Here is a 286109-nt window from a genome sequence, read left to right as displayed (position 1 = left end):
TATAGAGTTTATAAAATGAATATATTATGTTATTATACCGATTTAAAATTGTTTTCATTTGTATGCCTATATGTTTTAATTTTTCAAGACATGATGAAAATGTCATTAAACAAGTAAATTTCTATCCAATATATTTTTACTCGCATTGTGCGCTTCGACGACCCTGTTCGCAAGCAACACTCATACAAATTCGCTCTCGCACAAACAATTGTGCTGCGGCCGGCAGGTTGGCTGCTCTGCTTGCTGGCAAATGTTTGTCATAGCAGCGGCGCTTGCTGTGCTGCCTGGTTGCCTGTTAAATTGGCGGTTACACGCGCGCGTCAGGTACGCCAGCCGCCAGATTTTCATCGTCTCTATTGCTATGTTACTGTTGCCGCTACTGCTAGCGGTGGTTGCGCACTGTGGTGCTGAATGTTGTGGCTGCGTGGGTTCGGCCTCTGCCGTCGGTTGGTGGTTGGTTGGATTGTGTTTTTTTTCTTTGTCTCTAGTGCCGTTTTAAGTTGGCTTCTTGCTTATCAGCTGCAAGTTTATCGATTTTTACTCGCGCTCTCTTCGCTGTGAATCGTTGTCGTTGTCGTTGTCGGTCTGCTAGTTGCTGTGCGCCTGTTCTTTCCCTCGAATATCGAATCTCGATTTCGATGAGATTTTATTACTGCCGTTTTACTGACAGACAGCCATTTAAATATTTTTTTGCGGCTGAGTTTTGGTTTCGCTCCGTGTGTACATTTCAAATAATTTATTTATTTTATAGATTACGATTCTTGCTTTCTTTACACGCGCTGCCCGTCATGGTCTCTCGCCGGAGTATTAGCATTGTTGTAGTTGTATCGTTGTCGTCTCGTTGACTCGCTTTTTCACTTACCTTCACCATCAACAACTCACCACGGCAGCTATATATATGTATATACATACATACAGACATTAAGTAGGGGAGCGGAGATGGGTGTGTGGGGAGCGCCTGCTGTTCAGCTTGATTTCATCATTTACCATATTTAATTCCATTTAAATGAAAATGAACTGAAACCGATTACAATCGCCGACGTCGCCGCCCCAGACTCGGGCCAGACACACACCCAATCGGTGGAGTCCCGGAGCTGCGCGTGCAAGCGACAAGCCATGCAGCCAGTCAGCCAGCAACTGAAATGATAACACAACCAACGGCAACGAACCCCAACAGCAGTCAACAATATTCCAACAACAGCTCGCAGAGCAGGCAGCGGGCAGCAACAACAGCAACCGCCACTCAACAGTCAAGTGCTTTGCTTGCCCAGCTAAAGCAGCGTGTGAAATATTTCTTACACACACCAGCACACAAACTCACACATACACACACCAAGCAAAAAAAAAAAATACCGAAGCCCGAAGAAAAACAACGACAAGAGCGACCGACAAAATTGCAAAGCTCTCAAATCAGTGTCGGTGGCGGTGCCGTCGTCATCGGCGGTGCTGTCGTTGAATGAATGCGAATGCTCAAATAGCAACACCAACAACAACTCCCGTACACACACATACACACCGCACAACGGGAGACAGCACAAATCCGAAACCAGAACAGATGATTAGCCTAGTAAAACGAAACGAGCGACGACGCTGCAGCGCAATGTGGGAGCGCACTTTTGAGTCAGCGAGCAAAGCTTTTTAACGCTCTCACTTTAGTACGGGACAGTGGGACCAGGCTAAATAATATTTTGCTGAATTTCTTGAAATCAAATTTGTGTAAAACAGATTTATAATTGTTTAACATTATTGATTTGATTTAATATTGAATGCTCAAAAGAGAATATAATTGAATAGTAATGTTTATTATATATTGACTAATAGTCGGTTATCATAAAAATGCACATTCAGGGATTTTACAAATGATTAAGTGCGTTTCTATAAGATATGTAATTTTCTAGTACAAGGGAGTTTGAGTACAAATAAATTTGCTTATAATTATATTGTAAACAAAAAAAAAGTAGTGTATTCGATAATTAGTAGCTGTTTTTACCACTGTGCATGCCCCCCACTGCTATAAGTGCGTAATTGAAAACCGGTTGCACTGTTTACCGACATTTTCCGCTAAGTTGTGAGAGGCTGACAAAGAGAGAGAGAGAGAGAGAAAGAGCAAGTGACCGACCATAGGAAGGTCGCCGTCATCGCCGTTGAGCCGAACAAGTGTTCGTTGTTGCTCGGTACCTCGTATTTGCGACTCGTTGTCGTCGTCGTCAACCATAACCGGAAGGTCGCTTTTACCACAACATTTATTATGGAAAAATCGCGTAATCACTGTCGTATCACATTTTTTGCAGCCATCGTTGTCGTCGTCGTCGTAGCTCTCTGTCTGTGTAATTTTATGTATGTGTATTTTTATTATATATGTATGCATATATATATATATATATATATATATATATATATGCATATATATATATATATATACATATATATATATATATATATGTGTGCAAACGAGTGTGTTGGTTTTATTTTTAGCAGCAGACGCCGCTTGCCAACTTCAAACTTGTTGCAAGTCGTTGGGTTGCGTGTTTGACGTACGAAATTGAACTTTACTTTTATATTAAAGCTTTGTTCGATTTTTATGGTACATTTTGTTTCTCTTTTTTTTTTTGTTTTCATTTGTTGTGGACTTTGGGTGCGAGTGTGTCTTGCTGTGTGCGCTCGACGATTTTGTAGCTTTCGTAGCGAAAAGTGAACACACTTCCAGTCTAACATCCAGCAGCCCCGGCTGCCACGATTAGTCCACTCGCTACCCAGATATTCCAATGCATATTATTTGGTTGGGCCTTTATGGAGATGGTTGCGCTCGCTATCGCTGTCGCTGCCGTTGTCGCTGTCGCTGTTGCTGTTGCTGCTGCTGCTGCTGCTGCTGCGGCTCGTTTGGGGGTTGCTTCCCAGGGGTCCAACGCACACCCACACACAGACACACACACACTTGTGCATGGGCACATGTATGCGTTTGCACTTGCAGTTTTTTTCGTTATTTTTTTCTCTTTATTTTCTTCATTTTCGTTTTCGTTTTTTATTTTTTTTGCTTTCTGTTTTGGCAGCTGAACATGGAAACGGCACCTTGCACATCGGGGCTGTCCGTTTTCTTGCTGCATTTTGCACTGGAATGTGCGACACGGTACAGTGGAAGGCCAGTTGCATGTTGCACACTGCATACACATTTATGTGTATGTGTGTGTGTGTGTGTGTGTGTGTGCATATGTCTGTATGTATGTCTATAGAGGAACATGGCGTGGCACATGCAGCAGCGGCAGCCCAGAGAGACACAACTTGGGGCCTCTGTCAAAGGCCATGGACCAAATCCAGGGCCTGGTTCCTGTTTGTTGTCGTTGTTGCTGCTGTTGCTGTTGCTGTTGCTGTTGATTTGCAAAGTGGATTTTGTGTATTTGACGATTGTTCGACTTGCAGTTGATGCTGTTGCAGTTGCAGTTGCAGTATGTTGTTGCAAAACTGGTTACTGCAATACTTGCAGCTAACTTACATTATCTGCCCCTCTCTCTCTTGCTCTCTCTATATCTGTCTCTCTTCTCCCTCTCTCTGTCTCTGTCGTTCTCTTGCTCCCACTCTGTTTTTCTCTCCTGGGTAGGCGTACTATATGTGTATATATGTATGTATGTGTGTATGTATGTGTGTATGTATGTGTGTATGTATGTGTGTGTATGCATGCATGTTAGCGTGTTTGTATTAACCCTTTTGGCTACATATACACATAAACGGCCTGCCAACAGCACTCGCTCGCCCTTTACTTCCTTGTCGACCCACACTCCACCCCCCACCCTCACCCAAGATGCCATGCATTAACAAATATTATATAAACCCTGATATATACATATTAATATGTGTATCTGTATCTTTCCCAACTGGCAACATTTAGACCTAGTTTTTCCATGGAATTCAAAATCTAACACAATTCTTAATATATATATATTAATGAATTGACTGAGATCTGAGTGTAGCTGGCATAGAGTTTAGTCTTCCGCGGCTTCAGCAAGTCATTTATTAAAGAAAAGAGTTCAAATTGCAGTTATAAAGGCAACATAAGATAAATTAAAGACATGATAAACTTAAGATAAGTGTATAAATCTATATGACTGCGCTTTGAACTCTTGTCTTTACTTGCCTTTAGTTGAAATCTATATAATAATGAGAGTTCAAATCGCAGTCATATATATTTAAATTTTCTCCTTTAGTTTATCAAAAGCAACATCTTTAATATCTTCAGCATCTCCAACATCTTCAACATGATTATCATCATCATCATCATCATCATCATTGCCATCATCAATGATTTGTCGTCTTCATCTATTAGCCTAGCAATGCATTAGCTCCATGAACATATAAAGCCATGGAAAGCTTTGGTGCTTTTGTATGAATGTGTGTGCATACACACATACGTATGTGTGCCTGTGTGTGTGCGTGTTGAGTGCTGTACAGTTTTGGAGTCCATTTTGCTACACTTAGAGTGCGCGCTTGTTGCTGGCCAAAACAGCAGCAGCAGTCGCCGCAGCAGCAGCAGCAGCAGCAGCAACATCTTCGCCGTGAACATGATTTGTTGTTGCTGCTGCTGCTGCTGCTGCTGCTAGCTGCTGTATATGCGTGCGGCTATAATGCGCGGCGCACACGAGTCGACCGCGCAGTGCCGAACAACAACAGCGACGACGACGACGTCGACGGCAACAACATCAACGTCGGCGTCGACATCGACATCGACATCGACCACTTCATCATCATCGACAAGCAGCGGCAACGTTAGAGGCAGTTGGCTTAAAACAAAGCGCAGCCAACAGGCAGCAGCAATGGTTGCAACAACAATTAAGGATAACTTTTGTGCTTGCAACAGGAATGTGCTTCATAATGTTGTATATGCATTACTTTACAACTTAAAGCTAAACAAGACTTTGACAGCAGCAGGCACATAGAAGTTAGTAGTTAGTAAATAGCAGAAGCACAGTTATAACGCAGGCGGAAGAACAAGAAGGGAAAGCAAACTAAATTATCTTGTAATTCACAACGGGTTAAGGAGGCAAAAGGCCTAGCAACTAGCGCTGACAAGAACAAGATTTTAGTGGAAATATAATGTATATAGATATATATATTTAGCATATAGTTATAGCAAGTTAAAGGATTAAATATTTTATCCAACTTATTAGTTTAAATTAGCATATCATGTCTTTTGCTATACAATTTTGGGGCCACTCTAAACTTTTACAATTTTCCTTGACTTTCCAGATATTTGTATGTAGTTGGGTTTGTCTCTGAACATACTCTTATACAGCTTATGCTACTTATAGTTAAACTTCAACTTATACACTTTATGGCCTTTAAGTTTTTGGGTTAGCTAACAGTACTTCTTGGCCATTAATTTGGATAGTTGGCAAAGTGCATTTGGGGCTCGCATAGTTAGGTAAATGCCAAGAGGAGATGCGCCACGAAATTGGTGCTTCGAATAGTTTTGGTGCGCGTTTGTTGCTGGGACGTTGCAACGCAATTGTTGCCACCTTCCCCACCAAGGTGTGTGTGTGTATATATATATTAGGAGAGTAGTGTGTATAACGAGTGGTAGTTGGGGGCAAGGTGCGGTTCGGTACACGAGTTCTAACCACGATGACGCCGCGACGCGTTGTGCGATTGAGTTGCGACCTGCCTGCCTGGCTGCCTGACTGCCTGCAACATGCTATGGATGGATGGTGTATTGGTTGCTTGGATAGCGTATTGTATGTAGCAAGAGAGTGAGAGAGAGTGGGGGAGGGGCGAGCATGTGGGGCCAGGGTAGGCTGGCTTGTTCAGTTGTAGTTGTTGGCTGGCTGGCTGGCTGGCTTGGACCTACAACGTAAAATAAAAAATCTGCGCGTCGACGTCTACGCATTGGGAACTCTTAGCTATGTTGGCAAAAGCGCTGTCGACGCTGGCGTCGCTGCTGCTGCTGCTGCTGCGTGCACTCGTGTATGTGTGTGAAGGGTATGCGTGTGGTTCTCTGTGAGTGTGTGTGTGTGTGTGCACGCGTTTAAATTGAAAATGCGGCTAGGCGAGAGAGACGCCCTGCCTAACTCAACCTCCTTGCGCCTCAATGCCCGCTCATCTACGAGGTGCCACGCAGCCTGCTGTTTGTGTACCCTGCCCACGCCCAGTCCAGTTGCTGTTGGCGTTTGCCGTTTTCTTTGCTGCCCGCTGCGTTTGCTGACGTCGTCGTCGTCGTTGCTGAATGCAAAGCGACGTCAGGCAGCCGCAGCAGCAGCAGCCGCAGCAGCAGCAGCAGCAGGCAGCAGCAGCAGCAGCAGCAGCAGCAGCAGCAGCAGCTGAGCCAGAGGCAGCAACAGCATCATTCAGTTTCAGTCGCAATTCAAACGCCATCAAAATCAAAACGGTAACGAAAAAGCAATTTTTTCGTTGTTTTTAGTTTTGTTATCCGCGTTAATTCTGCTCACAAATTGATGTTGTTGTTGGGTGTTTGTGTTTTTTTTTTCTCCTTTAATATTTGTGTATTGTGCCGTTACAGAGAGCAAGCACAATAGAATCAATGCAGAGTGCGAGAGCAAAAAAAGGAGAGAGAGTGCAGTACTATGTGAGTGTGTGTGTGGGTACATACTCTTTCTCTGTGTATGTGTGTGTTTTTTTTTTGTGCAATACATTTTGTTTAAACTTTAAACAATTTCATATGATGATGCTTAAACGAGTCGATGTTAGTGCCAAAATGCAGAGAACGAGAAAGACACAGAGCAATGTGCGGCGAGAGCAAATGATGAGGTGCGGAAAGCACACACAATAAGCGCTCTGTCGAGAGGCAGCTCAAAGCGCGAGCGGGCGAAGTGAGAGCAAGAGCAAGAGCAAGAGCGAGAGCGAGAGCGAAAATTGAACTGAACAAAACAAAGCAAAAGGCAATGAGGAAAAAAAATATTGCCACACAGTGACGTTTGGCAAGGGATATAAGGTGTAGAATGATAGGGAGGGGTGTGTGCTGTGTGGTGTGTTTTTGTCTGTGTGGTGTATATGCACATACATACAAACATGTGTATGTATGTAAAAACCCACCAACTCTAACTGGAAAGAACATTTGTGCAGAACAACTGAGCAAAATGGATGCGCAAAAATGTGGGCCAAATTTTTGTTTGATGCTTTTGGATCCCAATTGCAAAAAAAAACTGAAATTTTGTTGTTGCTGTTTCAGTTTATTAAATGTGCGTGTTGATGTGTGTGTGTGTTAGTCCAAACTTGTGTACATATTTACTAACATACACACATAGACAAAATGTATTTTTCAGATACCTATTCACATACATACATACATACGTATATGTGTGTGTATGTATGTTTGTTTGTATTTGCGATTAAAGCAAACATTTTGGATTTTAATTAACAAGCACTAAAATGTTTTCACTGTAGATTCCAAAAGTCAATCGAAATGCAGGCAGTTGTTAATACAGGGTGTTTCGTGGAAATATACTCAACTTCTATTTTGTTTAGCTCTTTGCATTGCTGAACATGAAATTTTACTAGTTGATCATAATTGATTTTTTCTCTGTATTTCACTTAAATGTTTTGTTGTTTGCTGCAGTGTCGAATACCCTGTGGCGCATTGATAATCATTTTATGCAACAGGCAGCTGATAAAATAAGCTGCAGCCTTAAGAATGTAGTATATATGTAGATAATAATATAAGAAGTTAGGCTAATGTTACATAGTCTTTTTTTCGTCTGTTTTAGTAGCCACTATTATTTTCATGAATAATTATATTTTGTGTTAACTTTTTTTCCCTGCAGGCCTGCAGTGCACATGTTCCTAAGTTTGTAACTGAACAATATTTTAGTTTCAAAACATTGCGTTTATCACTAAATTTTGCTGTTCAACATTTTAGTGCTCAGTCGCAGAACTATTTTCATGAACACAGCTGTAAAACAATTTTCAGATTGCTTTGAAGTCATCAATATATGTACGTACATTTGTACATGTATATGTATATTTTATGTAATTACATATATATATTCATCTGCTTGCCAACTAAATTTTGTATTGATATTATTTTATTCTGCATTGATGATATAAATCGAATATACCCGTTAACATATTATCTAGAGTATTTATACAAAAAAATACTGTCATTATTTTTTTTGTCTTTTTTTACAAGCTTTGCTCTTTTGCGAACGCCTCTTTTGGACTCTGTTTTTTGTTGCCTTTTTTGTTCTTTTCTTTATTCTTTATGCTCCTATTTTGTTTTTTTTTTTATATATATACAAATATAGCATATACATATATACTAGATGCTCTTATATACTTAGCATTCGCAAACCCGAAAAGTAGCTGCAAAATGTGCTGCGTTAATGTGTGTGTGTTTGTTTGTATATGTGTATGTGTGTATGTGTGTACACCAACACATACATATGTGCATGTATTTAGGTATATCTGTTTCAGTGGCATATTGTCGTTGATGTACCACAAATCACGTATTTGTTTGCTTCTTGCATAAAACCGCAATCGAGATAACGGTTGTTACTGTTGTTGTTAGTGCCCGTTGAGAATTTGGTGATATCGTATCTGTTGTGTATCTGATGGATACATAGTACACGCACGCATACCTGGGCAATTGCTATTGTATATGGCCAAAAAAAAGCTGCCAAGCGGCCCCTGGCTAAATGAGATGAAACTTCTTGAAGCCACTAAGAAACTCAAGTGCACTTCAGCCAATATCCAATTGGAATACAAGTGGCACGCTGCAAAAAGCTTCACGGTACAGTACATTCTTATTGGATTCATTTCTCTTATATGAGAAATCGTGCAACGCTGTGCCCACTGTACCAACTTGTTACCTATGAAAGATGTCTGCAGCAGCATCAATGTTGATACTTTTCTTATTAGAATTAATACGAGATTTTACAGATACACACAAACATAGGTATATGGGTGGGCCGAGAAGTAAGGCTAGGGCAGGTGGCACTGGGCGGACAACAACTACAGTAACAAGAAACAGAAGAAAAAGAAGAAGCTGCTGCTGCTGCTGTTTTGCACTCACGACGAGTCAGAAAATGAGCGAGAAATTATCAAAGAGCCGTTTGTATGCGCGGGGATGGCACAAAGTGAATAGGGGCGGAGTGAGAAGTATGAGGTAACTGTTTGCCCCCACCTCCTGCGCCCTCTCATTCGTCCCTCTGCTTCCCTTGCACAAGTGGAGGCAGTTCAGGCTCTCGGTTTAATCGACCAGTCGTCCTACCCAATGTTTGTCGCTTTGCTTGGCCCCGTTGTTGCTTGCCTTCTGCCTGCTCGCCTTCTCCCTTCCCCCTTCGCCTTCGCATCACAGACACACACACATATACATATATACCTACATATTATCTCAGATATAAACCGATTGGCGTGTGTATACATAATTTTTTCGCTTTGTGCATTTGTGTGTGTTTTTTTCCGCTGCTTATTGAAGCTAGAATACACTGGCAAGTTGCAGAAAGAGAGAGAGAGAGAGAGAGGAAAGGAGTGAGAGAGAAGGGGGCTAGAGCTAGAGCTTGTAAGCTAAAGAGAGGGAGTAAGGTACAGACAAACATGGTCGACATTTAACATTCGATATATATATGTATATATATATATATATATATATATATATATATATATATATATATATATATATATATATAATGTCGATATCTAGATAACAAGCTGCAGCAGCAGACACGATAAATGTATCGTTTACGATTGCTATCGATATTGTTATTGACAGCTTATCGATCTTTTTATCGATTGTACGATTTTTTTTACAAGCAAAGCGCGAAATCTGGTGCTTATATACTATCGATATTATTTGATATTCATCGATATATAGCTGATAATGCCGCCTCTAACCACATAATACTTCAATATACAAACAATTTACATCAGAAAGTTTATTGAAACTTTCAAGCGCTCTTTGCTTCTTATAGTTGATATCTTAAGTTGGTTTAATGATTTGAAGTCTCGCTGCTTACGTTCACGGCGCAATCGACTATTGCTGTTTCTTCTTCTTCATATTCCTCTACTTCTTCTACTTCGTCGCTTACTACTTCTACTACTTCCACGGTGACTTCAACCGGTTCAAAAAAGAAAAAAAAGAAAAGAAAAGAAGCATTTACTTTGGCCTGGTCTGGTCTGCCTGCCTGCCCAGAGTGCTCGCTTGTTTAGATACAGATACATTATGTACGAAAGGCGAGCATGCCAAGTGCTCTTGTTGTTGTGGCAAAGCACAGACGACAAACACTGCACAAATATATACATATACATATACATGTATATATACAAATAATTTGTATTATATATAAAGCTATTGGGGTTCATCTGTCTAAAGTTTAGCTATTTGTTGTTGTTGCTGTGACTGTTGATGTTACTGTTCATGGCAACAGTTAAACAATTCATTATACATTATACTTACCCAAACACACATATATATACACACACACACGGACACATGTATATGCAATAATAGAATCAATAGAAGTTATGAATGTCGCAACTGAGATACGCCTTCAATAAGAGCAAGGTGTAGCTGAAAGCTCTATTGTGGCGTTATCTGAAAGAATAACCGTAAAAAATGTTATGATGCCCTATGATATTTGAGTTATCTTTGTCTAGATATAGACTATACAGAATATGATATATAAAGTATCATATATTATATATTAAAGAGATAATGTAGTAGTCTAATATGCAGACTATATAGTATAATATATGTTAGATCTATGTATATATCTAAAATAAAATCTATTTAAGATAACTACAGAATAAATTCTCCAAAATGTAGTTATTCAATGTCTGAGCTTTTGCCAATTTGTTGAAATTTCTTAGCGTAAAACTTAAAAGAATCACTTAAGAGTGAAAGCATTTTACGCAGTGTATCTTAATTGATGATTTTCTTTAGGCATTAGTTAATTGGAATATCTAATTATGAAAGCTTAACTTGAATAGATTAATCAGCATTATGACAATATCAGAGACTGGGAAATCTTACTGATATTTACTTATATTTTTTGACAGTGTCAACAGCTAGATTAAAAGAGTTTTATTAATTTCACTCAAGTGTCTATCGTATGCTATTATTATTGTGTCAGAAATTTTGTATATAACGCCCCACAGTGCGCTCGAATGCCTCGAGCTGGGGTATGGCTAGTTGCAATTTGCGCTTCGCTTATTTCCGCTTTCTCAACGACAATAAGAACAGTTAGACTATTTTTGTTATTGCGTTGTTAGTGTTGTACCTTAGCTCTCTCGTGTGCCTGTGTGTATGCGAGTGCATGCGTATGTGGATGTGTATGTGTATATGTATTTAAGTATTGCAAATACAGGGTCAAATCGAGACAATGACAATGCGATGTATAACAACCGCAAAATCAAAAACAAAAACAAAAACAAAATCAAAAGCAAAAGCAAATGTAAAGTCAATGGAAGAGGTTGAGGTAGAGGGAGAAGCAGAAACAAGCTGGCAGAATACAACATTAAACATACACCGGCAACAACAACACGGGCCCTATGTGCTCTCTTGCGCCGCTTCTCTCGCACTCTCTCGAAACTCCTGCACGCTGTGTGCATATGTATGTGGGCATGCATGCTTGCTGCCAGCTGCTGCTGCTGCTGCTGCTGCTATTGTCGACGTCGTCGTGGCGTCGTCATCGACATTTGTGAGGCGACACATTCGTCGTCGGCTGCTTGATTTCAGTCAAAATAACAAACACAATAACAACAACGCGCGATTTTTGTTTGCGGCAAATTAATTTATATATATGTGTATATATAAATATATATATACATATTTATATATCTGTATATGTACATGTATATATGTATGCATTCTTCTGTTTACTGTTTTTCTTTACTTTATTTTTCAATAACAATTTATTTTTGCAGTGTACCTAAGCAATGATTTTTGTCGTTTTTTTTCTGTGTGTGCGTGTCAAAAAAGTTGAATATCAAGAGTAATTTAAGGGCGCTACATAGCCCAATGGGACTTACTACCTTTGCATGCACAAAGATGTGTGTGCGTATGTGTGTGTGCGTCTGTGTGCGTGTCTGTATGAGTGCGAGAGATCAACAAATTATAATAGAGCCCATCAGCTGCAGCTGCTCAGCACCGCAGTCAACGTCGCAGTAGCCGCTGGCGTCGCCGTCGCCATCGCCATCGTCATCGCCGTTAACGTCGTTGTTGTCGCCGTCATCGTCGCGTTTCGGTCGTTGATACAACATTTTTACCTTGAGCTCATTTCAAGTCTAAACAAACCAAGCTTAAAAACATAAAATTCACTGCATAAAAAGAATAATAATAATAAAACAAAAGCAAATAAACAAAAGTGAGCTAAATACAAAAGCAATACTTGAAATTAATATAACAGAAAAGGCAACAGTAACAGAAACAACAACAACAACAAAAGTGCGTGCAAAACAAATATTGCGAAAAATTTTCAACCAGTCAGCGAATAAAAATAAAGAGAGCGAACGAGAAAGAGGAGAGCGAATGTGCGAGCGAGTGAGTGAGTGAGTAAGTGAGTGAGTGAGTGAGTGAGTGAGTGAGAACGTGTGTGTAATAAAACTAGAACAAAATCGAAAAAAAGTGTAGTTTATTTATTGTTTACCTTAATGAACGTGCGTGCGCTTGTGTGTGTTTCATAATATTCTAAGCGAAAGCGCTTACAAAATAAAAATAAAATTTAAAAGAAAAAATTAAATTGAAATTGCAATTGCAATTGAAATTGAAATTGAAATTAATAAAAACGACTTTTTTTTCTGTGCAGTGTTTCACTATAGTTGGCGAAAAGAAATTGTTCTTCACACATATTTATCTCCATATGTATATATATTTATATACATACAATCGCATACAAATATACATATATAGCGCGAACAAATACATACGCATGCACAAAGAAATACAGACGCCTATGTATGTATATATAATATACATGTGCAATGCAAAATTGGCAATTGCAAGCGCAAAGCTATCAACAACATTACCAGCATCAGCATCAGCATCAGCATCAGCAATCACTTCATCATCAGCAACCACAACATCATCACCAATTGCAACAGCAACAACAACAACAACAGCAGCAACAACAACCACCACAACAGCAAACATTTGCAACTGTCGCCCAGCAACAACAATTGCAACAACAGCAGCCACTGTTGCATCTGCAACAACAACAGCAACACTTAAGCAGCAACAGCAACAGTTGCAACAACTATAGCAACTATAGCAACAACAACAATTGCTACAGCTACAACAATAACAATAACAACAACAGCAGCAGCACGCATCAACATCTCCAACATAGCAGCACCAATAACAACAACAACACCAACAACAGCAGCAACAACAACAACAACAATCTTGATGATGACATTTATTATTTGTTTTACAAAGATTTTTATGTAAGTTGTTTTTTTGAATGTGCCACAAAATATACCAAAAAAAAAACCAACAACAACCAAGAAATATGCTAAATAATTAAAAAATGCATAATAAATTTAAAAATATAATAATTTATCGCTCCATAAGATTGCTCTGAAACCACTTCCTAATCACATTGGAACCACATTCTAATGCCATTTCTAATTACGTTTTGCAACACTGCAAACGGCACTGCAGCTCACCCTATAGTTCGAGCCTATATTAAGGTTCACCCTAAAATGCATTTCTAGTTCTGTTCGCTGCTCAAAGCTCTGCCTGTTGCTGAAACTAGAATTCCAGAACTTCATTTAACAGATTTAAGATTTTCAATGGGGTTTACGATAGGTCAATGTAATTGATATTGCATTCATAATTGAGAGAAGCTCAAGAACTTGAAGCAAATATCGAACTGAAGTTGCTTCAAGCTGCATCAAGTGCTTAGACTCGCTCTCCAGCTGCAGCTCATGCAGTGACTGTGGCAAGCGCAAGAGGTTCAACAACAACAACAACAACAACAACAACGAGAGTTGCTCGATACAACTAAAGCAGCTGCGACGCCATTCGAAGCAATTTTGTTGCTAAGGTAAAATTCCACAAACAGACAGAATGAGAGAGAGGGAGAGTGGGATGAAGAGAGGGATGAAGGGAGAGAGAAGGGAGAGCGAGAGAGCGAGGGACACTTAGCGGGGCATACAGTACATTCAGACTAATGAGAACAATGAACCCTAAAACTAGAAAAAAAGAAAAAATAACAAATATCAGGCCATGCATAGATATAGATTAAAGTTGTTTTCATTCTTAATCTATTTCAAAAGATATTTTTAGCATAATTTATTATGAAAAACAAAAAGAGGAAAAGCCGATTAGAATACTTCAGCTATAGGAATTATATATATAAATAAATACATATATATATAATATATATTTTATAATATATAATATATATATATATATATATATATATATATATATATATATATATATATATATTTATATTTATTTCAATTTAATTCAATTCATTCATTGGAGCCTGATTCTATTTTAGACGCCTTATCACAAATAGTTTCTTATCACTAATTGTTTATATATATATGTACTAAGCATTACACACAAAAAAAAATTTTTTAAATATATATATATATCTATATATATATATTATATATATATATATTTTTTTTTTATATATATTCTTTTATATATATATATAAATAATATACGAAGTTAGAAAGTTAGACTAACGTTAAAAGCTGTTTTCCTCTCCTTTTTAACAGTCCCTGTTTATATAGCAGCAAAGTCAAGTGCATAATATCAATAATTACACAGGACATCAAGATTTGATTGTCTTGAAACGTAAAGATCTAGAAATAACTTTTGAAAAATTTTTAAAAGAGTTTTGAAACAAATGTAGTGCAGTTTCAGCTAATTCTTACATGAGGTAAGACCATATAGTATATTATATGAGAGGCCTATTTTCTAGATTTGGCATTTTAAAGTCTTAAGTTTAGTCTGATTCTGAGAATTAAATTAAATTTTCAGCTATGTCAGTTCTCTCTATGAGAACACTAGGAACAGATGATCGAAAGCTTAAAGCTAAGTATGTAAGAGGCTCTGTATGCATATAGAATCTATATAATAATAACTAAAGTTGATGTTTCCTCTGATTTATGTCCAAATTAATATGTCTAAATATGTCAAGCGTCTAGATCCATTTCGAGCGGTATTCGCCATTCTCTGGGCTGCTAGTCATCGAGATATTTGCGAGCTGTGCGTCATAGCGAGGAGATACTTTAGATGTGTCAAACTTTTATTTAGCAACTTAATAAGCATTTGCTATAGATACACAATTGTCACGCTTTGTCTCAGTGTGTGTGTGTGTGTGTGTGAGCTGAGACAGCTCTTCGTGTGTGCGTCACCAGTTGGTTTCCTGTTCCACGCCCCTTTCGGCTCGCATTGCTGTGGCAATCGGTCGCAACGGAAGGACCAAACAAAACAGTCAAACAATACACAGCGCCGCGACCTGCTCTCAGGGCAACGAATCCACCTTTCGGTTAGTCACGCTTCCAAAACTCTCTCTCTGTATGTGTATGTGTGCAACTGCAACTGCAACTTCTATATATAAGTCTACATTATCTATATCTATCATACCTATATCTTAACCCAATCAAATGAAGAACTTTCGGACTTAACTTAGACTCCACTTTGGAAGACTTTCGTGATTTGAGATTTCATTCGGTTAAATGTGTATTTAATCTTGGTTGAAGTCGCAGCTCTTCGAGAAATTCTTTTAGACTTATATAAAAAATGGGAAATGTATCTCATTTTATATGTTTATATAGTTTTATATAGTCTTTGTCTCTATATACAACTACATCTATAACTTATCTGCATCTTTAGCTATGCCTTTATCTAGGTTTATCTATATATGCATCAATCAACTATATATACATGTCTCTAGATCTAGAACTTGTACTAGGCATATGGAATATCAAAATTAGAGGTCAATTTTGATGCGTAGATATACATATTTATCTACTTCTTTAGCTATATTTATATCTTTTTATATTTAAATGCATCTTGTATATATCATTTATATATGTTTTGTGTATCTACAAATATATATATATGTATATATATATATATATATATATATATATATATATAAACATATATATATATATATATATATATATATATATATAAATACATATATACATATATATGTATGTGTATGTGCCCATATCTTATTGTTGTATTGTTTTATTTATGACTAACTGAAAAATGTATTATTCGTATTTCAATGTCAATGTCAATAATAAATAATATGTGCATATGTGCTTATATATAGATCCATATACCTTTGCTATTTATGCGTCATTTTGCAAGCGACAGTCTATATATGCTTCTATTTACATGTATATGTATATATATATATGTATATTAATATTATATATGTGCTGCATTTGAGTGGTTGGGCACAACCACATACACCACCACCACCACCGCCACCGCCATCATCATTAGCACCTGCTGACCCGCTTGAGCGATTGAGTCAGCCGCCAGAAATTGCGACTATTGCACAATTTTTGGGGTGTTACCAAACCCTAAAGTAGTTAAGCTGAAGCCGTTCATAAGACAGTTTCGTTGAACTATTTATGCAATATATATATATTAATATATATATAAATATATAGATCTTATATTACTCCTTATATTATTTACTATTATATAAAAACATGATTAAAATAAGTTGTTTGAGCTTGAATCATATTTATAGACCTTTCATATATATATATTTATATAATATAATATAATAATATAATAATATAATAAAAAAGTTAGTTGCTTATTTTGTTAAATATTAAATATTTAAATTATTTTAAATTTGCTTTTTTTTAACTCCAAATCAAATAAAATAAAATTAAATCTATAAATATATTTGATTTGCATTCCAAAAAATAACTAATAATTTATAAAAAATAAATAAAAATAATCAATATTAATTTTGCAAATTTCTAGAAATGAAAAGTTTATTAATATTTAAAGTAAACGTAACACTCGGCCAAGAGCGCTCTATGATAGATTCAACCTGAGCATAATAGATCTAGCCAAGACTCAGATTACATACATAGATATATTATATGCATATATACTATGAGTTTCCCATATGTATTTGGTGCATGTGTGGAAAATGTTCATCTTGGAAAATTGAACATTTTGCCAAATTTCAACATTTTCATCGATCGATTTTTGTGTTTTTCCATTGCTGTGAATGTGTTTGGAAATTGTTCTTACTTATTTAACACCTACTAGATAATTGGGGTAAACAAATTGGTTAGCTTCATGTGTGGGGGAGTAGGGTGTGGGGGTGGGCGGGGCGGCACAGAAAAGTGTTTGGACGATTCGCTCGCTTGATTAGCTCAATGTCGTTTCAATCAATGAACGCGCTGCACACACACACACACAGACAGACATACACACACACACACACACACACACACACACACACAAACTGACACACACACACACACACACACACACAAATAGTAACCGAAATTAAAGCGAAATCTGCTCCCATTGATGGAAACTTCGAGTCGATCCATACCCTTAGCTCCTATCCCCGCTCCTGCCGCATGTCCTTACTTATTGATCTAGTCTAATGATTGGAGCTTGCGAGGGGGTTGGCCTGCAGCCCCGAAAAGTAACCCTTGTTGCCTGTTGCTCTTCAGATACTGCGTATCCCTTGACTTACAGCTGGAAGACATGCAGAACCCAGCGGAAATTCACATATTCAATGCGTAATTAACATGTCGTCACCAGCCCAGCCCAGCCCCGCCCACACGCACACGCACAACAACCTTCCCCCCCTTGACTCCAGTTGACCCTCAACCCTTGGCACATATTGCTTAACTCATTTGCCATGGCGTTTGGCAATCTAATTTCATTTATTTGCCCTCTTTTTTCGTTTTGTCTTGGAAAAGTATTTCAGTTTAATTGTTGTTGCTGTTGTTGTTGCTCTTACATTTTGGTTTTCGCTTGAGGGTTGATTATTGTTGTGTTTTAAGCTATCTTCATCTTCATTTCCATCTCCGCGCGCGTCTTTTGTCTGCAACCCCTCCAATTTGACGTTGCTATTTTGTGCAGTGTATTTAGAGAGAGTGAGTGAGTGAGAGACATAGGGAGAGGGAAGGAGTTTAGGAGGGTAGGAGGGAGAGTATACCTAAAAACCAGAAACAAAAACAGGAGTCTGACCCAGCTATATAGGCGGCGAGTCGAGTCGAGTCGAGTCCAGAGCCTTCCATCTGCATGGCTATATACAATTATCAACAATGCATGCTTATAAATATATATATATATATGTATGGCACAGGTAATACAACTATGGATAGACAACACATGGCACAACTCGTGTGTCTAGATACACATTTTCGTTGTGCCTCTGGTTCAATTTCCATTGCCAAATAATGAACGACAAAAAAAATGAACTTATCGATATCTATAGAGGTTGTATGTTGTAGAGGCCATATAGGTCACAATTATGAAGTTCATATTGCCGAGAAAGCTAAGAAAGTATTTTACTCTAGATAGAGATAGAGATAAAGATAGATATAGAGATAGAGATAGAGATAGAGATATATATAGAGATAGAGATAGAGATAGAGATAGAGATAGAGATAGAGATAGAGATAGAGATAGAGATAGAGATAGAGATAGAGATAGAGATAGAGATAGATAGAGATAGAGATAGAGATAGAGATAGAGATAGAGATAGAGATAGAGATAGAGATAGAGATAGAGATAGAGATAGAGATAGAGATAGAGATAGAGATAGAGATAGAGATAGAGATAGAGATAGAGATAGAGATAGAGATAGAGATAGAGATAGAGATAGAGATAGAGATAGAGATAGAGATAGAGATAGAGATAGAGATAGAGATAGAGATAGAGATAGAGATAGAGATAGAGATAGAGATAGAGATAGAGATAGAGATAGAGATAGAGATAGAGATAGAGATAGAGATAGAGATAGAGATAGAGATAGAGATAGAGATAGAGATAGAGATAGAGATAGAGATAGAGATAGAGATAGAGATAGAGATAGAGATAGATATAGAGATAGAGATAGAGATAGAGATAGAGATAGAGATAGAAATAAAGATACAGATACAGATACAGATACAGATACAGATACAGATACAGATACAGATACCTTGTCTACCCTTGCCCCACTCGCACCTAATTTCATATGAATTTGACCTCGTGCAAAGTGCTGAGATACTTACTTAGATGCATCTTATCTGGCTATGCCCGTGTCTATATGTGTTCGTATGCATATATATATATATATACGTATATATGTATCTATGTATACAGTATATATTAATGTATATATTATGTTGCTTTTCTTATGTTGTTCCTCATCAAAAGCGCTCTTTTGCATGCACCCGTTCAGCGCCTGTTGTTTGAAGTAACTAACCAAGAGTTATATATGCAGATAATATGTATGTGTAGCTACATATACAGACACAGATGCATGTACATAAAGGCATACATACGCAGTACAATGTAAAATACATAGCGGAACACATACACATGCACAGCGTAGCAACATTCTTTTTAATTTTTTTTCCGCTTTGCCGAATGCCTGTAGTAGCCCCTTGTTAAAATAAAAAAACACACACACACAAAGCATAAGGAGAAGAAGCAGCTTCAGCAATAACCCCTTTCACACACACAGACAGGGACACAATTTGCGCCGCATCTGTGGCAGCGCCTACGATAAAAAAAAAATAAATAAATAAAGCAAAAACAAAAAAAAATGAAAAAAAAAGAAATAGAATCTCTTGTACGTCATAGCCGCCGCCATTGCCGCCTCTGCACAGTGCGTCACACAGAGTACAGCAGCTAGTATAACAGTTTCCCCCTCTCTCTCATGCACACTTACACACTCACACACATACACTGTCACTCTCCTTATTCTCCTTACTTCATCATGTACGCAAATACCCCTACTCCGCTCGTCGCCCACGAGTGCTTGGTCTGCGTCAGTGACTCTCATTCGTACGTCCTTATATGCATGTATTGCGACTCTTGAATTGCGTATTAAAACGCAAAATAGATAAGCCCTATATGTAAATATATATGTACATCTATGTATGTATGTGCATAAGTAGATATAACTATAATACACATTAGTCATGCGCTGTTCTCTGCATCTGACAATTGCCTTTAAAAGCAATAACAAAGATTTACAAAAATCTAATTATAATATTTATATGTATGGCTGAATGCATATTTTGCATTACTTCAATTACATTAAATAAACACATTTAATATTGTAAACTTAGTTGACAATAATTTATGCAATACTTTTCGACATTACAGAAAAAGTTAATTTCAAAATAATAAAAAAATGATAATGAAATAAAATAAAATCATATCCAATGAGCATTCACTTGCCTTGATTTAAATTAGTTTTCATTTATATTAATGCAATTATTACAATGTTTTCTGTTTGAATTCTGCAAATGAATAAAAAAATATGTAAACTAATTTATTTTCATAATAGTAGTATATTTAATATATGTAATATATATTTCTATATTTTCAATTCATATTAAATTTGTATATTAAATCAACTCTTCTTTCTCTCAGTGCATATTCTTGTTAGACTGTAGTAAGTAATGCCACAGGTTAACCAATTTGATGTTAGGAGCAAATTTTATTTCACTTTACTTGAGCTTTTCTTCTCTTCTCTCCTCTTTCCCTTCAGTCAAAGTCTCTTGCTCGTTGCTAGTTACCATAGTTGCGTTGTCATCCTTTTTATGTGGCTTGTAAAAGACGTTCTGCTGCGTAGGAGTTGAAAGACTCGCCCACATTGTATTATATTTGTTTTTACATGTTTAATTTTAGCAAATTAACAAATTGCACTTCATTCCCATGCATGTGTATGTATTTATGCATAGAAATATATACACTCACACATACACGCACACACGCATTGGTATATACAGTTATGACAGCTTCGGCAATCGCTTCGACTTTCAGCTGCTGCAGCTTTAGCGTTTCGCATTGCGAGGCTTCGGTCTGCTGTGAGACGGGCGAAGCTTCGAGTGGTTTCCAAACCGACGCACATGCGTAAGCAGCGCAGTCGTTAGCTGCATTCGCAGCAGTCGCTGCCTCAGCTACCTTTCGCAGCAGCGCCACCATTGGCAGAGACTGCGGCTGCTGCAAGCCAACCAATACACACGCACACAGGCGCAAGTGCTCGCACTCACTTATACACACATGCACAGGCACTGGCAAAGGCACACCAATAAACAGCAGCTGCTGCTGCTGCTGCTGCTGCTGCTGCTATTCTTGTTGTTGCTGTCGCGGCCACGGCCGCGGTTGCTTTTGCTCAGTTGCTGTCTGGTCCCTGCAGCATACAAAAGCTTTTATGCTGTTGTTGGGGATGTCAAACCGAATCGATCCACCCCACAAGTTTGTCCTTTATGTTATGCGCTAAATCAAAGTAAACTGCAAACTAATGAGCTAATTAGTAATACTTATTTATATTATACTATATTTGATTTTAATACCCTATAATATATTATGTTATATAATATAATATATTATAAAATATTATAAATACATTTCAAGAGGTTGCATTAAATAAAAAAGCTGTTTAAAACTGCAAATAAAAACAAATTTAAAATTTGTCGGCTGGATGCGCACATTATAGTTCCTGTCGTTGTGTGTATGTGTGTATGTGCGCTTCGTTGTCTTTGTGTTGTCATCGTCTTTTTGAGATTTAACGGCTTACGCCTTGGTCTCGAATCTTGGGTCGCCTCATCTGGCTGTTGTTGTTCTTGCTGTTTCTGTTCCTGCTGGGGCGCTTTCCTTAAAAACTTTTTGTAGTTGGGCCTTGTACAGTTGAGTCCAGTCCGAGCATATTATGTATGTAAATAGGCATGCACATAGATTTATACATACATGCACAGTACAATAACAACAATAGTAATTCCTTTTGTTACATTTTGTTGTTGGCCATCAGCTTTTACGATAGCCTCTAGCCGCGAGGTATTATATATGCACACATATGGATATGTATATGTATATATATAAGTGTCCTTATGGCATAGTTGTATGCTTTAACTAAAGTTTATCTGAGAGTGGATTATTAAATCTCCAATTTTCATTGCTTTGTCGTTTCTTTTGAAAATTTTTGTGCTCAGCGAAAAGTTGCAATAGCAGCAGCAGCCTGAGGCGGCGTTCATGCAATCATATGCATGCAGACATACATATATGTATGTATATGTGTGTGTATGTATATATATGTATGTATGCTTGTTCATTTAGATTTTAGCATTGTTGCCATGCGGGCTGCTCTGCTCTCGTCTAACAGATACTGCTACTAAATATTATAAAAAAAATCAATAAATGCGCAACGTCTGAGCCAAAAAACCTTTTTTTTTCTCTTTGTATTTGAAATTTAAAAGGCGAGAGATGCATAAAGCAAAAACAAAACAAAAAATACAATGCTGTGGGGGTGGCAGCGGCGGCGGCGGCGGCTGCAGGAACTGGAATGAATTCTTTCAGTTGTTGCTGCTGCTGTAGCTGCTGTTGCTGTCGGCAGCATGCCTACACGAGCTCATTTTTTCCCTTGATTTTGGTGAGCTTTTTCTGTTGCTTTTTTGCCATTTGTTTCGTACTCCACTTTTATTTGTTGCTCTGCACTTTTGTATTTAATTTTTTTTTGCAGCTTCTTCTCTGTGCACGCTTTCGATTTTTTGTTGTTGCTGCGCCTGTTCGCGAATCTTTTTCGCTCAGAGACTGCCATAATTGCTCAAGTCTCGAAACCTTCTGGTGCGTATTGGCCCAGACGACCCCCACTCTATCCAGAATCTCCCCTTTGGCCACCAAATGGCTCTTGGCTCAGTTCTATAGCGCGCTCCCTCTCTCTCTCTCTGTCTTTCTCTCTTGCTTGCCTTGGCTCACTCACAACTCACTCGAATCTTATTCAATTGAGCCTGTTGTGCGTGCATTAGTATGTGTATGTCCATGTCTCTGTGTGTATTTGCAAGGTGTGACCAAAGCTGTCTGCAAGCTCAAAGTACTCACATATCACAAAGCTACATATGCTTATAAGCTTTGCATAACGATATCATTAGCTGAATCAAAGTCAGAGTCAGATTTGGAGCTAGAGTATTTTAATCTTCTTCCTTACTTGCATGCATCGCTCTGCAGTAATACGTGCTATCGATCTATCGATATTTTGACAAGCAATCGTTTATCGTGGATGTTATAACTCTAGAATGCAAAGTCTTATGCTATTGCTAACTTTCGTTGAGTGTTATGCTATAAGTTAAGTTTTATAGATGTTTTTTAATAACTTTCGATAATTTGATAGGTGAATGATTGGTTATCGGTTGCCCTTAGTCACTCATGGACTTATAAAACTGTCGAAAGATATATATTAAGTTTTTAATACGAACTTGTTGTATAACACTCTACGAAGCCACTGTCGATAACTCAAGATATTAAATTGAAAAGTAGATATCATTGTTTAGCAGAACGAAACATATTATTGATTATTGACTATGTGTGTTCATTTGATTCTATTTATAAAGAAGAAGACAACCTCACAGTTATTTCGCTTTGATTTCGTTCTGTTGACGTCATTAGGCAACAATAATGGAAATCTCCAATAACTAAACAGAGTAGGTTAAAAGCTAATGATTGTAAATATTTATATAAATACATATATAAATAAATAAATATGTACACATATATATATAATTCTTTGAACAGCTCATTTCATTGCAATAACATGTTACTTAATGCTTGCCGGGTATCTTTAAGTCGAGCAGAGTCTGCCTTGTTTGTGATTCAGAGTACAAAATTCAAAATACAGGGTATATAATAGTCGTTCCACACTCATAGCTTATAAGCTTTTGGTATAACACTTTTAGCTGGCTGGCACGTTCCGTTAGGCGGATGAACGCGAGCAACTAATCGACCTCAGAGCCCCGGTCCGCAAGTGCCAAGTGCCCCAGCTGCCTCCCTACATCCCTACCTCCCTCCTCACACACACACACACACACACACGCACATTATTATAGTTGTATGCATAAAGTAAATGTATTTATTTAGCGCTTATCAGTTTACTTAGTTCAATGTGTTCATAGCGGTTTCTATTTATAAGGCAGCAAACAACGATAGATACTCGTTTCAATATACAGACAAAGCACAGCATATACAGACAGACCGACAGACAGACACACACACACATATATATGCATATATGTATGCGTATATATAGCCATAAACAAATTTCAATTCTAATTGGTATTATGGCCGCAGCTATAGGCTGTAAGCTCTGGCTGTAGTTGTGTCTACTTTTTTGTCGTTTGGAATATTGTAAATTACTCATACGCCACGTTTTGCAATTGTGACCCAATTGAAAAACATTTGTTTGCATTTTGTTAATTATTGCATATGGAGTCAACAACAAATATGTCTCTATCTCTCTCTCTCTCTCTCTCTCTCTGTCTCTTAAAATTTTATCTGCTTTATGGCTTTGTCTCAATCTTTTGCATTCAAATGCGAATCAATAGCTTTAGCCTAAATAGCCCAATAGACTGCAGCAGGCAGCAGGCAGCAATTGACAGGTGCACAACAGGTTTTTATTGCTATTGTTAATAAAACAAATTTGCCTTTTCTTTGTCTTACAATCATTCAAATAAGTATGTCTGTCTGTACACCAAATTTGAATGCAATTTGCCATTGTTATGGACTTCGACTGTTCGACTTAGTCTCAATATTCAGCAAATATAATTTCAATCAATAGAGCTGGAGATAGAGATAGAGATAGAGATGGAGATAGAGATAGAGATAGAGATAGAGATAGAGATAGAGATAGAGATAGAGATAGGAGATATAGATAGAGATAGAGATAGAGAGCGATGAGATGAGATAGAGATAGAGATAGAGATAGAGATAGAGATAGAGATAGAGATAGAGATAGAGATAGAGATAGAGATAGAGATAGAGATAGAGGATAGAGATATCAGATAGAGATAGGATAGAGATAGAGATAGAGATAGAGAGAGATAGAGATAGAGATAGAGATAGAAGATAGAGATAGAGGATGAGATTCGAGATAGAGATAGAGCTGAGATAGAGATAGAGATAGAGATAGAGATAGAGATAGAGATAGAGGATAGAGATAGGATAGAGATAGAGATAGAGTTAGAGATAAGAGGATAGAGATAGAGATAGAGATAGAGATAAGATAGAGTAGAGATAGAGATAGAGATAGAGATAGAGATAGAGATAGAGATAGAGATAGAGATAAATTGTGCATTCAACTGGATTCCAATTGACTTTTCACTTAGCTTATTTGACGCTTGGTTAATAGTCAAATCAATTGAAACTCGTTTTTCAGCCAATTTAAGTATGTGTTAAGTGTGTTTGCACACACACAGACACACATTTGCTTGCAACTGTTATATTTTCTCCTTAAAATTTCCGCTTACAATTTATAGCCAAGATAAAATTTGATATCTAAATTCAAATATCAATTGTCTCAATTACATGTTTAATTAGTAAGTTAGTTAGTTAGACTTTCATTTGTTTTCTATGCTGTTGCCACAGCAACTGTTGTGTGCGTGTGTGTGCAACCACTTGTGTATCTAAATGCAATTGCATTGTGGCTATGAGTTGCTGCTGGCTGCTTACAGTTTTCTCATCTATGACATTTTTTTGCCTACAAATTTCAATTGCATGTCACACACAGTCACACATACGCACACACATACATATGCATGTGCATGTGCGCTATCTGTGTGTGTGTGTGTGTGTGTATATATCGATATGCTTAGGCCCACATTTCTATAGCCCACACACAGGCCGTCTCCCTCTCTCACTTTGCTCTCTTCCACGCTCTTCCCCTACTACTTACAGCTCCCTCTCCGCGCGCTCTCTCTCTTTCTTCGTTGCTCTCTTCTGTCTATCTGCTTGCTGCGCTTAATCCAACATTTACAATCACAGTCGAAGCTTTTTGATTTTAATTGTGTTTTTTTTTTCGCTCGTTTCTTTTAGTTGTTGCTTTTTTTTGTTTGTTTTTGTTGTCTTTCGCGCATTTTGCACTTGAACGACTTTCAATTGAATTTCGTATTTATATAATCCGAGGCGCGTACAGACACATATGCATGGCATAGTATATATATATATATAAATTAATATGTTGCTGGTCCAGCGATGAACTAGGCGTCGGTGGCAGGTCCAGCGTTGATCGGGTATTTATAGTCTTAATCAATAAGTTGCTGGTCCAGCGATGAGCTAGGCGTCGGTGGCAGGTCCAGCGTTGGTCGGGTAATTATAATCTTCTTATGATGATTATGTTGGAGGGTTTGACTTCACCCCCTTTTCTATTAACTGGCCTTGTGGCTCAGCAATGATCAGAAATATAACAATTTGATTACGGCGGTGTGCCGGAGTAGTGCGGGTTTATTCTTCAAACTTCAATGCAAAACTGATTTTTAGCTACATAGAATATTTCACTTAAGCTAAGCCAAAACTCGCATCACACCACAATGTCATGGTCGGCAAGCCGACTCAGCAATCTTAGGCAATAACGGAAACTCTTGCAGTAAACAAAAGTATCTGGTTACCGCCGCTGACCATTGCAGTTATAGCGCGCTGATACAAAGTATGCAGTGTCGCAATTGCGAGGGCTGTTTCTTAACTTACGAAACACGCGATAGCGAGGGTTGGTTATAAACTTATGAAATACCCTATATTAAATGTTATGTGTTAACTACTCCCCCTTCAAGTGTAAGGCCGCCCTCGGCCGACCCAATTCCGGCGACGACTTCTCGTAATTGCTTCGCAGACTTCCTTGCGTCGATGAACCGCCAAAGGGTGAGGCCAATGCAGATTAAAGCACAGCATATACCTCCAATGATGAATGCCACACGATAAGCTTGATCAGTTCCGGCGTCTTTCTTGAATTGCTGTATCTCCTCCAAATTACGTTCATTTAAACGATGAAGATAAGGGAGGCTGAGGACATCTTGGCTGGCAGTGATGTTCAGCAAGGGAGAGTTGGCAATGCCCGGGACTCTATTGCGTACGTTGTTGTGGTTGTAAAACAGAGTCCCGTTGATCGCGACTCGGTCCCCGAACGTAATGAGATGCGTGCCGTGTACTTGGATTTCAGTGCCGTTATCCACCTGGATCCTTGCGGACCCGTCGTTAAGAATGATGATTCCATCATCTACGTGGGTGATTATTTCCAGGTTGCTCGGCTGGATTTCACAGTGTGCCGTGCCACCTGCATGGAGCTCTTTGGCACATGAACTCTCTAATGCCAGACGACAAAAGGTGGCTCCAGGTGAAGCGGTGCAACTCTGCAGTGTGTGGGTTTTTCCATCGCATTCGGCTATGACGTTGTCAGGCAATCGCAATATGAAATTCTGATTTAAATTCCAAAAAAAAAATTTTTTTTTTTTTTTTTTTTTTTTTTTTTTTTTTTTTTTTTTTTTTTTTTTTTTACGTTGGGCGCCAATTAATATGTTGCTGGTCCAGCGATGAACTAGGCGTCGGTGGCAGGTCCAGCGTTGATCGGGTATTTATAGTCTTAATCAATAAGTTGCTGGTCCAGCGATGAGCTAGGCGTCGGTGGCAGGTCCAGCGTTGGTCGGGTAATTATAATCTTCTTATGATGATTATGTTGGAGGGTTTGACTTCACCCCCTTTTCTATTAACTGGCCTTGTGGCTCAGCAATGATCAGAAATATAACAATTTGATTACGGCGGTGTGCCGGAGTAGTGCGGGTTTATTCTTCAAACTTCAATGCAAAACTGATTTTTAGCTACATAGAATATTTCACTTAAGCTAAGCCAAAACTCGCATCACACCACAATGTCATGGTCGGCAAGCCGACTCAGCAATCTTAGGCAATAACGGAAACTCTTGCAGTAAACAAAAGTATCTGGTTACCGCCGCTGACCATTGCAGTTATAGCGCGCTGATACAAAGTATGCAGTGTCGCAATTGCGAGGGCTGTTTCTTAACTTACGAAACACGCGATAGCGAGGGTTGGTTATAAACTTATGAAATACCCTATATTAAATGTTATGTGTTAACTTATATATATATATATATATATATATATATATATATATATATATATATATATATATATATATACATTAGTATATGTATGCATATATATTTATTTATATGCATGCACTTTTATACTGTTGCCTGTTTAGCCACAAACAAAGCAATTCACATACAGGCACACACACACACATACACATACATATACACATACACGTAGACACTCGCATTGCAGTCTTTATTGAATTGTTGTTGTTGTCCCATTTATCATGCCATGCAATCATTGACCAACGCTAAAAATGCAGTGCGCAAACTTTTTATGCAAAAAAAAAATTATTTTTTAGATATATTTGTATATTTATGTTAAACATTTTATACTAATGTTAATTTTTTTTCCTTTTTTAGCAGCCACTACTAAATTTATGAACAACTAAATTTTGTTAAGTTTTCTTTCTTACGCCGTGTGACGTGTACATGTTCCCAAGTTTGTTTAAAAAAATCTAAATTAATTAAAATAGACATATGTTTATTCTAATAGTCGTTTCAAATTGTGTTCAAAATATTGTGTTTATCACTAAATTTGGTTGTCCAACATTTGCTGCTCTGTCGCACTACTATTTTTATGAACGGGCCTGTATGTATGTATGTATGTATGTATGTATGTACACATACACATATGTATGTGTGTATGTGTGCGTCAATAAAATTATACAGATATCTCGTGCTATATTTATTTTATAAGGAAATATTTGTAAAACATTTAGAATTTTTGAAATATTTCTCAAGTATTTAGAAATAAAATTTTTTAAATGTTTATAATAAAGAATTATAAATTAATCAATCGATAAATATATCAAAATTCAAAATAATAATGCTACGAATATTGAGAGAAATATATAAAAACTGAAATAATAATTTTAATATACATAAAAAGTTTTCTTGAACAGAAATTAAATTAATTGAATAAATAAATTTAAATGAAATACATAAAAGTCTATGCAATCAATATTCATATGTGAAACATTTTCTAATTAATATTTTATAAACAACAAATTCTAATTGTTTTTCCTGTTTCTTTTTCTATTTTCTAGGTAAGTTTCTTGATTCTGAACGAAAGCAAAAAATAAGAACCTAAAGCGAACGCAGTGAGTGCATCAATCTGAACAAAACATCCCATGGGAATCCAGTCTGATTCCCAACTATAACATAATAACTATCTATAGCTATATGACATCTAGCGAAGCCAATTCAAACGACTCTAAAATACGATTTTTAAACTTGTTTCATCTGTAGAAAATATTCAACTTTCCACGGTAGCTTCGGATTTAGTTCAGTAGTTTCTTTATTACTGAATCAATCCAAAAACCAGACATTGTAGGTATTTATATATATATCTATATATATAGCTAGATATCGATATAAATACTGAACAATAACTGCTCAGCCACACTTGCCCTGAAAACTTTTGGCTCAGCTCAAAGTTGAGCGTAAACTAAATCTGAATTATTTGACAAATTTAAGTTTTATACAAGGTGAATTTGTTGTTGTTGTTAGCGTTTAGCTTGCTTTAAACTACGAACTTTCAACTTGCTTGAACTTTGATTAAATATTGTAAAACTTTTAATGCCCACAAATAGGGCGGGGTCAATGCAACAAACAGCCGAGTCGAGCCAAGCTAAGCAAAGTAAATGGAAAATTTTAAGTGCAAATAAAGTTTGAATTTCGATGTCAATTAAGCAGCAGCGTCTGCTTGAGAGCCTTGAAATTGTGGATGTATATAATTATGAATAGATATAAATATATATATATATATATATATATATATATATATATATATGTATATTGCCAACAGATTTTGCCCGTTGACTTTGGCATATTTTGAGGTTGATGTTTCCTTGGCAAATATCCCAGTTGCAGCGCGTGATTGAATGGGATACAGGGTATCTGCTAGTCGAGCATACACTGCTTAAGCATACTCATTATATTCATGCCTCAGGTGATTTCTAAGGAATTGCGAGGCGCAAATTAACGAGAAACTGCGCAAGGTGACGAAAGGAACAGCGATTCGTGGGAAAATATTACGTATACGCAATGTGGGCCAACCATATTTTTTTGAATATTGAGAAAGAGAGTTGTAGAGAAATATATGTGGAGGAAGAGATAAAGAGAGAGAGAGAGAGGGAGACAGAGAAAGGGAAAGAGATATATATATAGAGAGAGAGAGAGAGAGTAAGAGAGAGACAGAGAAAAGGAAAGTGATAAAGAGAGAGAGAGGCGACGAAAGAGTTCAAAACAGAGATGAAAGCAAAGAGAACAAGAGAGAGAGAGAGAGAGAGAGAGAGATAGATAGAGAGAGAGAGAGAGAGAGAGAGAGAGAGAGAGAGAGAGAGAGAGAGAGAGAGAGAGAGAGAGAGAGAGAGAGAGAGAGAGAATGAGAGATAGAGAGAGATTGAAACAGAAGTAAATGAAAGGAGGAAGCTACAGAGAGAGAGAGAGAGAGAGTGATTTGAAGAGAGATCGGTGAAGAGGTAAACATAAATAAATAGAGAGAGAGTTATAGAAAGAGCCAGATAAAGAAAGAAAGATACAGAGAGAAAGATGAACAGAGAGACACAATGAGTGCGAGACAGAGAAACAATTAAACGATAGGCAAGAGAATACAAGAAATTACTCATACGCAATGTGCGCCAAACCTGCAAATACTTTGTGAAGTAGCTCACAGCCCAAATGTTGCTGTTGTTGCCATTGCTGTTATAATAATAGTATCTGTTGTTGTTGTTGTTGTTGTTGTTGTTGCTCACAGTCATGACAAGCGATTTGATCATCGCGAACATCATCATTGAGTCTGTCACATGCCTTCGCCTGCTTATGCTTATAAATATATATCGAACGATGAATTACGCGTTACGTCGACAGCTCCAAGATGATTTCCACTTGACCATCGTTGCCTGAGTCTGACCCATTTACCCCAGAGGCTTGACGCATTTCCTCCGTTGAGGTCTCTGTCTGGACAACAGCTTTTTCGACTATATATAGTATTATTATATCCTATGCATTATGCCCTCGAGACTGATTAGCTTATACCTTTCGGCTTTATGCTACGCTGCCATAAAAGTCAGAGAGATTTTTTTCTGGTTGCGTCTTGATTTCTTGGTATTTTATAACTGAGTCCTAAAAGGGAATTAAATTGTTTTCAGCATTTTTTTTAGTATTGTATACTTAGTACTAATTGGGAACTTATATAATCAGTATTTTCCTGGTATTTTTGTCTTAATGCCTGCCTGGCTGAAATGTATATATTTGCCAGTATTTTCCTGATATTTTATAGTTTACTTTTAACATGAGTTTATATTATTTTTAGTATTTTTTGTTTTATTTTATTATTATTATTTTTTGTTTTATTTTTTTGTTGTTGTTTTTTCTGATTCCTAATTGAGATTCATAGAATATGTAATATTTTATTGATATTTTTATCTGGTCCACGATCGGATTTTATAATTTGTTCAGTATTTTCTTGGTATTTTATATAATCTTTTTAATATTAAAATTAATTTAAATGTTTTTGATTATCAATTTTATTTTTATTTTTATTTTAAACATTTTTTAATAGTTCATAATAATTTTTTCTTATAATCAGCATTGTTTTTTAAGTAATTATTTAGTGTGTTTAATTCAATTTGCTAATAAGTAGGTCAAGGAGATTTTTTTTTGCTTAGACTAGTTGGTATTTTGTAGTATTTTTTTGTTTGTTTTCTGCTTCTTCTTTTTTGTGTTTGCCAAGTACACAAATCAATATGCCCTGTTGTTATTGGGTTATCCAACACTTCAGGGCAACAAGCAGAAGCAGTAGGAGAAGTAGGAGGCGGGGTCGTAGGAGCAGGAGGAGGGGAAGGCGGGGAGAACTGAGTAAATTTGCCTCATTTGCGAGTTGCGCTGGTGCCAAAAAGAACGACTTTATAAATATATATGCACTTATGTGTATACACATACATATATTTATATATATGTGTGTGTGTATATATAAATTATATGCCATATAAGCAGATATATATATCTATGTGTGGGCGAATGTGTAGGTGTGCGTGTGTGTCTCTCTGAGCAGTTCCTTTATAACCATGGCAAGAGCTGGCTGGCTGGCTAGCTGGTCGGGTGGTTGGGTGCTTGAGTGGGTGAAGCCGGGAATACGTTACCCACAGCACCAGGCAGAAGGTTTTAACAGTCGACCTACGTGTCATGCATAAAAGGCAAATCGTTTTGCTGTCTGCTTGCCCCATGTGTGTGGGTGTGTGTGGGTGGACTGATATACATGCTCATATATGTATGTACTTTCGCCATTTCTTTCATGGCCCCAACTGACATTTGTACTATTGGCATTTATGGCCCGCCCTAAAAGCCAGCCGCCCAACGCCCCAGCCACCCACACGCCTTGCCAAACTACTTAAATATTTAAGCATCCGTTTGCACACATATTGATGTTTGTGTGTGTGTGTCTATTAACATTATTGATTTACCATTTAGCATTCATAACTTGAACGTTGTTTGTAGACAACCAACAGCAGCAGCAGCAGCAACAGCAGCAACAGCAACAGCAGCAACAACATACCACATTCAATTTTCTCTCAAATTTTCATTTCTCTTCACACACCAAATTGTGCGCTGCGTATACGTAATGTATGTGTGCTATGTATATGTATGTATGTATGTACATATATATATATATATATATATTTATATATATATATATGAATCATATGTTACGCATACGCCGCGTTGTCCTTGACAAAAAACTAAATCAGCCAAGCCAAGCAAAATCAATAATAAATGATACCAAATATATATATATATATATTGGAACTGACACAAAAGAAAACAACAACAACAGCAGCAACAAAAGCTGCCAACGGGCATAAAGAAAACTGCAAAAAATGAAAATACAAAAAAAAATAAAAGGCAAACTAGCAAAGGAAAAGCAAAACTTAATATGTATAAGATATAAATATATATATATATATAAATATAAATATAAATATAAATATATAGACATATATATATATATATATATATATATATATATATATATATATATATATATATATATATATATATATATATATATATTTATTTATTTATTTATATACATATACGTATCATTAAAGTGCAGCGACTCGCAAGTAGCAAAGTCTTTGCTTAAACTTATTCAAATATATTTTATATAAACATATATTTTTTTGCATCTAAAGTTGGCTCAGTAAGAGCTGTGAAGCTGTGGCTCGAAGTCTGGGCGAGGTATGCGGCAAGTCGAGCACTCCCCTCACTGTGTGGGTGTCTATGTGTCAAATATAAACTATTATATAATTCGACCCTGGCAACACACGCACACACACACCACGCCAACAGGGAAATAATTAATGAGCTACACTGTATGTGTGTGTGTGTGTGTGTGTGTGTGCCGCCCATCGCTAAACGCCCACTGCAGCATCCCGGAGACGCGTGCGCCGGTGCTGCTTGCTGGCATTTGGATATTCACCTGGCGGACCCCAGCGCGCTGCCTCCGTCCGCCGCCCCGCGCAGGCTAGCAGCTACCCTGGGGAATGCAGTTGCTGCTCTCATTTGCTATCTCTCTCTCTCTCTCTCTCTGCCTCTCCCACTCTGTTACTCGATTCGTTATCTCTGTTCTTGCATGTGCTTTTTCCTCGACTCCACGCGACTCCACTCGACTCTCTTTCTAAGTCATTGTCGCCAGCTCTCGCGACCAACAAATGCAGCGACTGCCACAAAATTCACTTTGAACTCTCGCCTATCGACCCAAAAGTGTGCGGCATGCAGCACAGTGGCATGAACGCATAGCGTTGACGCTGCGAAGCTCGCAGCGCAACCAAAAGCATTTAAGCCAAAGCCTAAAGCGCTCATGGCCAATGCCCTTACTCAAGTGCCGCCATCTAGTCAAATCTGCGACGATATATTGCACAACGAACTATCGAATATCGTTATCGTTATCGATAATCGAACGAGCGACTTGCTTAGGGCATTTAACAGCAGTTCAATTGCTCGCATCAAAATCGTTTCGGGCAAATCATATTGTTGAGGCGAACATTTGCAAGTTATCGATAGATTAATAATGAGTTATCGATATTTATTTTATAATTTTTAATTAATAATATAATTATTATTTATTTTATAATTTTTAATTAATTATAATTTCAAAAAATTTAATTTAAAAAATTATAATTTTTAATAATTTTTATTTATATATTTTTTTTATTTATTTGTTAGCGTATTCAGCAGTCGACTTGCTGCGCTTCTATTTGCTTTGGCCATGTTATTCAGTTAAGCAGCAGCCGCAAACAAAATTTATGAATACTGCCAACAGAAGCTAATAAGGCGCGCACACACACGCATGTGTGTGTGTGTGTGTGTGTGTGTGTATGTATGTATAATATGGCCTAAAAGCCACCCGCAAAACTTTAGCCAGCCCACTTCACTGGCAATGGCCTAAACAAACTCAATCAGTTGTTTGCTTTATGACAGAGCTTTGGTAACGCGGCCATGTCCTTTTAGTCCTTGCCTAGTCAATAGCTGTATGTATATAGCATATATATATATATATATAAATGTGTGTGTGTGTGTGTGTGTATTGCTTTTTTTTATCAGCGCAGCTTGGAAATTGATGCTGTCGCTGTCGCTGTCGCTGCCGCTGCCGACGTCGCTTGTCTTTCATTATAGCTCTGTGTGTGTGTGTGTGTGTGTGTGTGTGTATTGGTATTGAGTATTTTGTGGCGCTGTTGCCAGTTGCCACTTGCCACTTGCCACTTTTTGGCTGGCTTGTTGTTGCTGCTGCCTGCTGTTGGCCAGGCCTCTGCGTGCGAAGGACATTTCAGTCTATTTGGAACTTTTGAGTTGGGGAGTTGAAAATCGCGCGTGCTTCGTGTTTGTTAACATTATCTCTCACTGTGTGTGTGTGTGTTTACATTTGGACAGCGTGTGTGTGTGTGTGTGTATGCGCGCGTGCTTGTGCATGGCAAACCAGAGCCAGAGCTCTAACCCCTCCAGTTAAAGTCTATTTTGTATGTTAAATGCACTTTGGCATTTTGTACTTAATTTTTGTGTTTCGCTGCTTTTGTTGCCTTAATTGGAAATACACACACATATTATATATATATATATATATATATTTATGCTGTTATTTAGTTTCGGTTGCGTGCGCCACGGCGTATGCTTAATGCGTTCACAAAAGGCAAACAACAACAAAAAGAAGCGAGCGCAAATGCTGCTCTTGTCTGCCCTGCTAGAGCTCAATCCCAGCCCCAGAACTCGCCAGCCCCCACAGTAGCCCCAACCCCCAACACATCCCAACTCTCTTACATGCTATAACGCGCGCGAGCACACACACACATACACACATTTATATATATATATATAACTTTTCTTTTTTTTGTTTGTTTGTTATGCTCTTGGTTGGGCGTGGCCAGGTCGGCAGGTCGCCAGCTCCTCGACGTTTATTTAATAATCAGCCACCATTTTTTTTTCAAGTGAAACTTAAACAAAGGCGCAAAACACAAAATTTGTGAATGCTTATGCAACAAGCCAAAGAAATACCAGAAAAATACTGCAAAATACTGTAATAACAATAACCCAAACGAGATGTAAACAAGAACTGACTTTCATTGCGGGTGTTTGTTTGAACATGTTTAGTAAAAAGTAAGTAAATTTTACTATTTGAAATACAGTTAAATAATTAGCAAAAAAATTTGAAGTAAATAAAAAGAATTCTCTTTAAAATAGTATCAAAAACTAATTGAAAACAAAATAAAAAATACTTTACATATATTAATATATATAAAAAATAAAAAAAAATACTTTACATATATTAATATATATAAAAAATAAAAATATATATATATATATATGCCAAGACATAAATAATTGCAAAATAAAATAAATTTTTAAAGCAAAAATTTAAAACAAAATCGAAATAAATACTAATGACAAAATGCAAAATACAATACTAAAATACCATTTAAAAATATAATAAAAAACTTAATTTAAAAAAAAAAAAACAAAAATAAAATATGCTATTTGATAATAAAAAAAAAAACAGAAAAAAATAAATAAAATATATGTCGAAATAAAAATAAAATTGAGAAAATAATAATAATAATAAAATTAAAGAAATTTTTAGCCAAAGATTAAAAACAAAATTTAAAAATGCTGCACAAGTATATAAATTTATATAAATTAAAGATATTTATTTATTATATTTAAAATAACTAAATTAAAAATATATATTATAAAATATATTTATTAATTTATTTATACATAAATATATATATACATATATATTTTTTTTATATTTATATATGAAAAGAGTATTCAGGCTCTGCTGCGGCTTCCTTGCACTTTGCAGCTGCTTAGAGACGGAGCCAAGAATTTAAAGTAGTTTTCGATTCTCGAATAACATTTCAACTATTTTAATTTCAAGAGTAATTTCACAATGAGAGAGGGAGGGTGGGTGGAAGAGAGAGCCTATTTCTATGGCTTTAAGTCACGTAGCTGAATGGGCGCAACAAGGACAGGGCAAGCAAGGGGCGGGGCGGGGCGTGCTAGAGCTGTGGGTCCTTGTAATGCACACGAAGTCTTTTGCTAGTCCCATAAATTAGCACTAAGCTGGTTTTTTTTTACGCTTTAAATACAACCACCCAGGCGAAGGCCTCGCCACAACACCAACCCCAGCTCGAGCCCCGGCTCCAATCCCAACCTGGTTCCACATTAAGCGCCTCTGCTGCTGCTGCTCATATTTCCAATGGCTCTGCTGCGGCTGCTGTTGTTGGTATCTGGGGCTGCTTTGGGGTTACGCCTCAAACTTCTTAAATCGCGTGACATGCTATGAAATAATTTCATAATTCCAGGCCGCACACACACAAATATATATATATATATATATATATGTGTGTGTGTGTGTGTATACACACATTTTTATAGATACACAGGCCAAATGGCGTTTTGGGCCAACTTCCAACGTCCGTCCAACCCCAGTTTTGCACTCGCTAACTCTTTCCTCACTTTTGCATTTTACATTTTTTTTCTTTTCAATTTTCTTGTTGCCTTTAAAATATTTGTTTGCTCACTTTTTGTATGGTGCGCATGGATGGGGGCGGGGCGCGTTAGGCTTTGAAATGCTTTGAGCCCAGTAACAACACCTAAAAGCACGGACGCAGCCCGCGAAACAACGGCCATGGCAGGGGCATCGAGGCAGAAGCAACAACACCCAAAGACGACCCAACGACCAACAGCCGACGACGAAAGCTACAACAACAACAACAACAGCAGCAGCAGCAGCATCGACGTCCTTCCGTTATGTCCATTCCGTCACTTACACATACATGCACACAACACACATACACACACATACACAACTTGCGCTGGCCTTCTGCAGTTCTATCGTGTTTCCGTCGGCGACGCCTGCGTGTGTATTATTCACCCTTCGTACTGCGTGCAGCATATCTTTTTTTCCTTTTCCTTCTTCTCCTTGTTGTTGTTTTTTTCTGCTGCTGCTACTGCTACTGCTGCTGCCTTCTCATTTTCTTTTGCTTGTTTGTTTTAGTTTGTTTTTTGGTTGTTTTCTTGCACCGTTACCTTTTAAGCACTTATTACATGCTTTGTTTTACTCTTGGTTGCGTTCGGCTTTTGCACAACTTTAAATAATTTAGCGACGCCCCGCTCTCTCCCTCTCTATCTCTCTGCATCGCTCGCTCGCTCACTCTTTGGTGTCCCGGACGACCAACAGCCTATTCACTCGCCCCTCTGGCTGGCACTTGTGGTGTGGTGAATATTAAATGCTCTTGGTTTGGCTCGCCCTCTGTATTTGTGTGTGTTGAAATCAGTAAGCGAACTAACCAAACCCCCCACTCCAAGCGCACCAGCACCAGCACCACCTGCCCCTCGACAGTACCAACTGTGTTGGATTTTATGGCTAAGCTCCCGAGTCATTCGCGCTGGGCAACAAATTTTCTGTAGCACTTTTTTCAGCGCCAGCTAAAATGTGTGTATGTGTGTGTATGTGTACGTCTGTTTCTTTAACTTTAAATGGAAATGTCTCAAAGCTCAATTCATAATTCTGACAAATGAGCGAAACTTTGTTTTTCCTTTTAATGAATAAATTTCATGCACAAATTCCTTTCAGCTTTCGCCTTAAAGTAGAAAATTGTCCTTTTTTTATTAATTTAAACTGAACGAAAAACAGGTGTTTCTAAATAAAATGTAATATAAATATTTACAATACAAAATAATTTGCATTTTACTTGTAATATTAAATTAAAATAAATTTAGCAAATTAAAAGTTTTTTTAATTTTGTGCGTTTCTTAAATATTTCTAAATTTAATTTTGTGTTGCGTACACTCAACGCTAGATGGCGCCTGCGTATCTGCCGCTGAATTCTAGCAGTTTTGTGATTTTAGCAGATTGGCAAGGGGCAGGTGGTAGATGATAGCTCAAACACACACACACGCGCACAATCTGCCCCTCACTCTCTTTCTCTGTCTCGCTTGCTCTCATACGTACCAACGACCTATTTACAAGCCCGCCATGACACTTGCATCCCATGGCTCAACTTTAATTACGAAAAGAAAAGAAAGAAAGAAAAGAAAAAAGAGACTAAATGAGCCAGTTGCAAATAAGAGATACCCTGCTTACGTCTAATACTTGCAAGATACGCTCAACTAGCATATACTCTATACACATATACGCAAGATATATCGACATATTTGATCGAAATTCGTTGATAAGCAATAAGACTACGTATAGTAGAAATGTTATGGTCACACTTTCAATACCTTATACTAAAATATAAAAATATTTTGTTTATAGAACTTTTTTAGCCACATATTGAATAGAAATAGTAATCGGAATAGATATACGATAATATGATAATAATTTTCATATAGACAGATCAATTTATGCACCAGCATGCCCCACTAGCTATGCAGATGTGTAAGTGTGTGTATGTTGGGTATATGGGCATTAAAAATACTTGCATAATAATTTTCACTTATGCTTTCTTGCCCATTCCCGTCATCATGTTGTCATCCTTCTCTCGCTCACTGTGTCTCCATCGCTCCATCTCTCCCTCTCGTTCTATCTCGCTGTCAGTGCAGGTATAGCCTGATGTTTGTTTTATGCTCGTGTATATAAAACTGTTTATTTTGTGCATATGTTTTACCGTGCGAAAGTCTGATGAATGTTTGCATGTTGCTCCAGCATACACTTGCTCCTCCTCCACCTGCTTCTTATCTCTCTCCTGCTCCCGCTCCTCCACCTGCTCCTGCCCTGCCATAGACCGTTTCTAACCAATATGCCAACTGCCTGCACTGAGGCGTTAGCAAATGCATAAAGAAAACTGAGTGCACAGTTTTTCCGCTTTTCCCTTGCTGAAAATCGATTATCTGGGACTGAGTGCTGGAGCTCCGATTGAAGGCTTTAGTTGGCGCTTTTGTTATTGTTGTTGCTTTTGGGCTTTGCATTTTCGGCAGCTCGCAAAGCTGTTACACCCACACACACACACACGCGTACTTGTGTATGTGTATGTGTATGTGTATGTAAAATGTCAAATTGTGTTTCCTTTTCTGTTTTTTGCTGCTGCCGCCGCCATTTTGTCTTCTGCTGTGGTCCGTTGTTCGCCAATAAGTTTACGACTGCCGCCAAATAGCGCGAGTTACGCACACACACATACACACTTATACACACACAAATACACACACACTTGTGCACACATCCATTCACTTTCCAGGCTGCTGAGTCGCCGCCATTTTGAAATTGATACAGAGCACTCGGGCATCGGTTGGCGTTTTTGCCAAGCTTTGCGCTATGTGGCAGGTGGTGCCTGCCGATGTTGCCCCCACCCTATGCATTTGCGATACTGCAATTGGGCTGCGGGTCACTCATACACACACACACACAGCCAACAGCCAACAGCCAACAGCCTGCTCTCAATGTTTGCCTAGGCTGCTGCTGCTACTGCTGCTGCTGCTGCTGCTATTCCGTCTATGTTCAACTAACCAAACACACACACACACACCCTCACGCACAGACGGCCTTTCCATATTTCCAGCTGAAATATTGTGCTGCCTTTGTAGTTGTTGTTGTTGTTTAGTTAGTTTTGCACTTGCAGTTGTTGTTAGTTGCCAGCTAAAATGCGCGTACGAGCGAGTGAGCCAACCATTTTGTGCCGAGCCTGAGACCCAGACGCCAGGGCACCCAAACCACAGTACCGCCCCCGCACACATACACACATATACGCACACACACTTACACAGAGGAGCAGCTGCCACAGCAGCCACAGCCGCAGCAGTGGCAGTGGCAGCACCAACAGGAGCCTCTTTATCAACCCCTACACTAATCTGCCAAGTGGCTGCGTTCTCCTCAACGCGTTGCCAACAGCAGCATCAAACACAATCATACGCATTCACACACACACACACCCACGCACACACCCACGCACACAACCACGCACACAACCACGCACATACAACACACACACATGCACACATCCAGGCTTCAATCAGCCGCAGTGACCAGCTGCAAGTTGCAAGAGGCGTTTACTAAAATTGTTGAAATGTGTGCGAAATTTTGATGCAAGCCAACCAACTAAAGGCGACCTGCAATCCACCTGAACAGCTTGATTTGTAGTTATACATACATGTACATATACAACAGTTATATATACATATCCTTTACAATACTCCCTAGAAAACCATTATGCTGAACAGCTCAAAACCCAGATTTGGGCATCAAATGAAGTTACAGCCTTGTTCATTAAAATAGTAGTGCCTGCTAATTAAGAAAAACAACTTCAACTTAATATATTTTATTCTACATATATTTGTTGATGTAGGACTTAGTGGTAAGTCCAATACTTTTTCTACGGTTTTGGCATGGAATCGATAAGATCCTGGCACCGCAAGCAGCGGCCACTCAGTTCCGCTTTGGTCGAAGGCTTTCCAGTTTTGTGCAGTGCAATACTACTATTTTTTTGAACACAACCATATGTATGTATATCATATACATATTTATAATATACATATATATGTATGTATGTGCATGCATATATTTCAATTTCTGATCATTTTATGTGTATCTTCCAACTATTCTTTTGCGATTGTTCTCTTGCGGGATAAAAATGTTTTTATTGATGATGACATTGATGATTACGTTGATCATGATGATGAGCAGTATGATGATGATATTGCTGGTGGTGTAAAATAAAACTGATGATTGTTGATTTTGAAAACGCCTAAAGTGTGCCCTTGTGCAGCAACAACAACAGCATGAAACAAAGGCACAAAGAAAAGCAAAGTAAAGCAAAGCAAAAGAAAAACAAGAAACAACAAAATAAGAGTGAAACAAAATCCAAGTGCGAAGCAGCAGAAGAAGCAAATGGAAAAACGCAAAACGAATCAAAACGTTGATGATTAACAAGAAGAAGAAGAAGAAGAAAAAGAAGAAGAAGAGCAAGCAGCAGCAGAGGACAAGCAGGCGCAGATGCGAGCAAAAACAAAAAACAAAAAAATTCCATTCAAATTACGTATGAGTGATTTTTTTTATTTAAGTGCGCATTGCTTTTGTTCTGCATGTGCGTTTCACTCTCGCCATCTCTCTCGCTCTCGCTATGTGTTAACATGTATGCTCATAGAGCAATCTGAATCGAGGGGCTGATAAATATTTACGATTTGGGCGACAATTTTCTTGTGCGCTTTTAGTCCAAATACTCATTACCGAAAGGTGAGGTATAGGCACATCATATTGTATATATACATATATGTATATATATGTTTGACTCAATTACAGGGTATTTAGCAAGCGCCAATTAAAAATTTTTCATTTTCAATTTCATTAAAATGTATCAAATTAATAATATTGTCTAATATACATACATAAATAAATTTTAAAAAATTAACTTTTGCTTTTTATATTTTTATTTGGTATCAAATCTTTACATACACACACACACGCATACAGCTGAAAGAACGCGCGTGGCGACTTTTTTGTTGTTTTGCCTTTGGTTTTTTGGTTTTCTTTTCGTGCAAAACTTGAAAATCCATTTTTTTTTAACAATTTATTAATTTATTGAGCATAAAAATGGTTTGTTAATTGCCTAAACAAATACAAAGCTATTTGTCTTTGTTTGTTTCTTTCTTCGTTTTTATATTTCATTTTTCTTCTTCTTCTGTTATTTTATTAATTGTTTTCTCTTTGCTTGGCGTTTCGTATTTCCGGCTGAGAGGCGTGAATAATGCGAATCAGTTAAAGTCACAAATCCACATATATAGAGAAATAATTGACAAAAAATAAAATTAAATATATATATATATATATATATATATATGTGTGTGTGTGTGTGTGCGGGCGTGTGTTGATATATGAATACTTTTGTAAATATAAAATTGAATACAAAATACAAACAAAAAGTCTTATGAGGGATATTTCTTATATTGAGTTAAGCCTGTAGCTCGTTTTAATACTCGTTCGATATGCAAAGCGAGTCTATTGGTTTTATGCAATATCACTCCAGAACATTAAATTTGTTATATATCTCCTTGCGTACCCTTGCCTTATAGAATAACGATTTTCCCGACAAAATTGTAATACACGAATACTTGTATAGATAACCCAAGCACAAGAATACAAGAAGTAGATATGTCAAATTTGACTTTCCCTTGAGACTTGCCAAATTGGATTCCAGTCCGTTTGGACCGTGAACGAGTATTATGCAGTCACTGACGTCCGTGAATGCAACATTCTTACTTGTTTTGTGCCAATTGAGTTTCATCTCGAAAGAGACGCTTAATTCTCTGAATTAGTTCTATTAAATAATTTATGCGAATAAATAATGTAGTTAAAACTATTGAAGATGTATGTGTTGATATAGATATAATATGCAAATATAGAGATGCACTACTATTTTTGTGAACACAACTCCATATAGTGTTGCGTTCATAATAATAGAAGTGTATACATATACTTATATAATATATATATATCTATATACTTATCTATATATATATATATATATATATATAAACAATTTGGGGAAGCTCTTCATAATATCAATGTATTTGTATACCCTGTAAAATTACTTCTGTAAATGTCGCTGACATATATACGTGAACGATTCGAGAACTAAAATTGAAAAGCAAAATCAATATTACAAATGGGTTTTACCCCAATGCGAGCTGAATGTAATGCTATATATCTATGTACTTACATGTATATATATATTGTCATAGAACTCTGAAATATGCACAAATTTGTATCTATGCATGTAAGTATGTATGTATATAGTACTATATGTATGTGGTTCCATTTCTACACGCCGTATTGTATAACTAATAGTAATTGAACGAGCGCTGAGTGTGGCGATATAATCTAAAGGTCGCACTCACTAGTCGAGAATTAACAGTGCTGATGAAATCATTCACAATAGCCTAAGTATTATCCAAAAATAAAATATTAAATGAAAGCAACGTTCCACTACGATGGAAATTTCTGAAAAGAAAGTCATTTTTGGAGGTTATGTTTAACAAACTGAAATGGAAAGCAAGAAGGAAGTTCCGTTAGTTCATTCGACTCACGATTTAAGAATAATCTGTCTCGAAATCTCAATAATGTGAAATCTCTGAATTGTGAAATTCCATTGATAAGGCAATGAGTCACAGCTCAAGTATTCCTAGCTAGCAAAATTAATAAAAACAAGATTTACATACATATGGATGTATGAATGTGTGTATGTGTGTATAGGTAAAAGCTTAGAAAGTATACTTAGATAATTGTGGAATCTAATAGAAGGTTTCATAGTATCACATAGAGAACAAAAGCAAGTACTTAAGCTCTGCTTTAGGTACGTACATATCGTTTACTTTGTTTATGTATCTGGCTCGATTGCTAACTATGTATGTGTGCACATGTCTGTATGTATCTGTAAATTCCTAAATAAAAAAATTAAAAAAAGAAACAAAGCCGCAAAAACTGAACTTTGAATGTATTTGGTTCTTATCGTCATATGCATGTACATATGTATATGTATGCAAGCGTGTATGTATTACATGCATGTACGCATGTAGGTATGTACATATTTTTCTACTTTATATATTATATACACATTTCATATCACTTTTCTGTTCTTTTATATAATTGTGCACAAACTCTCAATTGCTCTCACTCCGCTTCTTCTGCCCCTGCCTTTTCCCCACTCTTTCTCTCTCTCTCTGTCGCTCGGTTGCGCACCCGCGCGCGCTCTGCCCAAAACAGTTGTCTCTTTGCCTTTTGGGGTTTGTCTAGTCTCTAGTTCATTAACTCGACGGCGGCACAGTGATCCGTTACTTATTGTCTACCCCCTGCCCTCAGCCTCAACCTCGCCCCTTCCCACCACACTGCGCTAGTCAGACTTGCGTTAGTGCTTTCTCTTTCTAACTGCCTGTATGAGGCTATCCTTGTCTTGCAATCTATAAATAAAATGTTGGCTGCATTTTGCGCTGCTGTTTTTGTGACTGTTAATAAAAATTCCATTTGCTTTATACATCCGAAGGCAGAAATTCTCGAACAAAAACATACAAACATACACACATACATACGTACGCACGCACGCACACACGTACATTTGTGTATGTGTAGTATTGTTGGTATATTTGTATGTATCTATATATGTATATATGTATGTATGTATGCCAGATGCGGTAATGTTTACTGTTGTTGTTTCTGCTGCTGCTGCTGCTGTTGCTGTCTTTTGTTTCTGAGTTTTCTGTCTTTTGGCAATTTTTGATTTTCGCTGAAAATTATAAAAATATTTTTTCTTTTTTGTTATTGTTTTGATAAACAAACAGCGCAGCCCACGATTACCTCATATGTATATATTTATGTATATGTATATTATTGTTATTGTTTAGTTGTTGCTCTTCTTGCTTTATGCTTGAATTGTTGACAGCGCAATAACTAGAACAGCTAATGTAAATACATACATACATACATACATATTTGCATGTACATTAACATGCACCCATACACATGTTACCCATACCCTACAACCACCCACATTAGTTGCCACGCCCTACACACTTTGCACTTGGCGACGGCGGCGCCAACGTCGCGACATCGTCGCTGGCCACTCGCTAAGCTTTAGCTTTTTTTGCGTTACTTTTTCCTTTCTGCGCTTTTTTCATTTCCCACCATACTGAAGCACACGCACACATGCATATATATATATATATATATATATATATATATGTGTATGCATATACAAACATACACATATAACACGTACATATATATTTTTATACATACAGACATTTAATTTCATTCCCCTTGCGTTCTTTGGCTTTTACTTTTGTATATTTGTTTGCCTTTATTTTAAATGTGACTGAGGCGCTGACGTCGCTGCTGGCGTCAACGGCACAAACGCGACGCTTGCGCTTACTCACAATCAAATCTCACGCCGCATTTTTAGTCTCAATTTGTTTGTGCTTCAATAATAACTGAAACGTAAAACTCACGCGGCTAAAGCGACGAATCCGTCAACGTCAGTTTACTTTACCTTACTTTACTTTACACTTTTGATTTGCTATTTTTCACTCTGTTGTGTGTTTTGTTATTATTGCTTTTGCTTTGGCATGTTTGTGTGTTTTTGCCTGCTCAGTAGTAAACTGTTTTTAAACCCAGCAATTCGTCGCTGCCGCTGCCGCTGACGCTGCTGCAGCGACAGACGCTGCTACTAGCGCTGCCTCTGCTGCTGCTTCTGCTGCCTTTGCCATTGCAGTGGGCGAGAGCTTTCGAGAATAAGAGAGTGAGAGACGGCAGACCGGCAGGCAAGCATCGGCACTGCCGCCTCTACCGCCACCGCAACTCGTTCGTTTCCACTCGCTGCGCTTACATTTTGTGTTGTCGTGGGTCGCCGCCGTCGTCATCATCGACGTCGTCGCAGCGTTCGTCGCTCGGTCGCCTCGGTGAGTGGGTCGTGTGCTCTCGTCGCTGATTTTGTTTTTGTTGCAACAGCAGCATAATTAGACGTCGTCGACGGCATCGTCGTTATTCACCTCTCGCTGCTGCTATGGCTCCCAATCTGCGTATGCGTAACGCGGCGCATTGCAGTTGTTGTGTGGCCAATGCTCGTTTTGTTTTTTTTTTTACTTTATTTTATTTTTTTTTTTTGGCAATGTTTTTCTACGCGTGTATATACTCGTACATGTATGTATATGAATATATGCAAATATGTGTGTACATATGTAAATTTTATATTCTTTAAGCATTTTGTGGGCAGACAACGACAGTCACATATTTTTATATGCATTGTATACATCATTTTTCAATTTAATATGTTTGCTTAGGTTAAACAATTGTTTTTAAACAAAAGTCAGCTATATATAGGCATATGTCTGTATGTATGTATATTTCTGTACATATTTATGTATAAAAGTGTGTGTGTACGTGACTTGAATCAAATGCATGAAATTTATAATTTTGATAACATTTTTTCGACTGTTACAATTTGTTTATATAAGTCAAGTTATATACATATATATCACTTATATATATATGAGATTTTATATATATTTATATACATATATATATATATATATATAGATAAGCGTTTGTGCTTTTTGCTTCCCTCACTTATGAGGCACCTACGTAATGTCATACGATTAGCACCCAGAGGCTCAATACAAAACACAAATTCAATTGAATTTGCTATGCCGCAGTTGTTAGCGTTACAGACTGATGAGATTTTAAATGAATCTAAATGCCATACATATGTTTACATACATACAGACGTATCTAAGTATATATGAGCGTGCGATCACTTTATATATACTTTGTAAACATGTGAAAATGCATATATATATATATATGCACATGTATGCATGTACATAGGTAATTGCATTGTGAATCTTATCCAAGAATTCGTATGATTCATTGGGAATGAGATGAATACATATGTAATTTCTACTCTTCTATATGTATTTACCTACTTTGTATATAAGAATACCCTGTATGCATGTGCGTAAGGGGATATATTTGTCTTTCATTTATATAATTATAAGTGAATTAAAAAAAAAACAACAGACAATAGATAAATTTGTTGGATTAATCATTTTGACCAACATTTTTTTTATTTATATTTTTAACTATTCATTTTTGTAGGGTATCTTCTTCGATCTGCTAGAGTACATGCGTTGCAGTGCGGGAATGCACATTAAATATTTGTCGCCATCGACGAAATTATTTAATTTTGCTTTTATTTTTTAATTTATTTCCTTTGCACTTAAATATTTGTTGTTGATTTTTGTTTTATGCTGCGATTACGTCAGCTGACGCTCATTGGGACGAATGTCAATGCTAAGAAAAATATAAATAAATTAAGTTATATATGTATGTATGTCTGCATTCAAGCAAATATACAGACATACATGCATACACTGACATTCGTGTGTGTGTACATAATTTGCAGTTAAACATTTTGCAGCATTTTTTGCTGTAAATTTGTTTGGGTGAAAGTTGCTCAGTTTGAAATCAAATGAGGGGAAACAAATATAATGAAATGGAATACATATTAACATAGACACTTATGTACGCGTGTGTGTGTGCAACATACATACGAAGCAAATTGGCAAGAAGTGCAACACGAAATCAACTCATCCATAAAAAGCAGAAAGGAAAAAATACAAAAATAATGCACAAAACAAGCAATTAGAGCGGGCGGAGCAGAAAGAGAGAGAGCAAGCGGGTGTTGTCAGGAGAGGACGGGAGAGAGGCAGAGAGCGAAGTTCAAAACTTGAATGCTGCGCGTTGGTGGCGTTGCCAGACGAATGGAAATAATAACTAATTGCAATTTATTGCCCTATGCACCAGAAATATGAATCGCAATAGCTTAAACCTATACCGACGAGAGTCTTAAGAATGTTGAGCAAACTTTGATACAAATGTAAATATATATATTTAATACTATATTCCTGTCGAACAGTGAATCAAGTGAAAAACTAAAATATAATCGCAATTTTGTCGAGTAATCAAATGAAGTCAATAAACACTATAGTTAGCCAAGGATATATCATATAAGCAAACATACTTATTCACAAATGTGTATAAGTATAAACATATGTATGTATGAAACATACATATTTAATATTTGATCGTAATCGTAATTTAATTTTTACAAATTGATTTTCCTAATATGCATATGACAAGTCAGTATGTACGTTTGATTTGTTCATGTATGTGTACATGTACACATATGCATATATGTGTGTCTTTGTTTTTATGTCGTCAATTTGAAATGTTTATGCATACGCGCGTTCTATTAATCAATTTGACATAGGCATACAAACACATATTGTGCATATGCATGAGTGTGTGAGTGCGAATGTAGTTCTGAGTGTGTGTGCGTATGCTTGTGTGTTTTTGTAGTGTATTTAGAAGCACTAATCTAAAGAGAACAGCAACACAAATATAACGGGGAATTTATTACCCATTCCCTCTCCTTTGTCTTTGCTCTGTTTCTATAAACAAACATACATATATACATACACACAAACATAGATACACGCGTAGACACATACACAGATACACGCATACACACATACACACATACACACATACAATAGGCCAGGTGCGTCAACACACACAGACACAAACGCATCCTCGAACCATTATCGGATAATATTAATGCCCATTACGGGCACATATTGTTACTTACACACAAGCATGCACTTTAGTATCCATAGCTATGTATATACATACATCTGTCTGTATGTGTACACGATTAAACAGCACACAAAAATTGAATGCAAAGTCGCTGTGAGACCAAACCCAAACGTTTAATAGCACCATCGCTCTCTCAGCTACTGTTAACGGCAATATTCTATTAATATGCTTTCACCAACAACTTAACTATGTATGCACATTGTGGTGACTGCTATTAGTGCTGAGCGCCTGCTAACAGTGAAAATTAAAATCCACTTTGGTTCATGGTTGGGCTGCAGTTCACTGCTAACGGCAAATCTAAAAACTCGCCGCAACTATCAAATTTTGTTACTGCAGGCGAAGAGCTTTCTAATGCACACGCAACGTTAGTGGCCTTGCGATCACCCTATACAAGAACAAGCGAGAAATGCTAAGAAACTGCTACAGCGGTAGCGGCAGCGACAACGACAGCGTCAACAACAACAACAACAACAACAGCAACAGCAACAACAGCAGCATACGGAATGAACTGAACAATTTAAGTTCACTCGGTTAACAGACAGACATACAAATGTTCAGTCAGCGTCGCAGCCGCTGCTGCCAGCCAACCAGCCCGTTTTCATTTTTGTTGTAGACTTGCCAATTTTACCTTGCCGCTTCTCTCTAGCAAAACAGTGTCGAACTTAAAGAGCGAGTAACGTGACGTGTCGTTGTCGACGACGTGCGCGCTTGAATTTTTTTTATTTTTGCCAACTTCCTACTATATACAAACACAGCAGGCAAACCTAACAACAACGAAAATAAAACAGGCAAAAGGCAATCCAAACGATACGAATACCGAAGCAAAGCGTGTGTGTAACATAAATGCAAAACGTGCAAATCAAGCAAAGTGTGCAAAATAAGCAAGCCAAAAGAAAAAAAGAGAAGGCAAACATAAATACAAAACACAAAACAGTCGCATCGGAAAACAGAGAGAAAACACCAGAGAGTGCAAATAAATTGAGAGAACGCCGGTCGAGCTCTCACACATATACATTTGCACCCGCTGAGCGAGAGAGCGCGAGAGAGTTCTAGCAATAACGCTGTTCCTATGGCAGCTGATTTTTAAAATTTTGCCGGTAAGCGTGTCAGCTGTTTAACGACGGTGACGGCGACGTCGACGTCAGTAGCGACGCTTTCTCACTGTTACGTTGCCATGTTAGCCACGGCAGCAGCAACAACAGCCGCAGCAGCTTCTGCGAGCAACGCCGCACGCAAACGCAGCCGCAGCACGAGCAACAACAACGGCAGCAAGCGAAGCGCCGGCAGCGCCGCCGCTGGTCGCAAGTTAACCAAGAGCGTGAGTGTTGTTATTTTTTTCTTTTCGTTTTGTGTGTATTTCTCTTTGTTTACATTGGCGGCGCTTCGTGCACGTGCTGATGCTTTCTGCTGCTGCGGCGCTTTGCTGTGCGCCCAGTACACATTTTCTTAACAGGGGTCTGTTAAGCAATTGGGGACACAATTCATGTTAACCCATTGATTGAAATGTCTGGAAATTAACAGAAAATTTACATCTTTTAAAGAGAAATTAGCACACAAACAATTTTCTTTATTTTGCATTACACACTTACGCACATACATTGTTTGAAACTTAAATATATCTGTTCTAGCTAAAGTGTAATCATAAATAATGAAGTACAAATCATTCAATCTAATTGGGTTAATGACGCAAATTAGTAAATAAAAATGATAGAATGTTATATGTAGGTCTTCAACACTTTATTGCTGAAAAGGTTATAATGTTTTATCATACATTTTTCAATGCGCGTTGCTCTAATATTAAATCTACGACAATGACAACGACAAAAACAACGAAATAAAAATGCAAAATAAAAAATACATAAATTAATTATTCGAGTGGCTCTGCCTTGCGTGCTTTCAAACGTTCGTTGTCGCTTCCCATTCATTCGTCGCAACGGCTCGTGTCTGTTCGGCTCGTCGTCGTTCAAACACGACGTCGGACTCGCACGCTAAAAATAAACGGACATAGTTTTTTTTTTCTGTGTTGTGGGTAAGCAATGAAAACGAAAATTTGCGTGACGTCTCTCGACCTTGACTCATCGATGTGAACTGTTAAACTGCGGCTACGTCGGCGAGTGTTGTTGCCTGGTGTTGTGCGACGGCGTTGCCAGACAGCTGCGATTGTTTGGGTTGCTGTGTTGGATGGCAGCCCTAATGTCAACGTCTTACCGCGATGGCGACAACCAGTTTTTAAACACACACAAATACACAGATGTATATATATATGAATACATGTACTTTGTATTTGCAATGAAGCGTTATCACAACTCGTTGCCAAAAGCAAAAAAACTTGTTCGTTGCATGCGCTGCAGTGTCGTAAGTGTGAGTGAGGCGGACAAATAGAGCGAACGTTGAAAAAAAAGTTGCTACCCGAAAGCATTTGAAAAATCACCAAATATGCAACGGTTTTCAAGCTGCATTGGAATGCACTCGCAATCGTAATAGTACTCTCTCACTCTATCGCACAAACATACTTACGTACATCTGGTGCAGTCGCAGCCGCAGCCGCTGCAGCAGCAGCAGAAGCAGCAGTTGCTGTCCTCACACACACACAAGTACCCACATGCACAGATGGTGCCAATAAGAAGTGCATACATACGTTATGCTTGTCACTGCCACACCCTCGCACACTACCCCGCACCCACATATAAGCACACATACATACAACACAAGCATTCATATAGAGAGAGGGACGCTCACGCTCGAATTTGGTTTTGTCTCGATTCGTTCTCGGTTCGCTGTCTACGTCTGCGTCTCGCGGGCCTTTTCGCACGCTTTTGCTTTTGTAGCTCCTATCAACATCAACATCATCATAGATTTATCTCATTCGCGCGCACGTGAGTGGAGCAAGCCGAAAAATTAAGTCGTCGTTGCCCATTTCTTTTGCATTTTGGGCTCACTGCGGCTCACAAAGTTTGTTATCATTTGTTTTCTCCGTTGTTGGTGTTGCCAATTTGGCCCGTTACAACTTTCTTGAGTGTTCGTTGGGGTATGCGTTCACTCATTTTTTCTTACCCATGATTGACAACACTTTTTCCAGCGCGTTTTCATCTTCCGCTCTCACTCTCATCAATGCAGCAGGCAGTACCTTCGGCCAGTGCCCAGCTGTTGTCATGTTCAGCAAACCGCAAATAGCGATGCGACGCGTCGACACCGCAGATTTGCTTCCTTCCTTTTTAACACTATTTGGTGCTAAAAGTGACTGCGGCGCTTGCAGCACTACTGTTGGTAGCATGAATACAAGGATTACGTTGCCCCAGCCAAACGTTTACATTAAAATAAATTTTCTAAGCGAAATTGCGAGAGCTTCATATAATTATTGTTTACTAATTGTATATTTGTTGATTATTATTTATTCATATTTATGTATATCTAACTGGCTTTGGCACAAGTTATGTCGTTAAATTTTTATTTTTTAAATCATAATTTAAATTGCTCTTTTATTTAAAACAGTCATACACACATACACACACATATTCATAAATATATTATAAAAGTACATGCATATTATGTGTGTATAAATACAAACATAATTTGGGCAATGGCGTCGTCGTCAGCATCGCTGCCAGCGTCGACGTTGACGTCAACGCGCTCCACGCGAAATGACAAAGACGCCGGTTGGGTTGCTCTGCTGCTGCTGATTGCTGGGCAATGTTGGAAGTGTAGAAAGAAGAAGAATGCTCGCAGTCGCGCAGCGGCGTCGTCGCAGCAGCAGCACCAACTACAAATAGTTGTTGTAGTTTAGTTTCGGTGTTGTTTTTGGATGGGCGCGCGCGGAAGTCGCAGAAATTTATCAAAAGCAACCGAAACCCAACAGGCCAACGAAGGCCGAGCGAGAGAACGACAGACGACGACGACGAAGCGGTTGCTGCCTGTCAATCGGATTAATTTTTATTGTACATTTCTTTCCGTCGATTTGCAAATATTGTAGTGTTGTGTAGTGGTGCAGTTGTGTTGTTTTCTCCACTCCGGCTCGTTATACGCGCACTCTTTCTCACTCTCTCGCTCTCTTTTTTTTTGGTTTTGTGTTTCTCACCCTTGCTCTCGCGCTCGTGCTCTCTGCATAGCAAAATCGCCGAGTCTGAGACGTTCGTCGCTGTCGCTGTCGCTGCGCTGTCGTCGTTGTCGTTGTCTGTGTACGCGTTTTATTGCTCTTGTTCTTCTTTTTCACCTTTTTTCTTGCTTGTTACGGGCCGCGCGCACCATTACAAATACGCGTATAACAATTTGCTGCCTGCCCCGAAACTGAAAGAAAAATACAAAAACCAGCCATAAACTAAGTACGCGGCGTGCAAAATAGTCGATTATAATCGTAAAGCGTAATGTAAAATTCGTAAAAGTGCAGAAATAAACACAACAATGAATGTGATAAATTATAATAGAATGTGAAAATTCATCCACACACATACACGCACACACATACACGTCATACACACGCATACATACACACACAGAAGCAAAGCGTATGTGTGTGCAGAAAAATATGCGGCGCTTAAAAAAGGTGAACGGCATTTTGTCATAAATAAGACACACACACAAACACAAATACACTCTCATCCATAAAGCAAATGAAAAAAAAATATAATTAAATTGTGTTGTGTAGGGAAAGAAATAAAAAGTGTTGGCAAAAAGTAAATACATATGTAAATAATGAAAAAATTGTGTTGGGTAGACATATAATTTGTATTTCGATTTTCAACGCTGTTCTTATGTCGATTTTTTTTTTCATTGTCTTTGCTTTTTGATAAAATATTTCACACATGCAGAAGCGCACACACAACTACTCGAAGCACACAAATACACAAACACTTCTGCTGCTGCTGCATTGCGCTCACTCACACGCATGTCTTGCGGAGCGGCGCTCAGCAGAGTAGCACGCGCTCGCTATGACGTCTCACTCACTCACACACACACACATACTCGTACTCGTCATTTTGTTGCCATGTATTTTGCACGTTTCTCTTTCGCTCTTTTCGCTGTTCTGCCATTTTTTTTCTTATTTCAATTTGCGGCTCAACCTCACCGTTGCCACTTAGTTGAGAGGCATATGTCTGGCAGCGCTGTGCTGTCTCCAACGAACCAGCGAATCAAAACAAAAAGTGGTTCAGTGTTGCAAAAGGCACTGCCTTGCGTATCGATAAGAGAGGAATCGATCAATTGCTTTAGTTTATGCAAATGTGTTGTGTATAACAAATAAACTCAACTAATTAAGTTTTTTTTTTGTTATATTTTCTTTTTGTTTTGTAGATGTCCGCCGGCGCTCAATTGCAGATGGCCCCACAGACCACATCGACCCTAAGTCATCATCATCCAAGCAGCCAAGCAGCACAACAACAACAGCAGCAGCAACAGCAGCAGCCACAGCAGCCACATTTTGCAAATCATCACAGTACGCAGGCGCAACAGCAACAGCAATTGTTGCCACAGCAGCTTACGCAGCAGCAGCAGCAGCATTTGCAAACGCACACGTTGCATTTGCAGCAGTTAACCACACAGCAACAGCAGCAACAACAGCAAGCGGCGGCGGCGGCGGCGGCAGCAGCAGCGGCGGCATTAGCACAACAACAACAGCAGCAACAACAACAGCAGCAGCAACAGTCGCTGCATCACAGTGCACTGCCGCCACAGCATCAACAGCAGCTGCAACATTTGCACCAACAGCATCCACACGCAGCGCTGCATCAGCAGCAACAGCAGCCGCACGGCGCTGCTGGTGGACACAGCAGCAATCCGGACTCGAATATGAGCACTGGTTCCTCGCACAGCGAAAAGGATGTCAACGATATGCTAGGACTCGGCAGCCTACAGCAACAGCAGCTAAATCCAGGATTGCACTCGAACAACGGCGCCTCCATGCTTGACATGCTCAGTGTCCAACAACAGCAGCAGCAACAGCAGCAGCTCAATAGCACAGGCCCGGGCAGTGGACCCGGACCAGGACCAGGACCCGCCACTAATACCAGCGGGAAGCAGCCGCGCACGCCTGCGGAGCGCAAGCGAAAACGCAAAATGCCTAACAATGCGGATGAGACGGGCAACGGAGGCGGTGGAAGCAGCAGCGGGGTTGTTAGTGGCCTCAAGGTGGGCAAGTCGCTGGCATTTCGCGACACCTCCATGTCGAAGGCGGGCGGCAGCTTAGCGTTAAGTCTGGGCGCCGATCGCTGCCCCCTGCCAAGCGGTGGATCAGGCAGCGTCAGCGGCTCCGGGGCCGGCGCTGGTGGCAAAAGTGCGCGTCTACTGCTGACAGGTACCAATGACAAGAAGATTAACGATTACTTCAACAAGCAGCAGCAGTCGGGTGGCAACTCTAGCCTGCGGCAACATACGGGCAGCAAATCGCCATCATCAGCCACGCAGCAGCAGCAGCAACAACATCAGCAGCAGCAACAGCAGCAGCAGCAACAACAACAACAGCAACAACAACAACAACAGCAGCAGCAGCAACAACAACAACAACAGCAGCAGCAACAGCAACAGCAACAGCAGCAGCAGGTGAACAGCCAGGTGCAGACGACGAACGCGTACTCCATACACGGCTATCATTCAACTAGTCCACAGACGCAGTCGCCCAGCCAACAGCAGGTGCAGCAGGCAGGCGCCGACTTTCATTTCGTTAGCTCGGCGGCGGCGGCGGCGGCAGCGGCGGCCAAACAGCAGCAGCAGCGCCAGCAGCAGCAGCAGCAACAGACTTCCAATGCAATGGTTCCTCAGCAGACGCAAATGGGCGTGGCCATGTCACATGTGGGCGTGGCGCACGGTGTCCTAAATGCCGCCAGTCTGGGTCTGGGCGTGGTAGGGCCACAAGCGGCACAGCAGCAGGCGCAACAGCAGCAACAGTTGCCCGTTACAACATCGGCGGCCAGCGTGGCCGTTGTGCCCACGCATCAGCAACTAAGCACGCTGGGCGTCAATGTCGGAGTTGGCGTTGGCGTCAATGTGGGTGTGGGTGTTGGCGTGGGCGTGGTTGGTGGTCTGCCACCACCGCCGCCACCGTTGCCAATGCCAACGGCTATCATGACGTACACGAAGGGCACCCAAACGGAAGTATCGCAGATAGAGCTGCAGGAGCGGGAGGCGGAGCATGAGTCGGGTAAAGCGAAGCTGGACGAGATGACAAGACTGTCCGATGAGCAAAAGTGCCAGATAATGAACCACCAAAAGTCGATCGATCAGCACAAGTCGCACATTGCCAAGTGCATCGATGTGGTGAAGAAGTTGCTCAAGGAGAAGAGCAGCATCGAGAAGAAGGAGGCGCGGCAGAAGTGCATGCAGAATCGCCTCAGATTGGGCCAGTTTGTGACACAGCGCGTCGGCGCCACATTCCAGGAGAACTGGACGGACGGCTATGCGTTTCAGGAGCTCAGCCGACGCCAGGAGGAGATAACGGCTGAACGTGAAGAGATCGATCGCCAGAAGAAGCAGCTGATGAAGAAGCGTCCAGCCGAGTCCGGGCGCAAGCGCAACAATAACAGCAATCAGCAAAACAACCAACACCAGCAGCAGCAACAGCAACAGAATTCCAATTCCAATGACTCCTCCCAGCTGACCGATCGGCTTGGCGGCAATGCCGGCGCAGGCAGTCTGGACAGTGGCATCGCTGTCGGCAATGCCGCCGTCAACACATCTGGCGCTGGCGGCGTTGGCGCTGGCAGCGGCGCTGTTGTGGTCGTATCCTGCGGCCGTGGTCTCTCCCGCTCCAATTCAACACAGGCACAGCAAGCGCAGCTGCTCCACAATGGTGGCGGTGGCGCAGGTGGCGGCGTTGCAGGTGGCGGCGGCGGTGGATCGGGCGCCAATGTCGGCAACAGCGGAGGCGTCGGTGACAGGCTATCGGATCGCGGTGGCGGTGGCGGTGGTGCTGGCAGCGGACCTGGCGCTGGTGGTGGCGGCGGCATCGGTGGCAACGATAGCGGCAGCTGCTCCGATTCGGGCACATTTCTTAAGCCGGATCCGGTGTCTGGCGCGTATACGGCGCAGGAGTATTACGAATACGATGAGATACTCAAGCTGCGACAAAACGCACTCAAAAAGGAGGACGCCGATCTGCAGCTGGAGATGGAGAAGCTCGAGCGTGAACGTAATCTCCACATACGCGAGCTCAAGCGCATACTCAACGAAGATCAGGTAAGATCAGTTCGCTCTGGCGTCTGCAAAGGCATCCTTGTGTTAATCCTTTATCCGTCTTGCAGTCCCGCTTTAACAATCATCCTGTGCTGAATGATCGCTATCTGCTTTTGATGCTGCTGGGCAAGGGCGGCTTCTCCGAGGTGCACAAGGCATTCGACCTCAAGGAGCAACGCTATGTCGCATGTAAGGTGCACCAATTAAACAAGGATTGGAAGGAGGATAAGAAAGCTAATTATATCAAGTGAGTAGAGGCAGCAGCGAACAGATCAATTCGAACTTAGGACGTTAGGATCGGCAGTCTCTTCAATTTCATATCTACTCTAATCTATTCGTGTCTCGTCTGTCAATCAAGACCAATCTCAAGTTGAATGCAGACAGATAGGCTATAATTCTCTTTGCATTTTGTACATCTTAATCTGTGGGAGAGCTTGACCTGTTCAAGTGGGGCCAGTTGCATAAATAGTTGACACAGCCTAATCAATCTCTTCTAGTCAGATTATCACATTCAATTAGAGCGCTTTAAGTAGTAGAAGAGGGAAGTGGGCAAGTGAGATCGGGCGACATTTGCGAACAGATTGATCATGCTCTGACTATAATTGATATATTATCATTATCTAGACACGCATTGCGGGAGTACAACATACACAAGGCGCTGGATCATCCGCGCGTGGTGAAGCTCTATGATGTCTTTGAGATCGATGCGAACTCGTTTTGCACCGTGCTGGAGTATTGTGATGGACACGATCTCGACTTTTATCTGAAGCAGCATAAGACTATTCCCGAGCGTGAGGCGCGCTCGATAATAATGCAGGTGAGTGTGGCAAATCGTTTCAAATTCAAATTCAAATTCCAATTGTACGTTAGACGAGCACAATAACTGTTAATAATAATCCCAACTATGCATTCAGGTTGTATCTGCACTCAAGTATCTAAATGAGATTAAACCGCCTGTCATCCACTACGATCTGAAGCCGGGCAACATTCTGTTGACTGAGGGCAATGTCTGCGGCGAGATCAAAATAACCGATTTCGGTTTGTCCAAGGTGATGGACGATGAGAACTATAATCCAGATCATGGCATGGATCTGACATCGCAGGGCGCGGGCACCTATTGGTAAATACTAAAATTAACGATTGTAGATATTTTCCCATAGAACTAATACGAATCGTGTTTCACTACAGGTATCTGCCGCCGGAATGCTTTGTGGTTGGCAAGAATCCACCGAAAATCTCATCAAAAGTGGACGTTTGGAGCGTGGGCGTGATATTCTATCAATGTTTATATGGGAAGAAGCCGTTTGGCCATAATCAATCGCAGGCAACAATTCTCGAGGAGAATACCATACTGAAGGCCACCGAGGTGCAGTTCTCCAACAAACCAACTGTTTCCAACGAGGCAAAGGTTAGCACTAACTCCATCCAGCTATAAATTCATATACATTTGCTACTTTTTACGAGATTTCTAATCCTGATTTTATCGATTCGGTTCGTAGAGTTTCATACGTGGCTGTTTGGCCTATCGAAAGGAGGATCGCATGGATGTGTTTGCATTGGCACGACACGAGTATATACAGCCGCCCATACCGAAGCACGGTCGGGGCTCTCTGAATCAACAGCAGGCGCAACAGCAGCAGCAACAACAGCAGCAGCAACAGCAACAACAGTCGTCCACGTCGCAAGCGAATTCGGCGGGGCAAACCTCGTTCTCAGCCCACATGTTTGGCAATATGAATCAGTCCAGCTCGTCCTAGCTGCCAACTAAACGCAATTCCAATTCATAATTCGCCGCCGCAGCAGCAGCTGCTAGCCAACAGCAACGTATCAACAATAACTACAGCAACAATAGCAGCAGCAGCAATAACATCATACACAATAATTACTGTAATCGGCGGCTGCATAACAGCAGCAGCTATTATGCCACAACATTACTAGATGCGGCCGCCTATTGCTATGAGACTGTGATGGATGCCACACACTACAAGTTGCAATCAGTGGCAGTAGCAGCAGCCGCAGCATCATCGACAACAACAACAGCAACAACATTGCATTCACATCAACTGCAGCTGCCTGGACTGGCCATGCCCTCGTTAGCGACAGGCATCGGATCAGCAGGAGCAGTAGTAGCAGCAGCAGCAGCAGCAGGAGCATCAACAATCAGCAGCAACAGCACCACCAGCACCACAACAACAACAACACGCACCTATCTGGGCATGTATAAGCGCTGGCAGCAGCAGCAGCTGCAGCAACAGGCGCAACTGCAGCAGCAGCAACAACTGTTGCTGCTACAGCAGGAATTGCTGTAGATTGTGCGCCCATTGACGTTAAGCAACACTGCCAACAGTTAACGAATACACTTGCTGCTTCAGTTGCTGCAGTTGGATAGAGCAACAACAACAACTACAACAATCACAACAACAACAAAAACCAGCAAGAACAACCCGAAGAATTTCCACTGACGCCTCCCAAGCAAAGCGCGCCGCAAATGCATAAAAATAAAAACAATACTAAATTAAATACAACTATATATGCATATATAAATATATATATGTACATGCATACATATATGTGTATATATATATATGTATATAAATATAAATATATATATATTAAATGTGATAAACAAGCGTAAAGCAAAAAAAAAAACAAGAAGAAATCAGCAAAACATAAGAATAATGAAAGAAGGCAAAACAGCAAAGACAGCGAGAATTGGTTCGAAGCTAACGACGAACGCTGGATTGCTAAAGCTAAAGCTTGAGCAGAAGCAGAAGCAAAAGCAGAAGAACGAGAGAAGCATAGAAGAGATGTGGAGTGAAGATGTGGTCGAAAAGAGGAGAGATGAAGAGCTACATAGTTGTTTAAAAAGGCTGCTAAAAACGTGTATTTTTTTTTTTTTTGTTAACTATATTAAACACAACGTAAAGAAGCAGCAGAAAGTTAATAATAATAATAATTATAATATAATAATTTAAAGAGAAAAAAAAAGAAAAACAAAACAAAAGGTAAATGTAAATTAGCAACTAGTTAACCAGAAAATGCACGCCGACAACGGCGTCTGATTGATATCCATAGAAGAAAACCGTTTTCTTTGTATTACAAAACAAAATATGATAAAAACTAATACTTAATAGTAACAGGCGACAACAACAACAGCAACAAGCAAAACAACAAGAGCAAACAAATTATAGCAAAAATTAGCGTAGATTGAGGAAGGAAAATGCCAAAAAAAAAGAAAGGAAAAGAAAACGGCAATAGATACAGATAACAGCAAATAGCAGAGCAGTTGTTACATTAACAGCAGTAAGCGAACAGTAACATGTGACAGCAACAGTAACATGAACTTAAAACACACACACACACATACTGACACACAATGGGTTTTAGTTGTAATGTTGTTCACACACACACACATCAACACCATCTCACACATATGAGAAATACAATTACATTTATGCATACATAATTATATATACATTATATATAAATACATAACATTACCTACATACACACACATACATCTAACGATAATTATGCCAGTAATTTTTATACTCTGACTTGTCCAAACCAATTGTATTCCTCCACATCTGACGCACCTGACGCATATAACGCACTTTCAAAATTTCTACAAAGTTTTAAATGAAACTCGAACTCGAATTCGTGTTTCCATTTGAATTTTATATCATTTATTTTGTATCAAAATTCTGTTACATCCAATAGTGTATATTTCTTATCGTATTGGCACACCCACACACACACACACACGCTGAACAACAACAAGAAGAAGAAAACCCAAGCAAATGCAAAAACATTAGCAAAGTTATAAAACGGTTTATGCAGAGCAAGTGAGACAAGGAGTACACAAAATAAAAGAGAAATAGTTGAAATATTTATCAAAGATAAAGAAAATCATAAAAAACACATTTTTATATAATGCCACGCAAATGTAGCAACAACAACAAAAACGCTAAATTTTCAACAAGTTGTACCAACTCTTTAAAGTAAATATATAAATTATATATATGTATATGTATATGTATATGCATATGTATATGTATATGTATATATATATATATATATATATATATATATATATATATATATATATATATATATATATATATATATATATATATATATATGTAAGAAAACACATCTGAGAAAAAAAGAAAAAGAAAGAAAATTACTTCTTATTAAATATAATAAACTAATGTAATAGTTTTTATTAAATATATATATATATATATATATATATATATATATGTATATATATATATATATGTATATATATATATATATATATATATATATATATATATATATATATATATATATATTATATTATATATATGATATATATATAGTATATATATATATATATATATATATATATATATATATATATATATATATATATAAACATATATATTACATAAAATATTTTTTTTTTTTTTTTAATTTTAAAACATAATTGTAATGAACTACTGCGTAACAATGTATTAAATATTAATATCAAAAGCATATTAATAGAAATATATATATATATATAAAACAAAAAAAAAACAACAAAAAACAAACAAAAACCATTTAAAAATATGAGAGAAAAAAACAAAAAAAAACTACCACGCTAAATGTTTCAATAATATATAGAGATATATATGTATGTAAAGCCCATATATGAAAAACTAAAATATGAAAGAGAGAAGCAGAGAGAGAGGAGAGAGAGATGCCAGCTAAAGTTGATATATGTAGGTTCGGGGCGGGTTGGGGACTCTTCCTCAGGCACTTTCAAGGCACCCAAATTCCACAGCTTTTTCAAGCCGAAGTCAAAAAAAGAAAAATAAAAAACAAAAAACAAAAAAAAAATAATTTAACAAAATTAAGCAAAAATATTGAAGGGCTAAGAGCAGAAGCGCTAGCGTGTGTTAGAAAGAGACAGGGACAGAGACAGGCAGAGCTGTAAAGAGAACAGAGCAAGAGCGAACATAAAGAAACAAAGCAAAAACAAAAGTAAAACACATTTTTTTCTTTAGTCAATACAAATATAAAACGAAATGAAAATTAGGTTTTAGTGCGCTAACAAAGTAAATATGAAATATTGCAAAGCGAAACCGAATGGGCATGAGACAAGCATAGGGCAGACAGAGATAGAGACAGCCACACATGAAACAGGAAGCAGAAGCAGCAACAGTTGAGAGCGGAGAGAAGAGCAGAGAAATAGAGCAAAAGCAACGGTAACGGCAACAGCAACAGCACGAGTTGCAGCTGAAGAACAAGCAAAAATAAAAACAAAAACAAAAAATAAAATAAAGAGAAAAAAAAAACCAAGTAGCAAAGAAACTGTAAATATTAAATATACATATATAAATGTAATAATACAAATAATAATAATAATTAATTTATGCCTAATTACAATTTAATAAATTCGATGAAAGAGCCACAAAAAGCAAAGCAAAGCGAAGCAAAGCAAAAAATACAGCAAAAAGCGAAAAGCAAAAAGCAAAATCGAGAACCATTTCAAGAGATGCGTACTAATTATATAATTATATTATTATAGATATGTGCATGTATGTGCGTACTTTCCTTTAATTTTAGCCATCAGTCTTAAGTGTGAACTTTTTTTTCTTACACACACATACACACACACACACACACATACGTCTATGTGTATTTTTTTTAATTATTGTCACGTAAATAAATAATGTAATTTAAAGCTATGTTTAATACAACTATAATTATTACCATTAATTTTATTATTATTATAATTATAATTATAATTATTACGATTGCTTTTTTTTCTTTTTTTTTTTACTCTACAATTATCGATGGAGTGCGTGGGTGTTGATTGGATTTGACATAAGCAAACAGCGAGAGCGAATCTATTTGTAAAATGCACATTTTAAATTATATATATACACACACACACACACACACATACACATACATATATATATATATATATTTGAAAAAAGAAACAAAACTATTATTTTTATTATTATTTTTTTAAAAACAGTTTCGGTTCGCCACACAGCGAAAGCGAACTGAACAACAAAATAAACAAAAGCAAAATGTTTTGAAAAAAAGAAGCAAAAACGAGATTTTTATGATTTATTTTCCATTGATTTCGCTCAATTCGAAGAGAGAAGGAAACCCAAAACTTTGAGAAGGCATAAAATAAAGCATAATAACTATTAAGTGTTTAAATAGTACTAACTAAACTAAAACAGAAAGAAAACAGAAATCAAAATATACATACTTAGAGCCCAACAATAACATGGAATACAACAACAACAAACAAACAAACATACAAACAACAAGCTGGTGTCTCATTTGCAGCGGAAGTCGCAAGAAAAGCCCAAAAATTACATTATTTGTTGAGTATTTTATTAATTATAAAATTTCAATTGACAAGCGAGAAACAAAAACAAAAACTGATTATACATATATATATATATGCATATATATGTGTATATTTATATATATATAAATAATTATTTGATAGTTATGCTAAAAAATTATTTAAAAAAGTGGGAAAGGCGCACACGGCTTGCAAAAAGGGCTTAGACTGGGACCCAAAAGCCAATTAAAACCAACACAAGAGAAAACAAAAATAATAGAAATAAAATACTTCCCACTGGGTTCTAGGCCACGTTTCTACAGGCTAACAGCATCTATGATAAAACAGAAAACAAGAATTATATATATATAAATGGAAATTGCATGATGATGATGATGATGATGATGATGATGATGATGATGATGTGTGAAAAAGGTGTGAAGGGCCCGCAGCGCAGGCATAGGGCAGTAGACAGCAGGCAGAGGGCAGGGCAAGCGGTCGAGCAGATGCTGAGCAGACGATATGAAAGAAAACCCAGATACTAAATTAATAAGTAAAACAAAATGAAATTAATTAATAACAAATTTCAAAACAAAACAAAAACAAATGAAAAAACCAAAACCAACAAAACATTGAAAATAAAAAAAAAATACTAAAATGATTACAAAACAAAAAAAAAATTTACAAAAAAAATGCAGTGTTTCAATTGCATGGCTATTCCAACACACACACACATACACACATGCATGTATATATATTTATATATTTGCTTATTAACTATAAAAGATTGCTGGAAATCCGGGGGGCACATCGTCGCGGCCATGGATCAATCGTTCCACTGATTGGGCTGATGCCGCTTACTTGTCGCAGGACAGAAGCGCCGTCCGCACAGCCTCAGCCACGCAGGCATCCTCGGCGGCCATTCCTTAGTGGTGTGGGGGATAATCAATTTAAGTTTATTCAAATTCAATTTGACAGCTCAAGTCTATAGTCACCCATCGACTGGAATATGGTCAGTGCCTGCGCGTCCGGATAGTTAGCATTGAGTATAATGTCGCCCACCTCGCCGGCTATGGGCGCGGGCAGGCCGACCAGCTCGCTCCTGGCATTTGCCATGCAGTCCACATAGACCAGCGACTCCTTATAGATATCGGGGGCCACCTCGCCAAAGTGCACCTCGCCAGCGCCCACAGCTGAAAGCAAATCGACAGACGAGAGTTATGAGTGGTGTCTATACATAGGAAAAGCCATCAAGCTCTATGGATTCGCAGATCCCTCATATCACATAAGTTATTAAGGAATCATCATAGTAGATAAGCTGCCATGTCATGGAGTTCCAAGCGTACGTAGACTAGGCTAGGCAACAAGCCATACAGAGGACTTCCAGCTGGAACCAACAACCAGATGCTAAGGGACAAGTCCATTCATGGTTAGTCTATTTGTCCAAGACGTACCGTTGATGTGAACGGCGCGCTTGTCCTGCAGATCCTTGGCATAGATAATCGGCTCATGAGCGTAGGTGGCAATGCAGATGACATCCGCCTGTGCGACGGCTTCGCTTGCCAAGCTGCAGACCTTGATGTCGGGCAAGCCGGGCGCGTAGCAGCTGTCTCGGTCGTTGGTCATGCGCTGGCGCAACTCGTTGGCCAGCTGAACGGCCCGCGGTTCGGAGCGATTGTAGAGGCTTAGCTGTTTCACCCGGAAATTGGCGCACATGGCGGCGGCATGTAGTTGGCCCTGGACGCCGCAGCCAACGATGGCCACGTTGATGTCCTTCTGATGCTCGGCGCTCGGACCGAAGCGGCGGAAGTATAAGTATTTGGTGGCCACTAGGGAGGCGGACACGGTGCGCCATGTGGTGATATCCGTGCCGGCCATCAGAGCCTCAAGCTCGCCCGTCTTCACGTTGAAGAGCAAAATGTTGGCGTTGATGCTCGGCAGCGGCGGCTGCAGCTGCTGGTTAGACCGGAATGATGTGACCACCTTGCAGGCCAGCGTCGAGCGGCCAACGTTGGTGGCATCGCCGCCAGTGCCGCCCTCCGACAGGCGATAGTTGCCCACAAAGGCGGGCATGGTCAGTAGCAGCTTGCTCGGATCCTTGCTGCAAAGGGTGATGCTTCGCGTTGGCTGATTTACGTAGGACTTAATATGGTTGCTTATGGAATGTTGATCGTCACAGCGCGCATGAGCTGGGTCAGCCCGGGCATTGGCTGACGGCATGACGACCGCCGTGAGCGCCGCCTCGACAGCTTCGTTTACCATTGGCCAGTTGAGGACGCGACGCACGGACTCCGCGCTGTAGAACACAGGTACCAGATGGTTCATTTTCAAGCGAGTTACTATTTTTAGCTACTTGGGAAGCTTCGCTCCGGACGGATCTTGAAGATGCAATGACGACTAAGTTAACATGCAGAAAAAAGTTAAACGCTAATATGACATTAAACGCATAGCCTGCTAATACAACTAATGGAATATCAAATCAAATATGTAAATCCAAATATATTACGTTACGCATTTGCAACCTGCTCGTTATCAACTGCCTTTCATAACAGTGATCTCAGATCACTTTCAACTGTTTATGGCCGTTCAATACCAGATTTAACACATTTTATTTAGTATTTTTTGGGATATTGTATAAATATATCGATATCGCGGTCAGGTCTGCAAAGTGCATTATGAGAATTGCTCTACTATTGAGTTATTTCGCATATAAAAATATTATTAATATCTTATGTTTTTCAATTGTGAAATAAATTTTTTACATTTTTAAATATTTTCTTTACTTTAGTACTGTTAGTGTTATCTTTCAGTGTGGCTGTGTTGCAGTTTACATTCCCTACTATTTCTATGTTAACATTCAGAGAAAGCCATATTATTAACATACTTCAAATGTTATCTTACAGTGAATGTTGTGGTGCAATTTACATTCCTATTTTCAATGTTAACTAACAGAGACGTGTTTTTTAGTATTTTAAATATACATTCGATATGCGTCACAAGCTCACTGCTATGATTTAATATCGATACATAACAGCACTGCTGCCAGCTATCGCGGTTATTTCCGTTGGCCATTTAAACAAATCAAAATTGTACATGATATATAGAGTTAAAGAAAAATACATTAAGTCCCAAAATATCCATGTTGAAATAAAAAACTTCGTCTTCAAATAGGTCAACTATTTTAGCTAATTTGGAGCAAACTTTGTAATATCGTACGTTTCTACATATTGCGCTCGTCCAAATAGGTTGTTTTTCTAAGGGCTCCATGTGGATATCTTCGCTAATTATTGTTAGATTTCTTTTAATGCCAAATATCAAAAAAAGCAATTGGCCAAATGGATGAAAGAAGCTGCTAGCAGAATCCCCAAAGAGTCAAAATCAAAAAAACCTTTTTGATATTGTATTAAAGCAGAGGCTCATTAGAAGCTTTCAAACAGACGAAAACGTGTGACAAAACATTCCATTTCCATATTGATTCACCCTGTAAACCTAGCAGCCTCTACACAGATTTATTTGAAAGCTTCAACAATTGTTTCAGAGCTATAATTTTATGCAAAAACCCCACTGTGCTGCCCATGGGAGGAGCTGATGATCTGTCTGCTGGCGTCGGCTAGTGTCCTGCTTGTAAGCTGTCTCATCTCAGTCAAATGGACTGATAGAGGATCTATATCGTTGAGTCAAGCCGTAGCTAATTATCAAGAACTGGCCTTAGAGCGAGGCTAAAGTACTTTCATTTAAATGGCTCGCTTTTCATCTTAGCCCTTGCATTTTCCCAGCACGGCTGTGGGCGTGAAAGCATTTTCACTTGTGTGTTGGGAGTGCTCCGATCGCAAAAAGAGACGCAACACGAACCGCGAAAAGAAATAATACCACAAAAGGGAAAACATATGGCTGGGCGGGCTCTGTGCTGCGGTTGCTGCCGTAGCTGATTCTCGCTACTGCTGCTGCTGCTACAGCTTGGCGGCGAGTGACATGTTCATCTCGGCATCTTAATGTCGAAACTGAGTCAAGCCCCTGACATCGTCTGCCTCATTTGCGAAAGTGAAAAGCGTTTCCCGTCGCTGCAGCCACAGCAGCCACAGTGGCCGCAGCAGCTGATAGGAAAAATTCATTTTTGCTATTGCATTGTTTTGCCTGGCTGCGAATTGTTTCTCTTCAGCTACTAATTCAAATTTTGACATAATTTTTAACTTTCTCACTTTTGTCTTGGCGCCTATCAGTGCAATTTCTCTTGACTTGACCTTTTCGCGCAGCATCAGCGCCCGCGACCGCTCGCCCCGACCGCAGCTCCACCCTCAGCGGCAGTGGCTGTCGCCTTTGTGGCTGGCACGGCCTTGGGAATTGCATTTGCTGTTGATTTATTCGCACCACCATCAGCACCACAAATCAAAGTCAATTGCCGGCTGATGCTGACTCACCAGCCACCCCAGACTCCTGCCTGGAGTCGAACCTGTTGAGCCTGCACAGCGAAGCGAGCCCTCGCGCCTTGCCTCGCACTGGTTCTGAGTGGCTTGACCTTGGTTTGATCTGCGGTAAGTGGCCGGCCATAAGTTTTTGGCGTTGCCATTGCGCAAGCGTTGCGCCCCAAATCCGAAGCCAAATGCGAATTTGAATCCAAAATTGAATACGAAAAGTGAATTGTCGCCGACACTTTGAATAAATTGTTTGGCGATTTGGCAAGCGCCAAAAATTAAATGTAAACCAAACAGCGAGCAGCGAACACCGAACACCGAACATCGAACACAGGCACCAAACTCCGAACTCCAAACACCCAAATCATATGCGAACACGAGCCGAAACAAAAGCAAGAAAAAATTGAGAAAAATTAAGCGATCCAATCACTATTAAATGCATAAGCAACAACAACAACAACTAAAACAATAACAACAACAAATTATTATTAACAATTTGCGTCAAAACAAATGCAAATGTTTTGGGCTTTAGCACTTTGCCATTAGCTTTGTAACTGTAAAAGCTGAAAATAATGAATACAACTTCAATTATAACATTCATAAAATATTAATAAAATTTTAATTAATATTCATCAAATGTATTAAATACATTTTATTAAAACCCGAAAAAAGGATTTAATTAAATTAAATAATTATAAAATGGTAGTTTTTTATTTAATTAAATGTTATTGAAATAAAAATTAAATTTAATTAAATATTGGCAAAATATTAATTTAATTTTCTAAAATATAAATAAAATATTATTTATTAATTAATTAAATTATTAAATATTTATTTTATTGAATTTTATATGCATAAAATAATAATTAAATTCAATTAAATGTTCAATCGCGATCAGTCGTTCGACCTGTAAAGACGTGAATTCGAACAGCCTTCGCTTAAGCTCTACTGCTGCAGAGTTCTAAAAATAGAACTTTGCGGTGCATTCTTCAACGCAACAGCAACAAAAACCGCACACGCAGCGTTTTCTTATCGCTTGCTTCCGCGTAACTCAATTGCTTTAATTGCAATTTACGAAATTTCGTCGCTTGGCGCGAGTGCGCCTGCACTCAAAAGCACAATCCGCGATGACATCTAATGTCAATAACCTCGCTACAGCTGTAAAGGTAAATGCAGAAATGCAAGCCCAGCTTAACGTTGTGATGGCAAATAGGCAAGCCTCCATCATGCCAATAAACTCAAAAATAGATATCGCCTCCGTGCAAGGCATCACTAACAACAAAAACACGAAACGTAAACAGCCAAATTCACCAAAAACCATCAAGAAAAGGCTCATCTTCGACGAACCAAGCACCAGCAATGCAGCATTAATATCAGAAAATCGATTTTCACTGCTCGTAGAAGAAGATGAAGACTACAGCGAATCACCTGTAGCTCCAGAAGCCCCAGTATTGACCGACCAGCAAACTACACCGAAACCTCGTCCGCCCCCCATATGGTGTCCAAACATCAAGTCTGTGGCCCTACTTCAACAGATAATAGATAAAGTAATTGATGCTAAATCATACGTAATTAAGCCAAAGAAGAATAACATAGGTGTATTAACCCAATGCAGTGAGGACTATCGCAGAGTTATAGACCACTTTACTAAGCTGGAATTGGAGTTCCACTGCTACCAGCTTAAGGAGGACAAACCATATAGAGTCGTGTTCAAAGGGCTTCACTCCAGCACTGATACAACACTAATTAAAAAGGAATTGGAAACCAAAGGCCACACAATTACAAATGTGCACAACCCACTGAGCCGTATGGACAAAACACCGCTAAATATATTTTTTGTTGACGTGGCTCAGGCCCCCAACAACAAAGAAATTTTGGACATTCGAGTTGTCTGCAGGCAACGCTGCACAGTGGAACTGCCAAGAAGATACAACGACCTGACACAATGCCATCGCTGTCAAGAATTTGGACACACACAACGCTACTGCCACAAAGCTCCCAGATGTGTGCGTTGCGCCGGGAAACACGCATCCAAAGACTGCACCCGCGAAAAGGACCAGGCACCAACTTGTGTGCACTGTGAGTTACAGCACCCAGCCAACTATAAGGGCTGCCAAGTATACAAGCGGTTGCGCAAATTGCAATCCCCAGCACAAAAAAGGAGTCCCACACAAACACCGTCTACGGGTCCGAGTACTGCTTCCGAAATTACAAGGCCCCGGAGCATTACCCAAGCCACGAGCTTTGCAACGCCTATTAGTGGTGTTTCTTACGCACAGGCCGCTAGAGGTGGACCGTCAAATAAGAATACCACAAGTGACACTTTGTTCACTGAAATGCTTCAGCAACAACAACGTCAGTTTGACGCAATTAATGCCGAGCTCAAAGCGATGCGAGAAGTACAATCCCAACAAGCAACCATGCTAAACAGTTTAATGGCCATCATAACCAAGCTTGCCTACAAATAATGGCTTTACGTGTGGGTATCTGGAACGCCAATGGCCTGAGAAACAAGACTCAGGAACTGGCTGCGTTTCTCTCACAAGAAAACATAGATATAATGTTAATAACAGAAACTCATGAGTGCCCCACTACACAAATTTTCGGATACGAACACTATCAGGCTCATGGTGAAGGAGCAAACTGCTTTGGTGGATCCTCAATCCTCATACGAGCAACAATACCGCATACACCTTTACTGCCAATTTGCAACGCAACAATGCAGGTCTCAGCCATCACCCTGCCTACGTCTATTGGAGCGATCGAAGTTGCGTCAATTTATCTTCCGCCAAACACTGGTCTGTGTGATCATCACATGGAACAGGTTCTAGGCCAAAGGTTGAATAAGACCCTCATCGGCGGCGACTGGAATGGATGGCACCCATTTTGGGGAAGCAATAGTGCGAATCGTCGCGGAGAAGTCATATTTGAGGCGATTCAAAACTTACAATTCAGCATATTGGCGACTGGAGCCCCCACCCGTTACCCAATTAATGGACACAGGCCCTCGGCAATCGACTTCGCTGTCTACAAAGGCATCTGTGACCGGCAATTGACCATTGAAGAATCCTTGGACCTATCCTCTGACCACCTGCCACTAATAGTCACAATCCACGCGCAGCCACAGCCCTTGCCCATTAGGAAACAACTACTGCCAGCAGGATCAGATTTAGGAGTCTTTAGGCGCGAGCTCCATTACTCTTTGCACATAGAAATGGAACTTAACACTCCTGAAGACGTGGACTACGCAGCAAACAAACTGCAGGAAGAAATAGTCAAAGCTGCGCACCAAGCCGCCCCACCATCTTGCCAAACAAGACAACAGTCTCCGTACAACATCCCCCTCACCTTGGAGGCCCAACACCTACTAATACACAAAAGATGGGCCAGGAGACGCTGGTTAAGATTACGCACGCCTGATGCCAAATCCATGTACAACGAAGCCACGAGGCATCTTAAAGCTGCTCTCGCCCTGCTTCAAAAGAGGTGTATCAGCGATGCGCTGGTACGAGCTGAATCGCCCACTGACGCAGAGTTTCAATTATGGAAATTTACAAGAAAGCTCAAACGGCAGCCAATACGACGTCATCCCATTCGGAGCATTTCTGGTTCCTGGCACATTGGAGACGAAGCTCAAGCTGAGGCTTTTGCAAACCACCTTCAAGACCAATTCACGCCGGTGATTACCGCAGAGGCCTCAGAAATCGAAGCAACAGAAGACATCGTTCTCTCGCCCCTCCCAGCTGAAGACCAGATAACTGGATGTACAAAAGAAGAGGTTCTTGAACACATCAGAAGAGTGAAGGCAAAAAAATCCCCTGGATATGATCTAATAAACGGCAGAGTCCTTAGAGCACTGCCTGACTCCACCATAGACTACATAACTATGGTGTACAACGCCATGCTCCGCATCCGGCACTTTCCAGCCTGCTGGAAGCGCGCCGTGATTGTGATGATTCCTAAGCCTGGCAAACCCGTGGGAGAAATTGAGTCGTACAGACCAATTAGCCTGTTGCCAGTACTCTCCAAAATATTCGAAAGAATATTTCTGGAACGAGTACTGACACATCTGGGACGCCAGGAGGCCATTCCAAACCATCAGTTTGGCTTCAGGAGACAGCATGGAACACCGGAACAGGTTCACAGAGTTGTGCACCATATCCTTGGAGCCTTTGAAGAAAAGATGTACTGCTCTGCCGTCTTTTTAGACATCAAACAGGCGTTTGATCGAGTTTGGCACCTGGGACTGCTGCAGAAAGTGAGGACCACCCTTCCAGCCCCATTTTTCGCGTTGCTATCCTCATACCTTATTGGAAGAACCTTCCAAGTGTCAAGGGGGCAAACAGTATCCTTGACTAGACCAATTATGGCTGGAGTACCACAGGGTAGTGTTCTAGGCCCAACACTTTATACTTTATTCACAGGAGATATGCCAACTCCCGAGCCAAATATAGGAAGTACAGATGCAGTACTCATAGCGACCTATGCAGATGACACCGCCATCTTATCACGTCACGTATCTGCGCAAGAAGCTTCAGACTCACTACAAAAATATCTGGACTCTTTCGGACGCTGGGCAAAACGGTGGTGTATCACCATTAATGCACAAAAGTCTGTACATACTACCTTCGCCACTAGAAGAGGAGATTGCCCAAGCGTTGCATTGGGGCCCACTATTCCCAAAGCCTCAAAAGTAAAGTACCTTGGTATCACTCTTGACAGAAGGCTGACTTTTAAAGCGCACATAAGTCAAGTAACCTCAAAATGCAAAAGCAAGCTAAAAACCCTCGACTGGATGCTGAGAGCTTCAAGCAAGTTGTCTTACAGCAGCAAGGCCGCCATCTACAAGGCAATAGTTGTCCCAACCTTCGTATATGGTATCTCTCTATGGGGCTCCTCGGCGAAGACTACAAGGAACAAAATTCAGACCCTGCAGAATAAAGCACTACGCAGATGGACTGGAGCCAGCTGGTTTGTAAGAAACTCAGTCTTACATAGGGATTTAGCAATTCCCACAGTTGCTGAACTCATTGGGCGACACAGTTCAAGATACGCGGACAGACTTGCAGCGCATCCTAACCATCTCGCAAGCAACCTGGCTATAAACAACAATAGGCGAAGACTGAAGAGATTGCATCCTCTAGACAATATTAGAACTAATTAAGATAGTAGCTACAAGTGCAGAATAATTGGCATATCTGCCCTCCCATTAGTTAAGGTTTAGAGCTAAATGCGCTATAGAGTCTAAGACAATAAGCTGCAACAAAATAAAGAAATAAAAACGAAAAAAAAAAAAAAAAAAAAAATTAAATGTTATAAAAATATGAATTGAATTTAATTAAATTAAAACATTTATGTTTCTTACATATTTTTATTTTTTTTTAATATTTATTAATTTTATTTTTTATTTTTATTTGAATATTTGAAAAGATTTTACGTTTCATAAATTTTCTTGATAAATTACAAAATTAAAAAAAAGTTTTTGTTTTATGATATTTGAAGCGATTTTTTTGCAAATTTTCTAGATAAATAGGCTTCGTAGGTCCGTGGCATAGATCTTGCCTAGTTAAGTAATTGCTCAATACTTATTTACAAAAAAATATATTTATTTTTTAGCAAATCCATTAACAACAAAATCTTCTACTTTTTCTATAATCTGTCTCGTTATGCTAAGGTCTTAACTCTTCTGCTTCAAACTACCTTTACACAGAGAGCCATTTTCTGCTGAAGCAAACGACGATCAAAGAAACCAACAATTTTTTGTGAGCTGTGAGTCACATTTGCTGAAGTCGAATATGTAATCTGTAATCTGAAAAGTTCTATCACTTTCGCAAGAGTGAGTGAGAGAGAGGGAGAGGCAGGCAGAGCGGATGCTGCTTAATTTAGAGACTTGTTAAAAATTGTAAGAATATAAATTTGAAGAGAGGAAATACTACTTTAAGATGCCTTTACTCTCTTTTTAATGTATCTCGATGCTAATGCAATAAAATGCACTTTAAATTAGAGGATCTCGCTCAATTTCAAACAACAAACCTTAAGGAGATTCCGAAAAGTCACTTTTGATTACTAGTTACCAAATTAAACAGTTCAATAATAAAATTTTAAACGAATCAAATGCTGGAATATGAGATGAGATAAGTGCTGAGAAGCTAAAATGAAATTAGCTAAGAAATTTCCATTTCTTAGTTTTATTTATTTATTTATTTATTTTTTGGTTCCACTGAAAACATTTTTTAGATAACTAATTAGGAATATATATCTCTTTTATTATATTTGTATTTACTTATATTAATTTATAACATTTTTTATATGTATACATTTTTTATCATGTATAAATGACCTATTACATATTATTATTATCATTATTATTATTATTATTATTATTATTATTATTATTATTATTATTATTCTGTTATTGTTGCTATATATTTTTACTTAGTCTCTTTTTCTATAAATATATTTATGAAATATAACTCTTCTTCTTTTTCTTTCTGTTTTTGCTTTGTTTAGCACATCAAATTATATTTTTAGGCTAATATATGGCACAATACAGGTAGGTATATTATGGCGTAATATAGACAGCTATATTATTGCTTAATTAAAAAATCGGACTTCTGAATTTTGGAATCATTTTTGGAATTATTTGCCATTTGTCGAATGCAATTAAATACAAACAGGTGGGGCAAAACAGGTCTATTTACTATATATATTTATTTATATATATATATTAAAATTAGGTATTAAAATTAGAAATCCGATTATAATAAGCAAATTTAAAAGCCACAGAGATTAAAAAATATATATATTTGTGAAATAAAAACCAGAAATAAAAAATAAATAAATATTCGATAAATGAAAACCAAAAAGAAATATATAAAATTTAAGAATATTTAAAATTTATTTTTTCTATTCAAAATAAACGTATTTTTATATATGTAAAGAAAAGAAAAATACAAAATTTTGAAAATTCTTAAATTTGATATATAAATATATCTGTGTGTTCATTGTGTCAGTGAGTGAGTGTAGTAGTTTAGTTAGTTAGTAGTTTAGTCTCTGTTAGAGTATTTGTCACTTTGGTGCTTTGTTCTAGTTGTTGAATCTTGTGTGTGCTGTGTGTGTGAGTGTGTGTGCTGGTGTCGCTTCAAGTTTTGTTTCAAGCTGCTGAAAAGCCAACACAAATTTTTTATTTATGCCATTTTTGTTGGCCTGGCGCTGGAGGCTTTTGAATTTGTAACTGTAACTTTAACTTTAACTGCTATGTTGGCGTATGGTGCAGTTGTTGTTGCTGTTGGTGCTGCTGCACCAGAACGTAGCCAAGTTGCCACACCTTTTTAATGTGCTGCCCTCGTTGGCATTGCCTATGCTGAGGTTTTTTTTTCATTTCAGTTTTCTGCTTCAGTTTCAGTTGTTGTTGTTGGTTTGTTTGTTTGTGTTTTTGTTTTAATGTGCGCCCGCACACTTAGTGCCCACACACACACACATATATGTGTCTGTGTGTGTAGACAAAAAGGAAAGTTGGCAACGCGAATGCGAAAAACTCAACCAGACCCAGAGACCAGAGCTGAGCTTTGTAGATCAATCTTAGCTGCGGACTTGGACTACCTTTTGCCGTTAGCCAGCGGCGGCGGCAGCGGCGCTCACTAAAATGTTGTTTGTCCTTGGAGAATGTAGCGGAAAAAATAAAAAAAAAATTACAAACATATGTAGCAAAGCTTTATAATAAAATATAGACTCACACAGAGATGCATACACACGCACATATATTTATCTATATGGAGCTGAGTGTGGATCGTGGCGTTGCCGTTAGGTTTCACGTTGGCGCCGCACCCATGCCGGCCATGCCCCTCCCAGCCGACCCCCACCCCCTAGCCCCTTTTCATTCATGCCATTCCTTTGGCTATGCCAAACGTCAGATTTAGATCGGCTGGCAATCATTGCCGTCAATAGTCATCAACTTTATTATTGTTATGCTAGTTGTTGCTCTTGTTTTTGTTGCTGTTATTATTATTGCCATTATTGATACAGAGAGCGAGGTGTACGTATCTCTTACAGTTCGCCTTTGTTTAATTGTTTCGATTATGATTGTAGTTTTTTGTTTTATTGCCACGACTTCCGTCTGGGCACTCGATAGACAACTTATTTCACTCGAGTCGAGCCTCGTATTGGACTCGACATCTACCCGAGATAAGCAGTTAATCAGTTCATTAAAATCGAAAAGAATTTCCGTGAAGGAGTCGCTATATCTCTATTGACCTATCATATTGACTTCCTAACTACTTTCTTCCTATGACTCTAATACTTGTTCACGCAGTGGAGAAGGGTATATAGGTTTTGTGCACTGACCATCCATCCAGTGTCTGTCTGGGCTTGGCCATAGGCAGTGGACTGACTACTTACATATAAGTCTCTTTTAGGGACGTAGCGTTGGTGTACCTACACAAAACACTGTTGAGCCTTCTCTCATTTATAATTCCTTTGAGAAACATTGCTTAAACTCAAGTCAAATTTGGGTAAAGTTAACATGAGTCGGGAATGAACTGCTCCATACGATGAATATTTGAAATTTTATTTCCTTAATGGAATTATATATTTAATCTTTTTTTTAAGAATTGCATAAATTTAAATCATAATAAAACATTTAATAAAATGATAAGCCAAGTTCAACAAAAGGCAACTATGAGTTATTAATTGGGTTATTGAATACAGTAGTGCTGATAACTTCAAGCTGTAAGCCTCTAAAAAAAACACAATAAGTATCTATGTTTAATGATTTAAAAGAAAAGGAAATAAATTGACATTATTATCTCTCCTATAAACATTTAAAAAATTGTGGATACATGGACACATATATTTATTTATATATATATATATATATATATAGTTATATATATATAATAAATATATAAATATATATCATAAAACATAGATAGTTATTGTGAAATTATGTATTAAGTTTAATATTAGAATTTAATTTGTTAAATTACAAATAATAACCTGTATTTAAATCATGTATGTAAAATAGACATCTTCATATATATAGTTACATATGTTATAATATATAATAATTTCTTAAAGCAATCTCAATTTTGGTATTGAAATGCTCAAAAACTATATACAAATTAGAAATACCCTATTTGATACTGACGAACTAGAAGTGTATATTGGTTTTAGACATCTTCTTCTAGCTATCTGTCCGTCCGCGAAGATACCATAGAATATTTGAAGAAATTTCTCGATATATATGAACTGGAAGATTAACAAGAGTTCGCTCTCAACTAGTATGTTACATATTTTGCATTCTTATTTGCATACGGTCACACTTATCTGTCTTTGGCAATAACTAATGCAATAACTCTTTGTCCACCGACTTAGCCAAGTTTCATAATGAACAAAATTTGCATAAATTGTAATCGAGTTGGACAAGTTAACGTTCGTATCCTTGCGCCCACAATGACAGCGAAACATTTCGCTAAATGTTTTAATGTTGATTGTTTATCATTAGCATATTTACGATATGCAATCGCCTCCTGCTCCCTGCTCGCTGTTCTCCTGCTCTCTTTCCTCTTCTTGCATGTAACGTTTCACATCTCGTTTCGTTTCAGTGGCAACTTATTTCGTTTCCATTTGTTGCGAGACGTCAGACGCGCCGTTTAGCTGAACAGAACAGAAGTATTGAAATTCTATATAGTTAATCATGTGAAATTGCTTGATTAATGAAGGTTTTTCTTAAATATATATGTCTATAAAGTAGAGCACCAATAACTGTATTCTTTATAGAATATATTGGCGCTCTACTTTATGTAGATACTTTAAGTCTGTATTTGTTTGGCTGTCATTTCATTTAACTTTTCGGCACCGATGATAACTATCATCGGCTATCGTCATGTAGAGCAAATTGTGAAAATTACACAAATGATAAATGCTGACAGCTGTGGCCATTAGTTAATGCCGCGCATCATGTCATTTATATAACCGAGAAGTCGTAAGTTCTAAATTGTGGGTCAGCTCGTTTCCAGGAAAGAAAGTAGAGCCAAATTCGTTGATTGGTCAGACTAGATTCTAAATAAAATGTGTTGACAATGAACAGAAACTCTATATATAAATTGAAATATGATTAATTGAAATAATATAAAAATATGTCAAAATAAAAAAATGATGTATATAATATACACATACATATATATGTTTATATAACATATAATATTTTAGAGATTCATAACTTTTAGTTGGCAGATCATAATTATATTTAAACAATAGTGTCATACAATTTTCTATCAAATAAAGGTCGTTTCATTGATGGTAACAATGTATTTCTTTGTTTTATTATCACTCAAACATGTATAACTCTACAAAAACTTGATGCATAGAGAAGAACTCGATTATATACATATAAATTATAATTAATATATACAAATATATTTATTTATGCTCATACAAATTCAATATATAAATAATCATTGAAAATTGTATTTAATATATATTTATAAATATGTATTTAATGCATTTTTTATGCCAAGCTGAAAGTCTCGCCAAAGCTGGTGTGAACGCAGCTTAAGTCGCAATGCGCTTTGTTCCACTGACAAACGCTTCAGAGCTTTGCCTTTGTGTTTGCCTTCGTCTTCGTCTTCGTCGTCGTCTTCGTCTTCGGCTTCGGTTGCGGCTTCGGCTTCAACTTGGGCTTTATCACATGGGCAATGTGCGCTTTAGTCGGTGTTGTGCATTCGGCCAGAGCTGACGTGAACTCGGAACATAAAGAGAGGGAGAGAGAAATAAACAATATCGAAAGAGTTGAGCAACTAGCGAACTGACGACGGCTTTTTTTTATCAATTGCGAACTTTGAGTGTTTGGCGCGCCAAGTGGATTCGAATCGTCATTGACTGTTCGATTGGCGAAGGAGTGTCACAAGTGATTTCCAGGCAGAAGTGGACGTCGCTCTCCACATCCATTTCGCCGGTAGCCCAAACGAACGAGTGTCAATTTAATTCGCGACTGCCAATTAGCCAAGTCGGTTAATGGCCCTGTACCATCATTATTATAATAATAATTTTTGTTAACCGCAAACAACAGTTATTTATTTGATTAATCGTCGCATGTTAAATGTTGTTAATTTCAGCTTGATAACAACTTTTCCACATCGGTTTTCATTTCTTTTTTTTTTTATGGTTTTTTTTTGCGACTTTGATACACGACATGAATTACGATTTACAATTTGAATAATGCTAAACAAATATTTTCGATAATTCTGTGCGCACTTTTTGCTCTGCCACAACAAAGAATATTTGTGTGTGCGTGTGTGTGTGTCCGTGTGTGTAGTGTGATGTGCTATTGATTTTTTTACTTTTTGGCTCAACCTGTTTTAGATCTGGTATCCCGATCGGTGAGCCAAGCCGAATTCCAGCCACATATTGAGGTAAGCTGATTAATTCTTCTCTAATTATAGCCACAATTCGATAGCTTTATATGATATGTTATAAATGCGTCTTTAAACCTATATCAGACATAAATTCCAATCATATTCATCCAAGTAGACTGCCCGTCGCAGTCGCAATCGCAGCTATCGCAGATCTAATTTATGCCAGACTTGAGGCCAAAGTCTTGGACAAATGTGTCTCAGAGCTCCCAAGCGTCTAGTTTTCTGCAACGCTGCACACTCAGCTGCCCCCAGAGGAAGCTCCAAGCTGTGCGAACAAAGCGAACCACTTAGAACGCACAGCATTGCTAGTCGCATATCGAATACTCTTACAAACGTAATTCATTCACACTGTTCTGTCTGCTTATCTCTATTTATGTCTTGTCTACATCCTTGGTCTTTATCTAATGAAAACTTTTATTGACTCTCTATCTCCATATTGATTGCAGTCCATAACAATCATGTAGCTCAAACTCCAAAGCACCTGCTTTGGCAGGTGTTACATGCTTTGTGACTGCATCATTATACACTGGGGTAGGGCAGTTTAGCACGGAGAATCACTTCCGAGCCAGTTGCACTGAACCGCAACAATCAAGGCGATGCATGCGGCCATCGATGCTCACCGGTGGCCATTCGAGCTGTCAACTTTTCGTTGACCTTGCCCCACACACAAATGCGTGGCAGGTGGCATAAATATGTTGCCATGCCCTGACAGGAAGTGCATTAAAAGCGGAACATTTTTTAATTCTATTCTGAATCTAGATAAACCAGCATAAATCTGGCATTGAGCCAAAAGTTTTCCTGCTTGATCTGGAAATATATTTTTTCAGTACTAGAGCAGCTCAAGGATCTTTCTCTTATACCCTTCGCAGCCCACCTTTAGTTTGAATAATGTTTTAGCTAACAATCAGCAGTTGGCATGGTCGAGCCCAAGAAATATATATATTTTTGATCAGAGCTGAGTTTTTCTTTACCTTCTTAAGACGTGTGCCTACAAAAGCTGGTGTTATTAATACTTTTAGTGCAAATAACAAGTATCAGGTTTTTTATAAATAAGAATAGAGTTAGCCGACGATTTTTAATTGGAGAGCTACAAAATCATATCAACTTTATGTTAGGCTGCAAATTGTGTAAGACTGCTCAATAGATACTGCTCAAATAGAGCCTAACTCAGGGCGCTAAGACATCTCATCAGCCGTTGTCAAGCCGTGTTCCTTGTATGAGCTGCACAGCACTAGAAGCTTACCATATGCATTGTCATTGGCTTATCCCGTTGAAACCTTGGCTTAATGACATGTATGCTTATAGATTTATACACCTTCGTATAGAAAATAAATAAAAATCTTTATATATATAAAATTAAGTTTATTTAACATTTCTAGTGTTGTAGGAGTTTTGAACTTTGTTTTTCCCATTTAAGGGAGCTGCTCTGATTTCGTTATTTTTATAAACTCTTTTGTCTGATTGCATTTTGCATACATTTTTTTCGTACGCAACTGAATAGTTGCTTGGCCAAAAGCTATGTGCGCCACCACCCTTTGACCTGACCCAGTTCCATATGTCGCGTCAGCGCAGAACCATTTGGACTAGTTCCAGTTTCAGTTGCAGTTTCAGTTTGTTTTCCCCAATGGGCGACGCACCCTGCTTAACGCCCACTTTCATTTCGTTTCATTTCGTTTCGTTTTCCATGCAGTCACGTTTCGTTTCCATTTCGTTGCCGACGCAGCGCACTGTTCGCTGCTCGCAGTTCTCTGCTGGCAGTCCAGTAGCCACTGACAGTAGACAGTAGACAATAGACGGTAGCTGTAGCCATAGCTATAGCTGTTTGCCTCTATCGCGTTTGGCGGTTCTTTTGAAAACGGTGCGATCGATCGGAGCACCAAATAACGACTTTTTGGCACGCGCTGCCTTTCATTTTGGCTCTATTTATGTGTGCGCTCGATGCGTGTTTTTTATTGTAAACTTTAATTGATGTTTATTTATTTGTTTTTGTTTTGTGCATCAAGTGAAGTGAAATAGTTGGGGCAGCGCACGGCGACTGGAAAAAGGTATTTTGTCATATGCATATTAATAAAGTCGACCTCAAAAATTGGGCATTTGTATGTGCACTGCGCCCTCGAGTATGTGAAAGTACTCCAAACTTTTCATTTTGCGCAATTCAATTTATCAAATTGAATGCGAACATATATATCTTTATCTTGGGTTTTTTTAATGGATCTAGTGAAAATATATTAAATCTGTGAGCGTGATTGATAATTTGATCTTTCAGCTTGGTATTTAGATTTCGTTTCACACTCTTCTGAATGCTGCCTTTAGCGATTGTTTGAAATCGTAATTAAAAACTTTGCTTTACCGTTTAATTTCTTAAGTTTCGTCTACATTTTGATTGAGGAAAATTTGTAATTGGAATTTTCAAGATCGTCTGTCATCGATAAGTTATGAGCTCTTTTAATTGTATGCAAGTTTCGAGACTTTTTTGTATAATACTTTTCTTTTATACTTTAGTTGTTGTTGTTGTTGTTGTTGTTGTTGTTGTGGCCGTTGTCGCTGGCTTACTTTGGCAGCTTTCTTGCATAATAAACAAGATCAGCGCACAATGTGCAACATTAGGCCAATGTTGGTACGTGGACACTGGCACCGGGCATCGGGGACACGACAACGGGCGCTAAACTGCTAAGAAAACAGAAACCAAAAACCACAACAACAACAAATCGGTGACCGAAAGCCAAGACAATAACAACAACAACAACAACAACAACAACAACAACGACTGTGACTGCTTTTGCTCTCGTTTATAGTGCTCTGCTCTTAGCTGCGTGCGGCACATGGCCAATTCGGATATGGCGGCTCTATGTGGCATGTCACACAGTTGCCCAGTGCCCGTTGCCCGTTGCCAGTTGTCCAGGCTCACGTGCAGCGCATGCCGCATTCGTTGTGAACCTGCTGCCAAAATAAAAATAAGATAAACAAACAAAACAAAACAACAAAATCGCCATTCGCAGAGCTCAACGCTAAGCCGTTGCCATCGCGGCAACTGCAACTGCAACTGTAACTGTAACAGTAAATGTAACTGTAACTGTAACTGTGTCGCTCCAGCTTCAGCTCCCGCTCCAGCTCCAGCTCCAGCTTCACCTCTGCTGCTGCTGCTCCATTTTGGCAATCTCTTGGTCTTTGCCAAACAATTTGTGACTGTCCGTCTGCAGCGAAAAAACTACTTGCTACATACATGTGTGCATGTATCTGTGCATGTGTATATGTGCATGTATGTGTGAATGTGAATATACATAAGCACACATGCACATCTCTGCATACATAACACACATGTGTGCATGCATATAGGCATATGTATGCATGCGAGTGTATGTGTGTGTGTATATCAGTGTATACATACATATACACATACACTCACACACACAAATCTGTTGTGGAGTTATTGTCCATTGTGATACAGTTGGGCAACTGCTGCAAGAACCTTCGATAAGCTGGAAAAGCATTTGCTAATATATGAATTTCTAGCTTAAAACATTGATCAAGATACGTAATTTAAATATAATAAACAAAAATAAATATCTTAAAAACTTAATTTTAAAATTAATGAATCATTCATGATTTAAGAATCGTGAATAAATATAAAATATATATTTGATAGGGCAAAACAATTGTGAAAAAGAATTAAAATACTACAAAAAAATGTGAAGAGAGAAGGAATAGCAAGAGAGAGAGAGAGAGAGGGAGAGAGATTTTAAATGAAGACGAAAGCTTTTAGAATAAAAGAGAAAATGATATGGAAAAAAGTCAATAAAACATTACATCGATTAGGGACATACACAAAATGGGGAAAAAACGATGTAAAAAAGAGAGACACGGACAGAAGGAGAGGTAAAATGGGTGGGAGACAGAGAGAAGTTTAAAAAACTACCCATAAAAAGTATTAATGATGATATAAAGAGGTGAAAGACAAAGATGAAATGCATCGATTAAGGTCGAGATAAATGGAATGAGAGAGATAGAAATAAAGCTAAAAAAAATAAGGAGAAAGAGAGAGGGAGCTACTGTGTATAGGTATACGATATTCAAGTGAAGTGAGTGCACATTAAGGTGGTTCTACTGTACTCACAAAACCCATATTCGACCACATCAGAGTCAGAGTCCGGCAGCAGCAGCAGCCAGCAGCCAGTGCGGCAACAAGTTTCAGCTGCAAAGTGCAGAATTTGCTGGCATTGTAAACGCAAACGCGTGGCACGAGTCGAGACCCGTAATTGCCACATTGCGCAGAGCGCGGGAGAAAGAGAGGCAGCTTGAGATTTGAATGGGGATTGGGAATTTGGAATTGAGGCCTGGGGGTTGGGGGGCTGCATGCAGCCAGTGGCCGACAAAAGAAAAAGTTCCATCAATGCGACATTTGGCGACTTCGTGCCCTGCGATCTGCATTGTTTGGCAAATTTGTCGTTGTCAGTTGTTGCCTCTGCTGTCGGGTTGTCTGGCGTCCGCAGCGACGGCAGCTTCTTGTAATTATGTGAGTCTTAGCAATGGCCATGCAAAATGTTTATCTTTGTACTTGGCGTTCGCCTACAGCTACCAGCCAGCAGCTTGCAGTGTGAAAAATGGCAAATGACAAGCAGCAAACACTAGATACAGCACACAAGACACACATGATCATAAGACATGAGACATGCGAAGTGAAATGCATCGCTCTAGCCTGTCATTGACTTGGACTTGGACTCGCGCAGCTTGGACTGCCAGACGCCCACGTGTGTGCATGTGCTCAGCTGGAAGTGCTGCTGCCAGCCCGATGACAAAGTACCACACAGCAACGCCACAACAGCAACAGCTGCAACACAACGGCAACAGCGAGCACACTCTCGTTGATAGCTGATTAGGCAATGGCAACAATTGGGCGAAGATCGTGGATCTGAAGTTCGAAATCGAGAAGATCTTCAATGGCTTTATATTTCGAATTAAGGCCTAACTAGTAAGGGTGAAAAGAACTGTGTGTGTGAGAGAGAGAGAGAGATAAAGAATGTGTGAGAGACAAAGAGAGCGAGAGAGAGAGTGAGAGATATAAAGAGAAAAAAATATATATACAAAGGGAAAGAGGGAGAAAGAGAGCGAGAGAAAGAGAAATATGTAGAACAAGAAAGAGAGGTAAGCAGACAGAGAGGTAGAGGTAGATAGGCAGAGAAAGAGAGACCTTTTTACATGCCCATAGCTGTTAATTGTCTAAGAAAACAAAGTGTAGCGAAGCGTACCACTGGGCGTATGAGCAATGCGTCTGGGTAATGCAATATGTTTATGGCTGAATCAAACAGTTTGCGCAATGGCAGCAAATAAAATATTTTTGTTAGCTAATCGGCAATTACTTTCGTTTCGATTTGAATTGCTTCGAACTCGTTCGCGATTATTTTGATTTTGCTTTTACCTAAATTATAATCGCAGTTCGAATTAAGGCCTAAAACTTGTCGAGCTCCCATTAAATATACAAATTAATGAATGCAAATATCTAATTTGTAAGCATTTGTTCAGGTTAATGAATATTTTGTACACAAATCGAAAAAGAACAAACAAAACAATGCTCCCGTCGGCGATATTAAAACCAAGTCTAAATTAATCAATAAAAACACCGTACAATTCTTGGTACTTATCTTACAGCAAAAGTCAAAAGCTATAATTCATGCCAGATTCATGTGATTGAAATACTTGACCAAGATATAAGGACTATATTTAGGGTTAGGTAACATTTAGCTTATTATTAAGGGTTAGTTAATCAGCTTTGATGCTATTATCATCAAAGAGCAGCCCCGTACAATTGTGACTCATATATTCTGCTATGTTGGCTTGTGCAAACGAATACTTCTTTAGAATAGAGCATAGGGTATTTGAAGCCAATCGCTTCTTGGCATAAGCACACTTTTAGTGATTTGCAGGGTATATACCAGTCGAGCACCAAATATTAATGAAAATTATTAAGAAGTATCTGCTGTGATTGCTTGGCATATAATATAGGATAACTCATAGTCGATCACTATACAACTTTTTAGTGTTTTCTTCTATAATTTGCAGTGTTTGCCATAAATAGAGGGTATGTGCTAGTCGAACAGCAATTATCAACAAATATGCACTTTAAAATAACATACAGGGTAACTTGAAGTCGATTAGAACACAACTCTCTAATGTTTTATACTACAGGGTATATGATAATCGAGCAGCAATTATCGAAGCAAACAATTGTGAAATTTCTGCTGTTTAGTTTTTAAGAACGGAATTTAGGGTATCTCACAGTCGATCACTATACAGCATTTTAGTATTTTTAACTCTAGACTATATGACAGCAATGTTCAGCATATATAAGGAATAGATATAGGGTATTTTATAGTCGTTTATAATACAGATCTTTAATGTTTTTTAGCTACAGGGTATATGCTAACCGAGCAGCACTTATGTAGTTCTTAGTATTCGAATATAGGGTATCCCTTAGTTGTTCATTCCACAACTTAGCTAAGTTTTATTTTATTTATTGATGAGCTGCAATAAATGCAGGGTATATGCAAGTCGAGCAGAACTTATCCACGACAATAATTATGGAGTTTGCATTATGCACTTGTTATGAATAGAACATAGGGTATCTAGCAGTCGCTCCTTGCACAACTTACCTCAGTTTTCTCGACATATATTGAGTAGCTGCAGTAAGTGCTGGGTATGTGGCAGTCGAGCAGCACCTGTCGTTGGCAAATGGATTTTGACATATCGCGTTCATGCTTCGAATATTAATTGCACTTAAATTGAAATTTTGATGTTTGTTGTGTAATTATTTATTCGCAATTAAATTTCTATTTTGAATACAAAAGTTGCATGCGAAAATCATGAAATTTTCTTGACTTCATCTGGCCGAGGCTGTTAACACGTTACGTGCCAGCGTAATGCAATTGGGCATGCAAATCCTAGCTGTGAGCGAAGACCTCTATAAGGCAAGACCCTATATGGAGGCGACGTCTCGAACTGGCTCGGCTGCTGTGGGCGTTCGATCAAAGGGGCCGAATGCAGTGGATGAGCCAGAGACTAGTGCCAGATGAGGCTGGGTGCGGGCAGCATCTGGCTTCGGCTCATGAATGCGACTCGGCACAGATTCTTGAAAGTCAGCTGACCACGAATGAGCCACGATTGAGCCTTGTTAAGAATTTGAATGTGGCAACAGCCAGTGAAGCGCGTCACACGCGGTTTATCAATAGCTGCGCTTGTGCAATTGCCACTCGGATTCGAGTGCTAGTTGCACGTAGTTTCGTATTGCCAGTTGCCCCCAAAAAAGCAAAAACCTTCTCCCGGCCTCGATGAGTCAACAGTGCACGGCCGCCGTTGGCGAATGTGGAGCAGCGGCTGTGAGCAACGCCCACAGGGTGTGGACGCTGTCGTTGCAGCCATGCCTTGTCAGACATATAAACATATATATATATATATATATATATAAATAGATATATATATATGGACAATGGGGCAACAATTAGCTTTGATTTGCTGTGGCAGCTTTTCATTTACATTTGACGACGGCGATGACATGAGCAGCAGCAACGAGAGCAAAAAATCATGACACTGCTCAAGGTACAATGTCAAGACCTCGCGCCACATACGACTCGCAGTCGCAGTCGCGCCACAGGCGGCGGCCAGGAATGCGATGAGAGAATTCCCCATGTGAGAATTCTTGAAGAGCACGGCTCAAAAGCAAGCAATTGCAGCTGCCGCAATTCGGGGCATTGAATGTCGCATAAGACGCGATTCATTGTTTCATTGATTCGTTGATTCATTGATTCATTGGCGGCTTGCTTTCAAATTGCAGACACAGTTGGCCAAGTGTCTGGCCTGGACACGCTCTATTTGCTGGCGGTGCTTCTTGGACAAGCAACTTGACTGCCAGCTGCCAGCTGCCAGCTGCCACTTGCTGCTGCTGCTGGTTATTGACCAAGCAATGTAGCTGGCTCTGAGTGCGTGCGTGTTAAAGGCAAAAGCCTTCAGCAGCGGGCTCTTAGCTTAAGCCAACTGATTTTGATGGATGCTTAAGGAAATGTTATCAAGTGGAAACAGATTCACAAAACTTCAACTTTGATATTATTTGGGATCGGCTGAGTCTTGGGTGGATGAAAAAGCAGAGATATGTAGTGTGTATATATACATATATATATATATATATATATATATATATCATATGTAGCGGAATATCTGAGTTAGGCCCTGCTTGGTCAATGCTGCTCTCAGTTATGGGTTGGCTGAAAAACTTTCTGGAAAGTATAGACTGATTCTCAGTTACTAAAGCTTGTTTGCCTGTGCTGGCTCTGCTATTCCACAAGGTTTTTACAACGGCAGAAGAAGGCGTGGCACACCTCAAAAACTTATGTATATACCTTGAACAGGGCACCTTGCCTTGCTTGACTGTTTGAACCCACAGATCCATTTAAACTATAAAATGCAAAAATAAATAAAATTTATTTTGTTTTTTTTTTTTATCTTATTGCTATTAAATTTAATTTCTCATTCATTGTTTAAAATGTAAGTTTCATATTGATGATTAGAGCTTATTACTGGAGCCACATAGACAACATTTATTGCATAGTGCAATGAAACAAACTGTGGCAAAATGATAGTAAAATGTATTCGAGTAGATCGAGTTCAAGGGTCGCGATCCATGGGGCTGGCTTGAGCTAATCCTAGGCCCGATCTGAGAACTTAGCCATGCTTTCCCTTTCGAATGTTGTACGGCTTATCTGACAGTCGAATCTGCAATCGCTTTGTGAGTGGCCAGTTGACGCCTTTCGTGAACCCTCACCTGACCTCTTGTACCTGTTGCCCCTGCCCCACTGCCGCCGCTGGCTCGTGGCCTGCATTTTCATTCCAATTTGAGTGTTTGCAACGCTCTCGTTTATAGATGAATTGATGGGGCGTTTGATAAGATATTGTTTTCCCAAATTTGCTTTAGTTTTCGATTCGAGTTCGAATTCGAATTCGAATTCGAGTCCGAATCTGAACTAAATTGCGGGAAAGCAAATAAAATCGAAGTCCAAATCAAAATGGCGCAATGACATTTAAATTGGCTACGAATTTGCGGCCAGAAGCGAGCTATAGCAGCGGCCGCCCTACAAACTTGCCCCATTGTTGCCCGTTGCTTGTTTCTATTTGTTTATAACAACAACAGCAATACAAACAACAACTGGCTGCTAACAATAAAAAGCCAACGGGCCAAACAACTTGACAAAATGAAATGCGCTCAAATTAGTTTTTTTTATTTTTTATTTCGTTATTGCTTCAAATTTTAAGGCGGCTTTTTTGGTGTTTGCTGCTGCTGCTGCTGCTGCGGTTGTTGTTGCAGTTGCTATTGCTATTGTTAGTGGCGCCCTACTGTAACGAGGCAGCAACAATTACAACTATAAAAATTATGACTGTTGATCTAATTATGGCTTTGACTGTGTCTCGCGCCAACCTTGGCACCGATTTTCGTTTGAATTTCGGCTCTATTTTTCCTTTTCACATTTTTGGAGCAAAACTTTTGGTGGACAAACGAGCAGCGGAGCTTTCTCTGGGCCGCACATTCTAAGCCGCAAAGACACGCCTATCGCTCTGCTTGCGGCGCCTGTGGCATGTGGCAGGCCCTCAATTAACGTTAATCAACTGTTGCAACTGCAACAACACCCACTCGAATTAGCTGCGCCTCTGCACCTCTGCGCCTGCTGAACTTTATTTCCTAAGATGAAGAAACAAAAATTGTTGCAAACATAGCAAAATATTTGAGATGCCAAACAATTATCTCTGCAGGCCAAACGACTTATTCAGAAGCCTGTTGTTGGTTTTATTGTCCCGTTATATTTTTAGTTTTTGGTGGCATATAGTGTGTGTGCCTTGTGGCTGCTAAATATCGTAAAAAGTAAAAGTTTCTGTTTAGCGCAGTTTGTGCAATTTGACGCCGATAAAACGAAAGACTTAAGAAACGAACTTTAGCATTTTTGCGCACAGCCAAGACACATACACACACATATGCACACACATACACACACACTCACAAACACACATTGAGCTATTTGGAATTGGGGTGTGGCTGGGCGAGGGTTGCACATTGGTTATGGCCCGAAAGCTCTAAGCCCCAAAAATGACTCCATTAAGTCAGTTGCTGGATTTTGCTTTATGGCTGTATGCTAATTGCCCGCTGATGAATTACAGCATTGTGTGGCTAGGCGTTAGGGTAGCGACGGGTACATAAATTTAGCTATTCTAAAAGTTCACGCTATTTATAAAAGCTTAGAACGAATCTGTTAAAGTTCATTGATTATCTTAAAATATATTGACTTTTCGCATTAATTCCATAGACTCAGGCACAGATTGTGAGCTCATGCCAGTGGCTTCAGCTCTCTTTACAAGTCATATAATTCCCAACTGGTTGCAGCTTAGGAAGAGTAGTAATGCGATGATCAATTAGCGATCGATAGCGAAGGAAGTATAGAAAAAAAAAATATAGAAGATAGATGATAGAATGGATAGAATGGATAGAATGGATAGAATGGATAGATGAAAGATGGTGGATGGTAGATGGTAGATGGTAGATGGTAGATGGTAGATGGTAGATGGTAGATGGTAGATGGTAGATGGTAGATGGTAGATGGTAGATGGTAGATGGTAGATGGTAGATGGTAGATGGTAGATGGTAGATGGTAGATGGTAGATGGTAGCTGGTAGATGGTAGATGGTAGATGGTAGCTGGTAGATGGTAGATGGTAGCTGGTCGCTGGCTCTGCTAGGTCGCTGGTCGCCTGGTCCCTGGTCGCTGGTCGCTGGTCGCCTGTGTGACTGGTCGCTGGCGCCTGCTCGCTGGTCGCTGTTCGGGCTGCTAGCTGCTCGCCTGGTCGCTGGTCGCCTGGTCGCTGGTCTCTGTGTCGCCTGTTCGCTGGTCGCTGGTCGCTGGTCGCTGGTCGCCTGGTCGATGTTCGCTGGTCGCATGTCGCTGGTCGCTGGTCGCTGGTCCGCTGGTAGCTGGTCGCTGGTCGCCTGGTCCGTGGTCGCTTGTCGCTGGTCGCTGGTCGCTGGTCGCTGGTCCGCTTGGTCGCTGCTCGCTGGTCGCCTGGTCCCTGGTCGCTGGCCGCTCCCCGCCGCTGACCCGCTGCGGCTGCCGTCTGCCGGCCTGGCCGCTGGCCGCTTCCCCGCTGCCGGCTGCCGAGTATAAATCTGCTGAATAACCTTATTTTTCTCTCCCTGTCTCTCTCTCCCTATTCTCTACCTTTCTCTCTCAATGTTGCCCTGAGCATTGTAAGATATCTAAATATCATTCGGCTGTGATTGTTATAAACAATAAGAGTGTGCTTCTAGCGATGAAAAGCGTGTTGTTTTGATATCAATTTGAATATAGCTGCATCTATTATAAGTATATATGCATATATATAGTTATATCTATATGTGCATAAGTATAAGTGTGTGGATCATGAAAAAGCGTTGCTTGAATTGTTGTGCTATGCTCACATTTCGATATGTAAATTTCGTGGGCGCGACTTTGTGGATTGTTAGCCGCACAAAAGCGCAGATATAGCCATATATAGATGTGTATCAATTTGAATAGGTATGTGTATGCATATGTATATATGTATATATGGATGTGTTTATATAGTATTCATGAATGTTGGCAATGTCGTCTGGTGGCGCGACGGCCCTTTCACGCAGTCGAATTTGAATTGACAATCGCTTCGATTAGCTGCATTATGGACTGCCATGCTCCATATGTGTGTAGATATGCCCGATACGAAACATGAATACTCGGTCACATTTTTGCGGTTTGGCTGTCAAATTCGTTGCACTCATTAGGCCAATTCAATTGGTCGCTTGGCTCTAGGCGCTTGGCTCTTTGGCCGCCAGTCGAAACAAGTCATAATTGTGTTGTTAAGGCCGCTGCTGGTAATTCGATATGATATATATCGAGACACACACACACACACATATATATATATATATATATACATTGAAATGCCTCTCGAACCACAGCAGACACTCGAATCGCATGGAAATTAATCATTTCCCTTTGCTAGAATTTGCATGTTGGTTTTTCGGGTTTTCAGTTGAGTTTTTTGTTGTGTCGCTTTGTGTGTATCAATTAAAGCCCAATTATGTTCGTAGGCATGTCTTGGAAAATATGCATCGAGATAATGGCTATCCGGCCATAACGGGTTTCACACACACACGAACACACGTATCCAAGGTTGGCCGGACTCCGACTGCAGCTCCAACATCGACTCCGACTACTCCAATTCCAATTCCAATTCCAATTCCAACTCCGATTCCGACCGAGCGCTCGAGCAAGTGTCAGCGCACCCCGTTGTCAGCCAATCAGCATAACACTCAGCGGGCAGCCGTCGACAGCAGAAAATTATCGGAATTTATTTAGAGTCCATGAACACAGCGTATCGGAACCTTCGCAATGTGAACTGGCTACTGAGCCACTGCGAAGCTGTAAGTTATGAGGACTTTCTTAAACTTCTGGCCGATCCTGCTTAATTTGCAATCCAATTTTCAGTGCCCAACTGAGCTGCAGCTGCCTTTTGATCTTGGATCAGAATAAATGCAGTTGGCTTTCAGCTCAGAACCTACCTTAATTAATTAATGAAATATTCAGTAAAAAGTTCCAGTAAAAGAGAAAAAAAATCAAATTTATTTTCTCACAAATTGAAATTTTATTGATCTTGAGTTAGTTTAATTCACTTAGATTGTGTTCGACTCATCAGATAAATGCGTATACGCACTGTGTACTGTTAGCTTGACTGGATTTGTGCTGGCAAATTGCTTGCATTTTGCAATTGTTTATTTATTTTGATGCTCAAATTATGGAAACAATCAGCGCTCCAAATCATGCCACACAATTTTGTCAATGATGCAACATCACGTGTGTGTATGTGTCTCTCCCTCTCTCTCTCTCTCTCTTTTACATATATTCGCTTGAGGCTCGCTCACAACTTTGCTCATATTATTAGGAACTTATCGGCGCATTTGGATCACAGCTTGATGAGGGGCGTGGCACACATTTCGCTTTGGGTCAAACAATTTGAGATTACAATTATGTTAACATTATTTCATTTATTTTCGATCGCAGCAAATGAGGAAATTGTTTATTGAAATTGCAAAAACCCATGAACATTGCGAGTATCTGTGAAATGAATCTTTTAAAATTGCTAAGGCCCGAGCAGATGCCGAGAAACCCGATGGAAATATGTTGCGAGCGTGCCACTGGGGCTAAAATGGAAATATTAAGTACAAAAATAATCATATTTCATGGCAAAATAATAACATAATAAAAACCCCTTAAGAGACTCTCGACTATGCCTGATGTATATATTCAATGGACATATTAACCTTTTTATTCAATCTACCTCTGCGATGACAAGCAAAATTGAATGATAATTGAGCGATAGCTTAAACAGGTGAGAGGGCTCGATTAGTAACAGTAATGTGGATTAGATCGGCAGGTAAACTATGTGAGAGAAGGAGAAAAATAGGGAATGTGAGAGGTGGACAGATAGAGAGCGACGGAGAGAAAGAGAGTCAGACAGAAAGAAAGAGAGGGAAAGGGAATGAGAGTGCGAGAAGTAGCGAGAAATTAAGGATGAGTTAGAAAAAGATGGTGGGAAGAATGGAGAGACACACAAGCACATAGAGGGAATGACTAAGTCAATTTTGGAGCTAGAATCTTCAAGGTTCGCGCGAGTGGATCGCAGTTAACCCAATCTATAGACAGCCTTGATTAACCCATTGAAGCGTAGAAAATCTGAAAATATGGATTCTTGAATAAATTCAGCTGCTTTTGGACGGTTTACAAGCATTGTGAAGTCGAGTTTCGTTGAGTGCGACTTTCTTCCTAATTCTTCTGAATACTTTAAATGAAGAATTCGTTTTTTTATAGTTCTATCAAAAATTATAACACCGCTTGGCAGACTTGGTTTTTTCTGCCTTAAGCTAAGCCATTTCTAAAGTCCTCTATAGTTCAAGGTGACTTTTCCTGTAAATAAGAGTAAAGTCAAGCAATCTTTTGGCTATAAACTTTTAAGTATTTTATGTGAATTAAAGTGAACTAAGAAAAAGAAAAACTTTGGTAGGTTTTTTCCTGCTGGAGGTCAGCATTTTCCCTTCAATTCTAATTCAATTGCTGCCGTTATGAATGCGCCCAGGCAGTTGGCAGTTGGCAGTTGGCAATTGGCTTTTGGCTGTTGGCTGCTGGCAGCTGGCCAGGTCGCCCTGTCGTGTTCGCGTCAATCGCTTGTTGCCGCTGTGGCAGCCACACGCGGTGGCCCCATCGATCCGATCAATCGATCACATTGCCCATGTCACATATGTCAGCCGGATAAGATCAGCACAGATCAGCAACTGTCTGAGCTGCCACGGCGACTGTGTCGCCACTTGTATCTGTATCTGTATCTGTATCTGTTGTTGCAATAAACTTGTCATAAGCTCGAACAGCCTCTGATTGATGCCAAATGCAGGTCTCTCGCGTCACAAATAACAGTTTGTGCTCTCAATTGAAAAATTGCAAATTGCCATTGCATACATTTGTTCTCAGTTGCTGTTTCTGTATCTGTAGCTGCAGTCGCACTTCCATCTGTAGCTATATCTGTGGTTTTTTGACATAATTTATGCGCTTCCTGTTCAATTCATTGTGTTTCCAAGTATTTCGAACACTTTAGGCATTCTAACGAACCGTAAAGCGCAATTATAGCAGCCGCATCGCCTTGATTGCATCCTGTTGACCTCATCTGAATCTGTCGCCCTCTTCCTCCAAATCAATTTCCATTTCCATCTGCAGTCAATGCTGAACCATTGCACGTCTTGTGCTCGAGTCGTTTGTCACGCGTCTTGGCCAAATTGATCTGCGCAAATATGGATGGCTTAAGCATTCTTCGGCTCACCAACTAATCGCCTCCAGTTAAGGGGCGACAAACAGGCAGAGAGACAGACAGACAGAGAGACAAGCCAGCATCTATGTTCAGCTCTTTTATGGCACTCTAAAGTCTCTTATAGCGCAATTCGTGCTAATCAAGTTTGTGGCGACGCAGGTGGGGCATGCAGCATATGTTTTAATTGTGGCGCAGACAAATTACAATTTGAATTAAGCGTGTTAAGCGAACGCTTTGCACTCGAATTGGCAATGAAACTGATTCAGTCAAAGTTGAAAGTTGTGAAAATGTCTTGAAGTACGTCTCAGCCCATGAAACATGAGAAGGGATTTGTTGCATTAAAGTAAACGAAGTCAGTTGGGTAGAGACTCCCTGACTGCACAGCTAAACAGAGATGGACTCAGCCTCTTTACAGGATCTTGAATACTTGTTGTGCCGCAAGAGAAGGGAAGAGCCAACCCCTTTCGACCATTTGACAACTCACACGCACTTTGTTGGCCAACTCAGACGCACAGAGAGAGGCCCGCATAGACACGATCATTATGCAGATTTATGACTTCAACACTTGCAACTGATAGCGTCCGCCCACCTGCCCACCTGCCCACCTGCCCACCTGCCCCCTCTCCCATGCAGCTATTGCCGTCCCAGTCCCTGCCGACCTCCTGCTCGCGGGAGTCGCGTTAACAACGTTGTTTGTTTATGAGACGCTTGCATTGAATTATGGCAAGACATTAGCAACAATTTAGCAGGCAGACATGTCGCCAGCTTCAATAATCATTAACAACGACACTTGGACGCTGCCTGCTGGCGCGACACGGCCAGGCACATGTGCACACGTATGTGTTAACATATGCGTATCTGCATGTTGTTAGATATCTAGGCCTTTTGGCCGGCCAACTCGGCTGGCCCAAGTGGGCGTCTCAAATTGACTTAATTAATCATTTTGTCATAATAATCAACTTTAATTAAATTCAATTTCAAATCCTACAACTAACACAACACATTGATTGACTTCGACAGCGCCGAGTGCCCGTTCTATGCAGCTCAAAAATAAAAAAAAAATGGTTATTAAATTATTACGAAATGCTTTGCTATGCAGTGGCCGCCCCTCCTACGGTTCCTGCACCTGGCCAGGTGTTAAGTGTTCTAATTGGGGCTGCCCGCTGCCTTATAGCGTGCTGATAACTACCTGTGTGCATGCTCGATTATGATGTGGTCCTCGACTCCACTCGACTCGACTCATATAATTGCCAGCATTGTCGCCCGACTCAACAACGAGGAAACCAAAACCCAAACGCGACAAATAGAGCATGGGTATTTGCATGACATAAGCCCCGACGCCCCTAACACTCGATCGCCTAGAGCCGAGCTGTACGTATTGTACCTGGTCTGCAAAACGTTTGTTTAAACGTTCTTTAATCACCAGTTTCAAGCTGCGAGCTACTTGCATGCTGCTCGCACTGCACAGTGGTACAATGTCATTTGCTCAAAACGAAATTCGAATGAAATTCAAAGCTGATAGGTTAGAAACATTGTCGTGCTGCGATCTTTGATTGCTGTCAAAACTTAAGGGAGTTGCGGAGAGTAAATCATTCAAAATGCATTTTACCAAACTGAAAAACACTTTAAGAAACTAATATTCCTTGATTCCTTGTATATCAAAGGCATTTTCACTTTTGGACAGCTCAAGTCTATAGGGTATCTCGGGTGTCTAGGCAATGCTGTAAGCTCATGCTTCAAGTGTCCGAGAGAAACTTGAAATTTTGATGTATATTCCATGAGTAACCTCGTCCTATTAATTGTTAAGACTCTCCCGACACAACCACCAGGTGCCACATCTTCCAAAGTGTAAAGAATCTGTTAGCCAACGCAAAAAACAATGTTCTGCATCAGCATTCGATTGCGCGTCTCCACAATCCCCTTAGGCATCACAGCGATCCATACCACGACTGTCTTATAGAGTGAAAACTGCAGAGAAAGGAGCTTGATTCTATTTATAGAATTCCATTTAAGTGTATGTGTGTACATAGAGAAAGTGCCTTTGCTTGGCGCCATTCGTCACGTGGATTCCTTCAATAACTTCCGTGCTTAAGACATTTTAAATAGTGCAAGGAAGGAGACTTCCTATAAGTATTTAAGACTACAGATGATACTCCAAAGACTATATATACCTAGGCATCCATACATAGCTCTACATACAATGCAAGAAATTATTTATTAAGACATCAAATTGTAATCCAGTAATAAAATACAGATCTGCATTTTTACGATTCTATGCGTTCTCTTAGTACGGAGTAGTGCTCGGATCTGGAGGTCTGGCATCAGGGAGCGTGGGCTTCTTCGTGTTTCTTCTGCTGCGCCGAAATGTTGTCCTTGTGGGAGAGAATACTTTTCTCCACCTCGGTCGGATAGGCGTTATAGCGGTGATCGTATTTCCAGCTCTTGAGAGTATTCACGGCGTGGCTCGGCAAGTTTCCACAACCCATTGGCTGCTCCTCGCCAAGAATCCTGTCTATGTCCCTATCACAGTTTCGCATTTGTCCCATCGAGGTATCTGCCTCTGTGCCTTCGGCAGTGGGACGCTCAATTCTTTAGGCGACTCCTGCGCCGATTCGTTGCTAAGGATCTTATCAAAGCGATCACTACCTGCATTTTCGATGACAACTGGGTGTTATACTCCTTGCTGAGAACAGGACTTAACCGCATTGAATACTGAAGGCATCACTGTCGCACTCCGCTGCTCAACATCAGTTCGTTGGCCGCCATTGCAGCCAAAGCAAAGGACTCGACGGAACACTGAGAGTGAAATACGTTCGCTTATGGCACAAGCCTTCATTAGGAAGTGACTTGACGGCCCGATTTCAATTTCGAGTCCACAAACTCAAAGCCTACGCTGACACATGACATTCTGAGTCAAGCATCTGCTTTGAATTCGAATTCGAACTCGAATTCAAATTGAATTTCAAATGTGCTCAGTTCAAGCCTTGACTTGGCGCTGTCGAAAGTTTTACTAACCAAAGTAAATTTATATTAAGAAGTCATTTAAGGCGCCTCAGTTGAATATATTTGTGGAAAATTATGGAGTGAAAGGAGTATATTCGTTTGAGCAATGTTAGTGTTGATGTTCGACCTTGCTGTCCATGTGAAGAAAAGCAAGAGATTAGTCCCTGATGCGAATCAGGAATTACTTTTAAGAAACGTTATACAAGCTATCATAATTTTAGTAGTATTAGAGCTTTAAACTTGATCAATTTGTGGGGGCTTGATAAATTGGGCTCAACTAGAAAGGAACCGGAATCTTCACGGCTCAATCACTGGTTGCCTCCTTCACAGAGACAATATAAATAAATTTAATAAATTTGCTTCATAGTTTGACCAAGTCAAGTTAATATTTCGATAGATGCTAAGTGCAGTTGCACCACTGTGCACACTGGTGCGTAAGCTTCTTTGGCTTGAGAGTTGTTTGTGTGGCGGAGCCTCAATGCGAACCTCTAGCCACAATCGACTGCAATTAACTACCATGATATATGACCAATCCCATATGTGGCCGGAGACCGAGTCGAAGTTCGGCTGGGCCTGAGCCGCTTGTTACGGTTTGTGTTTTAGTTGGCTTTATTGCCGTTTTGCCGCTGCTTTATTGCACTTTTGGCAGCTAATATTTATTGGCCATAATTAACGGGTCTGGCCGTGTGGTTCTAACCAAACTGGCTGCCCGACAACGTTTTTTTGCCCCCCATTTGCCCAGCCCAACGAGCGCTTCGGAGATCGGAGATCAGAGAGCAACGGACATTTGGGCACGGCTTCCGGGCAGTTGAGTTTCTAGTAATTGCTCTCAACTAAATCGAAAGTGACATATACATATTTATAGATAAATATATATATATATGTTGCATGTATGGGTGAGTGCTCGCTTGCCACATATAAGGAGTTTTCTATTATGTCAGGAGCCCAGCTTCATAGCCATAGCCATGGCCATGGCTCGATAATTATATTGGTGATTGCATGTGCATAGCGATGCATAAAATGCAATCTCATCTTTCACCCGCTGCCATTCAAATCAAAGTCGAGTCGAAACTTGAAATTCAATGTGTTTCTTCTTCTACTTCGTCTTATTTTGGCGTTGTGAAAAGCAGCGCGGAAATTATGACGCGTTTTTCTTTGGCATTGAATGAGAAGGTAAAGTGAATGTCTGAAACTTATCAAAAGGCTAAATGCAACTGTTGTTATTGTTGTTGTTGTTATAACAGTAGCACGTTTGTGGCAGGTGGGCAGGCTGCTTGGCCAGCTCCATCTACAGCTTCAGCTTAAGTCTTGGCTCGGCTCTGTTGCCTGGCCGGAAGCGTTAACAAATTTGCGCAGAGATCGTTTTGGTTAGCCAAACGGCAAATGGCGCCTCGGCACGCGCATCATCATCATTCACATTGCCAACATTGAATCATTATCATCATCATCATCATCATCATCATCATCGGCATCAACATCATCAGCATCGTTAGCTGCAACAAATCCATTTTCATTTGTTGTTGCCGCTTTTCGCTGTTGCGGTTCGCGTTGCGGTTGTTCGCTTTTCAATTACAGCTGCCAAAATACACAGCGAAGGCCCCAAAAAAATATAAAATAAATAAATAAATAATACTCCAGTCCACACAAGCATTTGAGACTTCATTCGCGCTGTTCACTTGTTGTGATTAGATTCATTGTCTGCTTACCATAAACAATTTACACGAACTTGAACGGCATCTGGCATCTGGGATAACTACCGGACAGGGCTGGGCTAACCAATAGCAACTGCCATTGGGCGGTAAATGGATCTTGGATTGGAAGAGGCTCTGCTTAAGTTTGAATCCAGTTTTCCACTTCTCGTTCAATAACTTTTGCGTGCATTGTCCGCTTGGCATAAGCAGCTAAACGTGGGATAGCCTTCACATGTGTATTTACCACAAGCCAAGGCTTTTATATATATATATATATAGTATAAATATTTTTCCTACCTTAAGCAAAGCATAAGACCTGATGTGAAGGCAGTAGAAATAGTCAAAAAAAAATACAGAAATATATCACAGTTCATTAAAATATGAGCCCCAAAGAGGTGGCGGGATAACATAATTAATAATCATAATGAATAATACGAATCATGCATTATGCATTCAGAATAGTTCTGCATAAGCGATCATATGAAGTAAATGCTAATGAGTTAATCACTGAAGGCTTTGGCGGGGCTCTGGGCACGTTTCGAAGCGAGCAAATAAATGGCTTCAATTTGTCTGGCAGGTCTTTCAATGCTCGAATTCGAAACCAGATTGAAATTGAAATTGAGATTCGAGTTCGAATCGAATGCATAATGAGAGTCGACAAATTGCCGGCAATTTATTGTGCAATCGCCGCACTTCGCATTCCACATACCGAATTTCGAATTCCATATTCCGTATTCCATGTTCCAATTTCAATTTCAATTCCAATTCCAATTGTCGGCGGCCAACGATGGTTCTCACAATTGCGGCAATCGAGTGCAGTGGCTGTGCAATTAATGCGATTTAATTATAGTACTTCACCAAGGTGGGTCTCTGGGGCCCAGCTGCCATTTGGTCATTTTCCCATTTGGCCATTTGGCCATTTGCTCAATGGGCAATGCAATAAAATTGCATTCATATTACGACGAAATGCAAATGAAGAAGTCAACAAATTCCAAATACTATTTTTTGCCATGTAGTGAAAATTGCAAATCGCATTTGTTGCTGTTGCTGTCGATGTTGCTAATGTTGCTGCTGTTGCTGGTGTTGCTGGTGTTGCGCATGCGTGTGAGCGGACAATAACAACATTGCACTCACTCGCATAAATCGTTGACAAAGGCGTTCAACAACAGCGCGAACAACGAAATCAATTGAAAGCCAAAAGCAACAACAAAAATTCAATGAAAATAAAAATGTCGAAGTTTCAATACTCTTTACACATATAATAACTGTTATTTACATAAGGCCCTTACCAAGTTCAAGAATTTGATAATATTGTTGCGCAGGTTTTTCATATGCTAAATTCTAATCCGAGAATTGTCAAGTGACAAAAATGTGCGGAAAGAGAGGTATATGAGAGAGTATGAGGGATATATGAGACTGAAAGAGAGAGAGAGGAAGAAACAGATAGATAAACAGATAGATAGATAGAGAGAGAGAGAGAGAGAGAAAGAAGAAAGAGAGATTTCAGTTCTTAAAGGTATTCGAAAAAGTACTTCATTCGCCTTAAATGTCTTATTTAAAAAGCTACGATTATTCAGTTGTCAGATTTGGAATCAGCAAGTTAACTTATTAACTAAATTTCATCAAATACAGTAAGCTTTTGTAAATACTTTAATTGTCTCCCATAATACCTAAGCCTTCATGATTTCTAATTCGTAAATACAATAATATTTCGCTAAGTCTAACGTGCTGTGTTACATGAGTTGTGATAGTTGCAGTGTATATATTGGGAAAGGGTATATATCAAGTAGAGTAAAGCAACATGAAAATGCATGGAAATGAATGTGCAGCACGCGAAAAATGCATTATTTAATGCTGCGCTGCGAATACCAAGAAAATTGCAGAATTGGGCTGGAAGGAGAGTTGGGTAAGGCACAAGGAAAATCAATTTTAGTTTTGCTTTTGGCAACTCGAAACTGAAAACGCAAAAGCTTCTGATCTCTTGACAGAATCCAGTCTAATTTGACATATGTCACAAGGATTCGCCACACGCATCAAAAACAAGTGTAATTATAGTAATAATATTATATACATTTAATATTATCTAGTATACTAATACATACAGTGTGTACAGACTATGTGGACTAATCGATGGGTGCTATGTTACCCAGAGTGCGCAGATAGAGTTCGGCAGATCCGCGGATGCGCAGCTTGCGAGCACAGAGCTTTACCAGCCAGGGTAAGTTGAGGTAGTCGGCGCCCTTCATTATGGCCCGCACGGTGGCCAGCTTCTCGCGGAGGAACTCCTTGTCCCAGTCGTCGATGTGGCGTTCGATGTCGACGGGCTCCGTTTTATTTTGTACCCAGATGGGCTCCTCGTCGGCCATGTGGTACTCCATCCAGAGCAGAATTTTGAGCAGGACCTCGTGATCGATGCCGTGTAGCGGCAGTATCAGCTCCTGGTGTGTGCCATCGGCCGAGCTGTTCTGACACATATCCTGAACGACCTTCGAGCGACGCAGCACCTCGAAGTCGATGCGTATAAGGAAACCATCTCTAGTCTCTAATCGGACGTGGTTCATGGTGTAAAAGAGGGAATGAAACGCGTTTGCATTCAAGATTTTGACAAATTGGCTTCTACGCACAGAAAGTTTAATTGACTTCTCTCGATAGACTCGATAAAAATGTGACAGACGAATCTGTCATGGCCATACCTGCACTTGGAAGAGTATTGCAGTGTTGTTCAATTTACACTAAAATTGCTTTTAATTAAGTGTTTATGTTCTTTTTTCCGTATTCTACATTTATCGAAAGGCTGCCTAGTTGGCTCAGCAAACTCGCGAACTCGTCACAGCCAAAGGGCCAACTTCAATAGGCCAACTCGCAGACCACCCTCTAGACCGTACGTCATGCCTACTGAAGTTCCCAAATTGCACTGCTTTCATATTTACTAGCCAAAAGATGTAGCCAACCACATTTCCGTTTGACTCCTCTATGGCAGCTGGATAGTTAATTTGACATAGTTTCAATAATTTATTAATTGATAGAAATTAATTGTTACTTTGACAAAGGCAATGTCAATGGCATGTTCGAAGCACAGAAGCTATTAAGGAAAACATTTAATCATATTAAGAAACTTTGTCTTGACTCAAAATTGGGTCAACTGCTGCTTGGGTCAAGAGATGTGAAGGTGGCTCAATGCTTGTGGCGCTACTAACTCGAGTGCTGAGGTATGAAGTTGTGCTTACCTTTTATTTGATGTCATAAAGCGAGCGAGAGTTATACAACAATATAACAAATAACAAATTAAATAACATTTGGAACTTTGCCTAGGCTCAAAATTATTTATATAACGTTTCTTATACGCTTCTTCTGCTAATAATTTTTAAAATATATTGAATGTTATAGCAGCCAATTTTATTGAATTTTAAAAAGAATTTATGGCTGTTTAATGGATAAATATTGTAGAGCTGTCAATTGAATTTCTTAGATAATAGCTAAAAGAATAAAAAGTGGGCGCTAACCTGAGGACGGGCAGAGTTTAGAGAGTGAAATCCTTAAAGTTGCATCTTTTGCTTTTCGAATATAAATTGCTTGCATTCGTGTCTATAACAGGCCTTAGTATATATATAGTTCTTTATGTATACTTGCGCTTCCATTAATGCTTATGCAGATAAGCACTAGAATGCTTTAAGCAGCTGCGCCTTGGGGAACACTCGCGACACGAGCACTCGTGGTTAGAGACATCAAACTTACTTCGATAGCAGCATCCTCATAAGATTCGCCAGATGAAGCACATTCTAGAAGTTCCTTAGGCCCCTGCGGACAGGTCACATTTACCGGCTGCCTGCGAAGTTAGCGTCTTGCATTTCAGTGGAAGATCTCCGTCAAAGTGTGAATTTCGGTTCGGCTTAGTGTTGTTGGGCAACCCTGCTTAAGTGTTGTAAAATGTCGCGCATTTAACTACCGCAAGTCACAGCAAATTTTTGAGAGCTCTTTGACACTTGCCTTCACTTGGAGGGCCGTAAAACCAGCTGCAAACAGCAAACAGAAATTGAAAATAAAAACGAAAACGAAAACGAAAACTTTCTCGACATACTTCACAAACAATGGGCGTTTGTGGGCGTGGCCCGTTAACTTGTGTGCCACAGCAGCAAGTGCAAAAGTGCATGGGATTTAGCGAAAAGTCGCAGGTGAAAACCCATGAGAAACGCCGACTACACTTTGCTTAGCTCCGCTTGCCACAGCGCTCACCCACTGCTCGTGAGAACCTGGAGTGGAGCATGAATGGAAATATACTCCAGATCCTGATCTGGCCCATGCTGCTGCCACAGAAGTCTTACCTCTGAGCATTGCCAAGGTCTTTCAGTTTCGCAAACACTTTCATTCGTGCCGAGCTGCACTTGAACTAATGCCAGGTGTCGCTTCAGCCACTTTCAGGTGTCACAGGTCAACCAGACGTGAAAGCGTTTCACACTGAGAACTTTACGTCTTTACCGTTACACGCAAAACCGGACCACTGCCAATACTAAAACAATGTGAGCTATGGCAATACTTAGAGAAACAAACTTTGGGCTTACAGCTGACTATTAACCATTAAAAGCTGTGAAGAAATTGGCCAGAATCAGGAAAAGCTTTGCTGAAACCTGCCAACTGTCTGGAGTAGCAACTGAGTTTTAAGAGGAGAAAATGCGTTTCGCACGAGTTGAAGTCTTATGAAATCATAACGTTGCTGGTTCTGCTGCCACAAACCAAAAGCAGAGCATAAAATGAACTAATAAGACTCTATTTCTATACTAAGCACATAGGGTATATTGATGTATTATGTGGCAGACTCCATAAAGTATTTTATATTTTATTTCACAATACTAAAAAGTCTGCTCTAGCCACATTTGAATGTCACTATCACCGAGTTTGGCTGAGAAAGTGCATCTAGAAGCAAAGTTATTTAACAACTAATGACCCATGCTTAAGTTTATAAGGAGGCGCAGCCCAAGCGCTGCCTGTGTTGACTGCGCGGCAAGCAGAGCGCGTGGCAGAGAAGAGTATAATGATGGGAATATCAGCTGTACGCAGGCTTCTGCTTATCTTCCAGTCAGGCACTGCCGATTTGTTGTTCTTTACTCTGGATCTTTAAGTGAGCTCCGCTTCTAGGGTTATCCGTGGGAGATACAGTTTGCCCTATTCCTGCCACCTTTACCCTATCTTATATCAAATATTTGTATCGAATTGAAATGAAACTCTGTACTAAGCACACTTAAGCTAAAGTCTGTGTCCAACTTAAAGACAAAGTGCAACAATGTTGTGGAGTTTTAGCTTAACGCTCCGATAGACTGTGAGTAGTCACGCGCTCACTCCCTTAGTCATTCAGTCATTCATTAGAGAGCGATAATGCCTGAGCAGTTTGTATATCCGACTTGAGATATATCCATTCGATTCTTGGATCTGAAAGTTTTCCTTAAATACGGTTCGTACAGAGCGCTTGAGTTGCCATTTCCGTTGCATTTTAATTTACTCACTGCCCAAGTCAATAGTATTATTTGCTTATTTTTATGGGCTGCTTTTTTCCCCAATTTTGTTGAGAGGTTTCGTTTTTGGTTGCTTGTTGCAAGGCACGAAATATGCAGAAAAATGATTTAATAAGTTGTTCGACAACAATTCGAAGTCAACCGGATATCGGACTGTGCAGAGAGCTTGGCCGAATGGTGTTGCAATTTCCCTAAGTTGTTGTTGCTGTTGCTGCGGCAGTTGCATGTGGCAACAAATGCGTGTGGCACGATCGGACGAGCCGTTCGTCAATTAAACGTTAGTCGAATTTGCAGCTTGCGCCCAATTAATGCCCCCAGTGGCACGACAGACAGCGGCAGCTCCGCCAGCTCCACTCTCCACTCTCCAGTCTCCGCTTCACACTCTCCACTTGCAACTCGCAAGACGATTAATCAAAGAGTCAAGCGTTTTGACGCTTATCGAACGTTTTAACGCCTGATGATGATCGGTTAGTTAGGACTGAGCTGGCAGCGGCTGTGGCAGATGCTGACGACAATCGTCAGCAGCAACAACAACAGCAACAACAACATTGATTTACGAGTTCCGCTCGCACAATCTCACGCTTGGGGCTTGGACTCGTAGTGCAGCCAGCATCGATTCATTTGCTTTTCGGCTGCATTCGCTCATTCAATTTATTCAATTCATTCATTTGGCATCTCGCGTAAAACATTTGTCGACCTCACGTACCGATCGACAGCATGACGTCGGCTACCTGCTACCTGCTACCTGGCAACCCTCTTGCCACCTCTCAGCAATAATTGTTTTTTTTGTGTGTGTTGTCTTTTACGATCATTGTTTAATCACCGACAAACTTTTGGCTGCCTCTGCAATCATTTTGTTGATGTCTTTGGCGCTTTGATCGAGCCGGCGTTTCATGCATAATAGAGTTGTTGTTGCTGCGGCGAGTGATGTGTAGCACTTGGCCAACGGAAAGCATTCAAATTCCCATTTAGGCTTCGGTTAAACGTATCGACAACGAATCCATCGACTGCTCAGCTGCTCCACCTTTGGGCAAGCGCCAAGGCCGTCCGAGCATTTCAAGGGCAACAGCAGCTGCTTTTCCTCTAGTCGATCTCGCTTTATGTTGACACTTGCAGTTTGGGGCTTCATCGTGCGTCTGCTCAGGCAGTCGTGGCACGTCTCTGCCTCAAAGTCTCTCAGTGGCGTTGATAACTGAACTCTGCGATGCATGTTGCTGAAGTCACAGTCACTGCAGCCTGAAAGTCTCAGTCTAGATCGATCTTACTCCATTTCAAGGAATTATGTATTATCTTGTTTTGTGCAAGCTTTTCGAACAGCTAAGAGGTACATGTATTTCTGTTGAGTTGATTCGACTTAGACTTGGCTCGTCGAGCTAGATACTCAACTGTTAATCGATAAGCCTTTACATTCCGCTGAAACTAATTAAATCAAGTGATTGAGCATACGTCAAACTCTTCAACTCAGCAAAGCATGCAAGCAAAAGAAAGTAGAAGTGTATACAAGTACTTCAAGCCCTTCGCTCTCTTCATAATCTCCAAGGTATCTGCTAGTCGGGCACTTCATGCATTGCATACTCTTTCGCACTATTCATAATGGACAAGGTATATGCTAGTCAGACACTTCATACTTTGAATACTTCTGCACTCTCTAGTTAATTGGTAAAGAATCATCATCATCATGGATACTTCTTCCTGCTCTTCATAGTCGGCAAGGTAACTGCTAGTCAGGCACTCCTTACTGCTGTCATCTTTAAGAACTCATTCAATTTTCTCTTCTTTATATGCAAATCTAGTTAATCTAGTAATTTTTACTAATTGTTGTTGACTCATAAAAATATCTTTGTTTGGTTTCAGTTTTATAGCCAATAATTTTTTTTGTTTTTTCTTTGATTTACCTATTAATTCCCATAACAAGCTAAGAAGGTAATGCTAAAAGCTAGACAAACTATAAGCATAGATAGTATTTAATCTGCTGTGGGTAAGGTCGTGGTTGGGGAACCGCCGTGTGTAAGCATTCCCAAGCGCTGTGCTCGGGCTCCATTGCGATCATTAAGAGTGGAGAGTGCAGAGGGGAGAGGGGAGAGGGGAGAGGGGAGAGCTAAGTGTGAGGCAAGAAAACGTAAACTAATTAACACATCGACACCTAAAACCAATGCGTACAGACAGATAAATATGGGTCGGTTAAGTCGAGCTCTATATATACACCTATATATATATAATATATATATATATATATATATATATATATATATATATATATATATATATATATATATATATATATATCTAGAGTTGACTTAGCGCCTAACTAATGTAATTTTGATGTACTGAGCAAGCAGATTTGAGCAAACAGCTGGAAAAATGTGTGTGCCACTTGCGTGTGTCTCTCTCTCTCTCTCTGTATGTGTGTGTGTGTGTTGCAAGCAATTAACTGGGCGTCAAGTGTTGCCCAACTCGAGCTTCACTTGAATCGGGAAACTATCAAAGAGCCACATATCCAAATGCATTGTGACACACTCTCAGCTCGAGATGGCCAAGTGAAGTGTGAGTAGACCCTCCCCCTCCCCCCTCTGATTTGGCAACTTTTGGTCAATTCCTGAAGCGTGCGCTCATTGGATCGAACGATTTCCGCCTTTCGCCTGCAACTGCATGACGATGTCGCTGCGGATGTCGACGACACCGACGATTACAACGAGGTAGAACTGATTGCAATGCCAATGCCTAGACCTAGACCCGACCCGAATCAGCCTTGATAGATTTGTGGGCGCGGCGCCGCGCGGCCTGGGAGCAGTCTGTTACCGTTTATAAATCTCTTAATTAAGCACTCATTAAAATGCTAATTACGCATTTTAAGCAATTCCATTTCAACATTTTCAGCTAATATAATTGTTGGCTTTTTCTTCACGCGGCTTTGCGTTCCATTTCAATGGCATCGAGCTGGGGCCCGGACCCCGACCAGACCAGTAATTGGCCATAAAAACCTTGGCGCTGCTTCATTACGTTTCTCTGTTCTACTCGCTAATTGCACTTGCAGCTGTTCCGTCTACCCGATTTCTATATATTTACGCCTTCGAAACAAATTAAATATAAAACTATACCTATTTCTGCCTTTGCCATCCACCAAATGTGCAAAGTCGCTCAACTTCGCACCACTTTCAACACGTTTCCCACTGCTTAGCTCAACTCGTTCTAGTTATTTCGGGTGCTTTTTTTAGAGTAGGACAAGTTTGAGGTATAGTAAAACCAAGAAGTATATTTTTAGAATTAATGAAACGAGCTTAATTCGATATAAGTTTGTATGACATTAATGTTTAATAATGATTTCGGTTATGTGGTCACCATGGCTGAGCATATAAGGCGCACTCCAATTTTTCCAATCATTGCAATTATGACCATCGTCGTTTTGTGAAGACATTTTAACCAAATACTCCGCCAGTTTGCTCATAAACAGTAATTTCCTGTGGATGTAATTCTGTTTTGACTTCAACTTGTAGATCATCCTCATCCTCACTTCAAATACGACAAATCTGCCTTTTTATGTACCCATTCAACGTCTTCAAGTGGACGAAGTTTGACGAACATAACCTTTATTTTGACCAACATTTCAACAATTGGCAAGCGTTTTTCTATTATAAGTCTATAATAAAATGTCAAGCAAAACTTAATAGAAAGCAACTATCAGTTGCGAAATGCGTTTGCTAAATAAAACAGTGTTGCCAACCCAAGTTGAGAAACTCTAAAATAAAAATCCTTTACCATTCTGTTATTCGTATATAACATATATGTGAGAGGTTAACTTTCATCATTTCCTTCACATCACATATAATGAGATTCATATGCATTTTTCAATGTGAAAAGCTTAAATTTATGCTTGAGTTTTTCAAAATATCTGGGAGGATTGCAACTCGAAGGGAGTCGAATGCTCGAATGGCTCTATGGCCTCTGTGAATAGTCCTCAGGATGACAGCTTAAAGCATTTGCAATCTTAAAGTTGGAAGTCAACAGGAATTGCAGAAGCTTAATATAATCGGAATTTGTAAGAATTTGTTTGAGCAATTACAATATATGGGAATTAATGGAAACTTGTGTGGCGCTTGGGCCTTTCTTTGAAGCAACGCAAATGCAGCAAAGATTTGCCACCTTCTTTAAAGCTACGTGGGCATCTTTGCTAGGCATCTATGCTTCCGAGTAAGAATTCCAACGATTCCAACTGAATGTGGCGATTAAGGCGCACTATGTTTTACAGGTCTTTCAGATCCTTTTCGAACATAAAAATATATATAAAATTGAACAAATAAAATGCCTATAAAAAATATATAAAATATTTAAAATATTATTATATATAAAATATGTATAATATATAATAATATAATAAAATATTATTGTATTTTAAATAAATATTTTATATATATTTATATATTCTCATACCATAACCTTTTTCTTTGTCATTTTTGTTTGCAGTGCCCCAATTGACGCTGGGCTGCGTCATGTTGTTCTTGTCGCTGCCTATGCACTATGTAGAGCAACAGCAACAAGTGTTGGCCAAGAGTGACAGCTGCATTGAAAAGCGACTAAAAGGCTGCCAGAAATTCAACTAATTTACCTAAGGGAAACAACAACAACAAACGAAAAGTGCGCAAATTTATAGCCAGAAGCAATTAGAACGAACAAAGCACATTGAAGAGAAACTTGAGGACAGGTGTGAAAAGCAGTTAACAAATTGTTGCTGCTATTTACAACAACAAGCACAACAACAACGAGATCACAAACAAGTGTTGCCGTTCCAGCAAATGCAAAACAACCATTCTGTGATATCTTAAGATCCAAAGGTAAGCAAAAAGCCACAAGAGTCGAGCCCATTGAGAGCCAAGTGGAACGGAAATGCATTTGCCATAAGCCCAAGTCTTATGACGTTTTCAATTATCAGACAAAAATTAAGACTAAGACGAACATTTACAGATAGAAGGTGACAAATAGCTGAGTAAAAGTTGAGAGTTTTCAACTTTTCTATCTATATATGGATCATTAGCAGAGTTTGATAGACTTTGAAGTCTTCTTAGGAAATCCAGAGAGAGTTTTCTATGTGGATCGTTAGCAGAGTTTGATTGACTCTAAAGCCTCCTTCAGAGCTCCAGAGATATCTTTGGCTATTACTCAGTATCGACCTAAAACTAAAGAAACAGACACTTCATAGTATCACAACCAATATCAAAAACAGCTGACGAAGCAAATAGAATTAGTAAATTTAATATATATATATATTCCTAAAGCATATATGGGAATACCTAGAAAGCTGTACTTACTTTATTTACCGTCCTATAGCTTAAGATATCTCCTAGTCAAGCACTCCCGACTGGAGCATTACTTTTTATTAGTTTTGACTCTTGTAAGTCCTTAACTAAGACTGAACGACTTACATGAGGTATCAAAGTTAGAATTAGTCATCAATTTCCAGGTGTCTCTGATTTGATAACTGGATTTGATTGGATTCTTTAAGTTATCAATTGCTCGCTTTTTCGTTTCATTTAATAGTGTCTTAAAAACACAGCAGTTATAGGCACTTAATATATATTTTGAGATGCAACAGTTCATGTTTCACTCAGATGATTGAGATACAAAAGTTGATGCTTTATTTCAAAGGCATATTTAATAACTTAACATTTGGCAATTGTGCTTTCGTATGTTCCCATACTCGATCGTGTTGATGTTCAGATTAGAGGTGGAGAAATATCGATGTGGGCACCATCGATATTCAACGACTGTAACCATCGATGGTATAGCCCGACACATATAAGAAAATTGTGCTCTATTTTAACAAAAAGTTACGATTCAGAAACAAGAAAATGTTTAAATTTTCTTCTTTAAGTCGTGTCCGCCTAACCGAAATAATTTGGCCCGCCTTGCTGAATGCCCTTTCAGATTCTACGGACGTAGCGGGAAGGTGGGGGTACTTGCAGAATAGGCTTTTAATAGAGAAGCCCACTATCGAAAGTGTCTGCTACTATCGATTGTGGCTTGATAGAGCCCAAACATCGATAGTGCCATCGATTGCTCTCCACCTCTAGTTCAGATGGTCATAAGTTGCTCAATGTGACTGAGCGGCGAAAAGTCACTGCAGGACTCTCCCCCAGTTGAAAACAATTAATTCTTTAGCGATCTCTAGAGCTGTTAATATTGATGAATTTTAGTGTTCTTGATGTAGTATAATTTCATCAAGGTATCATTAAAAACCACTGTAATACAGATCTACGCCAGCCTAATTAAATTTCACACATTGCTCAAGATCAGGCAATGTGAGCTAAACAAAGGCAATAAAAGATCAACAGCAACTGAACGTTAGTGATGAAGAGAGTTTCTTATTTTAGTGCATGTTAAACACTTTCGATATCATTGTTAATTACATATATTGTAAAGAGGATGTATAGGAGTAGCGATGCTGTGCAGCGGGCGAATAATAAACTAACTAGTTGATAGTCGCTGGGCCAGTCGATGTTATGTTAAATTTGAAATGTTGGCTGAAACGCAACGCTGACATGATATATAGACTATAATGCATGGATAGATCGCGTTTAGCATGTGACAACAGGCGATATTCCAGCGCAACCGTCAATTAGTGACTGCAGATTGGCATTGCCGGGTTCGGCCGCTAGGCGGCGCCACTGAACGGTGGGTGTAATTGGAGCTGTTGCCCTGCTGCTGATTGGCTGCGACTTAGTTAGCTGCACTTATAAATAATATGCAATGTGCCAATCTAAAAATGAAGCAATAAAAAAAACAGTGTTGACAATGACGAACAACAACAACAACAACAACTGCAGCAGCAGCAGCAATTGCATCGAACCAGTCACATTCTTAAACTGTCAGTGAGAATTAGAGAGCAAATTATGCTAACTAAATATGCGACGTGCAAATATTTTTCAAGCGAACTGCTGCAATCGCCGCACAGCGGGACTCGGGCCACGCGAACTGCTGCTCTGGACTGGTTGCTGGCAACTGGTAACTGGGCGTGGCAGCTGCCAATCGAGCCATCGACATCGAGGGGGGAGGGGTCTTTTGTGTTATGTAAGCTCTGCAATTTGGCTGGGCAACCCTCCCCCCTCGCCTCTCTTCGCCCCTTTTATTATAATTATAGATGCGATCAGTGGACAAATTCAATTTCAACTATTTTACTCTAGGACATTGAAATTGAAATTGAAATCGAAACTGAAATGGAAATTGAAATCGAAATCGAAATCGGAATTGGGAATCCTGGAAACACAGCGGAATTAAGTCAGGCTAATGGAGTCGCTATTGCGAAAGATCTGCTTTGGTTTTATTCATTTTGTTTGGCTGCTAAATATGTCACGGGGCTTGGTTTGTTGTGTTTTGTGTTGTGTTTTGGCTTTGCCGCTGCCAAAGTGAATAACTTAACACAAGAGTCGCAAAAGTCGTCGGCTCCAATTGCGCCACGGTAGTTAAAAGGTGTCAATCAAGCTGCCTGACCAACATGCAACCCATTGGCCAGACCCAAAGCCACAGCCACAGCCACAGCTAGCCAGAGAAACCAGAGTAGCCAGAGCAGAGCGAGCATTCGAAGTGATCAGAGCCAGTGCTGCGCCACTTAGCCGAATAAAAGCTAGATTAGCTTCGATTTCAAGCATATATCTCTGAGTAACTGGCTAGGCCTGTAATAAGTTTTACTGTTATCCTTTAAATATATATATATATAAGGGTTATAAGGGCTTATAAGGGTTAAGTCAAGTCAACACTACAAATATATATATATATATATATATATATATATATATATGTATATATATATATAATATGAATATAATATTTATAGAGTGTTGACTTGACTTAACCCTTATAAGCTCTACTATTAGAAAGATAATGATAAAAGAGAGAGAGAAAAAGCTGGGCAAAAGTTTCTAGGTTTCTTTGCTTTTTCTTTTTATCAGAATTTAGAAGCCTTAAGAAAAATAAAGCTAACATTCTGATAAAATTTAGTTAACCGAAAATCAGACCGTTCTGAAGTGTTTTCATGTTCTAAAACTGAATTTTATTAGATATATACTAATATATATTATATCTATAAATTAATATATTATATTTATATCATGTCCAGTACTCTAGATATTCTAAGCCTGAAGTGAAAAAGTACGTCATTGGAAAGCATTTCAGATACAAAATCCAAAAGTATTTCTGCTCAAAAATCCATACGAAAACTTTTTAAAAATCTCTATGGTAATATGTTTTTTATATTATAATAATTCTTATATATATATATATATATTATATTATAAAAATTTGTAAAATATTTGTATTGAGCTATTAGCTTTTTTTAGCCTTTTTTAAGCATATTCAATACGAATACCAAAAAAGTTTTTGAACTGAATTAAAAATCCTATAAATATAAATATTTTAAATCACAATATTTTTTATATATTCAAATGTTTTTTGACCCAGGTACTTTATATTATTAATAATTTATGTAATAATAAATACCTTAAAACAAAATTTAATATTAAGTTTTACGATATTTACTAAGAAGTTCGAAGAGATAGAGACTTGCATCTCAGCTGCCGCTTGTTATATGGGTTCATTTAAAGCGATTAAAGCAACCAAATGTGGATTATGGTTCTAAAAAAAATAAATTTTTATATACATTAATCGACTTCTTCAGGGTATGTCCCAGTCGTGCACTCCCGACTGAGCCACTCTTACTGCTATTTCATAAAAATTCGCATCGTTTGCCAACGCGAGCTCCTCGTAGCATCTGTCTAGTTAGCTGCCAAGTCTTTTGGCCGCATGTCGTGTTAATTAAGCTCAACTGAAACAGAAATCGAAACAATTCTCTGCTCGCAGCCAAAGTGAACAATTCATGTTCCTAATCCATGTTCATTGGATATTTAGTTAGATATATTAAGGTGTGCTGGCAGCAGCAGCAGCAGCAGCTGTCGCCCTTTTGCTTAACTAGTTCAGCCCAGGCAGCTAAATACTTTGTCATTAAAGGCAAATCATGATGGAAGGCGAACGCCCCCGAACGGTCATCAAATCGCTTCACTTTGCATAATAAAGTTGTTGGCAGCGCGCCCTGCCCTGTGGTGCCCGGTGCCCAACTGCTTGGGCTCCATGCTCTGGATTCATGGCTGGGATCTGCATGTTCCCACGCCCAGTTTTTAGACCAGCTCAACAAACTTTGGCTCCGACAGCGGCTGTTGGCTATAAATGCAAATCAAGTGATTTTTTATTGCTCGCTTTATTGTTGTTGTTGTTGTTGTTGTTGCTGCTGTTGTGGGCAATCGATTTGAGCGTTTGGTTTGACTAGCGGAAATTGTTGGCTGCCCGCACCACCCTCCTCACGTCTGTTGTTTGACTGACACAGATTCGGCCCACATAATTGCTGGGCAGCAGCACGGCGCATACTGCGTATACGTAATTTTAAATAGCCAGCCAAATTACGCATACGACGCATGAACCCTCAGTCACAGCAATCGACGCAAGGGAAGACACGACACATGCTGTGGCACCTTCCAGAACTTCCGCCCGCATCAATTGGCGATCGCCACTCTCATTTGGCTCTTTGTTGCATTATGTAACGCCATTGATTAATCTATGCGGCTGCATTGCAACATGCCACAAAGAAATGATCTAAATCGAACAACCACAGCACAGCAAACAAACAGCAAACAACAGCTACGAGCTGTGAGCTACAAAAACACAAAGCACAAAGCACTAAGACCAGGCTTCAAATCAATGAATATTTTGTAAATATTTTGCTGTTGGCTGCGCTCTTCGTGTTTGCTGTAGCTGGCTAAAGTTATGCTTGGCGCGTAACTGGGACAACAGCAACAACAACAGCTACAACAACAACAACAACAGCAGCAATGGCCACACTCTCGCTTTCACGTCAGGCCAATCGAACACAGAATAAAAAATAAACAACAAATATTATATATACATATATATATTTATATAATATATGATTCGTGTGTGTGTGTGTGTGTGCAGTCAGCATATTTGGTATTCGTGAAACGGGTAAAAAGAAGTAAGAAATAGACGAAATATAATCCTAGCTAGATTATAATGAGCTGCTGAGTTTGATATACGGTCTCTCCAAGTCTCTGTCTATTCGTAGAACTAAAACTTATTAATTAAATTTAATATGACAAGTAAGAGTGAGACTAAGAGCCGCCCCGACTAGCAGATACCCTGAACCCTGCGAGGCGGTGATATTCCATTCATTGCAAGCAACACGGGCTCACACACACATGCGTGCCTGCATACGCAAGCGCTCTGCGTACTGCGCAGTTGACGCAGCGAATGTGCTAGGGCTGCGCTAGGGCTGTGTTTGAGCTGCGCTTGGGCTGCGCTTGAGCTGCGCTTGGGCTGCGCTTGGCTTTCTATGGGAACTTAATTATTAAATAACTTTTCTTCTAGTTAGACTTTCTTAATGAAATTTTCAAAGCATATTTATAGCTTCAAGATACTTGTATTTGTTTAAGCATAAATATCTATTATATGAAACAAGTTTTTGTAAATTCGAGGGGAAGGGGAGAGGTATCCAAAATCTTTGTAATCATTACTGGAAACTACACAGTAAATCTGAATTGATGGAGACTAAGAAAAATAAATGAGTTATCGAAAAATAAGATTATAGATACCGCTAAGAACCTTGTCCCTAAGAACTTGTTAGTTGAGGTCATCATAGATAAGAAATTGAATACTTTTATGAAGTTGCCATTTGCCTTTAGACACTGTCTTAATATTCTTATACATATATGAAGCTGATTGCTTTCTTAGCTGTTGCTGTGGCTGCTGCTCTATTTATTAAATTACTTGCCATAAATTTGAGGGGCATGTGGAGTTCGCGCAGCGAACAACCACCACCACCAGCAGCACCACCGTCGTCGCTAATGCTGCGTTGCTGTTGTTTGCGGGCATGAGGAGAAAAAGTAAAGTAAAAATGTTGCACAACTAAATCGCATTTATTTAAAATTCCAGACCATTGCGAGTTGCGGCTGGCAACAGCAGCAGCAGCAACAACAACAACCACAACAACAACAACAACAACAACAACGAGAGCTACAAATATTTAACAGAAAATTCGTTTTGGCTCTTTGGCGGCAAATATGCAAACCGAAGACCAACGAAACCTGCGCCGCGTGTCTCAGCCTCAGCAGTTGGACACTGGAGGTTGTGTGGGCGTTTTGAGGGCGAGAGCAGAGGGGGTTGGAGCCAGCGCTGGTAGGGGGTTGTCGCCCCCACAGCGACGCCTATTGGCGCAATGCTGCTGATGTTGGCATATCGATAGCCAAGTGACTTACTTTTTCTGTACACAAAATACCCTCACTAAGAGTCCTATAAAATTCTTGATAAGCTCGAAAGCTTTGCAGCTGTTGAAAGCATTAATTGAGCTACTGAAGTCATATATATACGTAGAGAAAGAGAGGCAGAGAGATAGAGAGAGACAGAGAGCGTATTCGCTCTGCGGCGTTGAAAGTTTTTTCAGTTTTCGTTGTTTTCTGCTTGCAACTTATGGGCCATAAATTACGCTCAGCTCGATCAAGTGTTGAGGTGAATGCTATCAAGTTGCAACGATGTAGCAATCGTGTTAAGAAGGCGAACAACTGAACTGAGTTTTATAATAGATACAACAGATTGTCGTCCAACTAACTGATAATGAAGACGAGCCTCAAAGCATATGCAACAGTCTAGATCGAAGGGTATATAGGGTATATGGGGTATATATTTGACATGCAACTTGGGTAATACAAATTAGCACCTATTTCAAATTGTATTTACATATTGCAACACAGTCGAATGTTGAAAACTTTGTTGACTCTGGATGTCGTACACTCGTTCACGTGCTGAAAAGAGTATATTGGCTTTCAAATTTTAACTACATATACGCTAGTCTCAGATCTTTAATGAAACTAAAGACTAACAAATATATATAGTTGCAATCAATGATGGGCGTGGCAAAAAGAGAGCTGCAACGCGCACAGCTGAGTGGTTTTTTTAGAGTTATACAAGTTTAAGTCATAACAAAGCCAAGACATATTTATCCAATATCAATTAAATAAGCTTTATTCGATGTGTATTTGCATGACATTAATATTTAAATAAATTAAAATAATTAATAAAATAAAATTAATATTTTAATATTACAATTATCACAACCATGACCATCGCCTTTTGTGAAGACATTTGAACCAATGACTCCGCCAGTTTGCCCATTAAGCCATTTCCTGTGGATGTAGTGCTGTTTTGGCCATAGTTTGTGGCTCATCCTCGCTACAATTCTGCCTTTTTACTTATCCATTCAACGCTATAAAATGGACAAAGTGCAAGATGCAAGAGGCAGAGCACCTTTATTTTAATTAACATTTCAGCAATTTGCAAGCGATATTATACTGTCGGTCTATCTATGATGAAATGTCAAAACAAATTCAAGAAAAAGCCAGTATTAGCCATTAAATGAGCTGTCAAATAAAGCAGCTTTAACGACTCAAAGTTGAGATGCCTTAAAAAATCACCTTTTACATATTTATGTTTAAGTTTTGCTGTTGACCTCGTTGATTGAGGTAATAGTAACAAATCAACTTGTTTTTAAGCTGTGAACGAGTATTGCGCAGTCAGTTGAGCCCGATGGCAAAGTTCTAGCAGGTTAAAGCTGTTCCCTGTGCTGCAAAGCTTAATTAATCTGAAAATGAGGCTAATTCGCATTTGTTTGTGCCGCTTTTGTTGGCTTAGATTGCTAACTGCATTGGCTCTTTGCCAATTATTTAGCAGTCGCTATCACGTCTGCCTATAGTCTGACCAAGCTTTCCATATTGGGCACGACGTCCGATATCTAAATGGGCTTTTGAATCGTGTTTTTCCCTCTGTTTCGGGCTGCTCCAGTTATGAAATACAATAAAATGCGTGAGTTTCGATTTAAATATCGTATTCATTATTTTAGCTGGGCTCAAAGGGCGGGGGCCAACTTCCTGCAAATAATGTGAAAAACAGCGAAATTTTGGATATCAATTGTTGTGCTAATGCGTTCGGCTTACATTAATTAGAGCAGAGCGTACATTGGCTTTCCCCCAAAAAATAAAAAATAATAATAATAATGTGAAAAGAGTTTTCTTCGCTCCGATTCGGAAAACGAAAAGCTTTGCGAGTGACCCAACAGGTGTCAGTGCCTCTCGGTGTTTCACTGCGCTCGAACGTGCCGCTACCAAAACTGTGAAAAAGTGTTGCAAAGTTGTGAAATGGTTCTAGGTGTTATCTGACAATCCTGTTTGGCTCAATAGATGTAAAGGGTATTTCCTTTTTCTGAACTTGAGTTTGGCATTTTTGAGCTATGATCGTTGCCTTCTCTGCTCCAGTGTTGTGAAACGTAAGCAACTTCTAGCAACGATTGCTGTCTCCCTTTCGCACTCACAGTCCCTCGCACATGCTCCATCAATCTCCTGGCTTGGCCTCCAACCGCCGCCCAAATCATTAACGAATTCGAAAATAAAAGCCAAACCCAAATCAAGGACAACAAATTGAAATCGAAAATCATAAATAACATTTTACTTTTGTTGTCAATTTGTTGTTGTTGCGGCTGATTGTTGACTCATACGCGCTGCGAACGTGTCTAATTGGCCAACTTCAAGCGACAGGTTGAAGTCTTGAAGTTTTGAAGTTGTTTTTGGGCTTTACTTTTCGATTTGGAGTGTTTCCAAGTGCAGGCGCCGACGCTGGCGTCGACGTCGCCATCGCACTGTGGGCGCAATAGCCGAGCCCAAATGCATAATAAAAACAACAACTACAAACATATTACAGCTAAGCGAACGATGCAAAGTGCAGCCAAACAGAAAAAGCAGCAACAATAAAAAAAATTATGCTATAAAAGCCAAAAAGGCAAAACCGAAAAACTGAAACAATCAAATGGAACGTGATTCGTAACTGGATTCGAGGCAGCGGAATGCGCCAGAGCCAGCGCCAGCGCCTGTGCCTGGGCCTATGCCTGTGGCTGCGCCAGCGCCTGTCCAGTGCTGTTTTTACGTAGAACCAACGACAACAACCAAATTGTTGTTTGGCAATCAAAAGTAAAACAAAAACCAAAAAAAATTATATAAATAGAAAAAAAGCTCAACTCGAAACAGTAATAAAATTGAAGGAAGCGCGACTAAGCGGTTTGCGAATACCCTGTTTTTAATTAAAAATTTTTATATGACCGTGTGAACCCAAATCTTGTTAATATCTTATTTATATTTTACATATATATATATATATATATATATATATATATATATATATATATATCAATATGCAGCATATCATACCCCACGATTGGCATTTAGTTGGCAAAGGGTATCGCTAGACATGAAAACAGTTCGCGTGCGCGCGCGCGCCGCTGCCTAACGGTGTTTGTAGTGGCTGCGCAGTCGCGTTCAGATTCGTCATAGAGCCGCACGTTCCACGTTTCACGTTCCATGTGTTCCACGTTCCAGGCCAAGCCTTGTGCTGGCCCGTTTGCATTTTGAATGAAAGGCAACGCCGACGCAGACGTAAACGTAGACGTTGACTGCGACCGCGACGCGTTGCCTATTGGCAATAAATAATTCTTTGCAGTCGCTTGTTTTTGCAGCCGCTGACTGCCTGCGCCTTATTTTTGCTGGTGCTGCCGATGTTGTTGTTGTTGTTGCTATTGCTGTTTTTTGTGTTATTTTGTTGCTTTACCTCAATTTAATTAGTTTATTTGAAAGCAGTTCGGGGCGATGGTGTCATAGATTAAATTGGACCCAATTCATTTTTAAACATTTTTTCACATTTTTTTCTTATTTTTGCAGTTGTTTATTTTTCGTCTTTTTTTGTAAGTCTTATAATTTGATTGTTCTGCTCATAAAGGCATTCGAAATGCTCGGAATTCGCATTGAATTGTTAGCCTGGCCAACAACTTGAAGCCAGTAAATCAACTTCAACTGCAATTGCAGTGAAATTGCTCGACATGTTATTTGGCAAGTGCTCAATGGACTGAGCTACTTTTAAGTGAGACGCATTCCACAGACCTTGCTATATATCTCCATTTATATACATATGTCTCTATGTGCATATATTAGAAAAGTTGAGTACTCTTAACGGACTTTGACTGCTCTATACAAGCATATTGCTTAGATCTAGCTTAAATTAGAGTTGATTCCCAATTAGTAATTATTTCTGACTGAAACTTAAACAGATCAGATTTGTAAGTACTTAACTCATGTTACAAATTTAAACATTTTCAGCCTAAAATTACTTAATCGCATCAATATTAAGTCAATGTAAACAAGCCGTTAGGCAGCGATGGTAAAGAGAGTGAAGTAAATACCAAAATGGGCCTTAAATCGAAGACCATATACAATTTCAAGCGCAATGGGTACTCACATAGCTAGGTGCTCTTTGAAGTTTCCGAGCTGTTTTAAGGCAAAGGGGCCCAGAGTCAGCTCAGTGCGCGCCCACAAATCATCGAAGACGACGACGAGGCGAGCCACAAAAGCCGCGCATTTGCCCATTTATCAATTGAGCGAAGCTAATTAACATGAACGAAGCAACGGCAACAGTAACGGCAACAAATAGCAATTGAAATTTGGCGCGTGCGCAAAGCTAACAACAACAACAGCAGTAACAGCAGCCGCAGCTGTAAAAACAACAATAACAATAAATAACCAAAAAAAAATAAATAAAACAAGATAGCAAATTCATTGCAAGATGCACTTGAGCGCATCGAAATCAAAGATGCATGGGTTGGCGGCAGGTTAAGCGGAATGAAACGAAATGGAATGGAATTGGAATGACATGAAAGGAAATGAAGTGAGCTGAACTGAAGCTGCGAGCACCATTGAGTGAGCGCGCATTGCAAACTCAACGAACCTGAACGTTGTTATACCCTACAATAAAGTAGGCACGTGATGGGCATGTTATAGAGAAAGCAATTTGATCTGTGAACAGATTAGCTGTTAGAACACTTAATGAAACCAGATTCAAAGCAAGCGAACGTTTCTCTGGAATTAGTGCTAGGAAGTTGTTAAGCTTCGATTAAAGATTACAATTCGCTTAGTATATAAGGCACTTAGATACATATGTGATGATCCTTGTATGACGTATTCAGAATTGAGATAATTTATTTTTATTAGACATACTTAAAAATTAAATTATGTTTATTCACATGAAAGACTGAAGCAGCATCTACGTTACATCATCATTACAAATATGACTAAGACTTTTAATTATTTTTTCATTTATCATTTAATGCCTCAAACGAATTTGTATGATTCCATAAATATCCTAGGGTATTTGCCTGCCGACTACCGCTGCATTGTCTTCACAACCGTTTATTGCATAATTGAAAACCGAAAACGTAACTCGAAAATATGATTGCGCCTGCGCAGCTGAGACTTACCGTTAGTTAGTCTGTCCAATATTCATGTATATTTTTTTGGTTTTCCTTCTCTCCACAGATGACATCTTTAACCTTGCACTTGATAGTGATAGCGCTGCTGGCGGCGACAGCGGCCGTGGCAGTGGAAGGTGAGGCGGCAACACGCACCGTTGTGCCACGCGGCAGAGGTGCGACCAGCTATGCGAGTGCCTCGTCGACAACCAGCACGCAGGCGCCAACGCTGCGAGCGCCTCGCCAGCGGCGTCCGCCCACAACGCTGCCCATCGACGATGGCAATGGGCGTCGCGGTGCCAGCAGCATCAGCACCACGCCTCTGCCGCCAGCAACGGTACGCCCACAACGACGTCGTGGCCTAACAACAGCAACAACCACAACGACGACGATGTCGCCAGCCGCCGCTGGCAGCAATGGACGTGGACGTGGCCGCAGCAGCTTCAGAGCCGCCCGCCAGCCACGTGACACGCCAACGCCAAGCGCATCGGATCCATTCAGCCCGGGTAGCGCCAGCAGCTGGCGTCAGTCTCAGCAAACGCTGTCATCGGTGTCCTCCAAGCCAGTCGCTGTCTCACGCAGCAGCTCCAATCCCAACAAAACGTGAGTTAGCTTCTGCTTAATCTTTTCTACTTTGCTGCAATATGCAGATGCGCTCGTGACACGAGGCAGGAATGACTATATAAATAAAAATATATGTATAGAGAGAGAGAGAAGAACATGAGCTATATTTTAAGCATTGATCCCAGAAACAAAATGAGACTGAGACTTACCGGGCATACTTTTAATATTCAATTTTCCTACTAGTCCAGCTACTCAAGCATTAGAAAAGGTTTTTTTGGCTTATAAGCAGAGAAGATCTATGCAGCCTTATTCTAGCCACTTTCCACGGTAGCAGCACATTGTCAACGTTAAAGCAGTCGAATCGATCTAGGCCCATCCATCCGTAAGTTTGTTCGTACCTTTAAAGCTAGAGACTTTTCACTTAGTTCCTCCTCCACGCTGAGCTGAGTTTGCTTCTAAATAAAAAACCCTTCGGTTTTCCCAAAGTGTGATGACCACATCTCCGCCGCATTAGATTCTCCTAAAGGACACATTAATGCAAAGCTTCATCAGGCTTAACTTATTTAGTTTTCAAGTCGAACATCCATTAAACTAGTTTGGTGCAGCAGCAGTCTCATGCCTGTCACGCGTTCATATCTAGCTTCAAGAGTGTCTGTCGCTGGTTTTAGGCGACTGCCCATTTCGGGCGCCGCCACTGATTAATGCATCAGGCGGCAGAGGCAAGATACTTCACTCCGATCGCCGCTCTTTCCATGCTGTGTCTAACTGCGTGTCTTATCTTCGTTCGCAGGCCGCGCATGATCCAGCGCTTGGTGGCTGGTCACATTCACAATGCGCAGGGCCATTCCACCTATGAGGTGTCTGCGGTGAGCTCTAACAGCAGCAGGAGCATTGCAATAGCAACTACGACGCCAACAACAACAACAACAACAACAACAACGACCACTACAACAACAACAACAAGTCCAGTCACGAGAAAATCAACAACAACAGCATCATCGAAACGCCGCAAGGCCAGCAGCACTTATCGTCTGGCCAAGCCGTCGCCATCGCCGGCGCCAGAGCGAGAGCAGGATGATGACGAGGCGCTGCTCAACGAGCCGGATGACTTTGATAACTGGGATAACGGCATACTGCGCTTGAGCGCCGGCTCGGGCAAGGAGGCGGAAACTGCCGGTGCCAAGAGTCAGGGCAAACAGAACAAGGAGGATGCAAAGAAGACGCTCGCGGATCAGGTGCGCGACGGCAAGTACGGCCTGATTGAGAAGGAGCTCTTTCGTCGCGTGCCCAAGCGCCCGGGTGTGTTGAGCTATGCCCGCAACTCGGAGGTGCCGCTGGACAACGAGCGCAACTTTGGCGGACTCAACGAGCAGGACATTTGGCTGGCCGAGGATCATTTGCTAGTGATCAAAGGTGGCGGCCTGAATGAAGCCGAGCTCAACGGCGGTGACAGTGAGCCGTGGCCAGCCATTGATGATTACGATGCGCCGCCGCGGCAAATAAAGCTCCCGGCGAATCCGGTGGTGCCGCCTCCATTTCCCGTGCAGCTCGAGCCGCATGGGCCCCTGCAGATTATCCGAGATAATCAAATCGAGAGCCTCCGTGCGACAGCTGGCAATGCAACGGTATCCACTGTGGGCCAGCACACGTCCTACGGCCAAGGCCATGGAGCTGTCCACGGCCAGGGGACGCATTCTGCTGCCCGGCCGGGAGCGTATGCGTCGTCTAAGACAGCTGACCCGGAGCCCAGCTACGTCTACCCGACGCCCTACGCGCCCTGGCTGCTCTATAACAACGAGACGTTGGCCCAGCAATCGCCGACCCATCCACATTCCAGTCCGACTCCCAACGCGGTGCTAAGGAGCCCGCTGCTCGGGCCCTGGCTAATCAATGGCCTGCACGCCAATGGCAGCGTCTCTGCTCCAGGCGCTCTGCACGCAAACATCAGCGACTTTGACGAGGACGATCCCTCGCTCTACTATCCGCCAGCTTACAGCTTTGTCTATCGAAGCAACTACTCGAATCCGGTGCCACCGGGGCCGTTGGTGCCAGGCATTGTGCTACCACCGCCGCCAGATCACTTTACCCTGTTGGAGGCGACGTCCACTTCGACAACAACGCGACGTCCTTATACTAGCACGACGAGCACTACGTCTAGCACCACCACCACCACCAGCAGCACCACCACCAGTACCACTACCACGCGAGCTCCGTCGCGTCTCTCGGTCAAGTACAATGCCATCGGATATCTGCCGCCCGCACCACGCCAGCAACATCATCAACAACAACAACAACAACAACAACAACAACAACCACAACAGCAGCAGCAGCAGCATCAATCCAAGTATGTGGAGCGCGTGCCGGTTCCTGTGGCGGTGCCCATACCCATTTACCCCATTAACTATCAGCCGACAACGCCACGCCCACAGCCTCCCGCACAGCTGGTGTTTGTGCCCAGCACAGAGCGTTCCAATGAAAGGGTGAAAGAAGAAAGGGCAAGGGAGAGAGATCGCGAGCGGGAGCGGGATCGCGAGCAGGCGCCGTTATCCAAGTCGAATCCCATATACTATGAGTACTTCGAGGCTAAGCGTCAGCCTTCGTCCCTCAAGTCGAATGTGATCAATGACTTCCTGGCCACCAAGCCTCCCAAGCGCCCGCACTACAAGTCGCCGCCGAGTCCCGTTAATGATGTAGCCGTAGTTAGCATTACGCCCAAGCCACGCGTCCAATTGCACTCGGAGTACGATGCGGCGCTGGGCCAGCTGCTCAGAAGCAATCTCATTGCCTCACCAGTGACGGCTCGCTTCCAGCCACCCGATTTCGACAGGCAGCCCTTCTTGCCCATGGTCAACTACAGCGCCGACGAGCAGGACCAAAACGCCTTCAAGGCAATTGTCTATCAGCCCCAACCGCAGCCGCAGCCGCAGCCGCAGCGCCAGCGTCAGTTGCGTGTGGGCAAGCACCAGCAGCTGCAGTTGCAGCTGGAGCCAACCATACAGCCGGCACAGGACCAGGACTCCTCCTATCTACCGGACTCGCTGCTGCTGCAGCGACAGCGACAACTGAGAGTCGGCAAGCAGCAGCTGCAACTGCAGCTGCAGTCACCATCGCCGTCGCCATCGCCCTTACCGTACGATGGCCAGCAGGGCGTATACAGCACGCCACTTCCGCCATCCTATTTGGACAATCAATTGCAGCCGCGTCCGGCCAAATACCAGCTGCGTCCGCCGTCGCCTGCCCCATTGCAGTTCTGGCAGCGACCAGCGCCTCCACCGCCACCGCCGCCGCCGCCACAGTTCAAGCGCTTGCGCCATGGCAGCGCGAAGCATCCTTATCCGCCCTACTTCGTGCCCAGCTACCCGAGCGGTCCCGGACCGGAGCCTCTGTACCGCTTGTTGCCCGTGCCGCAACACAAGCACTGGCGCCAGAGCAACAAACACCAACAGCAGCAGCAGCAGATTCAAGTTCAGCCACAACAACAACAACAGCAATACTATCCGGATCGTAACGTTAACATTGGCCATAGTTTGGCCAGTGACATTTTGGTCAACTACAACAGCAACAATCAGTTCAATCCGCAGGCGGAGCTGGTGCCCCAAGCGCAGCTGGGACCGCCTCCACTCTCCTACCAGGCGCAGAATGGGGGCCAGGCTTCCCTGTGGTCCGACAGACCCGTGCGACAGTCGCGTGCCCAAGTGCAGGAGCAGGCCTAAGCCCTGGAAAAGGATCAGGAGTTTGCTGTTCAAATGTGATGTAAAGTAAAAGCCGTCGGTGGAGCCAAGTTGAGCAAATTCACAGTCGAGAGAACCAGTAGATGAAATAGTCAATGATTCACACACAGTCGTACGGTACGTTTGAGTTGCTCCGATTCCGAATTTGGTTCCGATTCCCCAAAATTGCATTCAAATCAACAAGAATTCGACAACATACGTTACATGCCGCAGCCCTAGCAGCCAACAACAACTCAACTTGACTTTGAATATTTTGAATACAGCTGGTCACATCTGTTTTTTATTCAGCATCCCAGTAAGATATTCAAAACATTGTGTACTACGCAAGCTCAGCACGCAATCTAAGCTATACATACATATTAATATATATTATATATGATCACGACTATATACATTTATATGTATATATATGTTTGCGAATGCGAACGTATTCCATATCGCTATAAAAAACTTGTGTAAATATGTTAAGGATACGACTTGTACGATTTGTGTATGCCAAATAAACGAGAGAATCACGTTATTTGGGTGCTGCACAGAACTTAGTCTTAAACAACAGGAGCAACTGTCACAGAGAAAATAACCTTGATTTCTGTTTCTGTTTCTTACAACATAAGCTTACAACGTAAACTTAATTAACTCATTTTTTTTATTTATTTAAATAAGACGACCATTTTCGAATGTTTTTCCACTTCTAGAATGCAAAACTCCACACAAATTTGTATAAAAGCCATAATAATAAGTTCACTATAAATTAATTTAAAGCACATAAGCAAATAACAGAGCTTCAAATTATATAAATAAATACTATATATATATACAAACATATATATATTATAAATACTTTTTTTTTGGTTAACTATAACAAAATTATTTACATATAAGTGTAGCCGAAAATCGTATTCATTTAAATAAAGCAATTACAAATTTAAATTTGAACGATTTTCTTTTTGCGGAGTGTGACCAGCGCATTGCACTCAATTCTTATGCAGCCCTGGTGCGTGACAACAGCTGGCTGGGGCTGAGCAATAAGAACGGAGAGCGTGAACGTCACAAAGAGCGTACGAGAGCAAAAGAGAGCGCACTCGCATCATTGTGTGTGGGCGTGCTTATGTGGGTGTATGTGTCAGCGCTGCGAGTGTATGCGTGTGTGTGGGTGTCTGTGTGTATTTGTGAAGTAGGCGGTGGGAGGTTGGGCAAACAAAAATCGATTGCAACAGCAAATCGACTACAGGAAGCGCCTCATAATAAGGCACGAAGCCGCGACGAGAACGTGAACGACGCACACGAAATAAGCAGAGGCACTTGAATTGACTTTAGCCACTCCGCCCACCGTACGCCTTCTCTGTGCCTAGCAGCCGTAAAATGATTACAGGCTAACGCCAAAAAAAGAGGAAGCAGCTAAAGGCAAATCAGAAGAAGAAGAGCAGCAACAGCAGAGCCACTGGCCGCGGCAGTAGCAGCAAAAGCAAAAGCAAAAGCAAAAGTAACAGCAACAGCAGCAGCAGCAGCAGCAGCATTTGCAAGGGAGCCAAACGAAAAGGAACAAAATTGAATTTTATTACACATTGAGGCCTGTCTACCTGAAAATAACTAATTAAAAAAGCTATTGAAAGCGAAAATTGCGCACTTGCTGGGCCTAGGAGTGTTGGAAAAGCGTGTGTGTGTGTGTGTGTGCGTGCCTGTGTGGGAGCGTATACGTGTACGTGTGCCTGCCTGCCTGTCAGCGTGCGTGTGCGTCTACGTGTGTGTGTGTGTGTGTGGATGTATGTGCGAGTGCGTGCGAGTGTGTTGAGCTCTTCTGCTGCGCTTTTTTTATGCAAGCAAAAATTGTGATAGCGAGAAGCAGCGAAAAGCGCAAACGTTGCGAAAAGGCAAAAGTGGCGCCCACGCCAAAAGGCTGGAGACATGCAAAACTATGGAGCTGGATAAATGAAACAGAACGCAGTTGAAAACAAACACGAGTGGGAGCTGCAGCAGTCCGCCTGCCGCTGTCGGTATACAGTGTACGCACACATACCTACGAACACACCTACAAACACGCGCGCACACACACACATACACACACACCCATACCCATTCACTGAACGACTAACTCACACACACACAAGCACACACGCACGCACACGGATAGCTAGTCGATAACGCACGCCAAAGGATACATAACGGGACAGCGAGTCCAAAATAGCAGCAACTGAAGTCTGGCTGCCTGGCGGCCCGTTTATAAATAGCCTGCGGAGAGGAGGCACCAGCAGCACGCAGGTGTACAATGGTAACAATGAACTCGGAGGCAGACAAAACACAGAGCAGCACGCAAGCAACCAATGCGCTGGCCATGAGCAGCGCACCGAAGTCACCTGCACCAGCAACAGCAACAGTAGCAGCAGCAGCGGCACCAGCGGCCACACCTGTACCAGCAATAGCAGTTGAAGCCCCAGCAGCAACCGAAATAGCAAGCGAAGCAGCAGAAGCAGCAGAAATTGCAACAGCCACAGCAGCAGCAGCAGCAGCAGACACAACAGCAACAGTTAGCAGTTCAGTGTCAATGCCAGTGGCACCGCCAAATGGCAACAACAATGCTCCTGCAATGGCACCCGCGACTGCAACTGCAACTGCAACTGCAACTGCAACTGGAACAGCGGATGCAGCAGCAACAGCTGCATCTGCAGCCGCAACGGTTGCTGAGTCTGGGCAGCAGCTGGACAGTGCCAATGCGAACAGCAGCAGCAGCAGCAACAGCGAGGCGATCAGCACTGCCGTCACCAGCTGCAGCGCCAACGTCACCAACGCGGCTGCCGTTCCGGTCGTCAGCAGCAATAGCAGCAACAGCGCCAGCAGCAGCAGTGCCAGCAGCAACAGCAACAACTGCACGGCAACAGTTGCCGCCGCCACGCCGCCGCCGTCAAGCAAGACGGTGAGCATACGGGATGCAACGGCGCCGAGTGGCAGCGGCGCATCTGCCTCCAAGTCGAGTGGGCTGCTCAGCGTGGGCAGCAATCATCATCATCATCATCATCACTCCTCGCAGTCGCAGTCGCAGTCGCAGTCGCCGTCAGCACAGTCGCAGCCGCCGGCAGCGCCGTCCGTGCCGCAGCAGCCGCCGCATCATCAGCGCGGCAGCAAAAACGAAGATGCGCCCAACATACTCGTCTACAAAAAGGTGCGTAGCGAAACCAAATCAAAATCAAATCAAATTCAATACAAAAACAAAATCATCTAGACGAATATAGACAGACATACGTACACCTGTCTGGGATTATGGCAAGCTTTTCGCCCGATAGCTCAGATATCTGCTCGAAATAATGTAAATATTGCCCAAAATAGAAAACGATTTCTGGTGCTCTTGAAATTTCGTCTTACCCTTCCATGGGGTACTCGACTTTTCTCACGGCATTTTCACATTGCCAATTCTAGGGTGGATCTATGAGGGGTTTTTAGTATGTCTCCTCGAAAAAGAGTTCTCTAAAACGTTACTCTTTCAAATATACGAGAGCTATATGCATGATATATCGTTAACATAGGTAACAATATCTTAATGTGGGTTATTCTTTACTTTTCTTTCAAATGCACAAATATTCGACGTTTCGAAAATCTTGGGCTCTTGAATAGTGTCTGGAAACTGCTTGGGCTAAGGTTTTTAGGAGACATGCAGACATATATACCAAGATTTGTGACCTATAACTGAGGAAAGATGACAAGTTGCAAATCTTTATTGCCTAGTCTCACACATTAGATCCAAGAAACAGCTAAGCTATCAACGAGTAGCATCAATATGTTAACACTCTGTTATTTAACAGTGTGTTAACATAGGCTTAGCAGCATGTTGCAGACTAACAGAGTCTAGTTAACATCAGATGTGCCTCGATTGCTAAGTATTATTGAAACATTGCAGATGGAGGCGATCATTGAGAAGATGCAGGCGGAGTCTGGTGGCGTGGCGGTGCGCACGGTGAAGGCGTTCATGAGCAAGGTGCCATCGGTGTTTACAGGTGCCGACCTGGTCGCCTGGATACTGAAGAACTTTGACGTGGAGGATGTGACAGAGGCGCTGCACTTCGCCCACTTGCTCAGCTCGCACGGCTACATCTTCCCCATCGACGATCATGCGCTGACCGTGAAGAACGACGGCACCTTCTACAGGTGAGTTTGGCGCTGCATACTTTTAGACGCTGACCGAAAAGACTTGCAACTGCTGCTCTAGATTTCAGACGCCATACTTCTGGCCATCGAACTGCTGGGAGCCAGAGAACACGGACTATGCGGTGTATCTGTGCAAGCGCACGATGCAAAACAAGACGCGCTTGGAGCTGGCGGACTACGAGGCCGAGAACCTGGCCAAGCTGCAGAAGATGTTCTCGCGCAAATGGGAGTTCATATTCATGCAGGTGGGTCGACTATTGTGTGCTCATTGACCTTGGGCTCATTGCAATATCTGAATTGAATTCCATTGATCAACTGCCAGGCGGAGTCGCAGAGCAAAGTGGCCAAGAAGCGGGACAAGCTGGAGCGCAAGGTTCTCGATTCGCAGGAGCGAGCCTTTTGGGATGTGCACCGACCCATGCCTGGCTGTGTCAATACCACCGAGATAGACATTAAGAAGGCGTATCGACGCGGCGGCTCCAGCCACGGCACTGGCTCCGCTGGCGCCTCCGTAGCCAAGAATCCCGTCGAACAGCTGACCCGCATCATTGCGCTGCGCAAACAGAAGCTCGAGCGGCGCACAATCAAAGTGTCTAAAGCGGCCGAAGCGTGAGTAGCAATAGCCAATAGCCAATAGCTCTTCCCCATCTCATTCGACCCTCAACCCTTGGTACACACTGCAGCTTGGTCGCCTACTACGATCAGTACAATGAGTTCGATTACTTCTTAACCTCGCCGGAGCTGCCCAATCCATGGCAAACGGACAGCACTGAGATGTGGGATACCGAGAAAAATAGGTAAGTGGCTCTGGAAGCCTCTCTTCTTATCGCACCGAATTCACATTGAGCTCTGTCTCGCCGAGCAGCAAAGATGTTCCTGTGCGTCGGGTCAAGCGGTGGGCATTCAGCCTGCGGGAGCTGCTCAACGATGCCATTGGACGGGATCAGTTCACAAAGTTTTTGGAAAAGGAATACAGTGGCGAAAACCTCAAGTGAGTATCGCGCAGGCAGTGGAAAGACTTGTCCGAATACTTACGCTTATTCCTCTCCAGGTTCTGGGAGTCGGTGCAGGAGATGAAGGCGCTACCACAGTCCGAAATCAAGGAGGCCATACAAAAGATTTGGCAAGAGTTTCTCGCTCCCGATGCGCCATGCCCGGTCAACGTTGACTCCAAATCCGTGGAGCTGGCCCGCGAAGCGGTCAACTCGCCAAATGGCCCCAATCGCTGGTGCTTCGATGTGGCCGCCTCGCATGTGTACCACCTGATGAAGAGCGACTCGTATTCGCGCTATCTGCGCTCCGAAATGTACAAGGACTACGTCAACTGTTCCCGCAAGAAGGTCAAGTCAATACCCAATCTCTTTGGCGTGAAGCGTTGAGATACGCTCCGGGACTTGCCTGTCGCGGGATTTGGCTTTGGCTCGGGCTGAGTCTTTGTTTTTTGTGTGTGTGATCAATCGTAGGATGGCGGATGGCTGGATGGCTGGATGGCCATCAGTGTCAGGATCACATTGTGTGCTTGTTGTAATGTTCTGAACTGTATGTAGTGCTCATATACTCGGACGCATACTCGAATCAATGTATATTAGACGTTGTTACTTATTACATAATAACCTACCTATTACCACTAGGTCGCGTGTGTTCTTAACGTCTCGTTTTGTTAACCGATTGACGCGTTGCCCGTGCAAGCGGTGCGCAATCCTAATCAGCTCGGTCGACTCCCCTAGCCTCACCCCGCTTCCTCATTTCGGCCCAATTCGAAAGTCAACTCTTTAAGTCCTATCGAAAAAGAAAACTGCCAAGAGCTTCTCGAAACAGAGGAGCAGCAGATAAAGTTACGAGTAAAAAGCAATCGCCGCAAGGCGATGCATAGCCTGTTGCAGCCCAAATGCAACGGGACTATGCAATCGTCTAACTGTAACCGATAACACCAAACAAAAGAGAGCAAGCGTACGTGGGAATACACATACGTTTGAAGAGAAATAATCAGTAGCATGTAAACCAAAAACAATAAAACTAAAGCAAAAGCAAAAACGAAAACGAAAGCGAAAGCGAAAACAAAAAGAATACAAACTACCACTGAGAGCCGAGTACATTCGCGTACTTCAAGTTATACCTATACTTAAACTTATACTTATGCTTATACCAAAAATTATACTAATACTTATACTTACTTGCATTAGCATGTTATAAAGCTAACGCCGTTCAGCATGTTGAGAAATCAGTCTAGACGTACAAATTGAATCAAACAATTCAAATCATAGATGCAAACAGGCAATTCCTTCTTTTCTACTCTTTATTTACTACGTACTCTCTCTCTCTCTCTCGCTCTCTCTCATTCGATCTTTTATTATTAGTTAAGCTAACACACATACACAAAAACAGCTCCTCTCGCAGCGCGCTCCCATTTGTTCCTATGTTCCCATGTTGTTCTGTTCCTTCGTTTCCCTGTTCCACACACACTCTCATTCACATATCGCCAAACGCAACAACTAAAGTCGTAAAAAACTATTGTTATTTAAAACAAAAACAAAATGATATACATATACATATATATTTGAATATTTTTTTAATTTGCACGCCTCTGCGTATTATGTGTTGTGTGTCTTTTTGTGTAACTGTAAATGTATGTGGTAACTTAGCAGCAAACAATTATATATAACTTTGTGTATCCGTAAGTGTGTGTGTGTGTGTGTGCGTGCGTGCACGTGCGTGTGTGTATGTGTGTGTGTGTGTGTGTGTATGTGTGTATGTGTGTATGTGTGAGTGTGTCTACGAGGATCAGATTGCAGACGTAAAAGTTGTTACGCGAAAGACTTCATATAAATGAAGCTGAGAGAGCGGTCGAGAGAAAGGGAAAGAGAGACAAAGAAAGGGGATTAGCAATCATCAGAGTTAAACAGAGACGCACACAAATTCAGGCATATATGTATGTATGTGAATGACTCATAACGAGACTAAATGCTTCATGACAGGGCAATCAATCAACTCCATCGCTATCTTCCCACAAATCGATGCCCAGATACACACACATAGACATACATACATACATACATGCATATATGATGCGAACTTAGTATACATAAAAAATATATATGCATAGTGGCAAATCGAGCAAGTCGTATTAGCAATAAGATTTGAACGTACTTTCAAAGTGAAGCAAGTATACACTCAACCCACACACACACACACGCAAATTCATCTGTGAACACGCGGCATGAGCAGAAGCAAAAAAGTTGCCTGCTTTTAGGCGGCGGTTATTAATTGAAAACTGTAGAATGAACCCTGAAAATCTCTTTGTGTATGTAATTGTATTGTATTTATTGTATGTTTGTAAATGTAAAGCGGTGTCTAATTTAAACACATATACAAGCGCAGCAGCAGCAAGCCGAATAATTATTAATTATAATATATATATTGTATTCAAGTACAATCTCAATGTGCGTCTTCTGTGTGTCGGTAGTCAAATTTAAATCAATTTCAAGCAACTTATACTAAACTAAAGCTAAACTAAATACAGAATCATGAAATGAAGTCAAGTAAAAATGGATATAAATGTTTACAATTGCTGAATTGGCTTTTTACGAGTAATATACATATATATATATATATATATATGGATGGATATAAATGTTTGTTACTTAAGTTATTTCTTTTTTACGCTATAATTTGCGTTCTCGAGTGAAGGAAGAAAAAAAGCAAAAAAACCTAAAAAAAATGTTGGAAAACTGTTTAAGTACTTTGTTATTGTTTCCTCCATTGCCCACCGTTCTGTGAAAAAAACGTAATATAAACTATATAAGAGTATATAAACCAACCGAGAGAACCTTAAGCAAAAAAAAAAAACTGACAAAAGAAGAAAAACTTTAAACAAAATCTACTTAAGCAATTTGAGTCGAAGTGTTTTCGTTGTTGTTGTTTTTTGCATTACTTCGCTGTTAAGCGCATGATTTACATTTACTAGAACCTATGTTTACCCAATCCAGTCGAGATTGTCTCGGGTAATCGTAAATGCCAAAGCGAATACACAAAATAAACAAAGTAACTAACAGCAGCAACTAGCAAATAAATAAAGAAACAAGCAACCAAACAAATAAACAAATAAATAAAGAAATACATAAATAAAGAAACACATTTCTAATAAAATTAATAATAGCCCCCGAGTTAGGCACTCGAATCAGTCGTGTTGAGCATAGCTAAATGTATTGCACTTCTCTATGTATTTGAGCCGAAAGGATCACAGTATAATAGAGCTTCTTCTAGTCTCTAGAGTCTGCAGCCTCCGTATTGTATCTAGGCTAGCCGAGTAACTGGAAATGCAAGCGACCGCGTTTATTGTAAATTGTTGGACAAAACACTAAATAAAGCAAAGGCGCAATTTGAGTGAATTTAAATTGTGACCCCAATTACTAATACTCGTTGCCTTTCGGATGGGAATCGGCTAGAGCTGGGTCAGGCTGCTTGGGAAATTAGATCGCAACTTCAGCTGAATACGTTTTACTTACTATGTTTATATATTTTTAGTTCAAATTAGTGGCAAGCTGACTTGAAGCCATCAAGAAAGGCCAACTCATCATCTAGCCCCAACACAATTCCATGTTGACCCCTTCCTTGTGACATTAGAGAACCAGTCAGAGAGTGGAAAGTAGCCGACTAGGAGATACCTCTACCAAAACACATGCTCACACACACACACATACAGACATAAAAGCCAGCTTTTAGTTGAATCCAGGGAGCTATCCAAAACATTCAGACTAACTTTTGGTTTCTCTTATGCATAAAAAATCAAATCAAAATAGCAAAAAAATAATAATCTTGTGCAGTATTCAAGAATATATAGCTTTAGCTAGTTTTTGTGATTCATAATATCACAGCCGTCTACGAATGGACATAGATCAAGTTGAGTCTAGTCTGTTCTCGAGGGACTCAGGATATACAAGAGCTCGCCCACTACCTTCCTACCTCCCACACCCCCCACTCTCTCTCTCTCTCTCTCTCTCTCTAGCTCCTCAAAGATCTTATACTCAATATGATATGATTTAATCAATTTCATGAAAAAGGAAGACCTTATAGACGAGTTAAGACAAATTTAATCTGTGCTTACAGCAGGAAGATCCGATTGAAGGGAGAAACAATCTGCCAGTCTTATCGTATGCAGCTGCTGATGCTGATCATATGAATGAATATATATATATATATATGCCAGCTAAACAACCTGCTGCTAAAAACTATGAAGTACTTTCCATTATCATTTCATTTGAGTGAGGAAGGCACCATCGGCAGACTATGCTGAGGTCCTTTTATCGGACGCTCAAATTCTTTAAGTTGTATTTCGTGTGCTTGGAGCAACGTTGTTGTCTGGCTGCGTTGTTTACCTAGCGAATAGATAAGCCTAATGCCGATTGATAACAACGCGGCAGCAATGACTGCGCTGAAGCTGCTCTAAGCACTTCCCGTCACGGAGCTGCTCCCCATAAAGTTCAAATGGCTTATCAATGCCTCTGAATGCTGGCCAAGTTATCTGCACACGGCTCTAACTAAAAAGAGCTTATCTAATAGATGCAGGGCTCGTAAGCCAGCTAGCCAGTTAGCCAGCTACCCACTTAAACAGATAGACAAAATGCCACTGGGACCCAACTGCGGCGGCGTGCGATAAGGCGTCGAGACGTGACAGAAGCTGCGAACGGGCAGCGGCAGAGACTTGATCAGCATTTACGACTCTCGTTAATAATAGTTGTGATTTCTCTCGTTTTTAGTCAGCATTCATGTTGGCAATTATCGGCAAGTCAAGCTTGTTCGATCAGAACAACCCACTAGAGTTGTTCCGATCACGTTTTCGCTATAAACGTCGTTCAAACTCAATTTACATGCGGGTCCGACAAAGGGACAACGACTTTTTGTTGGGGGTGGTCGGGCGTGTGAAATTCCCTCGAAATCGCCGATCCACCGCGAGTCATTGCACTTGACTGTAGAAAGTAACGGCAAAATGACGCACACCTGAGATCTGAATACAAGAGCCAGCCAATGGATAAGTGTCTAGTCCCTTGTCGGCAACGCTCCTCAGTTCTTAGACAGAGCTCAAGCCACCCTGTTTAACGTTGACCCTTACCCCCACCTAAACTTAGCCATAATAATCCATATTCAGCTTTAGATTTACATCCTTTAATTCTTTGAGACTTGCTTTGCATTGAAGCGGAATCATTTTCAGTCTGTCTTAAATTTATTCGTTGAGGTTAATAACGGGAAAGGTAAGCTGTACGATCAATTCATAAATGATATAAGCAAATCGGGCAAGTCTTCTCTGAATGGAAGGGCACGACTATAAGATACCCTGCATCCAGTCTGAGCTGTTTTTTTAAATATTTATATGTAAGATGTGGATGTAGCTCCGAGATAATTTCTCGACTTAATCGCAGTAATAAATAATATAAATCTATATGAAGACAAATCATCGATGATTTCGGAGTGATTTTTAAATGGGTGGCGTAGTTCGGAGTAAGATCATTGTAGATATATCAATAACATTTTTCGGAGTCATAGTTGGAATAAAGTCCATGTGAATATCTTCACGGTTTTTGGCCCAATTACGACTCCGAACAATGTCTTCTTTTTCAAGGGATAATTAATACTCCGAATGACATTTGCTTAACTCTGTATATCTTATTCCGAACTACTTCATCTTTCTAAAGGTATAATTAACATTCCGATAAATGTCTTACATATATAGAAATGTGTCTAAGTCATTATTCGGTGTCATATAAATAGATCTTACTCCGAATTATGTAATGTATAAGGCATAATTCGGCTGAAAGTTACATAATTCGGAGTTCGGAAACCTGACTCAGAGTAAAATACGAGAACATTTATATTTAGTTCGATTATTTTACTCCGAAATGTTGTGTGCACATATAACAAATCTATGGGCATATAGAGTGTCAACGACATCAACCCACCCGCACTCTCATATTGCTATCGAGAAACAGAAATAATATAAATAAACAACATGAAACAATTGCATCGGCTCGTATCTGCCAACAGAAAGAATCGATTGCAAAACAAATTGGAAATGGCAATCACAGAATTTGAGTGGCCGATAACGGGTCGATAAGTGCACATAGCCAGATAAAAAAAATAAAATAAAATATATATATAAAGATATATATGTATAAGTTAGTGTATAGGGGGTGCGATACCCCGATGTCTGTGTATTCCAGATTTATTTTTTTTTTTCGCTTTTTGATGCTCTGCTCTCGCGTCACATGACTGAAAGTCGCATGACGCAATCGGAATGCTGATTAGGCTACATAGATGGCACATCTCTATAATGGAATATATAGTATCTGTGTACGTTTAGTTATAGTATTTTCATTGGGTTACGGATCTCTTCAAGTCGATTCGTCGACTCGTTGACACAGCGCATCAATAATTCCTATGAAAGTGCAGTTTTTCGGCCACAATCGTAATCGTTTAATGATATAGCTTGAAGAGGGAAACTTTACTATTTCGGTTTAACCTTAAACTTTTCCCACTTTTTATCGGTCCGGGGTTTTTTCTTAATAAGCACACAATTTGCATATGTGTAGATATTTATTTACATGGGACTTAGCACAGTTCGGCTGAACCATTAAAAAATGCTGTGGATGGAGCTTATTTATACGTCGCTAGAGTTCGCCTGGCACACGGCCTCTTTACAATCTGGCAATCGGTGTTATCTTGGCCAAAACAGGGATTAGCATCTGGCCACGCTTAGTGTTAGTTCGCAGCGATACACTGAGCGAAAAAAGGCCCAAGCAAGCGACTCTCATATAAATTGTTCATGTAAAGTCAGACTTCATCTGATTTACTATTCTATTAGATATATATAGATATATATATATATATATTTATATATATATATAATATGCAAATATATATGATCATGTTTACAGTCTACTTTTTTTGTTTTTGTCTTTTGCAGCAACAGACTTAAGAGTGCGCGGATCGTAAAGCAAATGCGTTCGCATATCATCATCCTTATCAGTATCATCACCTTATTGTGTCACTTGGCAATCAGATAAGGAACGCGCTTATCAGTGTCTCGGCGAGAAGAATGCACAAATACACACGCGCACACACATGCATGCGTACGTCGGTGTGTGTCTGTCCTGGGAGCAGAGGCGAAAAGAACGCACAGCGCCACAGACATTGGGACGCAAGCAATAAAAACAAGAGAGCGGGAGACAAAGAGTGAGCGAGTGTTCGTCAGCTGATTGCGAAGACGATGCACCGTGGGACGAATGCTCCAAACTAGCTGCAATAAATAAAGATACAAGTATGAATCTGAATATATTTTTGTTTTTAAATACTGCATTATGGAGATACGATTCAATTGGGAAAACTAGATAGATGACATTGATTACTCAAATATGCATCTATGTGACATGGGTATTGCCACATAATAATATGTCAGACATTTATAATACATTAAATTTACTATATATACCATGATACTATACTATATATATATTAGTATACTATAAAGGTATAAATATATACAGCAATTCATCAAGTAAGCCCACTGTGCAGCATTGGGGCGGCATCTTCGATGATCGGCTGCTGTCGACGTCGTTGTCGTGCTAGCGACGCCAACGTCGACAGCAGCTGCCGCTGCTGCTGTTGTTGCTACAGCCTCAGCCATAATGCTCGACTCGTCCGAACAGTTGCTGCTCAGCGCTGCTCGCCAACGGTTCAGTTCAGCAGATCTTTGAAAGCTGCCCGTCCAAACGAGATCTACAGAGTTCGTCTTCGTATCGGCATCGTTCTATTTGGCGCTTCCCAAAGACCGGTCCGTCACGTATACGTTGTGCCGTTGCCGTTGTCGCTGTCGTCGTCGTCGCCGTCGTGGTCGTTGTTGTTGTCATGGTCTAAAGTTCAAAGCCCACTCTAGATCCTTAACGCGCTAAGAACTGGTAAAAGTGGCTAGCGTTCAGCTTGAACTTGCCAGAGGCAATGGCAGCCTTGAAGGAAAGTTGCTGCGACCAACCACAACACGAATAACCAAATAAAGAAGACGAAGCTAAAGAATACGAATAACATCAGCATCGTCATCATCATCGTCAGCGTCATCATTATTGAGTTTAATTGCGGCCATAGCAAACAGTTGGAGGCAAAGTTGTAATGGTGCACAGGCGCGAGGCCTTCGAGAGCGGCTGCGAGGATCATAATCTCTGGCTCAGCCAGGAGCGATACGAGTACACGCAGAGCCAGCACCAGCGACAGCACCGATAGAATTTAACGGTGTAACGCCATCGCATTCGCAACCGAATTCGAACTCGTAAACGTATTCGCATCCGTTGGATTGCCAAAAAGTGCATTCAACCTGCCGCAAAGCGCATAGCAAGTGCCGCAAGCAGACGCTCTATACTTGTGTATGTGTGCATGAGTGCGTGTATGTGTATGTGTATGCCAGCAATCTCGATCTCAACTACAACCAACACACAGCAACAGCAACAATTCAAATAAAACCACAAAATAATCAAAACATTTCGCCAATACAGAAACAACAACAACAAACGCGTGTGCAATATTTTGCTTTGAAAAATTGTTCGTTTTTTTTTCATTTTGTTCATTGTTGCTATTAATTTTTTTGAGTGTTTTGTTGCTTTTATGGTGTTCTTTGAAATGTAAATGTGAAAACAAAAACGAAACGAAATTTCGCCAGTCGAAAAACCTCGAGAGCGACAAAGCAGGAACAAAAGGAAACAGAATTAAAGAAAACACACAGAGAGAGAGACAACGATAGAGGCACCACTACAATTTCAAGTGAGTAAAAGGAAGAAACAAAACAATTATAAAAAAGAAACGTTAGAAACTTTTTAGCAAACATAAACATTTGTTCAATCTGCGTTTTTCCGTTTGCCATTGTGTGTCTATGCGCTATAAATAAAGCTCCTCAGCTGTGCAGTGCCGCGCGGCTGGGTAAGGGTTCAGGGGTCGGCGGCAAAAGTAAGCAATTCGGCAGGCAATTGTGATGCTTGCGACTCAGCTGCGATACGTAGCAAGCGTAAATTGAACGGAACGAATGGAAACGAAACACACTCCTGTGCCGCTAGCTTACACAGCTGATCATTATCAGCTGTTCGATTTGCTTGAAACTAGCCAACGCTAATCGATTACATTTCTTATCGGCTTCGATCAATGTTGTACTAAAAGCACATTGAAATTATTAGTCCTTGAATTTTAGACCACATACGTACTTTTAACGATAAGAAATTCAATTAAACAAACTAATTTTGCAATACAATTCCGCGATAGCAGCAACACATAAGCCACAAAAACCGAAACCATTAAAAAAACACCAAAAACGAAAGCAAACAAAAATCGTCCGCAGCGACTTTAGCATTTTTAATTGTTTTTGGTTTTGTTTTTGTTTTTGATTTGCTTTTGCTTTTGCTTTTGCTTTTGCTTTCTATATATAGATTTTTTTATGCTTTCGTATATTCTTACGTCGTCCAGCTAAGCGACAACAAAATCAAGAAGAAAATAATAATAAAAGCAAAATGTTTTCATATCAGAACAAAAAGAAAAATAAACAAGAAAATGAAAATGAAAATGGAAATGGAACGAGTTCCAATTATCGTCAAATGACTACGTGATCAAAGCAGGAACCGTGAGTCCCCCTCCCCTGCCCCCTCTTATTTTGCCCCGCGCTGTCCTTGAAGCTATGCGTAATTTAGTCAATCAAATGCGACAACGCCAACAAATTTCATGTGCCACTCGGATTCCGAGACCCACAATTAAGCGGCGCTGCGATCAATTAATGCATTAATGCTGTTCCCAGCAGCCCGCTCCCCCACTGAAGTGGCTCCCTGGATGGCAATGGGTCAGATATGACACGCCACACACATGGTTTACAGTTACACCAACAAAGTGGGCCAATTTCGATTGGGTTGCTGTGGAGCGTTCGCTTCGAATAGCTCTGCTGCCTCGCAATTAGACGCAATTGTCTTCTGTCCTATAGATATGAGCAGCATTTGCTGTTTATCAGTTCGTAGACAATTCAGATCCAGAACACACAAGTTTCCAATAATGCAGATAGCACTTGGACTTGCACAGGCGAAATGTCAAAATTACACTAGTCAACAAAATGTGCAGAGAGTTGAGTAACCAGAAACTAGAGTAACTCAATCCGAGGGCTATTGATGTGCTTCATTCCAATCGGGAACTGGAAATGAAAGACTAAGGTAGTCTTAGAGGAACGCATAAATATTCACAGATAACATAATAGACTCTTTTGATATCACAGCATCAGAAACTCGTCTTCTTTTTGGCTAGAATAACTGGAAGTCTTGGGGGTATTCCAGGTTCAGATTTCCCGTTTACTAAATTCCACGTGTAGGCAGTACAAAAGGCCAGTTAGCATTAGTTATAAAGTGAGTTATATGAAACAAGTAAGAACACTTCTAACGGGAGTGCCGACTGTATCCAAATATTCATAAACTTTGCATCCATCTTGCATCTTTGTGTTCTCCAAATTACGCTAAAGGTACCAAATGAACTGATCGATTTTTATCGATAGTAAAGGAAATGAGAAAACGTGTTTAAGTTGTACTGCGTATGTTATACAGAAATATATGTCTATATAGACTTCAAGTCTCTAACATTTATACATTTCGAGATAGCGGATGAACGGACGGACGTGGTTAGATTGACTTAGCTCGTCGTGCTGATTGAGATATATAAATATATATATACTTTATATGTATATACTTTATGGGCTCTGCCTGTTACATACATTTGCTAAAAAAAAACAATATATATACAATATAATATATATATTACTATATTAAGCTTTCGTGAAGGCCAAAAAACTGTCTTGATCTTGGCATATGGAAAATTGATAAGGCTAGCAGCAATGAAGAGCTGTTTACTTTATATATTCCATTCGTATATTACTTGTTTTGGAACTGCTTAGCTTTTTTGGCAGAGACTTAGCATCCACATATATCATTTGAAGTCTTCTGCAACTGCAACTGCAACTGCGGCTGATAAGCTGCATATGTAAAGCCGCATCTGCCTGGCAACAGTTGATCGTTTGATATATCTGTCGTAGTGCCCATATTATATGTTATTTATTCTATATATATTTCGGATCTGCTTATCGCTGCCTTGATAGAAGGGAAGATTCTGGTCGCAGTTGCAGTTGTGGTGCCTGCGCACGTCACAGTTGCAAGATGACGCATCTGGCCATTTCCACTATCTGCTTATCAGTTCCAAAGCCATTTTTATGGGCCGCAAATGTAGCTGCTGCTGCTGTTGCTGTTGCTGTAGCTGCTGCTACTGCCTATAATTCTTCTTAATTTAGTTGACTCAAAGTCGACAGCAAAACACAAATGCGAAATGGAAGCGAAAAACTTTACAACTAAGTCAACTCAGGGACAGCAATTCAGTTTTATACCCTTTACTCGCGAATGTGTGCTAGGCGGGTATACGGAAGTCGCAACTGTGAAATCATAGAATTTATCAAGATTCAGTTTTGAATATCTAAAGCTAAATTGCTAGCAAACATTTTTTATTTTTAAAAAATATTGCATTTAGAATTAAAAATATATTTTTTTAAATAGATAACTTTATTAGTTTTTATTATATAAAAATATAATAAATATTTGTATAGTATAATTATTATAAAAAAAAATAAATTTAATAGTTTAACTCTGCTTGGAATTAAAAATATATATATTTTTTTTTTTTTTTGTTTAACAACTTTTGTTTTTAACAACTTTTTTAGTGTTTTATATATATATAAATAATACATTTTTACATTATATAATTTTATTTAAAAAAAAAAATAATTTTTATAGTTTAACTTGGCTCACTAAACTCGTTTTCTGTGAATTTTGTATTTAAGTAATTATTCCGCATACTTATGTATTTTTATAAAAATTCGCTGATAATGCAGCTTGGAAACCTTCGAGGCGAACCTCCAGTGAAATTGCAAGCCAGACAAGAAGTACGCACGATTGCATTGAATGTCATTTCCGAAAAAGCAACAACAACAACATCAACATGATGAAAGACTAGACACAACTAAAGGCTGATTTTTAGCACACACGCCACATGCCATATATAGAGGTCTGAGTACAGTTACTTGTAAGCCTTATCTAGTGCCAGGCCAAGAGTCTGACTCGCTTTCAGTTCAGTCCAAAATTGCGTTGAGCTTATGCTAAATATCATTGGAGAAGGTCAAGCGTGACTCAGTTGTTAACAATGTCCTGAGGCTATGTGATATAGGCCATATATGTGGGTGTGGTTTAGTGTGCGATGCTAGTTAGATATATGACTAGCTACTTTTATTATGGACAATTTGTTAAAGTTGTTTTTCCCCCAGGTGACATTTTGATGACTGCGCCTCGAGATAGGAAGTTATTCATGCGCCCTTGTTTTGCCGTTTCACTGTTTTACTTATTAAATACACAAACAATATATATAAATGTGCGTCGCAAGTAATTACATATATATATATATATATATATATATATCAGCATCAGTATTATTTTCACTGGTCAATGACTGCGCAGCGCAGCGATCGCTTCCCTTTGGCTTGACTGCAATTTATGAATGAATCTGCAGTGCAGGTGAGTGGAAGTAGGTGTCGAGGCACGTTTCCATCTCAAGTGATTTCTTTTGTTGTTCATGCTTCACACAGCGACGCTCATAAACGATATTAATAATAAGAATGGTGATGATGATGATGATGATAATGATAATCATGGGTATGATATAATAGAGTTTCTCATTAGTTTCAACAGGAAATGAAGTCGCTTTGAAAGCTTCAGTTTTTTTTTATTGTTTAATGATGATCGAAGTTCGGAATCCCATTTGAGAATAGTTATTATTTACATTTAGCTCAAGTACAATAGGAAATAGGAACAAATATGCAAATTTGCAGACTGAGAATTGCCTGTTTAAACTATATTTAATAATATACATAAATATTGGCCAGCACATAAATATATATTCCTCATTAACTGAGCCCTAAATAGCCATAAAGTTGACTCAGCCAACGGCTCGAATTACTCACTTGGAAACCAGAAATTCACGCTATTCTAGATTGTGCCTTACGACTTCATATGGAAATACAGAAAGAATTTCAGCTCAACTAAAAATAACTAAAAAACTAAAAACTAAAAAATGAAATAAATGTGAAACTTTGTAAACAAAACTTAAGATGGGAAATGAAGAGCGTATTAAATGCCTTTTCCTTCCTTTTGTTACGTAGATCCGTCTGTCCGTCCTTCTGAGAACCCAGAAAAACTCGATACTTCTCTAACACGCAGATCAAATTCATTTCAATTAAACCATATTGAGCTGTGAGCTACAAGCGGCGTATACTTAATAAAAAGAGAGAGGGAGAGGGAGAAATTGAGATATTGATATATTGAAATATTGAGACATTGAAACATTGAGATATTGAGATTTTGATATATTGAGATATTGAGGTATTGATATATTGAAATATTGAGATATTGATATATTGAAATATTAAGATATTGATATATTGAAATATTAAGATATTGATATATTGATATATTGATATATTGATATATTGATATATTGATATATTGATATATTGATATATTGATATATTGATATATTGATATATTGATATATTGATATATTGATATATTGATATATTGATATATTGATATATTTTCTTGCTCTCTTGCTCTCTTCGCTATGCTCTTGCTCTCATTGCTCTCTTGCTATCTGCCTCTTGCTCTCTTGCTATCTTGCTCTCTTCGCTTCTTGCTCTTTGCTCTCTTGAGCTATTGCGCTCTTAATCTATTGAATCTATTGATATATTGATATATTGATATATTGATATATTGATATATTGATATATTGATATATTGATATATTGATATTGATATATTGATATATGATATATTGATATATTGATATATTGATTATATTGATATATTGATATATTGATATATTGATATATTGATATATTGATATATTGATATATTGATATATGTATATATGATATATTGATTAATGATATATTGATATATTGATATATTGATATATTGATATATTGATATATTGATATATTGATATATGTATATTGATATATTGATATATATTGATCTATTGATATTTGATATATTGATATATGATATATTGATATATTGATATATTGATATATTGATATATTGATATATATATTGATATATTGATATATTGATATATTGATATATTGATATATTGATATATTGATATTTTGATATATTGATATATTGATATATTGAGAAATTGATATATTGATATATTGATATATTGAGATTTTGAGATGTTGAGATATTCAGATATTCAGATATTCAGATAATGTGATATTGATATATTGAGATATTGAGATATTAAAATATTGAAATATTGAGATATTGAGATATTGATATATTGAGATATTGATATATTGAGATATTGAGATATGGAGATATTGAAATATGGAGATATTGATATATTGAGATATTGAGATATTGAGATAGAGAAAGAGAAGACATTGAAATAGAGAGAGAAAGGAGAGGGAGAGAGTGTCAAAGAGGGGGGAGAGAGATCAAATGCTTATTGAAGAGCTCGCATATCAAGACATTTTGTTATTGTCCACAGTAAGAAATTGGATAATTTATATGGCATTATTATGTCTGAGTCGGAGTCGATGTTTACTCGAGTTGCAGTTGGATTTGTTAAGTTATACCCTGGCAGTCTAACCAACACACTCACACACACACAGTCCGGGTGTGTGTTTCGGTAAACACAGACGGAAGCGTCGAGGGATATCGCGACGCTTGCTTTGCATATTTGTGGCTCATTATTGTCATTAGAGTCTCGTTAACCAAATAAATAGCGTAAAGCCTTTTAGCTTTTTGGCTTTTAGCTGATGAATGGACTGCACTTTTATAGTGAGTCAGCGGCTACGCCTTGGCCTCTGCTCAAATGTCGCAGGCGAAGAGTTTTTATTGGACGTCGCCGAGCAGCAGAGTTTATTTTTGCGAACGCAATCACGTAATGCTTAAGTGCAAGCGAGCCCAAAAATGTGTTAAGTATACGTCAAGTGCAACGGGCGCTGCTCTGCCGCATTGGGTTCCCATAAACTAAGCGAAGCAATCACATAAATCAATAACTGAATCTGATCAGGTTGTTCTTGATGCTGTTGTTGTTGTTGTTGTTATTGTTGATGCGAGTCAATAATCTTCCCAGGGCAGAGCATTTACAGTTAACCAGCTCGTTTGGCCTGGGTGCAGTCGCCGTCGCCGTCGCCGTCGCAGTCCGTGGCACTGCCTTATCAGTCAACAGTGTTGGCCCCGCCATAATGAAACTGTTATTGACAGCGCATAAATATTTACGTTTGCCATCCGAGTAAGTCTGTATCTGCATCTGCATCTGCATCTGTATCTGTATCTTTTATATTGTATCTTTGTGTCGCTCGTATCTTGTGCGCCCACCTTTCGCAGCAAATATTAGCTTTGAACATTGCAATTATTGTAATTAATGAGATTGGCGCAGCTGCTGCCTCATCTGCAGCGGATTCTTGGCTCGCTTATCAACAAGCGCGGAGAAAAAACAAAGGCAAATAATAAAGAAAATAAACTGAAAAAATCACGCTCTCGCAGCTGAGACGTGGAATTTGTGGCTGCAGGTCGCTGCTCGATATTTCCACTCAATGCTCGGCAGCATCATCAGCAGCATCATTGCTATGATATTCAAAACTGTTTGGCTTCAGCTTTGACCCTCAGCTGCAAGAAATTGCGCTGACTGCGTCGCCGCGACGTCTGCCACTTTGTGGGAGCTCAAACCGGTAGCCCGTGCCGCCTATGGATCTGCCTCTGAGACAACTGACTGTGCGCCTGCTTTCGTTTCAAGTACTTTCCCTTTAAATCTGGATCTTTTTGCTTGCAAGTTCCACAGCCAATCAGAGCGATCAATTAAACATGAATACCAAACTAACCCAGGTCTGTCTCAATACTCATTTATTCGAATGGAAAACCTTACTCAATCGACGTTCGTTTGACTGACATACTGCAAAGAGAGCACAAATTCTAAGTCATGAAATGCTATTGATAATGATAATGGTCCTGTGTAATCGTCTCAGACTTGTAATCAGTCAGTTCATCACTCTGACTGCATTGGCTGCTTTCCGATTAGAAAATCTCTCCTCCTCTTTCGTGGACTGCCTCACAGCTTGACCTGCCAGGTGCAACCCTTCTATGTGCTCTATCTGTCTACAGAGATTTATATCTATATCTTTATCTATAAGTTTGCATGTCTAAAATGATCTTTATGCATAAAGGTAACACGATCGTTGGTTGAATATGAGCTTTGAGGTTTGGTAAGGGCTGCAGGAAGAGTGTGCTGTGGTCAGGAATGCTCGACAGCAAATTGCCCTGTAAGCAGAGTCCATCGTTTTTTGTCTATGAGAAGTGAAGTTGACTTAGAGATCTGATTGCTATGGAGCGATGCAAGCAGATCAGGTCTGTTGTTGGCGACTCGATCTGTGATTGCTTTTAAAGTTGATAGTCTGTATGTCATGCATGTACACTATAGGATAGGTATAGGGTATACCTATGAACGAGCAGCTAACAGACATCGCTTCGAATTTCTGCAAATTGAATTGTTTCTTTGTGACGCTGGTGGGCTGTGCGAACCGGTTGGCAGCCCGAGTGAGATCTTTGCATTAGAGACTTGCCAATTACAACAATTACAACAGTTACGACAATTACAACGATGACGGCACACGCAACAGCAACAGCAACAGCGAATATGAAGCTGCTGCTGTCTCATATTGCGCATACGCAGCGTTGCTGTACACCATTCGCTGCCCGCTGCCCGCTGCTCGCGATTGTCTTTGGCGTTGACAAATTCCTTCGCTTCTCTGTGCTGCAGTTTGCAGTTTACAATTTGACGTTCTTGCTGTTTTTTCACTTCACATTTTTCCGCTTTCCCATGCACTTTTCCAGTTATGCTTCAACATTTGCCCGGTTAGGTTCGCCTCGCATCGGTTTCAGCTCGCGATATTCGCTTCATTTTTTTTTCTGTTTTCAATTCGTCGCTTGTTGCTTATGTTGTTTTTGTTGTTTTTGTTGTTTTTGTTGTTGTTGTTGCTGTTGCCGCTGCCAACCCAGCGCTGGCCCTCAAAGTGTTAATTGGCAGGTGTTTGTCGAGCGGCCGCCTTGGTACTTGACAGCCGGCTGCTCGTCAGCCAATTGGTTTATAAGTGTATTTATATATATATATAGAAAGAAAAACAATAGAATTCATTGAAATAAACAAACAGAAATAAAATAAACACACAAAGCACGTGCCTTTGCCCCTTTGTTGGCTGCCAACAGGCGCCAATAGTCGCAGCGGCTTATCAGCTGCGGCTCAAGTGCATGCGAAAATCTCGTGATGCGCAAACGCCAACGCCCCACGCTCCACGCCCCACGCCTCAAGCCTCCACCGCCCGTTGATCAATGCATATTGATAAGCGACGAGCGTGCAGCTGTTCTGCTTTGTTATAGCAGCTGCAAATTAAGTATACGCCGCACTGGCCAGCCTCAAGTCGATGCGAACTGTCGGCCACAGCGAAGCGATTAGAAAACATGTATTTCGAAAAAATGTGCATAAATTCCAGACAGAAAAACTGCAAGAAAATCAATCAAACTCAACTCAGAGCCAGAGTCATTTAAGCTACTATTGAGATTTGTGAACTTCGATAAGTGCGAGCTCTAAGCAAGCTGCGATGACCACGTTTCAGATACCCTTGTTGCCCGCTTTCTATGCATTTTCACTACAATTGATTGCGGCCTTTCAATGAGTCGCTATTTCCAGCGAAGGTTGTTCGAGTTTTTCAGTTTTTACCCACTTAAAATGCGGGCTCAGGGTCACGGGGCGTGGCAGACGCCATGAAGTATCGAACCGAGTCGACGTAGCTCAGTCCATTCATATGACTTGAGCTCTTGCATGCATATTCCCACAGACAACACTTGATTCCGATAACTCAACTCATTTACGTGTTATCGATACTAATCGATCAGTTTCTTTTGTCAAGCAAAGCTTGCTGAACTTCAGGGTATATCCAAGTCGGACACTCTTACTTGCTTCCGCTCTGCATGAGGCACATGAGACAGTTTCCAACGCTTGCCACAGCTCAAGAGCTGTTTTATGCTGTCTGCTCGGAGAGCCTGGAACATAGTTGAAAGAAATAAAAAGTAAACAAATTAGACAATTGATTGCCGGCGCTGGCAAGTGCTCTTGGACAGTCAAATGAAACAATCATAAGACATTCAATTGATATCAATAAAGCGCGCACGTCACGCAGCCCAAACAAATCGAAATTCCTAATCGAATTTCCCATCAAAACTCATACGAAATGCGCGCCGTCTACGATCTGTTGCTGAGCAACGCCTTCGATCCCAGGTACGCATAACAGTTACACCTCACCAAGACCGTCCACTAGAGCTAATCGGCCAAACGATGCTCATAGACTCAATTATCATTTGAAGCCAAATGATTTTATGGCACACGACGCAGAAACAATTCGAAATTTGAAAGATAAAAAAGTTAAATCTATGCAACAATTTATTTATTCATGAATCAACTTAATTTAATAAAATAAAAATTAAAATTTAACAAATTTAGAAATTTGAGCTCGGGTTCAGAACAATATCTTCTAGCCACAAAGTTAAGGCTTTTTGCCTGAGCCATGATTTCTTAAGCTAATCTCAAAGCACAGTAAAGCAAACTAATCTCGGTACAGCTGCTTGCGTTTGGGAGCAGAGCTTCAAAGTTGTTCGCTTGATGTTCCCTTTCAAGATTTTTTGCTTTTCAAAGCTGATCTTTCTATAAGCTGCTGAGCTTAGGTGCAGGCGCTTTCTTCGTCCTATAGCCAGGGTACTTAGGATTAGGTCCTAGTCAGAGTCTAAATATCAGTGAAGTTATATTACAAATTATATCAATTCTGGCCAAGTTAGCCAGAGCGCTGAAATCTAAAATATATATTTAGTACAAGTTTAACAATATCTCATACTTATCAATAAATATTGATATTATGAGTTGAGCATGACGTGAAGACTTAGTCTTCGAAGAGTGCTGAAGACACGCATTTTGCTTAAATGATGCTTATTGCATCCATATTGAATAGAAAACTTATTCCATAAAGAACTAATATCAATTTGTTTGGGTATCTCCTAGTCGAGCATTGCCGATATTGAAAAGAAAACTTATTCCATAAAGCATTCATATCAATTTGTTTGGGTATCCCTAGTCGAGCATTGCCGACATTGAATAGAAAACTCCATAAATAACTATATCAATTTGTTTGGGTATCTCCTAGTCGAGCATTGCCGATATTGAAAAGAAAACTTATTCCATAAAGCATTCATATCAATTTGTTTGGGTATCTCCTAGTCGAGCATTGCCGATATTGAAAAGAAAACTTATTCCATAAAGAACTAATATCAATTTGTTTGGGTATCTCCTAGTCGAGCATTGCCGATATTGAAAAGAAAACTTATTCCATAAAGAACTAATATCAATTTGTTTGGGTATCTCCTAGTCGAGCATTGCCGATATTGAAAAGAAAACTTATTCCATAAAGCATTCATATCAATTTGTTTGGGTATCTCCTAGTCGAGCATTGCCGACATTGAAAAGAAAACTTATTCCATAAAGCATTCATATCAATTTGTTTGGGTATCTCCTAGTCGAGCATTGCCGATATTGAAAAGAAAACTTATTCCATAAAGAACTAATATCAATTTGTTTGGGTATCTCCTAGTCCAGCATTGCCGACATTGAAAAGAAAACCTATTTCATAAAGCATTCATATCAATTTGTTTGGGTATCCCTAGTCGAGCATTGCCGACCAGAGCACTCGCTCTCAGTTGCCTTTTGCTAGTGCCTACACTATTTCAGCATTGTGAAGCTCTAATCGAAAATGAAACTCATTCGTGTGGAACTCTTTTTGTCTCTTCTTACGACAGCATGGTGCTACAGAACCACAATACCGTGGTGGCTCGCTCCACTTTGACGCCGAACAGCAGCAGCCAGAACTTTGGCGCGCACTCGTCACATGGCGGACAGGCGACGGGCGGCAGCGGCGGACGCAGTCCTCTGAATGCTGGGCCAGGCAATCAGCGTCCCATTGTGGATCTGCTGGTGGCTATGGTGGCTGTGCCGGTGCTAATACTGTGCGCCCTGCAGCTGGAGAAGAATCTGCACGACATGCACAACAGCCCCGAGTCGCGGTGGCTGGTCTTTGCCCTTGGCATCGGGATGCTGGTCATCAGTGTGATCATCTGCGGCTATGTGACACATCGCATGGGCGTCTGCATTTGGGCCGGGCCCATCGACGAGGCGGGCAATCGTCCCGGCAACGGTGCACTGCATCACGTAAGTCATTCACTCAACCCACATGAGCTCTGTGATGTGCTTAACCGTGCCAATCCATTGCAGATCAACTCCCAGAATGATGTGCTACGCATTGTGGATTCGCTGCCGCCGAGCTATGAGAGCGTGGTGAAATGCGAGCTGCCGCCGCCCCCCTACGACTGCGTTGTGATCGACGTGGAGCAGCGCAAGGATATGCAGCCGCAGACATCCACCAAGGATGCGCGCGCCTCTCAGGCGGCCGGCTCCAATTCCAATTCCATTTCCGTACCCGTTTCCGTTGCCATGCCAGGCGCCACGCTGCACATCTGAATGGGATGGGAGCCGAGGGAGGAGAGAGAAACAAAGAGATTTTTCGCTTGTGGCATTGAATTGGACCAGCAATGGGACTTGTACTTCACCTACTGCATTGGCGCCATCTATCGGCGGCCTCTGGCTATTGGCTAATCATATGGCGTTGTATTTACTACAGTTTAAGATCTTAGAGTATTGTTATCTATATCGACCTATATCTGTGTATGTAACCATCTAGAGAAAGTTTTTTTTTTTTGTCTTTAATTTGTTTGGTCTGTGCAGCAGTGTAAATATTCCTAAACAGCATCTAGTCCAAAGTTGTACATAATATACAAAAGAAGAAGCAGCAATCGTATCAGCTAGTTCCATAGAGAAATGCGCAGAATACGTTTTGTATTTATTAGTTGTTTAAATGCCAAGATTGTAAAACGTAACCGAGTGGGGACTGGGACTGGCAGTGGGAGTGGGAGAGGGAGGGCTGCACTGGGCTGGCGAGTGCCACGTAACACAGCAGTTACCGCATAGTCTTTAGTCTATATTACACACACACACACACACACATATATATATATATATATATATATATACAGTTAAAGAATTTGTACGCATTACTTATCGAAAAGGTTTACTTTTTAGTTGCTTTTCACAATAAAGAATTCCTATTATATCTATCTATATCTATATGCCATCATATCAGCTCTTTCACTACTCAAATATATCAAATGCATTCATTAAAGTAATCCTTTTGTATCATTTATGCACCTGCGTGACAGCCACGACGCTGAGTGGCCAGGTGATAAGCTACAGCCAAATCTCAAACATTGCTTCCAGCACTTTTATATAGCTATAGACAGATGTACATCCAGAACTGAAATTGTGAGCGATATATTTCCACGCTGTGATCCGTTGAGGTTTTGGCCACGCCCACATCATGACATATTTCCAGTGTCCAGCTTTAAGATGATTCTTAGCTGTTCAGCAGATGGTAATGCCTTGGTAACTCCATTTACACTCTCTAGCTGCATGATTTTGGATTAGATGAACGACGATCCTGAGCCCCGCCATGAAGCCACTGTCAAGAGAACTAAGCTAAAACTGACTGATTTGAGCAACTTTTTAGGCATTTCTCAGTTGTTCTCGAGTATAAAGCAAAAAAATTTCAATATCACTAAAATTTTGCAAACTGCATTTATTTGTTGTTGGTTGTTGTTGTTGTTATTGTAGTTCTTTTTGTTTACTCACAATCGATTTTGAAATTTAGTTTTTGAGATTCAAATACAAGATGCCATGCATATTGTTATTGTTGTTGTTGTACAATACATAGAAGGAAACGTGTGTAGCTGTGTGGGTGTTAAAGGGCGCGCGCGTGTGCGTGTGTGTGTGTGTAGGCTTAACGTTGTTTGCGCATATAATCTATATAGATATAGATATAGATATATATATGTTGTGTTATATATATTCATACATATATATCTATATTTAAATTTATTAATACATATAGACATATATATATATGTATATACATAAATATATATATATATATTCATATATATAATAAACAATTTAACATGACCGTACTGTCTTCGTGTGCCTGCCGCTGCCGCCGCTGCTGCTGCAGTCGACACTGATGTTGTTTCCGTTATATTGCCGCCGCCGTAACTTGTGGCCAACGCCTGAGGCTGACTCAAAGGATTTCACTAATATACATTTATATACACACATACATAAATATATATAAAGTATGTCTATAGAAGCAACTATGTATATATATATATATTTATATATAAATATATGTGTGTGTGCATTTGTGTGTGTGTGTGTACAGAGTATATGTAAGGAAGGACAAGGCGTTAGGGGCTGGGTTTGAAGGGCAACCTGCAAATCGTGAGAACTAAGCGGACGCATATAATTTATATAAGATATATGTAATAGTTTTAATATATATATATATTTACATACACACGCGCACGCACACGCACACGCACAAACGCACGCACATACGCACATATTTAGATATCCAGCTGGAGCTAGCTGACGCTAGAGCAAACCATCCCACTAACTTAACCAATCCCCTCTCATGCAGCGCGAATAGAACGTTGATCGAAGTGACCTAAGCAGAGACTGTAGATTATATAGATTTTAGATTACAGTTTACATCTTTTTTTCTATAGATTACAAATGACAGGTTCTATATACAAGAATCAAGAATCAAGAATCAAGAATCAAGAATCCGTAGGCTCGGGAAGAGAAAGTGAACAACAAACGAACGCAATGAACAACGAGCGAACGAAGAAGCAACAACTTGCGTCTTTTTTTTTCGTTTCTTTCAGAAGCTGGTTTTAGTTAAATCGAATCTTTTTTCTTTTTTGGGGACGGTGGATCTGTTTTTTTTTTTTCATTTTTCTGTTTTCTTTTTGTTTTCTTTTTTAGATATAGCTGCTGCCTGTATGTATGCTGGCAGATTTATAACTATATAGTAATTAATATAATAATAACTAGGGGCAATCGCTAGGCCTGCTAATCAAATTATCAACAAGTTTTTCTATTACAAAAAAAAAAAATACAAAATATAATATATGCAGCCCGTATACATACATATATATACATATGTATGTTCTATATATCTATGTATATATATTTATATATACATACACGTATATGCATAAATATGTATAGACAAATATATATACACACATATATATACACACACACATGCATATATATGTTTACGGAAAAGAAAACAACAACCAAACACGCAACTTAATATTTGAGTGATTTCTGGGATGGATAGGGTGCTCGCTATAACGTGGTGTGTGGGTATTGGGGTAGTGTGTATGCAGGTAGGTGGATGGATGGGTGGGTGGGTTGGTGGGAGGTTGGTTTGGTGTGTTGTGGTTGTGGTTGTCTGTGTTGTTTTGGGTTATTTTGATTGCGGGTGAGGTGCACACAGGATAAGAAGTAGTAAAATGCTTAGACGTATAAATATGCTCTCCTAATTTTAGTATGTAATAATCACATTAACTGTCGCTGGCTTTGTCATCGTCGATATTGCTATCGCTGTCGCTAACGACAATGCTATCGTTAACGGTAAAGCAACTGCTACCGATATTTTTATAGATGTTTGCATTGTATTGAATTCGGGAGCATGCGGACTACATGTGATGCCACTGCGTTACGGCCACATTCGCATTCTCGTTGAGACGGGCGATCTCCTCGTGCAGGTTGTGCCCCAGCCACTGTAGAAATATGCGATCGTATGCTGCCTTGCATAGCCTGAGCGGGTTGCCGCGCCTCAGACCCTGATCCGTTTCGCCGTACTCGTCCAGATAGGGCGGCTGCACAAAGCAGCCCTTGCCCCGGCCCAGGTAAACCACCTGGCAGTCGCGAATGCGCAAAAAGATTCCCACCTCGGCGCCGCAGTCGTGGGCATGATGCGTACAAGCACCCACCTGCTTCTCGCCCAGCTCCGGCTGGCAGCAGAACGACTGTCCGCACAGTATGGTCCCGCATATTAAGCACATTGTCGGCGTCTTCATCTCCTCGCGCTCGTTGTTCGGACAATAGATATCCGAGACACTGTTGATAAGATCGCTGTAATCCTCGAAGAGCTTCACCAGCTGTGGCAATGGCCGCAGGCATGGCATTATCACCATCGGCTGTGAGTCCGCAACCGCATCCGAAGAGCCAAGCGCCGCCCGTTTGACGGCGTGACGTCTGTTGACCTCGCGCTTAATGTGCGGATGGGAAGCGAAGCTCTGCATTATGGTGGCGTACACCGACTCCATGTCAAAGTAGACGCCCAGATGAGCGTCCATTCCCAAGTACTGGCACATCAAGCCAAAGCGATCTGGCTGGTAAGTGGGGAAGGAGTCGGGATAGTCGACATCGGTGATGCAACGGTAAAAGAGGCAGGCGCAACGCAGGAACGAGCTCATCTGGAGCTTGACGTACGTCACCAGCCTGGCCAGATGATTAGCCGTGCAGTCCGGTGGCACGAATCCCTCGTCCGCTATGTCTAGTTCCATTTCTTCAAACTCCTCGTTTAGCTGCACGTTCCGCTCCAATTGACTGACGCGGTACGCCATGTTGTGCCTTAGATAGAAGATCGCCATGTTGTGCCTGATCTTGTGTGGCAGCTCCTGCACGTACTGCAACATCGCCGCCGTTTGCGTCTCCTCATCCTCTTTTGGAGGACGGGCCAGCTCGGCCTCGTAGTCAAAGCAAATGATCGCCTTTGTCAAATTGGCCAGGAAACACGTCTGCAGCAAGTAAAAGTCGATCATGCTTCCGCTTGGTAGCATCTTCTTGTCGGCTGAAAGTGGAAGGTGATTCCATAATACTCCACTACCATTTGCAAAAGAGACATTTTGTGCACTTACCATCTGTAGCAATCAGAAGATTCGGCATGGTAAATGTGAGCTGTACCAACATGCGGAAGCAGTCCCATTCCAGGACACTGGGTCCCTGCTGGTTGAATATGGTCTCGTACAGCTTGGCGGCCTGCTCGCTCTGGCTATTGATTTGTCCCTCATTCAATTTAGTGGAGTAGAGGGCGCATGCGCGCACCAAGTTACTGACGCAGCTCTGATGGCGCATGGGTAGTTCGGCGTTCAGGGGCTTCTTTGTCGTATACAGGTAGACCTCAAGGGCCTGCAGTGTATAGCAGCAGGTGTCCCAGAGCAGCGAAACGTTTTCCAAATCACTATCAGCCGCAACTGTCGTGTTCTTCGGCTGATTACCGTGCAGTTGGCTCTGCTTGGCGTTGCGCAGCGCCGTATGGAAGGAGCCCATCACCTCGGTGTATTCATTATCCAATTTGGGAGTTTTTATGATCTGTGCGCTGCGCTCGAATTGGGCCATGTTGCCGATAATGCTTTCATATTTCTTGACCACTCTCGGACTGTCTTTCAGTCGCAGCCTGCTTAGCATTCGCATCATTTCAACAAAGCTGTCCAGTGGCATGTAATTCTCTACAGCGTCGCTCATTGCTTGTGTCGCCGCCTGTGGTTGCGAGAACTTGGACAACGCTTCACTGACTGGCAGCACTGCGTTGCTTAGAGTGCGACAGTAGGGGCAATGGAACTCGACGTTCTGTGTCTGGCTCTGCGACGCCCGATTACGCTGCGGCCGACGCAGCTCCTTGGACTCTTCGCTGCTGTAGTACTCCTTCCAGCAATTGTAGTGCATAACATGACCGCAGCAGCTCACATGCAGCGCCGATTTTGGGCCCTCGGGCATAGGAGTTGTGTAAATGACGCGCGACGTCTGCACAAATGCAGAGCTGACCAACGGCTGGTCGTTGCAGCTGATGCTGCAGTTTTCAAAGCAAAGAATGCACTTGAAACTGTTATTGCCCGCCTCACAGATGCAGCGGCGCGGACCCAGGCAGGATATAACCTTGCTTGGATCTGGCATCAAAGCGGCAGCGCCTTCCTCCTCTAGCGGCTCTGGTATATCCTCCCAGTCCATCATAGAGCTGCCTTGCTTCTGAGCTGCACCTGCAGAGCCCTCTTCGCTGGTATTGGCAAACATTTCAGCATTTGACTTCATGAACGACTTTTGTGCGTTCTGCATCTGGGCCATTATCTTGGCACGATGCTCGGCGGCCAAGCGCGAACGTGCCTCCTTCTCTGGGCGAGCCTGCTGCTCGGAGGTGAGTTGCTGATCCTCGCCCTGCTGCGGCTGTTGTGTGCTGCTGCCTGCGCCAGCAGCCGCTGACGAGGAGCTCACATTTGGCGCTTGCTTTGCTTGCAGATCTTTGTATCGCTTAATGGTCCACAGTACAAAATCACGATGTGCTTCCAACTAAAAGTGAACGGTATTAAGCGCTGCACAGGGAAATATGGCTACGTTGAGCACTTACGCGTGGACATCGCGCCAACTTCTCCAGTTTTTCCAGTAGGTCATGTTTTTGCGATCGCTCATAGAAGCTGAGGAATGGGTAATACCCACTGATCTCCTCCTGTATGGCAAAGCCTATCAGATGCAGCACCTGAGCAGGGACAGAGAGAGAGAGAGAGAGAGAGAGAGAGGAGTAAATTGAGAAGGGTTTTCCCAGATTTGATTGCATTCGCAGCTCTTACCTTTTGCAAATGACTCTCGGTAAAGGAACGACTGCGCGGGTCCAATGCACGCACTATGACCACTGTGATGATGGCGAAGAATACGTTGCACTGTAGGATGTTGGCCATAGAGCTGCAGCAAGTTGAACGGATTAGAAATATTGAATTCGTTGTTCCGAATAGTCTGCACTTACATGAAGGCCATCGTTAGCTGTGGCAACATTGGCGGCGGACAGCAGACGAGCTGCTTCTTGAGCTTGCGACGCTCGCGCTGCAGCTCCTCGGCCCTCGACTTGTCTTCCTTGGTATAGTGGTAAAAGTAAACGTTGAATTCCTCGTAAAAGGGCTCCTTTAGCTCATAGACGCCCTTGCTGTCGGCACCGACGGGTTTCTTAAAGGATGCCACCGTATTGATCACATCCTCAATGATGCTGTCGTTGCTACCGCCGTTGCCGTCTGGCAGAGCGCGCGAGAGCTCCGAATGCGAGTAAGATTTGATACAGAGCAGTTGTATTATCTCCTTGCGCAAGCGATCCTCCTCTGAGACGAGCGATACACCCGGCATCCAACGCTCGCCAATGATAACAATCAGCAGTTCAAGAAACTCATCGGTCATGGACAACTGGCGCATGAACTCATCATCCATCGGCGCTTGCAGCAGGCCAGACTCGTAATTCTTTTGAGCCCATGCGACCATGTTGAATTTGTTTAGCAAATGAATAAGAAATTCGTTGCTCTCCATCAGCGAGGCGCCGATCTGCAGGCAAACGATATCCCTGTCCAACATCTCCACGCGGCAGCGCACATTCCTATAGAAGTAAAGCTGATGAAGCAGCGAATAGCCATTGCGTCGCCACATGCCCGCGGCCACCTGGGCAATCATCGCCTGTGTGCAAAGCACTGGCTCAATAATTTCACGAGGCGTCAGCTTAATGTTGAGCGCCTCGGCCTCGGCTAGCAAGATGTCATAGGTCATATCGTGCGCACCCAGATGCAGATAGATGCCAGCGTAGAAGCGAGACAGCGGCAAATGTATAGAAACCGGTCGCGAGGACACATCGTATATCAGACAATTGGCCACATGATCGGCAACGGTCTTTGGTTCCACCTTCTCGCTGCCCACAATGAAGCTGTTGTTAACCAGCGCACGCACCGTCATCTTGTACAGTTTGCGCAGCAGCTTCACATCGCTGGCCGCCCACTCGATCACCTGGGATATAGTCGAGGCCAGTTTAATGTGCAAATTGAAAGCGCACTCCCACTCCGGTTCGTAGTCCATATGCTGGCCCATTTGTCGTGTTATCGACTCCATGCCCTGCATCACATTTAATACGCGCATTAACGCCTTGCAACCTGAACAAATAATGAATTTCAATTAATTAACTTGGGAAATCGATCGATAATCAAGAAGCCTTAGCATTTGCTACCTATTTTTATCAAGGCATTTAAGTTGTTTTTTAAATTAACTAAAATAATTGCCTAGCTCATTCAAGCGCACAAATATGAGCGAGACAGCGTGTCAGCGTGAAAGAGAGGGGAGCAGACACGGACAGCGGAGAGTTGTGAAAGTAGATACTAACCCTCAAGGAAACCATTGCGCAATTCATTGCTAAGTACTTCTGGCTTAAGACTGAGCAGATAGCGCAAATCGTACAATATGTAGTTGGCACGCTTAAAGAACGTCATGCTCGCGATGTTCTTGCTAAAATGGAGCGTGCGATTGTGTATGAAGTTCTCAATGGCGACGTGATAGAACGTATGCAGCAGTTTGTCAAAGATGCCCTCGTGGGCGATCAAATGATGAGCAATGCTTGGCACTGTGAACAACTGTACGCTGAGCGATACAATCGAGAAAGAGTGATCGTGATCATCGCTTATGAAGTCCTCCACAATGGTCGCATAGCGTCGCGAGAACTCCTGTGCCAGCACCATTTTGTTCTCGTACTCCATGAGCATTCCGGAGATAAGAAGACGATGCCAGCATGTGCGAGCCGTCTTCCATAGCTTAACATCGTACTCAAGTATGTGGCGAATGCAGAACGATTCATTCTTTTGCTGCACCAGCGTGGCGAACGTCTTACGGAATAGATAATGACGCACAAGAAACTCCTGGAACCAGCTAAGCAACTGCAGCGCAAATTGCTGGCACGCCACCGAGCTTATATTAAGCACTGACGTGCGCAATGATTGGCTGTGACGGGCATTGGTCAGCAGTCCGCTGGGCGGTATATTTTGGTTCTCAATGGCCGTCTTAAGGTCGTTGCATTTCTTGAACGTATCACACTTGACAACGGCACGGCCCTCGCGATCGATTGCAGCCACGATCTCCATGGCATCCCTGTGACGGCACTTGGCTATCTTTGTCAGTGTGTTTATGACCTGGTCAAAAGTGTGCGACTCGTCGTTATATAGAACTGTACAGAAGTTGGTGCCATCCAGCTCGCCATCTAGGCACTGTAGACTGGCGTTCGGCTCAATCTCCAGATAATTCACACAGAAAGCCAAAATGGCGCTGAAGCAGATCTCGACACGCTCCAGCACGGCACTGGTTATGATTTTGCTCTCGAGTGGATTCTTGCGGTTCGCCTGCGAAAACAAGTTTTAGATATTAGATATTGGATGAGGCAAAGGGCTTTTCTGAATACTCACCAGATGCAGCTCACAATATTGATCACGCTTCCAGGCCTCATCGTCGCCGCAATCGCAACAGCCACCTCCGCCGGAACTGGACATTTTGTACCTGTGAAAGCGATGCGCCGATCGCTTAAAGCAGTTGACGCACAGCACGCAGGTCGGATCGACGCCACATTCGCGGCAGCTGTAGGTGGGCTCACCATTCTTGAAGACCTTGCCACAAACGGTGGCCGTGTTGCCCTCCAATCGCAGTTTTTCGAGCGCTGTCTTCGGATTGTCGCCCAACATGAACTCGACAAGCTTATTGATGATCTCCTCGTTGGCCAGCTCCTCCTTGAACATGCATTTCACTGTAATAAAGTGGGGCAGAGGCGGTAGAGTGTTAATTTGTAATTGATCACGGTCCAAGATAGTAGGAAACAGAGAAGCTACTACAACTACAGCGATCTCGGCTCAACTTTAAACTTGCAAGTGGCAACTGATGAAGCGGACCCAGTCTCAGTGGAGCTGTCAACTTACAGGACCCGCAAGTCACGGCGTGCTTTGACTCCTGCAAGCGCTTGATCTCTTGCAGGAGCTTGGTTGTCTTGGCGCTCAATTGAACTTGCTCTTCGAGAGGCATATAATCAGAATACATGGCGCTATCTTCATCCGACTCATACATTGTTTCGTCTGCTCTTAGCCAGAAAGTAAATAAGTTCATGGGTTGGGGAGAGGATATGCTGGTTGGTTAATTTAAGGATTCAAGATTTCAAGCAAGCGAATATGTTCTTGTTCAGACGGTTCGCTCGGGTCAAGCTAAACGGGTTTGGTAAGTGGTCTGTCTAACGCTAACCCTACATGTACATGTGTAAAGTGTCTATTTGATCTTTTTATATTTATTTAATTTTTTTAATTATTTTTTTTTTTTAATATTTTTTTAATATTTGTTTTTTTTATTTTTTCTTTATATTTTTTTTTTAATTTTTTTTTATTTTTTATTTTTATTTTAATATTTTTTTGTCTGGAGGACGCGAGGCAAGAAGTCCAAAGTACAAATACTCACAAGTTGCTGCATTTGCATCTATAAAAAGGGAAGAGAAGAAGAGAGAAAACACACAAAAATAATAGATACAGAAATAAAACAAAATCAAAGTCAAATTTATAGTAAAATTTTAAGCAAGCAATATATAATAAATCTAAAGAAATCCAAACATATCGATATTATGGAGGGCAATAAGTTCGCCTCTGAAATGTGTGTTGTTAGTTCGTCTGTTAAGCTGAAAGTCTTCATGTTACACATGGTATACCACAGAAGGATAGACCCCCAAGCGACATAGAAATGGGTACGGCAAAACATATGTTTAACCCATGCAACAGTCGACTAACAGGGGTTTTTTTATGCAAACAATTCTAGTGTCTAATGATATAATACTCAAGAACCCAGAGCCACTATAACTATAGTTTGCATCGATTATTTCAAAATCTTGAAACCGCAATAGAAGCGAATGTAATGGAAATTGCTTTGACTTGTGCATGTCGTTTGAGTTCAAATGCATTATGATTACATGTAAATAAATGCTCAGCCCGAAATAATTAAAAAACACATCATCGGCAAAAACAGAAACAGACGCAGAATCAGAAACTGAAGCTGAAGCATCAACATCTGCATCAACGGTGGCGTATGAGTAATGTTCTTGGTTGTTGCTTTTGCCTCAAGTTGATTCGAGTTCATACAAAAAAATATACAAACAATAAAAAAAAAAAAAACAAGTTAGTCAATGTGGCTAAGGCAATTAACAAAAAGGTGACATTTGTACAAGAGCCAAGCACAAAGGCAATGAAAATCAAAAGCCAAATACATAAATGATTCGCGAATTGAAAGATCTGCAAAACAGCGCACGAATAGTCCCTCCTCTCTGTCCCTCTCCCTCTCTCTACATTCCGGCATATGCAAGCGTAAACGCAACCGCAGCCAGAGTAATCCAAAACTTCGACCCAAAGCCAAGCTAGATATTATTGACATCATTCAAATAAGCAAGACACAGAAACCAAAAACAATAACAAAAACAAAAACAGAAGCAAAACGGTTATGAGATACAAAAATGAACCGAAAAAGTACATTAATTCGGCAAACCTTCGGCAAACGGGTTTTGAGGTAATCAGAAATGAAATCGAATCCAATTGAGTCGTATATGTACGTAGTTATCTTTACAATTCGATGCAGTTCAAGGTCGCCTCATTACGAAAAGTGCGAAAGAAAGTCGAAAAGAGGGTTGCCATAGACGTAGCTTTTAGTTTTCGTCTATGGCGTGATAAGAGCAACAGCAAAATTGAGCGAGTGAGAGACAGAGTGATGGAAGGGCGGGGAGCGAAGCAGCGTGGTTTCTCTACAATCGCATCTGACGTCGCCAGAGGCTATCAGCAGCTGTGTTTTCTACCTACAATGTCTGCATTACGTTCACATATTGTGTCTATATTGTCACGTCCAGTTACATACACATACACATACATATATATATATAGTGCTGTCAACGCCTATTGCGCTAGTGCCGCAAACAAATCCTTTTGCATTCCCCATACACTTTGGCCCACTTTTTTGGCCGTAACTATAAGTGCATATACTCAAATTTTTTGCTGCTGCTGCTGCGGCTGTTGTTCTTGTTGTTGTTCTTGTTGCTGCTGCTATTAAACGTGTTGTTGATGCTTATGGCGTTGCAGCCTTGGCAATTGTGCGGAACATCGAAACAAAAGAGTGTTCCAGACGTTCCTTTGTTCCAGTTGCGCCTCAGCTGTTTGCGCATGACACAGCCTCGAATATGCAGTATATGCAGACGTTCCATTAGTTCCTTTATTCCAGCTGGAAATGGAAAAAACTTTCTTGCGCCTTGGAACGCAGTGCATTTTTTTTTTTCATTTTTTTTTTTGCATATATAACGTCGCCAAGATAATAAAACCGAAATTATCAAAATCTATTTTTCGCTATCTGCATTTTCGCTGACTCATTTTCGATAGCCACCAGTGTATTGTAAACACAAACTGACTGTAGGTGGCGTCTTACTTTATTAATTGCATTTCTTGAACCCCTAACAAGCAAGAGGAAACTGTCGCAAATTATTAAGGCGCTCCCAAAAAGAAAGAAATATCTGCCTGATTTATGCACGCTCCGGTCGTGATCACCTAAATGTGTCAGCTGAATAAAGAAGCTTCCGAGAACGACGCCACTGGCCACGTCACCTCACATCGCAGCAATTCAACTCGGCGGCCCATGAAAACGATGACGATAAAAACAATATCGAAATTTAAATATACACAAATACCTATATATTGTTTATGCTTATATACGAAATTGTTAATACTGAATAGGACATTTGACTTTTAGCTAAATCGAGCTGTGCACCACCAAGGAAAGGCAGGAATTATCGTCACTTCAAAGTTTCGAAAAGTAATAATCGGTGTATATGCAAGATTACGTGTCCCAAGTACAGTTCACCATCATTCATTTATTATCATTTCATAATTCCCTACTATAACAGCCGCTGCGTATTTATATACTGATAACGCCGTCAAATTCGCAGGTCAAAAACCCGTTTGCCGCATACCAAATGCAAATCATGTTTAAGCAGATAGCAAATATCCTTATTTTGTATAAATAATATGATCTTAACTTGTTGCATCAGTTCTGTTGTGGCTATAAATAAATATATATATATATCATGTGAATTCGCTTGAGAAGTTATTCAAAGATTGTGTCATTTCGATGCATAAAATAGTTGAAATACGATTAAGACCCAAAGATGACAGATGAGATATGTGAGAGAGGAGTTCGTTGCCGTGGATGGGAGGTCTTAGCTATGTCCTAAAGAAAAACGATTAAACCCCATTTAAATTCCATTCCAAACTCATAGAATGTAAACATAAAGCTTAGTAGCATAGGTTCGTCTATATATGATATAGAAATCAGAACTTGATATTGAAATAGAAAGTTTCAGCGATCGTCACGCCACAAAAAGTTTGGTGCCACCATCCACAACAATCATCCATCCCATTGAGCGAAAGCGAATGAAAGAAATGACTCATAGCACAAAATTCGGGATATCAACAAGGGGTCACGTAATTAATCTAGTATTTAATTTCTGGTATTAACATAATACGATCATTATAAACATATTTGTTTATAATTTTTAGGCAGGAAATGGGCTTATGACTCAGTGTTAGAGTCTATTTCACTGGCTGATGACATATCGGCCGGAAACCAGATTCTGATGTGTTTATATATGCATATATAAGCTCCTACATAGATCAGGAATATCTAACTTCTTAGATGTATAAAAGTTGAGGACAGGAAATCGCTTTGTTGATCAGGCTAAACTGGTTAATGATGCACCTTTGGCGCATGAAATCAGCAGCAAAACAGTTGCATAAAAATCAAGCTATTAGATATATATATATATATATATATATATATAATAAATATAAATGAAATAAAACTATATGAATACTACATACATAGCTTCTAACGGAATGTGGCACAAAACTAGTTTTGTTATTGTTGCTAGGCTGAGCTGGCTGATTTTGTAATAAATAAATGTTGAGTGTGTTGCAGGCGGTGCATAGAAGGTGAGACAGGTAAGCTAGACTACTCAAAAATCGTGCAATCAACTCGAATGAAAGGAAAAGCGGCTAAGCGAAAATTTGCGGAAATCCAATAAACAGCATAGCAGCATAATAGAAAAATAATACGAAACAGATTTCTGTTTAAGAAACATAACAAAAGAGACGACAAAGTACGAGAGAGAGCGAGAACGAGAGAGAACAACAACGTGACATATTCAATGACGACAACAATGAATTCGAATTCAAGAGCACGACTTCAATACAAGTATATAAAGACAACACACACAAGCGCGCACACACACACGCGCACGCATACAAGCACACACGCGCGTACACATTTTATGTGGGTTAGAGCGACTCACCTGTTTCCATTTCATTATGAACTTCGAAAAATTTGGGCGCTAGCTTTTTAAAGTAGTCGATGAAATCGTTGCGTGTCAATGTTCCAGCCTGCAGCGCGAGGCGCCATTCTTTTATTGGGGAGCTGTGGTCATGTTCGGTCGGTGGCACAACAACAACATCTTCCATATCGTAAGGATCCATATTTGGTTTTTGTTGTTACTCGATTGTTTCGATTTAATTCGATTTTGTTTCTCCTCACTCTCACTCTCTCTCTCAGTCTCTCCTTTGCACGCTCTCGTTCTAATCTATATCTTTATATATGTGTATGTATATATTTCTAGTTTGGCTTGTCCTTGGTTCGATATAACAGTTATTTTTTTGTTGTTGTTGTAGTAGTTGTTGTTGCTGCTTTTGCTGTTGATATTGTTTGCTGTTGCCGTTGCTACTATTAGTGATGCTTGCATTCAGGTTGTCTTCAATTTAGCTACTAAACGAAAATAATTAACGCAATTTAATTGTTTGGTTTTACTTTGATTGTTTTGTCGTTTGATTTATGTACATCCAAAAACCGAGTGCGCGCACTGACTTATTAACATACATACAACTGATTTGAGATGAGCTTAGGTATGTATTTGTTGTCTATGTAAGGCAATAACTATTTTTGTTTGCTTTTTGCGGTTTTACTTTTTAATATTGTTCATTTGACAATTTATACAAATGCTGCTGCTGCTGTTGCCTTCCTTTTCTTGTCATTTACATGCATACATCACATACATTTATGTTTTTGCAACTGTTGCTTGGCTATTATGTCAAATAGAATTATTATTATATTTATAATTTTATTATTATTATTGTTATTGTTATTGCTGATTTTGTTATTGTGCATGTACCGCTGCTGCTCCTGGTACTGCTATTGCCGTTGCTGCTGCGGCTGTCAGTGGATAGTTTTGCCAGCAAAACAAAAACAAAACGCATTCACGATGACAGCAAAATGACAATAACGTGTAAGTGCGAACGAGAGCGCGCATGCCAACAACAGTAGCAACCCACAGAAACGGCAATCAAATTTTCGATTAACAGAACAGAAACAAAAAATAGAAATAAAAAAATTTAACTTTTAAACATTCAGCTTGAAACGCAATATATGTATATACATATCAGAATAAATTTACATAGACTTATACATATGTAAATACAAATAAAGATGTATGCATGTATATATTTATATATGTATATATGCATGTACTTGGCAGGCAACAACAACTGCAGCCAGCCTTATTCTGCATGTTTAAACACACTCATATGTGCACAGATGCATATATATATAAGTATATATATATATATATATATATATATATATATATATATATATATATATATATATATGCATGCACATACACGTTCACTTGGACATAGTAACACCCATTTACATTCTCACACATACAAATATAAATATATAATATATATATATATCTATACATTTGTACAGGCTGGTAACCAACTATTTTCCGCTCACTCAATGTAAATGTAAAAATTAATATTATTTTGAGCTAAACATTGTTTTCATTCGTTATGTTCTTCATACACATTTCTTTTCCTTTTCTTTATGCTTTTCACATGCGCATGCATACATTTATATATATATATATAAACATATATATATATATATATATACATATATATATATATATATGTATATATATGCATGTATGATATATATGCGTTTTTATATTTTCAACAAATGCTTTTTTCTTTTGCTTTTGCACTTCCTACGCGAAATAGACAATTGTCGACGCTGGAGGAACGCGGCAGGCAGCTGATGAATTATACAAGCAAGAAAGAAATAAAAACACTCAGCTGCACACTCGCTCACACATACACTCGCACCTATACACATACATACACTATTTCTATATATGCACATATGTGTACATATAGTCTTTTGCTTTGATTTAAATAATTTTTTTTTTTTTCTTAAATCGCAAGCAGGCAGACTGTTCAACTGGCTGCTGCAATTTCGTAATATGCAATGCACGTTTCAGCTTAGCTTTGCTTTGCTTATCCGCTTTCAATTATTCGCGTTAGCTTTTGCTCGCGTACTACGCACTACGATTACGAGACACATTGACAATTTTTATATCGATAGCAACAATAATATCGATATGAATTTGTCCACTTTAAAAAATCCTTTTTACCGTTCAATATTATATATATTTTATATATATATAGTTTATATTTTACTAAATTATATTTTCGATTACAGAGTCCGAAGTCACTATGTCATTAAACAAAAACTCATTTGAAGTAGTTAATAGTGCTCTGCTACACGATTATCGAAAGTTGGGCAGCACATATGCTATCGCATTCGCGATGAATTCGTGATAAAAATGGACTATTGGCAACGTCTTGAGATGACAAAATTAAAGAGTTGCCCACAATAGAGCTAATTTTTTTCATAAATATCGATTTGGCGCAAATTGTCTAGTATTTGATATATTTATATTTTATATAGTTATTATATGTCCACAAAAAAATACATATACTGAGCATTTGACATTTGTAAGGCGACTTTTTATTTTTAGTTAAACATTTGTACGTAATTTATATGATTAACATTAACATATAAGATACCCGTGTTTGCTTAAATATGTATAAATTTACACTTTGTCAATTGACGCGTGTAGCGCCGCCACGACGATTCGCACCGTTTCTCCTTGACCGCTTGCTGACTTCATCAGATGGCTAAATTCCCCGCCGCACTGGTTTGGGCGCAAAGAGTACCTTGGCGGGTTTACAGAGCTCCAGTTCGCTGCCAGGTCGTACAGCAAGGCACAGTTGTATTTCCACCAATGAGGCTTCCGTCCAGACACTGTGCGAGAGTAGGATCGTCGTGCGCAACCGCACATTCGTCTCGTGCTCGCCTTGCTCCGTCATGATGGGCTTGAAGTCTGTCATCTTAGGCACTACGGTGTGCATGTGCTGGTCCGGATACTTGATCTTGATGCGCATGTCCGCTTTCTGGGACTCCAACAGATTATCAATCTCGGCCACGAACGGCACGGCTGCAATCAAGCCGGCTGTCACCTTGATCACGTTGTCCTGCGACTGCACCGGACACGGTTCCAATATGTTAGCCATGCAACGTCGAATCTTCTCATTGGCCGGCGGCAGAGCTAATGGCGGCGCATGCTGCACCAGTGGCAATATCTCTCGGAACACGCGTCCCGGCTTTGGATCGGTAATCGCATCCAACTTGGACAGCAGCGATCGAGTAAAACTGTCCGGCTCCGGCTGCCCCAACTGCGACTTCAGCTTCAGTTTTGGGTCCATCTCAACATCCTTCTGCTCCGTAAATGAGGTGTTTTTACTGCGGGTTCGCATAAAGGCGCTTATGTCTCCTGCCGTCTGCAACAGCATCTGACAGGGTCCGAGCGCGCTTTGCGATCTATCTCGTACCACCAGCACCAGATGGAGTGCACTGGCTCGCAATCTCAGCTGCTTCACCTGCAGAATGTCGCCGTAGTTAAGCCCAGAGAATGTATGCTGGAGCTTCAGACAGTTGCGTATCAGCTCTGCCAGCGATTCCTTGAGCGGCACACGGCTGCGTTGCGTGCTGGCACATCGTTGCATCTGCTCGATCTGTATTTGCGCCGAGAGAAATGTCTCCAGGAAATTGGATGTGCCATACATATCCGAGTCGATGGCGCCCAGGCGCTGAAATCAAAAATTTAAATCAGATCAAGATTGCAATTAACTGTATTCTTCTCTATCTCCCTCTCTTTCTAATCAGTTTTGTTAAATAGTTGCTAAAAGTTGTTAGCTTACTTGAAGATTCGATTGTGCCGTTTTAAGCAGCTCAATTCGATCGTCAGTCATCGTGAATACTTCGCCTATGTGGTTGAGAATCATTTGGAGATATTCAGCTGAACTGCCGACGGCTTGAAGGGCATCTTCAACACGTTTCGTTGTGGACGCTGAGGAGGCGCCCTCGATGGGCAGCTGAGGCACTAGCTTGGGCATTGAGTCGCGTAGGTATGCATAGTGTCGATGCGTGGCCGTGGGCAAGAGGCTAATGATGGGTACCAGGTGCTCGGCGGCGTTGAATACCAGGATGAGAACGCAAAGGTAGGCGGGATCTTCGACATCGCGTTCGGGCGTCTCGAAGAATGGGTGCACGTAGAGCAGATGCCCAGTGACGGCCATCACCAAGTGCGGATGCTTCTGGCCAATTTTCCGCATGCAAGCGTACGTCGAGTGGCGATCCTGTGGATATTTGGCCAGCACATCGAGCAGTTTTTGTACAACCATCAGCAGGCAGGTCTGTGTGGAAACGCGGCAAGCGCCGAGCATAAGGTGCAAGCCCTCGCGCACATCTACGGAGTAATCCTCTAGAGACCCGAGCATAATCTCCAGCTGGTCCTCTCGCAGCACTATGTGCCGTGCAATGGCCGTCAAACTGTATATGGCCTTAAGGCGTACATCTTCGATCTCATCGTTAAACATGTCGACGAGGAAGTCTAAGCTGGTCACTGCGAACTCCGGGCGCGACATGGCCAGCTTGCACATGGAACCAACCGCAGCGGTGCGCACCTCCAAGAATTCATCCTCCAGGCCGTGTACGAGCGCTCCACAGGCGCCGCTGGCAATCAGGGATATGCTGCGCGCATCCAGATGCTCTTGCGGGGCATCGTCCGCCCAACGCTTGCCCGAAGACCATTCACCGCTAGTGACCAAATGAGCCCCACGCTCGTGGGCATTGCGTTTGCGGCGCAGATTGCTCATCAGCTTTTTATCCAGGGTCTGGTGCAGAAACTCACTGCTGACGTGGGTCATGCTACCGAGCAGCTCGGCGGCCAAGACGCGTATCTGCAGCGAGAGATCACAGAGTGCCTCGCACACCTTGCTGAAGGCTGCATCGATCATGCGTATATCCTCGTGATGGCGTTCCACATTGATAATATAGTCGGGGTGACGATTGCCGAGCATGTGTACCAAGCGCAGCGCCTCCTTGCGCACGCACTCGTAATCATCCTTCATGGCTTCGACGGCGCGCTTGTACAATATAGGCGGCAGATGGGAGCCTCGCTCGCCAAGCGTTAGCAGGGCATGCAGCGCCTGCGCACGCACACCCGAATCCTGTGAATCAATGTAGAAAGCTAACTTCCAGACATACTGGCGCTCGCTCTCGTGGCAGGTGGCAAATCGTCCTATCACCAGCATTGCATTCTTTTGCGTATGCGTAGATCCACTGCGCAGCAACTCCTTGGCCAGATGGGCCACCTGTGTGTTGTATGCCAGTGGCACCATTTGACGGCGCTGCTGGCCAATGCGGAACAGGCACATCATACCCTGGGCGAGTACTTTTTGTGAGGTCTCTTTGCGCAGCAGGTAAATGAAGTAATCGATTATTAGAGTGATGCCCTCCTCCGTTCCACATTCGCAGCCCAGGCCCGAAAGGAGCTCGAGCAATTTCACCCGCACTGAGGTGTCGCTGTCTCGCTCCTGCGCCTGATATAGCTGAAATATTTTTGTGGCCGTCTCTTTCAACTCTGCTATCTGCACATTCTCGTAGACAATCTCATCCGTTATCTTGACAAGCACTTCCAGCAGCTCTTTGGTCTGGCTGATAGTGCAGGGACCAATGCTTGCAGCTGGCACAGTACCTATGCCGGGCACAATGATGCTGTTGCCATTATTACTGGCTGGTAGATAGGGATCGAGCAGTCCTAATACTTGAAGTTTCCGTTCGGGTTTTGTTTTCGCTTTGCTTGCTGGCGGCGCCGATGCCTGCAGACGTAGCTTTTTTAACGGCGGAATGCCAACTATTGTCTCAATGAACGATTGGGGTTTCTTAATGGCTAGCGCCATGTTTGTAGTAATGCCTGCGCCTTGCCAAAGTTCTATGGTTCTTGTTTATTTTGTTATTTCTTCGGCACAAACGTATTTTAACAGATTTGTGTGCAATTAAAGATGAGATATGCATCGATACACCAAGCATCGTCGACCTGTTAGCATGGTATATCGATACTTGACCTAATAATTATCAATTCTTAATAAAAATGAAAGAATTTAAAAGTTAATAAATATTATCCAGCTATTTTAAAAATATATTTTTATAGTTTTTCTTTCTTAGTTAATTTATTGATATTTTCTAAGCGTTTTACAATGTTAATGTTAAAAACGATAAGTGCCGCTCTTAAGTTGATCGAAACGCCGTTTACGTCATGTCCACTCATTTGTGCGTTGACGTTACGCCTACAGCGCTTACGTCGCACATGTAGGCTTACGTTATTGGGAAAAGGCGCCTAAATAGTAGCGCTTTACGATATTTAAATTTTCTCTATGCTGTGTTTTACTGAAAAATAATTAAAATAATAAAAATGCAAGACATTTGGTTTTTCTCATACAATTTTCAATAGTTTACTCGTATTTCTTTGTAGTTATACAGCTTACAGTTTGTCTCGTTTATTCATTTATGCGCAAACATCAACCATAATTTACATATTATTGAATTTATTATAAATTAATTTAAGGTTTTCGCTGCAAATGTTGTACAAGAAAGTATGTTTAAGAATTAATTACTTAAGTTTATATCGATTCGCTAAAAACTCAGTTTTCTGGGTATGTTAGGCATAGTAAATCTTAATTGGGGTTTTCCATTGTTTAGGCCATTTGGTTAATAAATAGATTGAAATAGATTTCGTATTTATTGAAATTGGATATATGGGGGCATACATAGTTAGCATTATATATATATTTATATATATATATATATATATATATATATATATATGTGTGTAAAACGCATTAGATGTCGGGCTATATAAATATTTGTATTGATTTTTGTCTCTCTCTTTCTCTCTTCCTCTTAAGGAATCACAGTATCATGCACATACAAATTTCCAACCGACTTCTATCCTTGTATATTGGATTTGAATATTTCCTCATTAGCCGCAAGCAAGCACATGAATGTAAATGTAAATAGAACTTCGACAGGCAGTGCAAATTTCTTTCTTATTTATATTTATTTCATCTTCGGTTTTTTGGTCAGATTTAACAGATTTGGAAAGAGCAAATTCAAGAATATATATATATATATATATATATATATATATATATATATATATATATATATATATACATATATATATATATATATAAATATTTATATTTATGCATTTATAAAAGTGTGAAATTTTTTAAAACTGCAACTTTTGAAATATTCGTTTAGTATTTAGTATTGACTATATTGGTTTTTGAAATCACAATATCTATTCAAAATTTCATATATATATATATATATATTTGTATATATTTATATATATATATATATATATATATATATATATATATATATATATATATATATATATATATATATATATATATATATATATATATATATATATATATATATAGCATATCTGTAGGCATGTATATATAGTCATAGATTGGGTTTTCTTCATGAACTTTAGATCGTTGTTCGCTTCACATGTAAATATATATATATATATATATATAGATATAGATATAGATATATATGTATATATAGATATTCGTATAAATATTCTTTATGTGTGGCGAATGCGGTGTATGTATGTCTTGTGTAGCTGCATTACTAGTTATGTGCCCTATCCTAAGCCATCTTCAATTCTTCCATATTCGTATTTTCATTCTTCATCCTCTTCGTCTCAATCGTTGGGATATGCGTGGTGTTGCAGGTGTTATGAATCTATATATATATATATAGTCTATATATATATATATATGATTTTGTGGGTCGTGTTATGGATTCTTGTTTTGGTCTGTTGTTTCTTGTCATAAATAGCTAATTCAAAGAACAACAACAAAATGCTGTGCAGTGCCTAAATCAAATTTATTTTTTTTATTCATTTTTTTTGTTTTTATTTCAGTTTTTAATCTAATGCAAAAATTTGACTAAGCAACCCTGTATGTTTATAAAGAAATAATCCAAAAGCTTTTAGCTACATAAGTTGCACAAATTTATATGCATATATATATATATATATATATATATATATATATATATATATATATATATATATACATATATATATGTATATGTATATATATATATTTCGCACAGCAAATCAAGCAAAGTTCTAACATATCTCTAATATCCGAACTCTATAAGGATTTATACATGTATATATGTAAATGCATATATGTATGTATGTATGTATGTACGCATGTAGAGTAAGTTGGGTAAGCAGCGCAACTCAATTTTTGTTAGCCATAAATATATATATATATATATGTCTATATATAAATATATATATATATATATGTCTATATATACTATATGGTGTATATATATATATATATATATATATATATATATATATATATATATATATATATATATATATATATATATATATATATATATATATATATATATATATATATATATATATATATATATATATATATATATATATATATATATATATATATATATATATACACCATATATAGTATATATAGACATATACCTTATATACATTTATAGTTTTCTACTTTGTATGTATATAATGCACATTTTAGTTTGTACACTTAAAAAATATATATATATATTGTATTATATATATTCCTATACATATATATATGTTTTTAATATATTTGAAGTCGCTTGAAAAATGTTTAAGAAATTTTGTGTATTTTTTTAGATTTTGTTTTTTTTTTTTGTTTTGTTTCTTTTATTTATTGAAATTAGTACATTTATTCAATTGCAATTTTTAAACTAATTATTTTAAACAAAAAAAAAACACCTTTTTTGGTAAATCAAGACAGTTGGAAAACGGAACGGATCAAAGGCAATTCAGATCGTGTTAGCTGGATCAATGGGTCTATATCTTATCAAACGGAGTTAGTCTCTAGTAGTATATAGCTGGCTGTAAAAGCCGACGCATGTCTGTATATCTGAATGGCAGTTAGTTTGGTTGCCTCGACGCGGAATATGATTTGCTTTGTTCGGCTCGAGGCTTGAATTTCACTAACAATAATAATAATAATAATAATAATGAAAGAGGGCAAGGAAGGTTAGTTACATAACTGGCGGTAGAAATATTACACAATTTAATTATGCTATGGACGTTTTACAAAATCAATTAACTTAAGTATATTATAATAATTAATAATTAATAATTAATAATTAATAACTAATAAGCCGAAAAAGCAGCAATTCACATTTAATTTGACTTTCTATGTTTGCTCTGTGGTATAATATTGTGTTACCTTTTGTTTTTCTTTTATTTATTAATTAATTGTTATTTTTTTTTGTTTCACTTAAAAAGTTAATGGATTTCCAAAATGTCGGCCAGTTAGAAGATCTGCGCTTTGTACAGGCGCATTTTTAGCTAGAGTTGAACAAAGTATGCGAGCTCGAATTCGAATTCGAGTTCGAGTTCGAATTCGATATCGATTTGCTGCCTTTGAACACATATTCATGTTTTGTTTGGTTGTTTGTTGGTTTCTTTGTAAAATGTACAAAAAGTTGGATAAATAGTTAGTTACGTAATGCCCATGCCAAGCTGCGTCGTCGCCAGACACTGCTCGCAGCACAGAAAGCACAACAAACACTTGGCTGGACTGCTACACATACACGGTGCGAAATTAGCAGTTAGTTTCCCTTTTCTTTGCTATATATATATTTTCATCATTTAAATGCAGCAAGCGAAAGCGGAGCCATATGCTAGCTCTCCTCAAAGACTTGTCTATATATAATCCATATCAGATTTATATATATATGTAGATATATTTTATTTATAGTAAATTATTATATATTATTAAACTGTTTGTTTGTTTGCCTGCAGTCGAAATGCATTTTCATTTCAATCAAACAAGTTTTTTCATTTAGAAAAAAAAGGAAAATATTTGAAAAACTTGTGTTAATTAATGAATTAATAATGCAATATTTGTCTTTGCCTTTGTTGTTTTTACATATTTTGATTTTTTCTTATATTTTTTGCTTCATTTTATTTTCAATTTTAAGCCTCGTTCGAGAGTCTAGTCCAGCATAGCGTGAGTGGAGCATATTGGTTTTGCGCGCTGCTAGAGAAAAATGTTGGTTTGAGTCTAGTGCAGTGCAGCGCTACTATTTTTATGAACAGAACTGTCGCAGCAAAGGCTGCGCCCAGGGAAAGCTTCGACTATGACGACGACAGCTTTAGATGCAGCTCCGCCTCAAGCAATCTGATCGCTCCACTGAATTTGGGGCTGGACTCTGTGAACGAGCTCTCATTTGTTTCATTTGGGTTTTAATTGTGAATCACTTCGAGTTGAGATTCAGCATAGATAGCTGCAAGATTTGCACACGAACATACGAACGACGACATACATTATTATAAAAGCTCTTCTAATACATTATTACATTGAGTGTTTCAATTTGCAAAATCAACTAAGAATATTGAAGAAATCAACACACGCACACCCACACACAAACACGTACAAATTTAGTTATACATTCTTAAACGTGCAACAATTTCAATGCAAATTGAATTCATTTTAATATTTTTCATTTGTGTTTCGCTTATGCAGTTTCAATTGTTACAAAAAAGTTTTCTTTTTTTCTCATTTTTTTGTTAACTTATTTTTTAAGCAAATAAAAAAAGCGAAATATGAAATCAACGCAAATTCTACGCGCTTTCGTTATTAATTTAAATTTGCAGACACTTAAAGCAGTTTAATTGTTCTTCATTCACACACGCACACACACACACACATACAGACAGACAGACAGTCTCACACATACACACAGAGAGAATTAGTTAATAAAGTTGGGCGTAGTTTGGGTTTTTTTTGTTTTGTTTTCGTCCTTTTGAATGCACGTATTGAAATCAAATTAGGGCGGCGGCTGCCTGCCACGCCTCTTAGACGTAGGTGGCAACTGCAGCTGTGCTCGCCGTTGCAGCGCCACCGCCGGCGGTGCTGCTGCTGCCGCTGCTGCCAGCGCCGGCTGCATTAGCTGCTCCGGCTCCAACTCCTGGCTGCTGCTGCTGATGCGCCGCTGCTGAGTTGTTCAGCGGCTGTGGACTGACCGGCGGCTGTAGCTTGCCAGGCACATACTGCCCAATAAAGGAGCCATCCTCAGTGAACTGACCTGTGTGTTAGAGCGGGAAAGAAACAGCATTAGATGGGCCAAATGTAAGGATATATATATGAGTGTGCGTTAGCTATAACCAGCACCAATGTGTGTGTGTGTGTGTGTTAGATCCGTTTGAGCTATAAATTTATATTAGATCGTCAATATGTTATCGTTGGTTTTTGCGCATGAGTTCAGTTTGTGGTTGGGTTAGTCGTTGGGTTGGGTTGAGTTGGTTTGGGTTTGTTTTCTTTAAGTGGGGTAAACCTGGCACCAAGCTACGACCACCAGCTACAGGGTATCTATGAGCTACGATGAACAAGCTGCATGCTTCATAAGACATTACCTTGCGTCGAACTAAAGTTGAATCTGGCGCTTTCACAGCTCTCAAATGAAACTCAAAAATAATTCAAAATTGCAATCGATGGGAATAAAAATATGATATATGGCAGATGAATTCGAAAAGTTGTACTTGAAAAATAAAAAAAATTAATAAAAATTCGAAAAAATCCACAAAAAGAAGTTAGAAAATTCGAAATTCAACAAATTTTTGTACTAGCTAAAGGCTAATGGCATAGTTCGATTCTAAATACTAGAAGAATTTAGCAAATGTAACTCAGATAATACACTGCTCGAAATTAGTTGTAAAGTGAAAAATAAGAAATTTTCAAAATTAACTTTTAGTTTTTATAAATTTAACAGAAATTCGAAAATTTTTCCAAATTGAAATCAGAAAATTCTAATTTGATAAGATTACAAAAATAGAGAATTCCGAACAACTTACGGAATAGAATAGATCGATTCTAAATATTAGAAGAATTATGCAAATATAACTTAAATAATACACTGTTCCAAGCTAGTTTGAAATTTGTTAAACCAAAAATAAAAAATAAAATTTTTTAAAATTTTGATTTTTAGTTTTTGGCAATGTTTTCTAGATCAAAATGCATTACTAAAACTACAATTTAATATTCGAGTTCGACTTCTGCTTCAGTCTTCCTCTACAGTTTACGCTCAACAATCCAAAGTAAATATTATTTTTACTGCGTTTGTTGGTTTCGCTACGCTAGATGAAAATACAAAATATCGTTTTGATTTTTTTATTTTTTATTTTTTAATATTAAATAGCTCTACTACACACAATAAAAAAAGAAAAACAAAATTTCGTATTCTCCTCATTTTGTTTTCAGTTTTTCCTTGTTTTATGCAGAAAACAAACCGTTTACAACATTTCTCTTTACATTAAACTGTTCAAGCGAATTGATAAAAAAAAATTATACATTTAGGAAATAATAAGATAAAACATATTTCATTAAAATACATAGTACACGAAATTAAAAATAATGAAACAAAACTAAAGAGAGTCGAAAAATATGTTCATTTTTTTGTTGCTTTTTTGCTTCTTTTTTTTCTTTTAAATAAAATACAAACGTAAGCAAATTATTATTATTCTTGTTTTTTTTTTGTCAAGGAGGGAGCTACAAACGGAAAATTTACATTACATTTTGTATATTTCTTTGTTAAATTAAGACTTATTTATATATATATATATATTTTATATATGCATTACATATTAAACAGAGGACAGATTTGAAGTGTAGAAGAGAGCGGTACAGTTAGAGAGCTGGCGTATGTGTGTGTGGGTGGGTGGGTGTGTGTTGGTGCTATAAAGTTGGCAGGGGGCGTGAGACGCTTCTGCTCTATGGGATAGTTGGTTGGAAGGATGAGGAATTTTAACATTTTCACTTTTTCACTTTTTATTTCTCATGTTTTTTCCCTTCCATTGTTCCTTAATTTATTTGGATTTTCCTTTCTTTATTGTTTTTTTTATTTTTGTTTGTTTAATAGCCTTTTTGCTGCATCGTTGTTGTTCTTTGTTCATTTTCTCGTTTTTGCTTGGCAGTATTTATTTTGCTTTAATTTATTTAATTTTTTTTTAGTTCTAGTTTTTAGTTATTTTATATAAAAAAAATATATTCGCATTCATATAGAAAATTAGCTCGTCGCACTAAAACTTAACTTAAAAAAACTTTGATTTTCATTTAGAATTTTGGGCGCTGTTGTAGTAGTAGTAGTAGTTGTTGTTGTTGTTCTGGTTGTTGTAGAGTTTGGGAGGCTCGGTTCGAATCGGTTCGATATAGATTTGCTGTTGTTGCCGCTGTTGTTGCGGCGCTGCTTACAAATTAAAATCAAAGTCCTTTGCGTCCATATTGGCCAATAAAGGAACCATCTTCGTTCATGCCTGCATTTTCAGTTGTTTTACAGTATTTTTCGTTGTTATATTTTGGTATATGTTGAGTTGTTGTTGGTGTCATGTGTGTGTTTTTTTTTTGTTTGAGTAAACAAAGAAATAAAATTGTTGAAGAAAAGAAAACAAAAATGATACGCATAAGTAAATTAAATGTTGTGCACAACGAATTATAATAAAAGTAGAAAAAATAACAAAATGAGAACGAAACGAAACGCAACACAAACAAATAACAAAACGCCAAAACAACATTAAGCGATTAATGATCAACTGGGTCCTAAGGCACAGAGTGAACAAAAAAAATAGACATATACAAAAGAAAGCACAGGATATGTTTTAACCTAGGATCATCCGCACAGTGTCACATGCCAAAAGTCTCGTAGTCTTTTATATAAATATATATTTAATATATTATTATTATAGATGACAATGTGGGACAAAGTGGGCAAAGCGATGTTTCTTTTGGTTAAGGATCTCGGAGAAAGTAAAGCAAATTATTGATGTCTGCCAATTAGGCTTAGGTAAGCTGAAGCTCGCACTCTCAACGGTTGTCATAGTGCGATAGCAAAATGTCTTAGCTACTGAATTCTGTTAGAAATATTCGAGGTCTACACTAAGTTGGCTTTCATCATATTACTTTCTTATCATATAAAGAGACGACTCATAGTATCTAGAAATATATTTTTCGATTCCATTTTTAATTTATTTTTAAGTCTGCTAATTAGATTTTGTTCACATTCAATTTGGCATTAGAATTTTCATTCAAAAATAGATATATACAATTGTGCACCTTAATCAGTCACAGTCACATCAGATAAATCGAATTTCATATTTAAAAAATTGAAAACTTTTTGTTATAATTTATTATATCAAGTGCCTTGGTATAAAGAGAAACTCTTCTAGTAATTTCGTAAGCTTCTCTTCGTTTAGATACTTTGTTCAGTTTAGATACTTTATTCTGTTTAGATACTTTGGATAGTCTCTTTTGTTTAGATACTTTCTTCTTTAGATACTTTTCTCTGTTATGATATTTTCATTTGTTTCGATACACTTCTCTGTTTATATACTTTTTGCTATAAAGATACTTTCTTCAGCTTAGATATTTTCTTCTGTTAGTATACTTAAGATATTCACTTTTTGTTTAGATACTTTCTTCTGATTGGATACTTTCTTTTCTTTAGATACTCTCGTTTATATAGGTACTTTCCTCTATTTAGATACTTTTCACTATAAAGATACTTTCATCTGTTTAGACACTTTCTTCATTTAGAATACTTTAGATACTTTCTTTTGAGTAGATAATTTCTTCTGTTTCAATATTTTCTTCTGCTTTGGTACGCTCTTTTCTTTGGATTCTTTCTGCTAATTAGATACTTTCTTTGGTTCTCTGATATTTCATTTTATTTACATGCATTCTTCTGCTCTACTGTTTGACTACTTTTTTCTGTTACGCTACTTTTCTCTGTTAGGATCCTTTCATTGCTTTAGATACTTTTTTTCTATCCACAATCTGTTAATGGATGATCCCAGCCTCACATGCTGATTATGCATATGCATATATATAAAGATATATTCACAGTCTGCAGCACCGATGCCAGTTAGTCGAGCATATATATATATAAAGAGAGAGGAGGGGAGATAGAGGAGTGCGCGTGCATAAAAAGAGGGCGTAACAAAACGTTTAAGCGAAGCGCGACGCAAAAAGCCAGCCAAAAATTTGTTGTTGTTGTTGTTGCTGTTGTTGGTCGCTTGCAATGCAACCGCGAAGAAGTAATGCACAAATGCATAAACAAAAGCCCGGGCTAAGTGGAAGCTACCTGGACGAAATGGTTGAAGAAAGATGAAGCCAACGCCGCCACCGTCGCCGCCTTCAATTACATTTATAAATGTTGTATCTGTGTGTGTGTGTGTGTTTATGTGCGTGGGTGTGTGTGCAACAACAAACTTAAACGCAAGATGATTGTGAGAACTAGTCTGATTGAAACTGTTGGCGCATGGCGTTGTCGTAGGGTGGCGGCGATGACTGCAACTGCGGCTGGGGCACAGTTTGCGCAGATGGCTGCTTGATGCCCACCTTGCGCGCAGCGGTGGCGGCATGGCCGGCGGCTGTGGTCACAGCTGCAGCAACATCATCATCATCATCATCATCATCATCATCATCATCATCATCATCATCATCATCATCATCATTATCATCATCATCATTATCATCATCATCAATATGATCAAAAACAAAAAGTTGACAAAAAAAAATAAAATAAACAAATTATAAATAAATGTACGTAGACAGATGAAGATTGGTAATTGCAAAATGAAGACAAACAAAGACATGGACTGGGACACTCGGAACACCTGGTATCAACTGGAGCTAAATGTAAGTCTTACCTGTGTCGCCATCACCGTATTCGGCCATTGAATCGGTGTCGCTCTCCACGCCGGGCTTATTCGCTGAACTAACGGATTGGCGACCAGCGCTCTTGTTGTCCAAACTGTAAGTGAGAAAGTGCATAAGAATCTAATCGTTATCGTCATCGTTATCGTTATCGATAGGCTTACGGTTGCGAGTACTCGTGGAAGCCGCCCTCATCCGGATAGTCGCGCCTGCCATTCGCCAGCTCGCGATCATGCACATCGTATTTGCCACCGCGATTGCGACGTATGATGCAAATGATGATGAACAGGATGATGATAATGGCCAGAGCCAACATCATGCCAATGAACCAACCGGCATTCGCCAGATTATCGTTGCGCACCATTATGGGTCCCTCGGCGCTGTTCGTATCGATCTCCCTGGTAGCGCTCTCCGTGTGATAGTGCCCATCGACGGACACGACACGGAACTCGTATACCGTATCCGGCTCGAGGCTGCCCACTTCCTGATAATCGACTGATTTTTCGGGTTCTTTGGTGGTCCATTCCGTTTCACCCTTGATTCTGTTGCAATTGAGTTTTCAATTAATTATACGAATCACATTTATGGCCTAGTTCAAGATCTTGAACTAACTCGAAGTCAACTCACCTGTACTTGGTAAAGAAGTGTGAGCCCGAACGACCATCGGTGCTGGGCAACCAGTTGATGCGGTAAGTGGGCTGGCCATTTGGCGACTGTAGTTGCTCCCATGACAGCGACGGAGTGGACGGCGGCTCCACATCTTCGCCCAGTGTCGTCTTCTCAATGTAAAGCCTGCCATGGAAAAATCGCATTTATTAGTCAAATGTTTTCGGATTATGGAGAGGGGCTGTGGCTTACTCGGTGCCCTCGCCCATCTTGGTAGTGGCTGTGATAGAGATGCGATACTTCGTCTTGGGCTTGAGTCCGGCCATTTTCATGCGTGTGATGCGGGCATCGGTGATGTGGGGTTCGTATTCGCGACGCTCGCCCACATAGCTGCCCTTGACTACCTCGTAATAGAGCTTGTAGCCGGTTAGCTTGCCATTGGGACTGAGCGGCTTCTTCCATGTGAGCCAGAAGGCTGACGAGCCTAGAGGGTAGGCCTCCAAGGACTCCACCGCCGACGGCACACCCTCGGGCGTATCGAAGTCGATCACAGCGCTGGGCGGTCCATTGAAGCGTCCATTGTAGGCCAGCACGCGGGCATAGTTCTTGGAGTCGGGCTTGAATTGTGTGACTAGCGCGCCATTGTCAATCGTATGGATTTCGCGCATGCCCTCTTCGCCCTCCTTTTCGGTCCAGGTTTGTATCTTGTAGCCCTTGAAGTGGCCGCGCACGGACTCCTCGCTGACCTTATTCCAGCCCACATAGGCGGTGGTTGCGCTCGTTACCTGCTGCATGCTGAAGTTGGTGGGCGCCTCGAGGGGTCGATCTTCGCCGGAGTAGCCAATCACCTCCTCGGCGGCAACATTCGATTCGCCGTTGGCATTGATGGCGACCACTTTAATGTGATACTTGACGAACGTCGGCTGGTCGGGAATCAGTAGGTTGTCTTGGCGCCAGTTATAGATGTCCTTGTTCTCCCAGGCGGCGGCGGGTATGTCACGCTTCCAGCTGACGCGATATTGGAAATTGGGCGCATTATGCTCGATCTCAGGCATTGGGGTCCATGCGATGACCAAATTGTTTGGCTCGGTGCCCTGGCCGACAACGTTGTCCGGATTCTTGAACGGTACATCCGGCTGTGTGGTGCACGCATCGCTGTGTTTTGACGGCTCCGATGGTCCAATCTTGTTGTAGGCAATCACACGGAACGTGTAGTTAGCCCATGGCGACATTTGCACTACAAACGAAAAATCTGTGCTGGGCACCTTCTCGTAAGCGGTATCCCAGGAGGCGGGCGTGAACGAGGTGTTAAACTGGATCGTATAGTGTAGGATGGGTGAGCGATTGTCACCCTGCGGCTCCCAGGAGATCTCTGCCTTGTCCGCTTGGCATGTGATGCCAATCAATCGGGGCTGATTGGGTACATCCTGCACGATCAGATTCGCCTTGGCCGTCGCCTCGTCCAGCTGTGTGCGCGCCACGCACGTGTATTCACCGGAATCCAGCTCCTGGGTCTTGGCAATTGTCAGCGAGTTGTCATTGGTCTTCACAAAGCGCGCCTCGGCCGCGAAGTCGATGGGTTGCCCGTCCTTCAGCCACTCGATCTCTAGGTCCAGCGTGTCGTCGTGCGCCTCGTTGCAGCGGAAAGTGGCCGATTGACCGGCGGCGACCTCATAGTTTTGCGGCTCCTGGGTGATCCGGGTGCGCTCCTTCACCACCAGCGAGCCCTGCGCCGTCTCATTGCCAAATTTGTTCACCGCCAAGCAGGTGTAGTTGCCATCGTCAGCGAATGTTACCTCCTGTATCTGCAGGTCGCCCGATGGCAACACAGTGTAGCGTCCGCCGGTCAGCCAGTTGTGATTGTGGCGCCACTTCACTTGGGGCTTGGGTGCTCCGAAGACGCGACAGCGCATCGTGATGTTGCGTCCGTTGACGGTGGCCTCGGCACGCGGTGGCTCTTGGATCTCTGGCGGCAGGGCAAGCACATTCAGGTAGACATCCTTGTAGACATAGCCGAGCGAGTTGGTGGCGTTGCAGCCATAGTTGCCCGTATCGTTCTTGACCAGATTCACAATCTTAATGAAGTTGTTGGTAACAGTGCGTCTGGGATTCGGTTCGCTCTGTGCAATCGGTTTGCCATTGTGTATCCATTGGATGGTCGGCTCTGGATGGCCGGCAGCCTTGCAATTGAATACGACCTCTTCATCCTCGGCGGCGTTTTGTATCTCCGGCTCCTCGGTGAAATAGGGTATGGCATGGATTTTCAAGTTGATCGAATAGGATTGCGCCTGGCCCACACCGTTCGACACGTCGCAGCTGTAGGTGCCCTCATCGTCGAAGTTCGCCTGTCGAATGACCAGAGATTTGCCGTAGTTGCCTTGGGTAATGCGATCATTCCATTCCACCCGCTTGCCGTTCTTTAGCCAGAGTGTCTGTGGCAATGGTGTGCCGCCATAGATGCAATACAATTCGACACGCTTGCCGCGCAGCGCCACCTCGTTCTTTCGGGTCACATACTGGCGTTTTGGCGGGAAACGATTCTGCGAAGCACTCACGCCCATCTGCTTGACGTCCAACAGTATCTTATTGCCGATCTTGTACTCGTTGCGGAACACGGAGGTCGCCGAGCAGGCATACCAGAAGTCGCCGCTAGCATCGTCGCGTGTCACATTCGAGAACCAGAGCGTGCCCTCCGGATCGAGGGTCATGCGCGAATTGTTGATCGACTTGATGCCCGCATCGATCGTCTGCTGTATCAGCCAGTTGACAGTGGGCTTGGGCCAGCCGTCAGGCGCCTCGCACTGCAGCGAGAAGGGCTCCCCCTCGACGGCCTCAACGCTGCGCGCTGCCTCGTCCTTGAATGCATTCAGCTCCGCCTTGCGCACGAACACCGAGTTCGATGTGGCCACACCAAACTCGTTGGAAGCAAAGCACTGATACTGTCCCAAATCTTCGTCCTTGGGCGATGTGATCACCAGTGTGCCGCGGCCAGGCTGACGCAGCATACGATTATCGTACGCCTGCCAATCAAACTTTTTGCCGTTCTTAATCCAGCGGTATCTGTAAATAGATAGCAGCAATTGAGATCGGATTAGTTGAATATCGAGGGGGTGCTTAGGCTTAAGATCGTGCATATTTATAGCTGCGGAATGCATTCTAAATGTGACTTTGTTTGGGAATCTTAATAGCTAAATGCAACTAAGCTGAGATACCTTCGAAAGGAGGTCACTGCTGAGATGCTCTATACCTCCTCTCTGAGCTTACGTGAGGGAGGGAGAGGGAGAGGCAGAGACAGCTTCTGCTCTGCCTTAAAAGAGATAGAGAAGGACCTATACCTGCTCTACCTCAGTAACCTTTCTTGAGAGAGAATCTGTTAAATTTATTGATCTGTCCTATAGCCTCATTGCCTCTCCTACGTAAGCCTCTCTTGCTGCGAGAGGACGTATAGAAAAGCTGATCAGGGATATGTGCCTCCTCTCGGAGATTGAGCCACACACGTTAGAGAGAGAAAGAGAGCTTTTCCCCTATGAATTCAAAGAAGTAAAGAAGCTCTAGGTATTATATTTATCCCTCGCTCGCTTTTATAAGATAGAATCTGTAAAATTTACTGATGTGTCCTATAGCCTCTCTTCTTCTCCTACTCTTGCTCTTGTTCCGAGAGGACGTTTAGCAAAGTTGATCAGGGAACCGTGCTTCCTCTCAGAGAATGAACCACATACGTTAGAGATGGAGAGAGAGCTGTTGCTCTATACCTTAAAAGAGGTAAAGAAGGTCTAGGTAATTGCTTTATCCCTCGTTCCCTTTCTTAAAACATAATTTGTTTAATTTACTGATCTGTCCTATGGCCTACCTCCCACTCAGAGTGTAAGAAAACAACTTTCAAATACTTTAAGCGGCCTTTCTAAGTACTCAAACTATGTTTGCTCACACATAGTTCAGTCTTAGCACATAATAAGCCCTATTTATGGTTGCTGCATTTCGTCACGACTAAGTGAAATGTGATGCAGACATAGCGCTCACTATTTAAATATGATTATATGATTAGATTAAGTTACTAATTAGCTCAAATGGCAGAAAATACACGAGTTTTCATTTAGATTTCCTGGTTGGGGAATTGCGACTCATTAAGGCGGCAACGGCGGCTCTCTAACAAGTTACCCCCAAGCCCTGCCCATTTAATTTGACTTAATAAACCAACTTATATTTTTTTGCTTTACGCTGACGATGAGACATATATCCATAAATATATATGTATCTATGTTTGTACATATTATAATTATGACAACTTGTTTAATTTCCAATTGCGAAAATGGTTCATTCGGAGGGGGCGGGCAGGCAAGGGAGCTGCTGCACGCCTCTCAGCTTGACGTAATTGCAATTAAGCGCAAAGGAAGTAAACGAGAGCCACAACTCATCTTAATGCACAATTTGTTTTCTTGCCTTCGTTTTAGATCATTTTTTTCGGACATTTTTCAAGTCTTGTGCTCGCTCTCTCTCTATGCCTCTGTCTCTATCTCTCTCTCTTTCTCCATCTCATTCTATATATGTAGAGTGCTCAAAAACACAAGTCAATTATGTGAACTGCTCGATGCTTGAGCTTGTTAAGCGCGCTCAACATTTTTTTCTGTTTTTTTGTTTTTACATTTATTTGAGTTAAGCGTCAGCCGAGACATGACAACCTCTCGCCCCCGCTGCGGCTAGTCGACAGCTGCAGGTCATGGAATAGGTCAATCATTTGAATTGCTTTTAAGTGTTGTAAGTTGGTTGCAGCTGAACCAGCGATAGGGCAGCAGTAGGTGGAACCAGTAGCTCCGCTGGAAACTATGCCTTAGAGTTTGTTGAACTTGCAAAAGGTTTCGAACACTATTTCGCCCATGTTCAGTGGCAAAGTTTTGAGTTACACATTCCAGATTTTTCTAGCCATAAACTATAATTGTTGAGGAGGCAACTCAAGTTCCAAAAAACAAGTCTGACACAATTTTGAACTCGTTTTAACTGTAAAAGGTTTTTTGTTTCTCGAAGTAAAGTAAATTTTAAGCTGTTTTCAAAAGGTAATCTATCATCGTCTAGGCAATATGTTCCAATCTCATTTTGTTTCGCTTAGGCTTGACTAGTTTTAAATGCATTTCATTTCATGCTCAAGTCGGAAGTGCCCAACTAGTAGATACCCGGCATTTTTCTTAGCTGTTATCTATAATTAAACAAAATCTAAGAAATTAATTAAATGACTTTAATTTAATATTGGTTTTAAGTTAAACGGAAAGAGTTATGGAATATTTGAAATATATTTGTAAGGAAAAGAAGACTACAGCTTTTGTAGACAGTTCTAAATCGACAGCTGATCAAAATTATATATATCTAAAGGCGTCTGTTATGCCTTCATTCAACTGTTAGATACATATTGCACAACTGTTCTCTGGCAAAAGTAAACGGACTCGCACAAATTCAATTTGTCTGCTCGTTCCCACATAAATCCATATTCTAATGCCATGGAGAAGCATAATCGACTGTTGCCGTGTGGCTGGCAGCTCCTGTTTGCCGGAGCGACTGTTGCCAGGCAACGGTAACGGCAACACGACGCTGACGTTCTGCCAATGACACATTAAGTTGGCGGACAAGCCCCCATGGGTTAAGCGTTAGCTAACCCTCGGTTAACGCCAGGCGAGCCCAGGCCAGTCAATAAATGCGACTGCCAGCGGCGCTGACTCAGTGCGCCCAACCCCTTGTCGATGTATGCCCTATAGACAGGGCTACATACGCTCGGTTCACTCAACCAAGTCGGCAACACCATCAACACCGAGTGCCATCTGGCGGCAGGTTGCAAGGCGGCGCGGCACCGAAAAAGTTGAGCAGCCCAACCGAAGCAGCAAAATGTGCAGCAAAGCAGCTGCTGGCTTCGTCTGGAAACCCTTGCGTAATGCATGCAACTTCCTTGTCTCTGCTTGGCTTGGCTGCCACTTAACCCCAGCGATAGTTTTGTTGCTTTTGTTTTGCTCCTTGCCAGATATCTGCCTGGGCTAAGTAAATGCGATTAAAATCTCTATAGAAAGTGCGATGAGGCAGGCAGCTTGCTGTATGAGTCATCATATGCATACTCACACACACGCACACACACACACGTAGGGGGTTGCAAAAGCCAACGGCAAGAGAAATGTATTCAACAAAATGCCGTAGCATACTTTTTTGCGAATTACTTTAGGGCTGTGTTGGGGATGGTGGAGCTAGCGGCTGCTTTCATCTGCATATGGCATGTGGCATGCGGCATGTGGCATGCGAATGTGACGCTCTAACCCAGTTCTATGAACGCACAAAATGCCAGTTGACTGACTGCCGCTTTGAAGTGAAAAGCCCAAACACAAAGAAAGCAAAACCACAAAAAAAGTAGAAAACCAAAGGAAAACAAGAAAATTATACCAAAAGAATAAAAGCATAAAAAAAAGAACAAAGAAAAGCGCAACGTCTATGGAGCGAAGCTACTTTGAGAGCCAAGTCGAGCTGGGCTACTTGCATATTAATAAGGCAAATACTTTTTATAGGCGGCCTTCTAATGTCCTCCCTAAATGGAACTTGGCTATTTTTTGAGCAACTTTCAGTTTGAATTTGTTTTTTTTAAAACTTTCGGATTGGCTTAATTGGGATTTGCTATATTAATCAAGTGTATTTAATTCTTTTTTTTAGCTGCAGTATTTGTTAATAAAGAAAAGATTATTCAATGTATATCAATACATTTCTTTATATAGCTATCAATTGACCATCCTTAAATATATATTATATTATATAATATTAAATTATTTTATATGTTTATTGAAACTAGTTTTATTTTAGTTTTTACTGTCTTAATCTCGTAATATTGTCTGTAGACTGTAGACTGATTAATCGATTAGCCAGCCTATCGATAGCGACTACAAATTAAGTAATCGATAAGCATTTCATACGTTTTCTAGTTTTTATTATTTTATTTTATATCGATTACAAAATTAATCGACAAAGCTAGTAATCGATTAATTAATTTTTGACTTTCTTTAGCTTGAAAAAATTAATCGATAAAGCTAGTAATCGATTAATTAATTAATCGGCTTATCGATAGTTCAAGTAAATTAAAATATATTTAATGAACATATTTCATCTCTTACGTCTGCAGTTGGCATGACGACAAAGTGCATGGAGTCGCTTTAGGTTAGGGTATTTCTGAATTTCTTTGGCTTGAAAAAGGCCTAGGCTAGTAGCCATTCAGTTGGTAAGTTGCAACTAATTTGTGCTGTTGTTGTCGACAGGAAACGCCAAATTTGAAATGGTTCGTCCAACCGCTACTCTGGCTGGCCCGGCAACTGAGCGACTTGAGCATTAGGATCAGAAAAGAGCAGGCAACAAGCGCTAGTTAAGACAGAGAAAGACAAAATGTGTGATAGAGAGAGAGAGAGAGAGGGAGAGCAAGTTGAGCTGACTCCACAGCAAAAGTCGCTGGGTTGGATTTGTTTGGCTGAGGGGTTGGCAATGCGCATTGTTACAGCGAAAAGCTTTTATGCCACAGCGCTGCACATATATATATATATACAGTACTTAAACTGGAGCACAATAGAATTGTCAAAAACGAAATTAAAATAAAAGTTTTGCAGGAGGTGCAGCCGCTCATAAGGCAGCTCTAACTGTCACGAAGAACTGGGCGTGCCTGGGGTCGCGCGTTGACACTTTGTGCATGTCAAACGTGCAATGACACCAGAAATGCCGACAAGGACCTCGACGTAAGCAAGACCCTCTCCAAGGTATCAGCCACGCCAACAACAAGAAGCAACTACAGAAGGGCGTTGGTCATAAAAATGGGCCAAAAGTTTTAGTTGACATTCGCTGCGTTGGCGGTATTAATGGGTCGCTAACATGCAAACAGGTTTTTTTCATGCTTCCTAGAAGCGAGACAGAAAGAGAGAGAGAGAGAAGACCTAGGGACTTAGCAACAGTAAAAGCTAAAACTAACATTTACTTGAGGCGCAGTTGAATATAAAGTAATAATCGATTTTTTTAGCTAGAACCCGAATCCATTACTCAGTTTCTTTTTGAATAGAAAACTTTATCAATATATATAGATAACTATATATATATATATTAATTGAATTTCGCAGGCAACAAAATGTTAAAGGTTAAACATTGGAGAGCAAGAAAAAGTCTCTCAAATCACGATGCGAACTCGCTGGTTAGACGAAAGTCTATTCTGTTTGGCTTTCCCAATGGCTGACAGAGCCAATCTATGATTAACATTGTAAACAGTCTCAATTGTTCGAAATGTTCACAAAAGCTGCTAATTTATTTGCTAAGTACTTGGTTCAACATATCAACATTTTTGCCGTCAATTTGTGCTTTTCTCTTCTTCGCTTTTTGTTCAATTTGAACAATCAATTTGGAGTCGGCTGATAAACGATTTGGACAAACAGCTCGGCGCGCCTCTTCTCCCAGCTGGAACAGCAGATTTAGTTCGGGCTTCGAGAGTGTGTAAGGGTTGCCAGGGCGTGGTGTGTGCCTCAATGACTGCCCGACTACTCACGGTGTCAGATGTCACAGTCAGTGTTGAAAATATGATTTCAATTGCAATTAACATTACAACATTTACAGCTTTGCTTCAATCAGTTGCCACGAGATGCTGCAACATGACTATCTCTCTCTCTCTCTCTCTCTCTCTGTGTGTGTAGTGTGTAGGTGTGTGCGTAGTTCTGCAATTGCTCATTAGTCTACTGAGTCACAGCCAAGTCAATTAAGTGAAACTCATTAAACAAGAGCGGAAGCACGTCTAGAAAGAGACGTATATACAGAAAGAGAAAGAGAAAGAGTAGGGGCAATGGAAATATTCCAAAAATACCATTGCGTGAGTACAGTTAATAAAAATAGTTATATATAACAATACAGCTAGCTGAGCATGTGAAAGAGCTCGATCTGATTGCTCAATGCAAATCGATTTATGCGTCGTAATTTTAGCATTTCTTACACACATTTTGCTCAGCTATGCAAAACGCGTAAAATAATATAAATAATGCTTCATTTATTGCCCAAATGCGATAAGAAATATGGATTTACTAGAAAATTATAGGCGATAAGCCTGTCGTCTGTATGTATGCGTGTAGCAGGCACTGTTATCGATTTATGCTGGCTGTTAGAACCCTTTTGCAGGGTATCAAGAAACGCTTTTAAGCAAAACAAACAAAACAAAATCCCCAACCGACACGTGGCGCACACTGGCAGGAGTAGCTGAAGTGGCAGCCGAGGACCACAACTTTGACTCCAGCTCCAGCTCCAGCTCCAACTCCGACTCCGACTCCGACGCTGTTGGATGAGTCATCGTTGAGCGCATAGCGCTACTGTCAGCCTGCCTGACTGACTGACTTGCTGACTGACTGAATCTGAAATGAATGAATGCCAGACACGACAGTTGATGTACATATACATACATACATAGGTACGCCTGTACATACTTAACTTCAGGCATTACAGAGCGCATAGAGGCAGGCAGGGGTCCTAGAAGGAAGGAGCAAGCCGGTCGTAGGCTCGGGCAAACGTTACAAAGCTGCAGCAGCTGGAATTCCGTTTGACGGATAAATTTTCATAGACCGGAATGCTCTAAAGGCTTGCCTCTGTCCAGGCATTCCTCCACACACACACACACATACAACTCAAGCACTTGACGCTGTGCAGCATGAATGGAATCAAATGAATGAAAGGCTGACAGAATGAGTGTTCTTGTTGCACCTGTGGCAGGAGGCCAGACAGACGCTTAGGCAGGTGCGGTGCACAGGTAGCCAAGCGCAGAGAGTCTTCGCCTGCTGCAGCTACGTAACGAAATGCAAATATTGTCTGTACGTTGTGTAAACAGTAAAAAAAAAAAAACAAATAAAATCCAAAAATAAAAGGAGAAACGAATGCAGAAAATGTGCCTGATGCAAGCAAATCTGAAACAATCAAAACATTCCATAGCCAAGTGCTAAGTGAGGTTAGAAGTGAACAAAGAAAATACAGTTATCGATAGACAGACAGCACTTTAATCGACAAATACTTAACTGAAAGGCGACAGAGCGGAGCATGAGACAAGGAAATTTACAGCGAGATTTAACACAATGCATTATCGATTAACGATAACTTTTATATTAGTAACAGATTAACAGAGCACAGGTATGCTTAGTTTTGATTTAGACAACGATATGTATCGCTTTTTAAATATTTGATAAGCTTATGGAGTTATGTCATCGATAACACAAGAATAATTATTTTAAACATATGATATATATGATATGATATGATATGATATGATATATATAGTATATAGAATTAGTTACAGTTATCGATAGTCGATTTATAAAATGATCGCTGTAGCATAATTTTTGTATCGCATGTATCGACTATTGATTTTCATTAAGATTATTGATTTTCATTACCAACTAGGCTATCGTCTATCGATTATTGCTTATCATCAACTATTGCTCAATTATCTTCGTAGAAATGAAAATACTTTTGTTATTGTTAATCGATTCATGATTTTTACTACTTTTAATGCAGTATACAATCTATATTTAGAAATACATTAAGTTATCGATTCGCAATTATTCCCATAATGATAGGAATAATCGTTAATCGTTAATCGAATATTGCTTTCATGACTTATTACGCAATAGAAAATTACATTATTGTTTATCGATTATTGATTTCCATTACTTTCAACTCAGTTTTCGATCATTTTACATAGATCAACGCACGGATAAAGCACCTGCACCGGAAACCGGCTAACACAATTTTGGATATGTACGGTAGACGACAAGCGTTTTTATTGCCGGCTGCTTAGCGGTTTAAGGGCAGCGACATTAGAATTCTCACAATGCTCAACGGTCATTAAAGTGCCCAAAATGATGCAATGGGCATACACGGCAGACTTGGCCCATAACTTTCTAGGCAGCGTTGTAAGTCGCCGCGGCTGCCCGCAGAACATGCACGTAATTATAATGAGTTGAGGCACAGGGCGAAGAAAGCAGCAAGGCGGCAAAGTACATACGGCTGAGAGAGTCGCAGAGCCAGAGGAACACAGCTGAGCCACTGCACAACGTGGGAACTGTGACACCAGCAAATAGGCAGTTAAAAGCGAGCTTCTGTTTACCAAAATGCAAGATATCACGATATACAATCGCAGCTGGATCGCACTGCTGCTGCTCACGACTTTCCAAGTTCTAAAGAACAGAAAACTTTTTATCTCTGTAATAGATCTAAAGAGCTTAAAAGCTTCGCTGGAGCTGAAAGTTTTGCTATATATATATCAGATGTACGCTGTAATGTACGATGTACGATGCAGTTAAGAGGACATTTTTGGATGCACTTAAGAGTTTGACTAAGTTGAACTAAGTTTTTAAAGTATTCAGTTTTGTAATCTTCAATATGCCTGCATTTATATTTCCAGAGCAAAAGTTCTTGCCACTTCCTTTGGCTAGATAAACTCAACTTGATGGCTTAAGCAGTCGCCTGTGTCATTTCTGCGTCGCAGTTCATCGATTTTCTTCAATTTGCGAGCAAATGTTGCACAGAAATTTAATATACTTCATGTGTATATATGTATATATATGTCTGTGTGTATCTGTCTGTGTGCTTGGTAGCTTTACCGCCCCAATTACCAAAAGTCGAAGCCAACAAAATGACAAATGACAGCGTCGTTTGTGCTAAAGTTTGATTGATACGCATGAATCATGCCCGGAAGTAGTGGAAGTAGCTCCCCAGCCACAGACCCACATGCTGAGGGCGGCTCTGGCTATGCTTGCATTGCCATTTATACCCTGTATTACAAAGGGTAAATATTGTTTGGGTGTGTCTAATGTGACCATTATCATAATTACGTTCTCAGCAAGGGCAGCTAGAGGAGCTCGCAGAGAGTAGCAACTACGTTCTAAAGAGCATCTGGCAGTCGAGCAGGGATTGTCTCAAATTGACCCCAAAGTTGTCTCAATTTTGCTTCTTTTTGGTTTTTTTTTTGTTTGCTGCTGTTGCGCTTGAGGCGTTCCCAAAATGGTAAAATGCGCTGATGAAGTTGATTTTAATCACGATGGACGACGACGACAATGGACTAGGCACATTTCATGGGTGGTGTAACAAGGCTAAGTGTGTGCGTGTGTGTGTGTCTGCTCCAATCCTGAGCAGGGGCTGCTCGAAACTGATTTTTTTATTTGGGGTAGTTGTTGCTGCTGCTCAGCTTGAAGCGTGCAACATTTGCGCTGCAATTGTGATAGAAATTTCAAATTCAGTTGCCACAGTTGAGGGGGCGCCAGTTAGTCGAGACCAGGCTCATTAATAAACATGAAGCGGCTATAAAAACAAACAATAACAACAAAGTAACGGCGCCAAAGGAGCAAAAATAACAGCCAAGGACATCAGCGGCCGCAGTCGAGCGTGAAAAATCAATGAAGCAGCCGCAGCCGCCGCTGGTGCTGCTGCCTCCTACAGGAGGCACAGCCACTATCACAGTGAAACATATTCCCTGTAAAAATATAGTCTTGGCGTGCTATAAAATCTCAAGTTCTCAACATTTATGCAGGGCATTGGATAGTCGCGTTGGCTTGCTGTGCGGCAACATGTGTGCTGCCGCCAACGTGGCGTATACGTAATTTATGCTACCGCTGCCCGAGGGCGCATAAACGGAGCAGCATTACGGCAGTTGGCAGCGCTCTGCCACTGAAGTTGGAGCAGAAAAATCAATGGAGCAGCCGAAGTTGGCTGCAGGCACAGTCGTTGACGATGCCAACATATGTTTTCAACTTTAAACAAAAGTTGCTTGTTGTTCCAACTCTATTCAGCTCTGTTTTGCACACGCCCACACAAAAAGAAACTGGTTTTACAACAAGTTTGGAGAACTTTTGCGACAGAGACAGAGAGAGAGAGGGGGGATGCGATACCAGAGACAATACTTGAAGCTGCCCAGTTGAATGGACCCCAAATGTCTGCTTTTTATATATTTACTTTTATTGTGCACTTGACTCTAAACAATGTCGACGATTTTATATATCTACATGAGTCTCCATATACATATATAGTCCGTGTGACTATCTGTCGGCTGTGATCAGCATTATACGAATGACAAAGGATTGCCAGCGGCAGAGATAGGCTCTTATGAAACTTTACTTTAATGTCAACAATGAAATCATAGAACTTATTAATAAATTAATTTAATATGCATTTTGATATGTTTAAAAATATTTTATGAAGCACAAATATTGAATAAAACAAAAATTGAATTTCTTATTAAAACGAGTTGAGCTAATCATATAAATTTATCAAGTTCAATGCGAAAAGCCCATAAGAAGTCTGTTAAAAAAGTCATGTGCATTTTTTTTAGATTATTTCTTAACATTTTTTAAATATTGATTTTTTTTTTTAATATTTGTACATTTTTTTTTATACATATATATATTTTTTTAATTTTTTTTATATATATTTTTTATATTTTTTTAAATATATTTTATATATTTTTTATATACATATTTTTTAATTTTTTTTTATAATTATATATATATGTTATTACAGCTTTTATTTTTCAATTTTATCTTTTTTAAAATTTTAAAATTTTTAAAATTTTTTTTTTTTCTAAATGTTCAGAAATTAATATATCTCATATATATCTCTATACAACAAAATGTACATGATTGTGGCGCATTTTAGGCTAGAGTCTTAAATATATATATATATAACGACTCTACCACATCCAAATCAATAATATCAAATTTATTTAAAGATTTGTTCACCAAAAGAACTTTGGCAGATCAATTGCTGTTGATTGTCTCTAGAAATCGAGCTAAAATTGCACAGCCTACACGAGGGGGAAATGCTATATCATTCACTTGTCACTATTATTTAAAAGTTCTATATGTACGTCTATTAGTAGTGCGCCACTTCAATACTTTCTACAGCTTTAAAGATGGATTATTAACTTTAACAGCTGAAAGAATGTAAAGGAGTTCAAGCTGCCCTGATGGGCGCTTAAGTGGCACGTGACAAATCGGGAAACATCGAGTTTAGAATCAATTTAGATGCTTTTGGTCCATGAACGAGTACATGAGAGCAATCAATCGAGCTCACTCGCAGCGCTCTTCACTTTAAAAAACTATGAAATTAAAACTTTTATGAAATTTCCATAGGATTTTGAATTATTATTTTTTTTTTTTTTTGTAAATAAGAATTTGATAGTAAAAATATTCAACAATAAAACTGTGAAATAAACAAAATATAACAATAAAAATGTATTCTAAAAAATTTAATTATTGTTGCAAATAGATCTGTAAAAAATCCATTAAATTAATATTTAATAATAATAATGATTTTTTTTTTATTATATATATATTTATATATAAATTTTTATTAAATAATTATTGCGCTTGAAATTTTTAATGCCCCTTCGAGCAGTTTGCGCTATTTAAAAAATACATTTTCTATTTTCCGTTGCCATTTGTGGTTTTCTGTAATATCAGCTTTAAGGCTATAAGAAACTGTGAAATCGAGCAGTAACATTCGAGCAGCATTAATCATTTGCACTGTTTCCGCTGAACGCTCTTTGCCGATTGTCATAAATAATATATTTGATTATTGGCCATTTGAAGCATATCAAATTGGGTTGCGAGAATTTCTCGATTGTCACGTTCAGTGCTCAGACAAGCAATACTTTTCGAATGCCAATGGGCCGAACATACATACACACATGCATGCATGCATACACATACATATGCCTTCATATGCCCAGTTTTTTTCAACTTGCTGCAATATAATTGAAATATAGCTTGCCACGCCCACGTGCTGCCCACATTTGTGCGGTGCATATTGAATAGCAGTTTTATTATTATTATAATTTTATTAGCAACGAAGTGCTAAAAGCCAAAAATAAACAAGAAAGAATAAGAGTTCGTGTTGCCTCTGCAGAAAGTCGACTATGAAATACCCTGACTTGAACTTCGTTTTAATAAAAACATTATTGCTCGAGTGATTTTTCAAGAAGTAGTCGAGTGAAGTGTAATTAAGTAGAGTTTCGATATCGAACTAGATAGTTATATATTACTATATGCCTATAGTCTTTAAGCAAGTTTTTGTAATAGAAACTTTTGCTCAATCTTTGGGAACTATATCTATATATATATAGCTAGATGTATCGAAAAGGTATATATGATATCGCAGTAATCGCTGTTCTTGACATCACTGCCCACTTCATAGGCGTATGGAAAATGATCAACACTTGGGCGTGCTATAAATAGCTGTGCACGCATTGTGCCGCTATGCAGCAGCAGCAGCAGCAGCAATAGAGTTCGTGTGTGTGTGTTGCACATTAGTGAAAAACAGCAGCAGCAGCAGCAGCCAATGACAACAACAACTAAAAACTAAGTATGTCACGCTGAATCACAGAGGCGTATAGTTCGAGCGATACGTGAGAGGCCAAAGCGAGTCCATTGTGAACTGAACTATGTGCGACTCTATTACGCATACGCCCCGTTCTAATTACTTACTTTCCATATCTTTTTTTTTTTAAATTTATATGTGTAAAAAAAACTCAGGCAAGTTCCACTAACCTATAAAATCGATTTGATATCTTTGGCATACAAAACTTTTACGAAAATTGTTTTTCGTTTGCTGGTTACTTGAGGCTGATTCAACTATCGATGGATGTTATGTGTTGAATATGCTGATCTATGTATATAGTAGAGATACTAGCAGTGGGCGTAGGCAAAATTTGCTAAAAAGACACAAGTAAAAGTGCGCTCGTCGAGAATGCTCAACTAGGATATACCCCAGCTTGCCCCTTCAGGACGTGTTTTGAAGATATATGTGCCCCGGCAATAAACGTTAGTTATTCTATAAGGATTTTAAACCAATTGTCTTGTTTACCTTACACCATATATATATGTAAGCCTTGATAATTTACTTAATTTTCCATTGATATTTTCCAGCATCTACCGCAAATCCTGAAGTTTTCTTTTTTTTTTTTAAATAACTAAGCAACTCGTTTAACATATTGTTCAATGAGAGTTGATTTAAATTATAACATTTTTTCATTCAAATTGTGTAATACGAAACGTATTTACATTTAATTGAGTTTTAAGTAATTGCGTTTACTTCACTCAATTTAATTAATTTAATAATTGCCATTGTTAAGCTGAATCAATTAGCTGAACTTTTACTTTCAGCGAACATGTCGCAGATGACGTAGAAATTAGTAAAACGCAATTGCAAATTGAGATGCAAAATGAGTTAATTTTAATGGATTTCTTAAGAGGGAAATTCGAAAAAGTCATTTCCATAAATGCGCTGACAGGCGGCGGGCTTGCTGGGAAGTGTGAGGGCATAATAAGTACCGCCAGATGGCGCTGCAACTGCCGGTCACTCGTGTTGATCTTCTTGAGAAACAATTAAAGCGAGCAGCCAGAGCCAGAGCCACTCAACCTGCTGGCATTACGTAATGCCCATAGCTCTTTCTATATACTTGTATTTAACAAGATATGTACATATATATATATATATATATATTATATGTGTGTAATCGTATATTCTAAGCGTGCCGGACCATCCGGTCAAACTGGTTATCATTCGTACCTGCTCAACGCTCACTTGCCAACATCATAAAGAGCTTCAGCATGATCATCAGCGGCAGCAGCAAGAACATCATCGTCATGGCCCAAAAACCGAGCACGCACACATACACACATACATTAAGATTTTCCACTATTAACCCATTTGACGAGCAGTTGTAAAAATAAATAATAAAAAAAGTAAAGGAAAATGCGTGTGGAAATTGTGTTTTTACACATTGCCAACTCTCTCACAGAGGTTAAACGGCACAGAGAGAGAGAGAGAGAGCGCGCGCGAGAAAGAGAGAAGCAGAGCGAGAGTGAGTGAGAGAGAGAGAGAATGCTAGCTGACATCTGTTGCTGCTCGGAAAAACTATTTTCGTTTTAGCTATTTTTCATATTTTCATACAACACGTCACGCACTTCTTCTAGCTGAGCCTACGTGTGCTGCTTTTGTTCAGATCACAAATGAGGTCATCGTCCAAGCGCGTCAAAATAAAACTGAAATTCCGCATTTTCGAAATGAATAAATGCAATGGAATGGGACAAGTACATAATGAATAAAACAGCAATATAATATAGAAACGTGTTTCTATTGCAAACAGGTTCTAAATATATGTACATATAAATATATGTACATATAAGCATATATATATATATATATATATATATATATATATATATATGTATAAATATATGTTTGCATATAACAGAAAGAGGAAGAAGCTCAACTTGATTTCTTTTGACATGTGCAGACACATGTGAGTCATTGAAATTCATAGAATGCCCCCATCACTTGAGTTAATCATCGACATTTTTTTTTTGTTTTTAGCCATCTGGAATATCATTTAAGTAACACAATTTGCTTAGTGCCACGGAAATAAGTTGCATCAATTATTTTCGATACATATGCATTCGCCTGAAGAGTTCAAATATAGTGAAAACTCCCAAAGGGAAGAGTAATTAACTCAACTCAATGAAATCATCAACTGCACTGCATCAAGCGCCACCTGGTGTACAAGCTCGTTAGCTCACTCTTATATTTGTGTGCCAAATGTTTTGTTCTACTTATACTAATGTCTTATACACAAGAATATAATTCTCTTTATGAGTTTTTACTTTTTGTTTCAATTTTTGAAGTTTATGAGAATCTTGAATTAAATAAAAAATATGAAATAAAATCTTAATACAATATTTTTGAAGGCCGACTGACAAATTGCTGGAATTACATTTGGCGAGGAGCAGAGTTTATTATGATCTTAGGAGACTTATAGAAAAATATTTAAATTGGTTGCTTTTATGAAATTTAGAAACGAATTCTAAAAGCAGACAAACGTAAAAGACATTCAAAATGTTGAAAAACAAGCGAAATGTTGAGAGGATAGAAGCACACACACACCACATAAATATAGTTGAAAGAGAGTGGGGAAAAAACGAATTCAGTTTTTATACGAAATGTTGTTTGGCATGGGCCTGCTTTAAATTGATTTATGTAAATTGCCAAATACTTTATCTGCACTAAATATAGAAAGCGAAATGTAGATGTAGTTTTGGACTATAATATATATATGGTATAGATATATGTCTGTCTCTGTGGTATGCAATGGGTACTTACTCCGGTTCCGGTTGTCCATCGGCCTCGCACTCAATAATGAATGGCTTGTCGCTCTCTTTGTTCTGTTGCGCCACCTTGAAAAGCAGCTCATCTGTGGGAGGCTGTTTGATGATCCGCGGCGGGGAATTGTCTGAAAAGAATGACAAAATCAGAAAAAGAAGAAGATTAAGAAGAGGCAGTGGCACACTCAACTAGGGGGAAGGCAGACTTCACTAATTTGGCACATAAATTAGGGCGTAAATCTCACTCTCTGGCGCGCTCTATTTCTAGTCGCTTTAGTCTACTTAAAAAGTTGTTTTCCACATTTATTTATAACGAACGCTGTCGCAGTCGGTGGCTATTTTTATGGCTAAATATTGGTCTAGTGGGAGAGTGGCTCAGGTGGGCTTTAACACAATTCTTTGTCAATTTCATCTACCCCCGAAAAGAGTATATAAATATTCATACATTTTCAACTTCTACTAAATATAGGTCGATTATAGGAAATACCGAGTGGAAGGAAGATGGAAATATTTGGAGTTAAATTAAAGAGGTTTATAGATCAGACAGATTGAATTGAGAAGAATGTGGAAGAGGACAGATTTTGTAAAAGGTAGAACGGGGCTTAAAGAATATAAGAAATATATATACACAAAGTTTGGAGATTGTTTGATATAAGAAAAAGCTTAGAAAGTTACTGGAAAATAGCTTAAGAAGAAATGATAAAGCTTTCAGGACAACTAGCTAATATCTTTTAAACTTTCTAAAGAAGTTTGCATATTTTGTGTAAGATAATTAGGTAAAGCTCTCTATAAATGGACTAAAGAAAAGACTAATTCGTTTTCATAAAAAAGTTTTAAGAGAATGTTTTCATAAGCATAACGCTTAGAGCTTATTTAATATAAGAAAATCTATACAAAGTTGATGGAATGATACAAAAAGCATAAATGATAAAGCTTTCAGGATAATTAGCTTCTTGAATCATAAAAGAATACATTATACTCAAGGCCCCTATAATAAAAGCCTCAAAAATAATTACAGAAGATAATAATAGCCTTTCAGAAGCTCTAAAGCACGTTATTTGTATATTAATTTTTGAAAGCTTATCAATGCAAATATATTTTTAATATAAATTATATTAAAATAGGCAAAAATGCAATTGCAGAAGACATTTAAGCCTTCGGATGCTTTAAAGCTTGTCTTTTTTTATTTAACATTTAAAAGCTTTCCTATGCAAGAAAATATTTAATAGTGAGTCTTTAAGCTAGGCTAAAAGTATCTGCCTGTAAAGTATGTCCTTTAGATATGAATCAAATTTGGTAAGAGAATAGCTGGAAAATTTTTGATTTTTTTTTTTAAGTTTCGATCGATCTGCGATCGCTAAGATCACAATTGTTTCAGCGAAAGCCGAACACGAACTGCTACGAATTCAATTGCTTTCTTTAGAGATTAGATGGAGATTACACAGTTGGTGGACGTGGATATCTGATTGGGATTTAGATTTTCGGAATTGAAATGGGAATGGGAATTGTAATTGAAATTGGACTTTCGACTTACTCATTGCCGTTGAGCTGCCCAAAATGGCAGCCAGTAATATCGCGGCCAGCATCGTTGACTGCCGCCGCATTTTAGTTGTTGTTCAACTGTGCTGCAATTGTTGTTGTTGTTGCTATTGTTGTGGATTCACACACACACTCGAACACCCACACTGTCGGTGCCCCGTTCGGCGAAACCTGGGATCTACAACTATCAGCGCAATTGTATTGTCAATTTCGTCGTGTTGCAATTGTGCTGTGTCTGGAATGTTTTCTTTTTCTTTTTCTTCTTCTATTTATTTATATATTTATTTTCGCTTTTGTTTTGTTGTTTTCTCGCTTCTCTCTTTCTTTCTTAGGTTCTCACAATTTTCTCACTAATGAAAATTGCATCCAAGTGAGCGTTTTCCTTTTCCATGCACTATTGTTGCAAAGTAGCAGAAAAAGAAGAAGAAGAGGAGGAACACATTAAGCTACTTTTCACACTTAAATGGCAAACGTTTCGTTTGTCTAATAACTTTTATAATAGATATATGGCTGGCGGTTGTAAAAGTTTATAACTCTTTATTGTTATCATTATTGTTTTTGTGTGTGTTCTGCAAATAGAAAAAGAAATATGTTATTACGCTTATAATTTTGTTTTTTTTTTTTATTTTAATTTAAAACTAAACACATTGCCTGCAATGCAATTTATAATACAACAGATTGCCTTTTATTTACAAATTCTCTTTTTTTTATGAAATTTTCGAAATTCGATATAAAAAATAAAAATAAATAGATGACGACTTTTGTTTAGAATAAAATGCAAAGAGAATTATGAAATAGTAATGTTAGTTTCGCTGCGAAATTATTTGTTTTTGACTACTTTAAAGAGTAGCATTGAAAATTGGCTGTTCATAGAAATAGTAGTGCTGGGTGTAGGGAGTTGAAAAAAAAAATAGTAAATAAAAAAATCTATACAAAAATAAATGTGGAATGAAAAGGAAAATATATTTGATTTGCAATCAAATACAAAATATATAATATAAATAAATATATATATATATATATCATATATTTTATACAGAAAAGAAATTTCATTCCCAACAATTTTAATTTTTAAAATTTTAATTAATTTTAATTTAATAAATGTTATTTCTTAACAAAGGCATTTTTTTATAAAAAAAAGCATTTCTGAAAATTGCCTTCGAACGGCAACAGCTGCATAATACTCGCTCAACGGTGCAAAATATTTAAATATATTCAAAAATAAATACTTTCGAATATGCCACGCCCCACTAAGCGAAGCAAATTATTTTTAGATATATGCGTGGAGCAGCAATATTTTCCAATTTCTGGTTTTTCTGGGCTCAAGAGGCGTAAAACTGTGAAAGAATATTTTTTTATTTTTTGTATATTTTTTATTTAAGCAAATCTCGAGTCCTCATTCATTTAGTTTGCTTTTAATCTTGTAGTTATTTTACACCGTTTTACGTTAGGTTCAATTCGAAATCTGATTCCCTTGAATGTTCGCTTAACTATATCTAGGTGATTCGTGTAAACGCTTGATTAGCTTGCGGTCACACAGTGGCAGTGAGAGTCGAAAATTTTAGAATCACGCAGTGCGCTTAGCCAAAGGCAAACCGATAAATGTGAACGACAAGCGACGACCGTCAGAGGCCGAACTTAAAAATCGATAATTGCATTTATTACTTTTGTGGGTGCTGTGAAAAAAACAACAAAGTCACCGAGAAACCGACAAATTGACAGCTACGCTGTCATCGGAAGTGGTCAACGACTGACGAGCCACAGCACCAGAGACAGAGAGAAGAAAACAGAAAAACGATTTTTATAAATAAGTAAAACTGCTCGAGTCGATGATGCTCGGGAAGCTGTTACCCTGTAGATGTCAGCGAAAGCGTTTCTGATACAAATTAATATGTTTTTTGCTTACGTTTTGTAGTAAAAATCGATATTTATCTATATTGTGAGAAGTTAAAAACCTCATTTAGAGACGTTTTAAAGTGTTTTTGTGGCAGTCAATATGCATCGATATTATGAAATGGTTGAGATTCGCTTAGCAAAAATCGATATTTATCGATACTACAAAAAATTAAAAAAAAAAACTCATTTAAAGACGATTTTAAGTGTTTTTATAGAATGTATCGATAGTTAACGATATGATATGATTTTATGAAAGTAACAAGGCACGTTTAGAGTCATTTAACAAAAATCGATACATTTTTTTTTAGTATTATGAAAGTGTAAAATGACTCCTTCACAGAAGTTTGGTCTAAATCGATTTTGTGGAAATTTATCGATGTTAAAAAACTCATTCAAAGTAGTTTTTAAACTGTCTCTATAGTAACAATCGATATTTATCGCAGACTAATTGATTTTTTAATTGAAAAAGCATTAATAATCAGTCGGCTATAGCCGATTTTCAACTCTGACACTGGGTAGGCAAAAAGTGTCAATGAATCAATTGCAAAATGCGCACAAATACACTAAAAATAGTTTGGGGCTGATGATGTGGGCGCTGTTGGCTGTGCTGGGCGTCGTCGTCGTCATAGACCTAATTCCCAAATGTCATTCAATGGAAAATGTGCCAGGCGAGAATGCAACGACAAGAGCTGCGACGGAGACAGAGGAGACTTGAGAGAGGCCCAGCGACAGAGGCAGACAGGGCCAATACGAGACGAGGGCAAGTTAGCATTGGAATGCCAGAAAGCAAGGGTTAGAAACGAACGCTAATTCAATTAGCATTAGACGGACGAATCTTCTCCAGTACCGAGCTGTCTGTGAACGCCAACAACGTGCTGCATATCAAACTGGTAAAAATGCTACACTGCAACGGACGTTGATTGCTAATATCGCAATAGCCAAACATCACACCTGCACTGCATCAATGAGCCATCGACAGTATCAGCAGGAGCCCCATCAACAGACACCGGAACGGAACGGTCACAGTCATCAGGGCATTATGGATATACGCAATCTTTGCCAGCGCCTGGATGTCGATCATCTGAAAGGTTTGCATCTAATGAGTATTTCCACTGAGATTCACAGGAAAGAACCAGCTCATATGGCCAACGCTAATTGCTAGTGTTAAACAGCATTTAACTTTGGACTATTTGTACTTTCACTAGCTGCTACAACGAACTGGTTTACATCATGTTTGCTGCTATCATAACAAGTGTTAAGGAGTCTTTAGCTGTGACAGACTTCAGGTTTGCTGCTGAAGTGAATTAGTTCACATAAGCATTGCAAGTGTTGTGGAGTTTTCAGCAGCGAACTAGTTCACAAGATGTTTACCACTATCACAATAAGTGTTAAGAAGTATTCAGCTTCAGAAGAGTGCAGTTCAGTGCAAAAGTGAGCTAGTTCACATGGCGTTTGGAGTTTGGAGACTTGAGTTACTTGACAAACTGCTTAAATGAACTAGTTCACATGATGTTGACCACTATCAAAAGAACTAGTTCATTTTGGTTAGAAAGTTTGGAAGTTTAAAGTGTTTTTCAACCTCACTAAATGAGCTAGTTCATATTTTATTGTTCCCTAAAAGCATAATGAAACACGGTAATTTTTCACAAATTGTAGAAAGCAAAAGCAAATGGAAAGTAAAATTCTTAACATTTCTTAGGCAGAACTAGTTCAGAAATACAGTCAATAACAAAAAGATCCTGCAGTATATAGGGGTAAATATATAAAGAGAATGGAGAATGCCTCTTTGATCTAGTAACCTACAGTTGTTATATGGTTTGACCTTAGATACTTGCACAACAAAACGTATAATTCGGAATCAATGTGGATCTATTAAGTTCATTTGAGACAGACGATATCTATATTGTTCTGAAGCATAGCTCGAAAACGAGAACAAGTATTTATTCGATTTTCGTAAAGAAATTAGCTGCTGTGAGAGTATCTTATAGTCGGATATCCCCAGTAGTTTTTTAATTTTTAAATTATATAAATTTGTTGGCAACTATTTTCCACATGAGCCAGTTGAACTAGCTCAAACGACAAGTGATGATCGAAGCAAATGAAAATTGTTTTGTTTCTCAATCTTTCTCTCAGCCAAGCTGACAGCGCTGCCACAGTTGAAGCTGCCGAAATCGTTGCCCAAGCTGCGCGCTGCACGTCGCATCTTTCGCAGCTCGCGCGGCAATGGCAGCGGCAAAGAGGCGCCAGCTGCAGGTGCAGCTGCAGAGCTGCAATCCGAGGCGTCGGGCCTGGCGCAGGCACAGTTCATCAATCGGACGCCACAGCGCATATCGACAATTAGCTCGCTGATGCATGAGCAGGCGGCGCCGCAGCATCTGCAACCGAATGCTGGCAGCACCTACCGCAGCGCTGGCAGCCTGGACGATGACTATTATGCGCCATATGGCACAGCAGCACGTGCGTCACGTCCAATTAGTCCCGTCAAAATGCCACCAACATTGGCCCTTGGCGACGCAGCGATGGCGATGGCAATGCCGACGCCGACGCCGGCGCAGACGCAGACGACGACACTGCGTAACGGCAGCAGCCTGACGCAGCGCCTACAACGGGGCTACAAGAGCCTCAGCAAGCTGCGGCTGAAGCATCTGTTCGCCAAGCAGACAGTCATACGGCGGGATGGCATCGAGGTCGATCGCTACGTGGAGCAATACGAGGCGGAACGACGCGTCGAACAGCAGGCGCAGGCGCGTCGAGATCGGCAAATAGCCGACAACTATGATATACACATCAGCACGCTGCCCATAACCAGGGAGAATACACTGAGGGCGCAGCAGCAGTTGGAGGAGCAGGCGCTGCCACAGCATCGACGCAGCGTGGCCGAGTATAGCGGCGATGAGAGTGGCATGGAGGAGGCAATGCCACAGCAACAGCTGCCGCCGGTGCCGCGCAAGAAGCCAGGCATTGCTGCAACCAGATTTTCTAGAGTCCGTCAGCCGCCGCTGCCGATGCCCGTCGAGGCGCACGCCGAGGAGCAGCAGCAAAGGCCAAAAGAGCCGCAGCCCGTGCGCCAGGCAGTTCGCCAAAATTTGAAGCGTCTGCGCAAGTCCATCAAGCGCGTGCATCAGCCAGCCGCCAGGCCAGGCCAGGCTGATGACACCGATGACGACGAGGAGCCACAGCAGCAGCAGCAGCAGCAGCGTCAGCCTCAGCCCAAGACGCGAGCCAGCACGGGCGGCACATTGCGCGCGCGTCTGCGTCGCTTTGCGTCCAGCGAGCAGCTGCAGCAGCGCTGGCGCCGCAGCTTCAAGAGCAACAGCGAAAGCCAGGATCAGTCGGCACAGCCGTCAGGTGGTGCGGCAGCAAGTGGCGCCGCCTTTGGCTTCGGCATGGGCGCCCACTTGGAGCGTACGATGACCAAGCTCAACGAGAAGATGCAGCAGCTGAAGTTTTTTCAGCGCTCCGGCGCTGACAAAGCAGCGACAGCGGAGGCGGGCAACAAGCCGAATACCGTTGGCCGCGAGCCCGTTGAGGTCGATGACGAGGAACTGGAGGCGACCTATCATCACAGCGATAGCAGCGACAGCGAGGACAGCGGCCAGGATGTGTGCGCCGATGAGGCATACGGTCAAATGGAATTGGAGCCAGAGCGGGCATCGTCGCCTGCCTTGGTCAAGCGGCAGACCTTGGCCTCGCTGGCCCAGCTGCATGCGAGCGCCTCGACAGCCTGGAGCAGCGAATCGCTGGAGGAGGATGCAACCGTGGAACAGCAGATGGCTGCCGCTGCTTCCGACTATCCGCGCGTGCTCATCCATCAGCAGCATACGGATGCCTACGAGTCCACGCTCATTTTGGCTGTGGCCGCAACGCCACCGCCAAAGCCTTCGCCAGTTGTGGAGAAGCATCAATGGGTGTCCAATCAGCAGATCATAGCCGACTTCAAGGCCAGCGTTTGGCCAGCGCCCGCCCTGTACAAGCCCAAGAGCATTGACATCTTTGAGGGCGATGGCGGCGCCGCTGCTGCCTTTGCAGATTTCGATGAGGCGCTGCGCAACGCGCCAGTGCTGCGAATCAGCGCCGACAGCAGCTGCGACAGCGGCGAGGATGCGGACGACAGCAGCTCGCGTGTGACCAAGATACGACTACAGACGCCGCAGATTGGCAACAGCTGTGAAAGTCTCATGGAGCAGCAGCCGCTCGAGGACGAAGAGGAAGTGGAAGATAAAAATCAAACCGCTGATGCGGAGGCGGATGTGGATGCGGATGCGGATGTGGATGCGGATATGGATATGGATGTTGATCTTGATGACCAGGAGGCGCGCATGGCGGAACGCCCACCATCCGAATCGCCGCCACCGCCGCCTTTGCCGCAGCGTCGACCACCGCCACCCAGTACTGTGGCGCCCATATATGATGCAGTGCCGCCGCCGCTGCCCATAAGCAAGCCACCACCCATACAAGCAGCATCAGCAACGCCGGCACCAGTGGCAGCTGCACCGCTAGTCGTTGCTGCCGCAGCCAGCAGTGTGGCAAGCCTGCCGCAACGCAGCACGTCCATGACGCGTCCATCCAAGCCGCTGGTTAAGACCAGCTCGCTGCGTCTCACCTACAACGAGCAAATGCATCCCTCCGATTTCGGCAAAGTGAACAAGCTCATCTCACGCTTTGAGGGCAGGCCGCGCCTGTGCGCCAGGCGACTGCACAGCGAGGAGCTGACCACATGCAGCGATGCGGATGATGAGCCAGAGCCAGAGCCGGAGCCGGCCAAACAGGAGCAGCAGCAAACGCCAACAAACGCCAAACAAAGTGCTATACCCAATATTGTGACAACTCAACCAAACCACTCCAACAACAACAACAACAACAACGTTAGCAGCTCAGCTCAAGATCAGGCTGAGCTGCAGCTCAGCTTGGATCGCCAAAATTCGAACTGCAGTCGCAGCGAATACGGCTCTCCGCTGGCATATCCATTGAGCAACAGTCGGCGCCGCAGCTCAACGCCCACCATCGCCAGCACGCTGAATGCCCCGGCTCTGGCGCCGCAATCGCAGCTGCAGTCGCAGCGTGCGCAGGCGCGCCGCAGCCGACGCTCGATGACACGCGACGATGACAACTTTTACAGCTTCGACAGCGATGAAGGTGCGTCAAAATTCTCCCAAATTCAAATCAAACCCAAATTACAAATTCTGATCTAATGCGCATTAATTTCCTTGCAGAGAACAGTTACTACTCGATAAGTCCGTCTAGCAGCAGTCGCTATGTGGTGGAAATTTGAATCGAAGAGCCCTAAAAATACCCGAGAATTGCCCTAAAAATACCAAAGAAATACCGAACAAATATCGACATCGAAACTTAAGCTCTTAAATAGGCCATAAAAACTCTTTTTTTTTTAAGTAAGATTATAATTTAAGAATTGTGCTTAAAGGTATATAAATCTATAAAAAAAATAAATATTTTATCTATTTAAAAACATTTTTTTTTCTTTGAAAACTCCAAATCAAATTTATGTTATACAAATTTGAAGAGCTGAAAAAACATGTTTTTGCTCCAGAAAATACATAAAAAAATTTTATTTTCATTTTTATAAAAATAACATAACTGTTTACTCAGACAACAATAATTTGCGCTGCTTTTAAACAATTTTGAAAATAAATATTTTTTCTTTTTCAATATTAAAAAAATATTTGATTTTAATTAAGTATGAAAAGAACATTAAATATTTTTTTTATATTTTTTAAATATATATTTTTTAAAATTTGTAAATATATAAATATTTTATTAATTTAAAAAAATTTTAATTTGAATTAATTTTTAAAATTTTTTTATTTATTTGATTTTTGATATATTTTTATATTTATATTATATATTTATATTATATATTTATATTATATATTTATATTATATATTTATATTATATATTTATATTATATACTTATATTATATATTTCTGTTCATATTTTTTATTTCACTTTATCTTAATATTTTCCAAAAAATATTTAGAAACAATTAATTTCGAGAAAAACAGCGCGTCAATCTATAAAAGTTTACTGTTAATTTCTATGCTATAAAATTGGGATTATGTTGGATTTCTGTTTAGTGTTCATAAATTGGAATTTTATTGTTTTCTTTTTCAACAGTAGTAAAACGAAGGTGAACTCAGAGAACTGCTTATAGCAAGCCATTTCGAGCAGGCAGACAGCAGACAACATTGTCAGATCGCACGCTACTTGATTAATGAGACACCTTAATGGGGGTAGTTTGAGGGGCGCACACGCCAGCTGACACTTTCGCCCGTTCGGGGGTTGCAGGCGATCGGGCGATCGTACGGGTCAGGGTGGCGCAGCCCTAGCAGTGCAGGCACCCTTAAGCCCCGGACCTGCCAGAGTCTGCCCGGCTAACTTTGAGCGCTTCGATGGTTTTTAATTAAAAATTTATGCTAATTATTTAATTAAAGCCATTCGCTGCCGCCGTCATGGCTGGCAATCTGATTAGATCAGAGGGTAGATCGGCTGCCACCAACTCGAAAACGGGGCTGAAACTTGCCCGACTTTCTTGACGAGTTGCAAAAATAACTGTTATTTAGCATATGCATTCGAAGCATAAAGATAAACATTAAATTTATAAGCTGGCGCAGCAATCGAGTCCTCATCTGCAAACTATAATATATACAGCTCAAATTTGTTGCATAGTGTATGTCCTCTGTGTGTGTGTGACGTTTGCCGCATTCCCAATGGCCTCTAATTGCATTTTTTGAATGTCCTTGACTCGTTACCAGCAAAGTATCCTTGCGCCCTGCCTTGAAAAGGCTTAGTGAAATATTCAGTTTGCTCTCTGCTCTGCCCCTTTCCCTCCCTCGCACGCCTCTGCTTCATTAGACAAGTGCAGCTGACCTGCTGACTGCGCTCATCAGGCTGCCTCTTGTGGCACTGCATCGACATTGCGCATACGCCGCGTATGACTAATTCAGTGCTAAGCAATTGTGAGTGAATCTCACGAACGTGCCTAATTAAAAATAAACGAAAAGATATGCTCTATAATTTCTCAACTGGCCCGCATTCGAGCGCATTAAAGGCCAATCAATTTTGTAAATGAAGTCAGCACAATGAACGAGCGCCCGGATAGGAGGGAGCACACGTTGCATCTTTGACCAGCAGCTTCGCAGCCACACATCATCAGGCAGCATCATTGACATCTGAGCAATTAATTAGAAAAGCTGTTTATCAAACAGCAACTGCAACACTAGAACCGTAGGGTTGTTCGGCTAGACCCTAAGCCCGAGCAGATGCTGATGGACCTGAGGTTCAAGCAAAATGGAGCAAAGGGCTCACAGTTGCAGCCAGATTCACAGACGCATTCATGTCTAGCCGAAAAAACAAATATGAGAAACAGCAGCAGCAGCAGCAGCAGCTCAACACAGGACGTAGCACAATAACGAAAATGTCACGAAAACTGCCATGAATCAGTCCATATGAATGTGCACCCTAATACACACACACACACATACATCTGTGCACACACATACATGTGTAACTGTATTCCATTATATCCTGTGTTCAACCCTCAGCTGCACAGTTATTTGACACGCGACTGGCTACGGCATACGAGGCACTGGGACTTGGGAACCCGGAAACTGGCAACGGGCAACGGACAACGGGTCGGTTATCGGAGTTACACCTACCCCCTCGTTGCCGTCATGATATTCCCTCTGTGGCTCGTGCCGCCTCCCAGCTCACTGCTCCCTCCTCTCTTGGGCCTGGCCACAAGTCTGGCCATCTAATCAAACTGCAATGCACAAATATTTAACCACCACCAGACCCAGCACAGCCACCGCCAACGTTCTCGGGTCTCTCGTTTATGGTCGGTGGCTTTTTGGGTTTTCAATTCATTTTTCCGTTTGCTTCTTCTTCTTTTTTTCGTGTGTGGTCATCAACAAAATGAAATAATGAAATGAATCACTGTTCGAAGGCAATTTCGTTATGAGTGCTCGACGAGCAGCGTGACCTAAGGCCCTCCCCATACTACGCATGCCACCCAACTAGATCAGGCCATCGATTGCAATTCATCATGCAAGAATATAATCATCTGTTATTGAGAGCGCGATCAAGTGATATGAATATATTTATATATATGTATATATATTAGAAAATTTATAGAAAATCTATTTTAAAAATTAAAGCAAGGCAAAAGATTAAATATTTTCAATACAAGATTTACTAAATATTTTTTTAAATTATAAATTTTAATTTTTGAAAATAAATAAAGTATTATTGTTGAAAAAATATGCAGGAAAATAAATATAAAATTAAAATATATATAATAAAAATATATATAATGAAAATATATAAAATTAAAATATATATAATAAAAATATATATAATGAAAATATATATTGTATATATAAAATTCAGACACAATAAACAGATTTAAGCTCTAAATATTTATATAACTTAATGCTTTATTTAAATACGTATTTATTATATATAATATTATCTATATAAGATTAAATATATTATATATATTTTTTATTATTATGCAGCAGTTGGAAACATGTTTAAAAGTTGAAAATATATTTTTTTTTATTTTATTTTCAATAAATTTTGATATATTTTAAAAACTTTTAACTTTATTTTTATTTTTTATCATAATTATTTTATTAATTCATTTTATACCAATTTTGTAATTTTGCAAAATTGAAATATATATTATATATACATATTTGCTTTAAAATTCTACTACATTTCCGATCAATCGCAAACTTCAATTAATAATCTACATTTTAACATAAATTTTTAAGAACTTTTGGAAATTCTTATAAAATTATTGTAAATAGTAAAAATTTATATTTTATTCCAAAAAACGTCTTATATCTGAAGAGCATGCTAGATCATAATCGGATTTCAGCTAGGAAGGACTCTTAAGGTGCAGATCGAATTGAATAGAAATAAATTTTATTGCCATTGAAAGTTCTCTTTTCAAATTGAATAAGCGAAAATATTGAAATGGCAATTGTAACTCTATGAAATGCTTTTGTAAAGAACAAAATCCATAGAAAATGCCAATCGACAATACAATTAAATGGCATTGCATTCCACACGAAGAGGCATCAATGACTATTGTGACAGCAACAGACGCACATATATCTCGCATATGCAAATGAAAACAATAATAAATATGTACATATACATATATATAAAGGGAGACACATATAGATATGTTAGTGTACATTAGTCTGAACTAAATTCGCCAAATGCTGGCAAACACCTAGCCATGGGCTGGCTGTTGGCCTGCTGGGCGGCTTGTCGGAATTGGCTGGTTGGGTTTCCGGACCGCAGCAAAGGTTCAATGCACTGGCAACTGGCAACTGGCAACGATAATGCAATTTATGAAACGGCGACAAATGCCCGTGGAAAGTGCAGACACAGCGTAGCTGCTGCTGCTGCTGCTGCTGATGATGATGATGACAAACATGATTATGATGATGCTGCTGCCTGTTTCGCTTGCTAATGATGATGCTCAGATTGCCATCGACAGCGGCAGCTGTGCTACGTATCGCATTTAATAGGCAATGAAGCAAAAAGCCCACAAAACGGAAGCTTGAGGTTAAAACTAACAGCGAAGCGATGCAACAACAACAACAACAACAAATATAAAATAAATATATCAAATCAGAGAGTTTTGTGCCCGACCATAAGTTAGCCTGTAGACAGTAGAGCTTATAGTTGATAATAATAGAGTGAATAAGATAAACTTAAGCTGCAAGTGAGCTGCTATATATTGGCAATAAATACATAGATTTAGCTATATATATATATATATAGATATATATAGCTAAGTCTATGTATTTATTGCCAATATATGGCAACTGGCATACCCCTTTGAAATCACATTTAATGGGTACAACGTCTATCGACAGCGTCTTCAAGAACGGAATTCCAGCTCAAAGTCAAGTCATTCATATATATATATATATACATATATATATATATATATATATATATATATATATATACTATATACATATATATACAGTATATAAATATATACATTTCTACAATTAATTTTGGGGGCCACGAATATCAACAAGGTCGCAGATGTAACGGTTTATTGCAATCAGAACTTCGTTTATTCATATATCCAGGGACGGGCACATCGGAGGAAGGCATTGAAAAAGTAGGCTAATCGTGTATTGTTTATAATACTAGAGTATCTAAATACCCTATATGCGGGCTGCTTTAATACAAAATTGAATACAAAATTTGTTATCGTTTTTTTTTAATCGATATCAATTCAACTTGATTCAGAGATCGATGACTAAATCGACTTGATTGATTTGATTACGAATATATAACTATATATATATATATAGTCAAGTACTTTATGAGCCTGTCTGTCACTCTCATTTTAAGAGTTTCCCTTTACAATCGATATAAAATCGATCAAATATTATTGTTCATATTATTATAGACTGTCTGACCCATTTATTTAAGTAAAATTTAACCAAAATATTTCTACATATATCTCAGCATATAAATGTGGGTTTCTGTCTGTCTCTCCTTTGCTTCAATCCACATCCTTATCATTTACGGACTTGCCTCATTTTGCGACCAATTCGCTGACAGCGTTTGATCTCCCAAGAGACGCTGACTAAGTGAATGTGTGGGCGGATGAGTCAAAGCTCTCGGTAGATATTAGTTTTTTGATCTGTATGACGGTATCGGTGCTGGACACACCCTTTAGCTGACTAAAGCTGATGGCATTGCTTGTTTTTACCTTGAACCCATTCAAAATGGCAATTCTAAGTTTAATGTTCTGACCGACCATATACGGCTCATATATATATCTGATCGAATCGGCAGTCGAGTTGATTTAACTAACTTTCGTACGTATAATTTAGTTCAACACTTTTCAGAGAAGCTTCCAACCAGAGAGCTCATAGTTATGTTCTGATTGTTGCTCATCATTTAGTTAACAATTTGTCAGGGTAGTTCCGAGTCGAGTACTCCCGACTAGAGCGCTTATAATAGTGTTCCGGCTATGGCTCTTCATTTAGTTAACCATTGTTAGCAAATAAGTTGCATGAGCTGATGCCAACTGACCCCCTCAAGGTGTCATTGGTTGTATCAACTTTGTAAGATCGATAAGATCGATAAACACATACGATATTAGCAATTTATCATTCAGTAAGTCAATGCGCTCTACTTTACAGACTGACAAATTGAACTAGTAAAAGCTTTTATCAAATATTACTCTGTTCGTAGCTTAAGTAAACTTCAAGCCAACTCGCAGTATCGATTTTTATCGATGTTTGGTAGATTGATTTGTGCTACGTGTTGTATATAGGAGTATATATAATTAATACGTAGAGTTGTAGTTCTCGGAGCATCGTGCTTATCAGCAGCATATATACTTAATGGACTGGGCCACGCCTTCTTCTGCATGTTTTCGCCTGTTTGCTCTAATGAGTGCAGAGCATAAAGAGCTTAGCTCTTGCCAGCACACTAAATGATCTCTGCATTTGGGTTTGCACAGCATTGAGTTAGCCACACTTTAACCCAAATGACAAGTAGCCAAGTGGCAGTTGTTGAGCACAAAAAAAGAAAAAAAAAATAAACGACGAACCCACAAAGAAAAACAAATAAACACCGCTGCCAACAAGCAGAGCAACAGCAACAGCAAGCACTTAGTTGGCGGAATGCGACGAATGCAAATTTTCTTTTTAGCCATGTGATGTGTGCAACTGTGCCACATGAACGGTTAGTGGGATTTGAGCTGCGACCCAGCGGGCCAGGCGGGGCCCGACCACTTGAAAGTGCAATGCACTCGACGCCGACAGCGCAACGGTAATAAATGGCCACAAATGATAATAAAACATGCGCAAAAACAAAAACAAGCCGAAAGACAAACATTAAGCGGGGCAACAAAGGGGAGCAGCCGCCTCTAAAAACCGCAGCTTCGCCAAATGCAAAAGGCAACGCACAACAACTAAGCTCTCGCTATCATACCCAGCATGAATTGCTGGCGAGGGCATGATGATCAACTAGACAGAAAGAGCAGGCCTTGGCCTTATCAAATTAGAACTTGGCTTAAAGCAACAGCACAGTTAGCCCACAGTTAAGGCTAGTTCGAGTCCATTTCATAGAAGGTTATCAGCGTTCGAGTTAGCTAATATAATATGTATAGAGATACAATATATATAATATGTATATATATAATCTCAGCTAGCTTGAATAGACCGAATCTATTTCGAACTTCTTAAGCATACAGAAATATTCCAAATGCCAACTGTGAATGTCTGCAGAACGAGTACAGCGTAGCCACACTTCGAGCACTAAATCTTGCAACGAAGCCAGCGTCGACCAGGTGGGCAAACTATTAAAACTGTTGCTACGTTAAATGAATAGTCTAAGCCCCTAATTCGCTTATAATATGCACATAGAGCAAGCTAAATGAAAAGAAAAAGTTTATAAACAATTTTTGTTGGCTATGTCCAAATGCACATGAAATTTGAGGCACTCGAAATTATGCATGAATTAGAGTATTATTTAAAACAAATTGTAAATGTTTTTATTTTTTTTATTTCTTATTTTGTGGTTCGTTCTTGCCTTTTCGCTCAATTCCAGTGAAGCAATAAGAAAAGCGAATAAAACAAAAATGCCGAAAATTAAATAAGAAACGCACGAAGACGCGTAAACCAAGTAACGAGCGATGATGACGACAACGTTGTTGCTGTTGTTCAAGTTGTCGTTGTTGTTGTTGTTGATGTTGCTGCTGCTGCTGTTGCTGCCGCTGTTGTCGGTGTCGGTGATGTCATTCGCCGGCCTGACATTTGTTTATGAGGTCCGTTTGTTTATTTGGCTGTTTATTTGTGTTTGCGCCTGCTTATTTCCTGCTCCAAGGCGAAACCGTTGGCGCTTTTATTGATTTATTTTGTAGGCCGGCAAAAGGATTTGCTGTGGATGGGGCCTGAAGTTTAGCCGAAGAGTGCTGGGCGTGCCGTGCCAGGCCAGCAACTAACTGAACAAAAATGACATCAGCCCAGGACTCATTGTGACCTGCGCTCCTGCCGAACGGCAAATGGCCCAACTGTGGGGTGGCATGGGCTCGGCTAATATACCGTTTGACGATAGTAGAGAGTATCTTTCAGTTGCACACTCTTGGCTGAGGCATTCCTAATTGTTCTCGCTAATATTTGGACATTTGTACAGTTGTTGAGGCCAACATTCTGGCTGTCCCCGGTTGCTGGCCACCAAATGACGCAATTTTCGACTGCGTGGCCAGCTGTTTTAGCCAATTAAGTGGCGAGCGTTGCGAGAGGCAGCAGAGCGCGCGTACACAAATGTGCCGCTACAAGCGTTTAATGACAGCTGAAAGTTACAAAAGTATCTCACAGATACAAATGTCTACAACAGATATTAATGTATCTTTTAGATACAAATTTATGATATCGTCACAGGTGTAAATATATCTCATAGATACTAGAGAAGCTTGCAAATGCAAATGTATCTTGCAGATAAAAATGTATCTTATAGATGCAAATGTATCTAACAACTACAAATGTATCTTTTATATGCAAATGTATCTTACAGATACAAATGCAAATGTATCTTACAGATACAAAATGTATCTTATAGATGCAAAAGCACAAATCCAAATATATCTTACAGATACAAATGTATCTCAATTGAATATCTATTTCATAGATACAAATATATTTTGTAGCCACAAATGTATCTCATACAAATGTATTTTACAGTCGCAAATGTATCGCACAGATACGAAAGTATCCGCAACAACCGAACAGCATCAAATTATTAAACATAAACATATCAAAGCGAACGCCAAAAAGAATTGGAAAAATATACTTATATCAACAATTAAATGCGAAACAATTCTTGGGGCGTTTATTTTTAATTTTTAATTCTTAAAAATAAAAGCATGAACATAAATCCGAAAAGCAAAAAAAGGCGCGTGAGCCAAACGCATATCGGCATCGATGATATCATAAACTCAACAGCATCAAAAACAAAAACTATAAAAGCGAACAACAACAAGAAGAACAACAGACAACATTGAAGAGACATCGAGGCAACGATCAAATGGAAGAAATTCACTTTTTGTTTTCAAATATTTTTTTTAAGATTTTAAATATTTTTCTTAAATTTTGTATCGTTACGAAAACGGGTTTCAATACAAAACAGCCAAGCCAAAGCAAGATTTTTCTTTAAAAAAAATCATTTCTTTCGCTCACTTTTGGCTCAGTTTGAGAGCATCAAAACGATGTTTCATGTTTAGATATCAAATTTCTATAACAAAACAGCAGAAAAGCAATTTTACTGTATGGAAAAGGCATTTTAATAGGCTATAAGGTTTCCATAAAGTCCTTAATGGAAAAAAGACCCCTGACTTTAGCTTGCAAGTGCAAAATCATGTCAACGTATCGGATGCCAAAGCCAATAAGCGGCTCAGTTTTCAGTGAAAATATTTGAAATGTTTTCGAATATGTGTCAGGATTGATCAATTCGAACAGATTAAAGCGCATAGTTATAGCAGTAAAGCTTAATTAACAAACTGGCAGACAAGACCGAGAGAGTGAGCGGAACAGCAAGAGAGTATGATGTCTAATGTCTAATGTCAAATGGCAACTAACAAATGACAATAATAAATAAACGAAGCATGACCAACAGCCATGAATGTGCCACATGCGTGACTCTCTCCCTCTCTCTCTCTCTCGCTGTCTCTGTCTTGCCTTAATTTATAAGAGTCTGGAATGCCTCGTCTCTTTGCTTTTTTAACTACATAATGAAGCGCTTTAATTATGTTGCCACTATATAAAATATAAATATAAAAATATGCATTAATTGAAGAAACTGGAATGTCGTCGTCGTCGTTGTTGTTGTTGATTCTTTCTATTTTCCAATAAGTTATTTTTGTACTGCTATCGCTTTCAATTGAAGAACGTTAAGAATTTGTAATTAAGCCCAATGGGGGCGCCGACAAATTGGAATTATAGAAAGGAAACACAATTAACGTACCTCTATGGAGCAAACTGGAGTGGAAAACGTCAGCTCATTAGAAGCACTTTATCTACATATATTTAGCTGCTCTATTCCAAGTCGGAACGCGATCAGATCAGAATATAATTTTACAAGGTTAAAAAATTGAATTCATTTCTCTTCATCTTTTAAACGAAATTTACCCGCGCTGAGGTCGACACATATCCAATGATGATGTCATCGAAATCGAGCATATGAGAAGAGGCATATGTGCAGACTGGTCGACTAGACGATACCCTAACCACAGGCAGTAGAATGTAAATGCCGAGAATCACTTGTTAAGCGAGATTAAATATTTAAACTGAGACAAATGTTTATCTATATATAAATATGCAGATATATTTAAATGGCTGCCCACTATGATACATATGCATCATGCTAATAGATTTACAGGGTATACTAAAATTGAATATTGCTTTTTTTTAACGAGTTTTCAGCGTTTGCCGAAGATCTTGTCATTTATGTAGAAATACATGCCTACTTACATACATACATACACTCATGCATATATTTATTTCGTACATTTGTATGTTTCTATTTAAATCGGTTGTTAGGCTTAATTTACGCAGCTGACATAACCCCAAACTTGATCGCTTCAATTTTTTATTTCTAGTATACATATAATGAATGAATGTATGTATGTATGTAAGTACATTCACAATTGATGAGCTTTTTTAGACCAAGTTATTATTGCGACCCTCAATAAAAGCAAATGCTATGCTAATTTTGGGTCGTGGCGATGTCAGCGTCTGCGTCAGCTTCGGCGTCGAAGTCAACGTCAGCTGCTGACACCGCTGGGGCGTAACGGTTGCGCAGAAACGATGACGTCGTCAGCTTTGCTGCTGCTGCCACTGCGCTGACCGCATAGAGTAGGCAAGAAAATCGTTTTAAAAGTTATGTGCTTTACGCAGAACAACAACAACAACATCAGCAGCAAAAGAAACAGCAATAACTTGAGCGAACAATACCAATTGAGCGTCGGCAGCGACGCTGACAGCGCTGATCTTCAGAGTGCTGCCAGATCGCTGCCAAGCTGATGTCGTCAGTCAGCGCTGCTACAGCCCCACCTTAGTGGACGCTCACATAGACATAGACACACACACACACACACACACGCAGACAAACAATAAGCGCGAATTAAGATTGTATGCATGTGAACTACAACTGTAGATGTCTGTTTGTGTGCGTGTGTTGATGTTGGCTTGTATTATTTTCGTGTTTGACAGCGGCTGCTACTTTTTTCTAGCAAAACCTGTTTTGAGCCAACAACAACAAAAATGTCTACCCAAGCTTGTTGTTTGTGCAGCAGCAGCAGGATAGAGGGAGACAGCGCGATAGTGTTGCGGAATGTCTATGGTTTTCTAATTAAAAATTGTATTAAACAGTGTTGCAAAATGTTGTCGACTTACCTGAGAGCCAAGTTCTGAGTATGATTTTGCCGCAAATTCATAATGAAACCCGGACAGCAGAAGCAATAAGATCAACAGCAACAACAACAAAGCAAACAGCAAGTGTCGCCCAAAAAAAGAAAAACAAAATCAACTTCAAATAAAAAAGCCAAAATGAGACAACATAGAAGCGTAAAAAAACACGCACACAACTTTAACAACGCGCCACGAACCAGGTAAGCCAGAAAGTGTGTGAGAGAGCAAAAAGAGAGCGGACGAAGCAGAGAGTGCAACCCACTCGAATCGAGTCAATTCAACTCAACTCGAGTCGGAGTCGAAACGGTGGCTTTGGCTGTCGACCGCTGTACACCTCTCTATGTATGTATGTGTGTTACAAACAAACACACACACACAGTTGCGCGCACATTAACATTTATATTCACATTGATGCAGAATTATAATTTTCAACAAACTGCAGAAAGCTGCTGCATTGGCTTTCGACTTCGACTCCGAATCCGATTTCAAATCCATCTCCAACTCCGAACTTGAATTGAGAGAGTAAATTGTGGGCTTATAAGTTTATGTTTTCAGCCAACTGAGTAAATAAACGAAAAGTTTTAAGCTTATTTGTTAAATCGTTTTTTTTTTTGTTGTGGCTATCGCTTTCGTTGCTGCTGCTGCATTGATTCTTGCTGTTGTTGTTTTTTGTTGTTGCTCTTGCAATTTATGCTGCTTGGCGTCCTACGCGTCGCCGTTGCCGTTATTGTTATTGCTCACTTGAATTTGCGCTCATTTTGTTTCATAGTAAATTGGCTATGTTGTTGAAATTAATTTTGGGCGCGGTGCCTACACGCACACGCATTCAGCCATACACACTCACATTCAATCACATACAACAGCTTGTATTAAATAAATAACGAATAAAAAAATTTAAAAATATTTTTAAAAAATGTTTTGATGCCATTTGGCAAATTCGTTAATTCATTTATTGATTTCGCTCTTAGCTAGTTTTGGCCAATTGTTGTATGTATTGCTTGTTTATGTATTTGTATGCAGCAGTTAATTTAAACAATTCTCACACACACACACCACACATAACACAAGAAAAAAATTTAAACAAGTAAATAAGAAAATTTTCTATGCCAGCAACTAACTACACACGGGCGTCAGTCTCTCTCGGTCAGACCGGCGCTGCTGCTGCTGCTGCTATACATACAAGACGAAGCACAACCGCGCGCAACAAAAACAAAATGAAGACTGCTCATGGCCAGTGTGGCAGCAAAGAGGCACACAAATTGTGGTTAAAATAATTCAGATGCATGGTCACACTAATCACAAAAGCAGCACAGCCACACTGTGTTATCGTTATACATCGATTACGCGCAATGTTGCTTTGCTACGATACGATAAGATTCGATAACTACCGCACGCAAGTGTGTGTGCTTGTATAAATTTAAGCTTTCGGCAAAGAGCCTAAACAAAAACAAGTTCAAAATAGTCAAACAACAATTTTAGTAACACAACAAAATTATTGTCGAAACACTTACCAAATAGTTAACAATTAATACTGGCCATTGGTTTTTGTTAAATGTTTAAAGCAAGCAGCATTTAAAAGCTGGCAGCTCCACAAAACGCAACGGAAAAATCGAAGTGTTTTAAATGTCAAGGACATCAAAAGGCATAACAAAGCAAACAACAAAAACAAAAATAACAGGAAGAGCAAAAAGCAGCGCAATAGCCAAGCAAAACCGATTAACGAGACTAGCTCCATCCAGGTGGAATGTAAAACTAAAGCCTAATCAACCACAGACATGTCCAATAATCCTGTATATGTAACGCCCGCGCAAAAGCCGCCAAATGCGAACAACTGCAGCAGCAGTAGTGGCAACGGCAGCGGCAGCAATGCAAACGGCGAATCGAAAGTGGCGTCAGGCACTGCTGTTGCCCACACGTCACTGGATGTAGGCGGGACGACAGCAATGCCTCAGGCGACTGGTCAGAACTGGACAGACGAGATGGATAGCCCGCTGTGGCTATCCTCGTTGCATAGTGTTATATTCATTATAACGTGCGCCTTGGCCGTTTTTATACTCTTTCGAAATGTCCTGACATGGTAAGCATAAAGCTCTCTCCCACACACACATATCTATGTAACGGTGTATTTGTTTACATTTGTAAAGCTTGATATATTTATACATCCATATGCTCATGCCTCTAACTAAAGCTCTGACCACACTGTGGGCTTTAAAGCTTTCAACGTTACTCCACATACCTTAACGGTTTACTGATCAACTACCTAAACGTGTGACGTCACAATTGCTGAATGTCAGATAAATTGATCAAGCTTGATTAAGTCGCTGCTTAAGGATAGCCCCCACAAATTGAATGCTTTAATTTGAATTAAAGTAAAGTCTCTGAAACTAATCAAAAATTTTTGATTAATGCACCAGTCTAAGAGATAAACAAGGATATATTTAACATATGAATAATGCTTTCAATATATAGCGACCCTATCACTTGTAACTCAACGGCTTACATGAGTTCTAAATGAAGAATTTATACCGTAGTAGCTTCCGACCCTTTATTCGAGAATATATGTATGTATACCACCTAATACTCGATTCATTGCTTGAACTAAACTAATTATCTGGGCCAAATCCATTCATGCGCATAATAGCATTTGCATATTATAGTAAATATATATATATATATATATATATATATATATATATATATATATTATATTCATTATATATATATATATAAACCTTTAAATTATATAAAAAAAAATGTTGACATTAAACTATCTATAAGTCGCGACCTTTGTGGTCAAGATCATGCATAGATCACTGCATATTTTCAAGCTGGCTAAATGTTCATTTCTAAAAAGCTCGAGCTTTGAAAGCTTAATGTAACGGACGAAACGCGTGAGTAGAAACATGCAAAGATTTGAGTGCAATAAAGAAAAGCGTTCTTCCAGCTAGCCTTTCTACCCCTCTCTCTTTCTCTCTCCCACTCTCTCTGTCTGGCTCTCCTTGTCTTTCTCTCATTTTATATGGCTTTATGCGGGCTGAGCTGCGCTTTCTCATTCCACATTGTGGCCCTAAAATCAGTTGCTCGACGGCCGCCGACTGAGCGACAGCTACAGAACATTCGCTGAGATTCTATTTATTTTATTTTTGTTTATTTTTGTGTTTTATTTATTTTTTTTTTGGCTATTTACCTGTGCGTTTAATGGAGAAATTCAATGAGTTTTCTTACCTGCCCACTAGGCATTTGCAGAGCTTCTGGGGCGCCTCCGGAGACTTTTGGCAATCGCAGTGGGACAAGTTCATCGACATGTTCGGTAAGTTGGCCAAAACAAACGCAAAAGAGAATGCGCAAAAGATAGAAACAGACGAAAGAAGTGAAAGAACAAAAGAGATTCTCGTTGAGTGCGCATGCACTCAAGACTAAATCCATGTGTGGCTGGGTGTGTGCGTGTGTGTGTATTTTAGTTTGTCTTTGTATTTGTGTTTCTTTTCTTAATTTCGCTTGGCTTTTTAACGTCAGATATCGCAAATTGCACTCACATCCAGAGGCAACAACAACAACAACAAAACTAAACAAAGTCAACAATAAACAGCAACTGTTTTGTTTACTAATTCGCACACACACACACAGTCAAAGGCTAAACGAGCAACGCAGATTACACTGTGCAACACAATTGCATTGCTCAATGAGGAAAGCTTTATTCATCCATATCTCAATTAAAAGCGTTTAAAAACGATAACAAATATTTATTTTTATAATTTATATTATTTAGTATAAAGCGTATTTGTATGTAGACTTTTTACTGTTATGATTCCGTATTTACTGTAGAGTGTTGAGTGTATTGCAAGCGCTCGATTGGTCGCGTTTATTTGTTTAAGTGAACGATTTATTTATGCTCATTTAAATGTATTTAAGATAAAAAAAAATGATAAATTTTGCACGGGGGCAGCAAGGAAAGCAAATACTAAAACTTTAACTGAGCTAAATGTATATAAAAAGGAACTTTATTTAGATTAAAGCTAAAGGAAAAACGCAACTAAGCTTTAAGCTTTACTTAAAGCTAGTCAGCAAATCTGATTATGATAAAGCACAAGCTTACTTAAGAAATATTTGTGTATAGAATATAAATTGAAATTGGATAGAAAGTTTGGAATATGAAGCTTAACTCATGGACGGACTAAAAGTTCAGATGAAAACTTATTTTGAATAGTTTTATAGGTGAATTAAAATCATTAAACCTAGCTATAAACAGTCTAGTAAAGCGATACCCATTGAGCTTTATTCTCTGCGAAGATCGTAATACGTGCTTACCCTATCCAATAATTATATGCTCAACTATAAGCACGTATGTAGGTACATACATAGCCGGTCAAAGGTCATTTAACTTTAGCACTCAGATCTATTAATATTTATTGCTATTGCCTCTAGACGGGAATTACGTGATGAATTTCATGTAGTTGTAGATCGACGTTTACAATAGATCTTGCCTTGTGATAGGTATTTTGAAATGATGATAATGCTAATGATAATGATAATACTGGTATAGATAGTGTTAAGGATAAGGAAAATGATCATGAAATCCATAATGATAATGCTGATGATGACTATAATGAAAGTGCTAGTGCTAGGGATAACGAAATTGATCATGTAATTGCTCATGATAATGAAATTGATCGTGATAATGAGAATGATGAATAGGATAATGAAAATGATCAAGCAATTTATCATGATAATGAGAATAATAATAGAAAGGGTAGTATAATAATGAAAAGTATCATGAAATTAATAATGGTAATCCTAACGAAAATGAAATTGATCATGATAACGATAATGAGAATGAGAATGATGTGATCAGAATAATGAAATTCATAATGATTGTTTTAGGGATAATGAAATTGATCATGATAATGCAAATGATGATCATAATGATTAGGATAATGAAAGTGATAATGAAATTAATCATGATAATGATAATGATGTTAATAATAATAATGCTAATGCTAATCCTAATGATTATGTTAATGCTAATAATGATAATGATAATGATAATGATAATGATAATGATAATGATAATGATAATAATAATGATAATGATGATGATGATGATAATGATAATGATAATGATAATGATAATGATAATGATAATGATAATGATAATGATGATAATGATAATGATAATGATAATGATAATGATAATGATAATGATAATGATAATGATAATGATAATGTTAATGATAATGATAATGATAATGATAATGATAATGATAATGATAATGATAATGATAATGATAATGATAATGATAATGATAATGATAATGATAATGATAATGATGATGATAATGATAATGATAATGATGATGATAGTGATGATGATAATGATGATGATAATGATAATGATAATGATAATGATAATGATAATGATAATGATAATGATAATGATAATGATAATGATAATGATAATGATAATGATAATGATAATGATAATGATAATGATAATGATAGTGATAATGATAATGATAATGATAATGATAATGGTAATGCTAACGATAATGATAATATTAATGCTAATAATAATGATAATGCTAATTCAAAATTATAATTCTAATTCTAATGATACTGATAATGATAATGCTAATGATAATGATATTGAGATCGATAATAATGACAATGATACTTCTATCAAAAACAAAAGATTTATATTTATGTATAATACTCTGTTCACAGGCGATGATCCGATGATGCTGTGGGTCTTTGGCACAACCTTATTCACGATGATTGTGTACTGGAGCGTGGGTGGCATTTATACATTCATGGATATGACCAATCGACCGGCCTGCCTGCGCAAATATAAAATCCAGCCGGGCACCAATGAGCCCGTCGAAGCCGGACGTCTGTTGAAGGTGACGAATACGCAATGAAATTTGATTGAATTGGCCTGAGGACTGCAATGTCGCCCTATCTGTTGCAGGTCATTTGGCGTGTGATTTGTAATCAAATCTTTGTTGGCATCCCGCTGGCGTTTCTCAGCTACAAACTGATGACGGTGCGGGGCCTGAGCGATATACGGGAGCTGCCCACATTTCACTGGGTCTGTTTCGAGCTAACCGTATGCATATTGATGGAGGAGCTGGGCTTCTACTACTCGCACCGTCTGCTCCACCACAAGCACATCTACAAGTTCATACACAAGCAGCATCATGAGTGGACCGCACCCATATCGGTCACGGCCATCTATTGCCATCCGATTGAGCACATATTCAGCAATTTGTTGCCGCCGTTTCTGGGCGTATTCCTGATGGGTAGTCACGTGGCCACGGCTTGGCTGTGGTTTGCACTGGCCATACTCTCCACGCTGAATGCCCACTCCGGCTATCACTTGCCCTTCTTTCCCAGCCCCGAAGCGCACGACTTTCATCATTTGAAGTGAGTGAGAAATTCAGTTCGCAAATATTTATCAATTTGTCTAAGCCAATAGACGTTAACTATTTCTAGTCTCTGTTTAATTTTTATTACAAAGCACCTATATATGAACTCGCTTAGGCTTATCTGAACTTTATGGCATTATCAAGACTGTTTAGTCTATATTTATAGCCGAGGCCATAAAGCCCGTCCGTTAATCTAAGCTATAAACTCTGATCTGCTCTAATGTGTAAGCGTAGTTAGTTAGTATGACTGTCTCTTAGCTGATCAGACTACTATATCATGCATTGGATCATAGATTTGATGTGCTCCGAAGAAACAGAAATTTTTATTTATATATTTTACATATTTACATATTTTTCTAAGCTTAAACTTAGCATTATTTTATAGCTTCAAAGAAAGTAAATTCTTGGACTTGGAGTGCTTGACTTTGACAATGTTTATAGAAGAAAAGTATGCTATATAGATTAGAATATTATATCAAGGATATTTGGTTAAGCTTCCTCTAACATGACCAAGTACACTTATATATATATAAATATGCCACATATATATGAATATGCCACTTGAATTCTTTCAGATTTAATAATTGTTTCGGTGTTCTGGGCGTCTTGGATCGTCTGCATGGCACCGATTCGCTGTTCCGCGCTACCAAATCCTATGCGCGTCACATTATGATGCTGAGCTTTGTGCCGCCGCGCGATGCCTTTCCCGACTCGACCATGAAGTGAAGTCTAGCAGCTCTCCTCGTCTAGCAGTCGCTCCTCTGTACCCTAGCTGCTCCTATCCAACAGGCACATGGAGATGTATTTGTTTGTTTTGTTTTGTTTTTTGTTTGTTTCTTTTTTTGTAATTTCTAATTTCTAAATGTGCACACATTGTGATAATAGCCAAGCTGGAAAAACAGATCGGGACATTTAACAATTATTCAGAACCGACGAACGTGCTGTAAATGTGTATACCAGAAGCAAAAACAAAAACAAAAACCAAACACCAAAAAAAAAAAAACAGATGGAGAAATCGATTTAGTAGTAAGCACTAATGTATGTATGTACACTTCGCACACAGCACGATCTAAAAACAATAATGGCAAGAACAACAAGAGAATATAAGAAATAAATAAGAACGAACCACACACAGAGATTTCCTGAACTTTGGCCACAATAATTCGTTGTACTCCCGCTGATTAAAATAGAACTAATCTATGAATTTAATAATACCTAGCAATAGTTAATCTCTTATAAATGAACTGTGACAGAACAATAACAATTCAGGCGAATCAGTGAAAAGTTAACGAAAAAAGTAAGCCCAGGCACCGCACATAGCACTCTGAATGCCCTAAGATTGGCATAAGAAATTTACAAAAATTCGCCAATGAAGTTCGAAGGTTTACCGAGTCTAGAATTGCTAGTAAAATGCAATTTTCTTGTAAGGTTCTTAGTATATTCTTAAAGGTTATATCTTATTATATTATAAAATCAAAGCAATTGCTTTAATAATGCTGAGACTACTACAAAACTCCGTGACTGGCCGAAAGAGAGTTTGAGTAAGGAGGGCCGAACTCGTAACAAAATGTTTTAGTTTTAAAATGTTCCCAGTTTTTTTTTTTTTGAAATGTTGAACTATAGCCTAAAGATACAATACACTGTATTGTTAAAAAAGAAGTAGATTGTGATATGGGAGGGTTTCAAGCGGGCTGCCGGCTCAAGCTGATGTGCCCATTGGATTGTAGCGCAACATGATCGAAACGCATATAATTGGTGCGTCTTGCAGCTAATAGTTCAGCTTTAGCCATGGTCGCAGCCACAGTCCTCTCCAGCCTTGCCCTGCGCTGGCGCTATGCCGGCGAATCGCTGCAGGCGCGCTGGACAACGTTGCTCGATGTCATCGGTGATGATCCGATGCACTTGTGGGTGTACGGCACCACAATTATCATATTTTTCGTCTATTGGATCTATGCTGGCATCTTTACCATCATGGACATAACCAATCGTCCGAAATTCCTGCGCAAATACAAAATACAGCCGGGCCAGAATGAGCCGGTCGACTTGGGCCGTCTGTGGCAGGCCGTGAAGGTGGTCGCATTTAACCTGACTGTGGTGAATTTCTTTACCACCTGGATGCTCTACGAGGTGTCTCTTAGGCACAACAATATCAGCGATATCCGGCAATTGCCTAGTTTTGGACGCATCGTACGCGACTTTGTCATCTTTGTCATCATGGAAGAGACGATGTTTTACTATGTGCATCGCCTGATGCACCACAGATCCGTTTACAAATATGTGCACAAGAAGCACCATGAGTGGACGGCGCCCGTCGCTGCCATGTCCCTCTATGCTCACCCTGTCGAGCATGTGCTAGCTAATCTGCTGCCAGTGGGCATATCCGTATCTCTGCTGAGTACCCATGTTGTTGTTGCCTGGGCCATTATATCGCTGGCGGTCATAAACTCAATGAGCGATCATACGGGCTATAGTTTTCCCTGGTCAGGCGGCTCTGTTCGCTTCCACGACTATCATCATGCCAAGTAAGTGGCAGGTGAACTTCAAAAGTGAATTGCAATCCTAACGTATTTCCTAATCGCAGGTTCAATTACAATTATGGCGTTACGGGCTGGCTGGATAAGCTACATGGCACCTTTAGGGCCACTCATGTCCAGAAACAGCAGCGATCAAAACCCAAGGCCATTAGGAGCAAGCGCAAAACAAAATAATTACAATTTATACGCCACACAAGCGGTTGTAGTAAATGTTGCAAATAAATATTAAAATTTTAAATGTATTTCTGTTTTTAAATTGATTCCAGTGCAACCCTGTTTGTCATATAAATACTGGAGCTTTTATATTTTTAATATCGATAACTGTAGAAAACTGACGTTAGAGCAATTATTTTCACTTAGCAATCTATCCACGGTAAGCAGTCGAATATTCATAAGATTCGGGGGCTCCTTTGTGGTACTTAACCAAGCATAACTTATTTGGTTATATTATTCGACTTAAACAATTTATTGTTAACGATAACGTACTTGAGTAACGATTACGATTAATTTTTCTTATTGTCATGAACTATCATCAGCTGTTCAGTATCGATATAAGTATTCAACTGTAATATTTATTTCTAAAAAGAAGATTTGCCCTTAGGACGTAGAAGCAATCTGTTCGAGTGTAAATTTGAAAAAAAAAAGAATTAAAATGAATCGCAGTCGCAGGAACGTGGTTAATAAACAATTTGTTTCGGGTGGCGTTTATGTAAGTTGAAATATTTATATTTCTAATAATTGTATATACACACACAAACATACATATATACATATATGTATAAAAATGTATTTCATGATCGATTACTCATTCACTAGCGTGTCTTTAATTTCATTCCGTTTTTATTGACAAATGTGTATGCATTAGCGTACTTTTGCATATGTAACATCACATAAAAACATCTGTAAGATAGATATAAGCGGTCTATATATCTATATAATTTTGCAATCTTACATATATACATATGTATGCACGTATGCTGTTTCTATTGCGCATACACACACGTTATGCGTGGTTCTAATCGATACTGGTATACACACAAACATACATATATACATACATATGCACAGTTACAAAATTATCCATCACATAGATATGCACACACACGCACTGGTGTCTCTGAGTGCGTTGTGCGTGCATGTGTGTGTGCGTGCGTGCGCGCGTTTGTATATACATGCATGTGCCAATGTACATGAATGTGTATGCATTTGCATTCATTTTTTTAGTTTATGTTTTGTTCTTTTCTCTTTTGTTGTCATATTTAAAATACGATTTTTGCAATAATAGTAATTCTATTTTTATTTATATAATTTACAGCGCACAAATTGAAAATGTGTGTCTCAAACCAATTGTGAATTTATTTGCAATAGCCAATAAAAGTTTCTTTAATAGCAAGTGCCAAGAGTTTTTGTCCAGCCCTGCAACTGCTGAAACCAAACAAACACATACACACACACTCACGCACGCACGCACAAATACAGAGACAGACTCACATAACGTGACTGCATTAGTTTTGGACAATTAACGGAAAGAAAGAGAAAAAAAAACAGCTGGACTTGCTATTTTAGTTACTTTTGTGGCTGCTGAAAATCAATTCATCCAAAATTGTAACTAAAATTATTAGTTTTGCGTTAGATAGCGATGCTCATTTACTTCACTTGAGTGCCCAAACGAAGCACGAGAACGCCAATTCGAGATGATCAAACGCTTGGGCTACGCAGTTGCCGCCGTCCAACCCGGCTAGCTAGGTGGTCCAGGTTGACGGTGCCCAGTGGCCAAGGGTTTGATTAAATGTGATTATGATTAACGTAAACGATGGGTTGGCTCATGGTTTCGTTGGTGCACCGCGTCTGCATGATTCGTTTGGGCACTTTGGGTTGTAGGAGTGGTCATGGCTATTCCTGAACTATGGTTTTTAGTAGAACCGCCGGTACACGTGCTGCGATTCAAGCCAACGCCCACGCAGTTAGTAGATCCCTTGAATGGCATGTAAGACATTTCGAGACATTGGTATACATATGGGCAAGGGGGCGAAACAATTGTTCCGCCCTAGCCTTTAAGCTTGAGCCAGAGGCGTGGCCTAACCGTAAACGTAATCTCTTAAATTCTAATTATTATTTAATTTTGTTTGTTTTTTTTTTTTTTAATTTGCATAAATAAACATAATCTAATTGAGTTTTGTAACAAAAAAAATATCTATACGTAATGAAGCTAAAATTATTTGAAATTCGTCCAAACAAAAGCCAAATATTTTCAATTCAAATATTTATTATTTACTGCAAATATTTACGGGACACGCTGAATAAAATAGTTAAATATCAAAGCTATATTTATTTTCGAATTAACGCACGAATTGAACTGGAAATCCTGAGATGCAACCGAAAACAAACAAAATTTTAGTTTCTTTTTATTTTGATTTCATTTTGCTAGCGTAGGGCGAAGCGCAAATATATGTTTTTCTTTTGTTTAGTGGAAAGCAAGACGACAAAAAGAAAAATATATTTGCTTCACTGTGCTGGACGCTAATTGATAATCGATCTTCTTGTTTAGAATCCAAATGCATCCGCCGCTCAGCAGTCGCCGGTGCTGGCTGTGCCAGCTGCGCAGCCAGTCAAGCTTCTGCCGGCGGAGAATCCGCAGCAGATGTCCAGTGCAGTCAAGGAAGAGCCTTCGGCTAATACCAGCGATGGCAGTGAGGCCATCGATACTAGCTCCACCAATGACAACAATGAGTTTAACAATGCCATCGAGTCCGACAATGGTGGAAAAATTCCATTTAAGAAAATATTTCAGAAGCGCAAGAAGTCATCGGGTAAGTAGAAACGTCTCAAATAACCCAATTGCATTTGACTTGATTTCATTGAGTTTTGTTCTTTTATTCTAGAACGCACTCGCGATAAGAAATTGCGCCAAAATCGACAGCTGCGCAAGTCTATGTTGCCGAAGAACGCGCTAATGGCCCTAAATGAGGTAAAGGGCATTAACATTAGCGACTTTACCATTAACAGCAATCCGGATGGCGGCTTCACGGCCATAGTCACCGTAAATACCAAGCAGTACGAGGGCAAGGGACCGTCGAAGATGGCCGCCAAGAATTTGGCTTGTGAGAAGGCCTTGCGCGATTACATCATAGCCAAAATGACGCCAAAGCCCAAGAAAGCGACAAAGCCGGCTGCCGAGGCCGAGGTGGAGGATGACGCTGAGGGCGACGCTGAGCCCATGGACACTGAGAACAGTGAAAATCCGCCGGAGGATGAAGTGCCGATGTTAAACCTGGCTTCCTTCGCCATTTACAAGCTATTCGCCGAGTGGGAGCGTGAAGGTTATGTTGTGCCCGAGATGCATCCATCAGCTACAAACTCATCGGCACCGCAAGCCGATCAAAACTCTCCAAATGCTGCGGCCGTTGTCATCACACCAAAGGAGCCCAAGAAGCCACCCGTGCGCACCGAATTGCCCATGAATTGGGAGATAATGCATCCAGCTACATTATTATGCGTGGTAAGTGCGCCAATCCAGTTACACCTGCACGAGCTGATTGATAATATATTGATTTATTATTTACAGATGCGTCCGGGGCTTTCGTATATAGACCATGGCTCCTTCGGCGAAAAGCCGAACGTGCTTCAACGGTTGAGCGTCGTCGTAGACAACAAAGAGTTCACCGCCACCGGCCGGTCCAAGAAAATAGCACGCCGGAATGTGGCTGTACATGTTTGCAACAAGTTGTTCAATACAAATTTCATATATGAGGAGTATTAGGCAGCTGTCTATATCTTAGCCGAATCTTAGAAATGTAATTATGTAATATGTCCCTACAACTTATACTCGATCACAATGGAATGAGAGTATATTATTTTCCTGTAATGTCTGTCCGTCCGCTGATCAAAAGCTCATACAAATTTGAGTGATACAGAATCGGCAATATTTATATTTCCAATAGTTTACGAGTTAAACTGACTAAAAAATAAACTACTGACTCCTCCAAATGTGAACCCAAGCCCAATGTCAAAATGTTGAAAGCTTAGAAAATCAAGAGCTTTGAGCTGTTTTTGAACTGTGTACGAGTATAATGTGGTCGGTTGCATCCGATCCTAACATTCTTACTTGTTAATTGCTTGAATATACTTCTACAATTTGACATTATAATAAAAAAAAATGCCCACATGACTCTTACTAAGCGTGTGGTGCGTTTATAAATATAGCATAAATACGAATGTATGTATGTAGTTTTATCATTATTTTTCTTAACTGTAATAAAAAACCAAGCAAAATCTAAGTTTCTTCAGCTGTTCACCACTTCAGCTTTCAGATGAATCATATGATACACAATAATCGACTATTTTGTTTCATTACACGATTTAACTGTATCGCAAAATGGGTTTTGAATAATCGAGACAATCGATTATTTGCTCAAAAAATCACATCGTTATAAGCAACATTGGCGCGCAAAAGTTGGAAAGCGAAGCGTAATTAAATGACACGGATGTGAATTGCCAATTGTGCCAAAAGCAATTGAAGTATTGTAAAAATACAACCAATATGCTTCAGCACTTAAAACTCAAACATACGAAAGAGTTCGCGTCCCTCAAGATGCTAAATTTAACAATATTAAGCTCCCAAATATCGGCAATGAACATTCTGAAGTTGAGGGGGACAACATGGAAATCTCGCAACCAAAAGCATTCAAAAAAAATCATTTGATTAATCGATTTTTTCATTTTTCCGAGATTAATTGCAATCAATCATTAAAGCACCTAAAATAAATCATATGATTAAATAATCTAACAATGATTTTTTTGCCATCACTAATCGTGGAATCACTTCAAGTCCAATTGAATAAAGTTCTTTAGGCAATGAAATCGTGTAATCGATATTTGTTATCATGTTATAAGTATCGTATAAGTATAATTACATATGCAATTAGACTGCCTGGCCACATCGAGCAACAGCTGATCATTGTTAGTACATAAGAGGCTAGAGGGACATCGATATAAATTATAACAAATAAATTGCTGCGCAATGTCGAAATTAATTTCATACGCTACCAAGCAAACTTTACGTAATACGCGTCTTGTTGCTAAGCCAATGTATGTAAATATATTGTTCTGTTGAATTTTCCAAAGAAGCTCATTAAATCATGTTTAGTTGTCAGCATGCAACCAGAGACTACATTCAGTTGGGCGCATCGGCCGCGGCACGTAACACATATTCGACTCTCGCTGTGGGATTAACAAATCAGTCGGTGCTCCGGCCGGCGGCGGTCACAGTCCCGGTGTTGGGAAACATTACAAAGCGCAGCATGTTTATTCAGACGCAGGACACACCGAATCCCGACAGCTTGAAGTTCTTACCCGGCGTTGAAGTGCTGGGAAAAGGAAATACATACGATTTTCCCAGTGCCATGGCAGCTCATTGCAGTCCGTTGGGTGAGCATCGTATAACATCTTGTCAGTCGACTTTACGATAGCTAATTTGATTGCAGCTAAGCTCTTGTTTCGTGTGGAAGGAGTTCGTGCTGTATTCTTTGGTGGGGATTTTATTACCATATCCAAAGAGGAAAGCGGAGAATGGGGCCTCATAAAGCCCGAAGTTTTTGCAATCATCATGGATTTCTTTGCCAGTGGCTTGCCCATACTGCACGAGGCACGGGCAAATGCAGATACAGAGATTCTAGAGGACGACGATGAGACCGTAATGATGATTAAGGAGCTCCTAGACACGCGTATTCGGCCAACAGTGCAAGAGGACGGCGGCGACATTGTCTTCATGGGCTACGAGAATGGCATTGTGAAATTGAAAATGCAGGGCTCGTGCTCATCATGCCCCAGCTCTATCGTAACCCTGAAGAATGGCGTTCAAAATATGCTACAGTTCTATATACCCGAAGTCGAGTCTGTTGAGCAGGTGTTTGACGACGCTGATAAATTGGCAAATAGGGAATTTGAGCGCTTTGAAAAGAGTTTAAATCAAAAGGAGTCAACTACTGCGCCAGTCAGCATTGGCGGCACACCAAACTAATAGTGTTTTGATTGTTACTATTCTTAGTAGGCTTAGAAACTATATATGTTTACTCAAATATTTGCTTATAACATTTAAATAATGTACAGCTTTAAATGAATACTTTTATAGTTTTATTGGGATACATAATGTATTTTATTGATTCGTAAAAAACAAACCACTAGCCATCGAATTTCAAGCCATTTAAACAAAATCGAAATGAAAAATTAATGTAAAATGATATAGAAGTTTGCGGCGAACTTTAACGAACGCAACAGTGTTAAATTATATCGATATCACAGTATCGTTTTAACTACGAGTCGTACACTTTATTGATAAATATTGTTATCGATATATATTTATATAGATGTGTGTATATTAAACTAGCTGTGGCATACTCATACACAAAACGAAGACGCGCATTAAACAAATTAATAGAATTCGAAAATTATAGCAATAATAAAACGTATGCAACTAACCTGAAACCCACCTTGTAATTAGAACCGAATACTAGCAGACACTAACAGCCGTGTACTTCAAATCAAGTGTATCCAATTGGACGACAAGTTTTGCAACCCGCATAGAAATTGTAAAATATGGTCAGGCTTTTCACACTGAGTGTCTTTTTCAAGGGTGCCAGCGAAGCGCGCTTATTGAAGACAACCTCTGATTTACAGTCCTTTTCGTTTTTTCAACGTGGCACAGTCAACGAGTTCATGACGTGAGTATTAAACTTTCAGCTCGGCTTCACGGCGACGGCGCAATTGGGGCCCTCGTTGACCCATAATTTGCCCTATTTATCACATATGTTTGTAAATCTCATAGCTTTGCGTCAAAGACGATTGTGGAACGCACCCAGCCGGCGCTGCGGCAGTCTGTCAAACAGGATGCCTACATGTGCCATGTCTATGTGCGGGCTGACAACTTGGCTGGCGTTCTTATCGCCGATCACGAGTACCCGCACCGTGTTGCCCACACGTTAATTACAAAGATATTAGATGATTTCACGGCCAAGGTGTCGGCCGACCAATGGCAGAACGGCACCGACTCGAGCATTGCGTTTGATTCGTTGCCCGCATTTTTGACCAAATACCAGGACCCCAAAGAAGCGGATCCGCTAACGAAAATGCAAACCGACTTAGACGAAACCAAAATCATCTTGAAGAACACAATTGAATCTGTGCTGGAGCGTGGCGAAAAGCTGGAGGATATGGTCACCAAATCCGAGCAGCTATCAATGCAAAGCAAGGCATTCTACAAGACAGCGAAAAAGACCAATTCCTGTTGCAGCTTCACCTAAGTCCACATTGGGACACCAAACGAAACAGAAACACCACAAACAAACACCAACAAGAGGAAGACGGGCATATTACAAACTGCGAGGTCGCGGCATTGGCTTAGAATTTGTATGCTTTTTATATAACATAATTAGTTAATTTTATATTATACTATACTATACTATATATACTATACACACATAAGTATTTATACGTATGTTAATGTGTAATAACACTCATATATGTATGTATGTACGCCCGTAATGTGTGTTTAGCGTTCAACTTGGCATCTTGTTGTGTCTGCATGTCTAGGGTATAATGCTACAGATAATGTTATATATACTTATGTATATATACATGCATATGCAATTATACCAATACAATTATGATACACATACATATATATAGCTTCATATATATATATATATATGTATAAGCGCGCCTATTTGCAATATAAGAATATGTGTCTATCTCCTTCGATTATGTGCTCTGCTCTCATCACTTTTTGTTTTAAAATAGCTCTTGTCTCGTCTGCCCCGGTCCGGCTGCGATCCATTATTCTAGCTGGGCCTGTATATATTTAAGGTTTGCACTAAGTTTTAGACGGCCTAAGCGACTTCTAACTGCCGAATACTCAACAGATATCCAAAAAAAATAAACAAATTATTAAGCCAAATGTGAAATGTCTCAGATTCTCTTTCTCACATTTGTCGCAAGGGCCATGTAGATTAATTCTTATCAGTTCCGAGGCCTTATCACACTGTAAACATTAATGGCCAATTGGGCAATCAAATGCCAACTGACTAATGCCGCTAACTTCTTGAATTTAAGCCAGTAAAACATTTCGAAAATTAGTGTTCAAATGCACAATTATTTATTGAATTCACTTTCTGGCCCCCAGGTCCTTTGCTAACCAAAGAGTTTCAGAGCCGAAATAGTTTTATTAAAAAAAAATGCTGCCTGCTGAGCTTGCTACCAAGTTAAAATCACATTGGTAATGGAATTAGTTCGCTCAGTGCAGATTCGAAATCAGCAATTCTATATGGTGTCAATTTAAAATAAGGCTTTAAGGCAACATTGGGCAAGTAGTCTTAATATTTTGTATTGAAGTGAGAAGAGTTGAGAGAGCGATTGAAGGAGCTGGCGGCGCACGCGTTAGGAGTGGAGAGCGCTCCTTCCCTGAGTATTGTTCAGTTTCGATGCTTGACGTGCATGGCCAAAAGCTTTGTTTTAATACGTTTTCGATCCCGCGAAATTATTTCCATTCGCTCCTTGATGCTCGTCTGAAAGAAGATCAGGTGCAGAGTGCGGCTGGCTGAGCACAGCTGTAAGTGGGTGAATAAAAAGAGAGAAAAATTGATAGAAAATTCTATGAATTGAAATGTTCATTTGGGGTGCATCACCTGTTGGAGGAGGCGTGCCTTAAGGCGTATATTGGCCGGCTCCTCCTGGTCGAGGCTGTTGCCGCATGTCTCCAGATGCAGGTTGAGCACAAAGATGAGCGTGTCCCGTATGGTCTGCACAATGCGCTGCACTTGCTCCGTTCGGAAGAGGCGGCGCACCAAAAAGCCGCGCGTGGCCGCATTTAGAACTGTGGCGGCTATGTGACGTCGCTCCGTCTCCAGATCGAGCGCTGACAGCTGCTGGTGATGATCAGAGGGCGTGTTAATAACAAGTTGTGGTTCGTGTTGAGAAAGGCAATGGTTAGTTCGCTCGCGTGGCTTTTTTATTAAACAATCGATATGGAAACGTTTCAAATGCTTAGCTAATGTATTAACTATAGATTGGTTCCCAAACGGATTGTCCAAAGATTGGGCTAAGGCACTTGCTTGGCTTCGATACGTTTATCAATAGTTACTTCTTGGCCACAAAACGCTTCTGCTTGTTGCGTGGCAACAAGTCAAACAAAAACAGCATTCGAAACAAGTTAGGACAGAAGAAAGGAAGAAATTTTCAGGTTAGCATTATTGCCCAACTCTGGGCGCACTGCCAAGCTACTTACAGTCGAGCGGCTCGGCGAGCCACTGCGTCGGCTCTTGGCTATTGTTAGCTGCTGCTGATTGCGTGAGTTGCCGTTGTTGGTCAGCGTTGGGGTCTTGTTAACGACTCTTCGCGTCGGCGGCGACTTGGCCGACGGCACTGGACTGATCGCATTCTTAGACCCCGGTGGCTTTGAATGGTTCCGCTGTATACCCTTTTTAATTTTGCTGCTGTTGCTGCTGTTGTTGTTGCTGTTGTTGCTGTTGCTGGTGCTGCTGTTGCTGTTAGTGCTGTTGTCGTTGCTATTCCTGCTGCGCAATGGCAGGGCTCTGGGTGAGCTGGCGGCACTCTGCAGCAGCTCCATTGGCACTTCCGATTCGTTGTCCAAATCAAAGAGACGTTTGCGTGCCGTATTGGATGCAGACTCCTCAGGATTGTCCTGTTCGAGCAGCTCATCGAGCTGTGTAAGGTCCATGGAAATGGGTGTAATCGTGTTGCTCGGTGAGGATCGTGACGGCGTTGGCAAATCATCGGTGCTTGTGTACTCGGAAACGCCGATCGGGCTGCGCCCGCCGGAGAAGGACTCATGAGCGTACGCGGACACATTAATCTCCGTGCAAATCTGTTCGATAAGAAACTTTTGCTGTCTATCAAACTCCTCCTGCATGCGACGCTGCTCCTCGTGCTGGTACTGAACCAGTTGCTGGAAGCGGTCCCGATGCGCGCTTTTGATGTCCTTAAACATTTGCTGCTTGGCCAGCGTCAGGTGCTGCTGATCAGCCACAGCATCGTTTGCCTCGTGCAGTGCACGTTGCAGCAGCTCCTCGAGCTGTTTCTGCTGTTGCTGATGTCGCACAGAGATGTCGCCACGTCTCCTATTACCAACACCACCACCACCACCACCACCACCACCAGCAGCAGCAGCAGCAGCAGATGAAGACTTGAGTGTGTCGACGATGCTGCTGCTGACACTGCGCTGCACTTGCTTGGCCTTCGACTCGACAGTGTCGCGTCGCAAATGCGCCAAGCTGTGCGCAGACGACACGTTGCCTGGCAGTGCAAAGCGACATCGCGGCGACACCGATGTTCCGACTGCGGGAGCACTGGCAGTCGTTGCTGGTGGCAATGGCACCGGCGGCTTTTTGCGCTCACGTTCCATGTGATCGACTAGCGCCTGGGACGGCTCGTCGAGCGTAAAAGACCGAGATCGATGCAACTGACACATATCCAGTTGAGCAGCGCTAAGCGAGGGACTGGTGCTTGAGCGCAGCATTCGCTTGTCCGCAACGGCCACCGTCTCATTGTGCCAGAGCAATTTGGCCGGCTGTGGCTTCTTGCCCAGTCCAGTATTCTCGAACTGCAGTATGCGGGTGGTTATGTTGTTCAGCTTGCGATGATGCGTGCTGAGCGACCGATTACTGCCTTTGGACTCCGGAGTTGCCGTACCCGAGTGCTTCGCCGTTTGCTGTTCGCACAGCGGCGTTGGTGGATTAACACAAATTGTTGGTATTACATTTGCTACCGACGAAGTCTTTGGCTCGATGTCAAGCGTTTGGGGACGCACAACGATTTGTTGCTGCGGTTGCTGTGGCAGTGGCTGTGGCTGTGGCTGCGGCTGCCGTGTGCTGTCATAGATAAAAGTCTCCGTTTGCTGCAGATGTGACAATCTTTGGGGGTTTTCCATGGCGCTATCGTTCAAGTCGCTGCTGCTGTTGCTACTGCTGTTGCTGCGGCTGCTTTTGTTGTTATTCGTGCTGCTGTCTACTGCTGCAGCAAGACGTTCTTCGTTTAGAGTTGTTGTCGATCTGGCGGCCTGTGCCTGATTGTACTTGGCCTCTAGCTCCATAGCTCGCTGTCGCAGCTGTCGCATCTGCAGTCGCTTCTCCGCTGTCATCTAGATTGATATGCTTGAGTGATGGCACGCCCGCAGTACCTCATACAGTGCTCTACTCACCAATGGCGGCAATATGGGCTGACCATCGATGCGGAACTTGGACACGTATTCCGTAGGCGGAGGCGGTGGCGGTGGCAGTGGCATTTTGTTAGAAATGGAATCGGAATCGGCATCGGCGTTGGAATTGGGATTGGCACTGGGTGTGTGCTGTGATTCCCTCGATATTGTGGCCTCATTTTGTTCCGCGGCGACACGCAGCAATTCCATCGCCAAGCTAACCAATTGGCAGCGATATTAACAAAAAAAAAAAAAAACAACAGAAAACAATTAATAGAGAACGAAGAACAACTTGCTCATGCCGACCTACCTTGCATTATCCATATCCATGGGCAAGTATTGTTATGTCTATGCACTTCGAATTTGGAATGCTGTTGAAAAATGCCAAGGCTTAGCTAGCGTGCCTTCTTTTTGTGTGCAAGAAACGCAACCCAAAAGCAACATCAAAAGCTAACAATTTGTTGTGCGTCCGTTGCTATGACAATTTCAAGGGCAAGTGCACACGCCGCTGTTTCATCTAGGCTAATATCAAAATAAAAAATAAAAACAAACAAAAAAAGAAGTGAGCACTACAAAATTAACAATTGCTTTTGTGTGCTACTTTTTCTTTTGAGCCTGCCAGATTGCCTTGGTTTTTAAATTCAATTTTCATTGCAACAAGTTGACAGCTCCAGCAGGCTGCGCGCTCGGATTGTGCATGTGAGTTAACATACGATGTGCAGGCATAGTAAATGCCATCGATATTAATGTTGATTTTTAAATTACTATCGATATGTCGATGTATCTGCAGTAGAACATTGTATTAACATTAGCGTAACATAGCATTTGATATCGTGTTGCGCGTTTCGTAGCTGTTGTTATTATCACTTTTTTGTTTTTGTTTATTGTGCCGTTAAAAAACGAAGCAAGCAGCCAGCCATTAGTGACGCGCAAGCCTCTATAATAATAAAGTATATAATTTTGTCTCGTGGTTGCCAAAAAAAATAAACCGTTTTACAGAAGGACGTACAGCGTACGTACCTCCCCTTTAAGAATCAACCTCAACCGCCCCCGTCGCGACGCGACTAACATTTGCTGTTTTTGTTTGTGCTGTTGCGCGCTGGCTGATCCAGGAAATTTGTTGTGGTTGTGTGTGTGCGAATTACAAAATTAATTAATTTAAGAACAGCCAAATATACAAACAGACATGAATTTCTGAGTTTTGAAATCACACATTATGAAAAACAAAAATCACATGTGCGCGTAAATTATGTAGCCTTGTGATGCATGCATATGTAAATGTGTATGTGTGTGGGTGTTGTTATCCAGCGCAAATTCCCTTTGTGTGTGCCTGGGAGTCTTGAGCTGTTACTGTAAATAACTACGTTTTAGTTTACTTAATAGGGAGGCGCGTTTCAGTATGTGTAATTTTCTTTCTGTCATATTTCTTGCGGTTTTTTGTTATGTTTTGCTTTCTTTTTATTTTTGCAATTTTGTTAGCCTTTTGGTTAAGGGTTCTTGCGAAAAGAGAAACGTGCACTAGTGTCATGCCACTTGTCCGACCGTTTGCGTTATTTGCGCTGCTTAGTCATATATATGTGTATAAGTATGTTAATTTGTATTTAATTACTTTGTAAGAATTAGAACAATTTAGAGTACAAGAATGACAACGCCACACACTCAATTACACATATATGTATATACACACACACAACAAGACTATGTACGCATAAAAATACACATATAATATATGTATATACATGGATATGTACATATGTATGTATGTATATTCTGCGACGCAATTGAAAAGACATCGAAGGCCAAACAACTTTGCCGTTTTTGTTTTCGTCTTCTTCGTTTTACGCTTTTCTGTTAGTTGTTTTTGTTTTTGTTATTATCACAACTTCACTCGCAATTCTCACACTATTTGTTGATTTCCAACGCTAGCGCTCGTTCTCTCTTTCTTTCAAACGCTGCCGGTGTCGAGGCAAATGCCAAAACGCCAACATACACAGCAAGACGCTGAACTACTGCCAAAGCTGAGCTCGAAACGAGCTTAAAATGAACTCAACGATGTAAAAGGATTTATAAGAAAGTCGCAATAGCCACACACGCACACATACACAATTGCATATGCATAGGCTGTAAGCAGCAACGCAGTTTTACTTTCTTTGTTCTATTTGCTAACCTGTTTCCAAAAAGAACAAGTGTGTATTGGTTTTGTGTAATGATGAAGCAAAAGACCTGACAAAAGTGTGAAATGAGCTTAAAATTACTTTTTTTTGTGATATACTCGAAAGTTCAAGAGAAAAGTAAAATTAAAACACAGAGTATTGTGTAGTCGATAAACGAGAACTAATGCGATTCTTTCCATGGTTGCGGCGTTGGCGAGCGTAATGACCATCTGCCAATGGCCTATATTATAAACATCGTTCTTTTTGTCGGAATGTACAATTATAATAATAATAATAATAATAAAAAAAATAAATCTGTTCGTTGTGCCAAAGTACTGAAATACTCTTGACAAAAATTAAGCAAAATATGCTCTGAATTCCGTGACAGATTTATAAGACGCTCTGAAAGGGTATAATAATAATAATAATAATAATAATACGAACAAGATTGTTTTTCGTTTTTGGACTTTTCGTTTGCATTTATTTTTGGTAAAATGCCATATTTTTGTTTTCATGCAGCAATATTTCATTTCTACGCAGCAGCATCGGCGGCAGCAGCACCAGCAGAAGCAGCAGCAGCAATAGCATCAACAGCGGAGGCCGGAAAAGCAAGTTGGCTCAGTGCCCCGTTGCGAATTGACATATTGTGGTTGCGCATTCAGTGGTAAAGTGCAGATGCGCAGTTTGTAACGGCGCCCATGCGCGCACAGCTGATCGATTAGGAATCGATTGAAACTAACCTAACCTAACGGCAATACAGCATCAAATTACAAGCAAACAAAAACAGTGTCATTATCAGCTGCATAATAAAAAAAAACTAAAAAAAAGAAATAAAACTTAAAAACGATATAAAAAACAAAAACGTATCAACAAATATGTTTCAAATTCCACGACCATCGCGGGCAACGCTGCTTGGCGCTGCCATCGCGCTTGGCATGGTGATGTTAATGTCCTGGTAAGTACAGTGAATACACGCTATATATATATGTATATATATTGAATGAATGATGTGAAGATTATAAGTTTGGCCAGCAGTTAGCATAGATCGAGAAAATCAAGTTTTATTCATTTGGCTCAGTTATTTTCTGCGATAAAATGATTAATTAAGTCGGTAGTTCAGCTGCGAGTTATTACTGATTTACATATGCATTTATGTATGCACATTCGATGATCCCGGGTATTGACTGTAAACACCTGCTAGCGTGTTCGTAAATAAAACAAGCTATCGCACGCATTCAGTTAATAATTTAAACTTTTAAGTGCAGTCACGCCTCTCAATTTAGGTCAGAAACCAAATGCATTTTCATTTGCATTTACATTCGCATGTCTCGCGCGTTCCCATTCTCGTTCCCTTTTTAAATCCCAATCCGAAGTAAGCAAAATAAAAATAAATGACGACGACGCCGCATTTTAAAGCGAAAGCTTGACAGGAAGAGCGATGTAAAAAGAGCGAAATGAAAGACTAGAGAGAAAAGAGAGCGCAAGAGCACAAGGAAGGTGAGAGCGGCATAACGGCCGATTGAACGTCGCGTGGCCAGCGCTTATACCCTTACCGAAGATATTTGAATTGTGTCAACAAATTTATAGTTAGAGATGAGTAAACGAACTACTTAATTTGCACGATAATTTTACTATTCATATATACATACCTATATCGATATATATATTGAGATATTTCACTTAACATTTATTATATTTTCTTTGCTAAAAATGAATTGTTACCCAAAAAAGTATACAACACTTGAACAAAAATAAATTCCTTTGTGAAATTCCCATTATTATCTTAATAACATATATGTACAATCTTATATGATCTATACTATATGATTTATATTATTTATATTATATGTATGAAAGAGCATTTAAATGTCGGCTTCGCGCCAACAACTTCCTTATAGTTAAAAGTTGCAATATTTTATTTTGGGCATAGTCTATACATGCATGTACATGTGTCAGTGTATACGCGCTTGCATATGTATTAATATATACGTGCTTACACCTTCATTTTGGCTATCTGTTGGCCCGACAAGCCCCCACTCCCTACCGTTTACCGTGCTTTACTGTATCATGGCGCGTGCATGCGGGGACATTAGTACATACATATATACATACACATATCCACATGTGTATATGTGTGTGTATATAAGAATTCGGTTAGCGGTCAAATGCGTTGTTTTTGTGCTGGCTTTTTTTATGTACTCACGTACATGTGTATATATAGACATGTATATGTATCTGCATACATGTATATACTCACCTATGCTTATGTCTGTGTGCGCAATTAACCAAAGAGAAATGCAGCGCAAATGATTCACACGCAGCCTCAGGCACAGCTTGCCAGATAATACACACACATTTGCGGATATGTGTGTATGTGAATAGAGATATGCACATGTATGTATGTATGTAAATGCACTCTATATGAGTGTAACACTCGTATGTGTGTGTGCTTGCATGAAATTCTGTTTAAAGAGCAGAGCGAATTGGACTTGTCATTTGTTGTATTACTTTGTTTATCAATCGACTATAAGTGCAAAAAAGTAAAAATCCCGCTAAATAGCAACAACAATTGCAATTGAATTTGTTATGCAGCTAGACGTTGTTGGTCATCGAACAGACGCCAGCAAATGCAAATAACAATAACAACAAAGTCGAAAACAACTATTGGTACCTGGCAAAGGCATCAACGCAATCTCGATAGCTTTTTGCATCCAATAAATATTCCCAATGAGTTTTTTTGTTTGCTCGTTCACAAATCTAAAAGGAGTATATACATGCATATGTAGCTCTAGAGCAACCAAATTGTTAAAAAAAAAAAGTTATCTGTGCTTTTGCCAACTGCGAATTGAAAATTTTCGGATTATTCAGTAAACCCAAATACTAACTAAATTATCTTAATGGAATCCTAATGCAACAGGTGCACTTACATTATTCATAACCCGATTCAATTTGTTGCTTTCGACTGCCAACTTGTTTGTTCGCTGGCAACAAGCTTTGGTATTTGCTTTAACAATTTGTAAGCAACAGCAATCCGAAAGTTAAGCAAAAAATAAGCGCTATGAGAGACAAACAGTGCGATAATACGATAATGATAGATAGTTCTAAATGCAAAACAAAAAAATAAGTAAAATACATATAAAAAACAAATACAAATAAAAAACAAAAAATAAGCAATTGCTACGCCATGCCAAAGATTAAACACACCTGCGATCACATGTCTAAAAAGGTTTTCTATATTTCGACTTCAATTCGAAACGATCTTTCAGTTCCGAATATGTCAGAATGTTGTCTTGTGGAAAATATTGCCATAGTGATCAGGTTTTACTCGTTCGATTCTTTTTATAGAGTTATTTGAGATATATCGCAGTTAGATACGGCCTTGTTCACAAAAATAGTAGTGCGACTGAGCACTACTATTTCTATGAACAACCGATTTGTACTGCATTTTTTTATATACTCTGATTGACCTATTTACTAAAAAATAATAAAAATTCCCTATAAAATATGGATTTTGCGATGTATATCGCTTTGTTATTTCCCCCAGATAGAACGCGCATTAGAGCAAAATGATAACGCCCGCCATTTGCCCCACATAAAGCTATCTAATCGCGTCTAATCTATATGTGATGTCAGCACATTCATATCAATATAAACATGAGGATAAGCTGTCCAGATGAGTGAGTGGCTTATTTATTTGTTTCCTTAGCCAGTCAGCAATTAATAATGCTCGAATTGATAAGGACTAATCGATATGCTCATCATATTGCATATGTTAAATCTTCGTTTTATTTTTGCCAATCAAAATAGAAGCAAGAAATATATGAATATACATATATATAGAAAATAAAATAAAATTATAATGAATATAAAGCTTTGTTCATAAAAATAGTAGTGTGATTGAGAACTACTATTTCTGTGAGCTGTCGAGTTTCAAGGCATTTCTTCAAAATCGTCAAAAACAAATGAATTCAGAACGAAAGTAACGGAATTTTTAGCTATCGATAATTAAGTATAGAGGTAATATCCCTAATTTCCAAGTCTACTCGACAGTTATTGAACTATTTCTGTAAGTAACACTCTGACAGCTTAAGAAAATGAAAGCCAAAAAACAATAATTGATAAAAGTTTCAGATTTAGACGTGAATGAATATGGATTAGAATGGATAACAGATTCACAGTCTTCTTTGTTTTCTGTGTATGTTTCCTGGTCGCAGGGTATGAAATAAAATAACCATTAAGAAGTTTGCCAAAAATGCCTAAAACGTTAAAGTTAATCATTAATTAAGCGAAAGACAGCGAGAATTTATAATATCTTATAATAATTTAAGCCCGTTTTTGGCTCACTCTTGCTATTGAGCGAGAGCGAGAGCGAGAGAGTGAGTCAGGCAGAGGGAGAGAGAGAGAGAAAGAGCGAGAGCGAGAGTAAACTTTTGCATAACCTGTAAATCAGTCAGCGTCAAATTCGTAGCTAAAGTCACAAACTAAATTTAGAAGAAGAAGAGCAAGAACAAGAGGAAGAGGAAGGGAGCGAGAACAAACAAAACATAGATCAGCTGAGAGGAATCTGTAGCGAAAACCAGGTTTGAGTTGCTGCTTCCTGCTAGAACATGTTTTCGCACAGCTAACACTAGAGCCATCGCATAGACTTTGGCTTTGCTATTATTATTTTTTTTTTTTTAAATAAATTTGTGTTTTGTTTTTTTTTTACTGCTGCTGCTGGTAAGTGAGTGGTCAGCACGTTAGCAAGTCACATTAAGGCTAGACCCGTCGCCAGCTGCGGTTGACTTTGAAATTGTGTTTGAGTTGATTGCCCTGTGCTCGGATCGCTTCCTGACTTATTGCTCCAACTTCATCTCCATATTCATCTGCGTCTGTTTTGCAGCGTACGTCCTTTGGGTGTCCTGTTCCTGGGCCTGTTCAGCTATTGGCTATATTGGACACGGTGCAGCTATCGAGTTGTGCTCACGCCGGAGCTGCGCGAAAAATTCGAGTCCTGGTTGCGTCGCGCCGACAATTGGCGTCACAATTCACCCAGCATGTTCTGCTTGGTTAGCACCGGCTGCCTGGCCACATTTGCCGTTTTGGGCCACCTGCTATCGGGTTCCGTGCTGGTGATGACCCTGCTGGTCGTCTCCGCTGTCGTCTCCACCAAATACAATTTTAAGCTGGTACATATCGAACGCAGAGGTAAGTTCAGTCTACAGTTTGGCCCGCTTTTGCCCATTTTAATCAATTCCATTTGCAGATTTCCAATGGTCGGAGCGGATCAACTACTATAATGCCGATGCCGAGCTAGACGATGAGTTCATGCCGGACGTAAACGAATCGAATCTGTTTGTGCTGGAACGTGCCAGCGATGTGGCCACCATCAGCTCGCCCACCGATGCGGATGGGGTTGGCGATGCTGACGACGATGACCGCAGCGATGATGTGCCCTCCGAGCTGCTCATACCCGATTGCATACCTGAAATCGATGAGCACTCAACCGACGAGGATGACGAACTGGTGCCGCTATCACAGTCCAAGCACAGGGCGGAAGCAACAGCTGCCCGACCACAACCACAGCAACAACAATACGAGCAGAGCAGTCAGGCAAAGGACAATGCGTCAACAGAGGACAAGACAATGGACTTTCGTAGGGGGCACTTCAAGCGCGACTCTTCGCTATCCACCACCTCATCATCGTCAGAGGAGAGCCTATCCAAGGGCCTGCAATTTCCCGATCACACCAGCGTCGATGCTGGCGGCCCCTCACTGCGTCAGTTAACTGCTCCACCCACTGATGATACTGCCAGCAGTAGCTCTCTATTAGCATTGGCTGTCAAAACGCAAGCGCAGGCGCTGCTGCCCAGCCTCGTCTCCAACTTGGTCCAATGGGGTGCCACTGAGGTGGATAGCACCGCCAAGCGACGCCAAGTGACAGCGCTAGACTCATCCGATGAGAGCGACTTCGAGATACTCGAAACGGATGATTTTAAGTAAACCAACTAATATCTATCTATCTATATATGTATATATCTATATATATATATATATATATATATATATATATATATATATATATATAAGCATATATATTGAAAGATATATATTTATACATATATTGCATACGCGTGTAGAAATCACAGATGCACACACACACACGTATACACAGACACACATACACACGCACACACACACACGCACACGCACACACTTTCACAGACAGACAGCGAGAGAGAGAGAACTCAGATTTGGTCATGCCATAAGAGTAAAAAACAAATGCAAGGCAGACAGTTTTTAATTTAATCTATGTATATCATATATGTTGTATATTATAGCTCCATTATATGATGAATTGCATATATATAGAATCTATATAGGTTTGTTGCGTCCCTATTTGGGTTCTCTTTCGTTCTCCGTGCTTGTGCTCTGTATATTATTAATATAAATTTTATTATAATTTTTTTTTTTATATTTAATTATAATTGGATGTTTGTTTTATTGTCATTGTGCTTTGGAGCAGCGGTTAAGTTACTAAAGACGCAAATTGAAATTTTGAGTTGAGTTTCGTTTACGATTTCTATTAGCTGTATGCAAAAATGTAAATATATTAATATTCATACGTATATACATTTATTCGGATACTCATGCAAATGTTGAGCTACTTAATCTGTACCCACAAAACACAAAAAAAAAAAATGAAAAATTGGGCAAACACATATTTACTCCCTATAAACCTGATGCGGTGCTATAAACCATATTTAACAAGAAAAAAAACCAAATCGCTTGAAAACAATTCGATAAAACTGTGTATAAATAAATTGGGCTTAAGCGATCGATGCTACTTACTGATAAAACGAAATAAAAAAATCAATTTTTTTCAATAGTCGATGCTTTTTGATGTTTATCAAATATATTGTGACCATTAGAAGTCTGTCTTCATTGTAACAAAGAAAATTCATTAGTTTCTAAATAAAATACATTTCAACGTAAAATATATTAACCAAATTAGTTTCATATTTGACTTTCGAAATCGGAACATCAATGCTCGAGTTAAGTTATCGAATAACACTGTAAAAAAATACTGGGCTGTTAATTGTTAAAATAACGGGGTTTCAAAGAATTGTAGTTCTGGTGTTTGCTTGGTCTTATGAATAAATGCGCGCCAAACTTTGAGTTGATTAACAGACACCACTAAAAGAACTGTTAATTAACATTAGAATCATGTTTTAGCGTAACCTAATGAGTTTTTAACAGTGGTGCACAGCTGTTAATTTCGTATCTTGGAAAGTGGACACTACTCCACATCGATAAGAAATTCATCGAGAGGTGGCATCAATGTTATCCGAATTTTCTTAATTGTACCGTGTGTGTTTCAATGGAAAATTCTACAGAATAATATAAATCTTAGATAAAGCGGAGTTAAAAACTGTTGGCTGTTTTATTTTTCGATTTATTTTCGACCAACGATTCATCGAGCAATCCAATATCTTATAAATGCAAATTTATCGATAATAACTATGCCAAGCCTGAGTTGAATTCAAAAGTGACGCTAAGATCAACAAAACATTTGGATCGATGGATTCAGCTAAAAGCAATTCCGTGCTTATTGCGGTGCGGGAGGCGCCGTTTCGAAAGACAATCAGTGACGGCATTAAACGCAATGAAAAAAGCATAATTCAGTTTTCGGAGGAATGCTCAAAGGTAAACATGACCTCAAAACCTAACTGCACCAGCCACCCATATTCAATTTAAATTTAATATAACTCTCTTAGGCATTGATTGTCGATGGCAACGTATTCAGTTTTGATCACAGCTTCGATTCGACAGTCACACAGTCGAAGCTCTATGATACGCTTATTCATCCGCTGGTCTTGAAGGTATTGGCCGGCTATGATTGCACAGCATTGGCCTACGGCCAGACAGGAACTGGCAAAAGCTATTCCATGGGCATGAGTGCCGAGGTGAGTGCGCCATATCTAGATGCACTTAGCAATTCGAACTGATTGAGCCCCTGTTTACCAACGCAGCAATTGCCCGAGGAGCATATCGGTATTGTGCCACGATGCTTGGAGGAGATATTGAAGCGTATCTCTATTGATGAGCAAAAGGAGAACAATGGCATTCCGAAGCTTGTTTTTGCCTCCTATATAGAAATATACAATGAAAAAGCCTACGATCTGCTTGCGCTGGACACCGAGAAGCCAGTGGCATCGCGTGGACAGCGACGCTTCACGGGCGGCACCTGTCTGCCTCTGAGGAATCAGCAAGATCTGAAGCAGATACTCCTACTAGGTACAAAGAATCGCCATGTGCGTTCCACCAACATGAACAAGAGCAGCTCCCGCTCCCATGCCATCATCACCATTCACGTTGAGCTGGGCTGCCGCCATTCGCGACTCAACATCATTGACTTGGCTGGCTCCGAGGGTGTGCGCCGCACTGGCAACGAGGGCATTGCTCGCGCTGAGGGTGTCTACATAAATATGGGACTCTTGAGCATCAATAAGGTGATGCTGTCCATGTCGGCTGGGCACACATTGATACCCTACCGGGATTCCATTCTAACAACTGTGCTGCAAGGTATGCACCTAGGATCTATATAGACTCCAAAGTCTGTGAGTAGCACTTTTTGTTGCTCATGATTTACAGAAGTATTTTTTAATTGGACAACGTCGTTTCTTTTTCAGATTCCTTCAATTCGCGCTCCTATCTAACACTGCTAGCCTGCGTTAGTCCACATGCTTCCGATCTGTCGGAGACCATCTCCACGCTCCGCTTTGCCAAGAGCGCCAAACAGGTGAAGCTGACCCCGCAGGTCTCCCAGCAATTGCAGCAGATCGAGCTGAATTTGGTGAGTAATGCAACAACTATATATAATTATAATCTACACAGTCCAATATGACGCCGCGCATTCGTTGCTTGTAGAGCAGCTCGTTGCCGTCGCCTAAGAATCCAACGTTGCGTAAGTTGGTTGTGGCGCCGCCTTCTACCAATTCGCTTATGGCCTGCAGATCGGGCGCGTCCTCGCTGCGAATGGTCACAATGGGCAACACCATCATGGCCAGCAGCAATCCCACGGCTCCCTTCTCGTGCAGCTGTTGCCTGAACGCAGCCAATGGGAACACGACTTCCGGCAGCTCGCCCAGTCTTTCAAGCCAGAGTCAAGATTGAAGCTAAAGTATAGAACAACTGAAGTTTGAGCAGCTCAGCTTACCTAATTAACTGTTGTCGCAACTCTTCGTAGTACAGCTCGAGCATTGGCTGGAAGTGCTGCCGTCGAAAGGCTCGCGTGGTGCAGCTGAACAGGAAGTAGGCCAAGTCGGTGACGGGGGAGGCATAGCGCATCAGCTGCCAATCAATGAGACGGACCTCTGAGGGCTGCTCGCTGCCCGGCGAGCATCTGTAGAGGAAATTGTTGTTCCAGCTGTCGCCGTGGCAGACCACAGCAAACGGTTCACAGTTCGAAGCGCTGAGCAGCGACGAGAGCAACTCGAAGTAACTGCCCCGCCCAAAATACGCCTGCAGGCGCTGCACGTAGCTGCCATCTGACTGCGGGCACAGGGCGTCCAGTGCGCTGTGCTTCAGCTGCTCAAAGTATGCGGCCAGGCCCAGATCAGAGCGCCGCTGCTCAAATATGTCCAGCATTTGCTGAAACGGCGCAAGCTGCTGCGGCTGTTTCTGCTTCATAGCCAAGGAAACTGCGTGCAGCTTGGCATAGGCGCCCATGACGAGGGCAACGTGAGCCAGCGTCAGGTCTGCGAAGCGATCGTGCATCTGGTAGCCAGTGCGACACAGATCCTCTAGCACAATGCACTCGTTGGGCTCGTCCAGCCGTGTGGCCAAGCAGCGTGCGTAGTGGCGAAACTGATCTGGCTCCGCCAACTTTCGCTCTGCCTGAAAGCTGCTGGCGAGCGGCAAAAACATTTCGTAGGCCAGAGCCTCGCGCTTGAAGCAGGGTCGGGCAAAGAATTGCTTGCGTCGCACGGCATTCTGTGGCGGCAGCTTCAAAACTAGACTGCGCTCCGGTGACACGTGTATGCGCCAGACAATGCCCAGGTAGTTATTGCCCTTGGCGCAGGCCAACTCGAGCGTGTAGTCGCTGCGGCCAAGCACTTTCTGAAGCGTCTGACGCACGCTGGCATTGGGCAGATCCTCCTGTTGCTCCATTGCCCAGCTACTGAGGGCAGCTCGAAGCCATTGATTGCTTTTATAGCCATGCACGCATATATTAACCGCAACCGCAAACGCAAACGTAAACTTGAGCTGCACTCACTTTGCATATCAAATGTCAATTTTATTACTTGCAGCGCTCAACCAAAAAGAGTTCCATCAGTGGCATGCCCCAGTGCCAAGGGCGTTTGCTGCCCAGCTCAATAGTCATCAAACGGCACACGAATACCAACTCCAAAGCAGCCGTCGTAACTAGCTTCTGCACACCCATCAAGAAGACTAAGCCGGCCTTATTCTTGCAGCGTTATCACTCCGACATAGGCTTAACACCCAAGGCCAAGGATCGGTAACGAGAAGCATTTGTTTACTCAAAATAGGAGCTGATTTACTGATATCTCCTCTCTTTGACAGTGCGCGAGCATTGCTGGACCCCAAGCCAATTATCGATCCAGACGAGCGGCCGCAGCGAAATGGATTATTGCCCGCGCTGGGCGAGAGCGACTGCAGTCTGGAGAAAGTGCAGCCGCATCTGGCCGTGCCAACTATTTCGGACTATATGGAGCTTAAGCTGAAGTATGAGGCACTGCAGCGCAATCTAATGGAGCAAGAGGCGCCCGACCAGCCCGACAAACACGATGTAGCCGCTGAGCGGCAACAGTTGTCCCTGCTCAGCTACTGTGAGTTCACGTCCGATCTTACCTCCATAGCCGAGGAGCACGATAAAGTTCCTGCGCCGCGCTGTCAGCTATTTACCAGCAGTCCTGATAGCTGCAGAGGTCCGAATCACAGTTCAATGCATATCCGCAACGTATCTCCAGTGCCAGCCTCAGCCTCTCCGATTGTGGAGACCAATGCAGTTGTACCAACTGTGGCTTGCCGTCGATCGATGCGTTTACTTAGTCGCCAGATGTGCATTGAAGAAATCAAAACGTTTCCGGATCAGAGGAAGCTACGACGCAGCACGCGAATTAGCAATCAGACGCAAGTCAAGTCCATTCTGAAATCCGAATTGACATCCAAAGTTCTTGGCAAGTCTGAGACGGGCGTTGCCCTCGAGCGTTTCTCGGCCAGTTGCAGCAAAGGCAGCCAGGATACACGCCTGCGCAAGCACCGGTCCACGCTATTATCGATGCTGAACAGTGCTACCGTTAAGGACTTGCAGGCATTGCCCCACATCGGACCCAAGACAGCGTTAGCCTTGGTCATGCAACGGTAAAGTATAATAAATACTTTTGTCAATTAAGTCTAAATAGATATATTCTTGAATGTCCTGCAGCTCGGTGCTGGGTCGCTTCAAAAGCTGGAAGCAAGTGCAAAAGCTGCCCATTTGGACTGAGAGCAGTTGGACTCGCTTCGCCAAGGCCGTTTGTATAGAGATTGCCAAATAGCCGAAACTTAAGCTGTGCATAGCGCCTAGAACTGTATTCGCATAATGCATTTTTATTACTTATTTATACATAAGTTCCCCAAGCAATATTAACATAGAATAAGAGTAACGACAATCCACATCTTCAACTCAAAATAGCTCAACTTAAATTGTATTTAGTTAGCAACAAATTGTGCTCAGCTTAACATTTAATGAGAACTTTTTTTTGAAGACTTTTCTTTTCTACGATTTTTTGTGCTGTCATTTTTTATTGATAAACCTAAGAACTGATAAATTGCTAATATAAACGTAGTTTAAGTATTTAAAAATTAAAAAGAAAACATTTGACAGACATGGCAAATTGCAGACATTCTTCCAGTTAATATTTAAGTTGGTCAATGATGACGATTTTATGGAATTTATTTTACTAGTTTAGCAAATGCTGAGTTAACTCAGCGTGGGAAGGTCGACTGAAGGTCTGACGGGCTCTAGCTTGGCATGATTAGAGAATTCTATAACTGAGTGCAAATATATGCAAAGAGCCGTTATATTTCTGTTCGCTTTATGTTTCATATTCGTGCGCAATTTGGATCCACTTGAACCATGCCTGTGTTCGTGTTTGCCTGCCTGCATTAGTGTTGCCTCTTGTCCGTTATCAGCTGAAGAAACTTCAGCTTACCTGTATTGTCTTGTTTAATTTGTGTTTGGTTATTGGTAAACAAGATAACGAGCCGCGCAGCAATACACAAACGTTTTAAAATAATAACAAATATTACTTATGTACGCACATACATACACGCATAGGTATGTATGCATACATTGAGGCATTTGCGATTGCAAATCGCTTAAAAAATGATAACGCATAAATTTAAGAACTGGGTAAAGCAGACGAAATAGCATTGCCAACGGCTGTTTGCCTTAAGTGCAAAGTCTTATCGTAGATAGTTAAGGATCGTGCACAAAGGCAAAGAAGCAGTTCACGCTGGCCAAGCGAGCTCGACTAGAAGATACCCTACAGTTGCTCTTATTTGATAATGGCTTATGAAGTAAACCTCAGCTGAGTTGTTAACTATATTCAACACTTTTCCAAATATATATCAAATTAGATCTTGGACAGAATAAATTTAAACAGATTTAGAGCAACGGAAAGGCTAAGCAATAGCTTTTATCTAGTTCTCTAAAATATTTCATATTTTATGTACAGTTGTGTTCATAAAAATAGTAGTGCGACACAGTTTTTTGAAAGCAATTTGAAACGAATGTTAATTTTAAACATATTTTTTTTAAAATAATTTAGATGCTTTTTTTTGTGACAAGCTTCAGGGTTTAAAAATAAAGTAAACTAAATGAAATGGCTCATAAAAATAGTGATTTAAAAAAAAACTATTCTACATTTGTCTAAAAGTCTAACACTTTATTATTTTTTTTTTTATAAATTTTAATTAAAAATTTATTATTTGTTTATGACGGCTTGGCACTCGATGACGCACCGATCGAGTACCACAGCTGTCTTATGTGAGCAAGCAATGGCTTGTCATTCTGCTGAGACGCACGGAATTTCCCAACTGGCAACAAGCGATTTCAGTGCAGACATGAGAAACTAATACACATTATAGGGTATAAGTACTATCAACCTTGTTGACACATTTTACTCACTCCAGAGTACATACACGCACATATACATACATGTACATACTTAATTAAGCTGTTCGATTTAGTTAGTCAAAAATATGTTAGAATGACTTTCAGATTTTGACCTTTGCTTAGGTTTGTATAGCTGGAGGGCTGGGAACACTTATGGCTTGATCTGTAGAGCAGCTCATCAGGCGACTGAGCCTCAGATATATACATATATGTAGCGGATATGTGAGATTGGATTTTCTAGTATTCAGATTCAAGAGTGAGGAATTAGAAATCAAATCACGCTACAAAACGCTGCCCAGCGCTGTGAAATTTAAGTGCGCTATCTGATAATGGAACAATAAAAATATATAATAATTAGTTGTGATGTCACCAAGTCTAATCAACATACGATCGTGGCTTTTGTTTATGAACAAATATAATTGGGAATTATTTAAATTTAACTAATGTTGAAGTCGACAAATAAAGGTAAATATGGTAACAAAAACAAGATATTCAAAAAATTATACTAAAATTTAATTGAAATCTTTATTTTTTATAATATTTATTATTAATATAGTAGTAATTATATTTGCAATCAGTTTTCTTAAACAACAAAACTTTACTGTTCAGCTCAAATATTATGGAATTTATTTCATTATGCTTACATACATACAGATGTACATGTATGTGCATATGACGACATTTCTATGGGCCACACCTTTTTCTGCAGTCTATGAATGACTGTCAATCATGCTGGCCATCAATCGGCGTAGGGTGCACACCACTGTATATTAACTGCGCCGCAAAATCAAACCAAGTAAATGAAAAAAAAAGCTTCAACAGCGGCAACCGCTACACCAACAACAAAATGAATACAAGACTATAACAGCAACAACAATTATTAAAACAGAAACAGCGACAACAGCAGCGAACACAACAAAATGCCAAACGAAAACAAACAAGTAAAAGTGGTGTAGGTTATAATATATGACTAGCAAAGATACCCTGCAAACACACTGAAGCTGGGTAGACGGGCTGATAAAATAAATAAGAGGGTTATCTTTTTCTATATATTATATGCCATGTAATTATATATAAATAGTGTAAGCACCAATATTTTTTGTTTTAGACAATTTACGTATTATTATAGTTATATATACCCGCTTTACGCCGCTATAGTACACAGGGCATAGAAAGCAGGCAAAGTAAGCAACAACGACCGGCTTCTCTTCTTTTTCATGCTTTACAGCTACACACACACACGCATGCCCGACTGCGCCACGCATGTGTTCGTTCATTCAATAGCTCCACTGCTGCCTCTCTCAATACATGCACAACCACGCACACATAGGAATAGTTCGAATGCGGCCGATGGCAGCGCAGGCGCAGCCCGCAAACGGACAGCGGCTTCGTGAATGCAGCGACGTTGGCGTTGGCGCTGACTTCTTTACTACTGCCAATGCGCTGCGACGCGTTTAAAATGTCGCATTCGCCGACGCTTTGAGCTCAGTCTAAAAACAGCAGTTAGAGCGATTGACCAGTCAGCTGCTGGCCCTGCTGCGCACACACTAGTCAGTCAGTCGTCGTTGTTCTTGTGCCTCGATCCGGATTAAGTTGTTTTGATTATTCGTATTTGAAATTGAAATTGAAATTGAAATTGAAATTGTTATCGACCTTCTTCGCGTTTTCGTGTTCCGCTAGCAGAAAAACAATTAAAGCAAAAATCAAATTATAGAATCATAGAGCGAACAGCAACAAGCACACCATGACGCCGGTAAAGTTTTATTTCGATTTTCTTAATCAGGCCAGCCGATCGCTTTACATATTATTGGAGGCATCCAAGATTCCATTCGAGGCGATACCCATATCAATGGTCAAAGGTAAGTTGAGTACGTGCCCAAAAGCTCGTGCAGTGGCCCAAAGGTTGTTTCCACACACACACACACCCGTGCAGTTAAATAGCTACATATATATGTATGCATCTGCATATGTATATATATATGTATATGTATGTGCACTTAAGTCTATTTCTATCTCTTTTTTTGAGTGTTTCCAAAATTTTCCACTTGCTTAAAATTCAGCTAATCAAGTTATCGAAGGGGAAAGTGCAATACGTGTAGAAATAAATATGCATGTTAATGCATAACTGATAGATAGGCCTCTAAAATTTATTAACAGCAGAAGACATTTATATAAATATATATTTTTTCAGATGTTATTAGAAATATAATTGGAAATGAGCTTTGCAATACTCGAAAATATTTCATATAAATTGTGTTTTTCTTAAACGTTTGAACGTGACATTTCAACGATTTATTTATATTTTTATACCCATCAAAGTACAGTTACGGCAAACAATTAGATTTGCCTTTAAATGTTAGACATTCCCTTGGTCATCTATACAATTTGGTAAACATGATATATTGAAGAGATTTTCATTTCGATTAGTCGAAAGAAAAACAAATGAATTTCTTACGATATTCCAGTCTCTATAGATTGTTCCTGATGACATAGTTATCCGATGTTGATAAGCGGTTCAACACAGAATGACAAGTCTATAATATACCTGATATCGATAAAGTATATAGTGCCGACTAACATTTGTATACAGATATGGCCCTAATGAGGTCGAAGATGTCTTAGACGCCGTATCACTATATGCCATGTTTCGTATCTATATGGTCTAATCGCAATTGCAATTAAACAAAAAAATAATAATAATAATAAAAAAGAAGATATTAGTTCAAATACATTCGTGGCTCGTATAAAGCTTATATAAATAGATATGCATCAATTATTAGACTTTAATTTGAAACTAATTAACTTTTTGCGCAGTCCACACACACACACACACATATATATATATATATATCTAATATCTGTGTGAGCATTGTCGATCCATGGATCTAAAACACACTTTTCACACGCAGCTGCAAGGTTTGCTTTTGTGGTTGCTGTATGAAAATAGAATCAGCAATATTAAAAAAAAATATTTAAATAAACAACAAAAAACAAGTTTGAGCCGCGCAAAGCGAAGCTGCCACCGGCCAGGCGATACCCTGTAATTGTAATACCCAGTGCCAATTGGACAGAAACTTCTTGCTGCGGCGCCTGCTGCCTTCGCTCCGCCTGCTCTTCCTGCCCATGACGTGCAAAGCCCCCTCGGCCCAGCACGTACAGGGTATGCAGGGCAAAGAGCGAAGAAAATTAAATGTATTTGTTTATTAGCGGGCGCGTGCGTCGGTGTTGTTAACACTATTTAACAAAATTGCTTGATGAACACGCGCTAAATAGCTGCCAAGAGCTTTGACTGAGTTTAGATTTGATGCGGGGTAATCTCTATTGACCGTGGCACTTTCTCGTACAGCTGCTCCAGAATGACTGAGTGTTAAAGCTTATCGGTCAGACTTGCAACTAAATTCTTTACTAACGACAGGCCACGCCCACTATTGCCGCTATAAATAGTAATAAAAACAGATAGAGTTTAAATTTTGATTAGAGAACTGATTTCGATTCGGTTACTGTTGTGTTTACACTGAAAGAAAAAACTACTTGATTCCTTGTCTGAAGAGAAATTGTTGAGCAATTATGTTGCGCAGTGTTTGCTGTTTGCGTCTTGCCAAAAGACAAGCCAAACATAGCAGAAGCAGCAGCTAAAGCTTTTGACTTGGTCAAGGTTGAACGCTGTTAACTTGTTAAGCAAAATATTAGACATATATATGTATATATATGCCTATATAAGCTATCTCAGATTTCCCGATCTGTAGATACGCATCCGCATCTATTGAATGCAAATTGTGGATTAGCTCATTGGCTTCCGCAGCTGCCGCTGCGCTGAGCAAGTGCAGCAAAACTTGAACCCGGCTGGACTTTGGACGCGACGACTTTTTGCTCAATAGTGTAGCAGTGCGAGCGATATCTAGTATTTGGCCACTGGCCCCTGGCCACTGGCCCCGAGCCAGTGCATTGAGCCCAGCCGAGCTGCAGTCGTCGTCTACAGAGAAGACTGCCTTGAACAGATTAATGCTTTGTTAGCGTGCACAAGACACAGGTCGACGCATTCTCGTCCAGTTTGACTGACTGTTCAAGCCGAGCTGAAAACATGAAACTTGCGAACGCCTCTCAAGCTGAAACGTTCTCTCTGCCAGTGCAGCTTTAACTAACTTGCGACTTAGTATCCAGACCTAGACATACATCCATAGAATACACTTAAGCATACGACTGTACTTGCGATGATACTCCGAGCAGCTGCCTCTGCCACCAAACAGCACTGCTGTGCCCTCATCCGTCCTATGGGCAGTACCTTTGCCTCTACCTGGCAAATAAATTATGTCGGCGCTGAGCTAAAATTAAGCAAAATCAACTACGCTTACTGTTAGAACATATTTCTTATATCCTGAACTGAAGTTGGGAGTTCAGTGTATAAAGTAGGCGTGTAGACCCTAGCTAGGCAGCTGAGTTAATCTAGTCCGTCCGTCCGTCGGTAACTCGTAAGCCACAAAAGCTAAAGCTCTGAAATTTGAAATCGATAGCTCAGCAGATGTCTTAATCGATAAGTATCGATAATATGGAAAATGTATTTAAAGCGTACATTGTTAATTGATTTGATTGATAAAAGTAGCATTTAATGATTGAAAGCGCAGGGTATTTGCTAGTCGAGCAGTCGTTTGCTTTTATTTATTACAAATTTTTGTCGATATTCAGTGCAGTTCTCTAAAATAGTCGAAATCAAATTAACTCGGTTTTTTTGTAATTCTCTTCTTCGCACTCCACTCTAAGCTAAAAGTGTACATTTTTTTAATTTTCAGCGGAAAAAGTTGAGTTTCGTTTGGCTTAAGTTTTGTTTCGCGCTGCACTACTATTTTTATGAACACAAGCCTTTTGAGTTCCTATAATCACGCCTCTTCCCTTCCCTTCCCTTACAAGGTGAGCACTTGACGGGCGAGTTTCGGGACAAAGTCAATCGGTTCCGCAAGCTGCCCGCGATCACCGATCACGGCTATCAGCTGTCCGAGAGCGTGGCCATCTTCCGTCATCTGGCGCGCGAGAAGCTCGTGCCGGAGCACTGGTATCCGCATCGTCAGCTGGGCCGCAGTCGCGTCGACGAGTATCTCGCCTGGCAGCAGTCGAACATGGATGTGGCATGCACCGATTACTTCCAGCAGAAATGGCTGGTGCCCTACCTGCAGAAGACCCGACCCTCCGACCATGCGGTAAGCCTTGCAACTTTTCAGCATAGACTATAGATATGTAGCATATATATGTAGGATATCTGATGCTAATTAGCAGCAGATTTATTTAGTTTATTTAAATATACTCGATAAGTCCACAAATCGATTATTATCGATCAGTATATACTGAAAGTCAAGTCGGGAGTGCCTGACTAGAAAATACCCTGAGTGCGACTACAAGGCGAGGTATTAAAAATTCGATAAAGACAAAATTTCAGACTCAAATCCATATGGGATATGCCCTGCCTACTTATGCCCTTTTAGATTCAGTTTCGCAAAAACAGCACGTCGGGAGTGCCTGACTAGAAAATACCCTGAGTGCGACTACAAGGCGAGGTATAAAAAATTCGATAAAGACAAAATTTGTATATTCAGAAGAGATAAAGTCTTTTAGTCTCTAATATATTTTTTAAATTTTTATTGATAGTAAGAAAGTAAATAGAGTCATTGAATAAGCTTGATAATTTACGATAAACTCAGAGCCATATGGGGTATGCCCTGCCTACTTATGCCCTTTAGATACACTCTCGCAATTTATGCCCCAATTTGCCAATTCCAATGGGTACAAAGAATCTTCGCTTAAAATACTTTGACTCTTTAAGATTTAAGATCCCATATACTATATACTCATATGCGTGTTTACTTACCACACCGAAATTGTAGTTTCTGAAGGCAGGGGAAAAGCACGAATCAATATGGAAATATTTATTATATTATAAACATTTAATTGACACAGGTGAATTCAGCCAGCAAGAAGCTGGAGCACACGCTGAATGACTTCGAGGAGCTGTTCCTCAACTCACGCAAATTCATGCTTGGCGACAACATTTCGTACGCGGACTTGAGTGCCATCTGTGAAATAGATCAGCCGAGTAAGCAAATATTTGGACAAGTTTCGACTAGCCAAAGCAGCCAGAGATAATAATAATGGTTATGTTCGCAGAGTGCATTGGCTACAACACCTTCAAGAATCGCACCAAGCTGGCCCGCTGGTACGAGGCAGTGCGCGAGGAGCTGGGCCCCTACTACAGTGACGTCCACAAGGAGTTCGAGGCCAAGTTGAAGCTGACCAAGGCGCAGCAGCAGCAGGGCGAGAAGCAGGCGCGGGCCGTCGAGCAATGATCGGTCCGGATCAGATCAGCTTTTGTTTATATATTTCTCTATATACGTGTATATATACCCTGTACACAATCGAACAAAGGTATACGCCTTTGCGTCTGTCTGTCTGTATGCGTGTCTGCTTATTGAACTTTTTTAAATGTCAAATATCTGAGATCAATTTTAGAAAAACCCTTTTCAAATCGAAAAGTGCATTAACTATTCCATAAATTTGAATGGAATCTACCTAATGTGTACAGGGGCTAAAAAACAAATATATTCGGTCTCCGAAGGTAACTGTTTATTTTTTTGTTTTTTTTTTAATCGTTTATAGCTGTTACTTATTAAACTATGTGTATATATTTAGAAAACTATGTTAAAATATTATATCGAAAGAAAAAAAAACTGAGTTTTAAGTTAATTTGATCTGCGTTATAGAAGCACTCTGAAATATTGTTAAAAATCGATGTATTCTACCGTTCTCTATGTGCATATATAAAAACTTTGACCTCACAGGTGGTTCCACACCTGTTTCCGCATCTATTCCACTGTGATGAGGGTATTCGGCAGTCGATCAGATCCGACTGTAAAGTTCTCACTTGTTGAAATTTACGACATTAATAAATTGGTTTTGTTTTTATTTTTGTTTCTTTGTTTGTTTTATGTTTATACTAAAATACCTTGAAAGTTATTGTATTTAATGATCTGCATCTAAAAATAATATATTTACTAAAATTGAAGTTTAAAGAAAATTTGCATTTAAGCCTGGTTGATTTTTGTTCTTTCTTAAGTATAGATCTATGCAAACATACTGTTTTTACTCTGTGAAAGCGAGTATATTGGTTTGTTATTGTTATTGTTTTTTGTTTTCTTTTTGTTGTGTTTATTTTGTGCAAGGCTCTTTCGTATGGCCGACTGTCCGTATTAGCGCTACATAGTATATGCTTCCAACTTTTACTTATATGTACATCTGCTCTTGTCAGAGAAAGCGTTAACAATTCGTTTGTATTTTTTCCTTTTTAAATAATAAATATATATGTATATGTATGTGTGTATGGTAAGCTAGAGTTGGCAATTACATCTAAACTGAACGCACGCATACATAAATACATATGTTCCACAGTTTTGGAGCTGCACATGCTTGTGCTTGTGCTATCTCGTTCTCTCTGCATCTGTATTTATGCATATGTTCCACAGTTTTGTAACTGCACACAAAGTGTATGAGTATGACCTGTGCTATCTCCCTCTCACTGCATATGTATTTGTGCATATAAGCTTCACAGTAGTGTAGCTGCACACAAAGCGTTGTGCTATCTCGCTCTCACTGCATATGTAGTTGTGCACATATGTTCCACAGTTTTATAAGAACACACGAAAAGTGTTCAATGCAAGTTGCCAGAGCAGATCTTAGGCTCTCCCGTTCTCATTGCATACAGATAGCTTTCAATTCTAATGGAAGATAAGTGTGTGTGTGTGTGTGTGTATGGAGTCACAGTGCGTTTCGTTCTTATTGGCTATCGCATCTAACGGAAGGCTTCGCTCGTTCTCTCATAGAGAGCGTGGACAGCTGAGCATGTGTTTAGTACCTTAACAGACAGAGCAAGTATGTTAAACTTTAAATTTGAATTAACATTGGGAGACAATTCTGGCAGAGCGAAATAAAATTTTTTTTGATGTGATTTCTATCGTCATAAACGAATCTGAAACCGATTTCTCTCTAACCAATTCGGCAAGAAATAAGTTAAGGAAATACTTCTTTGTTTGGCACTTTTTTGAAGTTGAACTAAATATGGAAGCTTTGGATCTTAAGCTTAACTAACAAAGCCACGTGTTCTGAGTTTATATGTGTATATAGCCAAACTGTCTACATTCGCAATTTTTAGATATTTTGTCTTGCTTTCCTTAGCTCTGCATGTAGTTTTGTATTTGTTCATTCCATACTATATTGTATAAGTATATATATATATATATATATATATATATATGTGGCTTGTGCGCGGTATTTTAAGTTTTCTTTTGTTTTTTTTCTTTCATTTTGTTTTTGGTATTTTTTGTTTTTGTTTTAGTCAAAAGGCACTGCTGCATTCTAGCGCATACTTTTCTGGGCTTTGCAATTCACCCACTCTCTGTCTCTATCTCTACATATATATATATATGTATATATATATATATATATATATATACATACATACCTAAAATAGTATGTTTTCTGCATTTGCAAATGTATTTGTGTATTGACGTGATTTTGCTTTAAATGTACTTAGCGTCCACACAGTATTTCGTATATATTGTGCTTTCTAAAATCGAAATATATATATATGTATACGCATGTAAAATATATACATATATATATATTTTAATCAATACAAAGACAATTTGTATTAGCAAGTCCTTTATAACTAAGCTTTACATTGAAACTCGAAACATTTACAACATATTTTGAAGCACACCGAACGAATCTTAAGTCTGACACACATACACATACATATGCACACACACACTAATTACTTAAAGGTAACAGCAACAACACACACACACACACACACACACACACATGTTCTAGCTGTTTGTTGTTGCTGTTGCATGTTTGTTGTGCCATAGGAACACGTTCGGCCATTGGAAGCGGCGGCGGCGGCGACCAAGAGCAGATCGAAGCCTAATTAATTACAGTTATTAGCCAATATTTTGTTGTTGTTGAATTGTCTATCTAAATATACATAAACAAATGGGTTCGTAAACCATTTTCAATTGTGCATTTTGATCAATTTGCCAAAAAATACCAAAAAAAATACCAAAAAAATAAGAATGAAAAACAACTCGAAATACTGCAAAGGGAATATCCCTAATACTGCTGGGCCTTCAGAGCTCTGACTAAAAGCAACTTTTATTTGAAACTCTTCTTTGATTTATACGTAAAACTTCTTCAAGCATTAGTCGAAGTTGTCTGCTCTGAGGAGAACCCTTTTTTAGTATTTTTTTGGTATTTTTTGGCACCTTGATGTCCGACGACCTACGAAGCTGCGTTTCGATTAAAAGCCTACATCTGGAGTCGCTTGAGCTGCTTGGGCGCCGCGCATTATTCGAGTTGATCGTCTTGGCTTTGGTCTTCGTCCTCGATGGCGTCCTCGTCGTGCTCGTTGAGCAGGGGACTGTCGTCGCCCAGGCGATTGGGCGGCAGGCCGCTGCCCGGTGTTGTGGGCGCCGAGCGCGATATCCAGCCCTTGCGGGCGACCCGTCCGCGGTTCACGAAAAAGTTAGCGCCGCTAACCACGCTGCTAATGGGACTTTTGAGCACACAGCGTTGGGCAGCTGGCGGCGCCACCACGGCCATCGGTATGTAGAGCGCCTTGTTGGGCGGCTTCGAGGCATAGAACTTCTTGGCTCTGCTGGGCGTTGCGGTTGTGGGCGTGGTTGACGTCGATGTGGCCGCCGCATGCTGCTGATGCTGCAATGTGGCGGGTCGAGCCAACGGCTTGGCCAGCCCATGCTGTGCCAGCTGCGGCTTGGCCAGCAGCAGCTGCTCATAGCTGACGTCCGCTTGGAGCTTGCTAATCTGATCCAGTATCTCGCGCACCTCGCCCGTCGGGCTGGTCGCCTGTGGCGGCGATCCGGGCGTGCCAATGTTGGAGAGGCTGCTCACGCCCGACACGGTGCTGCCCGTTGTCGGCGCCGCTGCCGCCGCCGCCGCCGCCGCTTCCACCGCTGACACCAGCTGGCAGCAGTTCTCCAGGCTGTGCAGCGGATTCGATTGAATGCAGCCGTTGTTGTACATGACCGGCGTGCCGCCGGCAGCCAGCGCCAGGCTGCACAGAGAAGTCGCTTGCGTGGCGACGCCACTCGCGATGCCGCCGGCGTCGTTGGCTGCCGCCGCACCGAAGCCCGCCGCGCAGCTGTTGTTCACAAAAATATCACTGAGGCTACTGCGACTGTTCGCCATGTAGCGGAAATGCTGGTCGCTCTGCGATTGCAGGAACCCGCCGCCAACGCCGGGCACATGCACGAGCCCGGTCGAGTCCATGCCGGACTCGTCTGGCGAGAAGTGTCCGCTGTGCGAGCTGTGCAGCCGTGTGCTGTAGTGGGCCGTGCCAGCGCCGAGCCCCACATTCCTGTCCAGCGCAACGGTCGCATAGTGGGCACGCGGCTGGTACTCCGGCTCGACCAGCTGGGACGCGGAGCGTGGCAGGCCGTATTGTGGCGCCGCCAGTTGGGAGTTGGGCGGCGGCTCTCTGTTGGCGCCATAGTGCAGGCCCAGCTCGGGGCTGGCGGCCCGGGAGTAGGGCGGCGGCACCAGTGTGTTGGCCTCGTTGATGTTGCAAATGAAGCTCGAGCTGAGCGAGTCCACGGTGCTGGCGGCGCTCAGGGAGCCCGCCGGACGCACAATATAATTGCGAAAGTATTGCACCATCAGATAGCTGGAGCCGGCATTGCCTTTGCTGTTTTCGTTGTTGCACGTGAAGACGAGCGGATAGAGATCCGGCTTTGAGGTGACCTGCCAAGCCAAACAAGATATCAGCTCCAGTCTCCAGCAGATCAATTCGCAGATCAACTCACCTCAGTGTACGGCGGCGGCGGATGGTGGAACGAGTTGCAGCGACTGTATTGCGGCGGTGCGTAGCACGAGCCGGCCGAGTCCCCCTCGGACTGGGTGTGATGCTCCGTGAAGCCCCAGCCGCACAGTGTGCGCCGCTTCTTCCATAGCGAGTAGGCACAGAGTATAGCTAAGATCACGGCCACCACGACGCACCTGAAGACGAGCACAGAGAAGAGAGAAAGTTGGGGAATGAAAAGGTTTTTTCTTGTTCGAGTGCCTGAGGCTCTCTTACTGCTCCGTTTGCAGTTGGCGTGTCTGTATGAAGAAGCCCATGACGAGCTCAAGTCGAGGGCTAAAATAGAGACGGCCGGCTGCGTTCGTAATCGAATGCCAACTAAATGGGCTGCCTATTTGCTTGGCTTTTTGGCGACGTGAGATTTGATTATGTGAACGAACACAAAGGGGTAGGGGGTAAAGGGGTAGGGAGGGTTGGGGGTTGGAACTGCGGTTGGGCCAGTGACAGTGAACAGAGACAGTGCCTCATTAGTTGGCAATGCCATTTGGCGCTTTCTGTCTCGTCTGGGGATCCGGGGTGCAGCCGACTTGCATAAGGCCTTGTCTTGACTTGACGCAACTCAGTCAGGGGCCAACTGGCTGCCAATAATAATACTCATACTCGTATCTGCTGGGCCCCAAACAATGCCAATCAGCCCCGGACAAGCGACCTTGAACGCTTTGCAGCGCCCCTCGTCCCAGGGGACTGCGACTGCAGCCACAATGCATGCACATTAGATTTATATCATTTTCTAAATGGTCTGCTACTTACCAAAAGAACCAGTGGCTGATAAAGAACAGGTTCAGTACGTGCTCCGATGGCGGTGGCAGCTGCCTCGGTCCGCTCTGATAGGGGGGACAGCAGCCCTGGGTGCAGCATTCCCGAGGCAGCGAACAGATGTGCCCGCCCTCGCAGAATCGGGCTCTGACCTGGGAAATGAAACGAAAGACAAAGGGTCATTAAAAGCAGTCAAGGCATTGCCCCTGTATATTGTATGCTACGAGCAATTATAAATATTAACAAGCAAGAGGAGTATAATCAAGAAAATTAATTGTTAGAACAACCAATTTGAATGAATGTTGCACAGACAGAGAGCCAGACAGACGGACAAACAGACAGACAGACAGACAGGAAGACAGACACAGCGCTTAGCTTCAATGTCAATAGGTAAATCGAAACAAAACAAAAAGCAATCAACAACAAAATCAACAAGACAAGAAGGAACAATTTTATTCCAAGTTCAAAACACGGCTGCAAGCAAGCAACAACTAGAACTGGGTACATAATATTAAAGCAGTACAACAGTATAGAAGTATAACAGTATAACAGTATAACAGTATAACAGTATAACAGTATAACAGTATAACAGTATAACAGTATAACAGTATAACAGTATAACAGTATAACAGTATAACAGTATAACAGTATAAAAGTATAACAGTATAACAGTATAACAGTATAACAGTATAACAGTATAACAGTATAACAGTATAACAGTATAACAGTATAACAGTATAACAGTATAACAGTATAACAGTATAACAGTATAACAGTATAACAGTATAACAGTATAACAGTATAACAGTATAACAGTATAACAGTATAACAGTATAACAGTATAACAGTATAACAGTATAACAGTATAACAGTATAACAGTATAACAGTATAACAGTATAACAGTATAACAGTATAACAGTATAACAGTATAACAGTATAACAGTATAACAGTATAACAGTATAACAGTATAACAGTATAACAGTATAACAGTATAACAGTATAACAGTATAACAGTATAACAGTATAACAGTATAACAGTGTAAAAGTATAAAAGTATACCAGTATAAAAGTATAACAGTATAACAGTATAACAGTATAAAAGTATAACAGTATAACAGTATAAAAGTATAACCGTATAAAAGTATAACACTAGTATAATAATATCTTTATAGTAGTATAACAGTAAAATATATAATAGAAAATGGCAAAACAAAATATTTAAAACTAAAAAATATGAAAATTCCAGAACAATTATCAAGTCTATAGAAGGGTTGCTGTGCTTCTGCTTAAAGACTGTTAACCAGTTAAGATAGATACTGAAACCAGACTATATAAAATTTCATGATACAACCAAATTTTAATTTGTTATTCTTGCATAGTTCACTCGAACTATGAATTTTGCGAATTTCTTCTGCTGAAATTTCAATAAAGATTTCTTAATAGCTTGCATACATTGAGGGGCAGAAGATGTGGTAAACATTTCGCCACTACAACATCGCAAAGCCAACAGCCAAGTTAATCCATGGTATCTACCAAGAAGTGGCGTTGCCTCTGTGTAATTTTGGCAAATGTAATTTGAGCTTAGGCTACAAAGCGCTTGCAACATTTATGTGTCTGGCAAACTTACTTGAACGGGCAGCCGCAGCAGAGCGAAAAGTATTGGAAATAGACGGAGCATTGCTGAAGCATGAAACCACATGGTGGCCACGATGTTGTCCAACTGGCGCCAAATGTCGATTGGGGTGGTTCGCCTTACCCTGTCTGGGGTTGTTGCTGCTGTTGTTTAGCTGCAGGCTGCGTTGTTGTTCGTGCGATTCTGCTCGTCCGTTTTTGGTGTTCTTGAATGTTTGAGCTAGTTTCGTGTCTCGATGATTTTGATACCCTTTCGCTTAAAGTACACACACACACATACACACGCACACGCATACACACACACGCACGCACGCACGCAGGCACGCACACAGGCAGACGAGACACCAGTCGCTACATGGCAGGGTGTTTTGTTTTGTCCTTGACAGACAATGCAATTTTTCGCTGCATACTTTTGTACTGGTTGCCAAACGAGCTGCCTCTTGCCTCTTGCCTTTGTTGTTGGTTTTTGATGCGCTAACTGCTTTTCAGTGTTTACTGCAACATTAGTCGATAAACTTTCAGAGAGCAAACAATTTTCGTTTGTCTGTGCATGTAGCTATGCAAATAGATGACAGCATAACGACACTTACACACGCACACTCGCACACACTCGCACGCACTCACACACACAGACGCACACACACACGCACGCGCGCGTATACAGCAAAAGCCAATCGTGTTATTTATTTATTTTCTATACTCTTTTAGCTCCAATTCTTTTTTTTTTGGTTTTAATATTTTTCTCGGTCGATTGTGCTCCTCTAAGTACATACAAACACTCACACAGTCGCAACATAAAAAAAAATAATTTTTTTTTTGCTTGTTTTCGTGTAACAGCACTTTGCCAACGGTTTTCTTTTCTCCTTCTTCGCGTGCCTTAACAGTTATTGTACTCTTTGCTCCTTGGTTGTTGTTGTTGACAGGCAGTAAACAATTACGGAATACGAAAATGTTGTTGCTGCACACCCAGGGACCAACGGATGGCCGTCGCTCAGTCAGCGGGCTGCAGACAGCGGGAGCACAAACAGTACAAAGTCAAGCGTGCCACGAGTGTACAATAACAACTGACAAATCTCTAACAAATATTAGAAACAGCGAGCGACAGGCTTGCCAAGGCAACTGGGGCCGCGCCTGCTGCTAGGCAAGAAAAGCTCTCTTCACTTTGCCCGACGCTGCCAACCCTTACAGCTGACTATAAGCTTTCTGTCGAGCTTTCGGTAGCTAGCAATAAACAAAGCTCTTGCTCACTTCTGTGTATGTACATATGACGTTTATTTTGTTATCAAAGCTCAAGCTTGGGTGTTAAAAAAAGCTCAGTATTGAGTGCTCATCACAGCAGAATTTAAGCGAATCGCTTTACGATTGCCATCAAAAAATGAAATAAATCGGAAATAAGAATTCCGATTTCCGATTGAGATACACATTAATATATACTGAGTATATTCATTGTGACTAAACTCAAACAATATGCTTTTATTTATTTGCTTTCATAATCAAAGTATTCGCGGTTGGATAATAATTTTTCTATATTTAATAAATATCTAAATGAATTGACAAAAATTTCGTCTTTTCTATAATTTGATTGTTGATACTATAAACTTAAATACTTTCAAGCTGTGAACCAAATAAACCCGTTATATAATATATATATTTCATTTAGGTTTTCTATAAGAGCTTTGATTTCCAGGTTTTGCATATGCCGTCTGCTACTTATTATATAGTAGAAAATGATATATTGGAAAATTCATAATTAAATGGCAAGTCTTTTATAACAATTAAACAGCTAAATATTGCCAATAGCCTAAACAGTCGCTGAACTATAGTTGTTATAAATAGTATCGCTCATGTGTGGTCAGCCTAGGATTTCTTTATACTCTACGAATATCGAATCTTTTCAACTAAAACTGTAAAGCTACTCGCTTAAAATACTCAACATATTCCTTATAAACAAATTGAAATTGCTTTAAGTTTGACTAGAGGCAGAAGTTGAGAATCGCTCGAGCTGTCTGAAATATTAGAAGTTGAGAAGGAAAAGAATTTGTTTTTTACACAATTGAACTCTTTTGAATGGAGTCTGCTTGTTTAATTGCCATAAATTTAGCTTTTAAAGTATTTAGTGAGAGAAATTGCCAATTGTTGGTTCCTTAACTCTAAGCGCAACATCAGAAGCGGTTGCTTTGTTTGCTAATTGCCTTGTCGGGGATGGTGTCGGTTGGGCGTTTAGAAGTCCTTGTTGCTCTCCCAGGAGGTGTGCACGCCGTGGTAGCTGTTCTGCTTCTGGGCGGGTGCGTTGCGGCCGAAGGGGCTCTTGGGGTTCACCTGGAGGATGTAGTCGCCCTCAATGTCGTAGGCAGCATCGATGCCCATGTAGGCGCGCTTGCCGAAGCCATCGTTCTGCTTGTACTGCTTGAGGGAGTTGGCGGGCACCGCGGGGAAGCTACGCTCGTAACCTGGGCGAACGGACTCGGCGAAGTAGCGGGTGGCGCGCATCGAGGCCTCCACAACGTTCTCGGCGCCGGGAACACCGGTGGCCGGGCCATTGGGATAGAAGTCAACATCGCCGCTGCGGATGGGTGTGCCCATGCCGTAGACGGACGTGTGGATGGCATCAACGAACTCGGCATCGCCGCGAGCCAGACCGGTTAGGGTGTTACGGTTCTTGGCAACAATGTGGCTGGGGTCCAGGCCGGTGACGCGGCGCAGCTTTTGGCCAGTCAGGCGGGTGAACTCGTTGGCAGCAGCGCCGGCAACATGAGCGCCAACATTCTGGCCAATCAAATGGATGGTCTCATAGGGCAATTGCAGCTCGTTGGTCAGCTGAGCAATCCATTTGCCGAGCTTGGCGCCGGTCTTCTCAATGTCCAGCATGGCGTAGCGCTTGTAGTTGGTCAAGGTGGAGCCCAAGTCAATCACCTGTGCGGGTAATACGAATGAATGGCTTAGTAAATCTCTCTCTCCCCCCCTCTCTCTCACTCTCTACTTACAATGATGTCGCCGGTGTTGGTGTTGGCGTTCTTGGCCTGCTCGCTGTAGTCCTCCTCGCTGGATGTGCGCTGATTCTTGTTGCTCTCCTCGAAGTCGCGGTTGTATTTCTGGGCCTCTTGCTGCTGCTGTTGCTGGTTGTAACGCTGCATGTAGGCCTGGATGAGCTTGCGGTTGGCCTTCTTCACGGGCTCGCTGGTCTGGGGCAGGCCAGTGACGATGATGGTCACCTCATCCTGTCCGAAGTTCTGCTTCTGCTTCAAACGGTTGATCATCTCGGTCATGGGTGCAACAATCTTCTCACCATTGGGCTTGGGCACATAGGCCTGAACGTTGCTGGGCACAAAGTTGGGCTCCACATCGTGGTTGATCTGCGACAAGTGATCTGTCCGAAAGCAAGGCAGCCCATTAGCTAATGGCCAGGCAGGCAAAGATGGCTTCCAAATACTTACACACTTGCTGCAACAGCTCAGCGCCCTTCTCCAGGGACATGTTCTCCAAGCGCTCCAGCGTCAGCTCGTCCACAGCGGGAATCGATTCCAACTGCTGCACGGACAGCCACTGGGATGGCTTCAGCGCCTGGTTGACGCTATTGTCGCCCATCCGGGTGGTGGGGCCAGCCATGGCTGCAACAGCCAGACAAGCCAAAAGGCTAAGCACTCGCATGGAATTCATTGTGTTCTAGACCAGGACTTCAACTACTGCAGGAACTTCACTGAGCTCTCAATGTTGCTATGAGTTGAACTGCCTTCCACAGCGCCGAGCTCTACATTTTATAGCACCCAAGCCCATTCACTTTTTGCACCGTCAGACCCCAACCCACAAATGCAGCGTTGCAATTTCTGAACATTGTCTATAGAGTTTGACAACTGAGCATTTCGTATGCTTGATATTGTTACGTGCCCAGCTAAACACATATGCATACGTATGCTTGATAGCCCTATCAACCTGCCTCTCTCTCTCTCTGTGTGTGTGTGTGTTAATCACTCTTAAGGGAAGGCAACAAACTAAGCTGCCTGATAGCAAAATGCTTGAATGGGCAAAATCTTTGTAATCGCTGCACATGCTGTACAAATACATTGTAATACTATATTATATATATATTTATATATAAATATTTATATATATAAATGTACTCAATGTTACACTTAACTGCCATTGCTGGGCGCTCATAGAAATAACAAATCTAACCACATTTACTCTAACAATCTGAAGCTTAAAGAAATGCAGCTGGAGCTGAAAACTTGAAACGATCCCTTATGATATATATGGATATATATATATATATATATATATATATATATATCCATATATATCTATATATATATATATATATATATATTTGATGTTTAAGATGCATGTTTTTTAGCTTGGCTCAGTCTTCTTCTACTTGTTCTCCAAGCAAAGAGAAAGCCTTCTCCAACAACTTTATAGATAGAGCTCTTCTAGTCGTAGATAGTCGGAAAAACTCTCTGCTGCTGTCGCAGGTAATAGTAGAAACTTTTAACTCGTATACATATATATATATATATATATATATATATATATATATATATATATATATATATATATTTATTTATTTAAGGTTAAAGCAGTAATTAAGTAACGAGTAATATATAATATTTATATCTGTTAGGGTTATAGCAGTAGGTAAGCACGCAGTAGATAAAGGCGTGGCTGCTGTGCATTTATTGATTTAGAATTTTATTTAATTTTAGCTGCGTTTTCACATGATTTCCACTTAACGATGCGGATTTGGCAATGTGAGTGTCATATGAGAACTTAGAGCTTTACGAGCCTCATTTAGATTCATATGATTTTGGTCAACTGATCAACCTAACTGTCAGGTTGGACATTGTAAAGTTACAGGCTATAAGCGAAAGGCTTATATAATATTATAATTTTTATAATATTATAATTATATTAATATAATATTAATAATAATAATAATATAATAATAATATTAATACATTTAAAATGTATTTAAAATTTATGACTAGTTAAAAAAAAAATATATATATATATATATATGTATATACTATATATATATTAATATACATATAGTCTATATTTGTTATAGAGTGGCTCACAGTAATCTACATTTGAGAATTGCTTTTGCCACGCCTCTAATGATGGCTTTATAAACGAGTTTATGTTTCAAAATTTAAGTTTCAAATTTCAATATTGGCAATATTTGTGTTCACACAGACGGACGGACGGATGGATGGACGTAGACACAGCCAAACAAATATTATATAAAAATAAGTTTTTTTACAATTCAATTTTGTATTTCCTGCTGAGCAAAGGAAACAGAAAACATAAAATAAAATTTGTAGAAAGTCGATTGGATAAGAAAAAGTTAAAGCTTAGCTTGCAGTCCATAGGAATATCAAATTTGCTTAACAAACAGTTAAATATATCATATATATATATCATATATGTCATATATATATCATATATATCATATATATGCAAATATAGCTGAGAAGTGCTAAGATTTGTTGCCCTTACTTAAGCTCATGCAAGTCGAATAACCAATATTTTTCTTAGCCTTTATTTCTAATATCTTTACCTAATATTTTAGGTTAGTATAAACATTTTATATTATCTGTATATCATGGGTATTAATACAGATTAGCTCAAAACAATATACAAATTCGAGAATGAAAGTTGCGTCTCGATGTAGATTGGGATCTGGGCTCGAAATGCTGTTGTTAGGGAGACATCAGATTGCAGTGGATGCTGTCAGCTGTGTCAGTTAATATAAGCTAGAGTCAGCTCACTTGAAGGTTCATTGAATTGCAGTTACACAAGAGCAGCTGCCACTGCAACTGTTGACACAAGCAGCACATCAAAGTTGCCAAATTGGCGTCGGCGACGGGGGCGGTGGGTCGGAGGGGCGGGTGGGTCTATGGGCGATCGCAACTGATAAAGCGAAAACGTTGAGTGTGTGTAGAAATAGCCGAGTCATCCGATCGATGATTGCCGATTTTCGATTTTGAAAACACGGCGTTGTCTAGAATTTCAGCTGAGCTTCCGAAAAGTGCTGAGCCAGTTGGAAGCACTATGCACCGGTCAGCTCTCTGCTGCTTCCGTTGGCCGACACGTGAGCGCTGACAGCCAGACTGGGAGCTATAAAACCGCTGGGCGATCGGCTAAGAGCATGCAGTACAGCTTGGTACGGCGTCTTGACAATAGAAGAACAAGGGCTTTGGTGGAACTATGAATCCTCTGCGCAATCTGTGTGTTTTGGCCTGTTTCATGGCCGTGGCTCTGGCCACGAACAGCCATAGGCAATCCAACTCGCTGGGCAGCTCCGAGGATCCCAGCAACTGGGTCAGCACCAGCGAAATCGAGCAGCTGCCCATGCTCAAGGATGTGACACTGCGTCGCCTCGAAGGCATGACCGTCGAAGAGGGTGCATCTCTGTTGGACAAGTTGTGTAAGTAGCTGTCGGATCGGCAATGATCGGTTCTTGTCCTGATGCTAATCGACCGTGACTCTGGCATTTTCTAGACCATCTGGCCCAATTCAACCGCGTCTTCAAGCCCGAATACGTGCCAGAGCCCAGCAAGATCAAGGGCTACATTGTGGGCGAGCGCGGCCAGAAGATCGAGTTCAACCTGAACAACTTTGTGCAGACGGTGAAGCGCCAGCCGAACTTCGGCAACGACGAGGTGACCATTTTCATTGAGGGCCTGCCCCAGTCGTGGAGCCAAGCCAACAAGGCCAACCGCAAGCTGATCCAGGCCTACGAGCAGCGCTACAATCTGCAGCCCTATGCCGGCCAGCAGGACAGCGACGAGCAGAAGAGCAACAGCGATGAGCAGGGACAGCAGCGCCGCAAGCAGAACCAGGAGCAGGACGACAACACAACCGGCGATCTGGTGGTCATCACCTTGGGCAATCTGATCGAGGACTTCGAGCAGTACGTCACTCTGAATGTGGAGCGCATCGGTGAGATTATTGGCGAGCGTCTGGTGCAGCTGACCAACGAAGTGAACGTGCCCCAGGAGATCATCCATCTGATCGGCCAGGGACCCGCTGCCCACGTTGCCGGCATCGCTGGTCGCCAGTACACCCGCCAGACTGGACACAAGCTGCGCCGCATCACCGGTCTGGACCCCGCCAGGCTGTACGCCAAGCCCGAGAACAAGCTGAGCGGTCTGGCTCGCGGCGATGCTGACTTTGTTGACGCCATCCACACCTCTGCCTACGGCATGGGCACCCAGGAGCGCCACGGCGATGTTGACTTCTATCCCAATGGCCCCGCTGCCGGTGTTCCCGGCGCTGACAACGTTGTGGAGGCCTCGATGCGCGCCACCCGCTACTACGCCGAGTCCGTTCGCCCAGGCAACGAGCGCAACTTCCCAGCCGTCGCCGCCAGCTCCTACAAGGAGTACAAGCAGAACAACGGCTATGGCAAGCGCGCCTACATGGGCATCGCCACCAGCTACGACATCCGCGGCGACTACATGCTGCAGGTGAACTCGAAGAGCCCCTTCGGCCGCAGCACCCCCGCCCAGCCACAGACTGGCTATCACTCCTACCACGAAAGCTGGAAGCAGCAGCAGAAGAACCTGGCCTAAGCACCTCTCCACACAGCGAATCATGCAGCAAGCCATCAATAATTCGAGAACAACAACAAAGCATTTTCCTTCCATATTGATTGCCTAGTTTACGCTTAGTTTTCAAATAAATTCTTGCATATTTAAAAAGTACTTCAATTGCCTTCTCAATTCCTCAATTTCCTTATAGGAAAGTCGCTGAGCTAGCCAGAAATCAACTTTGCATATACTGAACTGGCATATAGCTTATAGAATACCCTTGACTTTTGGAGAGATCTATGCGCGTGCGCACAGTGAAGAGCGTATGTTGTGGGCTGTTCCTCCAGCTGAGCCTCCAACTGTCCAACTGTCCGACTGTCCGTATGCATGCTACCCATTGCTAAGCTGCTTATTAAGTTTATTTTTCTAATTTCAGGTCTCTAGTTCTTGCAATTAGATGGGCAAATACAGAAAGACAGACGTAAGGACAGACGGACGAACAGATCGACTCAGCTCTTCGTGCTGATCAAGAATATATATACGCCTGCTTCTGCCTGTTATATGCACATATATATGTATATGTTAACTTATAACACTTAGTTAGCTTATAACACTTAATGTTAGGTATTATTCAACACTTATTATCGGGTGCTAGACAAGTTAAGGAACAGCCCTGGCAAGGGCAACTCTACTTACGCCGGTGAGGCTATGATTTGTAAAAATATAGATCAGTCTCGTGTTTTAACTCGTACTGATAGGACATGCTAAAAATTGGTGTCATATAAGTAAAACTAAAAATAGTGAATATAATAAGAAAAACCAATAAAATTAACTGTTTCGATTATTCAAAAAAGAACAATTAAAAGCAGGGTTAAAAAGCGTTCTTCCAGTAAACCGCTTAAATAAATATTCACTCCGTCATTTGCTCGTTAAATGGCTTATTTCATTGTCTGAGCCCGAGGCCAGCAATAAGAGGCACAGTCGCCTCTCAACCTAACTTTCAGTCACCACAGGACTGGAAAACATATAATTGGCGCCCAACTAGTGGTCGGACTCCACAACCAACAACAATTAAGACAGCAGCGCGGGAGCTGCAATTGACAGATCTTATAAAGGGATTTTTTTTTTTGTTTTGTGTTAGTTGAATCTTGTAAGTGGATACTCTAGCCAAAATTTTTCTTCAAACACAAAAAGTGTTAAAATTTATTTTATAAAAAAATACCTAGGACTAGCGAGTATTTTATATTGCAATTGCATGTAAAAAAAAAAAAAAAAAAAAATTAATGATCAGAACCAAGTGAGAGTGACTACTTTGGGAATTTTAGTGGCAGCAATTGATCATTCAGATCGTCAATAAAATTACATTGTGTTACTTTCTGTGTGTCTGAAGTTGTGCATGCAGTTCTCGTAGTTCAGAGCTGTGACGTAATTCGACCCATCTTCTGACGGTCCGTTTTATTTTTCGCGACCACTGACCTGCGCATGTCTCGGTTCAACCAATAGAGAAACCCTCGCAGGCAGTCTAGCGACTCAGATTCCGACTGTGCAGTTCTCCCACCATCAGGTAGAATGGATGTAGATCAGCTTACGGAAGTAATAAGGACGGCTATCAGCAAAGCTTTAGCCGAACAGGCTGCTGTAAACCAGCAGAGGGAGCATGCATGGACTCAAAAAATTAATGAGTTAGCTGAACAAATAGCAGATGCATCCCCATTAGTTAGAAGTTCTTTTTTGAAAATGCTGAAGACCAGACAAAAGGCCTTTGCAGACCCAGACGAGACGTTGCCGTATAACACATCAGTCGTGGCTACCATTAGGACCATAGATGAGCAACCGATCTATACCAAGCTTTACCCATATCCAATGGGAGCGGCTGATTTCGTTAATAAAGAAATCAAAGATCTACTAAAGAATGATATAATTCAAAAGTCCGTCTCTCCCTACAATAACCCAATATGGGTAGTAGACAAGAAGGGCACTGATGAAGCGGGCAATAGGAAAATGAGGTTGGTAATGGACTTTCGTAAACTTAACGAAAAAACCGTGCCGGACAAATACCCTATGCCAAATATATCAATGATATTGGGGAATTTGGGGAGAGCCAAATTCTTTTCAACATTAGACCTCAAGTCTGGTTATCACCAGATCATACTCGCTGAACGCGACCGTGAAAAAACCTCTTTCTCTGTAAACGGGGGGAAATACGAGTTCAAAAGACTCCCCTTTGGATTAAAGAATGCAGCAAGCATCTTTCAAAGAACCATCGACGACATACTGCGAGAGCAGATTGGCAAATTTTGCTATGTTGATGTCAATGACGTAATCATCTTTTCAGAAGATGAGGAATCCCACATTAAACACGTGGATAGGGTCCTAAAAAGCTTACACAAAGCAAACATGAGGGTCTCCGTCAAAAAGTCACGTTTTTTTAAGAAAAGCGTGAACTTTCTTGGTTTCGTAGTCACCAGCACTGGCACCACGACGGATCCTGAAAAGGTTAGGGCAATACAGGAGTATCCAGAACCAAAAACGCTGTTCGAGGTTAGATCATTTCTAGGCCTCGCAAGTTATTACAGATGTTTCATTAGGGACTTCGCCGCAATAGCAAGACCCATCTCGAATATCCTGAAGGGTGAAAATGGAACAGTCAGTAAGCATAGGTCCAGAAATATAAAGGTTCAATTCTCTGAAGTGCAGCAGAGGGCATTTCAGAAGTTGCGCGATATTTTGTCATCCGAGAATGTAATGCTCAGGTACCCCGATTTTAAGAAGCCATTCGATCTAACGACCGACGCTTCGGCTCACGGCATAGGTGCAGTTTTGTCTCAAGAGGGTCGTCCTATAACAATGATTTCAAGAACATTGAAGGACAGTGAGGTTAACTATGCAACCAATGAGAGAGAGTTATTGGCCATTGTATGGTCACTTGCCAAATTAAGGCACTATTTGTATGGGGTGAAAGACATTAATATCTTCACTGACCATCAACCCTTGACCTTCGCAGTTTCGGAATCTAATCCAAATGCGAAAATCAAAAGGTGGAAAGCGCGCATTGACGAGTCTAATGCACGTATCTTCTATAAACCTGGCAAGGACAATCTGGTTGCGGATGCCTTGTCAAGACAGCAGCTCAACGCTATAAATGAGCAAGAAATTGAGTCCTGCGCAGCAACGATCCACAGTGAGGTATCTCTCACCAACACCATTGAGACGACAGACAAACCCTTGAACTGTTTTCAAAACCAGATAGTGCTAGAAGAGGCGCGTTTCCCCTTAAAACGAAGTTTTATTCTTTTTGGAAATAAGAAACGCTACTTGATCAGCTATACATGCGTCGAATCGCTGCTAGACGAGCTCGAAGATGTAGTCTCACCCAAATGCGTAAATGCTCTCCACTGTAATTTACACACGCTTGCAATGATACAAGATGCATTGGTGCGAAGATACCCAGCCACAAAGTTCTGGCATTGCAAAAATCGCGTAGTGGACATATTTGCGGTTGGAGAAAGAAGGGAAATCCTCACAGTCGAGCATAATAGGGCCCATAGGTCTGCACAGGAAAATGTTAAGCAGGTACTCTCGGAGTACTACTTTCCACGGATGGCAAAAATTGCCAAGGAAATAGTACAAAACTGCAAAACATGTGCTAGGGCTAAGTATGATAGACACCCCAAAAAGCAAGAGCCACAAGAAAAGATAGAAGAAAAGATCAGAAACGCTCAGACGACGCTCAGAGCTAGGGAGAACGCAAAGCGGCAGAATAGAGTCTTCGATGTTGGTGACAAGGTTTTGGTCAAGTCCAACCGACGGCTCGGAAACAAACTCACACCTTTATGTGTCGAGAAGGCCGTGGAAGCAGACCTGGGGACCGAGGTCCTCATTAAAGGAAGGGTGGTCCACAAGGACAACCTAAGATAACTCCCTTGTTTTTTTTATTACACCTTTTATTATAAGCCGCTAGGCAATTTAGAATAAGTTAGATATAGTTTTTCAATTTACCTTTAGCCACTTGGCATAATTTTTATAAAACATTTTGGTGGCGGGTACACCCGATGCCGGTCATTTAGAGTAGATTAGGTCCACTGAAATGCGACTAATGAATGCCAACAGTAGACGGATAGAAGTAAACACTGAGGTTCAAGACCAGCTTAACCAGTTAACATTTGCTGTCAATGGAGTTCTCGGGATAGCCAAAACTCACAAATTGATTTATTTATTTGAAACACTGAAACACTGTCCAGAAACAGAATGCGGACGATCGAGTTGCAAAGTTTAATGCTTGCTATTACTCTCGCGAAGGCTCATTGTTAGCCCAAACATTTTGGACTCCTCAGATTTAAAATCAATTTGGCTAGAGGAATCCATCAACACTATACATTTTATAACCAAATTCCCAAAAATTAAAAAAGCCTGCAGAAAAATTACGATTTATCCTGTCGTCCACAAGAACCAGCAACAGCTCTATTCGCCCCATAGTTGGATGCTAAGCCAGAACCACAGCATGCAAATCTACAAGCGGAATCGTTGAGGAAACCCCCTTGTTCACGGCACCACCACCAACAGTAGAAGCTCATCAGCCAGCAACAACTAACGAACTCTTCGCGGCGGCAGAGCCAAGCGACTCTTCATCCATACTAGAACCAAGTTGCTCCAACCGCTGCCCATCTCTGTCGACACCTGCCACGGCTGCCGGCTCATCCTCATCCTCATCGGCAGCGGCGTCACGTCAACTGCAGCTGCCGGCATTGTCGGCAGTTGCCGCACGGCAACAGCAGCTACTGCTGAACGGCTCTCTGAAGAGCAAGACGAAGACATTTCCTGCGTATCGAGCATCGGTGCGCAGCGAGAGCGACGACAAGGAGTACAGGGCGGCTAGCAGCAGCAGCAACACGATACCGACGACGGGCAAAAGTCGGCCAAGATCAGCGGCAAGAACTGTAACAATCTGCTGCACAACGCCGGCAATAAGCTAAGCGTGAGCAGCAACTCCTTCGGCCTATACGCAGCATCTGGCATCATCGCCCAAGAGCCCTGTCTCCAGCAACGGCCATCTGAACAAATACTGCCTGACGGACTTGACGCGCCGCAAGGCCGAATTCAATCGCCAGCTGAGCGCGCCGACAGACTACACACATCACTCGTCCAGTAACGGCTCATAGCATCGCTGGAGTGGTGGGACACAGTCATCACGGCCATCACGGGCACGTGCACGGCCAGTCATCGACGGCGCCAGCCACACTCAAGTCGCTGCAGCTGCACAACTTTGGTGTGCATCATCCGATGCCAAGGCCCACGTCCACGTTGTGCACCAACAGCTTCAACAGACGCCACATACGTAGGCGCAAGAGCAAGCTTAGTAAGCGCCTGCTGAACGGCGATAGCGAAGAATCAGTACGCTGCTCATACTGCTCCGTATTGAATGTGAATGAGAACGACTTGCGGATTTCATTCGAGAACACCTGCACCGACTCGCTGGTCACCGCTGCTAATATGCGACCAAGGAACCGAAATGGTGCACTTTGATGATGTGTCGTTGTACGGCACTCCGAAAGAGGAGCCATATGCTGTGCTTTAATCTGCATTGGCCTCACTCTTTGGTGGATCATCGACGCAAAGAAGTCCGCGAAGCACTTGCGAGGAGTCGTCGCTGGAATTGGGTCGGTCGAGGACGACCTTACACTTGAGGGGGGGGTAGTTAACTTATAACACTTAGTTAGCTTATAACACTTAATGTTAGGTATTATTCAACACTTATTATCGGGTGCTAGACAAGTTAAGGAACAGCCCTGGCAAGGGCAACTCTACTTACGCCGGTGAGGCTATGATTTGTAAAAATATAGATCAGTCTCGTGTTTTAACTCGTACTGATAGGACATGCTAAAAATTGGTGTCATATAAGTAAAACTAAAAATAGTGAATATAATAAGAAAAACCAATAAAATTAACTGTTTCGATTATTCAAAAAAGAACAATTAAAAGCAGGGTTAAAAAGCGTTCTTCCAGTAAACCGCTTAAATAAATATTCACTCCGTCATTTGCTCGTTAAATGGCTTATTTCATTGTCTGAGCCCGAGGCCAGCAATAAGAGGCACAGTCGCCTCTCAACCTAACTTTCAGTCACCACAGGACTGGAAAACATATAATTTATATACATATGTATATATGTATATATATATGTATATACATATATATATATGTATATATATATATATATATATATATATATATATTGGTTATTTGTCCCAGCTCGCGCCTCGCAGCTCAGCTCCTGCTTCTCCTCCTACGCCTGTCCTCTTCAACGAAATATCAAAGTAAATTTCAAATTGTATAGTTAAAATAGTTTACATAAATATTTAAATATTTGAATATTTATTTTAAGCAGTAGTGCAAAGAGAGCTTCATAGTGCACATACTTTTGGCTGTGACTGTATATCTAAGCTCCGCTCAGAGCTTTTGAGATGGGATAGCCGCCCGAGCAGATTGATCGCGTGACAGCGAGTTCCAGCTAACTTTTGTCTGCTGATGAGCCTAGCCACTTGCAGCTTGACGTGGTCCAAAATAAACAAAATAAAGCTCATGAGAATGGATGAGAAGAGCGCAATAAATTATATATATTATTATTATTATTATTATTATTATTATTATTATTATTATTATTATTATTATTATTATTATTATTATTATTATTATTATTATTATTATTATTATTATTATTATTATTATTATTATTATTATTATTATTATTATTATTATTATTATTATTATTATTATTATTATTATTATTATATTTTGAGTGCTTTGGCAGCTGGCGGAATATGTTTCCTCGAGGCTAGCAGCACTGCAAAATATCCACTTCATATAGCTATATGCAAACAGATACATGAATAAACGACATAGCCAAGATAATGCTCTAGCAGTAAGACTTCTGGATGACTCAAGCAACCACAGGCGACTCAAATATTACATGTCCTAGACCTGCCCCACAGAAATAGATAAATATGTAAAGTAGATAAATATATGGATTGATCTCATTGGAGCCCCAGCCATCCGGTTACGTAATATTATTGTTAACAAATTTGTTTATTGTCTAGTATAAGACAGAGATAAGACAGATAAAACAGAAATTAAAAATAAATAAATAAATAAAAAAAATATATATAGCTATGCCCATTAGGCAAAACTCTAACTTTTCCAAAATTCCAGTTTGAATTTCCATTTCCCTTAATGTTCTCTAGGCATTGTGGGCGTGGTCAATCGAAGAGAACCGTAGCAACTGAGAGAGAGCGAACTGTACAAGCGGAGTCTTGCCCAGTTTTGTAGATGGCTCAGCGTTGAGCTCTGCCAACGATTGAGCTACGAATGAGATGATAAACGAAAAGATTGATTGATTGATAGATGTAGATGTTTGTCCTGGGAGAAACAGCATTGTACGTTTATATAAATTTATTGATTGATTGATATTGCAGCAAATTACAGTTCGTATAATATATACCTAAATATCGTACTTCCATTGCAATCTGTATTGAATATAAGCAGCCTATATATTATATTTTCATACAACAATAAAGAAACAAAAAAAACAAGAAATTTGAATTATCTTCGGTGATCCGATGTCTAAATACACTATCTTTTAGCTGGGCGTTATCTATGAAGTTAGAGGGTATAGATTAGACGCGTCTGTATAGGTAGTAACTGGATTGGGAACGAAGCAGAGTTAAGTTAAGATTGAGGCTTAGCTCTTCGTGCCATGGCATATGATATAGTCCGATCCGTTCCGACCAACTATATGTGTCTAAGAGCTAGACTAGCGTGCAAAGAAGTAGGCAGTCGGACGGACTGACAGTGGACCTAAGACTCCTAGCCAAGGTATACAAATATATCATATATATATATATATATATATATATATTTATATATATATATTTATATATTTATATATATGAAGCTTACACACATTTAAATACAAATACATATATATATATATGTTCTCAAAAAAACTATTCACAAGAAAAAATGATGGGCCACATGAAAGATGGAATGATTGGTGTTTGGAAGTGCAGAGTGGGGCGCTTGGGTCTATATTCAGTCAGTGACCCCGTGCCGGAGGCTTCAATCGCGGCAGGCTCGGCCGTCGCTGGTTGCCGTGTAGGTGCACATGCCGCTGTCGCCATCGTAGCCGAGTCCTTTGGGGCAGGTGTACTCCCAGCCAACGATGCCGCCGGTTCCGTCGAACTTGGCACACGAAATGAACTTGCGGCAGCTGAGCGGATGCGGAAAGTTGCCCTGATCCCGGCACTCAATGATGCCCTGCCCATGGACAATCACCTTCGGCGCCCTGGACTGCAGCTGTCGCGCCTTCTCGCCGCGTCGGCGCGTCTGTGGCGCCACAGTCGCCGAGCTGGGCTCGGAGTTATCGCCAGCATCCGAACGACGATGCGATGTGGCCGCGGCCAGCGCCAGCTTGCTCAGCGGCCGATTATAGACCTCGATGTACTTGTGCGGCCGCCGGCGGCTCTGTTGACGACGCGATGCTGGCGGCGATGCTGCGGCAGAGCTGCTCGCACTCGGCGCAGGCGTGCTGGACTGTGGTCGACGTGGGCGCGGTATCATCTGACGGCCTGCAAAAGCAACTAGATTACCATCTGAAACCGGGTGCATTTAGAATAGTTTCCTCACGTGTGCTGTTGGCCACAAAAGCGGGCGGCCGTTGGGTCGTGGTGCTGGAGCTGGAGCTGGAGCTATGCAGCGGACGCAGCTGCTCCGCAATCTGATTAAAGCGACTCGTGTGTATGCTGGACCTGGCCACCTGATCGTCATCGTCCTCAATCCCGTACAAGAAGGTCGTCGTCTCAATTGACAGAGCTGTCGTTGTCGTTCGCGGCGGCGGTAGGGTCGAGGTAAGCGTTAGGCGTCGCTTAAACAGTGGATTCTGCGTGCGAGGTACATCTGTGACTGATATAGATATAGATATAGATATAGATATAGATATAGATATATATATAAAATCGATAAAAATCGATTTAAGATTTGACGTTCTTACAGAAGTCAACTTGGTAGATGGCGAGACAGATAGTCAGACAGACAGAAAGAGAGACATACACATAGAGGGACACAGAAAAAGGCAGAGAGAAAGTCTGAAAGTCAGACAGATAGGCAGATAGAAAGAAATAGAGAAAGACAGGCAGAGAGGCACTCTGAGAGAGAGAGGGAGAGAGAGAGAGAGGGGGAGAGAGAGAGAGAGAAAGAAAGTCTGACAGTTAGACAGTTGAACAGACAGAAAGAGAGAGGGAGACAGAGGGAGCCAGTCAAAGAGAAAGAGAGACAGACAGAAAGAAGTACAGAGAAACAGATCGAGAGACAGCAAGATAGACAGAGAGAAGAGACTGACAGGCAGGCATAGAGAACGTGAGATATACATATAGAAAGACAGACAGAAGAGCAGACAGAAGAAAGAAAGAGAGATAGACAGTCAGAGAGACAGACAGACAGACTGATATAAAACCAGGCAGATCAGGCTGAAGTCGCAGAGTCGAAAAATGTTTCATAAACTCTGTCAACATATGCTGCTATAGCTAATATATATATAATGTATATAATCAGGCTCAGAGTCAGACTTAGAGTAATTTCTTACCGCTTTCATCGCCATTCGGTGAGCTTGGCGTTGTGGTTAGGCGTCGCGTTTGGAACTGGCGACGCAACGCATAGCTGGCCGCTTGGAATTTATGTTGCTTGAGCGCGTTGTCGGAGCTGGTGTTGATGTTGCTGATGGCGCTGCTTGTTGCTGGCAACAATGTTGCCAGCGGCAATGTTGCCGACGAACTTTTGAGCTTACTTAGATAGCTGTTGTTGTTGTTGTTGCTGTTGTTGTTTCTGCTTGTTGGTGGCGTCGTTGTAATTGCCGCGGCAGCTGCCGAGTCTGGCTTGCCGCGCAGTCGATTGTATTTAGAGGTCGTCGTCAATTCTGCAATTTGCGTGGTTGACTCAGACGCTGCCGTCGGCGTGTTGATTATTCGCCTGCGCACGCTCAGCACCGGACGACGCGAAACACTCGCAGCGGCTGCGCCGGCAGCATTGAAGCTTGGACTGAGCGTCGCTGACGCTGCTGCCGAGGCAGTCGCAGTCGGAGCCAGAGTCGGAGTCGATGTGGAAGGCACAGTTTGAGTGCGCAGCTGCCAGCGGAAAGAAGATCATCGAATGTTTGTGACGGGTTGATGAGGGGCACATGAAAAGAAGCGAGCAATTGCAATTGAATATTCTCGATTAATATGGCAAAATGTTAAGTTTGTTGAATTGAATCGATTCGATCATCGGCACTCTTCAATCATCTCACTTGCGTGTCAGTGCTTGTCGTGTTGTGTTTTGTGTTTTGTGCGTTCATAAATTTGTTTCTGTGATCTCAATATCAAGAAATCCGCGTTGTGCAGTCAACAGCAATCTAAAAAAGCAAGCTACATGCTCAACAATTAAACAGTTATTTATATATATATATATGTATATATGTACATGTGTATTTTGCTTATATATAATTATAATAATATAAGTACTTTTTCCTTTGCTGTGCAATAAAGTGTTAGGACTCTTGTGTTGCTCTCCCTCGCTCTCTATATGTGTGGGCGGGCAATTTGAATTGGATTATATTCTAGCTTAAGGCAGCAGCCAAGCCTTGACAAAACTGAGCTGTAAATATATTTCTGTTTTTTTTTAAGTAACTTCAGCCAAGGTGACCGAGTGCTGCTCATAAATATGGACAGGTGACACAGTTAAAAATGCAGTCAGGCATTTTAATTGAAGGACGTTTGAAAGATGCATGAATCACGCGTGCATTGTTTGCTGGCTGTTTGACATTGGCGGCAAATGTGAAAATAATCATGGAATGTAAGATGAACCCATGGGCCGGGCTGGCTACTTAAATGTCAATGTCGCTTGCCGCGCCCTAGAGATGCTTGCGCAACGCCTGAAGACGAGACAGCCGCAGCTAGGCCAGCTGGCTGGAGCTACTCATTTGGCAACGGCAACGGCAACGGCAAC

The 286109-nt window shown here is 40.4% G+C and overlaps 24 protein-coding genes and 1 long non-coding RNA gene across 47 annotated transcripts; 15 read left to right on the top strand and 10 right to left on the bottom strand.

Moving 5' to 3' along the window:
- Nucleotides 1-28476: 28476 nt before the first annotated feature.
- Nucleotides 28477-41378, top strand: LOC111603355. The gene is made up of 4 exons (XR_003944201.1): nt 28477-28644; nt 29102-29155; nt 35541-35708; nt 41236-41378. It is a non-coding gene; the product is annotated as an uncharacterized LOC111603355 (long non-coding RNA).
- Nucleotides 41379-49875: 8497 nt separating this feature from the next.
- On the top strand, nt 49876-58683 carry LOC111603345 (histone-lysine N-methyltransferase 2D). Of its 2 annotated transcripts, none has more exons than XM_030223672.1 (8): nt 49876-50071; nt 54040-55226; nt 55293-56916; nt 56982-57160; nt 57538-57730; nt 57828-58033; nt 58102-58321; nt 58413-58683. In XM_030223672.1, the coding sequence occupies exons 1-8, from the start codon at nt 49928-49930 to the stop codon at nt 58668-58670; spliced, it is 4011 nt and encodes a 1336-aa protein (XP_030079532.1). In that variant the 5' UTR covers nt 49876-49927; the 3' UTR covers nt 58671-58683. The 2 variants fall into 2 exon arrangements, with proteins under 2 accessions (XP_030079532.1, XP_030079533.1); XM_030223673.1 differs by lacking the exon at nt 49876-50071 and adding an exon at nt 53031-53293.
- A 4754-nt stretch (nt 58684-63437) lies between these two features.
- Nucleotides 63438-65639, bottom strand: LOC111603352 (ketimine reductase mu-crystallin). 2 transcript variants are annotated; one of them, XR_002751678.2, is made up of 4 exons: nt 64705-65639; nt 64246-64443; nt 64029-64175; nt 63438-63759 (listed from the first exon to the last, which is right to left on the bottom strand). XR_002751678.2 is itself a non-coding variant. In XM_023320898.2 (3 exons), the coding sequence occupies exons 1-3, from the start codon at nt 65573-65575 to the stop codon at nt 64108-64110; spliced, it is 1137 nt and encodes a 378-aa protein (XP_023176666.2). In that variant the 5' UTR covers nt 65576-65639; the 3' UTR covers nt 63942-64107. The 2 variants fall into 2 exon arrangements, 1 of the variants encoding a protein (XP_023176666.2); XM_023320898.2 differs by lacking the exon at nt 63438-63759 and having other exon boundaries at nt 63942-64175.
- A 13337-nt stretch (nt 65640-78976) lies between these two features.
- Nucleotides 78977-125582, top strand: LOC111603358. 2 transcript variants are annotated; one of them, XM_023320905.2, is made up of 4 exons: nt 78977-79073; nt 108636-109003; nt 120632-121167; nt 121919-125582. In XM_023320905.2, exons 3-4 carry the CDS (start codon nt 120632-120634, stop codon nt 124839-124841), a joined length of 3459 nt encoding a protein of 1152 aa, XP_023176673.2. In that variant the 5' UTR covers nt 78977-79073; nt 108636-109003; the 3' UTR covers nt 124842-125582. The 2 variants fall into 2 exon arrangements, with proteins under 2 accessions (XP_023176673.2, XP_023176672.2); XM_023320904.2 differs by lacking the exon at nt 78977-79073 and adding an exon at nt 81010-81121.
- LOC111603361 (homeobox protein TGIF2LX-like) lies at nt 96261-96786 on the bottom strand. Its single transcript, XM_023320907.2, has 2 exons — nt 96620-96786; nt 96261-96527 (listed from the first exon to the last, which is right to left on the bottom strand). The coding sequence occupies exon 2, from the start codon at nt 96517-96519 to the stop codon at nt 96295-96297; it is 225 nt and encodes a 74-aa protein (XP_023176675.1). The 5' UTR covers nt 96520-96527; nt 96620-96786; the 3' UTR covers nt 96261-96294.
- LOC111603360 (SKP1-like protein 11) lies at nt 100775-101964 on the bottom strand. Its single transcript, XM_023320906.2, has one exon. The coding sequence runs from the start codon at nt 101226-101228 to the stop codon at nt 100791-100793; it is 438 nt and encodes a 145-aa protein (XP_023176674.1). The 5' UTR covers nt 101229-101964; the 3' UTR covers nt 100775-100790.
- Nucleotides 125583-127329: 1747 nt separating the features above from the next.
- Nucleotides 127330-131684, top strand: LOC111603362 (regulator of G-protein signaling 7). Its single transcript, XM_023320908.2, has 7 exons — nt 127330-128016; nt 128749-128996; nt 129058-129241; nt 129319-129605; nt 129680-129793; nt 129862-129987; nt 130048-131684. Exons 1-7 carry the CDS (start codon nt 127402-127404, stop codon nt 130373-130375), a joined length of 1902 nt encoding a protein of 633 aa, XP_023176676.2. The 5' UTR covers nt 127330-127401; the 3' UTR covers nt 130376-131684.
- Nucleotides 131685-138578: 6894 nt separating this feature from the next.
- LOC111603347 lies at nt 138579-151253 on the top strand. Of its 2 annotated transcripts, XM_023320888.2 has the most exons (4): nt 147112-147208; nt 148071-148433; nt 149999-150407; nt 150471-151253. In XM_023320888.2, the coding sequence occupies exons 2-4, from the start codon at nt 148387-148389 to the stop codon at nt 150714-150716; spliced, it is 702 nt and encodes a 233-aa protein (XP_023176656.1). In that variant the 5' UTR covers nt 147112-147208; nt 148071-148386; the 3' UTR covers nt 150717-151253. The 2 variants fall into 2 exon arrangements, with proteins under 2 accessions (XP_023176657.1, XP_023176656.1); XM_023320889.2 differs by lacking the exons at nt 147112-147208; nt 148071-148433 and adding an exon at nt 138579-138797.
- Nucleotides 151254-153419: 2166 nt separating this feature from the next.
- On the bottom strand, nt 153420-166429 carry LOC111603386 (E3 ubiquitin-protein ligase UBR1). Of its 5 annotated transcripts, none has more exons than XM_023320945.2 (11): nt 166236-166429; nt 164353-164819; nt 160440-160457; nt 159914-160066; nt 159410-159744; nt 158341-159346; nt 156955-158113; nt 156782-156893; nt 156562-156690; nt 155078-156503; nt 153851-155010 (listed from the first exon to the last, which is right to left on the bottom strand). In XM_023320945.2, the coding sequence occupies exons 2-11, from the start codon at nt 164531-164533 to the stop codon at nt 153851-153853; spliced, it is 5679 nt and encodes a 1892-aa protein (XP_023176713.1). In that variant the 5' UTR covers nt 164534-164819; nt 166236-166429. The 5 variants fall into 5 exon arrangements, with proteins under 5 accessions (XP_023176715.1, XP_023176713.1, XP_023176714.1 ...); XM_023320946.2 differs by lacking the exon at nt 166236-166429 and adding an exon at nt 166106-166124; XM_023320947.2 differs by lacking the exon at nt 166236-166429 and having other exon boundaries at nt 153420-155010; nt 164353-165133.
- Nucleotides 166430-166891: 462 nt separating this feature from the next.
- LOC111603379 (integrator complex subunit 4) lies at nt 166892-170326 on the bottom strand. Its single transcript, XM_023320930.2, has 2 exons — nt 168158-170326; nt 166892-168046 (listed from the first exon to the last, which is right to left on the bottom strand). Exons 1-2 carry the CDS (start codon nt 170198-170200, stop codon nt 167075-167077), a joined length of 3015 nt encoding a protein of 1004 aa, XP_023176698.2. The 5' UTR covers nt 170201-170326; the 3' UTR covers nt 166892-167074.
- Nucleotides 170327-175209: 4883 nt separating this feature from the next.
- LOC111603367 (neuroglian) lies at nt 175210-220000 on the bottom strand. 5 transcript variants are annotated; one of them, XR_002751681.2, is made up of 9 exons: nt 219948-220000; nt 200393-200791; nt 198857-198986; nt 180935-183742; nt 180704-180868; nt 180241-180618; nt 180070-180173; nt 179502-179802; nt 177608-177678 (listed from the first exon to the last, which is right to left on the bottom strand). XR_002751681.2 is itself a non-coding variant. In XM_030223678.1 (8 exons), exons 2-8 carry the CDS (start codon nt 200460-200462, stop codon nt 175225-175227), a joined length of 3885 nt encoding a protein of 1294 aa, XP_030079538.1. In that variant the 5' UTR covers nt 200463-200791; nt 219948-220000; the 3' UTR covers nt 175210-175224. The 5 variants fall into 5 exon arrangements, 2 of the variants coding, with proteins under 2 accessions (XP_030079538.1, XP_030079537.1); XR_002751682.2 differs by having other exon boundaries at nt 219893-219985; XR_002751680.2 differs by having other exon boundaries at nt 219886-219980.
- LOC111603368 (serine/arginine repetitive matrix protein 1) lies at nt 203144-207655 on the top strand. The gene is made up of 3 exons (XM_023320919.2): nt 203144-203381; nt 204427-207429; nt 207507-207655. Exons 1-3 carry the CDS (start codon nt 203258-203260, stop codon nt 207563-207565), a joined length of 3186 nt encoding a protein of 1061 aa, XP_023176687.2. The 5' UTR covers nt 203144-203257; the 3' UTR covers nt 207566-207655.
- A 187-nt stretch (nt 220001-220187) lies between the features above and the next one.
- Nucleotides 220188-226192, top strand: LOC111603369 (fatty acid hydroxylase domain-containing protein 2). 2 transcript variants are annotated; one of them, XM_023320920.2, is made up of 5 exons: nt 220188-220844; nt 222004-222077; nt 224489-224664; nt 224733-225187; nt 225765-226192. In XM_023320920.2, the coding sequence occupies exons 1-5, from the start codon at nt 220543-220545 to the stop codon at nt 225913-225915; spliced, it is 1158 nt and encodes a 385-aa protein (XP_023176688.1). In that variant the 5' UTR covers nt 220188-220542; the 3' UTR covers nt 225916-226192. The 2 variants fall into 2 exon arrangements, with proteins under 2 accessions (XP_023176688.1, XP_023176689.1); XM_023320921.2 differs by lacking the exon at nt 220188-220844 and having other exon boundaries at nt 221875-222077.
- A 649-nt stretch (nt 226193-226841) lies between these two features.
- Nucleotides 226842-227916, top strand: LOC111603370 (fatty acid hydroxylase domain-containing protein 2). Its single transcript, XM_023320922.2, has 2 exons — nt 226842-227711; nt 227771-227916. The coding sequence occupies exons 1-2, from the start codon at nt 226978-226980 to the stop codon at nt 227895-227897; spliced, it is 861 nt and encodes a 286-aa protein (XP_023176690.2). The 5' UTR covers nt 226842-226977; the 3' UTR covers nt 227898-227916.
- A 344-nt stretch (nt 227917-228260) lies between these two features.
- Nucleotides 228261-231986, top strand: LOC111603343 (double-stranded RNA-specific editase 1). 3 transcript variants are annotated; one of them, XM_023320879.2, is made up of 5 exons: nt 228261-228432; nt 229039-229710; nt 230272-230533; nt 230606-231222; nt 231289-231986. In XM_023320879.2, the coding sequence occupies exons 2-5, from the start codon at nt 229630-229632 to the stop codon at nt 231481-231483; spliced, it is 1155 nt and encodes a 384-aa protein (XP_023176647.1). In that variant the 5' UTR covers nt 228261-228432; nt 229039-229629; the 3' UTR covers nt 231484-231986. The 3 variants fall into 3 exon arrangements, with proteins under 3 accessions (XP_023176647.1, XP_023176648.1, XP_023176649.1); XM_023320881.2 differs by having other exon boundaries at nt 228383-228432; nt 229039-229054; XM_023320880.2 differs by lacking the exon at nt 229039-229710.
- A 660-nt stretch (nt 231987-232646) lies between these two features.
- LOC111603384 (NFU1 iron-sulfur cluster scaffold homolog, mitochondrial) lies at nt 232647-233842 on the top strand. Its single transcript, XM_023320943.2, has 3 exons — nt 232647-232811; nt 232870-233150; nt 233207-233842. Exons 1-3 carry the CDS (start codon nt 232744-232746, stop codon nt 233740-233742), a joined length of 885 nt encoding a protein of 294 aa, XP_023176711.1. The 5' UTR covers nt 232647-232743; the 3' UTR covers nt 233743-233842.
- Nucleotides 233843-233922: 80 nt separating this feature from the next.
- LOC111603385 (synaptobrevin homolog YKT6) lies at nt 233923-235360 on the top strand. Its single transcript, XM_023320944.2, has 2 exons — nt 233923-234442; nt 234547-235360. The coding sequence occupies exons 1-2, from the start codon at nt 234318-234320 to the stop codon at nt 235019-235021; spliced, it is 600 nt and encodes a 199-aa protein (XP_023176712.1). The 5' UTR covers nt 233923-234317; the 3' UTR covers nt 235022-235360.
- A 499-nt stretch (nt 235361-235859) lies between these two features.
- LOC111603381 (probable serine/threonine-protein kinase cdc7) lies at nt 235860-239562 on the bottom strand. 3 transcript variants are annotated; one of them, XM_023320937.2, is made up of 5 exons: nt 239240-239562; nt 238933-239146; nt 237001-238872; nt 236402-236641; nt 235860-236323 (listed from the first exon to the last, which is right to left on the bottom strand). In XM_023320937.2, the coding sequence occupies exons 1-5, from the start codon at nt 239257-239259 to the stop codon at nt 236189-236191; spliced, it is 2481 nt and encodes an 826-aa protein (XP_023176705.2). In that variant the 5' UTR covers nt 239260-239562; the 3' UTR covers nt 235860-236188. The 3 variants fall into 3 exon arrangements, with proteins under 3 accessions (XP_023176705.2, XP_023176706.2, XP_023176707.2); XM_023320938.2 differs by having other exon boundaries at nt 236402-236638; nt 239240-239451; XM_023320939.2 differs by lacking the exons at nt 235860-236323; nt 236402-236641 and adding an exon at nt 236759-236876 and having other exon boundaries at nt 239240-239451.
- Nucleotides 239563-239731: 169 nt separating this feature from the next.
- LOC111603383 lies at nt 239732-247088 on the top strand. 6 transcript variants are annotated; one of them, XM_030223683.1, is made up of 4 exons: nt 239732-239879; nt 241626-242037; nt 245965-246269; nt 246328-247088. In XM_030223683.1, the coding sequence occupies exons 2-4, from the start codon at nt 241958-241960 to the stop codon at nt 247062-247064; spliced, it is 1122 nt and encodes a 373-aa protein (XP_030079543.1). In that variant the 5' UTR covers nt 239732-239879; nt 241626-241957; the 3' UTR covers nt 247065-247088. The 6 variants fall into 6 exon arrangements, with proteins under 6 accessions (XP_030079543.1, XP_030079542.1, XP_023176709.1 ...); XM_030223682.1 differs by having other exon boundaries at nt 241602-242037; XM_023320941.2 differs by having other exon boundaries at nt 239732-239941.
- A 1046-nt stretch (nt 247089-248134) lies between these two features.
- On the top strand, nt 248135-252820 carry LOC111603374 (kinesin-like protein Nod). Its single transcript, XM_030223694.1, has 10 exons — nt 248135-248768; nt 248840-249028; nt 249095-249647; nt 249755-249965; nt 250079-250227; nt 250312-250376; nt 250629-250805; nt 251375-251583; nt 251649-252449; nt 252514-252820. The coding sequence occupies exons 1-10, from the start codon at nt 248643-248645 to the stop codon at nt 252623-252625; spliced, it is 2592 nt and encodes an 863-aa protein (XP_030079554.1). The 5' UTR covers nt 248135-248642; the 3' UTR covers nt 252626-252820.
- Nucleotides 252821-255955: 3135 nt separating this feature from the next.
- LOC111603371 (glutathione S-transferase theta-3) lies at nt 255956-261189 on the top strand. Its single transcript, XM_023320923.2, has 4 exons — nt 255956-256106; nt 259153-259439; nt 260194-260329; nt 260401-261189. Exons 1-4 carry the CDS (start codon nt 255992-255994, stop codon nt 260577-260579), a joined length of 717 nt encoding a protein of 238 aa, XP_023176691.2. The 5' UTR covers nt 255956-255991; the 3' UTR covers nt 260580-261189.
- A 1949-nt stretch (nt 261190-263138) lies between these two features.
- On the bottom strand, nt 263139-268195 carry LOC111603356. The gene is made up of 5 exons (XM_023320902.2): nt 267548-268195; nt 265913-266070; nt 265107-265299; nt 264267-265044; nt 263139-264215 (listed from the first exon to the last, which is right to left on the bottom strand). Exons 1-5 carry the CDS (start codon nt 267617-267619, stop codon nt 263632-263634), a joined length of 1785 nt encoding a protein of 594 aa, XP_023176670.2. The 5' UTR covers nt 267620-268195; the 3' UTR covers nt 263139-263631.
- Nucleotides 268196-269611: 1416 nt separating this feature from the next.
- LOC111603348 (vitellogenin-1) lies at nt 269612-271272 on the bottom strand. The gene is made up of 3 exons (XM_023320890.2): nt 270987-271272; nt 270537-270919; nt 269612-270465 (listed from the first exon to the last, which is right to left on the bottom strand). The coding sequence occupies exons 1-3, from the start codon at nt 271207-271209 to the stop codon at nt 269773-269775; spliced, it is 1299 nt and encodes a 432-aa protein (XP_023176658.2). The 5' UTR covers nt 271210-271272; the 3' UTR covers nt 269612-269772.
- A 2417-nt stretch (nt 271273-273689) lies between these two features.
- LOC111603353 (vitellogenin-2) lies at nt 273690-275183 on the top strand. The gene is made up of 2 exons (XM_023320900.2): nt 273690-273976; nt 274051-275183. The coding sequence occupies exons 1-2, from the start codon at nt 273757-273759 to the stop codon at nt 275121-275123; spliced, it is 1293 nt and encodes a 430-aa protein (XP_023176668.1). The 5' UTR covers nt 273690-273756; the 3' UTR covers nt 275124-275183.
- A 7922-nt stretch (nt 275184-283105) lies between these two features.
- On the bottom strand, nt 283106-285262 carry LOC111603376 (mucin-5AC-like; the record flags this gene model as incomplete). Its single annotated transcript, XM_023320927.2, has 3 exons — nt 283106-283699; nt 283758-284033; nt 284713-285262. Coding segments are annotated over 3 exons (1335 nt in total), but the record flags the coding sequence as incomplete, so codon positions are not given.
- Nucleotides 285263-286109: the final 847 nt, after the last annotated feature.

This window comes from Drosophila hydei, unplaced genomic scaffold (assembly GCF_003285905.1).
Source record: "Drosophila hydei strain 15085-1641.00,03,60 unplaced genomic scaffold, DhydRS2 tig00000250-arrow-arrow-pilon, whole genome shotgun sequence".
Taxonomy (NCBI): domain Eukaryota; kingdom Metazoa; phylum Arthropoda; class Insecta; order Diptera; family Drosophilidae; genus Drosophila; species Drosophila hydei.
This window is presented reverse-complemented; position numbering and strand designations above follow the sequence as displayed.

Bases quoted from the DNA above. Each gene is read 5' to 3' on its own strand.
- LOC111603369 (XM_023320920.2), top strand. From the start codon at position 220,543: ATGTCCAATAATCCTGTATATGTAACGCCCGCGCAAAAGCCGCCAAAT. The intron at 222,078-224,488 runs GTAAGTTGGCCA...CTCTGTTCACAG, and splicing joins CAAGTTCATCGACATGTTCG to GCGATGATCCGATGATGCTG. The intron at 224,665-224,732 runs GTGACGAATACG...TATCTGTTGCAG, and splicing joins AAGCCGGACGTCTGTTGAAG to GTCATTTGGCGTGTGATTTG.
- LOC111603383 (XM_030223683.1), top strand. From the start codon at position 241,958: ATGTTTCAAATTCCACGACCATCGCGGGCAACGCTGCTTGGCGCTGCC. The intron at 242,038-245,964 runs GTAAGTACAGTG...TCTGTTTTGCAG, and splicing joins ATGGTGATGTTAATGTCCTG to CGTACGTCCTTTGGGTGTCC. The intron at 246,270-246,327 runs GTAAGTTCAGTC...TTCCATTTGCAG, and splicing joins GGTACATATCGAACGCAGAG to ATTTCCAATGGTCGGAGCGG.
- LOC111603371 (XM_023320923.2), top strand. From the start codon at position 255,992: ATGACGCCGGTAAAGTTTTATTTCGATTTTCTTAATCAGGCCAGCCGA. The intron at 256,107-259,152 runs GTAAGTTGAGTA...TTCCCTTACAAG, and splicing joins ACCCATATCAATGGTCAAAG to GTGAGCACTTGACGGGCGAG. The intron at 260,330-260,400 runs GTAAGCAAATAT...TTATGTTCGCAG, and splicing joins CTGTGAAATAGATCAGCCGA to AGTGCATTGGCTACAACACC.
- LOC111603348 (XM_023320890.2), bottom strand. From the start codon at position 271,209: ATGAATTCCATGCGAGTGCTTAGCCTTTTGGCTTGTCTGGCTGTTGCA. The intron at 270,920-270,986 runs GTAAGTATTTGG...GCTTTCGGACAG, and splicing joins TGAGCTGTTGCAGCAAGTGT to ATCACTTGTCGCAGATCAAC. The intron at 270,466-270,536 runs GTAAGTAGAGAG...TTACCCGCACAG, and splicing joins CCAACACCGGCGACATCATT to GTGATTGACTTGGGCTCCAC.
- LOC111603374 (XM_030223694.1), top strand. From the start codon at position 248,643: ATGGATTCAGCTAAAAGCAATTCCGTGCTTATTGCGGTGCGGGAGGCG. The intron at 249,648-249,754 runs GTATGCACCTAG...TTTCTTTTTCAG, and splicing joins TCTAACAACTGTGCTGCAAG to ATTCCTTCAATTCGCGCTCC. The intron at 250,228-250,311 runs GTCAAGATTGAA...AACTCTTCGTAG, and splicing joins GCCCAGTCTTTCAAGCCAGA to TACAGCTCGAGCATTGGCTG.
- LOC111603360 (XM_023320906.2), bottom strand. From the start codon at position 101,228: ATGAACCACGTCCGATTAGAGACTAGAGATGGTTTCCTTATACGCATC.
- LOC111603384 (XM_023320943.2), top strand. From the start codon at position 232,744: ATGTCGAAATTAATTTCATACGCTACCAAGCAAACTTTACGTAATACG. The intron at 232,812-232,869 runs GTATGTAAATAT...AATCATGTTTAG, and splicing joins CGTCTTGTTGCTAAGCCAAT to TTGTCAGCATGCAACCAGAG. The intron at 233,151-233,206 runs GTGAGCATCGTA...ATTTGATTGCAG, and splicing joins AGCTCATTGCAGTCCGTTGG to CTAAGCTCTTGTTTCGTGTG.
- LOC111603379 (XM_023320930.2), bottom strand. From the start codon at position 170,200: ATGGCGCTAGCCATTAAGAAACCCCAATCGTTCATTGAGACAATAGTT. The intron at 168,047-168,157 runs GTAAGCTAACAA...TTTTGATTTCAG, and splicing joins CGGCACAATCGAATCTTCAA to CGCCTGGGCGCCATCGACTC.
- LOC111603358 (XM_023320905.2), top strand. From the start codon at position 120,632: ATGACATCTTTAACCTTGCACTTGATAGTGATAGCGCTGCTGGCGGCG. The intron at 121,168-121,918 runs GTGAGTTAGCTT...CTTCGTTCGCAG, and splicing joins AGCTCCAATCCCAACAAAAC to GCCGCGCATGATCCAGCGCT.
- LOC111603343 (XM_023320879.2), top strand. From the start codon at position 229,630: ATGGTTTTTAGTAGAACCGCCGGTACACGTGCTGCGATTCAAGCCAAC. The intron at 229,711-230,271 runs GTAAGACATTTC...CTTCTTGTTTAG, and splicing joins GTAGATCCCTTGAATGGCAT to AATCCAAATGCATCCGCCGC. The intron at 231,223-231,288 runs GTAAGTGCGCCA...TATTATTTACAG, and splicing joins CAGCTACATTATTATGCGTG to ATGCGTCCGGGGCTTTCGTA.
- LOC111603352 (XM_023320898.2), bottom strand. From the start codon at position 65,575: ATGAACCATCTGGTACCTGTGTTCTACAGCGCGGAGTCCGTGCGTCGC. The intron at 64,444-64,704 runs GTACGTCTTGGA...ATTTGCTTTCAG, and splicing joins GCGCGCCGTTCACATCAACG to CTGTGGGCGCTGGCGAGGTG. The intron at 64,176-64,245 runs GTGACTATAGAC...CACACCACTAAG, and splicing joins GACCATATTCCAGTCGATGG to GAATGGCCGCCGAGGATGCC.
- LOC111603370 (XM_023320922.2), top strand. From the start codon at position 226,978: ATGGTCGCAGCCACAGTCCTCTCCAGCCTTGCCCTGCGCTGGCGCTAT. The intron at 227,712-227,770 runs GTAAGTGGCAGG...TCCTAATCGCAG, and splicing joins CACGACTATCATCATGCCAA to GTTCAATTACAATTATGGCG.
- LOC111603386 (XM_023320945.2), bottom strand. From the start codon at position 164,533: ATGGATCCTTACGATATGGAAGATGTTGTTGTTGTGCCACCGACCGAA. The intron at 159,347-159,409 runs GTGAGTATTCAG...TTGTTTTCGCAG, and splicing joins AATATTGTGAGCTGCATCTG to GCGAACCGCAAGAATCCACT. The intron at 158,114-158,340 runs GTTAGTATCTAC...TTATTTGTTCAG, and splicing joins GCGCAATGGTTTCCTTGAGG to GTTGCAAGGCGTTAATGCGC.
- LOC111603361 (XM_023320907.2), bottom strand. From the start codon at position 96,519: ATGGGACAAATGCGAAACTGTGATAGGGACATAGACAGGATTCTTGGC.
- LOC111603368 (XM_023320919.2), top strand. From the start codon at position 203,258: ATGAGCCATCGACAGTATCAGCAGGAGCCCCATCAACAGACACCGGAA. The intron at 203,382-204,426 runs GTTTGCATCTAA...TCTTTCTCTCAG, and splicing joins GGATGTCGATCATCTGAAAG to CCAAGCTGACAGCGCTGCCA. The intron at 207,430-207,506 runs GTGCGTCAAAAT...ATTTCCTTGCAG, and splicing joins CAGCTTCGACAGCGATGAAG to AGAACAGTTACTACTCGATA.
- LOC111603381 (XM_023320937.2), bottom strand. From the start codon at position 239,259: ATGGATATGGATAATGCAAG. The intron at 236,642-237,000 runs GTAAGTAGCTTG...GATCATCACCAG, and splicing joins GCTCGCCGAGCCGCTCGACT to CAGCTGTCAGCGCTCGATCT. The intron at 236,324-236,401 runs GTGATGCACCCC...ACCCACTTACAG, and splicing joins AGGCACGCCTCCTCCAACAG to CTGTGCTCAGCCAGCCGCAC.
- LOC111603367 (XM_030223678.1), bottom strand. From the start codon at position 200,462: ATGCGGCGGCAGTCAACGATGCTGGCCGCGATATTACTGGCTGCCATT. The intron at 183,743-198,856 runs GTAAGTACCCAT...ATCTATTTACAG, and splicing joins GATGGACAACCGGAACCGGA to ATACCGCTGGATTAAGAACG. The intron at 180,869-180,934 runs GTAAGCCACAGC...TTTCCATGGCAG, and splicing joins AAGATGGGCGAGGGCACCGA to GCTTTACATTGAGAAGACGA.
- LOC111603385 (XM_023320944.2), top strand. From the start codon at position 234,318: ATGGTCAGGCTTTTCACACTGAGTGTCTTTTTCAAGGGTGCCAGCGAA. The intron at 234,443-234,546 runs GTGAGTATTAAA...TAAATCTCATAG, and splicing joins ACAGTCAACGAGTTCATGAC to CTTTGCGTCAAAGACGATTG.
- LOC111603345 (XM_030223672.1), top strand. From the start codon at position 49,928: ATGTTAGCCACGGCAGCAGCAACAACAGCCGCAGCAGCTTCTGCGAGC. The intron at 57,161-57,537 runs GTGAGTAGAGGC...ATCATTATCTAG, and splicing joins AAGAAAGCTAATTATATCAA to ACACGCATTGCGGGAGTACA. The intron at 57,731-57,827 runs GTGAGTGTGGCA...CTATGCATTCAG, and splicing joins CGCGCTCGATAATAATGCAG to GTTGTATCTGCACTCAAGTA.
- LOC111603356 (XM_023320902.2), bottom strand. From the start codon at position 267,619: ATGTGGTTTCATGCTTCAGCAATGCTCCGTCTATTTCCAATACTTTTC. The intron at 265,045-265,106 runs GTGAGTTGATCT...TTGGCTTGGCAG, and splicing joins CGCCGCCGCCGTACACTGAG to GTCACCTCAAAGCCGGATCT. The intron at 264,216-264,266 runs TGGTGTCAGCGG...CGGCGCCGACAA, and splicing joins CCTGGAGAACTGCTGCCAGC to CGGGCAGCACCGTGTCGGGC.
- LOC111603347 (XM_023320888.2), top strand. From the start codon at position 148,387: ATGCGCGCCGTCTACGATCTGTTGCTGAGCAACGCCTTCGATCCCAG. The intron at 148,434-149,998 runs GTACGCATAACA...TTCTTACGACAG, and splicing joins AGCAACGCCTTCGATCCCAG to CATGGTGCTACAGAACCACA. The intron at 150,408-150,470 runs GTAAGTCATTCA...AATCCATTGCAG, and splicing joins GCAACGGTGCACTGCATCAC to ATCAACTCCCAGAATGATGT.
- LOC111603362 (XM_023320908.2), top strand. From the start codon at position 127,402: ATGCCAGTGGCACCGCCAAATGGCAACAACAATGCTCCTGCAATGGCA. The intron at 129,242-129,318 runs GTGGGTCGACTA...ATCAACTGCCAG, and splicing joins GGGAGTTCATATTCATGCAG to GCGGAGTCGCAGAGCAAAGT. The intron at 129,606-129,679 runs GTGAGTAGCAAT...TACACACTGCAG, and splicing joins GTGTCTAAAGCGGCCGAAGC to CTTGGTCGCCTACTACGATC.
- LOC111603353 (XM_023320900.2), top strand. From the start codon at position 273,757: ATGAATCCTCTGCGCAATCTGTGTGTTTTGGCCTGTTTCATGGCCGTG. The intron at 273,977-274,050 runs GTAAGTAGCTGT...GGCATTTTCTAG, and splicing joins ATCTCTGTTGGACAAGTTGT to ACCATCTGGCCCAATTCAAC.